This window comes from Camarhynchus parvulus, chromosome 2 (genome assembly GCF_901933205.1).
Source record: "Camarhynchus parvulus chromosome 2, STF_HiC, whole genome shotgun sequence".
In the NCBI taxonomy this organism is placed as follows: domain Eukaryota; kingdom Metazoa; phylum Chordata; class Aves; order Passeriformes; family Thraupidae; genus Camarhynchus; species Camarhynchus parvulus.
In genome coordinates, this window is record NC_044572.1 from 112,240,322 (window position 1) to 112,528,679 (window position 288,358).

The 288,358-nt window shown below is 39.2% G+C and overlaps 5 protein-coding genes across 7 annotated transcripts; 2 read left to right on the forward strand and 3 right to left on the reverse strand.

The window, feature by feature from the left end:
* Positions 1–27,794: 27,794 nt before the first annotated feature.
* ATP6V1H (ATPase H+ transporting V1 subunit H) lies at positions 27,795–75,500 on the reverse strand. Of its 2 annotated transcripts, none has more exons than XM_030971672.1 (14): positions 75,340–75,500; positions 73,887–74,013; positions 65,427–65,529; positions 63,918–64,007; positions 58,693–58,806; positions 55,937–56,041; positions 54,849–54,902; positions 52,594–52,691; positions 50,955–51,147; positions 47,756–47,934; positions 46,851–46,976; positions 44,619–44,720; positions 40,151–40,264; positions 27,795–28,786 (listed from the first exon to the last, which is right to left on the reverse strand). In XM_030971672.1, the coding sequence occupies exons 2-14, from the start codon at positions 73,988–73,990 to the stop codon at positions 28,726–28,728; spliced, it is 1,443 nt and encodes a 480-aa protein (XP_030827532.1). In that variant the 5' UTR covers positions 73,991–74,013; positions 75,340–75,500; the 3' UTR covers positions 27,795–28,725. The 2 variants fall into 2 exon arrangements, with proteins under 2 accessions (XP_030827532.1, XP_030827533.1); XM_030971673.1 differs by lacking the exon at positions 75,340–75,500 and adding an exon at positions 75,065–75,249 and having other exon boundaries at positions 28,608–28,786.
* Positions 75,501–83,562: 8,062 nt separating this feature from the next.
* Positions 83,563–118,059, forward strand: RGS20 (regulator of G protein signaling 20). Of its 2 annotated transcripts, XM_030968709.1 has the most exons (6): positions 83,563–83,685; positions 85,996–85,998; positions 110,590–110,738; positions 114,766–114,852; positions 115,687–115,921; positions 117,143–117,592. In XM_030968709.1, the coding sequence occupies exons 1-6, from the start codon at positions 83,563–83,565 to the stop codon at positions 117,329–117,331; spliced, it is 786 nt and encodes a 261-aa protein (XP_030824569.1). In that variant the 3' UTR covers positions 117,332–117,592. The 2 variants fall into 2 exon arrangements, with proteins under 2 accessions (XP_030824569.1, XP_030824560.1); XM_030968700.1 differs by lacking the exons at positions 83,563–83,685; positions 85,996–85,998 and adding an exon at positions 101,898–101,997 and having other exon boundaries at positions 117,143–118,059.
* Positions 118,060–123,511: 5,452 nt separating this feature from the next.
* On the reverse strand, positions 123,512–150,677 carry TCEA1 (transcription elongation factor A1). The gene is made up of 10 exons (XM_030968688.1): positions 150,542–150,677; positions 144,700–144,762; positions 139,535–139,640; positions 131,680–131,767; positions 130,514–130,662; positions 128,610–128,666; positions 127,608–127,762; positions 126,109–126,255; positions 125,111–125,182; positions 123,512–124,048 (listed from the first exon to the last, which is right to left on the reverse strand). Exons 1-10 carry the CDS (start codon positions 150,608–150,610, stop codon positions 124,040–124,042), a joined length of 915 nt encoding a protein of 304 aa, XP_030824548.1. The 5' UTR covers positions 150,611–150,677; the 3' UTR covers positions 123,512–124,039.
* A 5,312-nt stretch (positions 150,678–155,989) lies between these two features.
* Positions 155,990–169,288, reverse strand: LYPLA1 (lysophospholipase 1). Its single transcript, XM_030943043.1, has 9 exons — positions 169,129–169,288; positions 168,723–168,754; positions 165,614–165,679; positions 164,033–164,080; positions 163,112–163,182; positions 162,462–162,535; positions 161,593–161,694; positions 160,881–161,057; positions 155,990–159,479 (listed from the first exon to the last, which is right to left on the reverse strand). The coding sequence occupies exons 1-9, from the start codon at positions 169,195–169,197 to the stop codon at positions 159,426–159,428; spliced, it is 693 nt and encodes a 230-aa protein (XP_030798903.1). The 5' UTR covers positions 169,198–169,288; the 3' UTR covers positions 155,990–159,425.
* Positions 169,289–172,023: 2,735 nt separating this feature from the next.
* MRPL15 (mitochondrial ribosomal protein L15) lies at positions 172,024–181,405 on the forward strand. Its single transcript, XM_030943829.1, has 5 exons — positions 172,024–172,174; positions 173,185–173,342; positions 175,749–175,914; positions 176,394–176,517; positions 177,731–181,405. Exons 1-5 carry the CDS (start codon positions 172,076–172,078, stop codon positions 178,066–178,068), a joined length of 885 nt encoding a protein of 294 aa, XP_030799689.1. The 5' UTR covers positions 172,024–172,075; the 3' UTR covers positions 178,069–181,405.
* The last annotated feature ends 106,953 nt before the right edge of the window (positions 181,406–288,358 follow it).

Here is a 288,358-nt window from a genome sequence, read left to right on the forward strand (position 1 = left end):
GTCAAACCTACATTTTCTCTCAAATCTTTTGTCTCATATGAACGTAGCTTGCAATAGCCAGGGTGAAATTCAATAACCTCCTTACAGATCTCATTCCACCATATCATGAACCTGCTGGCATGAGTAAGAAACAGACTTGTGAGGAAAGTTTATGTGCTTTCTAGATGCCAAGGGAACACAGGCACATAGGATTTTCCCAAGCTTAGGAAGCAGAACTTTACAAAACTTGGGTATAAAACATTTGCAGTGAACATCAAGGAAGGTTTTCTTGAAACACAAAATTGGCTAATTCATACCCACCATAATTCAAAAATTCAAAACACTTCCACTTTATACTATAAGGTGAAGATAAAGCTGTCACTCCCATGAGAAAAAGGTACTATCAGTACAGAAGATCCAGCAGCCAGGCTTGATGAAAAGGAAAATAAAAATATGTATATATATATTTGCCTCATGGCCTCTGTTCTGCACCAGCAGACCTTAGTCTGTGCCTGCAACTGGCAGAATGGATGTCATCAATCTCTTTGGTAAAAAAACCTAATGTGAAGAAATCATCTCATAAAACTGATGGTGCTTCCTCCAATGGTGGCACAGTTTTTTTGCAGGCCATTCACAACAAAATGCTCATCTGGTTATATTTGTTCATCTCCAGGTTTATGCTCTTCAGTTTTTTCCCTTTTTCCCCCTTTGGTCTCCTCTTCAAGTTCCAACAAGATGCTGTTTGCAAGCCTTGATTTCAATGTATTGATGTCACCGCTTTTGGCAAGATATTTGCTGAGATCACATAATCTCTTCCTACCAGAGCAGGCTATTTACTCATTTCCCGTTACCTTGTTTTTGTTCAAGGACTGAAGTACAGTGATTCAGTAATCTCAAACTCAAACTTAACACCTCCCTCAATGATTCTTCTCTAACAACATAGTTCAGAATCCATACGTTTGGTTTCCTGTGTTCCCTCATATAAAGATAAGTTCATCTGCATTATCATCTCTGTTAGTTATACTGAAGTTTATAATTTGCAGTAAGGGATTCAAAAGCTTCTGTGCCTGTAACTATCAGAGTTTCTAGCTCCTGAATTCTACCACAATGAAAGCACACACACTTTATGGCAAGACTTTATCTCTTGAACTTACCTTCATTTACATCATAAATACCCTAAAAAATATTTATTAGTCCACAAGAAATATCTCAACTGTTGTACAGCAAAGCCAGACTCGATCACTCCAGTACAGCCAGTTGCCAATCACTTTTAAGGCTATACTTTCCCACTCTTCCCCACCCTTGAATTTCTATCCAGCAGTTTAAACCTATTTAAAACTCTGTGGAAGAAGGTTTTTTGAGAAATCTTCCTAAGAGTAGTTGACATGCTGTCAAAGTAAAATGTTTGCAAATCAGCTTTCCAGATAGACATCCAAAATGACAGCCAGACATCAGGCAGAACCACCTTGACAGAGAGGAGAAACAAGCCCTAATGGGAATAGCTGCATGGCTTCAGAGAGCTGGGCAGCTCTCACATCACTTAATTTTGATGAACTAACCCTTCAGCAGAACAGCAAAATTAATTGTATTGGTAATTCCTCTCAGAATGCTAACAAAAAAAATTATAAACACCGCTGAAATATTAACTACTGTCAAGTTTCCTCAGCAGCTGTTCATTTATATGCAAGAGATGCTCACAAGCATAACTCCCTGTGGTCACTGGATTTGCTGAACTCTGAATGCTTCAGTTGGCATGAAAAACACTTAGAAGCTTTTTCTGCTTATTAACAAAATAAAAAGGTCTGAAAAGCCACTGAGTTTGACTTCCTTTAACTTAGAACCCCACAATGTAATTTAGAATTACATTTTTAATTCCACTTTGTTGTCTATAAAAGTATTATCTTTGCAACATTTCATGGAAGCAGTTAATAGCTCAGAACATACAGAGCTATTATTGAAATTTTCAAATACTATATTGCCATAATATTAATTCTTCACATTTTAATCTTAAAGTTATTAAAGACAAACATATTTCATATAAATAGCACCTTGTCTTTTCTAAATTAGAGCACTTCTTCCCATATTGCCATGAAATATTTCAAGGATGAAAACCATCTGCTCAAAAGCCTGAAGAACTCACCTTGAAAGAGAGAGATTTCTGTTCACATACCTGTTGCAGTGTGTGGGGCTGTTACAGAAGAGACTGAGAGGCCCACTACGACATATTCAGGAGTTTTGGTGTTGGTACATTTCCATAGGAGGCAGATCTGCAATCAGGTCCTTGCTCAAAATCAAGCTGAAGAGAGAAAGGTTTCTGTTGTCATCTTATTGCAGGGGTTCCACGCTCTTGTCTCCTTATCACAAGAGTTTCACACCTTCTCAGTGTTTCTCATGAGCAGCTCCTCAGAGCACTACCTCTTTCTTCTTCACAAAACAGCCAACTGACTCCAATTCCCATCTCAACCAGCCACCCCACTCTTTTATAGCATACTACTTCTCATTGGTTACAGCTGTGGCCTGTTAAAGTCAGGCCTGTTCCTAATCTTTGCTAATTGGCCCAGGTGCAACTCCTTAGGGTGTGGTTACTTTCTACACTATCTTTATTTTCTTATATTCTATCCCCCTACAGGTTTTCCTTCAGTCTAAGAAGCAGCTTTTCTACTGGTTTGGGGATTTAAACGGTGCGTGCAGTCTTGCAGTCCCAGAAGTATATTCTGGGATGACTTTTTGTAAGTGGAAAAGTAATGGATTCTTTGCTTCTTTTCTGCCAAGGTCAGGATTAAATTGCAAGATGGTATTCCTTTTTCAGACTCAGATTTTTATTAGCTCTTATCTATGTTACAGTCTCACAAGCTGTGAGTTCTACAGTACTTTAACAGGGTAAAAATGGAGATGTCTCTCTCTCTGAAAGGTCTTTAAAGGATAAACTGTCCAATTGAGAAATGACACCTAAATTATTTTTACTTTTAACCCAATAACCAACCACCCATGCCTGCAATGTGGACTTTTTTATCCAATTACACAATACAACCCAAACCCATTAAGAGGAAGGTGAAAAAGAAGGTGAAGAACCAGCCTCCACCCTAAAACATCCATCTTGCTTTATATATATTATTATATTCTAAAACCTTAAACTCTAAGTTTTCCCAAGTAATTTCTGCACATGGTAAAACAACAAGTAGGGTCCAAGCCTGGGAAACCAGAAATCTGAGCTGGTTATCAGGGAGCTGGCCAAAAATGTGTTCCTGTCGCTTGAACAAGATCCTGAGAAAGTCCCTGTGATTAAAGCATTAGCCAGGGCTGTGAGAAATAGTTTTACATACCTGATTTAAAGGAAGGCCTTTAACAGATATCCACATCCCAAGCAAGGTCTGGGTTACCATTTCCACCATTTTTCTAGCAGGGAGAAGCAGTCATTCCTGTGAAGAATGAGAACAGATTCCATTTCTAGAAAGTAAAGAAGATTTTTTACACAACAGTAAAAATGGAATCAGTCAGTGAAATGGAATGGTGTGTATGTATACGTATACATAGGTGTTCATGGTGTGGAGTCATTCTTGCAATACAGAGATCATATCGAACTTTTTATTAAGAACACTGGAAAGAGCCTAAAACAGGCATTTAAAAATGCATATTCATGTAAATATATGAAGATAATTATAGGTGTAATGATAAATTTTTCTATTTTACTAGATTTAGGGACACTTTAGAATAATCTTAAAATTAGCCTGAAATCCTGTTTAACTTAGAAATAATAGTTTATCCATAAATCGCTTATTTTCAAATCCTTGAATATAGCTTTAAATGCACATAAGTAGCTTTAGAGCCTAAGTACCACAGATTTCCAGTAAAACCTCACATTTCTTTTTAGGATCTAGAAAGTAATTCATATGAGGAGCAGCTGAGGGAACTGGGGTTGTTTAGCCTGGAGAAGAGGAGGCTCAAGGGAGACCTTATCACTCTTTACAACCAGCTTAAAGAATGTTTTAGCAAGGTCAGGGTTGGCCTCTTCTCCCAGGCAACCAGCAACAGGGTGAGAGGCCACAGCTTCAAGCTCTACCAGGGGAGGTTCAGGTTGGAAATCAGGAGGAATTTATGCACTAAAGGGTTGTTAAGGATTGGAATGGACTGCCCAGGGAGGTGGTGGAGTCACCAGAAGTGTTGAAGAAGCAATTGCATGTGGCACTGAGTGCCATGGTTTAATTGACCAGGTGTTGTTTGGTCAAAGGTTAGACTTGATGATTTTGGAGGTACTTTCCAATCCTAATGATTCCATCATTCTAGTACCTAAGCCACTAGAGAAGTAAATTTACATCAAAAAATCACTGAGGCTTTTTTTGAAAACAAAACCGATTCATCTTAACTCACACACGTGATTAAATGATTACTCTCTTTTCTAATCCCAAAGCTGTTGCAATATGCCAGGAAAATATAGTGATGCTTCTATACAATACATAGGCATTATAGCTTGCTCTGTTGACAAAATAATGTTTATTTTGACAGAAGCTGCTGGGAGCCTTGTGAATACCCTAATCTTACTGCCTACCCATTCCTCTGCTAAGGATCTTAGCAAGTCTGACAAAACATGCAGCTCCAAGAACACTGAGATGTTTTCAAGGACCATTAAAATCCTTTTCCTGCAATTTATCTCTGTATTTATCTACTTATCCTCCTCCATGAGAGGAGGCTTGAGGGATGTGGTCTGTGGGCCCCGGGTGCATGTCAGGTGAGGACTTCTCTCTGTTACAATTTTGACATTGGAGAGTGGGTGTTGAAAAGGTGAACATCACACTCTCCCGTGAACGGTTAACCTCTGCTTCTCCCTGCCTCTGCCCTGGGGTCTCTGGGGAGGAAGGCACCATGCTGAATGCCCAGCCCACACCAGCACCCTGGCAGCTTGCTGAGGTCACAAACATGCAGGTGTACATGGGCACAGCACACCCAGCTGAGCTGTGCTGAGGGGCAGGATGTGCACCTTGCCCACACAGAAATGGCTCCTGAGGGACAAAGGCACATCCCAACTCCCCTCACAGTGCTCCTCTTCAGGCATGATGCCAAGGAGGCAAAATATCATCAGGGCTAATCAAGACTGTGGCGTGTGTGTGAGCATAATCTCCTGAGGAGGAAGGTATACCACAGCCTTAATAAAGGTCTCCAAATTGTCTGCTAACATTCTGCAATTGCATTATTCCCCTTTCCCCATCAGCACCACCCCATTTACTCTTCTCTCCAAGCTATACTCATGAACAAAATGCTACACAAAGCCCTCATTTTTTTAAAACCTCCTATGCTCCCTTCCCAAATGAACTGCTTTGGCTTCAGCCACAGCAGCTGTGGCTGAAGCTGTTGCACTATTCAACTTTTCAGGATGGTTTGGCTCAGCAAAACCTACTCTGAAAAAGAAAGCAAGAAATAACTTTCTCATTTAACTAATACATGTTCATGGCAAGATGTCCCCCTGTCACCAAGGAAATCCATGTGCTCTCAGCAGCACTCTAATAGTACGCACAAATTTTAGTCTGGACCTAACTGGAACTGAAATATTTTGCTTTGTGCAAAATATTACACCTCACCCCATATGTTTTCACAGTGAATGGGTTCTAAATGTCTATTCATTACCCTGAGATTCTGTTACAGTCGCTGGGCATGAGGAGAGTCCAGACCCCCACACTGCCCAGCTCTGCAGGGTTCAGCTCCTTTACAACACCCCAAGGAAAGCTGCAAATCCACAGTCACACACCACAAGGTCTGGTTTTCAGATGACCTCCCCATTTTTACTGCTTACAGCAGAGCAATTGCTCAGAAGCCAGGCAGGGGGAAAGGTATTTCACATGGCTCATTTTGCTGCCCCATCAAACACAAGGGGGGCAGCAGCAAGAGACTGTAGATCTCCACTCATATATTTTGGTGCAGAATTGTAGCAGTTTGGACAATCCTCTTGACTTTATGTAACTTTAAGTTATTGCATAATCATATCTGGGGGGAGGTTCAGTCACAGTGGCCATTCATAGGATCTGGAGGGTCTCAGTCACTAGGAGAAATGAATAAAAATGCAGAAAAATTGGCAAACCAGAGGCTCAGTTTTTCCTGCCTGATTTCATCACATCAAATGCTAATTACAATAATTTGTTGTTGTCCAGATTGTAGCACTCCATCAAGTTAATGAATTTTAGCATGGTGACAAATGGGTTTTTTCCGATGTCTGCTGTACAATATTCTCCTTTAAGTGAAATTATTTTAAATCATTAAAATGTCAACAAATTTCAGAAAGAATTTTGCATGTAAAGCATACGAGTATTTTGCAAAAGCTTTCCCAAAGTTTCAGCTCTCTATTTAAAACCACATGCAGTTAATTTCTGTTAACTGGTCCTGCCATTCACAGTTACATCAAAGACATGCAAATCACATCAGTCTTTCTGCATCCATGCATCATCCATAGCATCAGATTGTGCAGAACACTCTGTTTAAGAGTCAGAGAGGCACTTGGATTTGAAAGCAATCATTTCTGTGTTTTCAGAGAATGAAAATGTGCTGATGACTGAGCAACCTCACAGCTGCAGAAACAAATGGTATTTTTCCTTCTGACTGCCTCCACCAGCATGCTCACAGATGACTTTTGCATCCTTTTTCCTCAGTTACTGAAACACTCTGCATGTACAGCCATGTGCATGTTGATGTTCTGCTGTTAATAGAGGCTTGCACTGCAGAACTTGTAATTACAGACTTGGGCCCTGTCTAGATGATAGTCTGTCAAATTAATAAACTATAACCCTGTCATTTATGGTACCACCTGTGTGTAGCTTTCACGTGGGGCTTTTGTAATTATTTTGATTAAGAGCATAAGAGTGTTATTGACATAGACACAAAAAGTAATATTGGTTCAGAAAAATATTTATGGGATGGCATAGTCAGGGACTACTATAAAAACATGTGTCTTCTTTCAGGTATGGGTCAAGCATTTGTTCTTCTGTATTGCATAAACCTAGTGTCTGCTTCAAGTAAAGATAACCAATGTAAAAGGAGGTAAATGACTAAATGACTTGTGAGATGGAGATCCAAGCCCTTAATTACGAACAGTTTGATCAAGGTCCATCAGATGCTGAGCACTTCTTGCAATAGGAGTGATGAAGAAAGAGAAGACATTCAGCACTTTCCAGGACTCAGCTCTGATGTACAGTTTCTGCTTAACTGAGTAACCTTTGAGAGTGAATGATGATATATCACAGTAGGCCAAATTCATCCTTCTAAGGAGAAAAATAATGCTTTTCAAATATTAATCTACATTGAATTGCAATTTTTGTCCTTTTTTGTTGTTGTTATTGTAATGTAAACTTAGGCAAATTAGAGTAATCCTCTCCCTCCTGAGTACAGGAAAGATTAGATCTTCAATTTCATCCACTGCAGTTGAAAAATTTAATAAGTGCTTCTTACGAAATTAAGTTTTAAAATAATTACCTTGACAGAAATAATTACACCATCATCTTTCCGTTATTAGCAAATAAGGCAAAAGAAGAAGAAGAAAAAGTTCCATGTGATATAACGTGCACGGAATGGATGAATGGAGAAAGTCAGTCTTAAAATTAATGAGGGAGGAGATAACAGAGACTGAATAGAATAAATAACCATTCCTGTTTCTAATGTGACCATGGTGAACCTATGAACCAAAACTCTAAGGACACCTGGACTCCAGCAGGGAGAAGCAGCTTCAGTGCCTCCATGCTGAAAGGCTGAATGCCTGTCTAAGCAGCCAAGATAAAGACTTTAAATTCTCTGGTCCTCTCTCAGGCTTTGTATCTGCCACCTGGAGCAGCAATACTTTAGACATCTACACCTCTGATGTTATTACTGAGTCAGTTTTTACTTTTGAGTGTGCAATTCTCTATCCTGAATGCACGAGAACACAGTATATCCAAAAGCACCAGTGCCAAATCCCATGCAATTCTACTGGCTTGCTGTTACTTAGAGCTTTTGTAAATATTCCAAACATTTACGTCTACAACCAGAAGAGAATCATTAAGGTTGGATTCAAGATATTAACTATAGCCAGGCATCCAGGTAAAACTAAAACCAGAATCATCCTAATAAAATATCATAGAATATCACAGAATATCATAGAATATTCTGAGTTGGAAAGGATTCACAAGGTCAATCACAGTCCAACTGCAAGATAATAAAGCATGTCTGCGGAACATTTCTCCTTGTCTAACATGGTATGTTTAATAAGCTTTATTGCTGTAGCAGCCAGAGTATTTCATTTGAGCCTCACGAGCAGCAATCCCTCAGCTGCAGCTGCTGCGTCATTCAGCCCCGGTTGCAGAATTGCAGTTCCCAAACATCATCTTTCATTTAAGCCACTAAAGCACTTCACCCAGACATGCTCCTGGAACCTCAGAGTGATGAAGAAAATGCTGAAAATGTGAATTACTAATTGTCTTGGGCTTTTCCTAAGGAAATATTTTTACCATTTTCAAGTTCTCTTCTTTAACATCTATGAATTGCAAATGGAAGATGCAAACATCATCATGCTTGTTAATTCCTGTAGGACAAAATTATATTTTTCCTTACAAATTTTGCAGGCAGCATTATGTAGACACTGCAAGATTCTATTTGAATTAAAAAAAAAAAAGACAAAGAAAGAAACAGAAAAAAAGACAGTTAAAAGAGGTGTGTGCAGTGTGTATTTTGCTTCAGTAACTCTGACCTTTAGAAATATTCAAGCGGCCGTTTGATTTAACATTTCATCAGCAAATACATTTTAACGCACAGAGGATTATTCTCAAAGTTCACAAAACTGTTTGCATAGATGAGAAAAGGACTAAAAGATTGTAACAGAAAAAAAATAACTCTAGATTTCCTCAAAGTGTAGAATAATCGGAACCTAACAAGCTTGCTTATACACAGGCTGACATCACAGACTTCTAATCACTCCCAGCTTCAGAGGAGCATTTCATAAACAGCTTGGTTCAAAGTTGACCAGGAAAACTTCCACTATATCAATGGATTATTTCTGTGGATTAAATCTTTTTCTCTTCTATTAGACATTTTCCTGCAACAGTGCCACAGAGCAGAATCAGAAATTATGTAGATAGGACATAATTTCTACATAATTTCTGACTCTGCTGTGTGACAGAGTATGAGGAGAGTAGCTGAAGACACCAGAAAACAGTGAGGTTACACCATCACCACCCCATGGTTCCTGTCCTGGTTATGGGTCACACACCAGTCCACTTGTTTAGCATAGCAAGATCCCCAAGGCAGATCCCTCCCACTTCAACCAAACTGGTTTTTTGTTTCCTTTTCCTAGGTTTAGTGGCATAATACAACTTTAATCCCTCCAGCTGGGCAACTGCTCTTTTTATGGCCATTGCTTTTCTTTTTCTCTATTGCATTATTTAAATATTCTTTCACATATAGTGGCATTCAGGCTAAGTATTTTCAAATTCAATTTCAAAAAACCCTTCAAAGTATTACTTCTGTGGAGGCAAATTTTAGCATGACTGTAGTGGATTTCACTTTTATAGGGGTCAATGTTACTCTGTTTATGCTTGTAGATATTTGCAGCTAAAAATGAGCTTCAGAAAAAATATTAATGAAATATTGCCAAGTATACTGAAAATTATGTATTAAATTATTCATCACATTATTCAGCTCACAACCCGTCTGAATATATATTTTGTAAAATCCAGAAGTAACAACACAGTGTATAAAGAAAATGACACCAAGAATCCAACTCATCCTTGGACTGATGCTTCATTATCCTGCTCTCTGAGACAGATATTCCAAGACCATGTTTTGTTGAAGAGTCCGAGAAAGCTTTCCTTGACTTCAATAAATAAAACTCTGCCTTTATTGAGGATCAATTTGGGTTACTGCTTTACCTCAAGACCTTCCACAGCTGAAAAGAGACACAAAAAATATCCTTGAGTTTCTGCACTTATTCTCAAAAAAAGGGCAGCAAGAGTAAGTGTGCAATTGCTCTCTGACTAAATCCTAACAGGCTGAAGGTAAAGCAGGAAAACAGACCTCTAGCAAATGAGTTTGAATGCCTATAGAGCTTCTTGCTCCCAGGAATAATTTTGTCTCCTTGACATGCTTTACTTGGCTATGTGGAGGCTACCTGCCAGTGTCCCTCCCACACACTGACATGGAGATGGCTCCAGGAAGTCTGAATATACAGGGATTGGGAGGAAACAAAACAGAGTTTCTTCACCCAAGGGGTGGTTATACTGCAGGACTTCATAATAGAACTTTGTGATTATAAAGACTTGCGGTTCAAAATGGCTCTGGGCAAATTAATGCAAAGCCAATTAGACCTGAAGATTATTAAAGACAGATTTTGGTACAAAAAGAAATAAGCCCTCTCCAGAAGCTCCTGAACTTTACTGGATACTGGCAAAGTGCTCCAGATATTACCAAGTTTACCCTGCCCTTCCCCTCTTCCCTAGCATTCTGAGATTGCCTGGTTTTCCAAATGGACCTTAAGGCTCATCAAGAACAGCCTTCCTCACAGTACCATGCTCTTCCTCCCTGCACTACTGCTGCAGCCAGCCAGGAATGTGCTGGAAAGGATCCCAGCCTGATGGGAATGAAGCAAGTCACTAAAGGAACCGTAAAGTCACATTTTACTGATGACACCATAACTTCTCCAAGCAGGCTGATCCTACAAGAGATTAAAGTTCACTGACAAAAAGATTTGCTTCCCAGAAAAAAAAACAGATGACAACTCTCACAACATAAGTTTCCAAGTCCTTCCAGTTGCCCCTAGATAAATAACGTCCCAAGACAGTTGTAGCACAGTCATCTTCCCAGAGCAATTTATCTGAAGAACAGGCTTAAAAGATCCACAGAGCTGTTCAGTGCTTGGGCAGTGAGTTAAAAATATTTATTGATTTAGCTTTCCAACAGACTCAAGTGTTCAGCCTGTTCTCTAGGATGAAGGTATGTATTTCCCTCTTGAGTCCTGCCAGGAAAGCAGAGGATTTCTGCCCAGCTAGTTTATTGCTATTCTCTTTCTTCCTTAGTTGTTAATACCACCAAGATTGTAATGCCAACCTTCTGCACAAGGATTAATTTTACCCTCTGGCCTGTTACAAACAAGGTGAGGTTGGCTGGTGCCTTCCTAATGGACCTGCTTATTCCTCAGAGTAGCACTAAGAAAGGAGCACTCTCCCTGCCATAACCCAACTAAATATTTGTAACGAATATCCTTCCTGAAAACTGCATACATATATATTTTGTGTGACAGAAGAACCATTACAGGGAGAGGTACAATCCAGCAATGCCACCAGATGATTTCCCATACAATTCATTTTATTAACTCCAGCTTTGTTCTGTGCCAGACATGAGACTTTGACAGCTGGTTTCCTAAATGCCTGCTGTACTTGACAAAACCAGATTAAAAAAAAAATTCTCAATGGTATTTTTTCCTTATTTTAAAAACAATCTAAGATGAACAGATAATCAAAAAACTTCCTTTGAAACAATTGTGTTTTCACTGATTCGGTTTCACAAGCTCACTGTTCATTGTACCCTGGCAGGCACTCTTCACAGTGCATGCTTATAAAGCTATTATCTAAATCTGATGGTTTACAATCCCTGAGGATTTTTCCGTGTAAGTTTAACACAATGCTGATCAGCTGTAAGCGCCATAGGGACAAGGGTTTTAATTTATTCCCAGCCATCTGTAATTCAATTGGCCCAAAAAATTACTATGCTTTTATGTTCAATTCATCATACCCAAAATTTTAGTGCTGTTAGCCACAAAAAGGATCTGAAGATGCTTTGCTTGCATCCACTTATGAAGCAAAAGAACCGAGATCCTGTTGTTACTGCACCTATATCAGCTTACAAAGCCTGACCAACCAGCAATACATTACTGAACAGAAAAAGCCAAAATCTCTTTAAATCACAATTCCCCTGTTGTCTTTTTTTCAAGTTTCAGTTTTATTAATATGCCTACTTTTCATCTTTTAAATAATTCTCATTTGCCCAACTGCAAACACACCTTTCATCATTTAAAAAGCCCACAAATCTCATTATGCCCTCTCCTCCTGCATCCATGGAGAGCAGCCCAGTAGGCATTTGTTAAACCTCTCCTTTGAAGTACTATTGTTTGGATGTCATGGATGTTTCTTCCAACCCAAGCTTATGAAAGAGACAATATACTTTCCACTCTCTCATTTCTACACAATTTGGAGACCATGTAAGGCAAGGAGATGAGAAATTATGCCTCTCTAAATTTGAAAAAAAACCCCACAGATATGGATTGTGATCCCATCTGTGATACCACTTCTTTCTACTCCTGCTCCTCACAGTGCTCTGGGAACCCTGGAGCTCAGCCTCCAAGCAGCGAAGAGCCCAGGGAAGATGGATTTATCCCCTCAGGGACTCTGACCCCGAGCACAGGCAGGCACAGGCAGCCACAGGCAGCAGAGAGCTGTAACACGTGTGGTGCTGCCTGGCACCTGCATCCGCTCTGCTGCAGCTGGGAGAAAACACTCATCTCCCAGCTCTGCTTTGCCACAGCCTCCCTCCAAACACACAGGCAACAAGCACAGCTTCCAGCACCCACTGGCTTAGGGGCAGAGGCAAAAAAAGACCCAAACAGTTGATGTGACACAAAATGTTACACTGAAAATTGACAGGCCTAGTTGAGCTAGGATTACTGTTGTGGCCAAGATTTGTTTGCGGGTAATGGGTTCTTGTTCTAGGTGATTTTGGCTTGCTATGATCATAAGGGACAGGAGTCAGCGTAAGAGGACTAGCAGAGGGGAGGAGATTTGGCCAACGGATGTTCAGGGGGTTAGGCCTTTGTTTGGGTAGTATGTTGGTGTAAATCATTGGAGGCTGATGGTGGCGATTAGTAGGCTGTATAACGTGATGTTAGTTCATAGGTGCTTGCGTGAGGAGAGGAGGGTTAAGGGGAGGAGTATTGCAGTTGGGGCGATAATTTTTAGCATTGTAATTTTGTAATTCTTAGCATCCAGCACCAGCCCTGTGCACACACAGCTGTGTCAGGTGCATCTCCTGGAGAGGAACCACACCCCCTGCTCCACTTCAAAGAGCTGCTCCACAGGCAAGTGGGGATGTGCTCTGCAAAGGCTTTTGGCACCTTGTTCTGGTTCTGATCAAATTTTGGAGAGAACCCCAAAGAGGATCCTCTAGGAAAGCAGATCCAATTGGCCCCTCCCCCCAATCGTTCGAGGAGAAAATAGCTCCTTGGAGAAAAGTGGAAAAAAACCTGTTTATTAAACAATAAAACCTAAACAATATTAAACAATAAAACCCCTAGCTGCTCCAAAAGAGATGACAACCTCAGAAAGTCCCCTTCATGGGCTGTAGCTCAGCTCACTCAGTCTCTGATCAGTCCCTCCGGTGCTGGAGATGTCGCAGGCCCGGCCCGGCCTGGTGGGCCGCAGGTGGAGCAGCCAGTGCTCTGCTGGGTGTTCAGTCCAGAGCAGGTTTAAACAGGTCCAAAGAAAAAGGAAAAAAAACCCACAGTCCAGGGGTCTTCTTTGCCTCAGCTAGCTAAACTAGCTAAAACAAAGGGGAGTTCTGTCCCATTGCACAGACAGCACAATCCAGGAGCAGGAATGTGGAGGAGTGAGTGCAACATCTGAAAACAAACTCTGCGCTTCTTCTCTCCCCCCCTTCACTCTCTAGAACGAGTCTTAAAGGTGCAAAACTTATTATTCAGCATAACAAGATGACTGGGGATAAAAGCATCGTATAGTCAACCCAGGACACACCTTCATTTGTCAGTTCAGCCACAAAGGCCATACATTCCCAGCAGGCTCACCCTTGGCCATGGCTCAAGGTCTAAAGGCTGCCCTGGCACCAGCCAACATTTCCCATGCCTGCACAGGAAGAACTCAGGTTGTAAACAGAGCATCTCCCAGGCATTATCAGATGGTTGCAGCTTCCTACAGCACCTTGTCTCTACTCTTTTGGAGTTCTTCTGTATTCCTGGATTTTTGCCGCGCCTTCGTTGTTACAGCCTTTATGCCATGTCTCATTTATTTGGTTCTATACCAACAAAATTATTTTGTTTACTTCAGCCTGCTTTAGTCTCCGTGGTCTTTTGTGCAGTGCCAAATTGCATCTGAATATATATATTTATATGTACCAATATATATATGTATATATCAAAAACACATGAGCCTTTCATACAGAGCAGTCATAGCTAGAAAGTGAAGAATATTTTCTCTCAGGTATTTGGAGCAGATAAACTGTTTGGAGAACATTAGAGACCCATTTTGGGTAACTGCATTTTGAAGAGGAGTTTGAAGACAGGAATTAAGACCTAACAAAGAAGTGATAACCCTTGCTCCAGCATTATATCCCACTGGAAATATATGGCATAAACTAGAGAAAATAGTATTTTTATTTTCCAAATAATGATCAAACATAAGAAGATTCTTTAGCTTGAAGTCCGTGGTCAGAAAAAAAATGATCCCCCAGGAAAAAGCAGATTATCCAGCCCATTGTACAAATGCAAATTAAGCCACCACTAAAGAGCTGTGCAGAGGATTCAATTCTCCTTTTGACCTCAGCTCTTATATGAAATTACCTGCCTTGTTTTAAATATTTGTTCCCCAGCCAGTGAAAATACCTCCTGTTTCCATAGTTGTTAATCTCTGCAGCTGAACCAGAGCTCTGCCTCAACTGCCCTTTCAGAGAACACAAGGATTTAGGATGCTGCAGCCACCCATTTTCCTGGGCAGCCAGAGCTTACTCCCTTCCTAAAATATGTATCAAATATCATGTAGATGTACCCCCAGAAAGACGGGATAAGCCAGACATGGCAAAGACGCTGCAGAACCCTTGCAAAACCCTTATTCCCCTATTCTGTACAATTCAGGTCACTAAATAGCACAGAAGTTCTGAAATCAAAAATGCCAAAGGCTCCGGGGAGAATTTACTGACATTTTGTAAGTATGTGTGGACATTTTACAGACCTTTTAAAGGGGTTTTCCATATACTAAAGGAATAATATCTGTGTGCTGTAGCTACCACGGGAAGGGGTGGTGGTGGTTAATGAAGATGTAGCTAGTGGGAGCACCTGAGTGGGATGTTTGCCTGAGAAGTTGTGGATGCTCCATATCTGGAAGTTTTCACAAAGTTTTGAGTAACCTGGTCTAGTGGAAAGTGTCCCTGATCTTTAGAAGTCCCTTCCAAGCCAAACCATTCTGTGATTTACTCTGTTGTCTTTGCTCAGTTCATGAAGAATCACAATAAAACTTGGGAACTGAGCATCCAAGTCCATCTGCTAGGACTCAAACTACAATGAAATACCACAAAATAAAGGAGAAACTGCTGCTTTGCAGTCTAAAAGGTAAAGCACCTTGCAAATTTGCAAGAAAGCACAGTAAGGATTTCTGCTTATGAATTATTGTAACCTTGTGGCCACAAATGCAGAGCTGAGGCCTTTTCCACAAAGGGAAAGTGGGAAAGTCTCCCTTTTTCCACAAAGAGGGGAAAGTGTGCAGCAACCAAAAATTATCTGAATGGATCTTTTTACCTCCTAAAACTGAGATCTGTCCCCCACCAAAATAATTCAACAAATTGACATTTGTCACCATCCATGACTGCTGGTAATTCATCCTCTGCGGTATTCTATGCACCTAAAAAAAGAGACTGAGTAGTAAACCACTGTGTCAAATGTGATCACAATTGTTTGTACTGCTAAACAGCCCACTGCACATGCTCAAGTTCTAATTATAAATAATGGTGCTCAACTTCTAAACATCCAGCTCTGCAGCTAGAACAGCAGGTGAGGGATGAGGGCCCTGTCCCAGGCAAACACGGGAGATGCTGTCAGTGAGCTCAAGACCAAGCAAAAAGGGCAACAGCCCCATTGGGGCAGGGAGAAACTGCTGCAATTAAACTAATTTGCAAAAGGAGATTTCATTTCACACCTGAACTCACAACAGATATAAAAACAGGTTATTGTGTCTGGGATTGGCATTTTAGATACCACAAGAAAAGTTTCCTGATCCTGTTCATTTACTGTTGCTTCCCAAGCATCAAATCTTTCTTCTTATCCCATGGCCTCTACTTTTTCTCTTAATAACAAAGCTGTTTTCCTCCAGTCAAGGTATATATAAAGTGATAGATTTTGAGGTATGTGATTACAGCAGCTCATTTAGATCAAACCGATTGCATCAGTTAATCACATAACTGCTGGCAACAATAACAAAATCCAGTCCTAAACAGAAAATTGAGTCAAATAAACTAAAGAACAAATCACCCTGATGGAATCACAACCAGCTCATAAGGCATTTTATGAGAAAACTTCATCTAAATAAATCCAATAAATTCTGTAGTTATCCACTCAATACTGCTTTTATCCAAGTGGATGATATTTTACATTGAATTTTAGAGAGAACAATAAACTGCTACATTAAAAATCAAGATAATCTTATATCAGCTCCTCTGTGTCCGTGAAAGCCATTTCCAATCCAGGTGTTAAGTGGATTAACTTGTATTGCCATATAAGAAGAAATCAAGTTTATCTGGCCGGATTTAATTTCCATTCTATTTAGGAAGACTCCCATTAAGTCAGAAACGAATTTAAGCTATTTATGAGCTCAAGTCTAAATGAAAAAATCTTCAAGCCTCAAAACAATGGTTTGACTACTCATTCAGGCTGCAAATACCTCATCTACCTAATTTGAACTATCAGTTTCAAACCCGGCAACTCTCTCCAGCTGGGTGTTTGTGACCACCAACATGGAGTTCTTTGAGAAGTGTCTCCATTTGATTTGCTGGAGCAGATCCATTCTGTGTAGCTGATTCACTGACTCAGATTTGACCTGTTTTCTGTGTCTAAAGCAAGTGCTCAGACTATTTTGTCCCAATGTCTGCCCCTGTGGTAATCATACATCCTCTGAATAGAGAGAGACATAGCTCTCTCCTAGGATTTTCCTGGGAAGCTGTGAGAAAGCTCAGAGAAAAGAATGAGAAACAATTCTTATCTCCACTTGCTGTACCTGTTGTTGTGCACATGTGGAATGTGTTGTGGAGATTTGTTTACCAAAGGGTGATTTCTTAACTGGACTCTGGTGATAGTGTTTCGATTGATTGAGCAATTAGGTCAAAGCTGTGTAATGACTGTCCGGCAAGGGCAATGGGTTTTTCTTAATAGTATAGCATGGTATAGGACAATAAAGCAATTGATCAGCCTCCTGCAATCATGGAGTCAATGCTCATTATTCCCCAGCATGGACTGCTGCTCTGATATGCCCCAATATTTCCAATGTGAGACAGCGTCATGCATCAAGAGACAGCCTGCTTCCAGCATCAGCTCCACTTGGAGCTGCATACAAACTACAATCATCCAAAGATACTGATTTCAAAGTGGGGACCCTCCAGCCCCCAGTTCATTCTCTTGGAGAGCCTTATGTTTGCAACATTAATTCAACAGCTGATAATTATCTCTTTTTGAGGTAAATGTGCAGGATGGATGATAACATGGTCAGACTAGTTACCAATACCATTATCAAACAATTTCTTTAAGGTGAACAAATCACTAACAGCTCATCACCTAAACAAAAATTTTAAGACTACAAAAATAAGAAAAAGATCCTGCTGCCTTAACAATCACCCTGTTAAACTTCAGAAACACATCCAGGCAAATCAGCCCAGGAAGAAGACTGCAAATCTTCTTAATTAGAATTTGTTATGTAGCTACATGCATGCAAAAGCAGGCCTGCATTTCAGGAAAACATGTTAGAAGACTTCTAAGTCTTGCAAGCAAAACCAGGAGTTAACTTCTCCTTAGCTCCACAACTAGAGAAAGCAGGAAAGCTTCATCCTTTCTGCTAACAAAATTAGGAAAACACACATACACACATATTGAAATATATTTTTATATATATGTATATAAAAATTGCCCTTACATACAATGATTTTCCAAAGCTTTAAAAGCCTTTGTAGAATCATACTAGTTATATTCCTCAGGAATGCAGATGGGCTCATTCAGAGCAGCCAATATTTAGGTTATGCTGGTGATATTTTGGGTTATCAGCCAGTGAACCACAAAGAGAATGAATGACACAAATGGGGGAGGACAGGTGGACCCAAAATACTGGTGTGAAATAGGTTAGCACAGGAAAGGCAGTAACTCTTTCCTCAAGAACCATCAGATTAATAAGATAGCACAGTTACCTCTGACTGAACACATACTTAATGCTACATAGCTTCCCCTCAGATCTTCATCTTGCTATATATGAAATAAATTATGAGGTCACTGTGATGGCACTGATGAAACAAGAACACCTGTGTGATGTGAACAGAACATCCTTGCATTTAGATCAAAAAGAAACTGCTCAAAGAGAGAAAACAGCTTTGGGGGAATGGAGTTTGAGACAACGGAAGTGACTTCCCTATTATCTTCAAAAGAACATTGCCATGGGAATAGACTATACCAATAGTATATAATACCCAAATGATTCAGGATGGTTAAGAGGGAAGTGAAGATTGACAGATTTGACCACTGAGTTCCTTAGATGCAAGAGAAAAAGCAAATTCAGGTAATGGTACTCAAATGAATTGTCACATCACAGGATGGTTCTTTTTCGTGTGAAATAAAGACAAGCCAGCAGCCTCAGTCACAAGATAATGATGAAGTACCACATTAACAAAAGCTGCTTTGCTCTCCTACAGAAGCAAACAAAAAATAGTTGTGTGAGTAAACAACTTAATTAAGGCATTTTTAAATGTAGATCTAATACTTCAGCCTTTCCCAGACAGCCATGAGTCTGACCTGGCAAAGACAATTAAAACACAGCATACCCATGTGGTAATCGGAACTTCACACCACCTTATGTGTCCTGCCTGTGCCCTCATGCTTAAGATTTTTCTTGTTGGGAGAAGGCATCAGCTCCATTATAGACAACAGACACACAGTCATGTCTCATAAACCAGTTCTTTCTAATATGGATGTGAGGTTCATATCAGGACTTTCTGACACCTCAAGTCAGTGGTGCTCTTCATTTTTGCATCGTGGCTTGAGGAGGAAAGCAGAGTTTGCAATATTATCAGGACCCATTAGAAACAAAGGTAACAGTGTTTCCAAGTGATTTCTCTCTAATTTACTAGGGGAGGTGTCTGTGGGGGAGCTGCTGTCACCAAAGTTTCAGCAGCTGTAGGAAAATACCAGCACAAGAATGAGTAAATAGAAATATCCAGGATGAGGGCACAAACTGAAATGCAGGAAGTTTCATTTGAATATGAGGAGAAGCTTCCTTGTTTGGAGTGGGACAGAGCTGCCCAAGTTGTGGAGACTCCTCTGGTGATATTCAAAACCCACTGAGATGTGCTCCTGTGTAAACTGCTGGAGAAGAACCTGCTTTAGCAGGGGACTTGGACTTGATGGTTTTCAGAGGTCCCTTCCAACACCTGCCATCCTGTGATTCTGTGATCCTTACCACAGCTTCAGTAGATCTGGAAGCAGGAAGGCTTAAAGCCACCAGAGGAATGGGTTTCTGGTCCAGTGTCCCAACAGGAAGAGCAGGAGAAAGGATCAACACTTAAACCAAAGGCAGTTGATACTGTATTCTCTGAGAGTGGGGACCCAGAACCAACAAGCCAGGCCTTTGCTGATCTTTCATTAATCTCTCTTACAATCACAAGACAATGCTCTGCTTCCACGTATTGCAGGATCCACAGTCCTTCAGGGAGAGTGGTTAAGCCCTAGGAAATACTGACAGGAAAGCAGGGGAGTGCCTTTGCTTCAGAGCCCTCTCATGTCCCAGTGCAAACCTCCTCCATTCCCTGCTGCACCTTCACCTCCTGCACAGACACTTGCACGTGCCTGAATCCTCCAGTTCAAGAGAAAGAGGCCTGTGCAAGGATCTGTCCAGGGAAACCAGATCACTGAATTAGCCTTTAAAAGGGATGAAATCAGGAAACATTTTCACAATAGGGCAGCACACCAGAGCAGCTAAACAGCAGATCCCTGACTGGCGCCCTGCTCAAGCTGCCACAGCAGTCTGGGGAGAGCGGTGTGACCAAGCAATGCCCTGCACTGCTCATGGTGTCTGCCAAAAGACTTTTTCTCATGAAAACCTTCTTGTTTAGCAAAAACCACATGCCATGCCTCAGGAGGGAGGCTACCCAGCAAGTTAGCTGTGGAGCCTGCTCATTTCCCCTGGCATAAACCCAGATGTTTTCATAACAAATTGCATCAGAACCCAGATTGCTTTGGTTTAACCTCTTTGGCTTATTACACATCCTGGGCTAAAACAGTGATGATTAAACAGTATTCCTAAGCACTGCTTTAATTAAGCAGCATCACTAAGTTATTTATGCTACACAGGAGCTCCTGATAATGTTGCAACCTTTAGTTTTAATTCCTTTAATTCAAAGTTGTGCTGAGAAAAAGCACTTTCCTCTACTTTGGTCACCACTTCAGTGACTCACCAGATACTCATTTTCAAAAATGCTAGGAAAAGGGCATGCATTTCAGCTAAAGTAATGTTTATTAGAAGCAAATTCCCAAACATTTAAAGAAGCTTTATGCAGACCTCATTGTGAGGGCCTTTCATGGCAATTATTGTATTCAAAAGAAAATAGCCAAAAGGTACTTTAAATGGACAGATGAGTTACTACCTGATCTGGCAGCAGAGGTTCTTAAAGCTCAGAAAAGTCACAAAACCATTAAGGGTTTTTGCCTTCGGTCATCACTGAGGAGGCTCTTTGAAAGCAAAACAGAAATTATTACACACTTCAGGTATGTAAGGCATCACTTTAATTTGACCAAGACCAATACCAGGAACAAAACCAGGATGCTGGGGCTTGGGAAAAGTGAATTTACCAAAACAAGAATCCAGGTAGAACCTAGAGGAAGCTGCCCATTTCCCCCTAGTACCCCCTCACAGAGCCCAAACCTCCCCATCACCTGGACCTGGGTGATTACCAAGGATCCTCCAGGCCATCTCCCTGCCCCAACTCCCCAACCAGGCAACAGGGACACAGCAGAATCCTTCAGCTGCACAGACTCTTTGCTGCCAAGCATTTTTAGCTGCACAACCCACCCAGCTCCTCCCATTTGGTGGATGATGACCTCTCAGGCATGGCACACACATCAGCCTAAAGGTAGAAAGCCACGAGACCATTACTGGCCCTTTGAGTAAGTCTCAGGAGCATCATTTGATCAGGTCTGACTCTATTTCCCTCACTTCACAGGCACTTCAGTAGGTAATAGTTTACCTGCCACTTCACAAAATGACAAGTTTTATCTGCAATTTCTAACAGTGTCACATAATAGAAAAAGAATATAATCAAGACTGAAAAATAGTAGCTTTAAAGGAGGTACTAACAATTCTCATCCCTGGAAAAGCTGCATGAAGCTTTTTAGCCATAATTGCACCAGGAGAAAATACCACCTCTCCTGGCTTGCTTGGTGTTTGTGCCTCAGGGGGTCCACGTTTTCCTGCAGACATGGTGGAAGAGAGAAAAATGAAGCTGCAGGTCTGCTTAGGGAAGGGAACAGATTGGCAGCAATGAAATACATTCAGCACAAGCCATGAGACTCCTCCTGCTGCTTTGCCAGGCTCCCAGAGAGCCACAGGTCAAGTGGGAATACAGAACATCTCTCCCCCGCCCTTGGAGCTGGCACTTGTCTGCAGACACAGCACTGCACCAGCCACCTTCAGGAAACAGTGAAACAGCCATATGTGCACTGAGCTGAAGCCTCAGCACATTGTCCTCAAGGGGTTGGGTTTGTTGGATTGTTTCCCTAAGGCAAGCCAGGTGGTAGCTGTCTGTCTGCAGAGAGGGGGGAGAAAAGTCAACAGCACCCATTGTTCTGCACCTCTTGAAAGGCCATACCAGCTTTTGACAGCTGAAGGGCAGCTTGAGATCCTCCACTTGCTGAGCTCTTTTGACATCCCTTTACCTGACAAATATTGGGGACAAGGGAAAAGCAAACAGCTAGAGAGGCTGCATCACAGATATTTCAAATTAGATATGGCTTGAGACACTTACCAGTGGGAGAGCTGGATGGCACAGAGCAGTCTACCTTGACAAAGACTAAGATTTTACTTCCTTTTGTGTAAGTCATTAGCATAATCTACACAAACTGCAACAGAGTTCCTTTCAGTGTTTCTCAAAATGTGGTTTACACTTCCATGCTAATAATTTATGGTAATTAGGAAACTAATTAGGAAAAAAGTCACCTTTTTTGCACTATTCATTTATTTCAGAATTTTATTTTATATTGATAATTCATTACCTAATTCTGTCAGGCTACTGAGTTCAGGGCACATTTCAAGTATCATGCTGCTGATATTGCAGAGCCTGACTCTCGTGAGGTATGACCAGAGTGAAAGCAAAATACATCTATTACAAGCACTACATGAAAATGGCCTTTATGAACTGGCTTTTAAAACATTTTTAAAACTGTGATTTGCCATATCTTCCTACAACAAAAGTTTAAACAGCTGTCTCACTGCCAACAAGATATGTGTTTGCATCCCTACTGTTGCAGAATAAAAGATCTCTGTCTCCTCAAAATACAAACTTAGAATCCAAAATTTTTATAAAACATGCCAGAGATTATGTAGCAGAAAGGAAGACCAGAGTAGATCAGAGGTCATCCCAGTACAAGAGATGAAATTCCTCACTTGTGTGCAGTGGTTTTGCATGCAATGAACCAGCTAAGGGGAAATTCAGACTGTGCACTGAGAGCAGGGACACAGGATGGAGAACAGGAGATGAAAAAATATGCCAGTGGTTTGATGGAATGATGGACAACACCGTTTGTCCTCCATGCTGACTTACAACATCACAAGAGTTCATGGAAGTTAGGAGGTTAGGATTAGGAAACAAAAACCATAAAAGGAAGATTCCAGAAATCAACAAAATTCCTTTTATCTCCAGAAAGGGCACAGAGGCATGACAGGACAAACAGGCTAAAAGTTACAGTGCCTAGTCCCTGCAGGGCAGTCAGTCATGAAGTTTGGCCCAGGTTAAGGGCTATTTAGGTAAGAAAGTTGGAACTTCCATAGACATAAAATCTAGGAAGCTTAATGTATTCTCTTTAAGGAAAGATTTCATCCCATTCCAGATTTCTTAGAACAAAAAAATCAGCACTGTGCATGTGAAGTCAGAGGTGATAAAATTCAGAACATTCGATATCTCAAAGTCGGAAAAAAATAAAGAAAAAGAAAATAGGCTTTCCAGGTTAAGAGCAATATGATAAAAATCTTGACTATTTCTTTAGAAATAGTATTTGATAGAGTTTGAACTAGAATATATAGAGAAACAAGTAAACTGCAACAAGAGAGAAGAGGCATAAATAGTCTTTTCTTACCCGAGAAAAGTAACTACTTTTTTCTAAAACATTTCCCTTATTCTAGGTCTCATTCATCATCCGCTTGATGTAGCAAGAAAATATATTTAAATTGTGAAATTCTACCAATTCTAAGAGAAATTAGAATATAATACAGAAAGAACTAGATGACACCTGAGAACTGAAATTTTGAGGTGTGACATTCAGACACACAACAGAAGGCAGAATTTATGCACTTCCTGTAAAAGGACTTCACCAAAGACGTCCCTGATGGATTTTAGTACTTTGTCTAGTATTAGTATTTTAGTGCTCTCTTGCCCAGACATTTGGATAGGAGAGGACCAGCTCTTTTCAAGTGCACCAGCTGGGGAAGCCGGATAAACTGATTCTTTGTAAATGCATTGTAATCTTTGCAAATCTCCAAAGATGGAGATAGCCTGTGATCTTCTAGCAGGGAAAAAAAAAGAAAAAAAAAGCTGTTGCTATGATCCCCACACTGACAGACTCATAATCCAAAGCTGCATTTTAGCCACCTACACCTGACAGAACAGACTTGTTTTGCACCCTTCCTTACCACATGAAAATTGCCTAGAGAATGATGACCTTTAAGTCCACAATTTATCATGCTTTCTTCCTATAAAATAGTCTGATATTGTAGCAGTTCTGTGATTTCCAAATCAATAGGTTTTAACTGTCATTGCTGCAATCAGCTGTCCAGTTTCTTGGCAGAGCTGGATACATGCAGTCTTTTTTAAATACTTAATGAATGACACTGAAAAAGTTATTTTCACCTTGACAGTTTGCACAGAGTCCAGACACAGCAAACTGAAGAGCCCTGGAAAAATTATATTAAGGATATGCTCAGAAAATCTTAATTTTTCCCTTTTGCAGATTTAGTTTTCACACAGAGGGAAAAAATTGTGCACTGCTGGGAAAATCTGTGAGATGATGAAGTTTATGTGTATATATATATATATATATCCTTTCTGTCCACTTTTATATAAAGGGGGATTGTTTTTTTCTTTTTCCCAGTTTTGCCTCAAATTAAAATTACTTTTCCATAGTACAGAAATTATCTTGGACATAACCAAGAAAGATAAGCAAAACACTGCAAAACATCAGTCATTATTCCTTTTTAATTGACTAGGCTCCTTATTGTACGGTAATTTAGGTTAAAAGCATCAGTAAGGCCAAGGGCCAGGCCATGAAAAATATTCTTAAGCAAAGCATATTGGCAGTTTTTAGCACAGCTTGTGTTCAGCGACATCTCGTGCATCTCAGAACCAGCTGTGCCAATGAAATATGCACACCACAAGGTAAAAAGAGTTCTGAGGTAACTCTCTATATGCAGCACCTTACATTTGCAAGACAATTTGTTGCTTTCTGTGGTATTCAAATGATGATCCACTTGGCCATTTGTAAATCTTAACAGCAGTTCAGACTTTTTTAATAATAATTTTGGAGTCTAAGAGGAAGCAAATACAATCAATAACATACCTGGTCATCACGAGACCACGAGCTCTCTTCTCAGCTCTGACAACATGTGGCTCTAAGAAGGCAACTCCCAACTATTCTGCAGAAGCTGCCAAAGGGAAAAGCAAAAGCTTTTGTATAGAGATGAGTCAACCAATTTCCCCCTGAGTCCTTGTCACTTACTGCATGCACTTACTGCATAAAACCTGCATGTCCTCTTCCTGAAAAGGTATAGACTCAGCAGCTCTGTGTTAGAAATGAGTGACCATCTTCACTTGTTCACACAGGTGCACAAAGGTATTTTTGAAGCTCAGATGAGATACTGATAAGAGGTGTGAGGTAGCACGGTACACCCAGGGCCTGGACAACCCATCTGCTCAGCCCTGGTTTGTTTCCAGCAGAGTATTTCACTGGCCAAGAGCAAAATCTGGCCTTAAGATCTCAACCAGCTTGTGGGAATAATAAACATTCAGTAAGCACATGATTAAAGGCATTTTCCTGCCTTAGTTCTAGGTGTCAGTACTTCATCATGCATCCCTCCTACATAGAATTGTTATAGGTTTAAATTCTTTTCACAGTTGCTGTGTCTTGAAAACTTACTCAAATTTATTTCCTCTTCAGATTTCAGACCAAGACCAAAGTTCAAAGGAAGTTATTTAACCAGAAAAGTAAAAGAAATCTCAAATGCAAGACTTAAAAGTCAGTTTATCTAAAGATTTCAAAGACTGTTACTTTAATTAAACTCCAGGAAAATTAAAGGAAAAATTAAACACCATTAATTATTGGATGAAATATAAGAATTAAATCAAAAGTTAGGAAAACAGTGAATTTCTCTCAGAGAAGACTGATTACCCTAATTTGGAGGATGATGACTGTACCTCCTCGCTTTAGGAGCAAGTTAGTCATCTGGTCCGTGGCAGCTCATCTCCAGCTGTGTCTCTAAATCTTCACATCACCAGAGGGAACAAAGGAAGCTGCTGGCACACATTTCTCTTCCTGACACTGTGCTCTCCCCACACCGTCATTACATAGCCTTGAAGCACCCAACATGCCACCATGGCATCTGCCTGCCTGCACCAGGCCAGATTTTGGGAGAAAGAGGCTAAGCAAGGAAAGTGAGTAATGCAAACAGGTGAATAGTAAAAACAACACTCAATAGCAAAAGCTAGCACTAGGCTTGTGAGACAAAAAGGTAGATTCAGTAGAAAGTTTTGTTAATTAATTTAAATTCAACGAAAACTTTGGGTTGATTTTCCTGATTCCAAAGGTTAAAAGCTCAACAGCTCTGTCCTCCTGTCTCTCTTGGGACCACAGATGAAGGCCTTTCACTGCCAACAAGTGGGATGGGAGATGAAGACCCACATCTGGAAATTGCTCTGCAGCTCCCTGCTATGCCAAAATTCCCCAGGACCTGTAGGAAACCATGAGCAGTCTGACTCCTGCAGAAATCTCAGCTCTGGCAACTTGAGTCCAAATTATTGGCTGCACAACAAAGTCCTCCATAACACCCTCCCCTGCAGGTTTCCAGGCTTCTTAAGGTACAATTGTTGGCAGGAACTCACTGAGATCCAAGCTTTGAGCCACCTGAATGTTACCATTGGCAGCTGGAAATCGCAGAGCTTGCAGGCTTTCAGGTTTCACAGGCACCAGGACATCAATAACATACAGGGATATAAGTGAAACTTCAGAACCATTGCTTTAATTAGAGAGCTGTTGGACACAAGGTGGTAACTAAATGTCAGAGAATGCCAGGTATCACACAGCTTATAAACACACCACATGATGAAGAATTAAATTATGCACAGGATAATACTACAAAGCAGGAGAGGAGAATTTATTTGTATAATACATGAAAATAATACTCAGATGTTTTAGATCAACCCCTGTAAGCAATTTTGTTTCACATTATGAGTAACTTATTAGGAGTTATTTCTAGCTCCTCCAGAATTGAAGAGGTTTCCAGTGGTAGTATTCATCATATTTACTTCTACGATTCAATCCCAGATCTCCTTACCCAGCAGAGCTTTAGTGTTCCTTTTGGAAAAGGAAACACACTTGGTTTTGAAGGTGGGGAAACATTGCTTTCTCATTAATGCCACGTCACAGTTCTTGGACCCAACATTACAGCTGTAACCATAGGACCAATCTTTTAGAGCAGTCTTAGGCCCTGCTTTCATTGTCAAATGTGACATGAGAAGCTGATTTGTAGAGCAAGACACTTGGTGGTAAGTCAGCATTCACTCTGCATGCATTTCTAAAGGCCATACTTCAAACAAAATCTTACATGGTGCAGTAGACTGAACACTTACCACGTAGCCAGGACACACAGGATGTACAGCATGACATACATCATGCAAGATGTGCATCCTGAGACTCAGCTTGATTGGAGAAGAAGCCCATTCATGGGCTGACTCCACCATGCAATGTAAATTGAAGTGTGAAATGCAGGGAGGACTCAGAGATTCATTCCAAGAGTGTTCAACTGACCCAAGGTAAGAACGGCAGTGTAGGTGCACCTCTGCTCTCCCAGCTGCTTCCCACACCACCTGTATGCCCCAGGACTGTGAGAATATGCAGTGCTAAGTTAATATCTACTCAAATAAACCTACTTCAGTTGGAGTGAGGGTTAGTTCTTTCTAGTCTTGTGATAATGACTACATTAACAAGGCCTTTGCCTTCTATATGCAAAAGTAAGCAACAGTCATTAAGCTACACAATCCAATTTTAATTAAGCAGACCAAGAAATCATCGACCTGTAGTCCTCTAACTCTCTTCTCTCTCCATTGCAACAGTGGTCAAATTTTAATTACATATGATGAAAGTCCAGGCTGGATAAGGAAAAGTTTTTCCAATTAGTCTTTTCACTTGATGACAAAGTACTCCAAGCTTCCTCAGAGACTTGTACCTTAAATGACTACTGACAAGATTAAGAATCATGTTCACTTTTTTTTTTTAATTCTAATAATGAATCACAAGAATATTAACTGTTTGGTATTGCAAGTGCCTGGAGCCAGGCTTCTATCTATGCAACAAAACTGTTCTCATATGCCAAGCCAAGATCAGCTTAAATTTATTGATTACATATTTTATACTGAACACAAAACACAGAAAATATTGATAGCCAAATTATCTGGCTTAATATAAAAGAAATACAATGGATTTTGGAATGAAACCAGAACCCTAACATTTACAAGTATTTTCAATAACCAAAAACTCCATGAAATTACAATTTCAGCAGCTAGTAGTGCATATTAAAAAAAAAAAAAACTCAACTTGATCTCTGATCTACAGCCTTAACCAGGAGTGTTATACACCTGGACTAATAATCTTGAGGGTATGTTTTCACTGATGGAGGAGTGTTCATTTTCTTTTCCTCTTCTCATTTCCAGATTTTTTAATGTAGTTTCTAACAAGAGAACTACCCCACCCCCCAAAAAAGCCCCACCCATACCTTTGCTTTTATATACAATTTCAACACTATTTTGAGACTTGGTATATATTTTAGTATTAATAATCAATATTTCTTAGGCTATTGCACTTTCTATGAAACACTAAGTCAAAGCCTTACTAATTTGTCTGAGACATAAGGGGACAACTTACTTTTCTTGGAAAGTGACAACACTGATAAGCCACTAAAAGAAGAGAACAATTTTTCTAGGCTAATTATAATATCCATTATGGAACGGATATCCTTTAATAATAGTCTTTATTATGAGAATAAATACATAAAACAAATGCAATATATTAGCCACATTTCTTCATATACATTCAGAATAGAACAAGAAGCTAATAGGCATAATCAGCAGAACTAGTTGAACAAACAAATTTTTAGTAAGCCAACAACACTAGAGGAAAGTTGGAATGTTTATGCACCCATAGCAGACAAAGAGCATGTGATTTCCGCATTTCCTTTGTATTCATTTAAAGAGAAACACGCTGTAGTTGTAAGCATGAACTGTATGAACTGATGGAAGTGTTTAGCTCCGTGCGGTGGCCGTCTGAGGCTGTTCTGACTGCAACTGCTTCCCAAGGTATTCCCTGAAATACAACAAAAAATCAGATTGAGAAATGTTCTGGAGAGTGGGGAGTGCAACATCCGTGGGAATTACTAAGTGTATAAAGAAGAAAGAGCTTTAAGTTCAGAATTAATCCCTTAAATTATGTCAGCTGGAGCAACAATGAGCACACCCAAGCATCCATCATCTGCCCTATGAAAATAAAGTACAAATCAAACATAACAAAGCTGTCTAGAAAAGGAAAGAGCCCAAAGGGAACATTGAGAAGCCGTGACAACTGACACAGAACACCCATGAAGCAGATAAATTCTGCTTGTTAAATAAATATTTTAGAAGTTATGGCAAAACATTTGAAAGTATCCCTTTCCACAACCCAGCTGCAGGAGCATGTGTAACACAAAGGACACACTGGCAATACAACAGGCAAGCAAATAGACACTGACTCAATAACTACATATTCAAGTTGAGAAAAATAAAAGATAATCAATCTAGGCCCACTGTATAGCAACATCTTCTTTAAAGCGTTTTCCTCACCTGCACTTTGAAGTGCACTAAGCCACTTACTTTCTATCTCTCCTCTCAACATTGGAACTTCTCCCAGATTACTGGCACTTGCTCTGAGCAACAGTGTCTAAATCCCATGGAAAAATACTGCACAGTTCTTCTGAATGTTACAGTCCTTCACTCTCTCTTGTGAAAGCAGATCAACACTTCACAAAAAAGAACCATAAAAAAGCTGAAAGCAGTCTTTAACAATAGTACCTGGGTTGCTGCTTGTCACAGAAAATACAATAATTGTACCACTGTATCAAGTGAAAGAGAGGTTTCAGGACTCGTGAAATGTAGGCGTTCTTTTTCTACTGCTGATCATACACTTAGTATTGTGCTTTCTCACTACACAGATACTTCAACCTACACAGGTTAAGCACTAGAAGCATCTCAGAGGGATGATGTTCAGAAAGAAGTCTCAAAAAAACCCCACATAACTCAAGAGTATGTGCTTTTGCTTTATTAAAAAAATAAATTTAAAATATCAGTTTTTTTGCACATTTCAAAAACTAGTTTTCAGCTTAGTGTCCTGTTGAACAGTTATCCCTTATGCATTGCAATTCCTACTGCATAATGAAGTTCAGCATTCCAGCTGTACCACCCAACACCACTTTTCTCAGTTTTAACATTAGGCATCCAGAAAAGCAAAAGTTTCTATAAACATTAACTTCAAACACCTCTAGCAAAGAAAATAACACATAATTTGTATGCTGAACTATATGTTACAGTTTAGCACCTTCATTTACAGCTCCATCAGGTGTTGCTGTAAAATCACAGTATTTTAATGCTTGGGCTCCACTTAATAGATACAACTCTTGCTCATAATAGACAGGTTATCACCCAAAAAGTAGAGGCTCCTGCTGGCAAAGAAGGAAATGAGCTGCTCTCTTGTGGTTTTGCAGAACTCAAAACTGTACAGCAAAACAAATTTTGACCATCATCCAAAAACACACACAGCAACTATGGCAGAGCTTTCACACTCACCAAACCTCTTTCTGCTCCCTCTATGTTTTTGGTTGCCTTTTTTTTTTGTTTGTTTCATGCCTATATGCATGTACTGATTCTAGTATTTCTTCTCTGACATCCAGCCTTGAAAACAACTGACACTTGCTGCATACATGGCTCTGCTTGTCATATTACAAGCCCACAACATTATTTATTCTTAAAGCACAGATGAACCATATTGCATGTGAAATTCCCACACTATTACTTCGAAGTAGGAAAATCAATTAAGCTAATAATCCATAACATTACAACTACTGCAAAGCTTACACTGTTTCAGATGCATGGCCAAGGCTTTCTAAAAACCCCACTAGAGTGCAGTGCAGTCAGCAAAAATCTCCAAGGCAGCAGAGCAGTAGCACATTTTGTAGGTACTTAGTGCCTTCACACACATATTCAACTTCTACAGTAAGTAGAACAGTATCTTCCCTACAAAAACCTTTTGTAGGTGTAAGGTTTAAGTTCAGGGTCAAGGAAAAGGTCTCATCCCATTTCCCCATATAGAATGAGTACCTGCAGTTACATCTCTACATTGTCATGCTGAAAATCCCACAGTGTTACTACCCCATCACCTCTTTAGCCACCACCAAGGGCCACTGAAATGCAAAAACCTTGCATTACAAGCTGTTAGAAGGATCACTTAATTTTCTGTTTGGTTATCACTTCCATTTGAAGGTCACTGGTTAACCCAGGACGAGTTATTGCATGGTCTAGATTAGATGAATATGGAATCATAGAAAGGTTTGGTTTGGAAGGCACCTTAAAGATCATCTGATTCCAAACCCTCTGCCATGGGCAGGGACAACTTCCACTACACCAGGCTGCTGAGAGCCCCCTCCAACCTGGCCTTGAATACTCCACAGGATGGGGCATCCACAGATTCTCTAGGAAACGTCTTCCAGTGTCTCACCACCCTCACAGGAAATAATTCTTTCTGATATCTAATCTAACTCAGCCCTGATTGATTTCACAGCCGTCATTCCTTGGCCTTGTGAGAAGGCCCTCTCCAGCCTTCCTGTAGGCCTCCTTTAGGTACTGTACAGGTGCTCTAACATCTCCCAGAGACTCCTCTTGTCCAGGCTTAACAACCCCAGATCAGATCTTCTCCTCACAGCACAGGTTTTCCATGCCTCTAAATCACCTTCATAGGTCTCCTCTGGACCTGCTCCAAAGTGTTAAGCAGGACCCTGTTCTCCCTCTGCTAAAACACATACTAAAAGAATAAGAAGATTCAAATATATTTTATAAATACTGGTGTTTCATCCTGTTAGGAGGTTAAGAAGCACTGTAAGCTCCAAACTGCACTCATAAGTTGGACATAAATGTCCATCCCCATGCTATTATGAATTAAGGGTCTAAGACCTCATTCTGCACTGATACTTAGTTAAACTTTATTTTAAAATCACGGTTTTTCTCTTTACTATTTACCTCTCAGAATTAAAGTCACCTGTAAGAATGCAAGTATTCAACACATTGCACTATAAGAGCAGGTATGATGAAAGGATGGATCTTGTCATAAGATAACAAATCAGTTAATAAAGTAATCAAAATAGCATCTGAGATTTGTGATGTGCACTACAATAGAAAGTAATAAGGCAGGTATTAGGCTTACCTTTTTTTAATTGCAAGCTATAAGCCCAAGAATTGGATCACTACAAGATATTTTAAACCATTTTCCTCACATCGTAACAGAAAGGCCTTTGTAAAAAGGTCAGGTTTAGCCATCTTCTTATTTCCTTCAACATAAAACCATCCTTATTAAAAGCAGATGAAGCTAGTGCAAACAAGTTTGCATTTGCACATAACAGCATTCAAACACGAAACAACTGATTCAGTATAAATTTAAAAGAATGAAAAATATTGCCTCTGCACTGCAGAAAAGCTTCAAATGTGCAACTGTAGTACTCAAGACTACAGAACACTTTTGAAATCAGCTATAAAATCTTCCATTTCTCAATTAAAGCTCAGACCAACAAGACTTGAAACACCACACACTTTCACTTCCCTGGTCACCCAAAAATCTAACAGTGAAGCATAAGTAATTTCCATTTGCAAATTAATCTTTTCATTCTTACTAGAACAACCAAGTGAGATTCCTTCCACAGTAGAAATTCCCCCTTTTTGTTGCCTCTTTTTAGACACATATTTTCTGCAGTTCCCAAAGTGCTTTTTCGAGGAAGAAAAGGAAGCTTACAGGTGAATACAAGAATTCATTTTATCTCAAATTCTTATTCTAATTTGTTTCTTCCTTTTGCTTAATTTAATCAGTTTTTGTTTCTCATGAGAGCCACTGACACCTTGAAGCAGAGATATACTAAATGTCATAATTGAAACAAATGCTTCAAGTTTATTTAGGAAAAGGCACACAGAACTGATCCAACATGTAAACTCAGTGAATACGGAATAAGGAGATTGCAAACTAGCACAAGACACCACCTACAAATTTTATACTAAATATACCATATACTAAAAGATCATTGTCAATAACAAACAATCTGCGATAGAAGGGGTATGATAAGACACACACAACAGATCCCTAGGGGCCATGTGTTAAAAGAAACAAGCCTTGAAGTTTAAGTAGTACTACTTTCAGTGTTATTCTCCAAATTTCAGTGCAGTCAGATTTACCTGTCCTTTAAAGGACACTGAAAATGAAGAGGCAAAGGAAGAAAAGTGGATGAAACACAGAGTAAAGGAAGGATTAAATTTTCATATTTTCTCTTTTCTTACATTTAACTCTTGAATCCTGGTTATTAAAAAAGTTATCAAAAATATTTGATAGTCTTAAATATCTGCAATCTCTAGCTTGGTTTAGCAGACTGGGGTTCCCAAGAGACAGAATGCCTTGCTTTGACAAAAACCAAAATTAAAATACTGATTTTATTTTTCTCTATCTAAACATAAACGTAGAGTTCCATACTTTTGAAAATGAAATTGAAAAGCTAGTTCTAAAGAAATCCTTCAAAAAATCTGCCACTTGATTCAATACACTCAAAAGACATTGCCAACATACACTGTTTACAGACAAATTATAAAGATATGACAAATAGTTAAACAAACAAGTTCACAGGACAGGCAGCAGATAGAATAGTTTGAACGAATTGATCAGTTTTGCCAGCCCTATGTTGCATTTCTGCTAGAGGTCTAGTAAGCTGGAGAGAAGTTGTTAGACTAGAAAGAGATGGACCAGTTTTACTAATTTATTGTGGCTTTACAAGTAGGTATTTGAACCACATAATTGATATATTCCCAATTCTAAGAAGGCTAAACTAACCCATGAAAACATTGTCTTGTAAGTGTTACACTCCATAGATTAACCATCCGTGGAACCTTTGAGCAGTACACATGATGTGGCAACACCACCACAAGGTTGCAACCATCTGTCTAGTCTCCACCTAATCCAATGTGAGACAAAGCTGGAACACCCACCCTTTAACCCATTCCAGCTGTGTAGGCCTGTTTCTCACAAGGCACTCAGGGTATTCTGGTGAGCACTTTTTGTTCATTTAACTCCCAAGTGAATTGCAGTGAATTGCTTTCTACAAATAAGCTCCCTTGAACATGGTTACTGCAGTGTCACATTAGCACTGGTGGTGGCTGGGAGAAAGGCAAGTGGAGCTCCACAGGGGCCACCACCAGCTGCATTTGCCTCCCCACAGAGCCACAGTCACAGAAGCCAGGAAATAAATAAAGAAGCCAGGCGCAAATCAAACCTGAAGTGATGTTAATATTTGGTTCCTGATAGGTAATATTAACTTGTCTTACTGCTGGATCCTAAGTTATAATGCTGCACATTTTCATATATCTTTTCTATATATAGTACAGAAAAAAAATTATATATACACATTACATGTTCCTCAATATCATCTTCTTCACAGAAGTAAACAGGAAGAGAACAGTTATGAAAGTAGTAAAGTAACAAACAGAGATATCTTCCTAGAGAGCTGAGCTGGGAAGACTGCCAAAGCTGGAGTGCTACCACAGGAGAACTGCTGTTCTCTTTTGTCATTTGTTTACTGAACACAATTTTCTTCTTTGACTCAGTGAATTTATGCAATATGAAATATTCCAATTTAAAAATGGTATTAAAGAATATAAAAAGTGTCTATTATATCAGTGCCTACCATGAGTGGTTTTGAAGGTAAGTCATTACAAATCAACAGCAAAAACAAAGAAACAAACCTACACAGCAGAATCAAAGCCACTTTGATCAAACAGCTTGGGCCTCCAACACATCAAACTGAAGATTTTTATAACTTATCTTTTTCAGTGGAACCATGGTGATTTTCACCATGTATCTCCTTGACCTATAAATGTGGCTGTGGATCTCAAGAGAAAAAAAATACTGCAAACATCTCCGCAATTCTCAATACTTAGTTTAACAGATTCCACTTCATACAAACAAATAGAACAAAGGCCAACTGTTGAGATAAACAAAATCTAGGACATTGTTTCTGTTCAATTATTCACAGTAAAGAGATGCTCAACATTCTGATGTGCACATAAAAACTAAACAGCCTTAATGGTTGTACAGAAGGATTATGAACATTACATGAAAGGGGCTTTGTGTTTCCAAATGGAGCCCTTTCTTCAGCTGAATGCAGTAACATTAATAGACAATCTACAGATTATCATGATTACTGAAAACATTACTCATAGCATGGTTTAAAGCCCTCCTTACGACATGAAATGCAGCATTAATGTGAGTCTTCAAACTGAGACACTACAAGAACCTTCTTTCCTCTCAGTTGTTTCCCTGGTTTTGTCCAATCTTAGGAAGAGTTATTCTAGACTTCCAGTTCACAGCTTCACATACAAGCTATGAAGAGACAGCAGATCAATGAGCTCTTATAACAAAGCTATGACTTAAGCATTTGATTTTAAAAGAAAATAAACTGTGAAATCCAATTCAATGTGTGTCTTTCTATTAGGGAGAAAAAGCACCAGCCATTTTTCACTTATAAGATACGCTATGAACTAACACACAGACCCATTCTGTGAATTTAAAAAACCCACTTGACTAAAACTTGCAATGTGGTTTGAAAACAGTTTTATATTTAAACAGAAAGTTTAGTTACCACAAAGAATTTTTTTGCTTACAACACTTCAGAGGTTTTTATGTAAGAATGACCAACATCAATAGTGTTTCACTGAATTTTCCTATCAGGAAATCAAATTTTTAAAGAACACTAATCAGAAGTAAATTATCAAAAAGTTACCTCTTTGGTGACATGTTTTTCAGCATAGTGCATGAAAATGAGCAACTTCTTTGAAAAAAGAAAATGCAAACTGAGCAGAATGTCTGAAATCTTCCATGCTAACATGAGCTCTAGAAATATTAAAAAGTGTTTCTGCAAAGAGTAGAGATCTCATGACAGAAAACAAGAGCACAGTGTGAATCCCAGAGAGCATATGCCCAACAAAAAATCACAGCCTCTACACCTATATGGAACGAAGTTTTACAAGAATACATCTTTATGTGCAAATAAAAAGATGGAACACTCCACTAGACATCAAGTGTGCCTGTAATTAACTGGATTTTTGCTTGTCTCATTCTAGCGAGGAATGTTCTCTTAAAAAAGATTATTTTTTATCAGAGACACTATCTTCTCAAACTTTTCATTTAGTTAACTTCTGTTAACTACTGAAAAGGAATTGTAGCGATAATGAAGGTTAAGAACCAGGAGAAATAAATATAGTAGCAGTCATTATCCTGTAGGTATTGTTTCCCAGATTTAAGCCTACTACTCTATTAAGCATTCCACACTTCAGTGTTGGGATAGAGGAAAAAATAAGGGGTGAGGGTGGGTGTAAACTTCATGGCTGCCAGGTAAAAACCACTACACCCTGCAATTCTCACTCCCAAATGCAGTGTACAGAAGCTATCTGTAGAGTAACCATTTCTAAATATAGCATATTGGAAATCCTAGTCAGTTTCAGATTTTTTACTGTCTCCTTGCAGAATTCCTCATTTTAAAAGATGGAGAGCAAGTAATTTTCTCTGGGCTGTGCATTTAGAAAACCATGTATGAACCTGTTGTGTATCCAAAGCTTGCCCAATTTGTTGCTTCATTCAGTATGCCCTCTATGAATTCTACTTCCATACCATACTTGATCATGCTGAAGTGACCCATCCTAACTCCCACCGTTCAGCACCTGCCAACATACTCATAGTCCTCATGTCAGTAGCAAGGAGGAGGTCAGGAGCCCCACGCCCAGGATGGTGAATGTCTGAGAGGAACCTGTGCTGGAGCAGGGCCCTGACAAGGATCTGCAGATCCATGGAGAGAGAAGCCCACACTGGAGCAGGTTTCCTGGCAGGACTTGTGACCCTGTGGAGGGACACATGCTGGAGCAGCCTGTCCTTGAAGGACTGCACCCCGCAGAAGAGTGACCCATGCTGCAATAGTTTGGGGAGGGCTGTTGCCCATGGGATGGACTCGTGTTGGAGAAGTTCATGGAGAACTATCTCCCATGGCAGGGACCCCATTATGGAGCAGGGAAAGTATTCCTCTCCCTAACCAATGGGAGAAAACAATGTGTGACAAACTGGCCATTACCCCCATTCTATCTACCTGCAGCCCTAGGGGAGGGGGTAGAGCTCAGAAGGAGGAAAGGGTGGAGAGAAGGTGTTTTTAAGGTCATATTTACTTCTCACTATCTTGCTCTGGTATTGTTAGTAATAAATTCAATCAATTATCTCTAATTTGAGCCTGTTTTGCCTGTGGCAGTATTTGGTGAGTGATATCTCCTGGTCCTTATCTCAGCTCAGGAATCCTTTGTTGTATTTTCTCGCCCCTGTCCAGCCATGGAGGAGAGCAATAACAGCAGCTTTGGTGGGTGCCTGCACCCAGGGTCAACCCGCTACACAGGTTCCCAATATCAGCATGGGGTGCCATGACTAACACAATTCAAGTCAGATTGAAACTCAGGACTAATTCCCATGTACAGGCAGTAAGTGATGATAAAGATAATTTTGCTCCTCACTTCATCAGTGCATGATCATTTAACATGCAAATGTAACTGGAATATTTCACTTGAACTTATCTCATCTGAAAAGCTGACAGCAGTTACTGCTTTTGCCAATGTAGCTTCACCATTTAAGAGAATGCCTGACAGTCTGATTTCCCCCCATTAATCCCTGACTTAAAAACCCCTAAGGGAAAGCCAGTTGAGCAGCCTGTAATGAACTACTCAAATTACTTAGGAGTTAATTGCCTTTAAGTTAAGCTAACAGTCAAATGATACAGCTGTGTTGTAGGCAGAATGCTACTGCAGCTGCCCTATGGCATTCCCTCAATTCAAGTACCACAAGTTTTCCTTTGTTAGCTCCAGGCACAGCACTTGCATCAAGCCTTATTGTGGCAGAGAAAAGCTTTATTTTCTAATCTTTCTCTCACTTAACCTTCAGGAAAAGCCTGACTACCTCTGTCACATGTGTCACAGACAGTAATGCCAAATTGTTCTGTACCAGTTAAATTCAAGGAAAAAAACACAATTGCTTTGAGTGAAATAACTGTAATTCCAGAATAAGTGGAAGCAAGACAAAGAATGTTTATTGTTTCCCCAGGTCTGAAGAGCAAGGGAAACAAAACCTTGAAGTTGCTGGATAACATATCTTATGACAATGCAAAGCTTAGTAAGTCAGCACTTAAATCACAGTGTGCGGCAGTCAGGGGACTCAGCTTGTGCGGTGAAACGAGACAGCAATGAAACAGAAGAGCTCCCAACACTCATCAAAAGCCAGATCTACACAAAGACAGATCTAGCTTCCCACATACAAACAGTGTGTCATTTCCTTCACTTAAGCTGTAAGTCCATGCCAGGGGGAACACTACTTTGCCAAATAAGAGCCAAGGACAGTGTGTCCCAGAGGCTTGTTCCACTATGAATTAAACAAGAAAACATTCCCTACAGAGATAACAATGTGAATCTGGAAGTGGCACTAACTTACACAGATTCTTTTTACTGACACCTCTGAAGATCTGAAACTAGGTACTTTTGCCATCTCCCCCTCAGTCTCAAGTCTAAAGGTTCACAAACTGTGAAAAGCAGGCACAGAAATGTTCATACCATTAAAAAACCAAAACAAATCTAGAAGACCAGATGTGATGTTTTTACAAGTAGCAGTCTCTCACTGAAAGTGAGAAAAAGCCAGGTTTGGCATTCAGGAAAATTTTCCTAGCACTGAGGTTTGTGCTGGAGAAAGACCAAAGGTCTTCCTACCAGATTTTCAAGACACCAGAACACACATGAAATAAAGCCCATCCCTGCTGCAGAGGCAGTATCAGTAACTAAACTTTCCATGCTGTAATTTCTATTTAGAAGCAGCTGGTTTGTAATACTCAGAATGTTTCAAATGTATCAGAACAGCAGTGAGAATAGAAATGTATTAAACTGAGAAGCAGGGCAGAGCATAATATACAATAATAACCAAAAAGTAGATTGAACATGACCATATGTTTAGATTCCATCTCCACACTCAAAAATTCCATGTGATCTATCAAAGTACTCATTACAGGTGGAGAGTATTAGCTGGAATTTTCATAGTAGGGTATTTAAACACATGCTTCTCTTTTATGGAAGGTTCCCACAGCATCTAAGAGGGAGTAGGATAAAATGAATATAACATGCATGAGAGTTAAAATATTAAAACCTATATTCTTCAGAAGGAAGGGGAGAAAATTAGCTTTGTTTCACTTATGATACACTGCAGAGAGAGACAATGGGAGCTTTTTGTCAACTTAGCCAGCTTGTCACAGCAAGGAGGTGACTTAACCTGGCAGAAGGTGCTTACTAGTCCATGTTCCTCTACCACTTTCACACAGCTAGCATCATCCCTACTCAGCCTTTCAAAAGTTCAAATTCTGTAACAGGTGAGCAAATTGACAGATGTTATAGATATGTCCAAGCACTAAGCTTTTCAGAAATAAAAGGTTGTTTAAATCCAAAATTAAATTAGTTTTTTGTATCTCAACACTTATGTTCCAATATACTCAGATGTATTGCTGTATTTTATCTAGCTTTAAGGCAATGCCAGACTGAAAATACGAGCTCTGGTGCACTCATAATTAATAACCAGATTAAAAGCTCCTCATTAGTATTTTTAACTCTCCATGCTTTATGCTTAGCATATCCAATTAGTTTGGCAACTTATATAAAGTTGCTTCATGAACACTGTTTTTCAGAGCTTCAGCCCCTCAATGCTTCCCCTAAAAGGTCCAGTGTGCTGTTGGAAAGGCAGCCTCACACACCAGCAAGCTCTGTGGCAGAACTTGCCAAGACTTCAGGGTTATCAGAGAGCAAGCACTCAATCAGCCCAAGAACTTCTGCTACTCCACACACAGCTCAAATAATTCATAGAATCATTTCAGAATTTCCTGACTTGAGAAAGGAACCAAAAGAACCATCAAGTCCAGCTCCTGGCCCTGCACAGGGCCAGCCCAAGAGTCACACCATGTGTCTGAGAGCATTGTCCAAACACTCTGAACTCTGGTGCTCTGACTACTTCCCTTGGGAGCCTGCTCCAGTGCCCAATCACCCTCTGGATGAAGAACCTTTTCCCAATACCCAACCTAGGCTAAAACACATTGTTCAAGTGAATTACTTGTGTGACAGTCAACTATGTAAGGAAGCTACTCAAATCAGCTATCTCCAAAATACACAGAAAAACTAAGTTTTTACCATAAGCATCATAGTAATCTGCTGTTTAAAAACTGCTCTATTAACACATAAAAATGTTATTTCTCCCCTAAAAGAAATCTACTGTTTTGAATCCTGTCTCCACAACAAAGATTTCTCATGGTTATTAGTATATTAAATAATCTTCACATACCAGTTGTGAACCATCAGCTTCTGCACAGCCAGCAGTGCATTATAACGAACTTGCTGGTCTTCATGATGCATGTGGTTCATGACCAGCTGCTTACCACCAAGCTGTTCAATCACTCTGAAAAACAGGAGAGGAGCAAGTTTTTTGACATTTCTTTCAATTCTGGGTAGCTATCCTATCCAACCACTTCTCATCCAAGGCATTAAGAGGTTAAGTTTAAATTATATAATATTTGTTTCATTAAAATTATTTATTTGGCAAGATACATATCCCACCTGATGTGTTACAAATACATATCTTCTGTAATAACTACAATTTTTTTAGAAAAAGATATTTTAAGAATTCACCACAGGGAGTGTTTATACTGGATTCCTGTTCACGACTTTGAAATAAATAATCAAGAAAAGAACCCTTTTCAGAAAGGGTTACACAGCTCTGGAAAAGGGTTTGCCGGGTACAGCATTATCAATTATTAGGTAGGAGAGGCAGTGCCATCCACCCCATAAATGGATGACAACCAGGTCACTCATTTTTTGCAAGAACAAAACCTCAATCTCTTCTGCGTTGTCTAATACAGAAGAATGCTTGTAATCACACCAAGCCCTATTAAATCACCCATCTCATACATATAGTGCTTTTTGAGATTCAAACTGTACTAGAGCCACAGCTACTCCTGCACAAGATGCAGAACTGGCTGTTAAGGTGCCATTCCCAGAAAAAAGGATATGCTTCAGCTGCATCTTTCACTACAAACTTCACCACCACAGTCAGCCTTAGCTTTTTAACAGTTATACCAACTCCCCTATGAAATACTGATGAAACCTTGTATTGCATGCCATGAATATATTATTTCTTAATAAAACTGGTAAAAGGCAACACGCTTAAAACCTGAAAAAGTATCACCACCCAGATGACTTCACATGCAGCATTTCAGTCTGTCATAACAGTAAGTTTGGAGAGAATTTGCAAGGAATATATAAACTGATTTACTCACTGACTTTCATATGGTTTTTTACAGCAGTTCTCTCACTTAGTAGTTAAACATGCTATCCTGTGAAGACACTATAATTTGCTTTAGAGGCTTAACCTGATGTTGCCCTGCTATTTAAAGCTTGCATTAGCTATCTGCATGGAGTACTGCTCTTTTCATGGCCAGATTAATGCATTGCTGCTGCACAACAAAATACATTTTTGCAAACTACAGAACAGGTATGAAGACATAGCATGGAGATGAAAAAGAGAATTTTCAATTTCATTTTATAACTCAGTCAAAACTATCCTTAAGACCACAGAGAATATTATTTTCCAATAATATTCAAACATTTTTTCCATAAAGCAGGAATGAATTCAGACAAGCGCAATTGTTTCAAGCTGGAAAATCCTTGCCAAGAATTCAAGAAGTTATTAGTAATGTAACAGATTCAAAAAAACCTTTATGCCTGCCTTATGCAACCTCACCTTTTTAATAAGTTAAATATAAAACCACTGCACACAAAGGCAAGAGCATGAAACATAAATAATAATTTTTTCTTTATAAAAGGACTGACTTAAGCCACTGGATGTTCAGGAAGTCAAAGGATGTGAAAAAGTCATTAAACTCAAAAGCTTCCATATGATAGAAGAATGCAAGAACCAAAATGAAAGGTTAAAAGCCTATAATCACAAATGGTAATAGGCTCTTTCAGATGACAATACATCACTGAAATTATGGCTGAGAACATGAGGAGTTGAAGAACAGCATTATCATTCTTGCATAATGCTGCCTACAGGTACAGATCACTTCCCAGCCATGGGTTTAACCCAAAGGTCTAAACAGTGAAGAAGGTTCACAGTGAATCATGTTCCTTCAAGTTCCAAACGTGTCCAAAACACTACATTTAGTTTTCCTCTCCTCAACTGCTGCTTATTTTACAGAAGAAATAGAGCCCAGTGGAACAGTTATATGTGCACATCTTCTGCAGTGACAGCTCCCCATAACATCACTGCACTGAGCCAAAACAGTGTCATTTCAAAAAAGTCTCTCGATGCTGAAGATTCAGGTTTTAACAGGACCCATTTAGAGGGAGAAAGAAGACATAGCAGATAAAAACAAATGAATGCAATTTAGACTATTATAGCAGAAAACAAATATAAAATCCACACTACTTACCTTAAAGCCAGGGTGAAAAGGGAATGCAAGTTTTTTTCTGAATCCTGAGCTAAGGAAGAGAATGGCTCTAGGTCCCTCTCTTATACATGTAAAACACAAAGCCCACATTCATAGCATTCAAGAAATTCTAAGTGTTGATTGTACATAACAATAACCTGTGGGCCACATGGAAGCTGTGCTGGCAGTCTGCATTTATTTTTAGTGACAGGAACCAACAATGCTAAACTTTATTTCTGATGCTACACTCTCAGAAAATGCATCTTTGTGAGCCTCATGAGAAGCCTACAGTGATACTGTCTCAATTTCATCCACAAAGTGTAATTTTAAAAGCAACTTAAAATTATTAAAGAATTGGAGAACAGCCATGAAAAAACCACAGGATCTTGTTAACAAACACTTCTTTTGTCAGACAAAGGGAAAGATTAGTCAGAACTATAGCTCTAGGTCTCCACTGTGCCTAGCAGGTGAAGTTAAGTAGTTTTAGTATCCAATTCATCTCTGCAATCCTCAAAGGCTAAAGGATGATCCAGTTAGGAGTTCACAATAAACACTTGACAGAAACAAAAGCATTTAGGACACCTGAATTCTTCTACTCTTCTAAGCCAAGGAACTGTATCCATTCTTGGAGTGAGTCATGCAATGAGAGAACAAAATACCAATCACATGTGGGAGCAGTACACAACTATGTACCAAAAAAACATAAGAAATGGATTATTATGCTGGAATGGACACATAATCCATAGGTATTTTAAGCTTTTAGTTAGTTCCAAAATTGCTGAAGTCATATTTGGTAAGAGTACACTGGATTACAAATTAAATTCTTTAAAAGTTTGTTCAATGGAACAGAAAGTTAAATAAGCCAAGTCTGTAGACAGAAAGCAGCTAAAGTATTACAATTTGAGATAAGAATGTGGGTTAGAACAGTATCTAGGACACATTTTATTTGCTGGTGACCACTTCTTTTGAAGGCTGGCACATTGCTGAATAGGCTTAACAGCCTGGGAGCTAAGTGGAGCTGCAGTCCTAACAGCTATACATTTTCCCAACCACAGACAGAAGGATACAGGTCCTCTTTATCCACTCTGATTTCATAGTTTTGGTCCAGTAACCACATGGCCATACTAGCCCACACATTCAGGTAAATGCATGCTAACTATTTCAAGATTATGGCAAACATGTAATAAAATAATTTCATGCAAAGAGCAGGTCAAAGCAAGAACAGCTGACCAAAGTGATATTCTACACCATGTGGAAACATGCTCAGCACATAAAACTGGGAGAAGGAGGAGGGGGGTGAACCATTCAAAGTGATGGCGTTTGTCTTTCCAAGTACCCATTATTCATGATGAAGACCTGCTTTCCCTGGGATGGCTGAACACCTGCCTGCTCGTGGGAAGCAGTGTATTAATTCCCTATTTTCCTTTACCTATTAAATTGTCTTTATCTCAACCCACTATTTTTCTCACTTTTGCTTTTGTTTCTCTTCCCCTATCCTACTGTAGAGAGAACAAGTGGCTATATGGACCCTGAATTGACATCCATTAAATCCTGTGCAGAAACTAGGAACAGACTGCTTCTTTGCTACAAAAATTAAGTCACATGTGCCTCTGTGTAAGTGATGAGCCAGTTTCCTGCAAAAACCAAAGGCTTCTTTCTGCTTCAATGGTCTCTACCTTAGAGGTGCAATTACTCAGTAAACATCTTTGCTCACAGGTTTTTAAAGCAGGAAAATATAGCAATGTCCATGTGTATTTCAACAGGAATTTGAGTTTATAATGAACATGAAAGCTTTCACAAAAATGAGTATTTGTCTAGCTTAAACATGCTTAAATGGAATAGTGAAAACTGAATCTGTGCATCACTGAAATTACACCAGCAATTGTTTGTGGAAAAAAATTTCTCCATAGTCTTAAGTCACAAAACAGTCTTTAGCTGGAATAGTCCATGTCTACCCCAAGTCTAGTAATTACAGTCCAATTAGTCGTAGACAGGAAAAATTATATGTTGATTAAACACTTGATAGTTCCTCCAATTTCTTCTAGTGCCGGGCTTCTGCTTTAGTCTAAACATTGTATTCAATACTTACTTTAATCATTGGTTCCCTTCACAGTTAAGAGACTTTGAAAACTATTAAGTAAAGATCCAGTTTGCAGTTTCTCATCTGATCTAGTTTGTGTTTCGTTATCTTCCCCATAAATAAAATTTAAGCATTACCTGCAATCCCTTTGTAGCATATTTTAATATAAATAAGCAGAAAATGCCACAGGCACGGTACACACTCCAGCTACCTTCTAGGATAACAACATACTGGCATTTTCCTACCGTTTCCCACGGGGATAGTGGCGTACATATTCTCCCACGTCATGAGCAGCTACAGCCAGCACCTGTGGATCATCAGAAACCTCCAGAAGTTTTGTCAGGATCCTAGGAAAGAATTTGAAACAATGAAGTTCTAGGTTTTGGGTTGGTTTTTTTTTTTTTTGTTTTGGTTTTCTTATTTGTGGATGGTTTTTTAATCAGTGATAACTTAAAATAACAAAGCCCATAAGCATAAAAATGTTTTACAAGTCACCCAAACAGTAAACCTAGAACTTTTTCCAAACAATGCAGTTGTACTTAAAAAAACTGGGAACCTGACCTAATTAACAAAATTATTTAAAGTATTCACTAGAGTCAGTTTAGTGAGCTACATACACAAACACCTATAACCAAGGATTACAAAATCTCTCATTTTTTTTTACTTTGGCTCCAAGACCAACAGTTCTGAGTTCTAAATAAGCTTCATTAGAAAGCAGTTCTTTCCTAACTCAAAGACTGAGATGAGAGCTATGCTCCTTGCAAATTACTCCAGTGCCACATTATTTTCATAGCATGCATAGAAACACAGAGCTGTAAGAAGCATAAAACAGCTTCTGGACTCTTAACACTGTGTTTTTTAATTAAGTAGTTAAACCACCTTTAGTGAAGAACAGCTACAAGTAACACTGCTCTCTAGACAGTAATGAGAAGGGAGGAAAATAACAGATTATGAAGGTTAGGCACAGCTGAAAAGGTTAAACATAGAGATCAGTGGAAAATTAGAGTATTCTATGCTTAGTGAGATGACAAATGTGTTCTAATCAGACAAAGTCAGAAACAAGCTGAAATCAGTAGGTTAAAAATTCAACTGGAATTAAAAAAAGGAACATGCTGGTAAAATTAAATTACTACAGCCACTGCCTCCCTAGAGGCCAGAAAGTGACAGGAAAACCACTTCTCAAATGAAAAGAACTCCTACTTTTGACAAGAAGAGGAAGCAGAAACTTGAACAATAGGACTAAGCATAAGACACCAAAGAGCCATATAATTATGTTGAACAAAATATAAGCCCAACATCAAGGCGGGCAATAATGCAGAAGGTATGAAAACAATTATGTTTAACAGTAGTGTGAGAGTATTAGATTTAGAAAACTAATAAGCAGGCGGATAAGGAAAAATAAAATTATATGTCTCAAAGCAAATAAGGATTGTTTGTCAAATGCCTTACAGGGCAAAAAATGAAGTTCTGAGGTGCAAGAATCTCCCCATTACGTTGTGGCAGAGGGTGGGTGGGTTTTTTAAGGATTGGTTTGTTTGGTTTGGTGTTGAGGGTGTATCAGGAACTACTGAAGATCTCTGTCTTTGCAGCAGCAGAAGCACAAAAAATTAGGTCGCAGAATCAAGAGAAATAAATACAGCAAAACATTGTAATCACTACAGGAAATACTAAGCCTCAACATCAACTTCATGTGTCACTTGTCAGCATCTAAAATTTTAAAGTCTATAATCCTACATATTCAACAAGATGCACTCAGAGAAGAATTTATCAGAATTTTTCTAAGGTGTCAGACCAGCTGAAATGCACATAAAGCTGAGGATCACCTTGCTCTTGCCATATCTTTTAACATCTCACATGCTCCATTTGACCTCCTGACTTCTGTTAGATCTGGCACTTATTAGCAAGCCCTGAACTGGAAGAGCACATGTGTTATCAGTTAATGACAACAGCCAGGCATCATTTCAGGACATAGTTTCATATGCCAGACAACCAGTCCTCGACTGCAAATAAATATGGGTTCAGGTTCACTTCATCTAACAATGTACTCCAAACACAGTCCCAACACAAAATAGACACATTGCAACATAATGCACTGAGTCAAATTTTTCATGGAACAGTACCACAACTTTCGACTTCCAAATATCCAAGACAGAAGTTCATTACTCAGATCAACATCACCACACAACACAAATTTAAGATTAAGATACAATAAAAACATTTTTTTAATCAAATCAAACCAAACCTGCATGCAAGTTAAACTAAAGACATTCCCTCTATCATAAATACATTTTCACCAGTAAAAGCAAATAGAGTTCTGGTTTTGAACACAGCAAACTATACATTCTAAAATAAGCAGGATGTTTTGACTTGCTTTCATTCTTGACTTTGTATTACAATGTAAAACCTTTATTACATTCCGGTTCATTTAAACACAGAAAATATTAAAGGATCACATTATTCAAGACTTGAAAACTTACTTGAGTAGCTCATAATTCTTCTCATTTAGTCTTACAGCATTCTCCCGCCAAAACTTCTCAGATTTGTGCACAGGACTCCACTCCAGTCTTCCTGACTTGAGCTCAGAGCTGTATTCATCAAAGGAGCTGCAACACAAAACCTAAATGAGATATTGGCCAAGCTTCTACAAACACTTTGAACCATATGCCCAAGCCTGTCCCTAACGAAGCCGGAGCTCAAATTGCTATGTCACATTTGGAAGTCAGTGCTCTGCAGAGTGTGAGAATTGCTCCCTGTCTCACCATTTGGTAACTAAGAAAATGCATGAGAGGCAAGAAGAAAAAAATTGTTTTCAAACACAACCCTCTATCTGCCCCAAAACACTATTCCCAGGAAATAAATTAAAAAAAAAAAAAAAATTAAAAACCCAGCCATGCAAATGCAACATTTCGAATTTAATTCTGTTTTGCTGGGTTTTTATGTTTTTACTTCCCCAATCAAGGATTTCAGTCTACCTTCCATCCACTTAAACCTTGGACAGTACCTACAATAAGCACTTCAATTTAGGCACAAGACCAAGAACTAGGTAAACACTAGCAAAAACTCTAGTTAATCTTGACAGTAGAAATTATTCTAATCAGGTAGACTTCAGTTTTGACTAGAAATCCTTTGAGAACACTTTTGAGTCCTTTAACAATTTCTCAGTTACAATGATCACATATATAAGTGAAGACTTATTTTCTATTCAGCCTCTAAATACTGACACACAATAGGAAACTAACAACCAGCACATCTCTGTATCCTCTATCTCACTAAATGGCATTTACACATCATAATTCTGTAGATATTTTAGCCTTACAAAAGAAAAAGGTTCTACCAACATTCACATAACTGCATTTTTTGAAGTGCACACTGCAAAGCATACCTAAGGTCCTGCACGCTCTCACCAAGCTTGTCCAGTAGAAATTTGATATCTTCACTGATGTCTTCATCATCATATTTCTGCTGATCCAAATTCTCTAGCTGCTTTAAAACCTTACACTGAATCATGGCAAGAGCATATTCCTGGCGTGTTTCTCTCTCAGTAGATTTCTCTAACAAATTCTAGGGAAGTAAAGATGTGTTTATTTTGTTTAAGAACAGACTACTTTGAAACAAAGAAGTATTTAAAGAAATACTCTTACTGGAACTTTTTCATTACTAAGTGACAAAATTGACCACTTCCTGAAAGAATCTCTTTCTTCAATAATAGAAAGTACTAATTTCACCTGTTTTGAATAATTTCCACATGAAACTGAGGTGACCACAAATACTATTCAAAGAAAAAGGGCAGGTTTATATCTCAAATACTAGAACTTCCACCATAAACAGCCACTTTTCTCTTGGATTATCATTTTAGCTTTCTGTGCAGCAATAGCACAAGGCAGAGAGCCTTTAAAAAAAATAACCTGAAGTCTTATTTCCAAATCAAAGTTACCATCTGGATTAGATCAGCTCTTTTCAAGTTTGGGAATATTCCAACTAGACATTTTTATTTAAACAGAAGCTTGTTGGTAAGATTGGAAGTATAAGCACAAAATGCAGTAGTCAAGTTCCAATATCATTTAGTCATTACATTTCTACTCAATTTTATCAGCTTTCAATTATATTTTTCAATTGGAGCTGTCCACCTGCACTTTTTGATAAAGCTGAAAACATGAATGTCATACAAAAGACAAAGTCCTTAATAAACAGAACAGGTGTTCATATAAATAGGATTTAACATCTGCCAGAAATAAGCAGTCAAACTCTATAGAAGGAATTTGACTGCATCACTCTTGTGACACAACTATTACACTTGAGGTTCTTTTATATCGGACATCCTATTAGTTACTGAAGCAGAACACTGCAAATCAATTTTAAAACTTGAAAACTAAATATAAGTCATATTACTGCTTTTAATGGCCATATATAATTAGCTTTAATGTGCAAAAAAAAAAGGCACCCCAGTTTCTACTTCAGTAAGTGAAATAAAAGGTAATTCACAGAAAGTAATGTTAATTAGAGTTAAAACTGCTAAGGAGAGAAAATGAAAAAATAATGAACCTCAAGACAATTCAACAGGTTCAAGGAGCGGGTGGATAAAGGTTCCAAAGAACTCCTAGTTAAGCTAATTGCAAACAGATGTGGAAGCTATTCCAAATATTATTACCTATCTCATACCATAGCGAGATGCTCAAGTTTTTCATAGCGAATTTGAATGGATATGTTAACAAAGTAAAAATACAAACATATGACTATATAGAATGGATCAGTAAACCACTCAGTAATAAAAACCAAAATCTTAAGGTATAAGACTAGTTTTAGGCAGGAAACAGACACAGAAGGGCATAAAAGTATGAAAAATGAGGGGATAAAATAATAGGTAGAGAAAACAGTAGATTCAAAGAGAGAGGAGTGCTCAATACTTGTTGTTTTATAGAAAAAAATTATTACATTTGCAGTTATATACTTCAGGCAATTATCTTGGCAAAAAAGTGAAATATGTCAAATTAGGAGAAGTAGTAGAGAGGACATCCAAGTTGCCAAGACTCATGGAGCACTCTCCATAATGCATAGACAGATTGGGGAATCATCAAGCCTAGTCTTTTATTCAATTCCCTCCCTCCCCCTCCGCAGAAACTGTGGCATCTCATACAGGACAAGGACTACTTTTCCTCTGCTTCCTATATTAATTTTGTTTCAGAACTCACAGCTCTGATGTCTAATTTCTAATCTATTATGTTCCTGGCTGCCAGTTAACAACTTATCTTCAAGCCAACATGAGTCCTTAATGTTGGAGAAAGGAAACAGCTAAGTTACACTCCCCCAAGCCTGTAAGAGAAACAACTTATTCTTTCTTGGCCTCCCTTTTAAAAAAAATTAGCTTCATTTTTGTCTCCTCCTGCAAAATACAGTAGATCTAAGAACTAGCAATTATTTCTCCTATTTTTTATGACCTCAGAACAGGAAGAAACTGGATATTAGCTGCTGAGCTTCTCAGCTTCTTTTTCTCTCTTAATTTTTTTCCAATTTGCCCTGCTTAATCCTAATATTAAGATCTTTAAGAACACGAGAGTGTTCTAAGATCTAGAGAGTAAGAATAGTAAGAATACATAGTAAGAATAGTTCCTGCTGAAGATTTCATACCACTGTACTCCCTCAACAAGACAAACAGCAAATTCTTATGATCTGCCTTACCCAGACTAATTTCAGCAGCAGATGTTTCCAGACAGAGAGAGAGAGTAAGCACCTTCACACAGCTTATCATTGCTAATCAGCAAATTAGTAATCAACAATTTCCCTCTCCCCATTCTAATGTGCTTGCAACACTTACTATTGGAACATCCAAGAAAACAAACAGCATCCAAGACTCACATTTCCTACTCAGGAATACCAAGTGCTGCTTGAAAACAGCATTACAAGTTGTTACAGCTTTCATGTATTATTCCACAAGACACTTGGCAAGCATGCACATAAAACTAGTAGCATCCATGAACCTAAAATGGTACTCTCACAGTAAAAACATCAAGCCTAGGTACTCAATTCTTCCTAATTATGTCATATAGGACCAGGAAATTTCAGGTAATGCAGACACGGTAATTCAACTACTTACTCTTGCATGGGTATTCTCATTTGCCTTTACAGAGCCACAAAGATTTTTGGACTAGTAAATAAAAATAAGTTCTCAGTTGGACAAACATATGCATTCAAAATAATACTTTTTAAATTAAAGCTTCATAAGATAAAATTTATCAGCTATTAGTAACTCCAGGGTTTTACAGTAGTACCAGTAGGAAAAAAACTTGAATTAAATAAGAGCAATCACTAGTGCCTGTGTTAACATTGGTTGTTTTAGTCAATCTTATTTTGAGAAGGCATTGAATAGCAGATACCTATTACTGGTAATAGCCTGTATATTACCTGTAGCAAACACTCAAGTTAACAAAAAGAAAAAAAGAGAAAAAAAAACCAAAAAAACCCAGAGTTAAGCTTTCAATCAGCTTATTGATATGGTCCAGCAGAAATAACTCTTCATCAGCAACATTTGAGACCTAGGACTTTGTGAGAGCAGCACAGCATGACTGCAGTCAACAGGTACTCACCCGAAATGCTGCGAGGATGATCCTGGTTACTTTCTCTTTGACAGATTCCTGAAGAATATCTGACAGCACGGGGACGATATTGTACCGACGAAGATATTCACACATTTGAGGGCTAAATGCCAGCAGCCACACACAGAAAATCATCTGATACTGCAGCTGAAAACCGCATTTGTTGCTCAAGACACCCATGATGCTAAAAAATTGACATAGTACACATTTAATTTTTAAATAATGACTACATAGTTTGCATTGCTCCAATCTGAAATGTTAAAAGAAATGGTAACACAAACTTATTGGAAGGAGCTCCTGAGGATGAGCATAGAACACACACTTCACAGTTACCTGCATCACTATTTATCATTGTATAAGCAGCTTATTCAGAAAGCCATCTTTTAAAGAGATGGCTTTTTTCACATTAGCCTTAAAGTCATAAAGCAGCTTTTTACATTTGAACTAATGTGGTACTGTATCCATCTTCTGGTTAACCAAGACAGTTTTTCTACTGGTATGTTTAAAGCATTATTTGTCATCCTGGAAGAAATGGACAAATCTCAGCTACTCCTTCAGACTTAAGAAGAAATAAATGGAACAAAATCTACACAAATTGAACCTCGTTTCTTAACTGCACTTGTCCACAGGAGTGTCTGAAATGAGCTGAAGTATTCATTATTTAACAGCAAGTTCTCAGAAAGTGTCTCATAGATACAAATATACAAAGTACTGGTAGAAAAATAATAGCACCACAAGATCTTCAAGAAGACATCATGCAGAAGGTTTGCTCAGCTGAAGTTTTGAAAATTTAATAAGCAATTTACAGGTCAATTTTGAAATAGCTAACTCAATTTAAATTTAAAAAAGAATCTACATTCAAAATCATTCTTATCAAGTTTAAGACCAGTTAAACATGGTGAAACACAGGCTTATTGTAATGCTTTAATACTTGATTAAAAAGCTTCCTTGGTTTCAGCAGTGTCACCTTGACACACAGGAACATCACCTGAAATTTTACTTCACTAGGAATTTTGACTTTTCTCCATTTCAGTATAAAGGGATATTTTTCATTAAAGTGGAAATTATGTACCAACCATCCACAGTACCACAGTAGAAGCATAGATGGCAGAAAAATTATTTATAGGCAAGCATTTTTTAAATAAGATTAGTGCTGAAATCCTATCCTAATGCAAAGCTATTTATTAGGAGAATTGGATAAAAGAGTGACCTACTTGAAGCCATATGTAGAAAAAATTAGTCTTAGCTCTAGAAAATGTTTCTCCTTTCACTAATACTTTCAGACAGAACAATTCCAAACTCAAAGACTAGGATGATTAGCAGAAACTCATTTTGTTAGTCCTTATTCTACTAAAATATAAACAGAACATCTTCAGCTGAAGACAAATGGTTATATTCCTGTTCAGATACATACTTAAGCTGTTCTTCTTGAACAGGGAAGTTGCACCAATGCCTCAACAGTGCAAGTTTCATTTGTCTATTTGACTCTGTTAATGTTTGAAAACAAATCTCTTTTGTAGGCAAACAGAGCAGCTGTCTATTACAAGAGAGTTCTATTCCAATAAAAGATCACTGGGGATGTACTACTGTAAGTGCATGTATATCCATATAAATTGAAATAGGTGCTCACCAATTTACTCCATCTGCTTCTACCCACGCAAAGCGGTATTCATTGACCCTGAGCATCAGCTGCAGACATCCAGCAACACATTGTACATACTGGGAACTCTGGGTGAAAAGAACAACACTTCTTACCAGAAGAGTCAGGTAGTAAGAGCTGAAGTACAGTTTCCCTAATTATGCTTTACTGGCATAAAAGAAGAGAGTTCTGAATATTAAAGAAGTGTTATGCAAGCAATACCACTTTACATTATCAGAATATTTAAACATGCCTTACTTCAGTATCTATGAATGAAAGCTGTCTTCTGTTTGAATAAAGTTACCAGAGCATGTTTTTCTCTCTTCTTACTCAATTGTCAGCATTACCTTCACTAATTCTAATCATACATTAATCATATATGCTGCTGATAAAATCTTTTTTGCTTTTTTCCTCCCTATAAGCCTTTTCCTTGAAATTCTCACAGTAGCTCACTCACATAATACAAACTCAAACCTTTCAAACATTTAATGAAGTAAAGAAGTTAGGCAATCCCATATGAAAAGAAAGGAGGCAATAAACAGAATTGAAAATAAAGAGTAACTCATTCTGTGTCTCTCATGAGAGATTTAAGTCCTTTATGTAAAAGCTAAGTCTGTGCATCTGGGCTCAAATCATCTAGAAGATCAATTTCCCTGTGAAAGTGTTCATTTTCACACTCCATGCAAATAAAACAGCTACAAACACACAGACAGCTCTCCTACTCCAAATAATGCATTAATTTATCTGGATCACCAACCCATTGAACTTGGAGTTTTCTTTTTAAAGAGTCTGTCATAAAAGCATTGTCTTCCAACACCATTATAATTGAAATTTCATAATAAGATTCCAGTTCTCATTTCCTGTATAAAATGCTACAACTGCATCTCTAATTGACTCTGAAATTAGCCAGGACCCGCTTGAAAATCCTGCATAAGCTAGATCTGAAATCTGAACACTAACGAAGTTAAGACAATACTTACCCACTTTAATTATCTAAAACATATTTGCACTCTGCTGCTCTGGGTCCCTGCCATGGCACAGTACATCCATGCAGTGCCACAGTGCAATGAATAATGATTTCTGAGCACATCAGAAGAGCTCATGGCTTCACAGTAAGTGCTGCTGTGTGCTGCAGAACTATATATTCTTTTATGGCTGTATGACAGAGGGCTGTCAGTCTAAGGAAACCTAACACTATGGAACACAGATCTGCACATGAAATACTGAAATACTTCAACTTATATGTTCAGGCCATTGTTTTATGCCCTACCCATCGTCATGAACAACAGTTGCATATTTCCTACTTTAAACCCCAGAGGGGCTTAAAGTAGAAAAAACCTCCTCCTGTAGAGGAGGTTTCTCCTCTACAGGAAGCTAACACTTTAAAGCCATGACTACACTTTAAAGAACAACAAATCTCAAGTTAAATCTTCTGAGAAACTGTGACCACTTTCAGGCTGCAAAATGAACAAAAGACCAAAGTGAATTGTACTCCACGTTCAAGAACTATGATCAACTGCCCCATCATGCCACAACACCACAGAAAATCCAGTCAGGATGATCACTTGCATTTATTATACTGTCAGAGTTCATTTCCAAGCCCAGCAGGTTTTACAGCTACAGGCAATTCATTATTTAAAAAAATGTTGATGCTAAAAGGACAATCTGTTTTCCTCTGAATTCAAGCTATTCAGATATGAAAAGCTTACAGCTTTGAAAGCACTCCTGCAATTTCATGCTACAGCGGTTTATGGGCAGTATCAGCTTTAATATCTGATGTGCCCTTTTCTGAGTTCTGCACAGCCCAACAGCCAAAAGCTTCTCAGTTTCAGGTTTCTACAACAAGTCCAACAGCTCAGTGGTAAACAGACAGTACTGAATCACAGAATCATTTGGGCTGGAAAAGACCTCTAAGATTACCAAGTCAGGGACTTAAAACAGTTTAAATATTAAATTAATTTTATATAATTTTTTCAAGTTTTAACAAGGAGAATCCTAGATACATCAACAGCTTTAACAAGACAAACTAACTTGTAAAATATACACTTCCACTGCCAATATTCTATGTGAAATGAAGTGCTTAAAAATACTTTTGTTTCTTGGCGCCATCACCTGGCACTCTACTGTACAGTTTTGATTCCAAGTACTTCTTATCACTGGCACCAGAAGAGATCTGCACCTTAATCCGAGGAGTGAACATCACCTGCCCAAAATAGCAGATTGACAGATTTCAAAGATATACTCACATCACTTGTGGAGACTGCTCCTGAATCCACAGAACCCCCTGTACCACGTAGTTTCTAGGAAAAAAAAAAAAGTTGAAAATCAGAGTTGTTCTTCATCCTTAAGGAACAGCTGTTACCAAGTTTCTTTCAATTCTCCAATTTTCTAGTAATAAAAAAAAATTAGAATCTATTCTATATTTTTCTTGCTTAATATATTACCATCATATATTGTACTTATTTCCCACACACTTCATGTCTAGGAAAACAAGCTTGAAAATGATCTGGTACATCAACATTTTTAATTAATGTGTGGATTTATTCAAGACATTTATTTATCTTAGAATTTGCAAACTGTACTCTTGCATCTTTCTGAAGGAAATTTCAACTTTAAGATTCACCTTCCAGAGGAAAAAAAAAATCTTTTTTAATAAGCCCAGTTTAGAAAACTATGAAAAATATACCATTAATAAATCTACTGAATGTTTCTAGGCTCTCCAGAATCCACTTCTACTACAGCACTAAGAGGAATGAGTGACAAATCACTGTGTTTTGAAGGGACAATGTCCAGAAATTAATGCAAAGGAGAATGATTCATCTTTGAAGGACAAGCCAGAAATTAATGGTTCAAACGGAGCCAATACTATAAAAACACTGTCCAAGTAACTGGGAATTTATTCAGTTCCACAGGACTAAAAGCAAAGGCTTTGTACTACAGTAAACTGGAAAAAGGTTTTGATATTCAATTTCTGCTGCCATGTTACTTTTCTTCCCAGCAAAAAGCTCTGATAACCAAAATTTTATAGGCAAGACAACAAACTCTTGTCTCATATTTTCTCAGCATCCAGAAGAAAAAAGACAGTGGTAACCAATAGAAAAGGTGAAAATATTTATTATTAATTTACATTTCAAGGACGGAGTAAAATACTTAAAATACTAAGTTAAAAAGTAAGTGCTTGAATAAAGAACATTTAGCTTTAAAAATCACGAAGTAAAATATCATTTAAAAAAAACAAAACCAAAAATATACCTCATTTACACATTTATACATTCATATTCTTTAGAAAGTTTCCAAAGTTACTATGAAGTTTAAACAAAACCAGCTTTTTTACCTGTGAACTAAGCTGAGTTTTAATCCAGTTGAAATAGTAATTCAAGTCACTGCCTTCCATAAGCTCCCTCCCCCAAGCAGCCAGTTTGGCAATAATTCTTGCTGCCTGAAAAAGATTGCAATAAACCGATTTTTCAAACACAGCAATTTCAGAATTCGGAGAGAAGTTCTGTAAACTTTGGAAACCAGTTTTATATACAAGTTAGCCCCTTACAGAAATCTACCTGTTTTCTATGTAGGGGACTCTTTGTGCCTGTTATCAGATACCTGTAGCTGTTGAAGTTCACAAGGCACCAGTAAAGAACTCAGAAGGAGATGGAGGGAAGCTGTCGATGGGCTACTGCTGTAAGACACCACCAGAGTCAGAAATCAATCAAAAGCAAGACACTTGGTGGCCTAACACATGCAGGCTTGATTTAAGCAACTGTGGTATGTGCCAACACAAATGGTAACATGGTATTGAAGGTTTTTTGTACTTAAACTGAAGGAAGTCATTTTCAAGAAGGGAGAAGTTTCAAACCCAGAAAAAGAACAGCAGAAAAGTAAAATGGAAGGTACAATTGAAGAATGAAGTTGGGGAGTAAAAATGTGGTCAGGTTAAGAATTTTTATTATGCCTATGGCTTTAAGAATACTTAAATGAGAGTATATTTCTACATCAGACTTTCCACATTATATTTGAATACACTGCAGCCTGCAGTTAATTTGCAAAAACATTTGAGCCAGTTTAGATATAAAGAGACAGTGTAACCAAGAAATTACTGAAGCAGAGGTTCATTTGCATGCACATAGTTCCATGATACAGTGAGGACGCTATTCCAGCCACCTTTCCACATTACTGCGTTCACATGTGCAGCACCACCACCACCACCAATTGTAGAGGGATTACAAGCATGAGTCTGGAACAATAACTGCCACATTAAAATGTGTCAGATCCCCTTCTTAATGCAAGTAAGTCACCCTAAAAAAATCCCTCCAGCTTTAAAACACAAGATATTAGCTCTCTATTCAACAATTCTTCTGAGTTAAAACTGCTACCTGGCCCTGAATGAGAGACCATTTATGCTTAGAGGAATTTGAGCCTACACAGAGGATGAATATTTTTATCTGCCTCAGCATATGTAATGATGTGGCATCAAAAAGCTTCCAGTGTGCATAGTAAGGAGAAAAATAAACCAAACAAAAATCAACAATCCTAAAATTTGGGTTTGAAAACATTCATGTGCTTTAAAAAAACATGCACTGTACTAAAAGGTATAATAAGGCAGTAAACTTAGTGGATCCACTTTAAGTGGATTCACTTCACATAATATTCTGTGTCTTGTTAAATTATTTGTATATTTCTGCAGTACCTAAAGAAAACAATATCTAAATAACAGAAATCTGAGTAGCGAAATGCTGACCATCAAAATATCTATACCATATGTTTAAAAAACATCATTCCAGGGAGACTAAAATAGTTTGCACTGCAAAGGTCTAAAAATTATGCCTATGTGGGCAGACAGCATTGTCTGACTGCTCAAACTGCAGTTTTGTAGGATGGGTCTTCAGTAGCACCACCACCAAAAAAATCACAAAACAAACTGCACTGGCCAATAAAAAACCCCAGCCACCTCCTTCCTCAGCTATATCAAGAAAACTGATCCACATCCATGCAGTCAACCAGATTAAATAAATGAACAAATCAAGCCTGACATTTTTCTTGAGAACAAGCCAGCTCACTGTTCAAGTTGCAGTACAGCCCCAAACACAGCTACACTGGCCACACCTCAGGGCAAACAGCATGGCTTGCTCAGTGTCCTGGAATCCTTGCATCAGTTCTACCCCCACAGCCTAAATGCAGACCAGGTAGTGGGTTTCTAGTTTGAGTCTCTGATTTGACTCTACCATATCATTCCAGCACAAACATATGCCATGTAGAAAAATTCATAGCTGTGCAGTTTTCTCTTCCTCAAGTTATAAGTTTCACTGTTGGAAACTGTAGTCTCCACTAGGATATTACAGTAATACAAATGTATTTTTGGCCTATAAGAAAAAAAAAAATCTGCTGAGATGAAATATCCAGTTCTCACCACTGAAAACAGAAGAATACTAAGATTCCAGAAAAGCCACTCCATATACAGAAGCAGCAAACAGTAGTCAGAGCATAGCAGAAACAATACACTGCACATGGCTGTAATGGGTTTGGTTGGGATGGACTTAATTCTCTTTATAGCAGTCCATATGATGCTGTGGTTTAGACTGGTGTCCAAAACAGTGCTGGTGATGTGTCAATGTTTTAGCTGCTGCTGAGCAGCACTTGAACAACATCAAGCACTTCTGTTTCTCACTCTACACTTCCAGTGAGTCAGCTGATAAACTGAGCATATGACAAAATAAGGTTCATCGAGGTAAAGATATTTCCTTTGCACAAGATGAGAATTTAAACTCTAATATTTGTACAGCATTGAATGGCAGTTATGATAAAAGATTTTCAGGTATGTTTTACTGGACTTATTGTTCTAAAGTCCCTGCTTTTCTGAATTTTTAAAACCTGCCCTAATCTCCCAGAAATAAACCAATGCCAATTAACAATGCAACTTTATTTTTTAAAATGTGGTTAGGTGAAAGTTTTATTAAGAATGACTCATCTAGACTGCAAGAAGAAAACTTTCCAGTCCAGGCAGAAGTTTAGTTTCAAATTCCAAAATCTCCTGAAGAAAAAGAGAACCAGCATTTTTCTCTACCATCTTCAGAGACAGGTTCATTTAAAACTTACCATATGCACAGTGAAGAGATCTTGTCGATTCAACATTGGCAGAAAATAGGACCATGCAGTGTTTTTACCACGTTTTGCATAATCAAAGAAGATGCAAACACGCTGATGATTTTCCTGTAAAAATTGAGAGAGGAAAAGATGACAGATTTGTAAAAGCACTTGACATAAAGCAGCTATTTGCTCCTTGGTATGTTGGCACAGATCATCAGAGTGTATCCTGGCTTGTGATTTTTCAGTTAGACTGAAAAATTTCTTGTGGATACAGCTCATTTCAGCACTCTAACACTAAGATTGGAGATTTGGGATGGAGAAAACAAACCTTGAAGCCTTAGCTGTATCCCAGTACTGCAACACCTGCTTGAGCAAACCACATATTCTTCTGAACATGCAAGTGGAGTAAGGCAAATGCTGTCATTTTTTAAGAATTACACTACTCTTCATCTAACCAATTATGCTTGTTTAAAGTCCACACAAAGTTTTCAATGTACTGCTACTTCCACACAAGAGCCTGTTGTTCAGCTTCTACAAGTGGAACCTTAGGGGTGTAAAGGAGCATTTCCACTCCTCTCAATGGGAAATGAGCTCTTCTCTCCTAGATCAGGCTGCAGCTGATTCAGCACTTATCTCAGGCAACCTGCATATCTATAAGAGGACTGCCACCAGAAGTCTGTTCTCCAGGTCTCCAACCCTGAGCCATAGAGACCACAACTACCTGAGCCTGGGCACTGGGGACAGCTTATTTAAATATTTCCCCTAATAATCACTATGCAAAGCAGCCATTACAGTTCTCTTTATAGCAGGCCAGAGAACAGGCCATACAATCATGAAGGAAAAAGAAAAGCTCTGCTGTTTCCTAATAGCCTAGAATATAGATAGACAGTCCCAAAAAAATCTCACATTTGAATGCTTGCTTTTCCTCAAGCATTTCCATATGCATTCCAGCCAGGCTTCCTGGTGGATTGGAAGCTTTCCTTCCGAAGAGATGTCTCCCCACTGAGGTCAAACTACTACCACCAAGCACACAACTCCTACCAAGGAAGGCAAATGAGACACTCACAAAAGGACAGTGAGTCTCATCTCAGACTCCACTATCCAGATATTTTAATTTTCAAACTCCCCTAGCTAGAAAGGCTTTTCTCCATCAATTCTGCATCCTGTTATTAACTAGGGATGAAGAACCAGCTAGGCAAGCCTCCTTGCTGGAATATGATCCATTAAGCACAAGATGACCTGAATGTATCCATAATTCAAACAGTGGCATCTTACTAAGCCTTAGAGCTTCAACCAACCCTTCCTTGAAAGTAACAGTCCTTACCCCAAAAAACAAGTTTTCTCACTTTTACTCTTCTGATTCTCTTCCCCATCCCCCTGCTGCAGGAGTGAGTGAGTGGCTGTGTGGTGCTCAGCTGCCAGCTGGAGTTGAACCACAACAGTATTGTACCACACAGGCTGCAAATTGCTGCCCTGATCACTGGCTGGGGAAGCTCAGATGCCACCAGTTATCTGCCAGTTATAACCTTGACAGTGATCCACTCTCTAGATAGCATGCATAAAAAAGCACCCAGAAACGTTCTCAAAATTTGTTGTACAAACTAGGAAATAAACAAAAATAAGATCTCAGGGACACAGAGCCTTTGGTGGAGAGTTTTCACTCTGTGAGGACTTGCTTGATGAGAAATGGCAGTTCGATCACATAAATTACTGTTAGCATCTGAATGTGCTAAACAGTCTAGCTAAGAAAGATCAAAACTTAACCAGATCAATGAGTTCAGTTTACAACATAATTAAGGAGGAGACAGGCAAGTCTGGAAGCAGAAATGCTGAAATAATTTCAATATGCTGTCAGTCACAAGACTTGTCTAGTTTGCTATTAAGGTGCAGGATCAAGACAGAAGGAAAGGCGTGGAAAACTCCCCATGGCCCTGAGATACGTAATGTTGCACCTTCCTAGGAAGCTACTGACTACACTGATGAAAAGAAAATTCTGAAGCTCTCACATCAACAGTTGAATACTTTAGCAGCTGTCAATTCTGAAGAAGCATAATGAAGTTCAGGTGATACTGCTACCTGCACCAGCTAGAGTATAGGTTCTTAAAGATTTCATAAGTAACAGACTGTGCAGTATGACGAGGTCACTAATCCAAAGAAATTGTTTCAAGAATTTATCAGATGAAGAGAGTAAGAAATGTTTCCTCAAGGATGGCAATATGCTAACACTTTCCACCTTCAGAAGTAAGCACAATGGTGATAATCTTATCCAGTAAACACAACACTGATTTCATGTTTGCCAGTGTTCAAAATAAATCTTTCTTACAAAGGTCATCAAATCAGTAAGTAGAACTGCTGGAACAATCCTAGACATCCAAGTAAGCTTTTCATGAGCTCAAAACACAGTTGACATCATTTTTACCACTTCTCAAGCAAAGCACAGAAAGATAATAGAAGCACCACAGTCAGTCATTATCAGACAAAAGCTGAATTCTGCTATCTGCGATAGTTTTTAAAACTTCCAGCTGTCAAAAGCAGCTGCAAATATTATTTGTTCATCTCATGAAACTGCAGCAAACATACTTTCTCAAGGCAAATTTTACTTGGAGTCAATGGCACCATGACAGGCCATGTCCTTGAATGATTTCTTGCTTAAAATCTTTGAATATACTGAATTAAGACAAGTCAGGCAAAGACTGGAGATTTCATATCCATCACAAGAAAAATGGGGCAAGACTATTTACATGAGCATGTACTGACAGGACAAGGGGGAATGCTTCAAACTGGGAGTAGGTTTAGGTATTAGGGAAAGATTGTGAGGCACTGGAACAGGCTGCACAGAGAAGCTGGGGATGCTCCATCCCTGGAGGTCTTCAAGAACAGGTTGGATGGGGTTTTGAGCAACCTGGTCTAGCTGAAGGTATCTGTACCCACAGCAAGGGGGCTGGGAATCATATCTTCAAGGTACCCTTCTAACCCAAACCATTCTATGATTCTATGATACTGTGGGTTCCTGTGTCCAAGCAGTCTGCAGAGACCCTGCCCTAAACTCACACCATTATTGGCCAATATGCTGCTTTCTGACAAGAATCTTACACCTTGAAAATGTGCCATAAGGCACTACTGGCTGTATGTTCCAACCCCTGAACATGATCAAAACAAAACAGAAGTCCTGTTTCAGCCTTGCAGAGTGGAGTTTTCACAAGTTAGGAAACTCAGAGATAATGCCATGTGGATGCCTCCACACAAGCCTTCTATGCCAGCATCCCTGAATCCCTGAATAATGCAACCACACACAGCATTGCAAAAGTCAGTACAGCCTTTCAGATACTGAAGCAGAATTTCTAAAGTGAAAAAGGCATTCAATACCAAACAAAAGCACATATGTAGCGTGCACCAATATCTCTATTCTGTTATCACTATAAAGCCTGAATAATTTAAAGCCATTGCATTTAACATCAAGAATTCCATACATGCCACTTCTGGGACAGGGTAAGGCCCAAAATGCAGCCACATCATAAAGTCAAGAAAACACATACACCTATGACAGAAACAATAGAGCAAAAGAGAGATTACTCGAAACTACTTTCTGTGACTACCTAGAACTATTTCATCTGTTCAAAAGTGGGCCAGTGAAAGCATTACCTGTGGGGTATTAATTCCACAGCAGAGGAGATATCATCAGCTGTCATCTACTGTAGCTGCAGGCTATGTGCTAATGCCAAAGCACATTAGCAAAACAAGACCTATGAACACTCACAAGTTCTGAAAAAGGGCGAGTGAAATGATGACTTATCGGGCCACTGATGCACAGAAAGCAAGACCCATTCCTCACAAAAGCAGCCATAATAAACAGAGTTCTCACACACTGAGCCGAAGTTTATCATCCAATGGGTAAACCAAAACAAGGGTTTTGTTAGGAGGCCCAACCCAGCGTCCTAATCAAAAAATGACATTGAGGATCATTTTTGTCTTCTCTGCTTCTCAACATTTGCATCACACTTGAAAAAAAGTAAAACTTAATGAGAAAAAGTGACCAAGCTACAGATAAGTAAATTGCTGCCACCACCACTAGCTATTATCCTATTAGCCCAGATGTTAGGGTACTCACTTAGGGCTCTATTGTGCAAACAAGCACATGAAAGAACATCATGGTTCCCATGTTATACAAACTGTGGAGAGGTTCACGCTTTTCCACTTGCCTGTTGAAATACTGAATACTCACAGCAGGAACTAGAACTCACATGGTTCACCTCCTAGGGCAATACCCTAAACCAATAGCATTAAACACATTTCACTGAAACCTGGGATCAAATATATAAAACAGGAGAATAAAACAGGAGAAGAGAAACTATCAAACACAAATAGTTTATATGAATACTAGGAAAAAACCTCACATAACTTAACCCATCTTGTTACATCACTCCAAATGCCTTTTCTTAGCCAACTTCAGAGCAAGGAAATATAAAAGCAGGATTATCTCATTGGGTAAAGCCTCTTCTTGAGTCATCCCAATCAGCTCAGCAGTCTGAGACCAAGTTTAATAGCCTGCTCATAAAAGGCACTGTTGTCCACAGCTACAAAGACGTGTATGTTACACTGAATTAAAAGTTCCTCATTTATAATTAAACCATGCAGAATTTCAGAACACATTGTCCCAAACAACCTAACTTATGTAGGAAACATTATGCTGCAGAAACTACATCTTCTTGCTTGAGGGTAGCCAAATTAACACCTTCAAAGGAAAAGCTTCAACAACTTCCTATCCAGCCTATACCACAGGAAAGGGCTGAGGTCACAAGTCACAGAACTTCAGCATTGTTTAGGCTGGGAAAGACCCTTAAGATCACCAAATCTAACCATTAATATAACACTGACAAGTCTACCATAACATAAGCCGATATATCAAAAATAAAAAGTATTTAGAATAAAATTTTATCACATAAAATGAAACCACTATGCAACACTAGCCTTAACAACCAAGTTTTGAGTTAAACATAGTTGAGAATCAACAGACAAGCATAAAAGTTTGTTTTATTTCCTGAATTTGAACATATTACAAGCTAAGTTACCATTATAACTTTAGGTCTAACATTTAATCTCTGAAGACAGGATCTGAAAATTTAACAGAATATTTTTAACACAGTATGACAAACACCTGAAAATACATGAATTACACTAAGGAAACATTCAAGCATGCATTTAAAGACTAAAAATAATACAGATTTTTGACCTACTTGCAGCATATCATCAACCATAGTCAGAATGTACTGAACAGTCTGTTCCTTAGAGATATGAGTCATCAAGTTTATAAATGTTTTAGCACACTAGAAAAATAAGAGACATTAAAATTAATATTAGCAATTGTTTTTGTTCCTTTTGATAATATAAAACAGGATCTTATTAATTCACAGTTAAATCTTACATAAGCATTGAGCATCCCAATACCTTATTCAATTGCAGTAGGAGATGAATACATTTGACATTATCTCACAAAGAAAATTCTCTGTCACATTGGTTACTACCCTTTACAAATTGTTTTATGGCTTTCAAATTAAATAAGTACTTGCTAGTGAAAGTCACCAACATACTTGGTTGCAAGTCAGATTAGAAAAGCCTCCCCCGACAACCTTCTTTTAATGGTAGTGAGATCAAGTAAACTGACAGAACAGCAACTAAGAGCACAAAAACAGTTTCAGCAAATTGAATGGAGGGAGGAAGACAGGTAACTCCCCTATTCACTACTATATAGTAAGAAAAGTAAGTATGTAGAAAAATCTTTGTTCATCTTTGAAGAATGTTACAACTTCAGCAACAGGCTGAAATAGTTACACATTACTTTTTACACTTCCTCCTCCCCCTTCACCAAATTCAGCTGAACCACAAAGAAAACTGAATGTTGAACTGCTACATTGTAATTATGTAGTGACATATAAAGTACACCACATATGTTTTTGTTACTATGCAAACTATGATCCATTAGATGACAGTAACACACCACAATTTGGAGAGAAGAGAAATACAAAACCAAAACAAACAGCCTGAAATTAAAGTAGAAAAAATGGCCATAAATGTTTGTGTTTTGAAAGCATCTACTCTTCACCTTCCTCCCTGCCTCTCCCAATCCTCTTGATGTCTGACATTCTGTGCTAGAACCTCAGGCTGAGATTCTACTGATTCAAATATTATTGAAGTGTCTTTGGGCATCCTGCCTGGTCTCCATACAGGCAAAGGGGCAATTCAGTCCTGAATCCGCTCTGTCCAATGCAAAGGTCTCATATCTTACCATGCCTAAAATGACACAAGACACCCATGTCCAAGCGGATCCACCTTAGCAGTCAATGGACTTCATGCTCTAACTAATTATAATTGCTTAGCTAACTAAACAGCAATCTTGCTGGTAGCAGCTGTCATCAATAAACTATAAAGAAAAAAATCTCAAAAAAAAGAAGTGACTCAAGTACAAGTGTGCATGATTAAGTAAACTGGGATGAGGGAAGACTTGAGCTAGTTAGTCCCACAACAGAGTCAAAAGCAGATGATATTTAACAATTATTTAGTAGGTTTTAAAAATAATGAAATAACATCCAACCCATATCTAAGGAAAAATAAAAGAATCACGATAGCAAGCTTTATACTTATTCTGGAACATCTTAACTGTATGCATACAGTTAACAACAATAAAATAAGAGTAGATTTGAATATTTCCTTCCTCCCCAAAAGAGACTTCATTAAAAGAAAGTTACTTGATTGCCTTCTGTCTGCAACAACTCCTGTTTTTCTTCTGGGTTTCTTTTCTGTTCAAATCGCTGAATAAATTCACAGTCTTCGCCTGAAATCATCTGACCTCTGAAAAACAAAACATTAAACTGTAAGTAACATGAACAGTAAGTTGGAAATAACTGTACTGGGTTCACATGGCAAGGCTCTGTTAGTAGGAGACTGCTTGGGTGACTCCTATGAGGAGACACCAGAAGTGGACCCCGTGTCAGACAGAGCCAGTTCCAGCCAGCTCCAGGACAGACCCACCACTGACCCAACCCAAGCCACTCAGTAATGACAGCAGCACCTCTGTGATAACATATTTAAGGAGTAAAAACTGCTGTGCAACAGCAGCCATGAGACAGGACCTAAAACATGTGGAAGAAACAACTCTGCTGACTGCCAGACCAGTGCACAAGGAGGAAGAGGAGGTGATCCATGTGCCAGAGCACAGATTCTCCTGCAGCCTGTGGTGGAGACCATGATGAGGCAGCTGTGCCCCTGCAGCCCATGGAGGTCCGAGGTGGAGCAGAGATCCACCTGCAGCCCATGGGGGTCCGAGGTGGAGCAGAGATCCACCTGCAGTCCATGGGGGTCCGAGGTGGAGCAGAGATCCACCTGCAGTCCATGGGGGACACCCATGCTGGAGCAGGCAGATGTGCCTTACAGGAAACTGCAGTCCATGCAGGTTTTCTTGCAGGATTGTGACCTCAAGGGCCTGGAGCAATACATCCCTGGAAGACTCGAATGTGCAAAAAGGATCCATGCTGGATAAGTGAATGACCATAACCCATGAGTAGGACTCCTCAGGATGGAGCAGGGGAAGAGTGTAAGAAGGAAGGAGCAGCAGAGATTGAGTATTATAAAATGGCCACAGCTTCCATACCCCACTTGCCTACATCACTCAAAGCAAGGAGGCAGACAAGCTGAAGCCTGAGAAGAAGGGAGGGGGTAGGAGGTGGTTCTTAGATTTTTTTTCCTATTTTTCATTAACCTACTCCATTTAATTAGCAATAAACTAATTTAATTTCACCAAGTAGAGCCTGTTTTGCCCATGACAGTAAGTGGTCAGTGATCTCTGTCCTCACACTTCAGCCCCAGAGCTTTTTGTCATGTTTTTTCCCCTGTTCTTTTGATGGAGCAAGTGTGTCCTGTCTTGATGGACACCTAGTGACCTGCCAATGTCAACTTTGTTTCCTTCATCTTGAGCTATCACAGAATCATAAAATGGTTTGGTTTGGAAGCAACTTTGAAGAGCCCAATCCAGCCTCTGGGCAACCTGTTCCACTGCCTCACCAACCTTACAGTTAAGAATTTCTTCTTACATCTAATCTAAACCTTCCCTGTTTCAGTTTAAAACCATTGCCCATTGTTCTGTCACTATATGCCTCTACAAAAAGTCTCTCTCCCTCCTTTTCATAAGCCCTGTTGAGGTACTGGAAGGTCTCTCCAAAATCTTCTCTTCTCCAGGCTAAACAACTCTAACTCTCTCAGCCTGTTCTTGCAGGAGATGTGTTCCAGCCTTCTGACCATCTTGGTGGTCCTGCTCCAACAGGTACATATCTTTGTTGTGCGGAGGACCCCAGAGCTGGATGCAGCATTTCAGGCAGGGTCTTGTGAGGGCAGAGTAGAGGAGATACAGTATCAACCATATCACTTTAGCAATGCTGTAGCCCACAACAATGTAATGGGCTCCTTCCTGCAAAGGGTCTCATGTAAAAAAATTAAAAACTTATAATGGAATAATCTCTCAAAAGTCTTCCCTATGCATCGCCTCTGAACAGCATTCTCCAAATAATTTTTAAACTTCCAGGGCCTGAATGCAAAGTCAGTGATAAGAACTGAATTACACACAGCTAGCATGTTATATCAAAATCATAATACATAACATGAGTAACAGTCTAATCCAACCAAGAAAGAAGTGCTGAAAAACAAAATTATTTCTCACTTTAAGTTTGCTGTAAGCACTGAAGAAAACTGTAAGAAGAACAGAGATCATGGTTCCAAATTTATTTTTAGCTTTCACTAATCCCATCTTGAGTTTAAAAACTGATATGCACGCAAGTTCCTCTAAACACATAGCAAGGGGGCCTGATATAGTGAACTGTTGTGGACACCTATAAGATAACAGATGTCTACTTAATCTTCTCTGCAACTTAATATTCAAGCGGTTACTGCCATCATCAGTGCTATTTCAGAAAGCTGTAGACTCAGCTGAAGAGTCAGACAGACTTGCAGAACACTACTGGGGTTTTTTATAATACAAAACTTCACACCACAAGAAATAAAAAAACTTGTCAAAATAGCAGAGTCAGGTACTCTTCAGGTAAGAAAAGTAATTTTAAATCAAGTAGTCCTGAAAATATCCAAGATTTTAATAGGTGACTACCTTTACTAGGCAATACCAAGAGGGCTTCAGGAAAGAAGAATCATGCACAGTCACAGGGGATGAAAGCATTAGACACTCCTGCTTCAGTTATTTCCAAGACTCATCTCCTCTTAATATTTCCACTGAATGAAACGCCTCTTCCACTTTGCAAAGCTATGTAGCATGGACTCTTCACCCATCTTTTCCATAGTCAAGGTCAGTTTTCAGATGTTCCATGACTAGAGATTACACTAAAATCATTGCAAACTTTGCAGGAAGTGTTCACGTTTTTTTTACCCAACTGGCTTACCTGGATTCTTGAAACAGAAAAGTAAGACCTACAATGTGTTCTTTTTTTTCCTCTCACTTAAATGATTGTCTTGAGTATGGCCTCATCACAGAGCCATCTTTTATCTATTCACTATTCAAGCAAAGAACATAAGTAGTCCAGCGCCGTGTGTGCTACTCCTATATTCCAGCTGCTTTGTTACAGATATCCTCATATGCACTGAAGAAAGACAATCAAGATTTACTAGAGGGAAGATCCTAAAGCCAGTGGTAGGGTAACCCTTGACCAACTTCTGCAAAAACTTGAATTATAGATGAATCATATGCGAATGGCCGGTGATGACCATGCTGCTACCACGCCTTTTAGACTGACCTACGTTCTTTCTTGCCTATTAAGGGTGGATTTAAATAGTTATAGAAAGAGGTGGATAATTCATCTGCCACAAATACTGAATTTAAAGATCCATAACTAGAAGCCTCTTTTGTTCCAAATAATGCTCACCAAGCCTTGAGTCCCCTTACAATGGACTCATGGATCATACTGATACAAAAGTAACCAGATAAGCTGCTTGTTTATAAGAATATTGCCGTTTACAAAACACTTCAGAGATGAGCTAAGACGAATCCTTAATTTTCAGCTTTAATGCTGGAGAAAGCCTCAGCCCACGAAGACAGATATTTCTTTACAGTCAAGCTATTAGAAGAGGTCTGCCAGCTGCAAAGGAAAAAAGCTTTCAAGCTTTTGCTTTTATCCTACATTAGGCCGCAGGAAACAAAGAAAAAAAGATGTGGGGATTGATATTGCTGTTAAAGGAAAAAAAAAGACATTAAAGTTTATTCTTTATCGCTTTGTTAGTGCCATTCAAAAATACATTTTCCAACCCATACAAAACATTACAAGGGATCTGACAGCTTTTTAAACAAGCTGTTAATATTTTATCAATGAACTCATACATCTGATTAATAGTTTTAGTAATTTCAAATGCATCTATTTCCATTCATCTCATTTTAAAACTGAAATGACTGATTATACAGTAAACCTTAAACTGGGGGGTGTTTAAGAAAAACCAACCATAAATCATGAGAAAGTGCAGAACAGCCTCAGACTGAGACAGCTGATACTGAGTCCCATGATGCTATTACACATTTTCCTCACCCCCTCTTCAAAGCAACAGAAATTTCACAGCACCTTTTAGCAAACAAGCAACCAAAGCCTCCCTCCATCCCTCTTCCTAGCAGCCATTTAACTTGTTATTTTCCAGGATGTGTCTACAGTCTATTGCCAAGATAGAAGTCACTTTGAGCTTCAGCTGTGTCCTGGTTTCAGCTGGAATAGATAATATTCTTCCCAGCAGCTGGTACAGTTCTGTGTTGCAGATCTAGTATGAACCCTTTATTATTTTTTCTTATTTTTTTCCTCTTCTTTTTCTGTTCCATTAAAGTCTCTTTATCTCCACATGTGAATTTCCCCCTTTTTCTTTTCCTCCTGTCTGAGTCTATCAGGTTTAGGACAGGAGCCCTGTAAGCACCTTTCAAGGCTCTGCTCCTCTGTTCCTGGGATACCAAGAGCTGCCTTTGAGAGCACTTGCTAGAGGAGACAAAACTGAAACTCAAGGATTCAGAAAGCATGAATTTGCAAGACCACCACTTTTAAAGCCACCTGATCACTCAATATGACTCAGAATCTTGTGATTCCTTCTTTCAATTGTGCATTTCCTCCATCAACTCTGGTTCCTTTTTTTTTTACTTTTTTGTTTGGATGATTTAGCAAAAGACACTCTGAAGGTTAGGGTATTTTTGTTTGGTTTTTACTTTGTTTTGGGTTTTTTATATTAAAAAATTGACTATATATGCAGCAAATATGAAACTTATATGAATCCATCATATCAAGGCATAATTTCTTTTATCCAAGTATCTACAGTACTTTGCATGTACCTAGAGACACTAAATTTATCCAATTGCTCAACAGTTTTAGCACCACAAAATTAAAACAGTAAAACAGACTGAATGTACTCTACAAGACTCAACCAGATTTGAGGAAAAAAAAAAAACAAACCGCTAAACAAAACAGAAGAAACCTCCCCACATTCTACAAATTAGGAAACTCCTATGTTCCCTCTAAGACAAGACTGACTTTTAAAGTCTGAGATATTTAACCTGCTTTAGAAGGTTCTTCCACCCCCAGGAAAATAGAACAGATATTTTAGCATCAGAATTCACAAACATGCATGTGAAGTATTCGAAAACACACAGGAAGCTACATACAAATTAGCCATCAAGTAACTCATCTGATTAAATATAATGTACTATCAAATGCAGTGTGTCTAGAAAACCTACAGTGCAGTAAGGTGCAAGCTAAACTCTGAAACAAGTTCAATTTTCCACAGAACTCATTTACTATCCTATGAAAGCAAACCCAAACCTGCTTCAAGCAAGCCAACACACCCTCCCCTGGCATTCTGACACTCTGAGGCAAATGCTGAAAGCAACCACACAGAGCAAAACAGCAAATGCCTTTTTAACTCAAGGAGGGCACCCACACCTCTGAACTGCAACCAGCCTCAAGATCCAAAGGCAGCAAAGTCCATACAGAACTAAAGCTTCCACAGGCAGACCTACACATCACCTTCCACTGCCACAAGCTTTGTTACTTTCTTCTCCCGCCTACACGGACCTCAGCTGGAATCCAACGTAAAGAAAGGATACATTTTAGCACCAGAAAATAAATTCTCTTTTTCCACAGCCTGGTTTTGTAAGGAGCAGTGAACACACAAGCAGGCTGGCAATACAGACAATTATCGTATCTAAAGTATACAGAAAAAACATCAAAAGTCAGCAGTTGTGTGTTAGTGTAGTTTGATATTTAGTTTATAGTTACAACCTTCAGAGATGGAATAAACACTATGTCAGTTAATCTTTAGCTTGAACTGACTCTGTAAAGTCAGGCTACTGAAGTCTGACCAGCTTCAAGTAAGCCATTTTACTTTTGCACTGAAGAACAGAGAGAGGAAAAAAGAACTTCAGAATGCCCTTCTGTGTGACCCTAAGCCCAGTGCTGTTGCAAGTGATGCAATCTTCAAAGCACCTTTATACACACACAACTGCCACAGGCAGAGGAGGAAAAACACCTCATCAGAATTTCTTGTGAAATTCTTTGACTTCAACTATCTAAGTACTATCTACAGTTTCTACAATTACACAACTACTGCCTCTAGCTTAAGAAGCAAAAGTCATGTCACACCTGAGCTGATGTGTTAACTTGGGGAAAACAAAAATATTTCCTTTAATTTAAAAACATCTGATGAGCTGAAGTAATTCCTTCATATATACTTATATGCAAATTTACCACAGTAAGTGCACAATCAGAACAAGGAGCTCAAAAGAAAGAGAACTGTCAGTTCTCAAGCACCCCATTTTCCTTCTCCACAAACCAGACCAAAACAAACCACTCTGACCTGCCTCTAACAGCTGCACCAAAGAAAGTACTTTCTAATCATTTAATAATGTACTTCATTCCAGAAATGAATCAATATAACTGCACTAACTGACTTTCCAAGAAATCCCTTAAAGCTCAGCCTCAAAGACACCATCACATCCAAACCTGTCTATTGTAAAAAAGGACATGTCCAAATCAAGATATGAGTTTATTTCCTTTGGAAGCACCAAAGGTTCTGCTGATGTTTTTCAATAAGTCATTATAAGGAAACTCCTCAGCCAAAAAAGAAGTTATCTTCAAGAAGCTCCACAATCCCTCTGGCACCATTTAAGTCAATCCTTGAAGCCAACTTAGCCAGACAGCCAGGCTTTGTTTCTCAGTAGATACAAGACACAAATATTACATTTATTTCAGAGCAATAATAAAGAGGACACACTGTTATTGACACACAAAGGACACCAAGCATCAAAAAGTCTCACTCATCCTCTCATAGGATCATAAACAATAGCCAGATGCACTACAATAGCCTCCAAAACCTAGCTAATTCCAAGAGAGGAAATAACTAGTTTATTCTTCCTTCATAGATTCCAGAACAAAACCAAGTCAAATTCTACAGGTAAAATCCAAAAAGGAACCCTGCCCACTGGTCAAAAGAAGTTATATAAAAATTTGCTGCCAGATTCACAAACTAAACTCCCCACTTCACAAACTGCACCAGAGAAAGAGAATTCCAAGAATAAATTAAAATTACTAACAGCAGAGCACATAGCCAAACAAATAATACTACACAAATTCAACTCCTTGTCAAATAGAACCATCTCCTATACCAACAAAAGTAACCAATTTTTCTCACCAGCCCTATAGAAACACCAGAGAAGCAGTGAAAGGATCTTGTTCATTTCCATGAACAGTGAACAACTGTACTCCCACTTTCACCCCAAGTAACTGCAAATGAGCTGTTCACTGCCACTAGGACAGCACAGGAACAGCTGTCCAGGTGTCCTTGGGACACACTTCCTATCAGACAGATAAAAGGGTACACAGTAACAGCAAAAGCCACTTAGATTGTTTAAGAAGTGCTTGGGAGCTGCCACTGCCAGGTTACCACCCCAACCTTTCTCTTTTGCCTGCAAAGCCACTGAGTACCACACTCAACCAGGAACTGATCCATCTTAAGAATAGCCTAGCAAAAAAAAAGTTCTCAGAAGATCAGTTCCTTTATGCACATCTATCATGTAGATATACAATCACATAGAAAAGAATAATACAATTCCATGAATGGCATAAGCAAGTCTGAAATACACAGGACAGAGCAAAGCAGGTAGTCATTAGTAAGATTCCACTGGGTTAGCATTTCTCAGCTTACATGAGTACAGTTTTGCAAGGTTATTGCAAATATGACATATTTACATATACCACAGCAATCTGAAAAAAAAACCCTATTTTTTAAAGTGGTATAATGTTGATAATCAGAAAGCATCATCAGTATGGTATGTATCTCTACAATCATGAAGATTTCTTCCACTTTAGTTACGAAGTAATTAACTATAAAGCAATTTGCTATTATAAACAGTAATTTACACTTTGTATAAATATTTCTCATACCTACCTGTCACAAGGAACAGGCTGCAAGAATGTTTCATTTCCCTTCAGAGTACAGAGGACTAGTGAAAGTCTGTTTCTTCTCCCCATTTCCTACCTCATCCATAAAACTTTTCCTCAGCTTGTCTCTACATCCTCTCAGGACAATACTCCTCTTGCTTCTCCTGGTGCCATCACATCCATGCAAAAGGAAACTCTGAGCTTGCCTGGAACAGCAGCACAGCTCTCCCCAGACTGAAGTATTTGTTTCAGTCTACTCCCCAATTTACTTGCTTAAGTTGTCCTCCAGAATTAATGTTCCTTTACTTAAGGTACAGCTTCTTTTCCTGGACGACCACTCTAGCTTTGCTAGTACAATTTGCATTCCCACAAAAAGCACTTCAGCAATAGACATACCATACTTACACTTAACACAGTTATTACTGTAAACACTTCTTAATTCAGCAGTCACCCAATAAGGCTGAAATTGAGACTGTTGTTTGAATTATCAGGGAAAAAAAACAGTTTTACCAAACATCTGTGCAAACCTATACCATTTGCTATTACAACATTCAGTTGAAAGTAGAGTTCCCCTTCTGGTAGTAAGTCATAAGAAAATTTTCCACAGCCACTTCCATTTAACGTAGACTTTTTCCAACTACGTCCATGCAGACAGAACATTCTTCACTGCAACATAATGCTCCACTGGAGCCTAAAATATCAAAAAGTCTAACAGTTAAAGGGGGAAAAGAATGGAAATGTTTTACTCACTGGAGATATGACTGCCAGTTTACTTTGTTTGCCCGAACTTCAGCAGCTTTGGCAGCAATGATGTTTGTTGGGACAGCAGCATCTACAGCACCTCGGATATCCATCTTGACTGATAATTAAAGTGTGCCTAGAAATGCAAACCAGATTTGAGACCTCTCATAAACAGCAGAGCATTTGTCCAATATTTTAAAGAAATGAAAAATCTGTTTCCAGGTGCCCCATTCCTTAACACTGTACTAGTTAGTTTCTGAAAAAAATCTAAGCTTCATAAAGTACTTAAAACATGGCTTATCAGAAACAAACAAAAATAAGCCATACCTACACTCAACTGTAGCCAATCAAAAGTTTACTAAAATAAAAGACACAGACCACTACTAAAAAACCCCCAGACTTGTGATCCTTGAACAATGAAATCAAGTTACTTGAATTAAGGTGGCTCTTCTGCAAGTATGAAAGCAAACCCAAACCAGATAAGAGAACCTGTCTTCTTTCCAAATCTTCTTTCCATGGTTAAAATTCAGTGCATGTCCTCCCCACCCCCACACATTAGGACCGATTTACTTCAGGTCTAAGAGTATTCAGACATTAGAAACTCGCAAACTACGTCTTCAGAGAGGAAAAAAACCCATAAATATATAAATTAAAGCCATACTACACAGACTTAGCAAGAAAATCAAGATCATTAGTGTACAGAAAGCAAACTGAAAAATAAATACGAACAGAAGCTCTTTATCAAGACATAGCACATTACCAGATAGTGACCTTCACCACTTCTTTCCCCTTCCTTTATGGTTTAAATCTCCACCTAACTTTGATGCCAAAACAAGAACTGTGTTGGCAGACACACCAGATCCAGCTAGAGCTGGAATTCCTTACAGACTGAACTGTACCCAGCCTCTCCACACAGCCTGTTTCTGGACTGTTCTGGCCCCCTTTACAGACCAAGCCAGAGCAAACTGGCACATTTTGGCCTGTCCCTCACAAGCACACCCTGCCTTTACGTCTGAATGAAAATACAGTTTTATCAAAAGAAACCAAAAAAATTAGGAACTATCCTGGGCAAACAGAGGAGGACAAATGCCCTTCCTTTGAAACCACTTCTGTGAGCAGACACGCACACAGGCGGCACCGCTCTGTCCTTCAGTGACCACGGAAGGTTTCCAGGCCCTCTGACCCACCCAGAGCCACTCGAACACTGCCCGCGGGCCGGGTCGGTACCAGCAGTTTCGGAGCTGCAGTTAAGCCGCAGAAGCAGCGCCTGGGACAGAGCCGGCACGGTCCTGCACAGCTCACCAGCACGGCTCACCGTGGGGCCCGGCAGAGCCCGGACCCCGGCGGCAGCCGCGGAGCCCCGCGGAGCCCTCCGCACCCGCCGGGCCCGCCAGAGCCCGTGAGGCGGAACGGCCCGACCCCGGCACCCACCGCGCCAGGGCCCGGGGCAGCTCCCACTCACCGCAGGGGCGTGCCGGCGGCGGAGGCCGTGCGGGGCCGGAGGGAAGGAAGCGGGGAGGGAATGAGGGAGGGAGGAAGAAGAGGAGCGAGAGGAGGGCGCGGGCGGCCCTGCGCAGCCCGGGCAGAGCGCGCACCCGCCGGCCCCGCCGCTGCCGCCGTCATGTGACGCCGCTCACGTGAGCGCGACGGCGGCCTGCGAGGGACATGCGGCCCCGCCCCGCCGGCGGCTGCGCGCAGTCCGTGCTGTGACTGTATACGCGTATTTAGAGCCGATAAATATACACATGTAGGTTTGTATGTACCTACACATGCCATAGAGCCATAGGATGGGCTGGGTTGGAAAGGACCTTCCAGATCATCTGATTCCAACGCCCCTGCCATGCATGCAGCCCAGGACAGGGTTCGCTTTCTGGGCTGTGAGGGCACATTGCCGGGTCGTGTTAAACTTCATGCAAATCAGCACTCCCAAGTCCTTCTCCTCAGAGCTGCTCTCAATCCTTTCTCTGCCCAGCCTGTGTTTGGGTCTGGCGCTGCCCTGACCCACATGCAAGCCCTGTGTATACGTGTACGGTTTTATACGGGGGATCTAATCCCTGACTGGGATGAAGCGTGTGCCCACAGGTGCTCACCTGCGCTGTTCGCAGAAATGGCTCAGCTTTTCCAGTGTGAAAAACGCCAGTCATTGGGTTTTAGAATTTTAAAAGTTTATGTGAAAAACGCCAATCACTTGTTTTCAAAATTTTAAAAGTTTAATAGTAATAAAAATGGTTATAAAAATAGTATACAATCAGAGTAACAATAATTTGGACAATCAGGATTTAAGACAATATGAGACAATAAAGACAAAGAGTTACGGACGTCCGGGTACCTTTTTCCAGGCAGCACGGGCCCGGGAAAAAGGACACCTCTCCAAGAAAAGGAGTAATCTTTAAGAGCAATAGCTTGTTGCATATTCATACACTTCATACATGATGCATAAATTCTTATTCAAACATAGGATTTTTGTCTGGTCAGTGTCAACTTCTCCTTTCTAACACCCGTGGCGCCTTCGAGGCGGGAAGCAGTTTGTTTCTTCTGATAGGAAAGCAATAAATTCTTCTCTTCTGAAAGATGTAGGTGTCCTGTGGCTGTTATCTTGCTGCAAATCCTTTCTTTGAAACAAAGCATCTTATATAGCATAGTTTCTATTTTGACCATTTTTTATAACCTAAAACTATACAGTACTTAAGAGAATTAATACAGCATTACTTGCTAGCACAACACATATAATATTCATTTTAATATTTGCGAAAAGCCAGTCATAAAATACATGCATTTCTTACAGTTTAATAAGAAATAAAATGGTTATAAAAATAGTGATATAATCAGAGTAATGAAAATTTGAACAATTGGGATTAGGACAATACAAGACAATAAAAACAAAGAGTTACGGACAGTCCAGGTACCTCTTTCTGGACAAAATAAGCCCGAAAGAGGACACACGTTAACAGAGGATTAACCCTTAAAAACAATAGCCTGTTGCATATTCATACATCTCATATATGATGCATAAATTCCATTCAAATACAGGATTCAGTCTGGTCAGTGTCAGCTTCTTCCTCTTAATCCTGACGGCGTCTTCAGGGCTGGGCAGGGTGGGAAGGAGTTCGTTTCTTCTGATAATGGAGCAATAAATTCTTTTCCTCTGAAAGATTTAGGTGTCCTGTGGCTGCTATCTCGGTGCGAGTACCTCATTCCTTTCTTTAAAAAAAATATCCCACATACATAGTTTCTATTTTAACATTATGTTATAACCTCAAAGTATATTTAACACACTACTTAAGAAAATGAATACAGCATAACTTTCTAACATAACACATGTAATATTCATTTTAATATTTGCAAAAAGCCAATCATAAAATAGACGTTTTTCACACAGAGACAGCGTGAGTCTGGATGGGAATAAAACTTGAGACTAAAGGCCCAAGTGTTTCAGAAGCTATAGGCTTAAACTTTTATGTTTCTGAGGAAAAAAAAAAAATCTCAGTGCATTCATTTGCTGAGTGAGGTTTTCCAGCCATACCATGCTGAAGTTCATAGACATACCTCTCCCGGTCAGAAATGATCCTGAACAGTCATTCTGTTAACAGATAAGGAGAAAAAAAAAAAAAAGTTTTTTTTTTTTGTGTGAGCAGATCAAGACAGCCAATGTAGAGGTGGTTTAGAGCTGGTCTATTGCTAACTTAATTTTTCTAGGGTCTCTGTATTTTCCATTTAGAGGATACACTGTTCCTTAAATTATGCTTGGCATAATAGGTGCCAGTAGTTGAGGGGGTGTTTAACTCCAGGACAGTAGTTGTTACTGTGCTACTGATTTATACTTCTTCCATAGAATTTTTATTTTAAAATGGGTCTTCCTCCATACCACAAAAAAAATTCCCTGTTTGTTTCTTCATAACACCAGCGTAAATCCCAGGTACAGTCCAAGTAACAGCATTTGCATGTCTTTCCGCTTCATCAGAAAAAAGCTCCCTAAGCCCTGTGCACACTCTGTGTCATCAAGTCTGTAATAAATACATCCATTAATGTGATTCTGTGGATTACCAAACATGTGGGACCTGGAGATTTAATCTAACAAATTTGTGCTCTTGCACATTGCTTACTCACAGTGATAAGAAATACTGGCACAGCTCCTGATCTCTAGCATAGATATGTCCACACAATTTTGAAAAATCTGTTACCTTGAAAGTTTCTTTGAATCTGATTTTTGCTTCATGGCTGAGAGTTAGAATTTGGCCTTATTTAAACCAGTTCCTCTTTTAAAAGAGTGTTAGTAACTTCAATCCTGTGGCATTCAGTATTTCCTGCTTCTGCTCTGCCTGTTTATGGCATATCTCACTTGCCACTCCTTTTGTGCCTAGCCTCAGGCCTCTGGAATGAATATATTCACCTTTTCCACAGTCTTTTCAAATCATGTTACCGATGGTGGTACATGTGGCTCTACCCATTTTATAAAGAAACAGAAGCCAAAGGTCTTGCAAGATAAACGGACCAAGGCTTGAAGCTTTTTAAATGCAACTTTCTTAATGAGGGCATGTGCTGGTTTTGGCTGGCATTGAATTCGTTTTTTTTACAGTGACTAGCATGAGGCCATGATTTGATTTGTGCTGGAAACAGGAATGCTTTCATTGCTGCTGAGCAGGGCTGGCACAGCACCAAGGCTTCTTCTGTTCCTTCCTCCGCCCCACCAGTGAGAAGGTTGGGGGTGCGTGAGGAGTCTGGACAAGACACAGCCAGGACAGGTGACCCACACCATATGGGATCATGCTCAGCATACAGAGCTGGCGGAAGAACATGAAATAAGGGGAAATATTCACAGTGATGCTGTTTGTCTTCCCAAGTACCTGTTATGCATGATGGAGCCCGACTTTCCTGGCGATGGCTGAACACCTATGTGCCAAAGGGAAACAGTGAATTAATTCCTTGTTCTGCTTTGCTTGCATGAGCAACTTTTGCTGTTCCTATTAAACTGTCTTTACCTCAAACCATGAGTTTTGTCCCTTTTGCTCTTCCATTTCTCTCCATTCCATGGGGGAAGGTGGGCGAGCAGCAGCATGGTGTTTGTGGCTGGGGTTAAACCACGACAAGGCTTCAAAGGCCTGTGCAGTGATCCTACAAGCTACCAGTAGCACATCAGGCTTTGCTTCCATGAAACTCCCTCAGTTGTCCACAATGATGCTTCTACCCAGACCCCAAACTTTCCCAGCACTGAAAACACTGATGACTGTGCATTCTCTTACCTAGGCCAAGTATGGTATTCTCCCATCTTCACCTTTCCAAGCTCAGTCCAATAGTCTAAGTAAACCTTTGGAAACTGGATCAGCAGCTCTTAATGTGCTTTTCCAGCAGTCAGTTTTAAGACACAAACCAAGTTACTCCTCACCATGTGCCCCTATGTCTAGTGGGGTAATGTCCTGAATTCTTGCTTATACATGCAAAGCCATTTCTTCTGCCAAGGATCACCTATTTCAAGGAAATCATCCAAAATGCTGTGGTTTTCTTTATCCAACATATTTCTCCCAGCCCTTTAGCACTCTTCTGGCTTAACCCAGGAGTACCACAGTACTCTGTCTGAACCTGAGTACAGGTATGCGCAGGGTCGTGTAGTTCTCTCCCTTCTAGTTACTGCTTTCAGTATTGTTTCAGTACCTTACTGTAAGCAGAAAATAATAGTTCATGGTTTCAGTTTGGTGCCCAATGTGATCTCTTGTTCAGAACGTGCATCAGTGGCCTTTTTTTTTTTTTATAGCAGACCATTTTTTGCCTAATTCCACCACCTGCAAAAATTTATCACCATCCATTCAGCCTGGAGTCTAGCTAAAATAAGATGGATTGCTATTTGCAGTCAAAATTTTGATACTACAGCAACATAATCATTTGTCTGTAGGAAAGTTTTAAAAAATTTGGTATGTTGACTTCATAATAGATTTCAGTCTGGTTTTACTATTCATTTCTGAGGCTGTTGAGAGGCTACCGTAAAAAATATTTCCCTGTAACTTTTTGTAGCCTTGGAGTGAGGTAAACTGAAACTTGAAAATATTCATCTACTGAATTAGCAGAAATGTAAAGAGGAGAGAAATAATTGCAATAGTGATTACTTTTTTTTTTTTTAACAAGATTCCAGGGGGTATTTAAGGAACTATGAGAGTAAGCATGATATCTGTGCCAGGCTACAGATGTCTAAAGGTAATAGAATTTCTAGCAGTGGAATCATAGTAGTGAACCCAATGTGCCATGTTAGAGATTGCAAACAATATATTGTTCCTGAATATATTTAATATATGTTTATATATATATATATATAATTTTCATATTCTTTTATGCCATGCAATGGAATAAAGGCGTTAACACAAATTTACTGTAGCTGTAAGGGCCAGTCATTTCTCACACCTCTGCAGGGTTCTTCATGTGCACAGACAAGGTGTATAAGGGGTGGTACCCCATCCAATGACTCACCTGGCTTAAGAGTGAAAGTCGGGGCATTGATTCGTAACTCTCCAATGAGACACATACAGCAGAGGGTATAAAGAAATTAGCAGCTTTCATAGTACAGGAAGATCTTCAACAGAGTGCAAAAAGTATCTGGTTGGAATCTGTTCTGTTCAGCATCCTCAGAAGTGTTTGAGGAAGGACAGATACAATAGTGTCATATACAATTATACATATACTACACAATAGTGTAGTGGACACTTTGCTGGTTACAGTGTTACTCCTTTGACAAGTGCTCAGTGGAATAGCGGACCACCTTGTCAGAGTGTGGTGGGTAAGGTACCAAGATTCCCATGTGCTCTTATCCTCCATTTCCAAACACTTGGGCACATCTGAAAATTTTCACCAGTGTGAGTTCCATGAGGCACTCTGTGTGAAGGAACTTCATTGCATTGCAAGAGAAAGCTTTGAGAAAGGGAAAAATTGTACAGTTTTTACAGGAGCCTGTCTTGTGTGCCTGTCACCACTGTGACAGCAAAAGGCAATTCTCAGCAACCAGTTCAAACCCATCCTGTGTCATCAGCTTGGAGCGTCCCATGGTGCCTTATTTATGCTGGTTGATTCTCTGGATGTTGCTGAAGGTAATGTCTGTAAAAATGCTGTGTGCCTATTTTTTAGCAAGCAGCTGTGCTGTAGGAGTCAGGTGTGCAAAACAATTCTTATTTAGCTATTTTTGGTCACATCAGTGCTTGTCCATTAACTTCTGGCAATGCAGCTTCCCTTGAAGTTGCTATGTTTAGATGATTTTATTGATGTGTGAAACAGAGTGAAAAGTGAAAAGCACATCAGCATGCAGGAATAAAAGTCATCAATTTCCTGGATCACAAAGAATAAGAATGCTCAATAGTTTAATACTAGAAAATGAATGCAGATGAGTCATCCTCACACTAAAACTACAGACAGCTGGATCGTGAGAGTGTTTTTCTGTTCTCCTTTCTTTCTTGTAATAAGAACTATGTATCATTGTCTATCAATTATTCTCCAAATTACAGAAGTATTTTGCACACCTGCCATTTAACCTTTCAGCATGCTGTACGTCACCTGGCTCCTGCATGTCTGCACAACGTGTATATTTAACATGTATAGAAGAAAATTCTTTGAAAGCTTATCCAAGCAAAACACGCTTAGAAGGTTAGGAAAGTGAGCACACTTGCCTAATTCACAAAACTATCAAGTAATTTTTTTTCTCTCCTGTCTAATTTTGGAGGGTTGAAGAGGCCTCATTGAAGAGACCTCCTTGCATGGAAACAGAAGTGATTTTTCAGTATGAGAAGATGTGGGGTACTTCATTAGATGTTTGTCCTGAGGAATTACAGCAAAATTGGCCCATTGTGAACTGGATTTTTACTGCTTCATCTGTCCTTGTTTTCTCCTATTATTTTACCTTCATTTTATTGTGTGTGTCACGGTGGGAAAACGTTATTTTGTGAGTATCCTTTTTAACAAGTAACACCTGCTTCCTGCAGCCTATATAGACTTATCTGATTTCTAGGTCATAGATCATTTGCTAGATCATGGATCACTTGGATCATTTTTCTTTTAAATTAATCAGATTCTGGCCTAAAGGATCTGGCAAAGCTAATATGCCACAGTTGTGCATATGTTACAACAGGCAACCTTCTAATTGCTCCACGACCTCTTTGAAATTAGGTTTTACAAGCTCAGTGAAGGAACCACACATAACTTATCTGCAATAGGAGGGGCCTTTTTGAAAGAAATATAAACTAACATGTTATTGTAATAAATACATCTTCTGTTTTTTCCCTTTAATATAATGGAACAATGCTGCAGTGCCAGAAAATTGGAAGTGAAGTGCTATGCAAAAACAGGAACAGAAAGGGCTGTGCAGTACTGTTTGTAGCCTTGAGAAATAATGCATCTGGGGTTAAAATAGTATTAATTTAGGGAGTAGGGACACATGTCTCTGTCTCATGTACATTCCCTTCTCTGTTGAAAGTTGAAGAGTCTCTAGCCACTCTTTGAGCCTACAACATCTCCTTCTTTCACCATCAGTCTCTGTTGCTTTGTGCCAACAGCTTTTGTCGGTACGCCTGGAAGTGTAGGGGTGCTCTTCTCCTTCATCCTCTCAGAAAAAGGTAAAGTCAGAACAGTAGCGTTTTGGAGAAAAAATGAAATGCTGAGCTACGCAGTGCTGCTGATGGTAAGTCTGGCTAAAGGACAGAAAAAAAAAATTGCTTCCTGGAGCTTATGCTAAAGCTTTCTGTAACAGAGTCTACTGTACAATGACTTCTAGTACCATTGTCAAGCCTCATTATTCTTAGTTTTTCTCCTCAGCATCTACTGGATTTCTCTGAAAAGAGGACAGAAGTGTGACCAAGGCAGCTCTTCTCACAAGAGATGCTGTGTGGGCAAATGTGTTATATCTACCTTGTATCTACAATGCTGAATTGTCAAAACTTTGGACTCTTGGTAGAAAAAAATGTTGGGCTAGACATATTTTTTAGTTTGAAAAAAAGATGTAAACAACAGGAAGTGGGTGTTGGCAAAAACCTAGCAGCCCTCTATACAGCTGGGAGAAATAATCTATTAATAATCTACCTGGAGCCATAGTCCTCATATTTAGTGTGTCTCTATCCTGAGACACGGCTGCAGCTCATGTGCTGTTTTCACTGGTGCTGCAAGGATTAGCAGCAGGCCATCTGTTCAGCCACTGAGGAAAAACATGTGATTGGCAGGTACCACTGACCTAAGACAGACATCTCCTTTTGATGCTGCCTGCAGAGTGTAACTGTGTGCCGAGTTCCTTCTTCTTTCAAGTTGTAAATGAAATACATTCACTCTGAGGTGATAAAAAGTGCCTCATGGTTGTTACAGCTTGTTTCTGTGGCATGTTGAACCACTCTGTGCTTGTCTTTCTCCTTTGCAATTTACTAAAACCTACAAAGTTGTAAATCTAATCTCTAAGCTGGCACATGCTGAAGGGATGAGACACTGCAGATATCTGAGGGCAGATAATCCTGTTTGTCTCCAGAACTCCTCCAGGCTGCAGGAAGAACTGGCAAGCTGCAAGAGGCCTGGACATTAGTCCATCAGTGTGAGGACAAGCAATCTTTATGTTGTTGTCATTCAGCCCAATGTCTGGGATTTGGTTTAATTTCATCATTAAATATAGGTGGTGCTTTCCCAAGAAAGGTCATTGTAAAATTTGATTCAGGAACAGCCTTTTTATTTCTTGATGTGGAGGCAAGTTGTGCTCTACTTCAGGACTCACAGCTACCATGCAGACAACTGTCAGGCAAAGGACAACTTCCAAAAAGAAGATGATGCAGATATTAAAGCTGCACAATGGATTTTCAAGGTAAGAAAAAAATGCAGGATTAGTTATACAAATGTCCTGTGGGAGGGGGTGAAATGGTGTATCTGGAAAAGAGGAGAAAGAAATATTGATGTCATGAACAACACCCATAGGTTGTTTATCACCAAGACATCACTATTCATGCAGTTTTCCTTTTTCCTGAGCCTCATCCCCTGCCTTCTGTTCCTCAGCATGTTGCAACCACAGTGACAATGGAGGTGATCTGCCTTCCCACTAAGTGTCTGCTTTCAAAGAATATAATAAACACATCCATCTAACAAAAAATATTTGTACTTTGTGAAGCTAATCTGTTGCTAAAAGGGTGAGGGAAAAATATGTTGCTTCATGGTGTTTAGACACTGAAGAGTTTTGCCGCTTTTACTGGTACTATGTCAGATTTTTTGTATTGCTAGTTGACAAAAGAAGATATGCCAAAGAAATCAAACTGGATAATACTGAAGTCTACTAGGGAGTTACAGTAAATCCTCTTCAGTGAACCTATAGGATATTCCCAACAGTCATGTATCTTCTAGATTTTGTCAAAAGCCTGAAAGCTGCCTGAGGGTGAACTGCTATTTTTTTTTTAATGCATGTTCCTATGCAGCGCACCAAGAGAGACAAATGTAAGAAACTGTATCTTATCAAAGCTTTGGGGCAAAAGTGGTGCACCATTGTGCATGATAGGGGAAAGAATGTGACAGCAAAGTCCTGCACTCCTGTAACCACAAAGGTTGTCTTTTTCAGACTTAAAGCCAGCATAGAGGTGGGCTAAGGCATCCAGTTGAGTTTGTTGGCAGGGTTGGTGAAAGTTAAGACAGGGGAGGAAGCCGTTCCCAATTCCACATCTGCCTTACAAATATTCAAGTTAAAGCTAGAATTGACCTCTCCATCCCATTTCCTTAACCAAAGTATAACCATTTCTAAGAGGCCATTTCATTTGAATTATAGGATGCACTCATCAGAAATCCTAAATTACTTTCACTGCTTTTGCTGAGAAAAAAATGTTCAGCCTGGTTTGCTGATATCCGAAAACTGTTTCTGATAATGAACAAAGTACCCTCTGTTCAGAATTTCATGTCATTCTGTTTTCTGTCCATTTGGCACATGAGTCTGGGGACTTCTTGACCCTCTTCAAGGCAAAAGGGGTTTTGTCATAGGCCCAATGGCTCTTGAAGTTAACAATTGACCGTCATAGTTTCTGAAATCCAGATACTGAGTTCTTCATAACTCACGTCCCCAGACATTTCTCATTTAGCCATCCTTTAATTCACTGCAGGTGAATTGTTCCCTTCAGCTTGCTGATTGCTTTTGTGGATATTGCCTGAATTTGTAGTTTGTTGCTTAGGCTCTGAGAACTTGGTGCACAGTACTGAGTCAGTGACCTCGCAGAGGATAACTTATTATTTCTCTATTCTGCAAAGGATTTATCTGTAGAGGGACATAAATGCCACTGGAATGTTCAGAGCCAGCTACTGCCCACAGTTCCTTTAACAGCACTGCTGCCAGCTTCCCTTCTCCTGCTTGCTGTCTGTTCCACTTTGTTTAGTGCTTTTGTTTCTAATGCTGCAGCTCTACTGGTGTGGCTCTCATCCCTGGTAGCAGACAGCCTGCAGGGACTGCCCAGGAGATGCTCTGTAGGCACTTTCTGAGCTCAGCTGAGTTGAAATTGCTGGGATGTGGAAGCTCAGGTATGAGGCTACCTTCCTTGGGGGAACATGTCTCCAAAACTTCATAAACCATATCAGCAAATGATCCTTTCACATATGTAATGTAAGCAATGTTACTGGTAGCTAATGAGTCTACAAGGATTGTGTTAGTGATAGGAACTTAGAAAACTTACCCATCCAGAAGTGTATACAGCCCTAAGGCTGGGGAACTAAAATAAACTGCAGGCTTTACTTCACATGGGTGGGAAATGCCTTTCTCTTTTACTGATAGGGAACCTCTGCACAGAGGGTTTACATTATTTCCTAGTAGTATTTAAGAAAATAAATTCAGGTTTGTAAGGTTCAAGACCAGTTTATCACTTACACTTCCAGAATCAAGGAGATCACATTCAAACTTTTTTTTTTTTTAATAACTCCTGGTGACATTGAAATGTACAGAAAGTTCAGGTTCTTTTGGTAAAACATTTCTATATGTGGCACTGGTTTCTATAGAGAGATTATGTTCTTAGACCAGTAATTTGTGTGACTGACAGAGTCCTTGATCACACTGATTCCACAGTCCTCATTAATTCTCATGCTCCCTTCCACTTTAGATGAGATTTTGGATTTGATACTTCTCAATGTGACTGGTGGCTGCTTCTGAGAGCAAGTTGGCATCTAACACAACAAAGAGTAAAAAAGCCAAAATATCAAACAAATTTTTCAATTTATAAAAAAAAAAAACACCTAAATATTTTAATGGAACACTTGAATTAGGTTTATTTATTCTTGAATGTTCTTTCAAAGAGAAACTGAATTACAAGAGAAATGTTTGTGAAAAGTGGTAGGCAGAGCTTAAAGACCTTTTAAATTCTCTTCATGACATTTAAATTAACTCAATGCATTGTTTGTTCTTATCTCCATCTACATTGCTTAAAAAATCTTTCTCTCTGGCATGTTTGCATCTTGATTTATAAAAGTGTTAAAAAGCAAAAGTGAATAAACTGCTTTTTACCCCTATCAACACAAAGATAGGAGGACTTTCTTGACCCAAAGCTAACATAGACATATTTATGTGTGCTCCTAAGGAGCTTTTTGCAAGTAAACAAAATAAAACACCCCTGAAACATTATGATGCCTTGCATCATATGATGCACTGCATAGGGACATAGTGCAAGGTTTCAAATATATCGCAGTTTCTTTCCCCTATGGACAAAATTTAGCCAAAGTCCTGTTTCACAGAGCTCATTGCTATCCTTTCCTCAGAAGAGGGTGAGAATGTTCCCCAGAGAGCTGCCGCATTTTAGTATCCAGATTACATCTGGATAGAACCTGTTTCACTTCTATAACATAATTGTGGTTTCTAAACCTCCAGATTTGGTTGGGTTTACATGAATAATACACCTACAGACAGCAAGGGACTGGGCAAGTGCAGCTGGGAAAGCAGTGTAAGGGCTCTGAGGGCATTAATAAATGTTCATGGCCCTGACCAGCCTCAGCTGGGGCCTCTCTCCTCACCCATGGAGCAGCAGCTCTGTTTAAGTTTAGCCACAGGGCCTGTTCCCTTGAGCTGAGCCTGAAAGAGTGACGGTCTCCAGCCAAGTGACAGCCATGTAGGGGAGCCTCGCATCCTGGGCTGACTTCCTGGCTTGGCCTTGGCTCTCACCTGTCAGGGTGGGCTTGCCTGGTGGCTGTGGGACCTGATCATAAATCTGATCTGAGTTGACTTCCACCTTGCTGTGGTACTGTTTTATGACCTGGATCTTTCTTGAATTTGCCTCTATGTTCTGTTTGCCTTGCTCAAGTAGTGGGAGTGGGATGTGGGATCCCTTTCCAGCTCTCCTCCTGTGAGGGGGAAGCCCTGTTCTTGCTAGGAATTGAAGCAGAATCCTTTCCAGCTTCTGCTGACATTTGCCTCACCTGTAAGGGCTTCCTTTCCTCCACAGGGCATGGAGCAGAGGTGAAGAACAACATAGTGTTAGGTGAGGAGGTATGTGCCAAGGAGATGCAGAGAGCCAGTTTGAATCCTCCTTAAACAATAACCTGTAGGCTGAGACACCATGACACCTGCATGGTTATTCCAGCATGGCTTTTCTGCTTGCCAAGTCCTCTCCATTTAAATTCTGGGGGGGACCAGGCAGAAATGGAAATGGCCTTGAGCATGCTGTCTGAAGGAGCAGCCCCTGGCAAGTATGGCATCCTTTATCCTTGCTCTAACTGATCTAGCTCTGCAGGAATCCTTTGGGCCTGGAGACGTCCAACATTATTCTATGAACTGCTTGTAATGTGAAAGTCACGCATGACCATGCATAGCTCACTTAAATTATTTGGCCACTGCTGTGAATCATAATTTCTTTGATAAAATAGGAATTCATTCACAAACAATTCCAGAAAGGTCAAAAATCATAAAAGTTGTTATTTGCAAAACTTTGATGCCAGTTGAATAATTACACTGCTGTTACCCAAGTACTCCAATGTCTTCAGCTGAGGAGTGCTGGCAGTCATTAATTGCTGTTACTCTTGACAGTCCCTCTGAAGTCAGATGTTGTCTTTATCTTTTGTAAGAGTAGGAAAAGTCCTGATATTAGTAAATACACTCACCCTTTTCAGTCAATATAATCTCCACCAAGTATGTTTACGGTAGGTTTTTAATTCCTAGTCATTTTTGTGTGTCTGAAAGTTTGTGATTGTCAGAGGGTGTTGAGAACAAACCAAGAACACACTTCTTCTGTTCTTCTGAACACGTCTTGTACATAGTTAAACAGACTGAAACATAATTGAACAGTCACATATTATCTCCTATATTTGAGATGGGCAGGGGATGCAAACTGTATGGCTAGGGATTCAACCCCTTTCAGATGCAGCCAGCATTCTCTGTCCATGCCAAAATAGTTATTCTCACACAGCAGATGTAAAATTTGAGACATGTTTGACACTCTGTTTTATTCAGGAGCAAGATTTCAAAGGGAGACAGAATTCTGGAAGAGATATAGGAGTATTATGGGGCATTTAGGACCACCAAGTTATGAGCAGGTAGTCATACTGACAACTTCTTTGATGATACAGTATACTGTTTGACAGGGAGAAGAGTGGGTATTTTGCCAAATAGTTATAGACTAAGATAATAAAATAAAATCATAAGCACTTAGTTTTAAAGGTAAGCAAAGTTATTTCTAGGTCGAGCTGGAGAGCATTATCTCTGTGATGTTCTCTGGTGGTTAATTTAGTTTGCTGGACTGTATCCTTTATAACAATAGTATATCTTGTCCCTGCAGTGCTTTCACTAGTTAAGAAAGGGCTACTCCTGCACATTTTTACAGACAATCAACCTTTATGAGATCTGCAGTGTTGTCTTGGTTTCAGCTAGGATAAACTTAATTTTCTTCCAAGTAGCTGGTGCAGAGCTGTGTTTTGGATTCAGTGTGAGACTAACTTTACTAACAAAGTAAAGTTTTAGATGTTGCTAAGCACTGTTTGCCTTAAGTCAAGGACTTTTCCATTTCCATGTTCTGTTGATGAGTGGGTGCACAAAAACTGGGAGGGAGCAGGGCCAGGAGAACTGACCCAAACTGGCCAAAGGGCCATTCCATACCACAGGGTGTCATGCCCAGTACATGAACTGGGAACAGTTGGCCAGGAGAGGCCAATCCAGCTCTGTGGGGCCTGCTGGGGGCAGTGGAGGAGCACAGTGTGCTGTGAATGGGACACCGGGCAGCAGACCTAGCCTTGGAAGACATGCATTGAGCCACTGCCTTCGCTTCTGTCTCAGTGCATGGCGCTCATTTCACTACTTGCTGGCTACCCCTGCACAGCCTTGCAGAGATCTTTAGTGTTGGGTTGGGGCTTTTCTTCCCACATTTCTTCCAGGTGTCCATAGTATACTAGTCTGCTCCAGGCAGCTCAAAGTATTAAATATAACTCCTTTTAAAACATTATCTTTTTATCTTTAGCATGGAAGTAAGAACGGATGAGTGTGGCTTAAGCAAGAATTGTTCTATCAGACAAAAAAGTTGTGGTCTTTTACTGTGGGGGTGTTGGGACAGGTTGCCTAGAGAGGTTTTGAAATCTCTATCCTCACAGGACTCCAAACCCTGCTCAGCACAGATCTGGGAAGCCAGAGGAACAGGAAGCAAAACAAGAAAATATGCAGAGATCCCCTTCCAATCTCAACTGTGAAACAAAAAGCTCTTCAAAGAGTCTTTCTTTTTAAACTTTTCTGTAATTACATAGCATAATAATACTTTTAATTTATAAATTCTTTTTTTTTCATTTTGCATCCAGAAACATTTTTCAGAGAATAGCTGGCTGTACTGCTCATCGTTGTCTATGAGCCAATAATAGCTGCATAGACAGCAATCAGAGGGCATTCTTTTGTAAAAGTTGTCAAAATAATAAGGTACTACACATTAATGGGTGGATTACTTGCATATTAATGGTGTGCAAATTTTCTAGTCCTCATAGATAATTTGTACTAATTTGCAATAATGTGTTTTTCTAATTTAGTGATTTACATATTTTACTATTGAAATAGTCCTAAAGCTTCCTGTTCACATATGCACCTTTGAAATGGGCAAAATGCAGATTCCTGGGCTGATTTAGATATTGCTGTCAGAAAGAATTTAATGAATATGAAAATCAAAAGGCAAAGTGCTTTTACACTAGTTCTGGAAAATTTTCAGCAAAACAATCCTAGACTGACCTGAATTACTGAGATTGTTTTTATTAATTTACAATGACCTTCTTTAAGTGGAATAAAATGTCATGCTGATTAATAAATAACCGACTCAGCCTAAATCTAGATCAACTCATTTGAGATATGGGTAGCTTCAGGTTTACAAATACATTAATTTACTATATCCTTCTCCAGCAAGAATTAACAGTTTAGATAAAGGACGCTGGGAAAAGCAACATTTTTCTGGAAGACCACGGAGACCTTAAAAAGGCATCTAGTCTGGGTGTCTGGGAGTCAGAAGGAATTTACCTTTACTCCATTATATACTTCTCAGACTCAAACTTGATGAAAATAAATGACTTTTGGTAAAATACAAAATTAAAATGACATACCTTTCTGCATCACCAGCCCAGCATAATGCAGTTGGTGTTGCTGTGACTTGCAGAAGTTCAGCCTCTGTGCCATGATGTGTTCAAGAAGATCACTCAAGCACAGCATTCCCATTGTACTCTGATTTATTTCCAATACACCTTATTTCTAATTGAAAGAGGAATTGGTGCATGGGTTTTTTTCAGCTCATATTTCTCAAGGATTTCTGAGTGCCAGAGGAATCCTGAAGTACCAGATCAGCAAATCCTTCCAGTGACCAGGAGAACGAGGTGGGGTACAGTATCATGGTAATCAGAAGGCTGGAAGAGCTCTCCTGTAAAAACAAGCTGAGAGAGTTTGGGTTATCCTGCCTGGAGAAAAAAAGGGTTCCAGGGAGATCTTAGTGCTAACTTCCAGTGCCTAAAAGGAGCCCACAAGAAAGATGGAGAGGGACTTTTTACAAGGGTATGGGGTGACAGGACAAGGGGAAATGGGGTGAAGCTGAAAGAGAGTGGGTTTAGATTAGATACCAAGAAGAAATTTTTGACTGTGAGGGTGGTGAGGCACTGAAACAGGTTGCCTAGAGACGTGTGGATGCCCCATCCCTGGAAGTGTTCAGGCTGGATGGAGTTCTAAGAAACTTGGTCTAGTGGCAGGTGTCCCTGTTCATAGGGTGTGGGAGGTTGGAAATAGGTTATTTTTAAGGTCTCTTCCAACCCAACTCATTCTATGATCTAAGATTATCAGAGGCAGTTCTGGGTGGGAGTTTGAAAGTGTCATCTGACATTTGCTGCTAGAATCAGCCTAAATTTCCCTGTTTAAATTCATTACTCCTTGCTGTGTATACTGTGAGCATGAAGAGCAATTTACTCCTTCTCCTTGCCTGTTTGTGTACAATGCATGCTGCCTGAGATGCATTTCTCATGAGTGATGCAAGACACAAAAATCATGATTTCCACACATGCTTTTTCACAATTTCTTTCCACAAAAATTTCAAAGACTCCACAGGAAAATAAACGTTTATTTCAAGCCTTTTAATACTTACTCAGTCCTACATTTGCTAGCCCCTTCTAAGACAGTTTTTTACTACCATTTATTTGCATCTTTTCCTAAGGCAGATTCATTAAAAAAAAAAAGATGCAAAAAGAGATCAGAATCCCCTCACAAATACCTTACTTTCAAAGCCAAGCTTCATGTTGCTAGCTGACAGATAGGTGCATCCTTCTGAGAAGGTCAAAGCCAAAGCCATGCCAAGCCAGGAAATGCAAGGCAGAGACCATCACTCTTCTCCCAGAGACCACATAGGGGATGAAAACATCTTGTTTATGTACAATGTAAATAATTGTATATTTCTTCACAAGCATTAAAATTGAAAAGTGAGACAGGGAGAACATTATTTTTCCATCAGACTCATCCAAAACATGGGCTGAGGAAATTACTTGGGAAGTGGCAAGGATCTGTGAGCAGGTGAAGCCTGGCTTGCAGCAGCCTGTGCCTGCTTACTGACAGTTCTGGATGTCTCAGAAGGCTTGGCCTTTCCCAAAGCCCCTCCTTGTCCTAATGGTGATTCCAAAACTTCCAGGAAATTAGACGTTGTGATCTTTAAGCTAACATATACTTATCCTACCACCTTATGTGGCTGAAAACAGCTCAGGAAGCTAATTGCCTTCAATATTTTACATGTAGTGTCAGTCTCAAAGTAAATCCTAGCTAAAATAACGAGTCAACTGTTAAAGATAAGAGCAGGCTAAAATAAATCAGGATCTGCCCAGTGATGCCTGCCAAGCAGCAGCTGATTGTCTCACAAAATGTCACATAATTTTTTCTGGATCACTGTAGCAAGCACTTAATTACTCTGACAAGAAGGATGAAATTATTTTCAGGAGCCTAGAGATGTCAGGTCTATGCTGAGGAACTCATACAGGAAAAGGGGAAAGGCTCAAATTTGTTTTGTTATTTATTTGGTTCCAGTTGCGAACACAGCTTAATTTCAAGAAGTAGCTGTGATTTTTCCTATGACATTTTGTGTGGTTTACTTTAGGACTAAGTAAAGAAGAAAACAGTTCTCACTGCTCTGTAGACTTCACTGCTTCCTTTGAGAATAATCAAGTTAAGAGCAAAAACAGTGGGTCAGACTTAGACCAAAATAGGATAAATGATTTGTTCTTCAACTGTAAAACAATTTATTATGAGAGACAGGCAGATTATAGTATTTTAAAGTATTCATTTTCTTGCATTGCAGTGCTTCATTTTTTATTAAATCTATGCTCTTTTCTTTTTATTACCAAACCAATTTGTTCAAATACACAGATTCTTATGAGACAGTTGTCTTTAGGGAAGAAAATCTCCTTTAAGGGATTCCTTGCTAATGTTGTAGTTTAGTATCCCAGATGAGCTTTGGCACTCACACCCTTTGTGCCTTTTTGGTACTTGGAACTCATGCTCAGATTTGCAGAGATGCTCAAACTGTGCTGGAGAAGCTGCTGAGTTGCTCCTCTCTGACCCCTTCTCCTGCTTTTTCATTTGCAAATTCTTGCTCCATTTACTGATTTACATTACCCAGAATTCTGCACGGTAATGCACAGGACATGTGTAGCATTTATATTTAATATGGGCTCTAAATAAGATGGTTAAACAGTGTTTCTCAGTTTTCATCCAGACCTTCTGAATATTTCAGCATGGAATAGTTTTCCACTCATAAGACTGAAAAAGTGAGTCACAGCCCTTAAAAGCCAAGGACATTTCTTCCAACTAGCATAACCCAATGTTCACTGAAATGTTTGATTCTGATTTTGATGACAGACTAGTCTTTCTTGCTGCACTGCATTTGTTCTGTTCACACAGACTCTGTGCAGGTAAATGCCTGTGCTTCATTTCAGTACAAGAATAGTGTCTTACTGAATGATTTACTTGGAAAACTGTGGCATGCTCTGGTTGTAAAATTGTTTTGGACTCACAAAAAAACTATGTTCTCTCATTTACCCCTCTGGTTTCTAAACAGGAACACTTTAAACAGGTTCTTACCAAGCTTTCCAAATAATCAGGAGAAATAAGTTAGAGATGTTACAAAACAGAGGAAGAGGTTAGGCTATTGCAGACAGGACAATTTCAGTCCCACTTTGTATTTTCTGTGTTTGGTCAGGAGGCATGTTTAAAATGAACTCCAGGAAGGAAGTTGGAAGAGACATTTTGTCTGCCCAGGAGGGGAACGTGGTCTTTCAAAACAGTAGTGTAGCAGAGGAGAACAAACCTCATCTGTGGCCTTGTCAGTGAGTTGATTTGAGCAGTGATGCACAAAGATGGGACACAAAAATAGGAATGTCCAAAATTCTATCCATCTAGAGTGCTGTTCCCCCCTCTCAAGAAAATTCTAGAATCCAGAGCAAAGGGAAGTGCAGGGAAACATGGTAGACAGCCCTGGAGAGGCCAGAGGAAAAGCCCAGCCTGCATAATGGAGGGTCAGTCTCTCTGTACATCAAACAGGAGAAATGTGGTTTTGCAGGAACACATCAAGTGACTCCCTCAAAAGCTCAGTAACTCTGAGTTGGTTTTTCGTTGGGGCTTTTTGTTGTTGTTTTTATTGCCTTGTTTGTTGGGGTTGTGTTTGTTTGGAGTTTTTTGTTTGTTTCTTTATTCCTTTTCTACTTGAGGTCCTCTGTCTTTAACTTGTAACTCAGTGTCTGTGGTGTCAAAGGACACCTGGGTACAGATACCATTTGTTATGCTTCTTCAAGCCTAAAGCAAGCACAACACTCAGCCAGTGACTTGGGCTGTCTGTAATTACAGTCTCTGTAATCTAGGCAGATACTCCTGTAGGGGCAAAATCACATAAGACATCTCTGAAATAAATCTTAATGAGAGATTGTTCAAGGAAATTCCAGGGCTTTCTATTCACTTCCATGGGCATACTCACTTCTACACAACAGGGATAACCTGACCTCTTTAAGAGAGTATTTGTTTGGTACCACTGATAAATCAGTACACTGGGATAGATAACACCTGAAGTCTTCCCTTTCTCAAAATATGTTCACAGCTTCTTCTCACTGTTATTCTTACCAAATCAACTCCTTTTCCTCTCATCATCATTCATATGTCTTTTTAAGGTGCTGGATAAATACTCCTGATCAGCAGATCAATCTAGTTTGCAATGAGTCAAATATAGAGTTTTGTATTCATGCAGCACCAGCCTGAAACATTCTCATTGATACTGCCCTTTCACCTCATACTCTTCAGCAGTCTCTCATTGCCTGCTCTTTATTCTTTTGTTCTTCTTTTTCAAAGGAATTATAGTGTATTTCTCCTTTCATCTTATCCACCACCAGTCCTACAAGTGCATTATATTTTCTTTCAACCTGGCTGCATAATTTTCCAATTGATCCATATTTTATAAGGTCCAAAACCTGATGAAAATTAATGGCAGAAATCACAGTTTCTCCCTCAGAAATCTTGTCAAGCTGGAATGTTACTGTGCAGCCACCTTGTGCAACCAGGCTTTCAGACTCACTTTGAACTACTCAAAGACTCTGAAACCTCAATCTGTTCAGGGACACTGGTTGCAAATTGCCCTGTTAATCTTCCTGTCTGAATCAGCTCTGGAATGTTACTATAAACTGCTCTATAAGACCTAAAAATTGTATTCATGGCAACTTTGATTTCTTCTTTAATTTAACTATATTTATTACCTTGCAGGTAAGAATCCTATGTAATAATTAGATTTTGTGTGACCCAGAATATCAGAGATTCTTCTGCAGGTCATGGTTGGATAGGTACCTCTTGAGTGACAGTGGTACTATGGAGATCTCTTTACTTTTTCTATCGTGAAAAAAGAGAAATATTGTTCTCCAATGGATCGTCTAATTTCCATATGGGCAGAGAAGAGGACCCCTATTAGCCCAAGGAGGAATGATTCTTTGGCACTAATCCTTAAATGTTGAGGTTCCGCATTCAAATTGTAGGTGCACAGTGACACCTTCTGGAAGCTTGTAATGAGCGTCCCTGAGCCACTTCCTCCACCGTCTGCAAACTCACAATTTTTGTATGCAGAAGCAAATCTTTTTCTGATCAACATTTTGACCAGAGACTTACCACAGGGTGTATCATGTCGCTGGCACATGCACTAACAGAGCATGGTCGTGATGGAAGGGATTTTTCTTTATAAATCAAGCCTGTAAGGGTTTTCAATTATTCCAAATAATTCAAAGGTTTATGGGGGAAAAAATAGAGGATAGAATTAGAGATGTATGCTAACCTCATGGTTTAAAACAAAATGTATGCATTTTGGTTGGCATTCAATTTTTAATTATTTAATGTCATACATCAAGCGAGAGGATCAGAGAATATTGTGACGATTCAATTTGCCAAGCATGACAAATTAAATGAATGACAAAGTTTCTTAGTGCTCTTGCACTTCAGCAAAGATTTCGTTTTTGTGTGTATCACATTGCAGTTTCTAATTAGACCTTCTCTGCCCAAGCCACTACATTCCTGTGTAGTCTGTAAATGTGCCAGGAACTCTGCATCACCAAGGATTTTAAGCATGAGTTGGGCCACAGAGCAGGCCAGGGGCCATCCAAGGCCTCACAAACCCCACACAGTGCACACCCATCAGCTGGACTGGGCCAGAATGAGGAGTAGACCCATCACCGAGCTGACTCTGACACTCTGAAACCCAGCATTCAGTGCCAGTTCAGTCTTACTGGAGAACACATCCTTAGCTCTAACATTAGATTCCATCTCAAATGTTATTTCTCTTTAAGTTTCCTCTGCCTTAGAAGTAATAAAGCTGAGATATGTAGGAGTAGAAAGAAACAGAGTTGTGAGCAGAGATGGCAGAGGCTTCCTGCAGCTTTGGAACAGACACTGACTGATATAAATACTGAAGCTAAGGGTCTTGTCAGAACACACATATGGGACTGGACAACCCTGAGAAAATACACCACCCTAGAAAATGACCTTACAGTGATGAAATAATTATCAAAGCACTAAGCAGAGCTACCAACTGCAAAAAATTCTGACTGCACTGAGATCTAAATCACATCTAACCATTCTGATAACATTTCAAGCCCTAATGTAATGCAATCACAGGTTTTAGCATCAGATCTTGAGGAAACCTAGTCCTCCAGAAAAAGGCTGAGACACCCTGTGACTGCCTGAATGACATGGCAGTGGGACTTTCAAACCTTGGCTTACGCAAAATAAATTCTGATTAATTAACACACCACTATCAATGTTGATGAAAAATTAAATACTAACAGCCATCCCTGCATGTAGGACAATTTAATTAATGCTCTGTGACCGACCATACTACTCTATGGTTGGTCTTGCATGTTTGAAGGTGCCAGTTTATTCTTCCTCCCATCAACTTTGAACCCATATTTCCTACTTGAAACCAACTACTGATAGATCCACGAAGAAAAGTGGCTTTGCCTGTAAGAAACTGATGTTGAAAAACACAAATATTTGAAAGTTCAGCAAAGCTGCTTCCCATAATATCACTGGTATTATGTTCACTTCAAAATATGGTTATTTAAATGCATCTTTTATTTTTTTTTTTTTTTACATTTTTAGTTTTTATTAAGGGGTAAGGGAAAGCAAATGCTAGAATACTGCTGATACGTAAAGAAAATCAAAGTTCAGCTGAAGTCCCTGGAAACTCATTCTCCTTCTGAAAATATCTCCTTTCCCAGAAAAGCCTATCAGTCTTCAAAATTATTTGTAACAAGTGCACTTTAATGTCAATGACAAAGGTAAAAAATGGCTTCTTACTGTCTGTTTGAATTGCTCCCTAATTCGCTATGAATCACCTCCATTCAATGGTCTAGAAACTCTCTTTTTAACAATTTAAGGGAGCAGGAAACACCGAAATAGACTAGAACACAAAAGCTGCCATAGAAATGTGTATGACCTCTCCTTGGGCAGGGAGCAGAGGTTCAGGTATGAGACAGCAATCAGCCCTCACACCTTAAGAGGAAAACAGGCCCCAAAAAAGCTGAAATGTTCATTATGTCACCCATTGACGTGTGACTGCAAGAATGTTGGAATGCAATGTTATTAGATTCCAGATACATGTTCTGTATTATCTTTCTTATCACCTCTCCTGAACAGTGAGAACAAATTAAAAAGGTGACATACAAGTCTTCATTTAAAAAAATAAAATAAATTAAATAAGAACAATAACAGATTTCTTCATTTCCACAAAGACAAAATTAGGAAAACACGTTAACTGGACAAGTTTGCAGAAAGAGGGAGGGTGGAGTCTAAGAAACATCCAATGGGGCAATATTAAATAGCAAAGGTACCCTCATATAAAGCCATCTCTTTCTGATTTAGAATTTAAAAAACTACTGCATGCTGGATAGAATTTCCTCCTAAAAGTTTATCAAGACCTTATGAGTCTAATGTGAAATATTCAGGAAAGCCAAGGGTGGAGGGTGGGTTTTGTAATGCCTGATACACTGGTGGATAATACCAATATTGAAACCAGATCTCCTGATCTATTATTTACCATGTATGTTACAGAAAAAAGCTGCCACTATATGGGATAATTGTATTAAATGCACAGTTCACATGCACAGCTCACATGTAAGATCTCGATTTTCCCTAAATTATTTTTTGAAACAGAAATAAGTGCAAGGTCAAATACTCCTGAGCCTTGCTGGATTGACATTTTGCTTTCCCTCTGTCCCAGTGAAGTTGAATTAACCTGAACAAAGTAGAGCAGTAGAGGGGACCAAGAGTAAGGTCACAGAGGCACATGCAGAGCAAACTGCTCTGATGACTGAGGGAATTTTCTTTCATGCATGAGAAATGCATGCTCACATTCTTTTAGGGAGAGAAAGGGTTCCAGTCTGGATCTCTCAGCTCTCTCAACTCTAAACCCCATTTCAGCAAAGTGCAAGCTGCAGTTCTATCTCATGCAGCTGGGCATCGGCCTGCATCCATCATTCACGGGGAAAGGAGGAGAAGATGACTATGTTAAAAATTTTGTGAGGACTTTATGCCTCCACACCAGTCAGCTGTTTCAGGATGTGGTTGTGTACACATGCAGTGATGCAGAGGCACCTGCCCACAGAGTGAGACAGAGTTGCCTACAAACCCCAACCACAGAATTAGCTTAGGTGGCTTTCTTTATCTAACACCATTTATGTTAGGGAGCATAAATATCATATTTTTATAGAGTACTACCCACCATCACTATGCATCATGAATTTTGAAAAAAAAGTATAGCCTTCTTTAATAAGATATCAGCTAGAAGCATAGAATGGTTTGGGTTGGAAGGGACCTTAAAGATCTTCTTATTTCAAACCCCCATTTCAAACAACAGATCATGACTCTCCTGAGACAAAAGGAAAGGATGGTGGAGCAAGAACATACCTTCCAAAGGGGCTACATTCTGCCAGCACTTTAAACCTGAACTTGATCAAGCATTTCTGCTAAAATTTAGGATGCCACTTGGGTCCGTAGTCTAGAGAGGTCTTAGGAAAGTCACATTTACTCACCAGTCTGAGAAATGACTGCCTGTCCTGGTAGAGTGACCAAGATCTGAATTCAAAGCCCAGTGGTGTTAACTGGTGTTTTGAGCTTGGTCTTAATCCACATAAACAACCACCTCAGTACACTTACTGAGACTTTGTTCCCTTTTCTCTGCCAAGGAGCGAGGCAGTGTCATTTAATCCTTCCTGTCAAACCTATAATATCTCCATAGGTCCTGTCTGGGCCTTAGCATTTGTAGTTTGGCACAGAAATCTGTTCAACATTAGTTCTATGCTTTCTGCCACAACCAAAAAGGCAGGGATTCGCAGAAGGCCTCCTGGACACTGGGCAGGAGGAATACTCAGTGGGGTTGTGGGGTGGGAATCAACCTTTCTATTTTTGCTGCTCTCCTGGGAACATTGTCCAGTTTCTGCCGTAGTTCACCTCTCCAAACAGACCTAGGGGAACTCTCTGCTGCTAAGCAACAGCAAGCTCTCTTTCTGTGTAGGAATGGCAGCTTTCCCTGCTGGTTTCAGTTCTAAGGAGCACCTTCCCTGGCATCAATGGCACCACAGTCACGTTGTCCCATTGCTATGGCAGTGCCTTTGACCTTCAAGGGCAGCACCATCACTGTGGGAAGGGCTTTCTTCACACTGTGTAGATTTCAGTTCCTCTCTGTCTCTTTGATGTCTGGCTGCAGGCCAGAAATAGGGATAATGTTTTGGGATGGTCTAAACATTGATGAAATCATGAAACCCCGAACATAAACAGGTAGAAATCATTGCTAGAGAAAAGGGAAGCAGAGCAGTGATTTTTGTCCGTTCCTGCTCAGGGCCCATGCTCCATCCAGACGGCTCCTTCTCTGCAGGACGATGGCACTCAGCGAGGAAGGGCAGGGTCACGCCGCCCTGACGCCCGCAGATCGGGGCGGGCCCGGGGAGCTCCCCGGGAGGCGCGGGCAGGCTCAGGACCCTGGACAGGTCCGGGCGGCGATGGCTCTGTTCCGCTCCCCGCCGCCGCCGCAGCTCCGTGCGTCGTCTGCGGTTGGCTTTTCGGGTGGGGATTTTTTGGGAGTTGCTCTTTGGGTGTAGGTTGTAAGTGACCAAATTCGCTCCCGTGCTCCTCTGGCACTGTGGCCAGCCCCGAACCCCAATGGGCGCTGGCTGGGTACGAGAGCTGCGCTCCGGCCCTCGCCTGAAGGACCGGCTTAGGAAAGTTAAAAAGACTGAGCGTACATGGGGGCAAGGGCGGTGCCAGGGCAGCAGGGTGTGGGCTTACGGCTGCCAGCACTCCAACCCTCATCTTAGCACTGCGGGGCTCTGCTGGCTGTGCTGGGCCCCCGCCTGCCCCCTCGGTGATGCTCACTTTGTGTTTCTCTCTCTTTCTCTCTCTCTCTCTCTTCCCGCCCCGTCCCTCCGCTCCCACACCTCCCCCGCTCGCCGCAGACTCCGAGGCCTGCCAGGCCCCTCGCCTCGCTGTCAGCTCTGCTCTCCAGCCCCTTCCTGCGGCCGCAGCTCCCTGCCCGCCGGCCTTGCCCGCGCTTCGTCTCGGCGCCCCGTCGGGACGCCCCGGAGCCCCGCTTGTGTTCCGCGGGCTTGGCGGCGCTGCTGGCCGGGAGCGGGGCTCCCGCCCGCTGCCCGCTCGCCGCCCTGCTGCGGGGCCGCTGGGCTGAGCCGCCGCCGGCCCCCGCCCCGGCCCCGCCGCCGCCGCCGCCCAGCCGCCTCCCCCGGAGCGCCGGAGATGCCCGGCGTGCCACGGAGCCGCGCCGCCGCAGCCCCGCGCTGCCCCCGAGCCTCCCGGCGCCGTGAGTACCGCTCCTGGGGCCGCGTCCACCCCTTCCTCCTCCTCCTCCTCCTCCTCCTCCTCCTCCTCCTCCTGCTCCCCGCACCAGGGAAGCCGCTGTCTGCCCACGTGCCCTCAGCCGGCAGCGGCGTGGGAGGCTCGGGGGCGCCGGGCGAGCTCCGCGGCAAAGCCCCGGGCGCCGCCGCTGGTCCCACCTGCCATCCCCAGCCTGCTGGTCCCGCCTGCCATCCCCAGCGCCCCCGGGTCCGCTGGCCCCGGCGAGGCGGCTCCTGCGGCCGCCCTGCTCCGCACCCGGTGCGCGGGCGGGAAGGGAACAGCCCCGACGGCAGCCGCGTGCCCAGCTCCGGGAACCGGGAACGCGCAGAGCGTTCACGCACCGGATCAGTCTTGGTTTCACGGGAAGACAGTGTCGGTCTGCCCGGGAGCGGCGGAGGTACTAGCAAGGCGCAGTCGTCCCGCTAACCCTTGTCCCGGCAGACGGGTGCCCGGGGGGTGGAGGCGGCGGATCATTATCGGTGAGAGAATCCCCTAAACGTGGCGATGCTCCTAAGGGCGCCTCCGAGGACAGGGTGAGCTCCCAGCCCAGCGGCGCCTGGCACACGCCTTGCCCGGAGCCGCGCTGCCGCAGCCGTGTCACACCTGCCCCGCGGAGCGGGAGGGCGAGCCCGAAGAGAGCCCGGCGGCGGCGAGCCCTGCGCCGCTGGAAAGCGGGAGGCAGCTAGGGGAGGGAAGACGTGTATCTTAACACGCAGTTACTTAAAATGCGAGCATGTTCCAGCGCCGGGTTGACAAGCCCGGCTCTCCTCTAAGGCATCTGTGAGCACAGAAGCACCAACACCGAGCCCCACGGCGGCACCGCCGCCTCTCCAAGCCCTTCCCACTCCCTCCCATCCGCGCACACACACAAGCGCGCACACACACACTCCTCACTCACACGCTCTCACGCCGTTCTCTCTCCGGCATTTCTCCCTGCGGCGCCCGTCCCATGGCTTCCCCCGCGCCCTCCTCAGCCCGCCGCCGCCGTGCGGGCGCTGCTGTGTTTAATCCCGTTGCAAACCAGCCCTGAGCCGGAGCAGCCCCCGGTGTTCGCCTCGCCAGGGGCGACCCGGCGGCAGCCCACCCCGTCGGGCCCGTGCCGAGCCGTGCCGTGCCGGGGCGGGGAGCGCGGGCTGCCGGCCTCGCTCCCTGCGGCTCCAGGCACGGCGAGCGAACCCACCCGCGGCCGCACCGAGACGAGCCCGCGGGGCCGGGCGCATGCGTGGGTCCGGCGAGCCGCCGCTCCCGGTCGCCCAGCCCGCCGGGACCGGAGGGGAAGCGTGGGAGGACGCCCGGCCGGGCCCCGCTGCCGACACCGTGAGTAGCGCTCGGTCGCGCCCGGCGGCAGCCGGGCACGGCATCCATCCCGAGCTGCGGGCAGGTGCGACCCCCGTGCCGCAGCTGGAGCCGCCCCGGGTGCAGCGGGGCGGACGGGACGGGACGGGACAGGATGGGACGGGACAGGACGGGACGGGACAGGACGGGACGGGACAGGACGGTGGCCCCTGCGGCCGGGGCGGGACAGCGGCTGTGGCCGCCCTCCCCGGGAGCAACGGCAGGGACCCGGCGCAAAAGGCGTTTCCCCCGGTCTCTCGGAGGGTCGGGAGCTGCAAGCCGGGAGCCCCCGGCGCTCGGGCTCTCACCGCCACGTCCCTCCCCAGGAGCTCCCAGCGCAGAGCCCGGGTAACACCCGGCTGACCTCGGCCCCGGGAGCGGGGTCAGGATGCCTCCGTGGGGCGGGATCGCGCCCCGGGCTGCGCCACCTCCCCGGCCCCAGCGCAGGTACCACCTCGGCTCGGCCCCCGCTCAGGGCCCTTCTGCCTCGTCTCACGAAGATGCGGCAGCAGCCGTGCAGCCCCCGCCCCACCGTGAAGGGGGTCCCGCGGTGCTGCGTCTGCTCTCGGAGCCCGGGGCCAAGTTAGAGAGAGAAGCAGCAACAGGCTGATGTTTCCGTAGAGAGACTTCCAGTGCCAGCCTGCCTCATCAAGAGAAGGAGCTCTTCCCGAGCTCTGTCATTAGGTAACGTCAGTGAGTAAGAAAAAGCAGGTAACGAAAACTGGACACAAATACAGAAAGTGAAATTAGATTATCCTTGTAGACTCCAGTAAGAACCTACAGTAATTTAATAGTGGCGTAATTTACTTATGCAACCATTCCATTATTTCATTTTTGCTGTTGAAAAATGTAAAATGAAAACTTTTCATATGATGCTTGTTGCTATGATGTAATGGCAAGGAGTCTCCCTGTACCTCTGTTGCACAAACAGAATGTCAGCATCGAATCCAGTGCTCTGCAGAGCTGTGGGCTGTGGAGGTAGCTGCACCACTGCTCTATTGCAGGACCAGAAGCAATAAACACCAGTTTGACTAAACAGAACACCAGAATAATTATCCACTAGGAGATTCCTAGTCATGTTAAAATTAGGAGTGTCTCTCTAAACTCAGAGCCAACTGAAAGTAAAAGTAGCACTGTGTTTTATAAAATGCTGAAAGGTTGAGAGAACAGTTACTTTATTTCCTCTTTATTTTTTTATCTACTCCTCTCATCAATACTTAACTTTGTTATCTTTACTCTGGGTCCCAAATACTTAATCATGGAAGCATCACCTAAGCTGTTATACACCCCTCTACCCCTTGCTTAGAACAGATTGAGTAGTGGTGTCTGAGGACTGAGCTTAAAGTACCAGGGAGGAGTTTTCAGGCTGTAGGGTGTCTGTGTCTCTTGGAGCTTAGGTCAAATGTTGATGAGCTTGAAGCATTTAAGCAACTATCAGTACTCAGTCACTTACAGAAATTCATCCCATCTTCTTGTCACTAAGTGACAAAGGAAACAGCAAGTCTCAGAAGTACTCTGGGGATCTCCTGGCATTCAGAAGTAAGAGGACTCTTAGCTAGAGGTTCATTACTCCTCACTTGCTGTTTTCAAAACTTGTCAAAGCCGGGTGAAGGAAAGAAGCCCAGGAAGTGTCATGCATGGTCAAAGTGAATGCGTGCTAAGCCAAATTCTGACCTTCTTTCAGCACTAAATTGACTTTGGTACTACTCCTCCTGGCTGACACTGCAGGCTGGCACTACAGCCGGGCTCACCAGGCAGAGGGTTGCTATCACAGCGCCTGCCCTGCAGAGCAGCCAGATGCCAGCGTAGTACAATCCGAAGTGAATCGCGACAATCGGAATCAATAGGAAACAGTGTGTGAATCACCGCTTAATGCACTCCAGGGTGAGTCATCCCGATTCAAACCAGCTTTCAGACCAGCACAATGTCAGTCAGCTTCTCACACAGTTCGATGTGAGTCAGATCTCAGCACCGAGTACAATGTGAAATGAGTCACTGACTAACACAGCGCCATGTGCCTCCAGTACCCGGTGCGAGTTGTCAGAGCTTCTGTGTGATATGAGTCACTTCATAGTACAGTAAAACGGGCTTTTTGGGGGCCATTCATAATTAAGCACAATGCAACCAAGGGCTCAGGAGGAGATAATGTGAGTGAGCAGAGTAAACTGCTGCAGGCATCAGCTTCACTTCATAGTAGAGAGATTTGTAAAATATTAGGAGGAGTGATTTTTTAAATGCTATTGTTTCTTAAAACAAGCTGCATAAAAATAACTAGAAGCAGGTGCTTTCTCTGACATCAGAGCCAGCAAAAGCAGGGTTGAAGCAGTGGTAAAAATCCCAGCACTGGAGAAGTCTGTGGGGTTTTATGTTGGTTTTTCTTCTAAGAGAGCTGATCAGTCAGTGTGACTGACATAGATCCACTGAGGCTGACCCCAGCTGCCACAGAAGACAAGGCAAGGGATGCTGACAGCTTGTGCTGTGCAGACTAGAAGATCCTGACACTGATTTAACTTAATTGCAGTTTGCAGTGACCTAATTTATGAAGGACTCAGCATGGGATGAAGTTATATCCATACTTACATTCATACTACCCCACTGTCATAGCATCCACTTAATCAGCTGGACAGAAACTACAGATTGCTATTGTTGCTTTTTCTATGCAACTGGTAAAGAATTCTTTAATGTATTTCCCTTATTACAGGAGAAATAGTGACAGTGACCCTGTGAATTACATGTTAGAGTTACATTTTCAATGAAGTCTCTTGTGATAAAATCCAAACTAAAGAAATTCTTTATCCAGAGGAGATATAGACATCCATCTGAAAAACAAACAAAGCCTCCACAAAAATCCCATTGAAGCCCCAGGTAACTAGGTTTCTAACAGGAAAGTCAGATTTTGCTCAGAGAAAGACTTTAGTGCAGGAAGTTTTTGCAGAGAGTGGCCTTGTGGTGGCCAACTGGGCAGAACTGAATACCAAAGAAAGAGGAGCAGAAGACATCCAAGGCATTGGTAGAAAAATATCTGTGACAGGTGACATGATCAAGGCACCATTTATCTCTTGCTGTGTGGATGTGATACCCTTTCAGCCATTCCTTTTGAAATGGAAAGCAATGCTTAGATGGATAAATGGATAGATGAACTCGGCTCCTCTGAGCTGCTGCTCCTCTGGAAAAATAAATTAAGTAAAACAAGCAAAGGTACTCAGTTTCTGGACATTTGACATGAAAGTTTCCCAGAGCTGATAGTTACAGGATAACACTTTTGCTTGCAACTTTATCCACTGAAGCCTTTAACAGGCTTGGGCACAGCAGTGACATAAAAAGAAGTTTATTCCATGCGTTGCCACTCTCCTTTCTGCTAACCTCTGTCTTGCAGTCACAAACTCTCATCCACTTCAGCCACCCCACTACAATATGCCAAATCTCCAATAATACAAGGTAACTTTTAGGAGCTCTTGCTCTTAACCTACTAAGTGGGCAAGCTGACAACTATGCCTAAAGCATGTGCATATGTGTGGGCGAGTTCATTAACATATATTAGAATTCTTTTCTGACTAAAATAGCACACTCCTTAATGCAGAAAGCCTGCTTGTCACATTTGTCAATGAAAAGGAAGAAGCATGAGCATCAAGTTTCCTGTTCATATTTCAGCTGACAGGGAACTGCCACAGGCTTCAGTGGGAGTTTGTTGCAGCCTCAAATATACCTGAATTGTTAAAAAATAGATTTAGAGATTTATTTGGAACTTGACCCCAGTTGCAAGCCTCTTATGACTTGATAAGGTAGATAAGAACAGAATCTCTTCCAACTCACTGGTTATCATCACTGGGAGGATCCAAAGTCAAAGCAGTGACTGTGAGAGATAGGTAACCTCACCCAAAGCTTGCTGGCACCAAGAGGTGGCTTTCGTTGCTTTAGTGGAGTTTGGACCAGGCCTGAATATTTACTGAAAAGTAACTGGACTATATGATCCACATCTGTGCCCTCACTCCAAGTGCCTGTCTGCTAGTGTTTCAGCACAGGGCTTCCCAGGCTGTGGAGTTACTGGGGAAGCTTCATGCTGTGGCCATGCAAATCAGCCCCAAGAACAAGCTAAAGGCTTGCACACCTGCCTGATGGTAATGCATACAAGGAGGGAACATTAAGTCTCAGTAATTAAGTTTAAGAAATAGAATCTTTGCGCTCTGAGCTGAAAAAATGTCATTGTGTTTTAGCATAAAGTGGGGATAAAAATATAAAGTTTTGTCTACAATCTTCTGCATATGCCTGGGTTTGAGGCTTTTTTTTTATTTGGTTGAGGTTTTGTTTTGGTTTTTAAATTGACATTTGTGGCTTAGATTTTAAATATCCCTCCTTTGGGAATGCTATTTTCTTTGTAGCCCACCCTTCTGCTGAGGAATTAGCAAATACTATAAATGTTACAACTAAGCCAAATATCACCTGAGGTGTTTTTAACCAGGGAAATAATTTTCACTCCTGACCTTTACACTCCTTCATGTTTATAAGGTTACATGGAGAAATGCCTCATAATCTGAATGTCAGATAGGTATGCTTTGGAATTATGCAAAAGTTATGACAGACATTCTTATCTCACCACTTCAGCATTACTCTTAAGGCATAGAGTGGTTTTGCCACTATTGTCAAAAGTAGCATCTCTGATGCTTGCCTAAATCCTTGGACTTTTTTGTTTTTTTAATTACTGATTAGCATTCAATAATATGAGCACATACATTTTTATATGATTCATAGATGCTATCTAGCCAGTTAAGAAGCAAGAACATGTGCCATTAATTTTGCTCTATTTTTGTTTCATTGCTCTTTAGGGACAATTTTATAATGGACTCAATTTGTTGTTATCATTATATAGAGAAGGCCATCTCTTTCGTTGGGAGATTCAGGAAGTCTGCACCTTGGCATCTGCAGAGATGCTACTTTAGATTGGCTTGAAACAATGAACCAACTGGAGACAAGCTGATCACCTCAACTCCTGCTCCTTGTTCTCATTTAAGTTTTTGAGCAGTTGGCACACTCCATGTGGAATTTAGATGGTTCTGTGGATTATTCCAGCTGGAATTATTCTAGGACCCACTGCCTGGAAAAGTTTCTTTATGTTCCAGGGTGCTGATAAATATCCAGGGTGGAGGATATCCAGAAACTCCAAAGCTACAAAATCAACCCAATTCTGCACAGACTGTGTGTAGTCAGAGGAGGCTTGTAAGTGACCAGTTACTTGTCCATAGTCAGAAGAAACCTCCTGCAGACGCAAAAATGATCATGCAGGATAGACTCATGCACACAATTTAGGAAGGTAGAAGATGTTTTGTAGCTCCAGACAATCACCAGGGATGGATTATGCATGTGCTGGAGTGGTCCCAAGGCACATGAGACAGCTAAGTGTAGGATCTGAGCAGTAATGCAGGTCCCAGAGCCTCATGTGACCCAGCCAACACCACCACCGTGAGGACCTCTGCAACAGAACCCGCTCTTGCCATCTGGGCACTGACACTGACTGTCCCATTCAAGGATTTGATTCCTCAGAGTGAGTCAATATTGGCAAAATTAGACCCTACTGACTATTCGTGTTATACTCAGCAAGTGGCTGAAACCATACCCACTCTGAGTATAAACAGAGCATGAGATAGTAGGGGTTGAAGTCCTTTGGTTAAAGGTGTCTTACATCATTCCATCAGTAGCCTAAAAGCATTTTTGGATTCCTCAGGAAACATGTATAGGATAGCAGTCCATCTCCAGTTTTCTAATCCTCTGTGTTTTCTTCTCTAACCCATTTTCAAACAAGGCACATTGCTGCTCCAGATGGTGGGGACAGAGAAGGCAGACTCCAGTCTCAAAGTGCAGAGAACATCCAGTACAGAGGGTTCTCATACAGTTTTTTCATTCCCATAGCACCTTCAGAGTGGTCTGGAAATCTGATGTCCCAAAGTAACAACTCTAAAATTATATTAGAAGACCTTTTCACTATGAGGTCTAAAAATATCCTCTCTTTTTTGCCCCAAAGGAGCCCGAAGTCTACTGAAGGCAAAATAATAACCACCTCAACTCCCACAGATCCACAAATCAATAAAGCAATTGCTTAAATTGTTGCTAATGTGGGCTGTACTCTAAAGGAGCAAGGAATTTTGTTAATTCCTACAAATAACATTCACTGGATTAACTGATAAATCTACTACCCTTTCCTGCACACAGCAGAACTCAAACCAGCAACTGCCTGGCCAGGCTCATTACACAGCTCTGGTGGTTGCAGCAAGAAGCAGCAAAGTGTGGTGGAAAGCCTCCATGTCCTACGGTGAAATTCTGGATATATTAGAAGCAGCAGAAAGATCGTACACACATAAAATAAAGCTCTTTTGAAGTTAGGTAAACAGTGCTGAGATAGATCACTTATTGCTTGTTCTGTGTACCTGACCAGCCTGACACGGTTTTGTCCTATGGGACTTAATACTAAGTGCACCAAAGGAGTTTGTACAACTCTGTAATAACCTGCACCACTGCTCAGCTCTCTACCTTGCCATCCTGTAACATGGGCCCTGGATTGTATTTAGCCCAGGCTAACTCATTATTAATATGAATTAGAGATATGAATGTGTGAACATAAATTATCTCAGAAGTAAGAGTGAATGTATTAGGCTATATAAACAGCACATGTCTGAATCCAAGTTACATTTTTCTAATCAATAATTATAATTTACTGTCCAAAGCAGCCTGAAATATTGTTAGATATATGATCTTTCAAAAAATGTTTTATATGCTATCACTCTCTAATTGAAACGTGAAAATGCTCCATTTTAAAAAGTACAGGTATCTGGAAGGAAATTAATACTTATTCATTCCATTCATGTGAATCTGAAGCTGACAGGAAGAAATCTGAATCTACAAATACATTCTACATTTCAGTGATCCTTTCACATTTCAAAACAAGAAAGGTTGGGGAGGGGCAGTTAGAAGCTATGTTATTTTTTCTGATTTTCTATTTCTGATCATTTAGGCATTGCTTGTCAGATTGGGCCTCCAGAGTTTTAAAATGGGTTGTAGTTTCTATCTATATTGTTGTTCTTGTATTTTATTCCTCCTGCTACACAGGTGCATCTTCTGCTACCGTGTCCTGCATTTGTCTCTTGGGAGAGTGGGTGGTTCTCACAAATACAAAAACTATTAAGCTCTACAAGATAGAAATAAATTCAACATTGAAAAAACCACAGTAGCCAAAGTGCAGCAAAATGTAATGCTGCACTCTGCTAAAATAACATTCTTTCTTCTCCTGACACTTCTGTCGGGTCCGTGACACCATCTGTACATTCCCCCTCAAGTTAAAACAGCAGCATTTCCTAAACCTGGATGAACATTTTAGAAAGGAAAGCAATTTTTAACCCCCAAGTATTTATCTCATTAAATTCAAGTCTGATATTATAGATTAAAAAAAGAATTCAAAATTGGTAGCAGTTAATTTTAATTCCCCTACAATTGTCATGGCCTCAAAAGAAGGTTTAGCAACCTGAAACAAACTTACACACAAAGGGATCTCATGACACAGGAGGATGACTAGCTATGTATCCAAAAATCAAATACAAATAAGATTAAGAAAGCCATACTCATCTTTGTACAAGCTAGCATTTCATCTCTCAAAGACATCTGTCACTTACATATGGCACAACTTTCAGCATAACAGGGAGAGCACTATTAAGTGCTGTAGAACAAATGTGAAGCTCAGAGATAAGTCAGAAATGAACAGGGACTTCAAGGGGACTTGTCATTTCATCACCACCACTTATCTGCACACTCTGCAAAATGCAGTCTCCAAAAAGGCTTCCTACAACCGTGCAAAAATCCAACCAGTGCATCCACCAAAAACTGTTTCATGCTGTCTTCAGTTGGGGGCCTCAGTGAAAACCATGTAATTAATAACATCTAGTTTTGTGTTTCCTCCTCACCTTCACAGAAGCACAGAGTAAAAGTTTTTAAAAACTGTGGCAGTCAGACCTTCAATAGAGAAAATAGCATTGGCCCTTCCCCCTTTGCTATAAAGGGAACCAGAGGTTTGAGACATCCTCAATATTCACCAAAGGCCAGATTTTCAGGAGAGCTCACTCAAGCATCGTGAAGACTGAGAGTTGGCTAATCAGGTGAAAGAAAGAAAAAAAGAAGAAGAGGCCCTAATTACTTCTATTGTGTACCATTTTTCTTAGGATGGCCTTGAAGTCAAAACCTCAGGAAACCCTTTTCAACTCCTGGGCTCATACACCTCTGTGCCAAGAGCTCTAGCTCTCCAAGGCCCCTCACTCATACCTTTTGCTCTCTGCATCACCACTCCACTCTCATTGTATTTCCAGACACATGAAGAATTCATTACCTCTTTGCCTGCCATCACAGCACTTAAATGATTGAATCTTCCAAAGGATCCAACACCTTAGAACTTCCATGGGGGAAAATCAGTGACTTAGCTTTTCAGTTCCCTTGAGGCTGTGGCCTTTAGCACTTCTGGGTAGGATTTTTAAAGCAAACAAAAAAGGAAAACGGAGAGAGATGTTTCTTACTTCCCCCTTCCTTTGTTGCTTGCAGCCCATGGGATCGGAGAGGACGGAGATTCGCAAACGGCAGATGGCGGCGACCCCGGAGAGCCCAGGTGCTGCACAGGCTCAGCTCAGCACAGGAAATCGAGGCTCCAATGCCTGCTGCTTTTGCTGGTGCTGCTGCTGCAGCTGCTCATGGTAACCCCTCTCATTCAAGCCTCTAGGGAACAGAATAGCAGGGAAGGGACACATAGCTCCTGCACAGGACAGCATAAGCCAAAGAAAACAAATTGTATAATTCTGCAGATCTCGGACACAAAGAGATTGCTGTGCTCTACCACTAGACACAACCCTCTACTCCAGTGTACTCCTTCTTTCTCCTGCCATTGAAATAACAGATTTTAAAAGAAATATCTGTAGTATCTCTATTGCTCTTTTTTTGTCAACATTATGTAATGTCTGTTTTGTGCTAACCTCAGCACTGAGCTTCACCAAGGCTCCCACTAAAAACTGAAAGCAATGCCAGAATATGTCAGAGCTTTATTTTTAGATTTGGGCCTTGACAAGCAGCACTGAAGGTGTTAAATGGAGTTAGGAGAAGGTGGAAGAATTTTTAGGTCAGAAAATGAATAAGCAGGTGCCCAGCACACTTCTTATCCCCTGAAGGTAACTGGATCTGTTGTCATTAATTAGTATTGCCAACTCATGACACCTGCAACTCATATGAAGATAATCATTGGGACCAGAAACTTTAAACATTGTGGGTATTTGCTGAAGTTGAGAAGCTAAGCAGAAAAAATTCAGAAAAACTCCCATTACAAAAGTCCCAGTTCTGTTAAGGAAGAAAATTTATCAATCAAAGCAAAAGAGGAGGAACCACTTGATTTCTTAAATTAACAGTGTGTTCACCTTCACTTTCTTACCAGCCCCTCCAGATACAAGTGATTTCATTCTAAACTGAAGTAAATTTTCCCATACTCAAAAGCCTTGTATCTGGTTAGGGCAAAGTGTTACTTCATGGGTAAGAGTAGAACTTGCATTCAAATAAACAAAAAGTCTTAAACAGCCACAGAGTTTAGCTAAAATTCTGACAGCAAGTGAATCCTTTGTGAAGATTCACTATCCACCACATAAACACTTCAGAGCAAGCAAACCTGGCACTGAAGTGATGGGAAGCATTCATAAATAAACTTACAGCCTGGGCTAGGAATCTATTCCACTAATGTTGTTTTCCAATAGCGCCCTGTGGCAAATGCTTTGGAGAACACCATTAGAAAGCAAGGGAAGAGCAGACTGATCATTTCCTTGCTATTGGTACTCAGCTCATCAGAAGCCAAGACACACAAGATTCTGCCCTCCCTAATGCAAATAGTAAATATTTTGCAAGGACAAAAGGCTGCTTGGAGGTTTGGGTTTCTTTGTGAGATGCCAAGAACTCTGGCTCTGATCCTACCAAGCTTTTCAGCAGGTGCTTAGAGGTAAACTAAGGTAGAATTTAGAGAGACATAGAGATCCTGCCTGTACAGGATCAATTTGTGACCTATTGCATGTGTGTTAAAGCATTCCATACAAATTCCAATGCCATTTCAACAGCTGTCCAGTGCAATTGCAAGTGGCTCAGTCCAGAGCTGCATTACACAAAAATGGTTTTCCATTTTTGAAAAAAATTAAAGGAAAAAACAAGACACATTTATCTACTGTCATAGTATATAAAATTTGTATTTTACCTTTTAAATTGTTGATAAAGTACATTTTTTTGGTGATTTTACCTGATATTTTCCAGGATGCTCATTTTCTGTGTATCTCACTATTCAAACAATTCAATGAAAGCAATTTACTCAATAGGGTTTGTGAAAGTACCCAGATTTCATGATGCTTAAAATTCCTATTAGCATTTCAGAATCATCTGGGAAACCAGTACAGGCTCAGAAGCAGAGTAGCTTGTTTCAGCTTTAAAATAATTTCTGATTTTTTTTGAAACAATTGTTTTCTAGTAGCAAGTAATGCAAAACAAACCATAATTAAGCTATTTATGTTCCCCATTCATAGACCATTTCCTCAAAATAGACTAAGCTCTTGGAACAGAAAGATTATGAATAGGAATAAAAATAACAGTCTCCATGAGTCATGCTGCTGAGCTGCTGAACATCCAATATTCAGCATATTCTTAATAGTAGATTTAGAATGAACTGAAATGAGTCTCTCAGCTGGATGCTCAGAGCCTGTGTTCATTCCTACAGTCAAGCCCAAGCCTCCAGCCTGTTACTCTTCCAGATCCCGAGAGGATACAGTATTGCACTACTCTCTTTATTGTTTACTCGTACATTTCTAGGGAAAGAGCCTGCCTGGAAGTAATTTTCTGAAGCATGGCATGTTCTCTTAGGGAGGCTTTTGTTATTTCTTTGGTATTTTTCCTTTTCTGTGCATTATCCTATTAGACTATATTCCTTTCTGTTGGATCTGTTGATTTCCCTCAATCCAAAAATAGCTCTGACAAGAGTATCACTGCCTGTCTGTGTGTGAGAAGACATATTACTTTACATATTCAAAAAAGGCCAGAACCACTGCTAAAAAGGGTATTAAAGGCTTGAGAACCATATTATCTAACAGAAAAAAGAACTAGCATTACTACTTACATTTTTTTTTTTTTTTTTTTTCTGAAAAGGTAAGTTGACATAGCTCATTGGTTTGAACAAATGGTTCAGATATTGCTGAAAAAAAGTGTTTGCACTATCTGTTCTCCATCTCAGCAACACAAAAGCTTTCCTATATCTTCAACACATGGACTGCTGTGGCAAAGAGAAAAGTAGGTCTCTGCAGATTATGGACAAACAGTAGACAAAGAGAGAGAAGGAGATGCCCAGTAAACAAAAAGGCTGCAAATAAGACTTGGCCAAGAGTTTAGAATGCAAAACAGGCAGAAAAATCCACTGGTTGAACACAAAACCTTCCTAGAGATAAATGAGATTCTTAGGGATTAAGGCAGCAAAATTTAGAACACTAGCATGAAAGAAAGGTGAGATACAAATGAAGAAATAAAGTTCGGTATTTCCCTAGAAGTTATAGCAACTTTGTTGCCTTGTTTCAGCTGGAGGACCCGTTTCATATAAATAACAGGCAATATAAAATATAAAAAACACTGGGAACTTTTCTTCTTGATATATTTTAAGCAGCTTTACAGATTATATGATAGCATGTGTGTATGCATATGCATTTCTCACTAAGCTACCATAGTCTGGATGAACTGGAATGTAGTCCCCACTCCCAAAAAAAATTGTATTTTCAAATCCAGTTTCAAATGAAAATTAATCATCTACAACTACAAAAGAAATTTTTAAAAACTAAAGCTATCTTAACTGACATTTCATGAAAGAAGCAGGAGTTCACAGCTACCCTTCCATGGGATATCAAAAACTGTCAGTGATCACTAGTGATTGCAGCAAACTTTGTTTTTGCAATGCTACAAACAAGTGTTTCCATTCAGACATATTCAAAATGATATTCAGCAATGATAGATCTGCTCTTTGTGCTCCAGATCTCACATTTTGACACATGTATTAGCAATTTGCTAAGATGCAATCAATCACCACACAATCTGGCTGTATCTACATCTGAACTCTGAAAGTGCTTACCCTTCCAACATCACATAGAGAGGTCTTTAGCTGTCTTAAATTTTGTGTCCTGCTTCTGAACTCTGGCTTTCCTGTGACATGACATCACCATTCCAAACCCTCATCACAACTGAGGGAAAAAAATGCAAACAAATCCAAACCCACCTACCTTGAAACCTAACTCACATAAAGCCAGTTCATCAGATCCAGCTTAAGTAAAAGCATTGCACTGAGCATACACAGTACAAAAACAAACAGAGAATAGATTTGGTATGTGACAAACGGTATGCATCCCATGCACACTTGTGTGTGTGTATGTATATATAAAGAATTGGACCTGACAATCCTTATGGGTCCCTTCAACTTGAGATATTTTATGGAACTATGCTCCTTCTGTAGAAAATCTGTATCATAGAGTATTAAACAGCATTCAGCTACACTCAAGGCTTATACGATTGTAAAAATAAGGTCAGAATGTAACTGTGAGTAATGTGCCTATCATTAGCTTCTGTCCTTTTAGAATTTTTATTTTTAGTATAGAAGGAAAAGTGTCTAGTGTATGTTCAGACCTTTTCTCTATAAAGTTGACTAAAACTTTGTTTGCTACTTTTCAGTCTTACTGTTAGAAATCAAGAAGAAGAGAGAGCAAGGAGAACATCTCATGAACTCCAAGCAGAGGGTATTCCAAATTGTGAGGAAAGGTATGGTCTTTATTAAGTGTTCTGTCAAGCTAAAATGAAATAAACCCAACAAGCCATACTAAGTAGTTGCAATGGTTTACCTGAAATATGAAAATAACTATTATCTACTTGTCATTTACACCCAATTTGCAAGTCACCTGTTTTTTTTACCTCCTAATGAATCAAAGGTATGATTTAAAATATTTTACTTCAATTATATGCAGCATGTAAGCACATCCCCACTCCCATGACAAATTAAAACTAGCATTGTAAAATGAAATTTAACCCTTTTTCCTGAAATAATTTAAAAATACACCCTGTTCCCACCCAGCAAGTATGTAATGAGCTTAACCGGCAGTGCTCAGCCTTACAAAAATAATAAACTGGAGCTTAAATCCTCCCAAAAGTCAGGCAACAGTTTCTTCAGAAATGCTCAAACAGGCAAAAGCACCTGCAAAATGGTAACATACCTTTCAAAGTGTTTGAATCACTGCTTCTTTATATGTATTTTCATTCAATTTTTAACCATAATTTAACAAGGAATATTAGGGATAGAAAAAACGTCTAGCTGCTGCATGGGTACTTCTTTGTTGCAATTACTCTGAGCAGTAAACTGCAATTTCTGCATCAAAGCAGAGGCAATCACCTGCATCAGAGCTTTTGATAAGCACACTTTCAAAAACATCTTATAAATGTGTTTACACAAGTTTGCACTTGGGTGGTTGCAATGAGGAATCAGAACCCCATGAACCTCACAATTTAGTTCCATTGTGATGGCAGATGCCTCCTGCCAGCTGCAAACAGCTTGAGTAACAATCATTTGTTTCTCTCCTTTTGCTCTTCTTCCTCCTTAAGCCCTGCTCCCACTCTTGAAGAAGTAAATGCCTGGGCTCAATCATTTGACAAGTTGATGCTTACTCCAGCTGGCAGAAATGCTTTTCGTGAATTTCTGCGAACAGAATTCAGCGAGGAAAACATGCTTTTCTGGATGGCCTGTGAGGAACTAAAACAAGAATCCAACAAAAGCGTCATTGAAGAAAAAGCAAGACTAATTTATGAAGATTATATTTCTATCCTTTCTCCAAAGGAGGTATATTGCTTTCCCTAATACATTCTTTGATGTTTCTTTCTTTGCACAGTTAGTTCTAACATGTGTTTAAAGCTACAGCAATACTTAGGGAGAATTTCCCCCCGGCCCCCACATTCCACTGCCATCAAGTAGATATTTAGGGGAAGAAGGCACCCACCATTGAGATGACATGGTCAAAACTACTTTCACTGGTTGGAAGGAAGTTCTTCCTATGTTACCCTGGCATGCTGATGTGGAATTTTTAGTTTGAGGCACAAATATATGGCTGATCACATTATCCTTGCCCAACTCAAATTTTATTTGTTGGACAAATCAGTTCCTTTTCTTGTTACACTCGGAAGAGGGTGTATACGTTTCTCCAAAAGCACAGTAACCACAAATAAAGTGTCATTTTCAAAGACAAATTTCTCATAGAGCAGCTGACAAAATATGGCATAGAACAAACACAATGACTTCCCCAAAATTTTCAAAACTATTTTGCTGTTAGCAAATATGTCAAGTTTCAAAGACACCTCAGTACAGTTTGAATATAATCCTGCCAAGCAGGCTAGAATTTTAAACCTTTCAACATCCTTGCAAAATTGCAATTTAATTTTCTTTTTGTGCCAGCTGTTCTTATATACTTATAAAAATGCTGTTTAAATCTACCCAGTCTGTTCCTGCAATACTAGTAACTCTCTACAGACACATAGGACCTGCAGGAAAAAAAAATTACATTACTGTATGTTGTATGGAATCATTATATAGCCCTACCTGTGGTTCACATCAACTCACTCTGCTTTTTAACAGCAATTTGATTAAGAAACAGCTTCCCAGGTTACATTGTCCACCTGCGTCATACTCTTACTCCAAACTCAGTCTCTTTACAACAGCACCAACTCTCCAGGAAATGAACTGTCACAAAAAATTACAAATGCTCTCTACTACAGAGCAGGAAGTTGGTCTGGAAATAACCCATCGGTCTCAGTAATAATGGGATTGCAGACAGCCCTGTTCCAATAAGGTACCTCAGTGAGGACATTACCCATACTCAAGATATTACTCCACTCAAATTTTAACAGAATAATTTTTTGCATGTTTATTTAGCAATTTTTACAGTCTTGTAGGACACCAGCTGAAATGCTTAAAAAAGATGTTTTTTTCAACCAGTGAAAGAAAAATAAGACCCCACCTGTACTATTCACCACTATTATTTACATGACTTTCTATTTTAACACACAGGTCAGTCTGGACTCCAGAGTAAGAGAAGTTATTAACCGAAATATGCTGGAACCCTCACAACACACCTTTGATGATGCACAGCTTCAAATTTATACCTTAATGCACAGAGACTCTTACCCACGGTTTATGAACTCTGCTATTTATAAGGACTTGCTTCAGTCCTTGTCTGAAAAATCCATTGAAGCATAGAATTTTTTCTTAAATGTATTTATTTTAAAACAGACGGGACTCTGGGCTACAGAAATCCACAGGGAATTTAGAATTAATCAGATATTTACCTGAAAATAACTCAGGCAAGTTTTACTACAGACTGAATAATTTAAATCCGCACAAAGCTCTGACACAATCAACTAAGTACAGTTTCCTATTAAATTCAGTATTACTTTGCAAAAAGAAACGAAGAGAATTAAGAAGAAACTTTGTTCAAAAAATGCAGTATTTTTTCAAACACAGCAGACAATTCAGACACAAAGCTATTACACTTATGTCTGAGGTACAAATACCAACTGAGCATGAAACTAAAACTGATTTTTAACTGGAATGTTAGAATTTTCTTGAAAATCAAACCAGTTGCCCTATCCACACTGTGACCAAAGTAAAAATATTACTTCCAATAGTGCGTTACTCTAGACACTGCCATCACACCTGGCATAGGTACACTCCACTTCTTTGGGTATATTTAATGCATACATGGTGCACTAATGGAAATTGGCATGGCAATCTCAAGTTTATCAAAGTTACTGGTTGAAATGCTGCTTATAAAAAAAAAAACTTTTGCTGAAAAATTGTTATTTTAGTATTATAATATGCTGAAAGCATTAAGTTCCCTTTGTTGATGTTCATAAAGTTAAATTATTTATCTCAGAGGAAGACAAGTCTGGGCATTCAAATTCCAAAATAAAGCACAAGAATTCTCACATATTTTTCTCTTCCCTCAGTAGGTGTTTGTAAAACCCTTCACTATTTGTTCCCAAGATGAGAACAGTTTCAACCAGCTTAGGTTTGTAAATATGAAATTCTTCCATTCCCTGACAGATCTTGTAAGGTTTCTATTACAGATATACACACAATTTACACACTAAAAGCAGGAAGATGGAACTTGTGTTCTGATACAGCACCATTTCAGACTGTCCAACAGCACCAGCTCTATCCAGTTACAAACCATGTTCATTTACAATATGCCCAAAGCATTACACTTAATTCCTGGTCATATCTCAAAATCAGTAATCACAGGAAATACTAGGAAGAAAGGAAGTTAAATCCACATAAACTATCTGTACATCTGTTACTCTAATGTCTTCTTTCTTTTAAATCACATGATTCACTACAATTCCACTACATTAAACTCTGGAGTTTATAGTGGATTTCCACTGAATTGTATTTTTCCCTGTGTATTTATTTAAATGAGCCAAATGACATGTATAGGTTGGAAAAAGACATATGAGAAACAGAAAGACACAAAAAAATACCCCCAGAAAGGGGTACCAGACAGACAGAGTTCAGTGATGTGTACTGTAGCCTTTCCCAAAACCTACTGTTTGCCTAAATCCAGCACTATGGAAAACACAAAATGGGAACTTTCTCTAAAAAAACTGAAATGGGAAGAACAAAACAGAATTTAAGAGATCAATTTAATTGTTTCCTTAATGCACTTGGCAGGTAACATGTTGTGCCCTTACTGTATTTTGAAGCACATAATGATTTGATTTTTTCAGTACATAGCACCACAGGAGAAGAGCTGGTACATGGCAATTTATCAATGCCATGGGCTGGCTCAAGCCAGGCTGGATGGGCAACCTGGTCTAGTGGAAAGTGTTCCTGCCAGTGGGGATGGTACTAGATTAAGGTACCTTCCAACCCACATAATTTATGATTCTATGACCAGTTTTCATTATCTCCTTCCAACAACAAAACAGTATTCAACATGTCAGCACAAAAAAGTAAACCAAAAAATCTAGAGAGAGCAAAGGAAAATGCTTTTGCCTGCTGTAGCACAGTGCTGAGCGACTAAGTTAAGAGGAAACCCTTCCATGTGCCACTAAAGACACAGTTCAGTTAGTGTTTGCCACTGCTTACCCAATCAATGCTGCTTACCTCAGCTGAATTTCTATTTAATACACCCAAAGCACTACCAATGCAATTTCAGTTTATGAGAAATATTGTAATGTACGTAGTAACTTCAACAAAACAAACCAGGTATCTTCAAAAGGCAGCACTCATGGGGAGCTGGCAGTCAAACAGATGATACTGTATTTGTTTTAATCAGAGTGGGCAGGAGTGCTCTAAACCTTTAAGTTGACAAATAAAGTTTACCTAGGTCAAATTCAGCTTGTTGGAAAGATCATATGAACACATCAAAAAAAAAAAAACCAAAACTTCAAAGCATGTCACCTCACAAAATGGAGGATTTAATTTCTTTTAAGTTATCTCTCTTCCCTGCAAAGATACTTCATTAAAAGCTGGCAGACAGACTGAACATTCATAGTTCATATGAAACTATATATTCTACTGTTCTGCAAGGAAAAGGAAAAAAAAGATGCAATGAAGTTAGAGGGCAGAGAAAACTACATTGGTTTGGGCAGTTTTATGTTTAACACTAAATTTTTTTAAAAAGAAAGTAATACATTCTAAGCTTATTTTCCATGTGCTACAACTTCTAAGCAATGAACATTCTCTAGGCAATTTTTATTTTACTTCTGCATAACAATATGTTGACATTTGCAATGTGCATTCTTTCCTGAAATATCTTACCAAATCTTAATGCTGCGCTTTAGGCCTAAGCTTATACCCACCACCAGTAGCAGAATGCTGATCCCTAGACATCCTGAGAATATCTCCTAAAAACCCAAACAACCCACTCCCTTAAATATCTTGTTATTTTGAGGCTGGTTAATGCTGGATTGAATTGATGGCATGGAGGCAAGGAGGGGGGGAGGGGGAAGATGAAAACAAAAACCCACCCACACGGACAACAATTTTTTAATTACATTTCATTGCTATATACCTGCTCATGGTGCATAAAATTCTCAGAGCAAAAGAAAAGTGCACTGAAAAGGAAAAGTTTCCATAGACAAGCTGTTACATGAGTAGCAAGAGAAAATAATCATATTGACATAAGACATTATTTAATCATGTAAGAAATTATCACAAAATCAATTTATCCTAGGTTGAAAATGAACACGGTTGGTTTGCCTTGGCATTTATTGAACTGCAGGATATCATTAAGCTGTAACAACTTTCCAGTCCACTGGCATTCTTCCTTCAATGTCTGCACATCAAAAAGCAGTAACTCCCACAGAACATGCACACTGTTAAAGACTGCTCTTTTCACCAGCCTGCTAAGCACTATTAAAATTGCATGGGCTCCTTCAGCCAACATATTGTGCTTTACAGTGACCTTTAAATTCCAAAGTCATTAGCACAGTACAAATGGAGGAAAAAAAATATTCTGAAGGGCTCTACTACATAAAGTTTGATTAAAATTCATCACACAAGCATCATGTACTAAAGCAGTTTTGGATTACAAAGGATATCAGAAAAAAGATAAAGTGATGAGAAAGGCCATCATATCACAATGTTAAGTAATTTTTACACAACTTTGCTGTTAGCAGTTTTTAAGAACATGTGTCTTCTGCTATAAAAGGTGTGAGTATTGTTTCAATGACATTATGAAAAATTTTTTATACTAAGGTTGTAACTAAATCATCCCCAACTCTTTGAAAAGGTAAAAGAATTCAAGAGTAGTGATGATCTAGTGAAAGAGAAGCTAATATACAGCTGTAAAAAATCATGCTTAAAAGAAGTAAAACTCCTCAGGTTTGTTTATATGAATGACTAATATCTCAAGATCCATTTCCAGAGGCATGTGTTTGAAAGGTAATACAACCACATTTTACAGAATGAAGACTTCATGTTGATGAATTAAGTCCTGTCCAGGCTGGTAAGGGTTGTGAATTTCAACTTAAAATTAATTTATCTGACACAAGTGGAATCCTGAACTCCAGATAAAAACCAGGCCCTTCCTTGGATTCACAAAAGCCAAGATCACTGGGCAGATTATTTCCCTTCTGCTTAGTGACTGTCAAAAACCATCTTTAAACAAGACGGTTTAAAACTCATACTTTCTCCTGAACAAGGTAACAGAACATATGAGCAAATGTATTATATATGAGAAAATGTCTTCTAATGAATGATCTAGAAGCTGTGTTTTCTGAGCAGCTGGATCCTCTAGCCTTGCTTACAGAAGACAGGATCCTTAAAGAACACACACACACGTGCACACTTTAGAGGGATTGTGGCCTCCTCTTTCTCTCTATTAGAATTGTGTACAAGCTGCCTTACACTGTAGGACAACTCTGCTCCATCTGAGAGGATTCAAGTGTCCCTAAAGGTAATAACCAAACCTGCTATTCTTAGATGGAGAGACTGATCACCAGTTCTGCTGGCACGTTTCAGTGTATGAAATACCCCAGTGTACTGGGTCAGTCATGGCACAACTGCAGTGCAGTAGAGAAAGCCAGCCATGGAGAAATGAGACAGCCCCAGCCCCACCTTTGCATCCTCTTTGATACAGGAGGGCAATTTCAGACAGCTGTGAAAACTGCAGCAACTGTTGAACAGAGGTCCATCCAAAGATCAGTACTGGAAAGTCTTATTTTTGGATTTGGGTAACCAAAATAAAGCACGAATAGAACAGATGCATTTTTGAATCTAGCGGTTGCACTCCACCCTTCACGGGGCAAAAAAACCAGTTCTTTTTACCATGGGGCAGAAGAGAGAAGGATGAAGCCTGCTGCTCAGGTATCATCAGGTGAAATCACATTTTATTTCAACTCCTACCTGGATACACCTGCATCACAGAAAGTGCTACCACAGTTCTGTTTTTTTTAATATAGTCCAGGTATTATCTGGTGACTACAGAAACACAATTACTACATTTTCTCAAAAGATATTTCTTCTAAGTGCCACAATCAGACACAAAGATTAAAGGACACACAGTGTGAGGAAGGTTATGCAAACCAACCACTGCCTGCCCTGTATAGGTATGCTGTGAACAGCTGTGGAAATTTAGGTCTACTTGGCATCCAATTTGCTGCCATTTTTAACATAATTTTTTGGACTTGTTCTTTTAGAAAGGTCCCCAGACAAAGCACTCTAATTGAGTGTAAACATCTTTAATTGGTTTGCTGTCCTTAACAACTTGAAAAAAAAATTTTACATCTTTTAGCAACTCTTAGGAAGAAATCCTCCAATGGACCTACACACAGGCTAAAAATTAACCCATGCTGCTAGTAGAAAAAAAATGTTTTCTAATAGGCCTTAGCATAAGTTGAGTTAAAATGCTTATATATGAAAATCTATTCAAGAAACTTTAAATGCTAAGCAGTTTTCTGCCTAAAAAAATAGTCTGTAACAAAACTTCTTCTATTTTAATAATTTTTACCCTTCAGCAAAAAAGCCACACTTCCTTGCATAAGCTGACTGGAAAAGCTTGCTGTATCAAGTATTAACCAAACAGTTCTCAAAGTTCAGGTGTCATCATACTATTTCCAACTCATTTGTTACAGTTGCCACTATCACACAAAAAACATTAAACATAGAAAAACTTGGTTTTCCTTTACATTCAAGGAATTTATTTTCCAGGAGCTGTGCATACTCTTCCCATCCCCTCAGGAATAATTTATACAGTGCCAAAATAGACCTCCTCAGCCCCAAACTCTAATAAATTAAGTAATATAAAATTAGATTTAATGAATTTAATCTCTTCTAAAGATATTGTCATGTTTTTCCTTGAAAACACATTTGTAAATATTTCTAAACATGCACTGCTAAAAAGCAAACTCTAAAAATGCAGCATTTATATAATTTCTCATATGGGAAAGATCATAATTTTAATAATTTATTCCCACTTGCAGGTCTGTGACGGACACCAGATAGCCTACATCTCAAAAAAATCATTTCATTAACAAAATCAATGCCATTTAAATGAAGGGAGTATAGTATTACCTCCCCAGCCAGTTTAATGTAATGAATTGCTTAGCTGGTGTTATTAGGATAGCCTACAACACAATGCCTTTGCTTATTTACAAGGTCTAAGCCCAAGTTGGTTGTGAAGCACATTAAGCAAGACTTAACACTCAAATCAGATTTAACCACTATTTTAGGACATTCTTAGAAATAATGCCTGCTGATAGAAGGTAAAATACATGCTTTGGGCAATAAAATATATTGCATTGATCAAAGCTGGTTACATAAACAAGCTTAACCAACCACTGCAAAAGAGGTCATCATATCCACTAACAAATATTCAAACCCCATGACTGCAAATTTAGTCCTAGTCCAGAAAGAGCACACAAACTAGAGAGTTAATTAAATTGTGTATTAGTTAACAACTGACTTTAATGTTATGAGGAACTTATATACCTTTTCTGCTTGCACAGAAAAGTGAACAGAGCAGAGAGAAACAAATTTCATTCTTACAACCGAGCAAATGTGGAGAGGCAAAATATACACAGGAGGAGCGTGTATATTTCAGACCACAAAAAATACAGTACATTATTCACATAGTTAGAAAAAAACAAGACAATTACCAAAATGTTTAACTGGTAAAAGTTTAATGTCAACTTACTTATAAAAATGAAAAAATATTTTAAAATTCACCATACAATTGAGCAACCTGGCCCTACTGACTACCAGCTATAGGAAGGCATTTAAGGAAATGATGGTTGTGTCAAAACAAAGGCTAAATTGAGGCATGTATGCTGCTTTGAAATAAAAAGAAAAGAAAAACCAAAAAAACCCTCTCATTTGCAGGAAGCTAGATACTTAGTCTAGTTTTTAAAGCTAATTACAAAATCCTTGTTCATACTGGTCCAGAAGTCTTGACAATTTCTTCTTCTAACAGAACTGTCAAAAGAAAATAATGCTTTATGAGATCTTTATACATCTTAGCTCTAAACCTCTGCAAGAAGAAACAGAAATACAACACCATACTTAGGACATGGAAATTACTAATTAAAGCACTTGCTTATATTTTAACCATTCCTTCAGGCATCTGTATACAGACACTTCTGTAACTGCTACCTTACATAAGGTTTTAAGGACAAATACACTTTTCCAGTTACTGCAAACAATTCCATGAAATGATTTCTAAGCTTTATATATATTATTTAGATATCTCAGAGGTTATATACGAACAATATTCAGCAATAAGCTATGTAAACCAAGATACATAAAATATTTTTTATGTGGAAATCTTAACATACACCATGGCACGGCCCTGCAGAGCTGCAGCATTCTTAACATAGAAAAATAACAGAATCAGGTTATCATGCTTCCTATGGCATGTGATCACATCTTAAACTGTAAATTTTACAAGCCCTTCATTTCAGTCTTTCTCTGTTTTATTGAACTACCAGTGTTTCTCAGAAGCTTTATAAATTCCTGTTTCCCAAACTTAAAAAAAAGATTCAATCAAGTTATCACTGCCCTACACTTATCTTGGCACAGGAATACAGCAGCAGTCATCTCTCTTTTCTATATTCTTCTTTTCAGAATAGCAAAAAAACAGAAGAAACAGTAACAACAAAAGGTCTAAAATAGGCCTGTTACACTCACCAAAGCAGAGATTAAAACCAGTTAAAAGAACTTTGGGTGAAGAAAGAGAAAACAGAGTGACTAGCTCGTCACCACGTCGTATGGCAAAGCAGTATTGTAACTAAATGTCGCAAGGACTAAGTCCTGACTTCCCTCCCCCTCTGCCACCTTCTTGAGAGATCTCACACCTTCAGTCAAAAATATATTTCTAATTTAAAGCTACTTTGCAATCTCAACATGTAATATCATTAATGGGTTAAGAAGTAACCAAAAGTCAACAGAAAGTGGTTTGTCACATTTACTGTAAACCCAAATTAAGCACAGAGGCTGGCTGCCTGCTATCAGATATGCAGAGCAGTCTAACAGTCTTACCTTCCATCTGTTTCCACATTCATTACAGACAACAAACGTTGTCATGGGTTCATCAGCACTGCGGGTTTGAACCTTTGGCAAAGGCAAGAGCCAGAACGGAAAAGGAAAATTAGTATCGTCAATTTTCGTTAGTGTGTGTTCAATGTAACTGTTTAAAATAAAGTTTAACATTAAGGAAACAAATTTGCATAAAAATACAAGTTAACTTTATGTATCAACTGAAACTGGGCTTTTTGCCTTGCTATAAAGCCACGATAAACTTGGGATTTTGAGAGATTTAGTAGCACTAAAATACCAATTTCTGCACTGAAACTGTGCATGTATTTCTAGAAGATTTTGCACTAAAAGTACAGTGGCCAGTACAGCTTCACATACATTTACCAATGCAAAGGCTTAAAAGTCTTATGACCGAAAAACAACTTGCTATTTAAAGCACCTGATAAACAGTACAAAATATAAATGCAACTGATCCTATGATGAAAATTACATTCCCTGAAGCACAGTTAAGTCAATTAAACACCTTTTCTGTGCTTGTAGGAATGACTGCAAATCAGGGTCTGGTGTTAGTCAAATGGTACATTAAATATATATATAAATATACATGTGGATATACATATATATATATCATTTTCTGCTATTTAGTCCATCTGTAAAAATAAGCTTACACAGAACACATTAAAAACAGTATCTCTCCTCCACATAAAACCCTTATGAATATGATGCATTAAGAATTATCAAGAATTCAGCATTGCAAAGAAACTCAAGTTTCAGTCTATACAGACACTCAGCTTGGATCTACACAAAATTTTTGGCAAATAAATACAACAAACTTGCTTTACATAAGCACAACTAAGTAGATCCAGCTACCTTCACGTTTTGTAATTTGTCAACATTTTGCTGGAAGTTCATTTTGCAATTCCATTTCTTTTTCTCGGACAATCTTTATATAGGATTTAAGGTTTGAAAAAGGAAAACCAAGAATTGGAATAACCACGCACCTGGGTGTATGTACAGTTCTTCTTTTTGCACTTGCCACATGTAAACAGATCAGTTTGGGTACCTCCTGTTTTAGCCATCTGGTGCTCTCTGATAGCTTCTTTGGTTAGATTTTTGCGCATTTCTTTCAGCTCATCACTTGCCATTTCCTATAAAGGACAAAGATCAGACAGAGTTTACTAGAGAGTTTTAGCTTCAAAACAAGTTACCACTGTGTGAGGCAATACAATTTTTTTATTTAGAATCCATGAACAACAACTCTGTTGAAGCGCAATGTAATTCTACACATTTTTGATTTTACAAGACTTAAGCTGGGCTATTTCACAGCACAGAAGCTACAAGAAGTTAAAAATGTTCTCTTTTTAACACAGATAGAAAAAAAAAAGTACAAGTTACAACATCAAGCATCTAGAAACATTTCTATGCCAATACACTTCTAAAATTCAGAAATGTAAGCGAGGCAGGGTAGAGGACTTAGAAGTCCTCCAAAGAGGCAAAAAAGATGATCTACCTAGGTTAGATCCTTGGATAATTATTTCATTGACCTATGTAACATTTATTACAGGAAAAAATTTCCATTTTTTTGACTCCTCTACTTGTACTGATAAATACAGTACAGCCATAATTTACCATATGTCACCAGAAATCATATTAACTTCGTTTCTAAACACTAACCAAAGCGTTCAGAATCATCTATTTTCTTTTTCCTTTAAAATAGTTTTAGTGCACAAGATCTCCACAAGGTCTAGTAATCAAGTGTGCACAGCAAAACCAATTTGTTACATTTTTGTTCAATACAATTTTATTCACCAACCCATGTGGAATGAAAATCTTGTATCAATGCTCTTTCACTACTGTTAAGAAGTGATCTTAACACTAAGGGGGTTTTAGCCATTTGACACTTCAATCCAAAACATTAATCAAACAAAGAATGTATGGTGGACAGGACAAAACATATGTTTGTGCATACGTACATAAATATGTAGGACAAAGAAAATCAAAATACATATTGAAGGTACAATTTGCTTTTTTTACACATTCTTTCACCAGCCTCTGTTTGCCCTAACCTTTATGTAAAGCTATAGTAAAAAAAAAAAAACAAAAAGCCCAGCACAACTTTCTTTTGGAATAAAGTTAGTCACAATTTTCATTAGTTGACCATAACTAATTTCTCTCAGTCTCGAAGACACTCTTTTATATTTCATGTGATGGGGCAGAATCTAACACATAGAAGCAGAACTACAGAACTGAAAACAGATGTCAAGAAGATGTGCTTTCACTTTTCTCTCACATAAAATCTCATTTTTCATTTGAATTTCTAGATCTATTTTGACTTGTAAAGACACTTTCATGCCCTCTACCCCAACACAGCCCTGTAATTCAGATTCTGCAAGCCACAAAAAAGCCACAGTCATTCAGAAGTATGCCAGCTTACACAAATTACTTTTAAGGCTAATAAATACAGGCCAGGACATAAGTCCAAGACCTGTGCTTTACTTACCTCTGCCGTCATTTTAGCAAATTTGTCAGGAGGAATGTTTCCACATAATACATTTTTCCTTAGGTTAGGGTTCTTCGCATCCTTGAGATTTGCTATCCTACTTCGTACCCTATTTTTGTATTTCATATCAGTGTTTTTTAATTCTTGAAAAATAGGTGCTTTGGATTTAAGGAACAAAACATGGATAAATAAAATAGAGTAAAACAGAGCATTAGAAAGGATTCATTTTGGGGGGCAAGCTCTAAACCAATGCATTTCTCCACTGTCCATCAAGTCCTCCCCCCACCCCAACCAACAGCTACTTTCCTGTTCAACACAGCAGAATTCACAACCTTCTGAAGCCTAATCATAGTTTAGCACAGAGTCAATGAAATACGAATTTTTGGGTAGTAGGACCTCAACTGTAATTGTGAAAAGTCACCCATAACTTTATGTCCAGTTTCTTGATCTCATCCTGAGAATTAATTAATTTCTGAATGAAATATTCAAACAATGACAGCTCATTCACACAAATTTTTTTGTTAAAAAAAGAAGCACAGACCTCTGTTCTGGAACAATTCAAACACTGGTACCAGAACCACCCTTTTGAGAACTGTGAATTCATTTAGAAATAAACTTGTAGAAAATTAAATAAAGACACTAGAAAATTATTAAGACTACTCACAAGAAAAGATTTTAAAATAGCATAGAAGAGCCCAGCATTTTATGTAAGAATGCTTCAGTAAGATATAATATTGCGCTACAAGGAAAACGTATTGAGCTGAAAAGAACCCACACACACTCACCTACATGCATTCCTACGTATTTTAAGGCAAATCATTTAGGTTGGGCTGATTTTTTAAACACTAAATTTATGTACTGATGTGTTGAACACAGTTACCATTTTTGTTTTATATGAAATATAAAAACACTCAATATATAGATCAAGTTAATTAGTTTGAAAATTACTGTGTTTTTCAAAAACACTCCTGCTCTAGAGCACACATATACAACAAAGGATATCTTCTTCAATTTGAGAACCCAGCTCCTCTTCATCAGCACCAATAGCAATGTAATCATCTGAGGAAAACAAATTATAAAATATTAGCAACCTGACACTCTGTGTTCTATATTCCTGAGATCCCTACAGTTCCAGAATGCTGAAACTCAGCAAATTATAAAACACTTGCAGTGAGTCTTCTTGCTGTATATGTAATTTTAATTTACTACATACTTAACCTTTCAAAATTTATTACTTGGAAGAACACAAGTAAGCAAAAGAAGGAGAACAGAAGTTTAAAAGAGTCAAAAACATTTAAAAATCAAAAAACTTCTGATACCTAGCTGCAAGCACAAATAGAAACAAAAACCATTGTTATACAGAAAAATCTAAAATATTTCAATGGGCTTGGCATCTCTCCCATCTCCACAGCCTGTGCATAGAACAAACTATTATAAAAGGGAAACATTTTATATTGTGTTTAATCAATTGTTTTAGTCCATACAATACAAGAATAAGCAAATAAACATTTTGCATGCATGGAAGAGAAAGATTTCATTAGAAACATGGTAATTAAATAACAAACAATCTTATTAGATTTTTTTTTTTAATGCAAAGCAGAGATGTGTCACAAAAGACATAAATTAGAAGAAATAGATCACAGCAGTCTTGAAGGAAGTAAAACACTTGAACTAAAATGTCTCAAGATAACTGTTTACTGTTTCTGACCAAAATGCTTCCCCACAAAGACATCTATCTTTCCAAGACAGCTTAAAAACAAATTGCATATAATGTTTGCCTCATTTCAACATGGGTATATTTCAGTGAGTAACCCAAACATCATTTGTCCTTTGATCTCATACCAAAGGTCATAAAATAATAAAATAACCTTATTTTTTAAACTCATGGATCATCAGTTTAGATGTGCTGTAGAAAGCAACACAGCAAAAAAGATTTTTAAAAAACTATTTAAAATGCAGACTACATAGAATTATGAATACTAAGATGCTGTATGTGACTGCCTAGTCCCAAAAGAAGTCTATGAACTATATATCCAGATGATCACTAATTCATGGTCTTTAGTCAACGTTGCTTATTGTCTATACCTGAATTATATGAATCAAAAGAAAGAATAAAAGAGTGAAGAGAGTAAGCACAGATGATTCAGAAGTCTACTTACACTGGGCCAAGTTACACTAATCTAAGAACAGAGAAATAGGAGCTGGGTCATAATTTTGACAAAGATAAGGATGCACCAGAAAAAAATCAGGTAATTCTGAAAAGTCCAGCTTTCTGTTTGCTCCTTATCTAGCAAATCATTCAATTTGTCAGTTTAAAGACACCCGAGTGTATATGAGAGATAAAAAGAAAAAATCACAGAACAGTCAAGGAATTTACAGATACCCAAAAGGCATGAGGTTAAGAGCAATGCAAGACTCTATTATTGCAAGCTATCTTAATGAAATGTCAAGAACAAATCAAAATAGAAAGACAGCTTTCAAAAACTAAAATCTGAAGGTTCCCAGGACCTCTGGTGTAAGGCAGTCTTGCATGTAGTCACACCCTCTCCATCAAAAAGACTGAGACAAAAAAAAAATAACAGCCTCTACAAAAAGATTCAAATGAAGCATTAAGGAGGCAATAACATTCCTGAAAACAAGATCCCCTGTTGGCAATGTATCAGATGAACTGAGTCACAAAATGTCCTGAATTAGCAGCAACAAAAATGCATTTTGAAACATCCCCATGCCATCAAAGTTACTCATTACTTGCACCTCGGGTGAACTGGTTTATGGGTCTACAAACACAAATGGATGCAAACAGGGTTTATTCTTCCCTACAGGGTAGGAGAAAAAGTAAAGTGGGAAAGACAGAAACAGAGAGGAAGGAAATAGTTAAACTTGAAAATATAGTCTACAAAGCTCACCTCCTGTTCTGAGAGCTGCAGAGAGCATTTCTCTACATTTCACTCGTACAGAGTCTGAAGTGCTTGGAGCCCGGGGAAAAGAAGGGATGAAAGAATTTGAGGGAGCACTACCCTCCTCCTTCCTGCTGCTGGAATTGCTACTTGAACTGCTAAAAAAAGGCAAAATGAAAACCAATATTAATGTTTTTTACCCCTTCAAATAACTTTGTTCCTGGGCAAAATACGGGTCTTTTGCTACATCCATTTGATGGTATTCCAAAATAAGAACACAAGCCACCTTTTAAAAAATTATTTATAGCTCTACAGTCAGTACAATTTTTAAAGTGCCTTTAGACTATTCAATAGGGTATTTCACACAGTAGAGACACAGCAGGTATTTCACTCCATTATATGGCACATAAGCTTTAATTCTCAGTTCTTTACATTAACATGAAATCTTTTATCCTCCCACAGACCTTTACTTTAAGAAACAGTGACGACACATCACACCAACATTCACTCTGCATGCCTTGCATTAAATCTGCTTACTGTACTGAAGGGGTGCCATGGTCACAAAAAACCCCCCACAATTTATGTAGTTTTGCAAACTGTAAACCAAGTTTTCATCTTCCATCTGGACATACAGTTAGAGGTTAAACTTCAATTTTAAAATGGCTGCTGAAAAAAGATCACCGAAGTCAGAAATGTATAGAAGAAATGGGCTTGCAAATACTCTTTTGTAAATGTTCTTTAGCTCCTGCAGTGACATTAATGCAGGCTTCTTTTTCTGGTAACATACTCTGTGTTTACCAAAAAAAGTGCAGACTGTTTATTAAACTTAAAAGCTAACACACAGAAGAAGCATATGCAATTACCACAAAGCAGAGAAAGTTGTTTTACAATTCTCAAAGCTGGGTGCTAGTACCGAGAGAGGACAGAGTATTTGACAGAACCAACAGATGAATAAACAAAACTTGTCTGGCCATATCTTGACCTATGTTTGCTGGGTTTTTTTCATGTCAAGAGTAGCACAGTTTACTTCCCCAACAACACACTGTTTCTTGTACAACTCTATCTTTCAGAAAAGAACACGGCAGCTGTCTCTAATATTACCAATTCAGACCAAATAGTTTAATATTAATTTATACTGAGTGAGATTATTTGCACAGCTATTAAGAATTAAGCACCTTTCTTCTCTGGCATCAGGGCTGTTTTGTGAGGAAGATGCAGGCTCCTTCTTCTTTTCTTCAGAATCTTTATCAGTTGAAGGTCCATCTGGAAATACAAAACATGAGAAACTCTCTTCTACCCAGAAATAGTAACTGATTTAAAGCAGTGATAAAATATCATGATTTTTCCTGAATCAGTTAGAAATGCTATCATCTCCCACTCTCTGCTTTGACCTTCTCTTGCAGTACAGCCTTCCACTTCCCAACACCCTCCCAATGCAAGAAATGGAAAACATGACAACAGACGCTCCGAGTCAAGTCCAGCATCTGCTTAAACTGGCAGTGAAGACATGATGGAAACATAGACTTTTATGATTTATTTTTTCCAACACTCCTGCATTAGGTAGACAGTAACTTCCCAGGTATTGTATCAAATCTCTGGAATTTGTCTTCCATGCTTTATATACTTAAGTTCCTACTACATACATGCCTTTCTTTTTAATTATATTGTAGAAGAGACCATAGTTGGCAAAATATAAAGTCACTTTCATATTTTCAAAGGAGTTTTCCAGACACACAGATAGTATATTCTGTGATAGCTCTCAAATTACTTGCCTCAGTATTTAAATATATTTGAATCTGCCATTCCCATACAGGTTATGTTTCACTACGATTTTATAAAGAATAAGGACAAAAGTCTTTATAGAAAAGAACAATCACAACATTTAACTCTAGCACAGCAAAAATGCATACACCCTTCCATTGTAAAGACGATTTCAGAGTGGCTAAATTGAGTACCTGCTTTGATTTGTTCTCTAGAAAGAGTGGCTCACTACTGCCTACAGAGAAAGCCTAGTGAGATTGGCATCACTGATTGACAGATTTCGTGAATTCCTCTTTCCAAGCCCTTATAAAGCTGCTATTACACTTCTAAATTCGTAGACTGTATTACTGGAATAAGCATATATTACAAACTTTAAAATTAATTAAAAACATGACCAGAAAAGGAGGGAAATCTGTTAAGGCTCAGTCTTGCCAACAAAGATATCCTGAACTAAGCATGTAAATCCTTGTTTAAGCATCTAAAAGTGTCCTTATTTCCAGAGGAACCCCCATCCCTGTTCTTCTCAGAGGAACTTGGTTGTACATAACACAAATCTGGGTCTCTTCAAACATCAAGCTTTTTAATTTTATTTTTATAAAGCAGAAAATAACTGTACTGGCTTTATTTTTATAGGAACAATAAATTGAAGATGATTTTGATCCTTTCCTTAACCTATGAGTTAAGGAATTTACCCAAAGAAATACCACTTCGTTAAAAAAAAGATCATAAAAGGAGACCAGAGACAGCAGTACTGGATCGGATCAGGCACCAATCTACTATCCTGTCTCCAGCTGCACCTATAAGGAGATGCACACAAAATAGTACAGAAACCAGAAAAGCACAAGAAGATACTTCTCCAGCCTTCAAGAGCTCACCCATCACGAGAAATTTCATTTAGGAAAAAAAAGATAATTAAACACAGATGATGCACTCGGTGATCATCTTTAATAAGCTGAAAATGCTATTAAAAACATCTAATAAAGAGACCAATTTAACAACTTCTGTTTATAAAAATAATTTCACTAAGAAAGCAAACAAGAGTGAACTGAATGGATCACATGAGTTCTCTGCTATGACAACTGAAGTGCACTAAGAGAAAGAAAACAACTCCCATTTTTAACATGCATACTCACTCTCTCTATGGCAACAACTGATTACATGATATAATCTTTAAAGATGTTCCAAATATGCATACAATCTTATTTAACTTCATAATGTTTTAAGTACATGTCATTTTTGTCAGAGTTTTTAAGACAAACCAGTAGATCAAACAGGTATCTTGGGGTACAGCTCAAGTCCTGCAAAGCAGGAGCTGTGCTTCAGCCATTTACCTACACATTTTTTTCTGGCACTTAAGTTGTTCAAATTCAGGTCCAGCTTGTGTATCTCCTGCTTATTATGCACACACACCACAGTGGTATAGCTGGCACCCAGATCTCTTTCATCAAATGCTTCCATTTAGCCCAGCACCATTTCACCAAGGGCAGGCACTTGCCAACACCTACCAATACCCCAATGGCTTCTTTCCCTATGGAGGGCAGAGTGTACACAAGGCACATAGATAAAAGCACAGCTCCTCCTACAGCTGCAGTCTATGCAAGGATGTCTCAAACCAAGGTCAGACTTGAGCAGCTGAAACTGGACATCTTTAGCAAGTATGTCTTCAAAACCACAGCTTCTTTAATCACTTAAAGAGTTTGTGCTTAATCTAGTTTCAAAAAGCTGAAAATAAAGTTAATATTATCCTAAGTGTTTAAGTTGCTTTATGGCCCATAAATTGGAAAGCACTAGAAGAGATGCTTTCCATTTTAAACTCACACAGTAATGAGGATATCTTGTTTTACTGAAATACTGTATTGACAAAAGGACAGAGTGCAATTAACAGCCTGCTAGGCAGCATTTCATCCATCCTCTGGGAATAGAAAAATTATCCTTGAAAAATTAAAAGTCCCTACTAATTAGCTTATTTTACATTCAATGACCAGACTCTAATATAGAGGCAGAATGACATCTAATGGGAACTATGAACAACCACAGAAATTCTAACAAAGTAAGGTGGAAAAAAAATGGCCCTTGTGTGAAATGTCTTTAAAAATTCCAATGCGATTCACCTCAGGAAGTCTACAGAACATTATAAATATTTATACACTACAAACTACAAGTTCTGCAGCTCCTTTTTGCAACTCTATACAGCTATTCAAACTTACCAAATTTGTCTTCAGAAACAAGTGGAAATCGTCAACAATTTTAGGACTGAAAACTGTAACTTCGCAGTTTTAGATATTGCATCTTCAGGCAGCCATAAAAAAATCTCAAAGTTTTGTTTTTTTATAAGAGAAGTTAATTTATATTAATACTTCTTCTTTAAAATATAAAGAACATGGTAGTAACAAGAATAGACTATTAGTCATTGAAATAAGACATTCAAAGTTTAACAATGGTACTGCAGTTTCTACCTGGGACTTGCAATTAATTTGAAAGATACTTGAAGCTTCTCCAGAGAAAAATCTCCCCAGGGTCAAATAAGACATAACAGTGGTTTGTGTTAACAAACCAGAAATTTTAATGCATAAGATACAGCCAGATAATATAATTAATCTGAATGTTAGAAGCCATTAATAGTTTTCTCCTAGATTTTTCTGTTACAACCCAACACTAGACATTTGCTGGAAACAAGAAAAAACTAGAAAATATAAAGATGAAGTGTTATTAATCTATAAATCTAACTTCAAATTAAGAAAAATATTAAAGTAAAAAAAATTCCAGAAACATTAATGAAAGGGGCCTAGTTATTACCTGGAAGCACATGAAAATTTAATTTAACGGGATATCGTGTGTTGCATACTCAAGAATCACAACCAGAACTTGGAAAGTTTTCTGAGTATTCAGTTTAAATAAGTTAAAGGAAAGAGATAAGAGAACAGGTATCAAATTACATAATTATTAGTTCAACAATGACCTTGATATGCAATAATTATTTAGGCTCCATTTTACAGACTCTGACCAAATAATCTTGAGATGCACAAGCAGCTACACTTGTCAGCAATTCCTCTACAAGACGTAATAAGGCATGAAGATAAGATCAGTTAAAGCTTCTTTTCAGTAGTAGCTATGGAAGGAGGAATATCTAAAAGTCCATAAATAAACACCAAAATTATGAACTGTTTGCTAAAGATTTTTTTATCATCAGTGTCAAAAGACCATGACACATGGACTTATTCACTATATGTGTTTTTCTTTTATATAGTATAATGCACTGTGTGCTGTTATCTCACCATTTATTAGCTTAACAAATTACAGACCTACTAACAGTACATGAACAGTTCCAAATGTACATTTCAACAGAGGTGATTTCTACAGCTCATACTCGATATGAAAATGAAACTATTGAAATTGTTTTTGCACTTGATTCTGCTTGATGGCTTATAAAGACATGTACTCTTCTTATCAAAAGTAAATAATATTTGTAAATGCTATTAGACTCTAATTTAAGAACTTGCTTTGCCAGGAACATTTTTTTTTTTTTGAGCAAAGCCGGTAGGCTTTGACATGTCCTTGAACAACACTTATGACAGCATTAACATACCTGTAAGATAGTCCTAGACTGCACCTGCTGGCTCCAGGAGAATCAAATCCAGGTTTGAAATAACAAAGGATTTTGTGAGCAAAGTAATCTTAGTAAAATACTTCTGTGATGCCTGATTGGTGTTATTAACACTTAAACACTCTTTTAAAATAAAATTATTCAGGCATGCCCTTCTTTGAAATAGGCATTTCAAAATGTTTGTGGCCTCACTTTAAGTTTTCAACACTGGCAACAGATTATCACTTAACGTTCAGAATATTGTGCCATGCTTCTGCATTTTCAGTTCAGTATATAAAGCTACTGGAGGAAAGTTCACCTCCAGGGCTGGACATTCTTTTTCACTGTATACTCTTCAAATCAGCAAGCAATTATTTATTATGAGGGTTATATTCCTTAAGGAATTTTTGTTGCTTTTCTAACATAAGAAACACTCCTGACAACCTAAATGAGTGTCTGCATAGATTCATTATCTGCACAGCATACTCTGTATATTCAGTGCGCATAGATTCATTATGCGCACAGTATACTCTGTATATTCAGCTACTTGGCAAAACAATCATTACTGGTAAATCCCATGTTATAACTGAGCAGCATTTTATTCTGAGAGCTGAATTTGGCTCCTTATGCAAATTGTGACCACCTCTGCTGTGTAGTTTAACTTTCAGAAAGTATCTGAAAGGGACCTTGCACTGTGGCTCACCCAGAGAGTCACTGCAGATGGTCACAAGCCCTCTGCTGCACAGCTTCTGACCCTTCCAAAAACATTTGGTAACCTGGGAAGGCTCAAGTCAAGCCACAAAGATGTGGTGATTCACAACTCACTTTGATTTGTACTCATGTATCCCATGCATTCCTAAAAACTAAATTCTGATAGCATTGAACTGAAACATTACATGCAGCCTGAACAGTGAACAATTCTTGCCTAAATTCAAAATGTCATTTATAAAAATAACTCACAAAGACTTCAGAGCTCTGAGTACAATGCTTGGTACGATTAACAGCTGTCCGCTTCTGCTGCCATCTTTGCTCCATACCATTTTACATGCACTATAAACAGCATAATCGAAACTGATTTCTCAAGCAGCTCAACATACGGTATTGCGCATTCTTCCAAGAAAGTCAAAACTAATGATAAAACAGAATAAGAGTACTTTGTAAGATTCCCACCCATACTTATACCCTATCTTTCACAGTTATGAAACTTTATGTTCTAATGAGTTACTGAGCAGTGATAAAAAAGGCAAAACATTTGCCTTACTATGCTTTATTATGAGATCTACATTACAACCAAGGAAAATTTAACTACCCAAATTTTGAATGGAAGCAGTGCTGTATTTTCAGGATTCATTTGATTTTATGTAGTAAGTGCATTACCACAATTATACTAGAGCTGGCACAATAATGTACACACAATATCTGTTCTGTAACAAAAAATACCACATGAATGAAGGTCACATACCCACTGCCTCAAGAAATACTCAGTTCTGATAAATGCCAAATATTTCTTATTTGCTTTCCAGCTCCTCACATTTGACTTCATCTCATGCAAAATGCCTTAGTTAGAGTCTCCCAACTGTGTTAAAACAATCTGACTCTAGCAAACTACAAAAGGGGAAGGTCCACCTTGCCCCAGCTGTTTGTTACTGCTACAATCCCTGTGCAGGAAACAGCAACTGCAAACAGGCTGGACCAAAAAATCATAGCTGAAATTTCAAGCCAGAAGAAATGAACAAAACAATTTGTTTCCAGCTGGTCAGTTCCCAGCTCTGGTCTTCTGGATAGCCACTCCAGCACTAGTTGTAACACAGGAGGGAGCAAAGAGGCAGAAGGGAAGTCAGGACTGCTCCCTTGCACAGCAGCCTACACCCAGACTGACCTGCTGTGACCTTCAGGCACCACATTCTTACCCAGACTACTACAGCATGGAAACCCTCCAGGCAGGAGTGACACTCCCCAAGTTTCACAATGTTTGAACACTTAAACACCAGTAAACTTTAAGTAACAACGTATTAAGACAATTTTGACTGACTTAAGGAACTCTAGCACTAAAAAAATTAGACAATTATTTTTAGTGTCTCAACAAAAAAATGGCAAATCCTTAGGTCAAAGGACTGCAACAATCAGGCAGATCTCCCACTCCCCAAGGAGAGCAGCATCTGAGCACACTCCCAGTGAGAATTCTGTTGGAAATGAGAGTATCTCCCCTACTATGCTGTCTAAGCTAAGTGGCAGGATTAAAAATTTGAACTTCAAAGAAAAAAATTAACTCTTACCAAATACTGATAGGGTTTTGTTTTTAAAACTTAGACTAATAACTTTTAATAACTTGAGAGCTAAATCACTCAATCCAGCAGCTACTTCTAGAAGTCTTTAGAGTAACTGATGCTAATATTAATATGCAAGTAAATTTCTCCACTTACATACCTTACCACTTTATATACTGATTTAATAAAGTTGGACTTCCACATTTAAGTTTAAAAATAAAAAGTATATTACTTTCACTATTTCCTATTTAGATCCTACACTAAGATCCTGTATATGCATTTACTTTTATTATTAAGGTCATTATGATTTTTAAGGTGTTTTATCAGCATGTCTAGTATTATCCAATTTTAACTACTAAAACTAACATTATTAGTAGGTAGGTTAAAAGTCTTTAAGGTAGCTTTAAAAAGTTTGCTGTAGAGACTGTTGTTTCTTACTAGAGCATCAAAGTTTAAGGTTCTGAAAAATTGTCCATTTCTACAGACAGTCAGGGTATTTCTGTATCATTTACAAGACAGTAATAAAGTATCTGATAAAACACTTCACAACTGATAAAAATGAAGCTGAGTTCAAATGGTAGGGGACTTACACTCTCCTGGTATTTGGCATAGTTTTCCAGACAGAACAGTAAATATTTAAATCATTAAGTAAACTCTTTTCTATTTTAAAATTTTAAGCTTCAAAAATCTTAATTTACCTAAGCTTACATACAAAGAAACAAAACAGAGTGCACCACAGTGTATGAACAAAAATATCTGGACATATTCCAAGATTTAAGTGTTTTCAGACATATTAAGTACTACCAAATGCCCTTGAATAAAACCTTAACAGAAAGGTTTTAAGCATATTAATTGCTTTAAGGGAAATTAAACAAAAAGTATTAAGTTGCTAATTAGTAAGCTGTTTAAAATTATGAAGGTTTTAGTTTTAGAAAGTGCAGCTCTGTTTCTCACTTACTGTAAGTTCAAACAGATTTTAACATTTTTAATGTTTATTTCTCTTCATAACCAAACATCAAAGCCTCCACACTCTCACATGAGATTTTGCACCAGTTCTTCAGAGCACTTATTATATTTGATGAAGAAAATAATCAAGAAGTTTGTTAGTGCTCAGGGCTGCAGTACAGGCACTCCAGCTCAACTGCAGGCAATGAGACTTCAGAAATTAATCACATCAGAGAAGCTGATTTCCTGCTGCCTGCCAGCCCCAATAAAATACATTAACTGTTTCTCTGCACGCACTCTCATAGTAATGGCCTAGGGACAGGCAAAAAGTAAAAAACCAATTACACCAGCACAGGAAGTTTCAACATTCACACAAAAGCACAAATATGTCTAAAGCAAGGCAGCGGCAGTGATGAGCACCAAGGCTGCACAGAGTTAAAACATGCAAGAGCAGGGATGTTTCTGTTGCCATACCTAACAGCTTCTTCCAAGACTTGATAAGAGATTTTGCTAAAGATGTAACCTCTTCATCTGTGCTTTGCTTGCGTATTGCATTCACTGACATTCCAATTCTGGTAGACTGCAAAAGAAATAGAAATATACTTTATCACAAGTGACATGAAGACAAATAAACATATATGAATTTGTACTTTGACATTAATTTTTACAGTATCTTTTTTCTTTTTCTTTTGTGGTGGGTTTGTTTCCTTTTTTCTTATGATTTGCAGGACAAAATACTGCAAGCCTTTAGAAAAATTATTTTAACAACACGGACATTTTAAAAAGAAATACAACAGTATTACCATCTGTCTTTGTGACAAAAAATTGGGGAAGGGTGGGCAGTGATGGTGGGCACAAGGGTTAAGGACTGTATTTATATTTCAACAGTATAAGAAGCTTGCTGACTTCTTCATTGACATCATACTCTCAGAATTCAGATTTAGTGGCTGCGGAAAAAGCTGTAATACCCAGCTGGGAGCAAGCATGTTTCAGTAACCTAAAAATTTTGGTGATACTGAGATTGTTTAGAATCATTAGCACAGAGAGTTCTGACTTTAGACAGAAGCAGGACTCTCTGTGTTTAAGATTTTAAAGAATGAGGTATCCTGTATTTCTGAAAAGGCCAAGACAGTGACAAGCTTTAAGCCTTTGCCACTACTGCCACCTACAGAGCGAATATGGGAATAAGTTACAACTCACACCTTTCAAGACTCAGAAGATGAGGACATAGAGCTCAACAGAAACATTTTAGAAGATTTATGGTGAATGTGTACATGTAACAAGGAGAAAATTTCCAGCCTTTTAGCTTCACAAGAGAAGAAAAGAATTTAACAATACAAATAAGGATTTTATTATCTTTTTGTATTCTGACTGATCACTAAATCTTTTTATTTGCTGTTAAGATGCTCAGTTTTGTTGCATTACCATTTACAGGACTCACTAAATATATATTACTCTACTTGCTTTTGCAGTAGATCATCATTAACTTCCTTCTTCTTAAAAGGAAAATTTAAATCTTTGTGGCTTGCTAAAAATGGAAATGATTTGTTCCTGTAAATTACTTCTTACAACCCAACAACACTTTCTGAGGCATCATGGATGTGCTAAATGACTGGAAACATACTGAAATAATCCATAGCTATTTCAGCCAAGTACACATTAAATAACCTCAGGCCTGAGCATCAGCTCTAAACATGCATTTTGAATTAAAGAAAACAGAACAGATGGTTACTCACCTATAACTAAAAGGTTCCGAGATGGACTCTGCTCACCCACATTAATGGTACTGCCCATTTTCTTGATATTTTGAACACTTAAATCTCAACAATATGTTCAGACAGTAAAAAAATACCACGTCCTTGAAAATCCATAAAATACCACATCTGGACGAGGAAAATGTATCTACTAAAAAACCCAACCCTCCATTAATAGCTGGGCACAACAACAGCCTATGTTCATCAGTGATGGGAAAACACGCAAACATAAATACTTAGCTAAGTAAAATCCAAAAACTCAAGTAAAACTCAAAACTAATCAGAATAACTTCTTCTTCTGATCACACAAGAGGGACAGTTTATGGGAACTTTCTGAACTGCCAGCTTTCTTTAAGCAGTACATAACAATAACTCATTTGTTTGCTTTTATAGAGAACGGATCAGGTCTACCTGAAGATAGGAAGTAATGATCTACTAATTTTGCCTTCTAACTGGCACAGATAGTCACAAAAGATCAGTGTTATATTCTCAAAATTACAATGTTTTAGTGACAAACCAGTTGACAGTATTTGAAATTTCCTTAGTCGTCCTGTCTCTTGCCATTGTCAAGTGAAAAACTCCAGTATTTTCATTCTTCCCCACTTTAAATTCTAGAGCACTTTTCATCTGCTTTCAGAGTAAAGACAGTCAAAGACAGCATAAGACAGCTGTTTCCTCCCTGAAGCACTCAAGCTTTGGCCAGCAGCCCTCAGTAGGTGCGAGCAGTAGTGAGCACAAGTAACCTATGACTGAACACAAAGCAGAGCACATGGGGGCAGCAGGTGTCCTCTAAACCAGAACAAATGAAAATGTAAGGAACACAGCTGGGGTGGGAGAGCAACCACCAAAGCAAGCAGACCTGCTTCCAACTTTAAACTGTAAGTGTATGAGGATAGAGAACTGCTGAGCACTCAGACCAAAGCAGAGCCAAACCAACCACTGAAGAATAACCACCCCTGGGTTTCCAGGTCTTGCCAGTGAACTGCCCTAAAGCCATTAACAAGGGCTGCACATCACAGCCTACTTCTGCACAGGTGTGTATAACTTCCTGTAAAACCTGTTTGTGAAAATAAAGCCTGACTGTGTCACTCACTGTTTAGCTGTGCACTAACCACAATTAGCACCAGGGACACGATGCCTTTAATGCTCTGAAGCTGCTAAACAGATTTGCAAGTCAGACCACGGGATAAATTGTGTGAGAAAGCATACTGGCTCCCTGCCTAGCTGAGCAAGGATCAGCTTGCTTACATAAAACTCATCAGACGTGACACAGTGGTATTATTGCCTGTAATCACTTCAGCTTTCTGTGAAAATAAATGTGGTAAGAAAGACAAAAGACACCAGCACAAGTCCAGACTACTAATATGCACCTTCCTATTGCACATACCTGTGAAACTCGTCAGAGGACCTCATAATTTCAGGGTGAGGTAGGAGAGGTATTACACAAAAAATCATCACTTCTTTTATTATACAGGAATAACAGAGCTAGCAGAGCTTTTCTCAATGTAGCCAGCCTTCAAAGCTTCTTAAAAATGCGTATGGAAGTATGCTTTTCACTTTTGTTTTGTATTTCATCAATTCAAACACAATTGTCAGAAGTCTTGATCTGCACAGAGGAAGACAGTGCCTCCACTATCTCATGATCATCACCCTTCCTGACACTGGCACACTAATGATCCACCACCAGAGCAATGAGAACGATTTCTTCACATTTCAGCTCTCGCTCTGAGCCCACTGTTGCTTAAGCAAATTTGGGAGGCCAACAAAGAAAATTTATGTCAGACTTAATATTTTATCAAACTCTCAAGGAAAAACAAAAGTAAATTTGAGTCTGTCCTGGGCTGACTATATGATGCTTTTATCCCCAAATCGTCTCATTTATTTATGCTGAATAATAGTAAGTTTTGCACCTTTAAGACTTGTTGCAGAGAGTGGAGGGGGGAGGGAAGAAGCACGCAGTTTTTTCAGACAGTGCTCTCACCCCCATACATTCCTCCTGGACTGTGTTGTCTGTGGACCACAGACAGCGGGACAGAGACCCCTCCCTTGCTTTTAGTTAGTTTTAGCTGGCTGAGGCAAAGAAGTTCCCTGGACTGGTTTTTTTTCCTTTTCTTTGGACCTCTTGGAACCTGCTCTGGACTGAACACCCAGGGGAGCACTGGCAGCTGCACCTGTGGCCACCAGGCCGGGCCGGGCCTGGCCTGTGACAATTTCCAGCACCAGAGGGACTGATAAGAGACTGAGTGAGCCGGGCTGCAACCCGGGGACGGGAGGTTTCTCATTTTGTCATCTCTTTTAGAGCAGCAAGGGGTTTTACTGTTTAATATTGTTTACGTTCTATTGTTTAATAAACAGTTTTTTTCCACTTTTCTCCAAGGAGGTATTTTCTCCCGGACCAGTGAGGGGGAGGGGCCGATTGAATTTACTTTCCTACCAGAGCTCCTTTGGGGACTCTCCCAAATTTGCTCTAAACCAGGACAGAGTCCAAATATGTTGCTAAATGCAATCTCATGCAGGGGAACTGTTTTGAATACAGCAACAGATATTCATGAAAAGCTTCCTAACTAAGGTACAGACAATGCACTATGCAAGAGTATCCCAAAGTACTTGAAATTCCAGAGCTATTGCAGAGAAATTTTTAACTCCAAAGGCAAAATAATGTTATTATACTTAATGCAAGATATAATTTGCATTAAGACCTGCACAAAGAAACTCCAAAAAATCAGGTTAACCAGAAGGGTTTTCAGGGTTTTGTTCTTGTTTTGTGAGGGGTATTTTTTCTGGGGGGAGTTTGAGTTTGTTTTCTTTTTAAAGAAGAAGGTTGAACATACGGGACAAAGCATCAGAGTTGTACCAGCCTTCATGCATAGAAGTGACACCTTAAAAATCCTATTTACTGTCAGAAATAGTATTAATAATAACTTACTAAGTACATTCTGCAAGTATATAGGACCCATGAATCAAAAATGTTATCACTTCTGACAACTTTAAAATTTGAACTTTATAGCTAATTCTTTATCTGTGATCATTAATTGCCCCCTAGAAAAAAGTTACTTTTCAGTCTCCTCCAATTTAAGTGGCTACTACAGCAAATCAGGTCTCAGATTTAACTGAAATTTTAAAATTTTCACAGACAGGGAATATCTGGCTAGTTTGGAACAAAAGCTGTTCATTGATGAATTACATTACATGCTCTGAAACTTGTCATGTAAGGAAAGTTGACTAAGGTTATTTTTTTAAAGAATTTACAAATAATATATGAAATATTGTTAAAGATATAAATCTAAGCAGCATTAGTGAGAGCATCCATGCAAGTGGGAGGGACTGTACCACTCCATCACTCCAGCCCAGGACAGTAAAAGAGGAGTATAATTACCTTAAGAAATACATTACTCAGAACGAGGGAGGAGGGGACATGGAGTGTGTGTAAATACAACTTGCCTAAAAAGTATCAAACATGTTTCTCCTCACTTACAAGGCAAAACCATAACTAACTACATAAGAAAAGATGGTATCAGATATAATCAGTTGCATTCTCCTTCAAGAGGAAGGAAACAACACCTCATTTGCATTAGAGTGAAAATGTAAGATTCTATGTCTGGTAAATTTGTAAGCAGCTCTTCTCCCTCGTCCATGACAAAATTCATAACTCTCAACTTAATCAGAAACATAAACTTTAAGAGTTTGCTGGAAGAAAATACTTAAGATAAGTGTGCTACATCAGGTGAAGTGAGACTAGATTACCAAGTAACAAAACTGATGCTTCCAAGGACTTTGGACTTAGGAATCTATTTAAATAGTGTAACCCCCTTTCAAATCTGCTGGCTCCACCTTCTTCATTAGGGAGTTAACATTTGCAACACAACAACAATAAGAAAATCATACCTGTAGTAACTCAAGGGTCATGGGAATATTCTTAAGCTCCTTCAACAAATCAAGAGCTCCAGCCTAAAAAAAGAAAGAAAATAAGAAGTCAACTTAGTAGCAATCAGGAACTCCAAATAAAATATCAACAATATAATCTTATCTGCCTTCAGGGCACTGTGTTCAAGCTGCCAGTTCTCAATTTATCCACAGAACTAGAATAAGGAATATTACACTTCACAAACTCTAAGCATTAACAGGCCTTAACTTGGAAATCAAAGTATTCACTCAAAGATTAGGGGAGTTTTATGCCATGTAACTCAAATAACAATCAAAGCATTCTGTCAATTACTACTTAACCAACACACATCTTCGAGGGTGTTTTGCTTCAGCATCAGAAACAATCCAGACAACAGCAGAAATTTTCAGTTCAGAACAACCACATCAGTTTTAGCACAAGAACTTGGAGTTGAGAAGCTCTGCCCAGTCCATCAATAATGCACATATATATATGTAAAACATACACAGACATCATTCCTAACTGTATTTGTGGTGATGTGGTAAAGCCACACATCGTGGGTTTTTCTTTTTCCCCTGCTAAGACTGTTAGAAAGGTACTAACTACTTCTGTGTAAGCAGCTTTCTAGATAGATGAATCAAGTTCAGAGATTGCACTATTAGATGTTAACAAAGTCTATACCCAGCCACTTTAACAATTCATTCTTTAGCAATACAGGCCCAACTTTAAAAAAGTTTGCATAAATGTGGGCTCTGTAATTCTCTAACCTCTCCAACCTTGATGATTTACCAACTCTACTTCAGCAAAGCTCTGCACCATCCACTTCTGGCTGTGCACATGGGCTGTCAGCCCACACAAACCTCCCAAAGGCTGAGATGATCTGGCTGTTATTCAAGTGCACGTGGTGCTGAACCTGGAAGCTATGAACAGAAGGGAGGCAACAACTGCCTGCGCATCCAAGAGGCCCTTCAGTTCACTCAGGCTCAGTTCATTACCTTTTTTTTTTTTTAAAATTCATAAGGTTTGGAAATAAATCCCACAAAATTTGCATTTGTAAATCTGTGGAATTTGATTCCCTTTTCTTTCTTTACCTCTTCACTCATCCTATTTTATTTTGCATTTTGCTTGCTTTTCAAATTCTCCCTAATCAACTTCTATTGTAACACCTGTTGCAAGGAAACTTAAAATATTCTGCTACAACTGCAGTCTTACACTTTAACCACTAAAGATAAAATAGCCACCAGGAGGTTGAGAAAGATGGAAGTGGAACTTTGGTGTCACATTTGAAAACCCTCAGCTTTGGATACCTTCAAATGTTGGCTACAACCTTTGTTTTTCAAACACTTCTGACCCAAAGAAACCTCCAAACCCACACATTTCACGAAATCCCACCTCACATAAATTCAATTAACATATAAAGCTAAAGTTTTAGTATTTTGCTATGATAGTAAAAGTTCCATTTAAGTTTTATTCATGTTATACAAAACTTCTCCAGTCTCAACCACAGAATTTTAGCGGCATGATGCAAGACTGAGAAATGTCACAATGTTTTCAGGTGCTAAATTGAGTTGGCATGCTAAACCATATCTTTCTCTCAACAGCCATAAGCGTGGTTTCTTCTGTGCAAACCCAGATCCAAATAAAGCAAATTAATTATCTTCACTGCTACAAAACAAAATCAAATTCAAGAAAATTTTCCTAGCCAAAACAAAACTCATGACAGAAGTCAATGTGCCATTTTAAAAAATATAATCCAATAAAACTTACCTCCAAACTAATTAAGTTATTAGCACACTGTACACAGCATGTAATTTTAAAATTAACACAGCTGATTATAGTCTGCAAATTCAATATGAAAGTAACACTGTAATGCAAAGTAGCATTCTCTTTATCTCATCTTAGAAATACAGCCTAGTCAAAATTCCTTTGTCTGCTATATCCCTTCCCAACTGCACATGTGAAAACAAATTTATTATTCCCAGAGTAAATGTTTTCCAATACTAGCAACTTGATATATAGCAGGTTGACATGCAGATTGACATGCAACAAATTTTAAAATAAAACAAAACAGAAAACAAACAAAAAACCAAGCAAACAAACAAAAACACCCTGCAAAAAATCCCACAAATGAACAAGAACAAAAAAAAAAAAAACACACAAACAAAAAACAAAAAAGCCAAACCCAACCAAAAAACAACAGGTTAACAGATGTTATCTACCTTTTATGCTGGTTTCTCTACCAAATTACCAAAATTGATAATGCACTAATCCTTTCTAAGCCTTCACTTCTCTAATCAATTATACTGTGCACCAAGAATTAGATGCTTTAAAATTAAATTTAAATTGGTTTTAAACTTGTACCAAATAAACAGCTTTTCATAATCACTTTTCTTAGCATAAAGTCAAATGCTCTCTGTATCTTAAAACTAGTGTGGAAAGTTGCACAGCATAACTTGTAATTACTTTTCTCCTAATGTAAGACTTCTGTGGTCAAAAACCCCCCAGTCATTAAGACTGTTGTTATAAAACCTCTTTTAAAGGCATTTCTGTAATTTTATAGAAAATGAAAGGCTATGTCCCATTCTCCTAAGCTGGCTGGCTTTCAATTTACCTTGTCACTTAACAGAAGTCAGCTTCATACAGACTCAGTAGATTACATACAGACTCAGTAGATTACTCCTCTCAGCTTCTTTCAGTTGGTCAGACCACAACAGCACAAAATGGTATTCTATAGTCATATTTTAAAAGCTGAGCTTCAGGCAATAGAAAATGAAGCACATTTTTGAAGACAGCAGAGCTATCCAGTCATAATTTTGTTCTACTTAAAGGAGTATACATTTAATAACACAGACGATTTTATTTTCTTCTCTAAATTTACTCAAGCATTCTTGATTTTTTTTAATCCATGGGTGCAGCCTTAGTTTTAATAGCTATTCATTAAGCAGCTTAATGAAAGAAAGGTGTACTTACATACAACAGAAGCTCAAAGGAAGGCACTACAGGTTTTAATCCAATCACAGTTCTGAAGGAGGAGTAGTATCTATTTCAATTTGAAGCAGCAGCAGAAATGTGTATGGCACAGCGCATTAAATACTAAATCATATTATCTCCTCCTTCAAAACAAAAGAACTGCACATATCATTTCACTAAAATAGTTATGAAATCTGCACAGCTGCAATTAAATCCTTAGTCAAGGCAAATCACCAAGAGTCTGACTCAGAAAGAGTGTCTGCATGGCCTGCCCTTTTAACTCATCAAAAGACATGTCACAGAGTGCTTTGCCACAAGCCAGAGTCACCTTTTGTATGAGAGATCAAACATTTCTTGTCATCTGACTCTTGACAGCTTCAGAAAGAGCAAGTGTCAAAGATTTTTTTTCTTTCTTTTATTATTAATGTGTCTCATCAAATCATTCTCATTCAAAGACACAGATCAAATACCTGTTCTTGATGAGTAAAAATGGAGAAAGGAACACAAGAGGCTATTAAGAGTATCACTATTCAGTGGGTACTTGTGTAAGAATGCATTTGTCAATTCTTCATCTTTGTGAGACAATAAAGTACCTCTTCATAGAGACTACCTTAATAATTTTGCTAAAGTTAGCATTTTAACTGCAGAGCAGAATTAGGTAGGAAATCACTTTGTGCAATAAAGAAATACCTTGTAAATGACAAAGACTTAGAAAAACACAGAGACATCTCCTGGTTTGAATACTAAAGTACATCCTCTCCTTTGATGCGGCTAAGGGTTTTTATCATGCCACACACACGTGCCTTGGACAAACTGTCAGATCTCCACTCCTGGCCACAGTGGCAGCTCATTGAGAAAACATGAGCCGAACAAAGGAGCCACTTGTGTGTAGTAAGGAGCCTGACTGAAGGAGCTCGGTTTCAACACAGCACAAAAGCCCAAGGTCTCTGGTACTCTCTCGCTCTCACTCCTGGCTCTCACAGCTGGAGAGAGGCGAACACTAAGCTCCAGCTTTGGCTCCGGCCAGGTACAGCCCGGCCCAGCTGTGCCAGCTGTGTTCAGCCACGTCACACCGACAATGACCCCAAGGAAGTCACCGCAGCGCTCCCCAGAGCTCTGAGAGTTAATAGTGTTACACATGCCAGAGAGTGAATACATGTTCCCAGCTGCTGTTAGGAATTTTATCCCAACTCCTAAGCCTCTCAGATCACAGAGAAATACCCTGTGGTCACCTGCAGCATCCCTGGTATGGCTGCTCCCAGGAACAACAGTCATTCCCATGCTACCTGAGAGCTCTCTTTTTCTTTCTGTTATCAGAAGTTTTACAAATAAAATGGAGCTGGCTGCCCTTTATCAGTCCCGTGACCATGATATTTAAGCATTTCAGGCAGTAAGTCTTCACCCTTTCAACACCTTGTAGGAAAGAGCTACTATTTCAGTTTTAGAGAAAGTGAGAAGGCAAATGCTTTTGTGCTTAAACGCATGGAGAATAGAATTAAAAACAAAGAGGGAAAAATAACGGAATTAATAAATGCCAGTCATAAAACATTCTTTCCCCTAGACAAGGGTCTTGCTGCCACAATGTATCATTTGAGAGTTCAAATATATCTGAGCTAAACCATGCCATATTATGGAACTTCACAGATTGAAGCATGGCTTGTGTGTACTCATAATGAATTTGTTTGTACTCTGAACTAAACAAATCTCCTTGGTTTAATACAGTCAGTATTTCTATATATACGCAAATATTATTAATAATGCTCTTTATACTCTCCAGTATTAAGCAATAACAAAACTACTTCTATAAAGTGGAATTGCACAGTGTTGAGTTCTGAACTATTACTGTTACTAAGCTTTTAATGCACTATTATAACATACAGAAAAAAAACCTCTTAACTTTACATATATAATAGTGTCTTGCAGGAAGAACAACAATCACATATACAAGCACAAATTTCCAGAGAATAACAATGTGCCCACCTGATAAAGAAATAGTAAACAGAGTTAACAACTTACTTGCATGCTATTTTGTGTATAACCAGGGTCATTTATCTGGTTGTTGCTCTACACTCTGATTTTACTTACTTTGATGTATTTGCAGGCTCCGTATAAACACCATATGTTACCTCAGTTCTTCATGAAGGGCATACATGACAATAACACTTGAGCTACGCCAATGAGTAACAATACAGCTATGCCTAGCTATATTCTTCATCCGTACTGAGGCACAAGTTATTCTCCACATTAATAAACAGAATTAGAAGTGTTGCAGGTTAAACAGAAAGAGAAAAAAAAAAAGGAAGAAAAAAGGCTCACATTCTTCATCTGTTTGTGAAGTTTACCCACTTAACTCTGGCCCTGCCGCAGCTGCGTTTGGGCTCTTCACGCACATCTTAGTTTTTACATCCCACCTAAAACTCCAGCTCTCACGCCTAAAAGCGACAACACCCTATGCACAGGGGGCCATCTCCGCAGGGTTCCAGGGGGTGACAGGTTTCCTTTCCCCGCCAAGGCCAGCACCGCAGTTCCAGCGAGCAGGAAGCGAGGGCGCAGCCGCTCCCAGCCAGGGCCGGTGCCCGGGCGGGAACCTCCTCTCGGCCCAAGGCGCTGCAGTGAGGGCGGCGGGGCCGCCCCGCGGGGGAGCAGGACCGGCTGCCGTGCCCCCTCCTCTGGCGGGGCCGGGGGAGGCGCCGCGGCCCCGCGGGACGGCGAGGGAAGCGCCGAGGCCGCCGGGCAGCACGGGGAACGCGGCGGCGGGAAGGGACAGGCCCCGCGCCCGCGGGGAAGAGGGAGCGCGGCGCCGGCCGGGGCCGCGCAGGGGTCCGCGGCGCCGCCGCCGATCCGCCTCCCGCCCCGTCCCGTCCCGGCGCTCACCGCGTTCTTCTTCTGCACCATCTTGTCCATCTTCTTGGCGATGCGGATGATCTCGTCCTCCGTGGCCATGGCGGCGGCGGCCCGGGCGGCGCCAGGCAGCGCGCGTCGAGCGCCGGCCGCGGGAGGCAGGCAGCGCTGCCGCTCGCCGAGAGCGGGGCGGGGCTGCGGCCGCCCGCGCACCGCGCTGCCCCGAAAAAGCCCCAAACCCAGCAAAAATGCAGTGATAAGTGTCTGACCTCCGACAACCTTCACTGGGCACTGCACCGACTTCTAGAAGCGTTTGGACAACGCTCTTCAGGCCCATGGTGTCATTCTTCGGTGTCCTGTGCGGGGCCAGGAGTCGGACTCCATGATCCTAGCGGATCCTTTCCAATTCGCGATAGTCTGTGGTTCTCTGACCCTGTGATTCTGCTACCCTCTTACCCTCCCCATCTCTCAGCAATGCTGCCAGCGCTGCCCCTGCTCGCACCCACGGGCACAGTGCGAACCCCGCCGCCCGGAATCCCCTCCCAACGACCGAGCTTTTCTTCGGCTGGCAGGAGGCTCGGAATTACAGCAGACACCTCATTTTTACTGGCGTCCGAGGGACGGGGAAAAGCCCCTGTCCCCTCTGACAGAAAAGGTTTTTATACATACATCTTTTTAATAGTTACTTTTATATAAAATGGAGTGCGGGTTTCAAATTGCAGCTTCAGAGTGGAGTTTGGAAGATACAGGCTCTGAGGCAGTACAACAGGGCTGGAAATAAACTTTGGCATTGGCCAAGCATCACACTGTGAGGTGCTACCGTGCTTCTAAGTCTTAGATCTAGTTTAAATCTTGTGTGTGTTCCAGTGGGACATACCACATTTATAAAGTTTGACATACAAATATTACACATCATTACTAATGGAATTCTGTTCATCAGCTAGGTGCCTTGTTACTGTGATTTTTGATTGAGAACAGCATCATGAAACCATTTTTGCTGTAAAACAGGAATGTTTACTTCACAACAACAGCAGGCACATCTGAAGGTTACAGGAAGATTATCCCTTCCTAAGATGCAGGAGGGTGCTTACACAGCCACTCAAATCCATTATTAATAAGCAGTCAAATGCTGTGGATGCCCCAGTTGTGAACCAATGTAAAATATGGACATTTTGGAGAACAGGCAAGGCAGACCTTTTCCTCCAACAGCACTCAAGGAAGCCATTATAGGAAAAACCATCAAACACACTTTCTGTCATGCACTGGCCAGCAAGACTGTCCTGAGTTTTGAAGCCAGAGACAGGTGGGTTTTAGGCACTTCTGCATCCTGCTCAATGGACACAATGGTCAACTCTAAAGCCTGCACATATTAGAAACAATGAATTATTATTTGGGACCTACACAGGATCTTCCCCCGGGTTAGATCTGGGCCATGAACTGGACAAGCATACAGAAACTTTGTCTGCTGCTTTTTTGTTTATTCTGCCCAACAGGAGGTAAAAAACCCCACAAGAACAAAGAAAATATTTTTTAAGGAAAATAATAACTTTTCATTCAGGAGCAGATTTTGGGAAGACAAAAATAACAGAAAGCATCTTCTCACAACATGTAAGGGATTGTGCCATTTCAGGTTTAATTCCATTTTGTCTAGATTTAGTTACCTAGTACCTGTTATAATCAAACACCAGCATTTAACCTGATGCTAACCTCAAATGAAGTTTAGCATCATTCATTTAGATGATTGACCACAATCACATAAATGATAAAAACAACACATAGGGTGTTGGCAGCTCAGAGCTATTGCTGCCCTACAGGATCAACAAGCTTGCACATGTTCTACAGTAGGTATAAGTTAGGTCAGGGAAAATACAATCACAAAACTAGAAATCTCAAATTAGTCACTTTGGCTAGTTTAAATGCATTTAAACTCTGGAAAAAAGTCATCCAGATTTTTCTAAAATTTCTTTTAAAAATACAATTCAACACTTACTTCCCTGGAAATGCATGGATAGAGTTCAAAATGCAGATGAAATCTATTGACATCCAAAATGTATCAGGTGAGAAACTGACAATTATAAATTAAATCCCATGAGAGCACTTATAAAAGGCAAAGTACATTGTACTTATTTAACATCTAATCTTTAAAAAGTAGTATCAGAGAAATATTTCAGTAGGGAAATCAAAGAATAATCAGATGGCAATGCATACCCTTTTTATTTTTTGCAAGTAGATGCATTAAAAGACAACATAATACAGCTCACATTATTTATATTGTATGCTACCAGAACAGCATAAATTAACTGAACCAGTACTAACCAAATTCTTTATATCAGCTGCTCCACCACCCTGGGGATGGCAAGTCTTTATAGAAAAGGAACACACAGCACTCCTCATGCTTGTTCTCTTTTAGCTGATTCTAAACCAAGCAGCTTTGTACAGCACCAATCTCTTCTATAACATGTCACTCCAAGTCCAAAGAAGAATAGGAGAGGGAAAAACAACCTAACTGACCTTTTCCTTTCTGTTTAGCATCTTTCTCCTAAATTAACACATTAGACAGAAGAAATAACACACTGTTTGTTGCACTGCACTTACCTGTTATGGCACATCCTCACTTTTCTCTTGCAACATTTTCTAAAGGGTTTTGCACACCTGCTCATGCAGAAAGCCTGTGTCCAACTCTCTCATTTGCTGGACCATGGGGCCTTCTGCAATACTAAGACTTAGCAGGCAGAGATGACTCTTCCTAAAAGAGTGAACTTATGAAATGATGTCAATTTTTACTGACTAGTCTCATTTGATATGAGACAGCATCTTCGGAAATTTGGGGCAGGAGGGGCAACACAGTGGCACATTCACTACTGCAGAATTTGAAGTAAAGAATCCCTGGACTGCTATCAAGGCACTTAAAATCCTACATTTTCAGGAGTGATATTCTGTATGGAAAAAGCTCCTCTAATCAGGTAGCAACACAACTATGCAATATATAACATTCACAGCATTGCAAAAGCTTTTGTGTAACCATGTTATGGCTATTAACCCTCTCCTCTTTATTTGAGCCCTGGGTGCGATGTCTTAGATCTTCCAAAACAGAATCTCAGCTGGTCTGAATCAGCCAAGTGGTCACCAGCCTTTGCAGAGGACGAGGAGATGAGTCCAATCACAGACATATAAGGGGAGCTATAGCAAATGGAAGTTCCGATTTCTCATAAAAAGATTTTGTTCAAAAACTTCTGAAATAGCAATAAACATCTTCATTAGTTGTTCTATAGCTATACAACAGATGGGTTGGGTTTTTTTATTTACTTTTTTCAAAATGCTATTTACTTTTTCAAAATGTCTTCACTTTTTTCAACTGAGAAGCAGTAACAGTCGGCATTCAAATATATAAAAAAATTAAGCTAATGTTTTGGGATTTTTTACTTCTATTTTAGTTTCTAGAGTTTCTAAGTTCATTAGTCTTCTCTATTCTGTAGTAACTTTATCTATTTTTTCAATATAGACTTAAAATATTTAAGCCTTTTAAAGATCCTCTCTGATAATTTCAAATACTACAACACAGCTAGCAAATTATTTCAAGCACAAGCTACTTTAAGAGTTTTCTTGTATTCACAGCTGAGGAACATTCAGACTCCATCTGTTAATGCAGAGAAGTAGCTCTTTAAAACAAACCTTAGATGAGGGAAGTCTATTTTCTCCTCACAAGCACAAGCTAAACCTCCCACTTAGATGCCTGAAGCAAATTCAGTACACCTCTGCAAACTGGCTGGAAGTTTTAAAGCTTTACTAGTTTTGCAGATGAAAAAGGAGGCAATGGGTTGCTCTTTTCTAGTAATTGGTTCTAAAAGAAAACCATTATCTACTGGTTCACTTTGTGGACATCCATTAAATTACACAAGTACTTTGTTTAAATCAACTTTAATCAGCTACATCAAAGGCACCTGTTCAACTCAAAGAGAATTAATAAAATCTGTTACCCCAAAGGCAAATGTGGTAAGATGAGAGTGGCAAGCAATGAAAAGGAAAGAAAAAAAAAGGGGGGCAGGGCAGGGCAAGAAGGGGAAATCTGTTCTACAGCTATTAATCTTCAAAGAACCACATTCTTAATTTAACCAACAGACATTCTGAAAACTTCTTGAGTCACGTTCTTCACTTACATCACTGCTGTCATACTATATTTGGATAAAGTTAATACACTACATTGTCTTGTTTTGGGAGTTTTTACTACGCTAGTTTTAGGCAATTTTTCTCCTCACAATTACTCTATCAGGGATTCCAGGGCTGAAAGCAAATAGAAACTGAACATTACTCAAAATATTTTTCAAAAAATATAAACTGGCAGATTGCTCTGTGTAATACTGCATCTTTATTGTTACTAGCTATTCTTAGACTCTTGATTTGTCACAACCTATTCACATAGAGCACTGCATCTACCACACATTCCCATGCATTTATGAAATTCCTCATTGTACTCCACACTGACTTTTGGACATTGCAGTCTGTGGAGACAAGTGGCCTTTAAGTTGCTTTAAACTTCTTGAAGGGGGAAGTCTGCCTTTACCACACATGCACTTCATTCCCTCCCTTCCCAGATAATCCCACTTTTTCTCTAGAGTGCCCTGCACTATGCATAGCACTGATTGCCCTCAAATATTAAACTAAATAGCCCATGTAACCCCTGACCTGAAAATTGTCTCTCTAACAAATCTGTGAAGTGGTGTGTATGCCAAACCTAAATCAACTTCAAAGCCTTTCCAACAGCACAGAACACCCAGAGAATGGTGCAGCAATCCAGAGTGAGAAGACTTGGGCTCTTCAGTGTCCTAGAATAACTTTACTAGAAAATAACTTAATTTCTTTGATCTTTCAAAATTTTTGCAAATTCCAAGAAAACAAGTTAAAATAAAATTAACTCAGAATTTGAAAACCACCCTCCAATCATACTTAGGATTCTTTCAACAAAGTAGCAAAACCTACTTGGAAAGTGATTTTTCTTTTCAGTAACTACAAATCATTGTTCTTCTGTATTATAGTATGCATACATTACCATACATTTCCAAGGAGCCTCTAGAGTGCCTGTTTCACAGCATGTAAAAGCTCAACTTCCTCCAGGTAAGTATGGAAAAAATCTTTAGTACTTGACCAAATACCAATTGAAATTTATTTCACAATGATTAAAAATTGAAAGCTTTTACATTTTCCCTAGTACAGAAATAATTTCCAAAGTTAAGATTTCTTATCATAAATAAAATTAGTAAAATAAATTACATTTTAGATGTTTATAGTAAATATAAATGGCTTATATTTCTTAACACAAGGAATAAGTGTTCAGTATTTGTTTGTAAAATTTAAGAGACAGGCCTTCTACATATGGCTTCATTAACATCTTACAGTGTGCCCTCAGTCATATCCATCAACTCAAATAAGACCTCTACATAAAAGATGGATCCAATTATTTCAATGAAGTGCAGTATACTCCACTAGAGAGAACATTTTTTAATTAACAGTTCTAATACCAGTTACAGTGTACAGTACTTTTACCAATCTACTGTGTTGTAATTATACAAGATAGGACAAAGAGACCAAATCATACAGCCCTCACCACAGCACAGACCCCAGTAAAGTTTTACCTCAAGAATAGCTGGAAATTTTGGCTTATTATATGCAATTCAACATGTTTATTCAAAAGTGGGCAATATATTCCAACAAGAAGTCAGACTTCTGACAGCACAAAACTGCAGTCCAATTTAAGTACCATTGTGAAATTAAGAACACATTAAGGAGTTAGATACCCATTGAAACAAACTGATCTGCAAGCAAGGTATTTTCTTATCAATGCTTTCACAGGTTTGATAGACATCTCCTTTGGTGGAAAGTCTCACATTACAAAGAATAGACAGTATTGGAAAGTTTCAGATTGTAGTTTAAGAGGATAGGACATTCATATGTAGAACACTGACAGTCCGACTTCTCCATTTTAATGGAATACTATGAAAACTCCCCCATCAGACTGAGCTGTTATTCAGCCTCAAGTACATACATTATAACAACAATCCCAGCATCGAATCACTTCAGGTAGTGAAGATGTTCAGCTGCAAGATCATACACAAAGCTTTAAAACCAGCTGGGAAGTTACAAAAGACAGGAGCTCAACATACACAGTGAAATATGGGAGGACATACAGACATGAAGTTTCGTCTAGCTTCTGAGCTCTTCAAGAACTCCCAACCACAACATAAACATGCACCCCCGAATTAAAAAAAAAAGGAGGAGTATTCTTCCTAGAATACAGAAATTCAAAGCAAGTCAAAATATTTACTTATACAGACTTTGGTAACACAGCTCTTTGTAGATACAGCAAGCAGCAAAACAACAATATGAAAAAGAGTCTTGTTATGATAGCTGAATGTTTGAACAAAGTTAACACATAAAAAGCATTTCTAGAAAAACATCTGAAAGCATCATGACAGTGCTGAAGCTGACTTGGATTAGAGTGTCTAAGTACTAGAATGTGACCACAAACTGTAAACACAGTTCACCAAGTTGAAGAAAGTGTTATGGAGCTGACACAGAAGGAAGCTAGGGCAGATCTCATTTTAACATCTTGGAAATACTTTTTAAAACTAATTCTTGAAGAAGGAAAAATATGTGAAATGAGCACACAGTCAATTAGAAGTTAAGACAGATGAACAGAGTTATCAACAAATCTACAAACAGAACATGAAAACAATGAAGAAAAAATTAGAAGCTTGTGCAAGAACTTTGGAAATACACCAATGCTCAGGAAATTATTTAGACTACAGGGGAATGAAAAGAAATCTAAAAACTGTGAGAAATAACATATAGTTTGCTTACCAGACTGCAATTTAGTAGAATTGCAAAATCAGCTAATGCAATTTGGGAATGACTCCAAGCTAGGACATAATGTTTTCTCAAGAGAACTTTGGCACAACTACAGTAAGAACATTATGGTTTCTTCTGTGAACTAAATTAACTGAAAGACAAATTGGCAGATCTATAGAAGAGAGCGACTGAGAGAAATTACTAATTAAACTTCAAAGTTAATAAAAATGCCCTCTTAACTACACAGATGGAATATCTAAAACTTTTTCATTACCATTTAGGAAAAAAACTCTTTTTCAGTTTTATATATTAAGAGATGTTTAATAATCCAGAGAAACTGGATTAGAAAAGAAGCAGCTTCCTAAAAATGAAGTGCAACATTAAAAAAAAAAAAAAGCACTGAAAACTGGTTACTCAGACTAGGTAAAGAGGTCAGATCTCTAGCAGCAGCAATGTTAGAGGAGAGATATAAAGGTGCAATTCCCCATGTATGTATTTGTACTTGCAGATACCTGATGTAAATCCACACACACTGTAAGAGGACCCCTGGTGTGCAGCACAGCGCTGACATGACAGATACATCCAAAATGGAAATGTCAATTCTATCCTTTCAGTCAATATTCTTTCACTGAAAGGACAGAACATTGTTATGCAGCAAATTATGCAGTAAAAAGTGTAGTGCATTGTTTTAAACATTCCTAGTGTGGTGACAGCCTCTGAATGCTACAGAACAGCTGCTCCCAGCAGTAAATTATGGCTCTGAACTGAAAAAAAGCTATTGAGTGTGCATCGACTCCTGTAAACCAGCGCATTCTACAATTTTAAGGTTTTGAAAGAAGAAACCTTCTGTATCTTGTAAATTTACTCATTTTTCCCAGGATAGGTCTTCATATTCCTAGGCTATACTGATCTGGGGAAATGTAGAAAAATAGATTTTAAAAGAAAATGCTTTGTTCCAATTCAGAAAAAAAAAATAAAGTCTCAACATGTAATAAGAGGAGGTATTATATGGTATTACCTAAAAGTATCACTTTTAAGTTTAGCTAAGTTATATCCCAATTGCACTTATATTTCTAGCAAAAAATAATTCAAATAAGTGTGTTACAGATAAGAGTTCAACAATACACAGAACTACATACATGCACTATTTTCAGTTATTTTCTCCAAAGTACAGAGAAAAAAAATCAAAACAATATTCTGTAGTTGTTCATGTGAAATACATAAACAAATGAAAACTACAAATAAAGCATCAGATGAATATTCAGTATGAAAACAAGGATTTTTTTAACAAAACTCAAATTAATCCTATGTACTTTTTCAGAATTCTGTTCCAAGTCAACATTTGCAATGAGTTTAAAAGAAAAAAGACAATAAGACAAACAACAGTCTAATAAGGAATGCATCCCTTTAGAATTTCCACAGTATTTATCTATATGAACATTTTAAAATTGGGGTGGTTTAAATATAAGAAATACCTTTGCTGACTTCTAGCCATTGTAGAACAACCCTCCTTATCTGTTAAACAATTAACATATAATCCTTAAGCTTTATCCCTGGTAGCATTTATTCTACCATCATATGCCCACTACATTACATGTTCTGTACTTTATGCCCACTGTGTTTTATGTTGTATTCTTTATGCATTCATTACATAAAAGAAATGCTATATGTTTTCAATGAAGAAAGAAAGAACAAATCACATTTCAAGTAAAACTTAACTGGTCACATCTATGTTGCTCATTTAAATTTAGCTTTTTATTTGTACTTGTACAAATAGTCTGAAATTCTGCAATCAAGAAAAAAAATAATCAGACATCTTAAAACAGTTACATTCTGTCATTGTTACCTAGTTCCCTCATTCACATCCTTCCCAGCACTGGGTGAAAAATACTAAAAAGATTATCCTTTCTTTTACATGTGCATTATTTAATCTTCATTGTAAGTATAAATTTGCAACACAGTAGTAACACTGCAGGTATAGAAATAATGTTTCCTATCAGGCATATGAAAAGATTTAACACTCTACCACAGTTGATGCTGGTGTATTTATATAGAAGGCTTCTCACAGATCAGTTCAGTCTATGGGAGGTAGATGTTTGTCTATGAACTGTTTTACATCCATCATTTCCTGTTTAAAGATAAAAGTCTGTATTAGTTGAAGTCCTCTACTATTACGTAATCAGCTACACTAAATCATGCTTTAACATTTGAGTTATAATGAGCAGCTGGGCTAGAAATATTGAGCAATCAGTTACTTAATTACCACTCTGCACACAAGTCAAGGCTGATAACTTCACAGTGCTGATATGCACTTAGCAGAGACTAAAATACAAGAAAAAAAGCAAAGACTACTTTTTCTCTTCCTCCGGAGCTGAACAGGCAAGCTACATATTAAGTGATCTTGATAGCAGCAGGTTGACCGTGTAGCTAAGGCCATAGCTTTCCGTATACTTTAAACTTTTACAAGTTAGCAGCAGCATGGAAAGCCAGCAACTCCTCCTCCTAACCATCCAGTTTCATTTTCAGGATACTTCCTTCCTTAAGGAAAAGAAACACAGCAAACAAGACTGAGAAACTAATCCGTGGTAATCTTTTTTTTAGTTAAGTCACTGTTGTAAGAAAGAACACAAATATATTAGCAATGTGTAATATTGCTCAGCAATATTACAGGCTAAGTGCAATACTACTCTCTGTAAATGTTACAAAGAGGTTGTTTAAAGTTACAGTTCCCACAAGATGCAACAATCTAAATTAACAATGTTACTGCTGCTGGCAAATCTGTTCTTTGCTTCCTCTTTGATTTCTTGCTCCCATCACTTACTTTCTGTGAGTTCTGATGCTCCAGCTCCCTATGGCTGCAAACACTGAAGGCTGCAGCTTTTGCCATTTTAGCAAATTCAAATGATTCAAGGAAGTTTCTGATCTGCCCCAGAGCCGGTACAAGGAGGAAGTGAGGGCCACGAGGTCAGGAACAGAAGGAGTCCACCCCTTTCTGGGAGCAGGAAGTTCTTACATCAGCTCAGCTGTCTGCTGAGCCAGAACCATAAATACAGGTTCTGAGGCTGCCTCTTCCATAGTGCCAGACCTCCCTCCCTACTCCTTCAATGTCTCCCTTCACAGAATTACCAGGATTCTTCTCCCCAAAACACCATCTTGGATTTATGCTATGAGAATTTGTCTTTAATTCTAATTAGCTTTTTTTTAACTAAGCAAATAAGAAAAATCTGGGGAAAAGAGCATTTTATAGACCAAGTCACCTAGTCCCCAAAATACAATCTTACAAGGAAGTTCTCACCTGTCATACAAACTTCTGCTTTGGATGCTTTTTAGCCCAGAATTCAGTAACTCACCCAAATAAGTAGCACAAAGCATTTATTAAAAAAAAAAAAAAAAAAAAAAAAAAGAAAAAAACCCAAAACAAACAGAATAAACAAAAACTAACCCCCCCACAAAAAGCCTATAAATATTAGTTTTGAAGGAAAAAGAATTAACTATAACCAGCTAAAACAAGGTGTATTTAGAAAATTACCTCAAGAGATGAACTATGCATCATGCCAGAGTAGGTCTTGAAGGTTACATTGGCTGGATTTATCATAGTCTTCAGCTTCTCAACAGTGAGGGAACCAAACATTACAGGAACCAGGGGGTCACAGTCTCCATGGCACTGAAGAACAGCAATATCCTTGTTGACACCACTGATAGGGCCCTAGGAGGGGTGGAATTAGACAGGAGAAGAGAAGAAAGAGACACTAAGTGAGATAAGGCTAACACCTTTGAAATAAAACAACCCCATGGTACTATACCATGAAGTAAGCTCTGTACCTGATAACACATTAAGCTCAAACACCAGCAAATAGAATTTTGACAAAAAGTTCTGTAACACAAAGTCATAATTTCTGGCCAAGTTAAAAGCCTGAAACTTTGCTCAAACAACCAGTCTCTAATAAGATAGTGCCTTGCAGATGGAACAAATGGCAGACAAAAAATTAAACTTCAAGGAAAATTTGTTATATCCTTTAAATTTTCTAGTAGTGTCATTTTAAGCAAAAATAGCTACTGAGTGCTTCTTCATTTTCCTTACTTAACAAAATCTAAAATTTTAAGGCCCTATTTTAAAAACTTCCAAATTATCAAACACCAGTCATCTAGTAATAATGATGACCAATAATTCTTACATAAGATTCAATCTTCAGAGATACTCATTCCCCAAGTGCAAATCATCTCAGGAAAGAAACAAATACCTGAGGAAAAGAAGCCCGTAGAGGAAGCCAACAGCTGAGGGCTACGACACCTGCTAATTTCTGATGGGTTGTAAGAGCTGTATACAGTGATAAAGCACCTCCCTAAAATAAAGAGATATAAGTATTATTAGAAAAATGACAGTAAAATTCTTTTTAATGTTTGCTTCAAAATCCCTGATTTCTCCTTTAAATTTTTCCTATTACAATCTCTTCTTCTTTAGAGCCAACAACTAAAAGCAGTATTTATGTACAGTATTTGTTTTGCTTTTTATCCTCCCTTCCAAGTCCATGTGGTCAATTCAGAAGTAAGTCAGCAAATTTACTGTAATTAACAGCTGTCAAAAAAAACCCCTAAACCAAAGACTATTACTCACAACATTTTATCACTGTAATAATTTTATCACAACATTATTTTCAGTACTTTAATATTTAATTCATTTGCATGCAGACTGGGGAAGTTGATGTATAGACCAATTAATCAACTAACCTACCTACCACAGATGCCTTACAAGTGTAAAGGAAAAGATTTCCCAAATAAATCCAGACCACCAAATCGCTAGCAATTTCAATTAAAAATACGACCAAAATTTTCAAGCAAATATATGTAGGTTATGTGCACAAAGATTTTAAACAGACAATTTATTTTAGTACCTTTTTTACACAGGTATGTTCATTTTCCAGTGAACAATAATTATTTGCATAAAACCAAAAACCTTCACTTGTTAAAGCAGAGGAAAATTGGCACCTTAAAATTTTAGAGGCATCTAACATCAGCTGATTTCAATTTAAGTGTCTGGATTTATGAAGTTAATAAAGCTAGGTTACTTTCCTAGAAAAAAAGACAATGGTTCTTTCTAATCATACCTTACCTGAGAAAAGCCTCCCAGAATAATTCTATTAGAAGGAATTCCGTTTTTTACTTCTTGATCTATCAGTGCTTTAACTGCAACATAAATAAAGGCCAGCTGTTAAAATCCACTCCATTCTCTAGAAAGTCCACAGGAGGAAAAACACCTTCTTCCTGGCATCAAGTGAAGGCTAGTGAAAGGAAAATCTAGGCTTCTATACATTAAAACTACCAGAAGATCTAGAGTACAGTCAGAAATGTCAGTGCCACTGCATCATTTCCAAAGAGAAATACATGCAAATAGCTTTTGCAAAAGCACCAGGGTTGGGAAGATGGCATCCTCTTCCAAGTAAAAGCAACACAACTGGATGCTAATACGGCTCTGACCTGCTGCACTACCCAAAAGCTCTTTAAAAAAACCTACAATTGTTCCCATATTTCAGAGTATGAAGTGTTTATACTGGTGAATTACTCTACTTACTAATAAAGTTAAAAAACAAACAAAAAATAAACAATTAATCTAGCTAAACTTTGGTCACTGATAATACCATATACACATATTCTTTTCCCTAAAAAAAATATTGGCTTTAGAAAATCTGTTTCAGACTGATAGTTAATTTTCAAGAATACCTGGAAGTACTTTTAAGACATAAAAAATACTCCTAAGTATACCATTCTCCGCTGCCTGCTTGATTCCAGCTTCATCTTCCTGTGAATCTGGAGAAAGTCCAATGATATCAAACCTTACAAAAACATCAACAAGAGCATTACTCATTAGAGCATCCATTCCACTTCCTTAATACACAAATAATGAAATCTGGATGTTTTCCAGACAAAAATGTTAGCTGTCATATTGTTTATTACTAACTACCCAGAGATCACAAGAAACAGTGCACAATCTGTGAATGTGGCTTAAAAGACTAGATCTAGTCAACAAGGCTTTTCTGAGTTTTGACATCTTCTGTAACTTACTGCAGATTAAGCAGCACAGTTTTGATATTTACTCAAAAAATATTAGCAGGAATTTTGCTGCACATAGAAATTAAAATATGGTTTGAAGAAATACAAGAAAAACAAACACAAGTTACTCTGGAGGGAGGGGAGAAAGCCCAAAATCCAATAAAACTGAAGACTGGTTTCAGATCATTGAAATCTACCATGTTCTTCTTGTTCTCTATTCAGAATGGATGTTCTAGAGAACAGTTTCTACATATCCTACTGACCCACCAAATACTACTCACTAGTAGCAATAATATTTCCACTCCAAGTCTCTGCTTCTACTGTCTAGGAATTCAGACACAATGCATACTACAGACCATACATGTAGAATAAAATGGGGTTTTGTTCTAAGATATACAGATTAGTCCTGAGGAATAATCACTACCACAGATACAAAATGATAATTAGAATGTACTCATGACAGCCCTTTTAGTTCTGTTCTTTCATAAGAAAATATCTAAAGTAAAATGGTTTATGCTTGTATGTGATTAAAACCAGATACTCAGGTTGTTCATGATTTTAAATGAAGAACAATGAGTTCATAGCCCCAGATATAATTTGATTAAAACTGCCTGCATTTGAAAAAATACTTACCAGGATGGCATAGACATGTTCATGTTCAAAGAAACAGGCATAACTGGCCTAGAAATGAGAATGAACACTCCTGACATAAGCTATATACTGAAATTCAATAATGCAGATGCAGGAACATCATGAAATTGCGTATCCTCTAACTCTGTCTTACTTTTAAGCAGTAATTAACATTAGTTGTTTTGCAGCATCTGTTGAAGAAACTCTCTTGAAACCTGCCAGCCCAAACACATTTAATATTCAGGGTTGAATTACCACTCTCTATGGAGAGCAAGCAAAACAGTAATGGGCTGCTTTAAATGTGCATGTGTGTGAGTGCATATATCTCAAAAACATTTTTTAATATACATATATAATTTACTTATTTGTAATTAGGAATTATTTATCACAGTTCCATTCACAAGTTCAGTGGATTAGGGCACCTTATACAGCAGCATCACCGGGATGCAGCCAAAAGCAGCACATGGTGGAGCCTGGCCATGCATGCTTCTGTCAGCAGCTGAATCTGCTTGGGCAGTGCCTGCCCTCACTGCTGGGCTCCCTCCCAGCCCTGTGACATCTCTTCAGCCACAGCAAGGCAGCTTCAGGGGATCATGCCATGGATCAAACCTGGATTGAGTTTTAATCTATAGCAACTGAGCAGGATAAGTTCTGTGGGGAAGGACTGAAAGAAGACAAAGGGCAAGCAAAGAAAACAGCAGATATTGCTAAGCTCCTTTTGAATGGTTCAGCAAAGCTGGGGCATGTGGTAAAATAAATAAATAAACCACAGCTCAGTAATACACCAAAACATTGCTTCCTTCTCTCCCTACCATCTCTGCTCCATATCTGCCAAGACCACTGGAGCAAGAGACAATCTAAATTTTGTGTTAAAATAAATTAAGATTATACTTTATTAGTTTTTCTACCACCAAGCCAATAGTAGATAGATCTTACTGCCTTATTTACTGCTGCCTGATCATGCTTAGAAGTATTTAACTTCTCAAATTGCACACAAAGACAGCCCAATTGAATTATTTGCTGAAAATATCACTATCCGGTCAATCTTTAAATTTCGTTGTAACCTACAGCAAGTTTCAATCTACTATACACACACCTAATCTACTACAAGTTTCAACCCACTATACACACTAAGTTTAAGTACTGCTGGCTAATGCAAATTATGTGCAATGGTAAATAAAATACAAAAAAAAAATATTCCTTGATAAAACTGTTTTTGACAAAAAATTGTTGAAGGGAAAAAAGAAACCAACAAACAACTCAATCCACTGGGAAAAAAGTCAAAATAATATAACTTTGTACCTAAAACTTTACAAGTATGTTTTCAGTCTGAATAAGTACCAGAACCAAAGTACAAATAAAAATGTACTTTTACCCCAAAGTAAATCACACAGAAATTCCTGAAAACAAAAAACATTTAACAGCATCGGCACTATTTTTGAATGGGCTTTTATATATAAAACAAAAATGCAGGGATAGCCAGATACCATCTCACTTTTGAGGTGTCTCTCTGACATCTGCACAAGTGTCTTAACAGATGATGTCTCTACAGAAAAAGGTAAAACAAGAAAGTTACAAACTTACGCATGTGGGCAAATGTATTTCACATGGGGGCTTTTGATACCAGCGAGTGCTTCTGACCATCCGTGCCTGTTAACAAAAACATTTTCAACTGATTTTAGGTTTTGGCTTAGCTCTTATTTCTGAGCTGGTGCATCAGCACAGACCAAGAATGAAACATGCTAAATTAGATCAATATCAACACACTTTTAGAAAATATTTACATCAACCACAGTATACTATGAATGTAGTGCTAAAGTTAGAAGGTTTTTTCAGCCCTTGAATGCTTGTGGCATATATATAGTCAGAAAGACTTGATCTAATTTGGCTGCCATAGTTGTGGTGCAGCTACAGAAATATCACCCTGGCTCCAAGCAAAGCCCACTCTGTATCTGTCTGGCTTTATTAATTTGTGTGCCAGAACAGATGCACACAGGTATCCTGCTTCCAGGCAGCACAGAGGCTGCTTTGCTGCTCCTGCAGAGCTCAGACAGCTTCTCTGACAGCCAGCTTGGCATTCTGTGAAGCACATTTCTTGACGTGGGATAGTAGCAAACTGACACCTAAGCTAACTCCACATGGATCCAACCCAATAAATCAGCCCTATTAACTCCAGCTCAGCTTGAATGCTCTTGGATTCAGGCAGTCCTGAACAACACCCCAGACTGCAGTGGCTTTTTAATCTCAAGTAGATACTGTATATGAGAGTCCATAACAAAACAAGATCTGCACAGCAGGTGAGTTAATGAGCTTCCTCCAAACCAGAACACCGGAGAGTGTAAGGTCAAGACTCACTCCAGGCCTCATTTAGACAGGAACTGACTTTGACCCAAATCTGAACCCATGCACAACCACTGCACATGCCTGCACTTGGCTTTCCAGAATACTCATTTCACCTATATTTCCTGATTTTTCTCATCATTTAGTATTCCTAACTCTATTCCACTAAATTAGATACTGGGAATTTGGTTCTAAGCAGGGAACACCTTTAACAAATTCATCAGTGATACAGTTGAACTAATCAGACCAACAGCAGACCAGCCATAAAAGCATAATTGGTTTAGTTTTAATGCCACCCTGAAAACTTAATTAATGTATGCTACCTGAAGTTGAAGGCATTTCCAACACACTGACATTTGAAGCAATGACTGTATCTCAGCCTAGTTCCTATCAGAAATTTTAGATATATTATTAACAAATTGCAGGAAATATGATTTGCACAATATTTGCAGTATCACAGAGGGTTGAATAATAGTCTAAAGGAAAAATACCATTGAGAAAAAATAGCTACATAAGAATTTAGGGACATTTTTTAGCCAATTATGAAGCCTAAGTTGGCAAATTTGAAAAACAACATTGTGTACATACTAATGCAGGCTCCTTAGAACAATTCTCTATATGGCACCTTTTGTTCAGATTCTGACAAGCATGTACCAATCTTTAAGTGCCATTTATACAGGAGCTAAGACAGAAAAAGCATGTAACCTCTGTAAAACACTTTCCAGAGTAAGAAAAATGCAGCTGGTAAATGGAAGTGATCAATTTAGAAATTAATGTGAAGTGGAAAAGGTCAGTTTGAACTGGGGGAAGTTATAAAATTGTTAATAGGTTTGCTTCAGACAATTTTTTGGGTCACTCCTGCAGCTTTTACTTAAAAAACCCACAATCAACAGTATGTCAAAGGCAGTCTATCTAATCTAATCTGCAGCAGACTAGAAGAAGAAATACACCTGAATCACTGTATTTCCACAGAGGTGTCATGTCTTGTCAAATGCAGACGTTCCAGTTTGCTCACTGCATTTGCAAGATTGAGGCTGTGCATTAGCTCTGACACTGAAATGGAAATGCCACCTTGTCTAGGGAATACAACTTAGGTTAAAGAGAAAGTCTATTTTTTACCCCCTGCCAAAACAAACACCAAGCCAATTTGCAAGGACTCAAATTCCAAAAGCTCAAAAGATTCTGCAATCACTTGCTGAATATTTGGTGCCAAGATGCAGGCAGTACTGCTGCCTCAGCTGCCTCCTACCAGCAGAATGGAAGAGGGGTAATGCAAACAAGGTGTTGTGTCAGCACAACAAATCAGAGCAAAAACCTCCACTTGTAGAATACTGCCAAGTGCATGGACTTGATTTTTTTAACTTACTAAACACCCAGATTATGCAAGCTTTGATTCTGATAGCTAATTTTAGTAAGTACTTTGGAAAAAAATAACATAGCAAGTTTCAACCTAGAGGCAACATTCAAGTTCCAGGTAATGACAAAAAAAAAAAGTTCTTAAAATAATAATATGTAATTTTGGCCACAAGGGAGCACAACAGACAAAGCATTCATGCTTCTTATTTTCAGTATCTAAGTGCCAATTCCTTTAAAGTCTTCCACTAAAAAGGCTTCAACACTCTCTTAACTTGTTAATTCAATGGCTTTAATGAATGCATGCTTATTTCTGGGCACACACAAGCTTCAAAAGGAAACATTACACCAGAGCTAGAATGCCTCCCAGAAATTCCCTACTCTTTTCATTTCTATTCAAACATGGAAATAACAGGAACAAGGCAAGAAGGCATTACACATTTTATTTGGGGGGCGTTTTTTTTGGAGTCTGAAGACTGTATTTCAGAGACAAAAATCTGTAGATATTAGGTGACTACTTTGGAGTTTGCTTATATAGATCAAAGAGATCTGGATTTTAGTGTAAGTATGACATATTGATGAAGATACCACGGACTAACAGCAGCTATTGGCAAACCAACAATCCACAAGTCTAGAATAAAAAAGAACTCTAAATTTAGACAAACACAGGAATAACCAGAAACCCACTCTCAGGACAGCAAATGATCAAAAAAACCACAGACTTCTTTTTCTAAAAAGTTTGTCTCAGGAACAAAAGAGAGATCATATTCAGACCAAATTAGGTGAGTAAAGTTTTCAAGGACTTGGTGGAAAATTTTAATTAAATAGTTGTCACCATCATTGCAGGACATGTGAAGTTTTATCTGCTGTTGGCCGCTGCAGTCAGTAAAGGGCAAAATAAGAAGCTTAAGTAAATTTTAATTGCTCACGTGCTTAAAATATGCAGGTTATATTTGAAAGTATAATAGCTACTGAGTATGCAATAGATCAGAATACACACCCGGTATCTCCTAATCCGTGAAGAAAAATGACCTGAGGGAAATAAAACAGCAACAACACAAAAAAAAAGACAACAAAGGCAGAGGTTTAGGATCACTGAACAAGCACACGAGCCCCACGCGCCCACCCAAGGTCAGGCGCGGTTCGGAGCACGGCACCACTTTCTCCCAAGAAAACTCCGCTTCGCTCACTTCCCCTCCCCGGCCCCGCCGCCATCAGCGGCCGCTCCCCGCGGGCACCGCTGACCTTCCAGGTGCCAAGCCCGGCCCGCCTCTGCAAGGGAAGGCAAGGAACGGGAGACACCCGCCCGGCCCGGGCCGCCCGCCCGCCATCCCCCTCAGCGGCGGCGCGGCCGCGCCAACAAAGCGGGGCGGCGGCGCTCCCTGCCCGCGCCCCGCCACACTCACGGCGGCCGTGGCCTTCCTGGCGGCCGGGACGATGGCAGGCAGAGGAGCCGACATGTTGTTGCCGCACATGCACCGGGCTGCGGGGCGGCCGGCGGGACACGGGCCAGCGGCGGGAGGCGACGCGGGAGGGCGGCGGAGCCGGTGGGAGGGGCGCGGGCGGGCGGGCGCCTTGTGCTGAGCTGTAAGGCCCGGGGGAAGAAGGAAATTACGGTATTCTTAAATAGGTGAAATAGAAAAGGCTAAGTCACGGGATGGCAGGAAAAGCAGCACAAATATAGCAAACAGCACGGCGAGACGGGGCTCGTCTGTACTCATCGGGTTAGATGCCTTCACCGCTGAATTAAATCTCTCGGCTTACAGCTCCCAAGTCACTGATTCTTACTCGTCTTGAAATGTGTTAGGCTATTCAGGCACTCTGGTTGGAGTTACTGGATCATTCCAGTCCATTCCAAATACTTAGACCAACTCTGAATATGTATGGCAAACACATTTTTATCAAAAGGGAATACTTTGTTCTTTGTCTTCTATTCCATACATCTCTGTCAGATATTTACTCCCAGAAAATCAATATGCTCATTGTATTTGCCGGGTGGTAAGTGGCTGCCATGGATGCTTGTTTGGCAGCTCCAAGAGCAGCTGAACGCACACTATGCTTCTTTCACATCCTTCCCACTGCTGTGTTCCATACCAAACAGGGACAATTTTTCACAAAGCTTTTGCTCATCAACATCACCAGCGCTGGCTGCATAAAACTTATTGGAGGAGCCCTTATGCCAGCTGTGTAACATTGAATGCACATCCTCTTTTGCCATGATTGTTAGGATGTTTCGATACATAGTATTGATGCCAGGGCATCATTGTTATTGCTAAAATTTGATTATTTTCACAGGTAACTTTTTGTGGTTTGATTTGTCTCTAATTTAGCATGTGCTCCTGCTTCATGTACTGTACCCAATTCAAGTGTGTTAAGAAAATACAGTTTATGCTTTAAAAATTCTTCAAAGATTAGGAGCTGCACATTATGTCAGGTGCTTATTAAGTATGCTGAACCTGACTCTTGTTCTAGATCATCTTTTTGGGACATGAACAAAATTTTGTTTTCCCTCTCTACTCTGCTATTTACCATGTAAATGTCACTTCCATAAGGTGAGCTGCTGCTGAACTTCCAGCCTAAGAAGTAATAGTCTGCTAATAAACAGAACAAGATTTTAGTATTTTAGCCAGCAGAGCTGGAGTGATCTTACTTGAATTCCTGGTTGCTGCTAGCATGGCCCTAGGGGAGGCACTGGGGAAATGTGAGCTCTGCATGGATTGGGCATGGGGCAGTCTGCTGGGCACAGACAAGTGCTCAAGAAACTGACCTTCAGGAATGCCAAAGGAATTGCTGGAAACATTTGAGCTGTGAACCTTTCAAAACTGGTACATTGGCTGTCCCTTCAGAGTGAGATATCTATCTTAGGTATGAAACTTTTCTACCTCATTTGAAGTTTCTTTTTAGAGCACTGAGAGTTTTACAAGGTAAAGCGTTCTTTAAATTATTTAGTTTTCCCTGCCCTAGAGGCTAAAATGGGCTTAGATAAGATGGTTGTCCATACCAGCATCTTGTGTTTTGTTACAATGTAATTTTTCTTAATTTTTTTGAAGGGGGTAAAAAGCTACATAGATTTCATACTGAAACTCACAGATTTCTGCAGCATGATTGTCATTTTACCTTCATTTATTCTCAGTGCTGGCAGAGCTGCTGCCTGATCCCTACTCCAATGAAGCAGACATTGAACATGGAAGAAGGTACTGTCAAACAGAAGTTTCAGGATGGAAAGCAGGACGTTACACTGAGGAGTATCAGCTTTCAGAACGGGAGCTGTCCTTTCTGCTCTGTAACTCCACAGTGGCAGCTTGTACAATTCAGTTCTTCACTGCACTGAGCCTGCACCCCACACACCCTTCCCACCAGACCAGTATACTGATGGAAGCTGCTGTGCACATTTAAAGTTAAAAGACTGAAATAATAGATGTGATCAAGTACTGCAGCAGTACTAGGAACGTCTTTGTCTCAGTGTTGACTGCAGTAATTTTCTTCCAAATGTTCAGTGAGGGGCCTAGCTTTGGATTTGTGTTGAACACAGGAATGGTAATATAGAGATGTTTTTGTTATTGCTCAGCAGGGCTTGCACAGAGCCAAGGCCTTCTCTGCTTTTCACGTTGCCATGCTCATGAGAAGACTGGGAATGCATGGGAGGATGGGAGGAGACACAGCCAGGACAGGTGACCTCAATCACCAAAGGGATATTCCAGACCTTATGGCATCATGCTTAGTATATAAAGTGGGGGCAAGAAGGAGGGGGGATGTTTTGGGTGATGGTCTTCGTCTTCCCAAGTACCCATGACACATGGTGAGGCCCTGCTTTCCTGGAGATGGCTGACCACCTGTCTACCCATGGTAAAAAGTGAAGTAATTCCTTCTTTTGCTTCGCTTGGATGTGCACCTTTTGCTTTCCCTAGTAATGTCTTTATCTCGACCCACGAGTTTTCTACCTTTTATCCTTCCAATTCTCTCCCTGATCCCACTGGTGGGGGATGGCTGCTCCTGGGGTGAAGCCCCGGGAGTCTCCCACCGCAATGGATACTCCAGTACCTGCACGGGGGCAGCTGAGCCAGGCTCGGTGCACCGCCGGCCAGCCGCGTTTAGATGCAGCCCGACGGTTTTAGAGACTCGGCTTGGGAACACTCGGCTGAGGTCTCAGTAATAAAACAGCAGTGATAAAACGCCAGGAGCGCCCTGATCCCAGCCATCGGAATTCTGAGCTCCGGCACCGCCGGACACCGGGCCCACCGCCCCCGCCTGCGCGACACCGCTGCGAAGGCGCGGCAGCTGCGGTTTACGGCGCTGCCGTAAAGCGGCGCGGCCGGGCGCGCTGTCCGCGGGCGCCCTTGGCAGGGAGCGGCCATGAGCGGGAGCGGCGTGAGCCGGGGCCTGGAGCTGCTGCGCTCGCTGCCCAGGGTCAGCCTGGCCAACCTAAGGCCCAACCCCGGCTCCAAAAAGCGGGTGAGTGCCTGCGGCCCGCCGTCTGTGCCCTGGCGGCAGGACTGTGCCGCGTCCCGGTGTGCTTTGCCCCCGGGCTGTCAGAAGGAGATCGTCCTGGCACGGCCGGGAGAGCCGCCTGGCCAGAGGAGGTGTGGAGAGGCAGAGGAGCGGATGGCACTGCTGTGTGTGTGTGTGTGTGTGTGTGTGTGTGTGTGTGTGTGTGTGTGTGTGTGTGTGTGTGTGTGTGTGTGTGTGTATGTGTGTGTGTATGTGTGTGTGTATGTGTGTGTGTGTGTGTGTGTGTGTGTGTGTGTGTGTGTGTGTGTGCGCTGGGCCGCCGCTTGCCCTTTGCGTGCCTTGTGGCCGATGCGTGGCCATCCCCACACAGCTGGCTGATGGGTGGTGCTGGCTGAACCCCAGGGCATTGCTGGGGCTGGAGGGGAACAGTAAAAGGCTTCGAACTCCAGGTGTTTATGGGATGGAGTAGTGTGTTTGGAAATGGAAGGGTAGAAGGTGTATGAAGAAAAGGAATATGATGCCAGCTAACATTCTTGTTCTTATTTCTCAAAAACAAACCTGTGAGCTGTTTCCTTATAAAGTAGTAGAGAAATTACAAAAAGAAACCAGGGAGAAACCCTTGTGTTTTGGGGGGAATATTAGTGAACAGGGAGATGAGGTTCAAAGGCTGAAACCATAGGAATAGAGAAGGGAACAACAAGCAGCACTTTCCTAAAAGTGCTGAAGACTACTGAATAGTATGGAATTCAAGTGCAGTTTTGTGCCAGACTCGACCATCCCTGCCACCAAAGGAAGCTGACTTGTCCCCAGACTATTTGTGATGCCAGCCTAAAGCTGTGCTCTGCAAAAATCGCATAAACTGCTTTTCTATTTTTCCACTTAGAAAAGATCTGTAACTTAATTTTTCCTTAAGAATCATCATTTTCTCAATTGTTTATGTCTCTGAAATCTAATGTTTTGTAGGTACTGGTCTCTGCAGTAGTTGTCTAAATGTATCACTGATTATTTTGAAGGAGAGACGACGTGGCCGTGGAAGGTACGGGGGTCGGAAGTGTGGCCGAGGGCACAAAGGAGAAAGACAAAGAGGGAATCGGCCCCGACTGGGCTTTGAGGGTGGCCAGACTCCATTTTACTTGGCCATACCAAAATATGGATTTAATGAGGGACATAGGTAAGTGTCTAAACATTTACTTGGAAATTAATCATTGTCTCCATTTCTTGATCTTTCTCCTGAAGCAAGAATCCGGGATGCCAAAACAGGCCTAACTGAAAAAGTTTAGCTTCCCAAATTCCTCTCAGGTTGCTAGCTACTTTACCAGAAGAATCTCCCATTTCTTGTGAGATTATTCTTTTAATTAATTATTTCTTGTTTTGCATGTTTGCTTATTTACTCTCTTCTCATAATCCTTCATGTGTAGCAGACTACCTTTCCTCTTCCAGCTGAGTGAATTTCTCCTCTGAAACTATTCCTTCATTCCTGCTTGTTTTTCCTTTTGCTTCATAACCCAGGGAACTGAATGGGAACAGTCCCAGTGACTGGAGTGAGGATGTTGGACATGGAAGTGTAATCCAAAGCCTTGCTTTGTTGTGTCTCCTCACTTTATTCACCAGAAGCTCTGATCTGCTGTCAGCCCAACAATTCTGCTTTTCTTTGTGGTTCTACCTTTTCAGCCCTCTGACACTGTGGTGTTTGTCTGTCTGTACCCTGCCTGTTATATCTAGGATCCTAACAAGCTCTTTAATACCAAATCTGCTGGATGAGGCATTAAATCACCTTTCATCATTGCTCTCCTTGGGCATTTTGCCTTGTTTAATACTTGTGTCCTTTTTTCACATTGTACTTGTTTGTGTCCTGTCCTTATTCCACCTTTTTCATGTTTAAGGTTATTCTTCTAACATGTTTTTTCTCCAGTCACTGTTCTTACCTGGAGAGGTGTGTGCCAGCATTTCCCAATCTTCCTTCATTTATATTGATAACTTAAAAAATTTTGATTAGAATGAATACAATTTTTTTGAAAGCTGGGTTTACTTTGTCAGATAGCATTTGTGTTACCTGGCCCAGCAACCATTTTGTTGCTTTTTGATCTGGTCTTGCAAACTTCTGTGTCCATCCAGTGCTGTTATAGGCAGTAGTAACAAAAGTCTGCTCCAACAAGCAGACAGTTCAAGGATGAAAAGACCAATGTGTATTTGTGAATTGTTAGACTTGATTTAATGTTCCATTTCCTGATACCACTTCATCAAATAGCTGAGCACTTTTGTATTTCCATTCTTAATGCATGCAGTAGAACTTACAGACTTGTCCCAGTTTAAGGGTTTCCTCTGAATCTCAGTAGTTTTGAGATGTGACTCAAATTCTATTTCCAGGTACTGTTATTTCCTCCTGTTTGCTAAATTATTACAAGAGTAAACAAGAAACACTTTCAATAGCTGAAGGCAGAGTGTAAATCCACAGTCCTGTAAAGGAAATGCTGCAGAATGCAGACACTCAGCTTCTTATGGTAATAGTGGTCAAAAGTTCATGAATAACCAACAGCAAAAATCCAGCCTCCTGCAGTGGCAAGAAATTATTAGGATTTTGCTGTTTCTCACAACATCTGACAGCATGTGAAAACAGAAAAAAAGTACTCTGTAGTTTCAATGTTGTTTGCAAAAATTCAGTGTCAGGCTGCTGTAAATGTTCCTGTGGTGAGCACTGTAAGTACACGAGTGATATTGTTGGGGTGGAGGGAGCACACTGAACAATCTCTCTGCCTGTTTGTCTTCACCTCACTCCTCCTCCTGTTTATCTTCACCTCACTCCTCCTTCTGCCTCCACTTCTTGAGCCCTTTCTCTGTAAGGGGCTGTCTGACAGCACAAATTCGTGTTCCTTGTCCTTTGTACCTGGCTTACCAGTAGCAGAGATCAGCTGCTTCTCAGTTTGGGAGCTGCCACTCAGAGCCTTCCAATAGCAGCCATCAAATGGATTGTAGGAGGAAGTTTTGGGTAACAGCATAAGTGGTGTGCATAGACAGGAACAGATTCTGGCTTTGGAAAACTGTGCTAGGGATTGGTTTGTACAGTGAAGTTAGAACTTGAGAAAAAACAAAAGTAGGTTCTGCTGAAGGCAATGGCTGTTGGCAAGAGATTCCAGCTCCCTTTGGGGAATGTGGGTTAATGCATATTTCCTCAATATTTCTCTTCCTTGATGGTGTTTTGAGGGAGATTCCTTTCAATACTTTCTGAGGTGTTGGGTACAGTGGTAATGGATCAGAAAATCTTGTATGTAAGCTATGCATGTACAGAATTTTGCTGGTAGTCTTTGATATGTGTTTGTATGTTTGGTTTTTTGACAGTCTATCAGCAAAGCACCCAAGGTGGATTCACTTTGAAAGTGGTCATTATTTACAGTCTTGTTGGTTTGCCAAGGGGTGTTAACACTGTAATGTCTTAGTAGTTTTTTGGTTTAGGAGTAGATAAAAACCAGAATATCTCAGTTGACCAGTTGCTATTAAAACTTCAGTTTGGTAAATTTCTCATTGTTTATATGGGTTATTTGTTTTTTTTTGTTTTTTTTTTTTGTCTTTCTGTCCCCAGCCTGAGACGTCAGTACCAACCCCTGAGTCTTCAGAGGCTGCAGTACCTGATTGACTTGGGCAGAGTTGACCCCACGCAGCCAATTGACTTAACTCAGCTCACCAACGCCAGAGGTGTGACAGTGCAGCCTCTCAAGAGGGATTACGGTGTCCAGCTGGTGGAGGAGGTATGCAAACAACACACTTGGTACTTCAGCTTTCAGGTTGTCATTCCCATGGTCTGGAAGCATTTTTTTTGATTCTCCAAATTAGTTTGCTGTGGGCCTTTTCTGGATCATAAATCCACTAGAGGGCGCTGTGTGTCAGCAAAAAAAGAAATAACTCTTTTAGAAAGGATGTCTTCATACCCAAGGGACTGCAGAAATCAGAGTTAAGGAGTACATAACAAAAGGCTGAAGAAGTATTTTACAACAGAAAACTGAAATGTACTGAAAAAAAGTGTATGACTATTTTGGAAATGGAAAGGTTTTTTTTTATTCAGCCCAAGTGACTGAGAGCACCTTGGTTACTTAACTTTGTGCAAAGAACAGACAATTCATAATATTTTTGCAGGATTTAATGTTCCTTACAAGTTTTTGGAGAAGAATAAATGTGTGTCTTAAAATACTCATTTTAATGTTACTGTAATATGTGTTGAAATTTACAGGGTGCTGATATTTTTGCAGCAAAAGTAAATATTGAAGTGCAGAGAGCATCTGAATTGGCAATTGCAGCCATTGAAAAAAATGGAGGTGTAGTAACAACATCGTTCTATGACCCAAGGAGCTTGGGTAAGAACTTCTTTTAATTTCTGCCTTGGTTTTTTTTTGGATGTGCAAAGATTAAATGATCCAAATCAAACTTTCAATCACAGTTCTTAGTAGAAAGTCATCAACTTCTAAAAGCTTCAAAAACAGTTACATGTATATTTATAGAATCATAGAATACTTTGGGTTGGGAGGGATCTTAAAGGTCATCTAGTTCTGGCTCCCGATGAGGAATGATAATGCATCCTCAATTTTGCCTTTTTTAACCATTCACCTGTTTAGCCCTTCCAGTGTTAGTAATTGTATACCAATCAACCAGTTAAGGAAATCTGAATAGCTTTGTAAATAGAGGAACTAAAAATATTGTTTTGCTGGATTTTTGTCTTCTGTTTCCCATGTTTAATAGCACTAAGAAAACTCAGGAAAAAATACATTTAAAAAACACTGTGGATGTTTATATTTTTAATTTAAAATACTTTTCCACTTAAAGTGAGGAAGTAAGTTACAGAAGCTCAGAATCATTCCAGTTAAAATGGCTATTGTTTTCAGAACACTTTCACTGAAGAATGAGGCTTTGCTTTGCTTGAGGCTGCATCCTGCCTAACATTCATTCATGCAATTTTTATTGACAATAATGCAGCTTTCATGTGTGAATGAGGCTGAGAAGAAGAGGAATAGACATTTTAAGTGTGCAAAATATGTTACCTGGGGTGATATAAGTGCTGGGATTGTTTTTGTTCCACAAAATAATAAAAATAATAAGGTTAAAAGGTTCTGGAATATAATTTGCCAAAATTAGTAAAATTTGAGGTAGAGAAGATAATCGCATAAAAGACTAAGTAGGTGCATGTGACATTGATACTTTATTTAAAATACTCATAGAAGCACTAAATTTGACATTAGTTGGTACACTGTGTAAATATCCGTGCAAATGCATTGCTTCAAACCTGGAATGGTTATCTTTCCCAGATAGTCATTCTAAATGTATTAGAAGTAGCAACTCCTCCAGACTGGCATTATAAATAAAAGTTAAAACACTCTTTTGTGTGGTTAAATGAAATTTGCAAGCCGCTATGTCATTCTGAACAAGAATATTCTTGAGATTCAATTTTTTGCTTGGTCCTTTTTGATGTGAGTGTAGTGACTAGTTTAGTACAGAATAAGAAGATGTCATTTAATGTCTTTAAATCTGTGTTATGAAGTGCAATCACTAATCTTCTCTCATGTTTGCCCACAGAAATTTTAATCAAGCCAGTGGTATTTTTCCTGCGTGGCAAGCCTATCCCAAAGCGAATGCTCCCACCTGAAGACCTCGTCCGTTACTACACAGATCCCAGGCATCGGGGCTACCTGGCAGATCCATCCAAGGTTGCAGAAGCCAGGCTGGAACTTGCCAAGAAATATGGCTATGTCTTACCAGACATAACTAGGGATGAACTCTTTAAGATGTTAAGTGCACGCAAGGATCCTAGACAGATATTTTTTGGTCTTGCTCCAGGATGGATTGTAAACCTGGCAGACAAGAAAATTCTGAAACCAACTGATGAGAATCTGTTGAAATACTACAGCTCATGAATTCAGGACTGGACACAATTGCAGGTGTACAGGAAACATCTGGGTATGAATAATGGGTAGAAGTAGCGTGTGTCTGTTTTTACGGCTCCTATTATACTAAAAAAACCATTTTTTTCTTCATGTAATCTTCTGGTGTAGCTCTCAACTTTTTTATCATCATAATAGAGTGTATCAGAAGTCTTAACATTTCAAAACAATGTGGAGTCTGACAAAAAGTGTGGGTCTGGGCACTTTCTCTTCCAATGTTTTGCCAGTTATTTTTTTTCAGGCAAAAGGTTTCAGTGTTGCATTTGTTTCAGAGTATAATTCCAAAGAGTCATTTGACCTAGTAATTAGTTTATATTTCCCCGTCTCAGTTTAAAATTGGAAACATGACTGTACAAAACCAAAATCAGTTTTACAGTTGTATTGCATAAAATTATAAGTTCTAGAAAATGTATCTTGAATAGCTCTAAGAGGTATTTTTGCTTGGGGAAAAGTAGAAAGAACCAGAACTAAAAAAGTACTAAAGATTGCATTAACCTCTTCAATTCCATAGCTATGTTTTGGATTTTGCCATTGCCATCAATAGCACTAGAACTTGAGAGATCTTGATTTTTCTTTTATGTCTTCATATGCAATTGAGGAGGACAGAGTGTGCAGTTTAACATAACTTTCTGTCTAAATTTTTGGCTGGGGGGGGGAGATAACTGTATTAATTCAGAATTCTTATTCAGAATTTAAAACTTGTCCTGACACAAATGTAATTTTATTAATAAAAATGCATAGCAGAATCCAGAGTCAATGAATGACAGTGACAGCGGATTATGAAGGATGGGGATGTGATGGACAAAGTACACAGTCAGAATTCAGTTTTCAGCTTGATCACAGATTGCATGTCTGACAGTGGACAAATTAATTTAAATGCTGTGAAAAGTTATGAGCAAATTGTGTTTATGGAAGACAGCATTTTAATCACACCAACTTGATTAAGTCTTGAAAAATATTTTTCAACAAAGGTTTGTTTTATCAGTCTCTCCAGAATACTGCATTATTACTATGCAAGAGTATTGTAGGTTTTGTGTGGAAGCATTGGGCATTGTGTGGGCTGGGCATTTGAGACAGTGAGCCAGACAGTAAAGAAAGGTGAGAGGGGAGACCAAGATAATATATCAGAATGTGCTCTGACTCCTTGGAAGTTAATGAGCTGCTTCATAATTATGTGGTTTAATGGAAGCTGAATTTGGCTTTAAAATAGTCATAATTTGATTATAAGAATGCAGGAAACAGTTCAGGAGAACTGAACATGAGATGTCATTTTGCTTTCCAATTTTGATGTGCCTTTGGAAATGCTACTTAGAGTTTCCTGTAGCTGCCAAACTATCCCATCTCATAGGGAAAGTCCTCTGTATGCTATAATCTCCTCTTTCTCCTGTGTAACATCTGTATTTTGCTGGTATACCTCAATGGGGGAGAATTTAAGAAAAATCTTCTTTTTCTTTCAGAAAATAAAATGAAGCGGATGAATTTTTGTTGGTGTTTGTCAACCAGCCCAGATTTTTCCTTTACTCAACAACCTGTCTTATCATTTAGTATGACTGTCTGTAATCACAGAACAAAATAAAACAGGTCTTCTCATTCTGATTAAATAATCTGAAATCAAGAGATTTAGAATAAAAAGTCACTAAATTTTGACAACTTACTCTTCAACTTCTATTGTTCCTTGTTAATGTGTGTTAAATGCTATCAGTAATGGTCATTCCCCTGACTTGGGGTTTTAAGTATAGGTGAAACATAGCAAAACAACAGCAATATAAAATTGGACTATGAATAGCAGGAATTTTGTTTTAGTGGCATTAACATTCATATCTTATAAGGTGTCCAACACTTTTTTGGCACGTTAAGAGTAATACTGTGTGCCAAAAAAAGTACAGTTGGTGTTAACTTGAATGTGAAGTAAATAACTTTCTCACTTTAGATGTATCCTGTTCTGCATCCTGATGATTGTTGGTTTGGAACCTTAAGTGACAAGCAATACTTTTTTATTTTCTTTTTTTTTCAAGTTTTTGTTATTACAATAACTTTACAATAACAATATTACTACTGCTTCCATTTGGGAAGGAGTTGGAGAGGGGGAAGAGTATTTATTGCCTTCCCTTATTTGTGCCATAATGTTTCTGTTTTTATGAATCAATTCACAATTGTATTTTGTGGAGGTGGTGGTACTCAACAGGAAAGCTACTTAACTGGAAGTGAAGAAGGAAGTTACTCATATTAGTGAAGACCAGAAGACAAAAGTGTTTATGTATCATTGTGTATTTTGGGGAGGAGAAGACGGGGGAAGGCAAGTTTGTTTCCATTTCTGCTCTTTGTATCAAAATGAACAAATTGCTCTCAGCAAGTTTTTTTCAGAATCAACTTCTTTGATACACACACGCGTGCACACGCTGGTTTCTGTAGGTTTCTAAATGGTTTTCAGGTGAAAGGGTAACTTGGATAAAATGATAACAGTGAAAGAAAGAATGAAAACAGGAAACAGATGTCTGGTGACGTTGAGGGATTGGATAGCACTTATTCAGTGGACGATGTCTTAGTCACAAGGCAGCTGTATCCTGGCTCTGATACTATAACACTACAAATACCTTGGAGCCAAAACAGCCACGTTCCACAAAATCCGGTCATTCTACTTTATAAAGGTGATCTTTTATCATCTTATACTTGGAGAGGGCAAAAAAGGGCTATATGTTCCTTTATTTAAAATATGCAATGCTTGTCTTTTTTTCTCACTTCTGTTAGCAATAGCCAGTATTTTTTATCAGTTGTTTGCATTTTTATTTACTAGTGTAAAAAGTCACAAAGCTATAGAGGATTTCCTGTTCATTTTATCTCATCAGGAACACAAGTCTCCTAGCAACCAAATACAGAATTATCAAAAACACAAGTAAGTTATTGACAAGGTTTCTAATAAATCCATAATAAATAGTGTCCCAAAGGACTGTTGTTTATATGTCAGGCTTACTGGGGCAAGACTAAGTCAATGCTGGCATCTAAAGCCATTCTCACTACTTAGGTATATGGACCATGTTTTCATGTTCATAATATAAAGGATTGTCTTGGATATCCTGTTTTGACAGGGCTTTTTCATGTGCAACAAGGTGTGACACAGCAAGAAGTACCCAATCTACTGTAGGTGGAAAAGTATTATAGCATAGCTGAGGAAAAGGAGTTTTTATTTGTGTCATAAAATACTGAAAGCCATGTCAATTTTTATCAGCAACATCATGCTTCTGAATGACTACTTGATGAAACTGATTACAGATGTGAGACTGCAATCTAAATAAAAGTCTGTAAACATGTACATACCTTGTTGTTTCATCCTGTGATAATTAGAAATCACATGTTTCTTGGGAGCAGATTCTACTGGCTGCATCCAGTCAATGCTATACTTACAGGTGGCTGGCTGCAGACTCAGAATGAAGTGGATTAAAATATGTGTTTTCTGTTTTCTCATATGTATAACAGTGATAACCTGGCTTCATTATACTTCATATAAAATTTGTGTTTAACTGTCAAAAGTTGACTGTACAACCCACTGATTTCTGAAAAAGAATAAATTAAATCAGTGGCCCTGATCTGAATCTTCGCTGGCAGTGTGCCAGCATTGTTTTGACATAGAAGCATAATTGATGTTAGTCCTCCAGGAAGTCATATAAAAGTGATCAATTTTCATTACTCTTCTAATTACTATTTTATTCTTTTCTACTATTATTTCTATTTTCTATTATTTTCTATATTAAAATCTTAAAGGCTAATGCAAAACTAATTCTGCACTGCTTAACACGAGTTTTTCAAGCAATTTGAAATTGTTGCACAAGTCCCATATTTTAAATATTTCACTGTTATGTATATCTAAAACATGAAAGATGCTGTATATATCCAAAATGTCCAGTTTAATATTCTATATGCAGATTTACATTTTAAAATTTACTAAAAATGTAATCAGACAGGAATAATTTTACATAGCTCACAATCCGCACTTCAGTTTAAGGTTATGGTTTGCTCTGTGAAAAGAGAGGTCCACATGTGACAAGGTTCTTGCCCATTAGAGGAAAATTAGAAACATTTTAAGCTCCTTTATCTCCCACCCAGGTGGCTCCTCTTGGTCTTTTGTAGCAGAAATACACAGCATTGTCTAAAGAAGGATGGCTTCTCAGTGGAAGCAAACTATCCTCAGATGTATTCTGTCTCCTGTGCTTAATATTCCCTCTGAAGCATCTGCATCTTCCCAAGGTCTCTTCTCACCTTTCCCGTTGTAGTGGTGGGAACTACAGGGCTCAATCATTCTCAGAGTGTCATCCTGTCTGGCCCACTCTGGGTTTGAAAATCTGGTTGTTTTATGTGCCTCTGGAGCAGGAAAAGTGTTGATCATTCCTGCATCTGTTTATATGGGGGGGTTGGGGGGGATTGGCTTGAGTTTCCGGGACTGGTGTTGCTTTTGTTGTTAAAAATGTCAACAGCAATGTTGTTTACTTGTTAACCTTGTAGATTCCAAGCCACATGCCAAGCAACTTGGAGGGCCCTTTGAGCAATGGATTTGGTGTTTATCAGTCAATGAACACGCCTAGAAGAGTGCCTGTGCACTTAAATCAGAATTGCACACACTAGATACCAGTATGAAAGGATAGACAATTTTGCATTCAATGGACCAATGCCCAAATCTGTCTTTCCTTGCACTTTTGTACTTTTCTTCAGCCTCTGTAAGATTCATTCTGTCTCATGGTAGCATTGTGCTGTCTGGGCTTTAGTCTATAAATATGGGCAGATTAGTCCATATTTAGCCTGAAAATCTGCCATTTTTTTCATTCCTTGGGCTGGTAATGAGAGCTAGGAGTTTGTGGATATAGAGTGGCCTATGGAAAATAAGTTGATGTGTAAATTTATAGTGAACTAGTTCTCTAGGGGTTTTTGTGATGCTGGTGTAGTTTGCTCCCTGTGCAGAGTACCTTAAATTAAGAAAATAGATTCACTTGGTATCTGGCAAGGAAGATGCATTTTTTAGTTAAACATAACTGTGGTTCAGTGCTGCAAAAATTGGAATCCAAGTTCCTTATGCAGTTATTATAGTGAGGTATTGTGTTAGTTTCAAAATTAATGCAAGTCTAAATTTACATTACTCACATATAAACAGTACATCAAACTCCTCTCATAGGAGTCTTGCTGCTTTTGGAGTAATGTGATTGATACAATCATTATCTAGAGCTTAGAGAAAAGCCATATTCAGCTTGGAGCAGACATCTAAGCAGTTCAGTGACACTCTAGACTCCACTGACTGTGACAGGAGTTGTAATGTAGCACTCTTGTATGCACCCAAAGTTTCAACATCTGGAGCTGAATCACACTCTTTGTTTTCAGCGACCCAAGATGTTTGAAGTTAATGGTCGGAATTCCTCCACAGGATCAACATAGTGCCAGTATGTTTTGCTGAGCTCTGCCATTGGGAACTTGTGACACCTGATCTACTAGGCTGTATTTATCTTTGAAAATAAGCATGGTCTTAAAATTACTTAATGAAAAAAGCAGTCTAGAGGATCTATTTGTGCCACAAGAGGTGAGATGCTGGCAATCAGACAGTGTTATTTTATAACTACTGGAGACAGCAGGTTCTCCAGGATATGGAAATTGGTGACAGCCTCACCTGGCAGCCTCTGACTTTCAAGGTGGATGACTCCCAGTTCCCTGCCCTGCACTGATGTTTCTGCTCAAAATTTGCCTGCCTGCCTTCTTTGACCCTTGTGTGATACATGCTGATGTTTGTGCTAGTTCTAATGTATGTTTACTCCATAAGGAAAGAACAGATATTAAACTCACCTTCATTTGCAAAAGAAAAAAATGGGAGAGCAGAATGGTGCCTCTCTTGAGGTGTCTGCTTCACAAGTGCTGCTAGAGAAGGTGACTGAGATGCTTAAACATGGATGTTGTCTCACTGCTATCTGAGAAGATGCATACAGTATATCTCATAGGGTACCCCCTACAGCTACTGGGACAGCTTGTGATGTTTGTATAAAAGACATATTTGGTAGTGATGTGCTTGGTATTTGTGCACAGGCAATCATTTATCCCTTCCTTTTTTTTTTTTTTTTTTTTTTTTGTTTTTGTGTTTTTTTTTTTGTTTTTGTTGCTTGACAAGGCCATTGTGCTTATTGCAGCAGGCAGTCTGAGTATGGGCCATGTACTTGGCTTGAAAATATTCCAGACAAAATATTATTCTACTGGTTTTATGTTGGACTTGGGTGATGTGAGGATGTGATGTTGCTGCTGCCCTGACTTCTAGGTAAAATTTCTGAGCTAAATGTGACTTTGCTGTTGGGCTTTGTTTTTATTGTTGTTTTTGGAAGGCTCCAGCCCTTCCAAGTTCATCATTAAAGTCAGGTATTTACTGTAGGATGATCATGAAATAAATTACCATAGTGAGGACATGATTGTGTAGTAAAGCTCTACCTGGGTCAGTTTTTGTGCATTTATTTGTATGTCTCTGAGGGAGTTGTAGCACTGGGGTGCTCTGATTTTGTGTTTGATGTGGGAAAACTTATCTGTCCATTAAGAGAACCTAAGAAGAAAATGGGAGGTAAAAACCTGTCAAGTAATTTCTGCTGCATCTTGTGAAAACTTCATGTTGTTCCAATTCCAGCTGTTGTTCTTGACTGAGCTGGATGGCTTTGCTTATGGCATATTAGGAAAATGCAGTGGCAGCAGACCACCATGGGTACTGACATGCACCTATGGTATATAGCAGGCTGGGGCCAAAGAAGAAATTATTTTGGAGACTTGGGAACATGAGAATCAAGGTATGAAAATCCACCTGAAGAGATTCCAAAGTCAGAAATGTGTATTCTGCAACACCACTGAAACTCTGCTGCATGTTTTATTATGCTTTGTTTTTGCTGACTATCCTGTTATGAGCTGTAAGTAGTCAAGAAATTATTTAAAGAATATACATTTTAGGTTTTCTTTGTTGTCCTTAGAGTTTTCAGCTCTGCAGGAATCTTGTTTCCAAGCATTGTTCCTGTATCCAGCAAGTCTAGAAGCAAATTTAAGAAGTAGGAGCCAGCATTTTCATGTGATGGCAATATTCCAGAAACTGGTCCTCTAGGATAAACAGTAAATACTGTGAGGCTTGCAAAATACTTACTCATTCATTGCTAATACCCTGCTGATATTTTCATTGTTAGAGAGCATAATTTCTCTGCTGTCTCTGCAGGTGACATCCAGTCACATCTCCTCAGCATGAAACCTGTCTTTGTTTCCAGCATCCAAACCTGAAGGTAACAAATATGATATTACCAGGTACACAGGCACCCCACACAAACTTCCTTCTCCATCTGCTCCTCTGCCCTAATTACGAAACTGCTTACGGTCATTTGTGGGGCTGGGAGTTGCATCTGCTTAGTGGGGACAGGGAGGAGAAGGTCCGGTGTCCTGGTAGAGGCAAGGCTGACACCTAGTGACCAGACATATTTATTCCTATGGGAATTCACGGTCTTCTGGTTCAGTCACTGTTCACTCTTACCTAGGTCTGGAAGGTGTAAACTTCAAAGTGAATAGTTAGTTTATTTCATAGTAATTTTTGGCCTTTGTTTTCCCTGTTTCTAGTATACTCTTCTGAAGATGGAGTTCAGCTAGCTTGCAGGCTTGTTCACACCTGATGTTGTAGAGGATTTTGTGTGTAGTCTCCTGGGAGCTGTTCATGCCAGCTGTGCTGAGCAAACTGAGGTGGCTGATTGCAATCAACAGTAACTTCAGAACATCATGCTTTTTGACTTTTCCTTAATAAAATCATGGCTGACTGCAGTATTTGTATTATTCTTGCTCATCCTGTGATAAAGAATTCAAAATCAAACGTGTTGGGATATTCTCTGAGTTGCAGAATTTTCTTCCTGCGGGTGTCTGCTGACCAGAGGTAGCATCTTAAAATGAGGCTGCCACCTGGAAAGCACTACCTGTTCCATCACCATTGCAGATCCTGCTGGAAATGCTCTGAGTTCTGCAATATTAATGAGGAAGAGTAAAATCTAGCTAAAAGACTCTTACAGAATGCTTTCTTTGGTTATGTAGATTAGCATTTCAGGAGCATAACATATTGATGTGATTTGCTTTTAACCTTTACCAAAAGGAGTCGACATACCAATTTAGGAAAACAGCCCCCCAGCCTGAACCAAAGCAGTCATGTCCCAAAAGTAGACTGCAGAAGGCCTCAGTGGTTGCCCATGCTAATGGATTTCACACTAATCCCTGTACTGAAGCCCTGAAAGAGCCTTCTTGGAGCAGTCCTTGGGATTGGAGGAATATTTTTTCTTTTAAATGTCTCTTGTCATTTAAATGAAGTATTGGAAATAAGGTTGTGTTTGCTACTAGCACTGTGTTTGACTACACAGAGAGTCAGAGCTCAATATTTTTCTGTGCCTGAAAGGAAACTTTGATTCTTCCTGAATGAAATAACTAGGAACTTGCACAAGCCTTGTGTTGTTGAACGAAAAAGGCAAGCTTTTTTTCCCTTCAGATTATCTTTTATATCTCACTCAGAACTTTATGTATGGCCCTGATTCTGTATCTGTGGCATGTTTCTAATTAGCCCATGAAAAAATAAAGGTTCTGTATTTTAAAATCTACTGATTTTCCCTCTGCTAACTATTGTTGATAGGATGAGCCTCTGGAGAGAAGGCTAGCATATTGCCAAGGCAAATTCTCCTTCACAGCGCTGTGGCACTAGGAATGAGAATAGCAAGCCTTATAGAACACATGCATATACTGAATGTTTTTTCCCTCTCTGAAAACTGGTGGTCCAATTCCACATCTCAAAACCATCACCCAGTACTGTTTGTCTGAGGTGAAATTTGTATTTTCTTACTTGTGGTTGCAGCCACCTTTGGTGTCTCTCACAAACAAAATTATAGGGTTGTTTATTTGCGTTGTTACTTTGAATAATTATTTTTAAAATTCACAAAACCTGACTTCTAAACTTAATTTTAGTTAATTAATTAATCTGAACAAGAGCCACAGAACAGGTAAACATGGCTTTGACCAGGAGTATGTAATAGACTTTGTATGATTCATGTTGAAAGAGAAATATTTGGGACTCTGAAGACCTTAAATGTGATCCCTGAGGAATACAGAAGAATTTCATAAAGAATTCTTTATATAATAATAACCCTTTTTTTCTCTTTTTTTTTTTTTGTGGGTAATGGAAAGTTTGTTAATTGGTCAGACTAAGCCAATTGTTTTCGTGCTTTCAGACCCCAAGTGCAGGATTCCTGCCTTTGTTCAGAGCAAAGTATCAAATTAGTAGGCACAAAAAAAGCAGGGCATCTGTTAGAGCTCCATCTCTATGTACTGGTAGATGTCACCTCTAGAAAACCTACTCAGAGCCTCAGTCTTTGTCAGTCGTGTGCTCTCGCACTCATAGCAGTAGCACCAAAGCAGCAGGTGCCCTAGGGCACATCCAGTTCCATGTCTGCTCCAAAATAACATTTGGTGTGGAGCTTCAGTGGTGCAGACATGGGAACATGTGCAGGCAGAGCCAAGGTGTGCTGGTTTTGGCTGGGATAGAGTTAATTGTCTTCACAGTGCCTGGTATGAGGATCTGTTTTGGATTTGTGCTGAACAGAGCTGATAATGCAGAGATGTTATTGTTACTCCCTTTTCTGCTTTTTGTGCTGCCACACTGGTGAGGAGCCTGGGGGTGCATGGGAGGGTGGGAGGAGACACAGCCAGGACAGGTGACCCCAACTGACCAGAGGGATATTCCAGACCATGTGGCATCATGTAAAGTGGGGGAAGAAGTAGGATGTGGGGAGGCATTTGAAATTATGTCAATTGTCTTCCCAAGTCATCGTTACATGTGATGGGGCCCTGCTCTGCTGGGGATGGCTGAACACCTGCCTGCCCATGGGAAGCACTGAATCAATTCCTTGTTTTGCTTTGCTTCTGTGTATGGCTTCTGCTTTCTCTGTCTTTAAACTCTTTATCTCAAGCTATGAGTTCTTTTTCACCCTTCCAGATCTTTCCCCAGTCCCACTGGTTGGGGCAGTGAGTGAGTGGCTGCGTGGGGCTTGGCTGCTGGCTGAGGTTAAACCATGACACAAGGGAAATCAGTCAGAGCAATTCCCTGTGCACAAAACTCCCCCTGACACCTATTTCATGTGGTGACCTCCAGCATTGTACCAGCCTGGAGATGGTGGCACACAGAGAGCCCTGTGAGCCAGGCAGGTGCTCCCATGTCCTCTCCACTGCTGTCACCTGGATGGAGAGTAGCCTGTGTCCTTCCTGCCCTGGATCTCTGGGTTGGAATGCTTTGTTGGCTGGATTGGGAGCTGAAGGGTTGACCTGCCTCCTGGCCTAACACAGGGTTTTGGAAGAGTTCTCCTCTGACAGAACTCACCTGCAAGGCCCCACCATCAGCTACCACATGGCAGTGGGGGAAGAATTGACTTTTCTTTCTTTGTGCAGGATCAAACACAGGCAGGACAGTTCTGTGTGCTTGTAAGACCAACTGCCATCATGCGAAAGCAGAGAATGATCTTTCAGACTCACATGCCTTTGTCAGAAGTCTGCGTGCAGCCATGTAGGAACCAATAAGTAAGGCAGGTAGCTCTGTGGCTCTTCTGATTGTATTGTGTCCAAAACTGCCAGAGCTTTAGTGCTACTTCTGACTACCCAAGGAGTCAGGCTACTTATATTTCCCTTTCATAAAATAAGCTTGACCACCACTTCACTTGGATTTTTTCTGTATGCTATTGATAATGCTATTGAACTCATCATACACTTGCAAATATGAAGTACAATGGCATTTCCTAATTTCATTCATGGCCAAAGTTACAGTTAAATGAAAGTTAAAGCTCAGTGTACCTATTTGATCTTAGTTTTTCTTCTAGTGACTCAGGATGTGTCCCCACTGCACATTCCCTTGTATTTTACATGGTTGTGCTCTAATATCAACTGATGAAACCTTAGGTAGAAGAATTTATGGTGTTGAGATTGTTTGTTGGATTTTTTTGTTTTGTTTTGTCTTGTTTTCCACCAGGAAATACATAATTTTACAATGAAAAACTGTTTTGTTTCTCTGTTCACTAATACTTTTTATCAGAAGTAGTCAGCAGTTTGTGATAATTTCTGCCTAGAGTGTTGTTGACTCCTTTTTGAAACAGGAATTTTTGAAAACTCCTAATTCCACTTTCCTATAAAAGCTTATCAATTAGTCCAAAGAAAGACATCATGTGAGCTTTTCTGGTCATTGGAGAATGAATGAATTTTTTTTGTATGTATGATCAATTTTTTTTTTTGTATGATTAGCTTATTCAGATTATTAACATGAACAGAAAGTTCTCACTAAAATAAATAGGTCACGGGTCTAGTATGAAAGAAAAAGTTGTTATGGCATGGAGAGAAATGAGAGAAATTACTGAGTCCTACAGGACATAGGTCATCCTGACTCATGGCACGTTTCTATTCTGATTAACCTATCTGTACTAATTTGTTCGGATCAATTAGATTACATATCTTTGTGTTTTTTTCACATCCAATCTGAAAACAAATGTGTCCCTTATTTACTATGAAAGTACTATAGTTTGTTTCCCCTTGACTGATAATCAAAATCCAATCAGCAAGCTACTCCCTGACTACTACTTTGTTCTGGTTGAAATCATAGTGTACATAAACCACTGATTTAATCAAACTGCAGCCTGGTGGCCAAAAATACACCATCCTTGTATATAATCTTAAAGAGTTTTCAAGTAAAACTTTGACCTGGATCCCTGGCAGTCTATAGCATTTCTAGGAAGTTGATAACTAGTTTTCCATTGCTCACAAACTTTGGAAGGCACAGACAGGGCAAGAGCTGGCCATGTTGGCTTTGCCATGACTTCACCAGATAGCAAAGTTCTCAGCTGCAGGCCTGCCTGGGAAGGAGGGGAAATATGCTTTGGGAGGTAACAATAATGCCAGCTGGCATTCCTAGAATATGACAGCTTCTTATGATATCCTCTTACAGTCAGAAGCCAATTCCCTTAGTTGGGTTCAGGGAATGATAGAGCCAAGTTTTCCTGTGTTTTAATCAGATTTCCTAAGGAAAAATGTTGTGCAGCAGCACACACTTGCCTGTTTGTGCATGTATTTGGCTCCCTCGACCTTTCTTTTGAGACCTCTTGAACTGTTTCAGCTCTGCTTTATGGGGGAGTAGAAGTGTTAAAGAGGGAAAGGTCCCACAAGCCCCATGAAGACTGGGATTGGAATCTCACATGTCCCCATAGACTGGGGCTTAAAAGTGAGTTCTTTTCCTCTCACCAGACACTACTTCACCTGACAGCAAACACAGGCTCCCAGACTTCAGCTGGAGAACCCAGGCTTCAGCAGGGTGCTGCTCCTAAGCCACAGGTGAGGGCATGCGTCTGCTGCCCTTCGTGCTGTTGGAAGGATACACAAAGGTACTGACTGGAGAGGGGAAGGATGAAATCAGATCCACAAAAAACCCATCAAAAGTAAAGTAGAAAGTTTCTCCCCCTGAGTATTTTACAGTCACAGAAGTCATAATCCTGCTTGTAGCAGTAATAAGAACTACTCTTTCAGCTGTGCTGATTTACACAGACTTAACAAACAGCCTTTAAAGTGAGAAAATTTAGAACTGTAACCTTCTCCTTTCATATCAACAGTCCTAAAATTTTTGAAAATTTTACAAGTGTATTTAACACAAGTTCAGCTCTGTAAGTTGAATTTTCACATGCTGCCTTATTTCAGTTTTGCCTCTACTTACATGCTGCTGTGTTGGTTTTTTCCACTTGCTGCCTCTTAACAAGAGAGACGTTTTGTTGGTCAGTGTCAGAACAGATACCTAAAGCACAAATCAATGCAGAGAATAAAAGTTCTAATTGGTAGGTGCTGTCAGCCTAGAAGATTCTCCTTAACAAGATAATTTCTTAAATTTCTGTGAAAGGAACATTTATCCTTAACTTATGCCATGCAAGACTTGGTGGTTACTTTTATTGATCACTCAGACAATCATAAAGAATAATGTTTTGCTTAAACTGATGTTGCAGATTAGACTGATTTCAAATTGCTTAAAATCTTCCTTTTGATGCTAATAGTCTACTTTATGAGAGGAACCAGCTTCTTTTCTTCTCTGGCTGGGAGAATGCACCTGCCTGGATGACTTGATGGGAAGCAAGGAGGGAGCTAACTGAGCCGTGCATGGGGCTAGCAGGGTCAGCATGTTCCGCTGCTCGAGAAAGAGACCGGCTGGTAATTCCTGGTGTCTGCCAGGGGGATCTAGCCACCAAAATAAGGTCATTGTAAAACTCCAGCACCAATGATGTAGAGCAGCCAGCTGCCCTGCGAGGGCTGGGTCTGAGCTGGATGTCTCCCAGAGCCACAAAGGGCCAGGAGTGGGGAGGGCTGCAGCAGTCTCCAGTTTGCAGACATGCTGTTCTTCACTGTGGGGTTTGTGCCATCGGTGGATAAGGTGGTCATGTGTGTTTCTTTCTGACACTGATTAAACAAAACCTGTTGCTCTTGTTTGGAAATGGCAAGTGAAAAAATGTGCAGAGTGGAGACAGGTACAAAGCAGCACGAAAACATTCAATTCCCAGGACTGAATATGAGTTGAATTCCCTTGGAATAGCTCCGCCCGTCGCAGTGGTGCTCTGCAGGGCTTTGCGGGTACAGTAGTACCGGTGGCTGTCGGCAGCGAGATGCGCGCAGAGTTGCACAGTGAGAGGTACACCCATCACCTCCGCCTCCTTACGAGAAATTACAATTAAGGCTGAAGCGTGTTTGTTTGGGTTTCTTTGCCCCCCAAAATGAACATCCGAGCCCTGGGGAGAAGGAGAGCGGCTCCGCGGCCGCTGGGGGGAGATGTTCCCCCGGGCACCCCGGCTCCGAGCGCCGGCAGAGCCGGAGCGCTCCGCGTCCTGCCCAGCCCCGGCATCAAAACCTTCTGGTTTGAGGCGGGACGTCTCGGGGGGGCTCCGAAGCAGGAATACTTCAAAATGTGTTTTGCGCCACAGCAGAGCGAGCTCTTTAAAATGGTGGGAAATGTCCCCCAGAAGTCTTTTTTGGTAACGAATTACCCGTGAAAGCTTTTAACGCTTTCAGTCACGCGTGGAGATTAATGAAGCAGCAGCTTTGGGGGAAGGAGAGTTTTGAAAGATAGTGGTTAGTAAATGGGAAAGCTGCCATTATATTACCTTTACATTTCCTGGTGTTTACAGCTGCAATCCTTGAGGATATCTGTAAGTCAGCGAGGGTAAGATGAATACTCTTACTACACTGAAATAGTGGATTTGTAGGTCTCTCGTAAAGACACCTTTTCTTTCTCTTAATAGATTCAAACGGTGATGGAAAGTATTCATTAAGCTTGATGTGTTTGGACCACATTTCAAAAGGCTTAGAATTACATTAAGCTACATCATTCTCCAAACAGCCCCACTGACCTGCTTGTGAAGTTGCTGCTTGGTGGGAGTAAATTTATTTCTCTGGCTTTCAAATTAAAAAATTGAAGGTATGCTGAAACTTAATTTTCTGGATGGGAAAACAGCACCAAGCAGTCAAATATGGGAACAAGTGGCCTTGGAAAATCAGGTACAATACAAATACACATCATTTTCATGTCCATTTCCATAACCAAAGTGTGGAAAACCTGTTTTGTGGTGTACAGTCCCTGTTTATAGCATAATACTCTAAATATCCTATAGAAAAGGATACTTTCCACCCGAAAATCTGGCAATGTGCTATTCTGTGGACCCAAGCACAAAATGACCAACTTGAGGATGACAAAAAGTAGAAGCAGTGTATTTCTGCTGCTGATATATGTCTGATATTTAAAACCCCTCTCCAGTCTAGTAGACTGGGTAGCCATAGGAAATATGATTACTCTGCATATATATGATGAATAATGCCTGAGAGTTTTGCTGAAGAGTTCAGTAAATGCAGATTATTGTTTCAGAAGTCAGAAGTGATTACTGAAATTCCTGTCATGTCTCTTTGAAAAGATCAATGAGAATAAAATGCTGAGCAGGCTAATAAAGGACTTCTCAAGCTCTCCAACTATCTGATTAATTTCTTATGATTTTGAGGTAAAACTATGGATCAGCACATGAAATATGGCCCAGGTTAGAAAATGAGTTCCCACATATCATGAACCTGGTTTATGAACTAAGCTGAGATCTTACTGTTCAATTGCTTTGTTCAGGTGTAGACCAGAAAATAAAATCCTGCTTATTTCAGAACTGCCCTTGATGTTTCCACAGGTTTTGTGATACTTTCACAATGGATGAGACTTAGAACAAAAGCACAAGGGCAGATTCAACTGCTTCTGAATATAAATCATCCTCTATGCAGAGTCTCTTGTAATATAAAGGAATTCCCTACTGAGACAATCTTCTCTTTATTTATTTCAGGATCACATGAACTGGTAGAGAATGTCCTAAACTTTCTTCCTAATTCTCAGTTAGACAAACTGTCTAGAGTCAGAACAACCCTGGCCTCATACTTCTTCCTACAGTCTCCTGCTGAGTGTAAAATATGGCTGTCTTGTGGTTTGAATAAGGCTTTTAATGTGCCATGGGATGTCACGGTCCACAGAAATGGAATACAGTGTTCTACTTGCTGAGAAACAGAAAAAAAGCTAACCAAACTGGTTTCTTCCTCCTGAGTACATTGTGACTGGCTGGAAATCCAATCACTGAGACTAAAAATATCAGCCTTGATCACAAAAAAAAAAAAAAAAGAGCACCTGACAGATGGATTTAGTCTTCCTTCAGCACAAACATGTATTTGCCACTAAAAGTTCGGTGAGTTCACGGGTCTTGTCTCCCAGCACATTATTGACAGACTCTGGGATGAGGTGGATGTTATTTCTTCAAAGTAATCCCTCCAAGAGGGAATTGTCAGCGCTGCCATGGGAATATAGTTCCTGGTTTATAGTTTGTACATGGCTGGGGGAAAAATAGTTTATCTGATCACATAGAAGAAACAACTCTTAAAATCAGGGCTTGGTCTCTCCCCACTGCAATGCTTAAAAGAGCTGAAGTGCTGACCCCATAGTCCTCACACTGCTGCCTACTCTGACCAGTGGGCAGTGATTTCTGTCAAATGCCAATGAATACAATAGCACTTCAGGAGCAGCACACAAAGAGTGCAGCATCAAACATCCCCAGTGCTGCTGAGCATTCCTACAGCTTTCTTACTGCCTTTTTTTCCTTCCTTCTTCCTGATGTAAAAGTTGCAGGGCCAAGAGAGATGTGGGATGGGTAAGTACTATCCAGCCCTTATGAAGACTCACTGGTAAAAATGGCCACCAGCTGATGATGATATTTCAGAAGCAAAATGAACCAGCATTGCTTTGCGTCAAATTTTGTTCCAGTGGACTGGAAACCTCAGAAAGTGTATAATGAAGACCATGGCCATAGGCTTTGTTCCTAAGTACTCATGCACTTAGAGAAGTTGGTGAGACAGCTTAAAGACACCTTCTGGAAATCTTTGCTCCATCTCACTCCTCTACCAAGGTGGACCCTTGCACAGTCCTGATTCTGAGGATAATATTACTTTTCAGCACTTTCTTATTTCCAAGCCATCACTGATATGTATTTTCTTCTAGGCTTTACAGCACACTTTTTTACCGGCTTGGACTCAACCAAGGCTAGTCTCCATTTTAATAGATGTATTTTCCACAGGAAATTAATGTATTGTTTCCCCAAAGCTATTTCAGTCTCCAAACTTCACTGCAGTCTGCCCAGTTGCACGATATTTCAGCCAGCCAAACAAATCTAGTGCCCCTGACAGTCCTTTTAGTAGTGCTAGCCAAGGGAATTGTGTCAGGCTCAGATTTACTACTTGGATCCTCCAAATGACAGTGCCCTGCAAGGGATCTGGTGGATGAATATCCCTGTGATTTTTTTTCCCCAGCAACCCTCTATGGAGGGAGTACAGTGTTTTCCTAATTGTTGTATTAGTTTTCTGACCACATGTGTGCCATGGTACCTGCAGGTACCAGGATATATGGTAAATATGGACAGTATGTGTATCATGGTACCTGCAGACACCAAGATATATGGTATTTATGGATTGTACATTTATATAGGTACCAGTATATTCTGTCTTTGACTGTGGATTTGTATATTTGTAAAAGTCCTTTCATTCAAAATTCTGGAGATTTTTAAAATTAGCATGAGTAGTTTGATTTCTCCCTTTTCTCAAGAGGCGTTAATAAAATGGCATTGGGGGGTGCAGCCTCACTTTTGCAGTGTCAAATGCTTGCAAGCAGCCAGGATCCCTTCCCTGAGCCACTCTGTCGGGATGACAAGTCGCTGGCGGCTGTCAGGTCTGCGTAGGAAATCTCCACAGCGGTGCTGAGAATGTTTATTGTAGGGAGAGAACTTTTGCCCTGTGAAGTCACCTCCTACTAGTCACCAGTAGGTTTCTGATATTCTATCACAGGAAATTCCTGGTGGACCACAAAAGCAATCCCCTGAGTCCAGCTGCTGGCGGGGAGCAGTGGTGCACCGCACCGCCCGGCTGAGCCTCAGCCTCCAGTGTGGGGCAGAGCACCTGTGCCCTGCAAAATGCAAACTCTGTGCTCCTCAAACAATGTTAAAATGAACTATACAAAGGGGCAAAGGTCAAGTGAACCATTATTGTGCTGCATTTTATGCAAACAAAAAAAAATGTATTAGAGGATGTGCTTTGTATTGTAACAAGGTACTGTAAGATTATATTTAGGCTTCGTGTCTTTGAAGCCCTTGGTAACACAACTGTATAATCACAGCTCTTGATGTTAATGAGGAAGTTATATTATAAGGTACCCCATCTAACTGGGAACAGTGTAGGAAGAATTAATAACCTCTAGGAAAGCATATAAAACCAGTTCTCAAGACCTCCAATGCTATCAGGTGAATATATACACGTTTCTACAAAGGAGAGAAAAAAAAGAAAAAAAAAAAGCAATTGACAATTACTTTTGTCACCTTTGAATACAAAGGCATTGCTTGGCAGGTGCCAGTCCTTTTTCTTGTACAGCTTGGAAGCCACAACCCTCATCAACACTCCATTTTCCTCTGCTCTTTTGCCAGGGTTTCAAGCATTCAGTCACAGCAGCAAGCAAGACTGGATGAACCTTTATCTGCGTGAGATAGTGCACAGCAGGGAAGCAGCCTTGGAAAAGATGAACACCATGTATGTGGTTGGATGCTGTGGGGCTGCTCAGCCTGTAACTAAAAGACTCCTTTCAAACTCCTCCTTTCAAACTCCTGCTTTTTTCATGAAGATAAGGATATTGTGAAAACAAAATAGTGACCCCTGCTAAAAATGGACGACACGCCTCCAGAGAGCTGCTATTAACCTCTAATCAGTGCCTAATTTCATCTGTCTGCAACCTCAGGATGTGTAAGCCCTCTGAAAAGGGCCATCTCTGGAGCTTTTAGGATTTTGATGCCATGCTCCTTGTTTGGTTCTTCTTAAGTTCTTCCCTGTTCATTGACTTTTGCATCACCACACCATGGCTGAGCAGCCTCATCAGGGCAACCTGTGCCAGTGTGTGCAGGTGCAAGCAGCAAGGTGCCAGCACTTCAGGCATTTAACCAGAGCAGTGCAGCAGCACAAAATTATGCTTTAAGATGTTGTGTGGTTTGGGATTTAGATAGTGATGCATTTTTTTGAATAAATGAGTATGGCTGCCTGATCTGTATTTTGCAAAGAACACTTCTGGGAGGGTAAAACTATGTGTGGCTGATAATGAGCACTGTGGTAACCTGCAGCAGCTGCACCAGGTCCTGATAATCCCAGAGCACCATATTTCCAGACCTAGGAGAAAAGCATTATAAGAGATGTTATCCAGAGTCCCATGTGATTTAGAGGCACATGCACCATTTTTAAAAACTGACTTACTGAGAAGTGATGGACTGGGTAGGGCCTGTAGAGAAATCAGATGGGCATCTTTGAAAACTGTACCCCTTCTTTTAAAAGAAAGGAAAACGTGAGGCAATCACAGCTGATTCAGCATCCGGCAGCCTCAGCCAAGCCATATTTTACCTCTTCCCTTCCCTCCCCGTACAAAACTTCCAGGAAAACCTGCAAAGAAAAGGCATATGTGGGTAGGAGGAGACCCGCTTTTAATTTCTGTACCTCCTATTCAACACAATGCCACACAATGCACAGGATGCGAATATCCCAAGGCACCCTTACACAATACAAGCAACAAAAGCACACACACATGCACCAGAAAAGGGGGAGCAGCAAGCATGACATGGTTCTAAAACAAAATGCAGGTAAAGCTGTCTGTAAAATGCTTATCTAAAGGGGATATGTGAAACAAATCATCTTGCAAAGGGAGAAGGTGGATGCTGAAGAAACGTTCAGGTGATCACAAGACTTTGATTTCCATTTCAGAACAGGGTTTATCTGTTTTTCCCTACCACGTTGAAAGTAGTGATCAGATCTTCATTATCAACAGGGCAATCAGTGCCTCCCTAGTGAAACACCCCTGATGCTACTGTGATCCCATCTATGGAGCAACCTGGAATCAGCACTGAGTCATATCATGGCTGTTCCTTTTTTTCCAGTCTTTTGACTGTGGAGAGAAAGTGTGTGTAGGAGCTGCTCATTCCCAGACACCCACCACCATCTGTTTAAGAGAGATCATCCATGGGACCCTATTCTGGTCAAGTGATGGAAGGTATTTGGAGAAACACCCAGCATTAAAGCTACTGTCAACACTGAGTGGTTCAAAGCCTCAACAAAGAAATCTAAGTTTTCCTCAGCTCTCTTGCTGATGCATTGCTCCACATTTCCATTAGAAAGACAGTGTTGTGGATGAAGCAGCTGGAACTTTGCCTGACCTGCTCCTGCTTGCAGGCTCATACAAATTTACTGATGAAGGAGCTCACAAAATCTGCAAACCTACAATCTACAAAAAAATGTACAATCTACAAAAAACCCCATGTAGTTTTGAGATATTTGCAGCAATAATGTCTTCTATGTTTTTGAAAAGGAATAAAAGCAAAACATTTTAAATAAAAAGTAAGAGACAAGATCTTACAGTCTTTATTAAATGCATCATGTTTTAATGTAAAGGGGTTTTCACCTAGATGGAAAACACTAGATGATTTTTGGTCAAAACAGTGTTAGCTAGGGCCTCAAAATCAAATATGAACATACAGAGGCATAAAGGATAAACTGCAAGAAATTTAAGTGATGTGTAGTCATGAATCCTTTCTCCCTATTGCACATGGTCACAAGAGGAACTAGAGTAATATGCCTTACTTCTGTGTTTAAGAAAAAATGGAGTTGGCATTTTTTTTACATTTGCATATTGATGGGCAGTTGCTATCAGTATAATGTAATTTTATACATTACAGTGGCCAGATAGAATTGTTTGCAACAGCCTAGCTGCCTAATTCTGAATCCAAATAAAATGAACAATACAAAATTTTTCTTTTATAGAGGTTTGGTTCCCACATCAAATCCATACATGGTGTAACATTACTAGGAAATTTACTAGGAAGGAGGGTGAAGAACAGCAAAAATACCAGAGAAGTCTTTTTTTCTTCACAGAGTGAGACAAGGCAGAGATTTTATATGTTGACTCTTGAAATCATGACTGGAAAAACCAAACGGCCCAAACTCATCTGCAGTCCATGGTATAGCAACCACGCCTTCTGTGGGGTGTAAAGCTGTAACTGCTGTTCTTTTAAAAGCCATATCCAAGTTTTCTGTAAAGTATGTGTGCTTACTATATAGTATTGTATATCACTACTCCTTACATTGCACCGTTGCACTCCAGCCTTTGATTTTGTTTTCCTAAAAGAAAAAAGGAAAAAACCCACAAAAAATGAACATATATTTTTTTAATACCAGGCAAGTAAATGTTACTTAAAAAATGAGTTTAACTTTGGTGTGTGCTTGTACATTGTATCCAAAGTTTTGTATTTTGATAAGTGTTTAGATAAGTAAAGAGCCTCTCATTCAGAGCCTCTCAGTCCAGCCCCACTTCCCAGTGAGCTCCTCACCTGAGGATTGCAGGTTGAAGTCTTCACCTTCCTACACAGCTCTTCAGAATCTGGCTTTGTCTGGCATCTCAAAGTCCTGACCAGCTCAGGAAAAGGAGTCATTTTTGCCTGGACATTGGACTGAGTGGTGAAAGTGACCAAAAATGAATCAGTAGGTTCGTTCCAGTAAGTGATTTCATTTATTCTTGTGTTGAAAAAAATTTGCTTGGCTGAAAGCCAGTGATTTGCCTAGAAAGACTCTGAACACAAATGATTTCTGCTCTGTGAAAATTAGCTTGCACTGTGCATCAATACCCTTTTACATGTTCTAGTGTCTGTAAATGTGCACCTATAAATCTATGTTTTTATAGTTAAATAGTTCCCAAAGCTTATCCCATGGATACTCTGCTTATAGTTTCTTGCAGAAACTAGAACTCTTATCTCTGCATAACATCTGTTGATGTATTTCCAGTCATCCCCAATCCAAATTACTTTGTGGACAAGTGGTTGTAAGCAGAGTCAGTTTTTGGAGAGTCTTGTCTCTTATACAGGAGTTGGATAAACTGCATGAAAAATTACTGGTCTGATTATCAGTAAACTTTTCTGCAGTTTCAAATTACTCCTATTTTGCACTGTGGAAACCAAGACCTTGTGGAGGGACTGTAGGTGTTGGATTTTGAGTATGTAAAATCAGAAAGGCTGAATCAATGTAAAGTAGCCCTGAGATATGACTCCATGAATTTAAGGAATATTTCAAGAGTGTATTGTGATCAACAGAGCTCTGTCTGCTCCATAAAGGAGTAGCTCTGTAGAGGAGCCAGAACTTCTCCCTCACATGGGCTACAGTATCACTAAATTGCCTTAAGAAAAATTTACTTTTTAAAATAAATTAATTATGTTATTTTCCATAGGTCTACTTTTGAATGGCAAAATAGCCTTTCTCTGTACAGAGTACAAGCTACATTGGATCTGCTATGTTGTCATTCCAAATGTCCTCCATCAGATTCCAGGGCAAAGAAAAACGATCAAGCTTTAAAAAAACAGAATAAAATATATAAACCCCACACAGTGAAAAACTAATACTTTTAGTTAATCTTGAGAGAAGAAAGGGTTTTCTGTTGGGGCAGTCTGCACAGAAAAGGAGCAAGCTTCTTGTGAGCAAAGGGACAAGGAGAATCTTTCTGAGATCTTTGGAGTGTAATAAAGCATAACCTAATCAGGGGTGACAACTTCACACAAAGAAACAGGTCTGACAGCCCAGTGCTTCTTTGGTGCATGCAGAGCTCTGATGCTGCCCCTGATTAAAAACAGCCTCAGAACCCAGATGGACATTAATCACTGATATCGACAACCTCAGCCTGGCAAGGCAGTGGGAAATTTGTCCAACCTCCAAACCCTGACTTTGCAGTTAAGGCTTCTCTTTCATTTTGGTCTACTCTGGAACCACAAACATAAACATCTCCATTTTTGTGGGTTGTTAACACACAGAACCTGAACTGAAGATCAGAGCCATCTCCTTCCTCTACTTGTCTGCACTGGGTTCCACCAGAACCTCACCTAAGGGTGATGACAGTGATAACAGTGAAATTTGCTTTTAACCAGCTGTAGTAATGTCTTCAGATCAGAAAAAGCACTTTGGCAGTTTGTGACCCATATTCAGTTTTGACTCATCTTGTATTTCCAGCTAATAACCTAAAAAAGCCCCCAAACAACCACAAACCCTTCTGTTTCCACCCCACCTCTGCAGCACAAACATGTCAGGCAGAATGACACTTTATTCTAAAGCTGCTGATAAAGTGTTATGGCTTTATGATGAAGCACCTGGCTTATGCTCAGGTACAATACACACCACCACAGACTTTAGTGCTTGTGCCAGTTGCTATTAGGGGAAATGAGCAGTTGATCATATTACTGACTCCTGCATCTCCCAGGAGAAAAATTTATTTGAATAGCTATGTGTGAATTTGAATCCCCTTCCCAGTCTTGAATAATTAATCTTGGGAAGGCAGGATAAGAACACCCTAAGTATGTCACTTAACTGCAGGTGGTGAGCATGGGATATTCTGTTTTTAATACAGGTTTTGGCCAGGAAGCTTCATATCCAATGGACATTCTCACATTTATATAATTAGAAAAAAATCACAGTGTCTATCTAGGATTGTTTGGACAAGAATTGTACGTTATTGTCTCAGTGCAGCAGGAATGTCAGCTATGAAGAGAGGAATTCTTCACATCCCACCCATGGGAGCAAGAGGGAATCTCTGGCACATCCCTGTGTCCAGTCCAGCAGTGAGACAGCTCTCAGTTGTTGGACACAACACAAATTAAAAGTGAACTGCAAAGTAGGGGGGAGCATGGGTGTGTTTTGCTTTGACTGTGCTGCAGTGCACAAAGGACACATTTTCCTCCTGACTTTTTTCCCCTCTCTGCTTGTGTTTCTTTTGTTTATTTGTTTTTAACATCAGGAATTTGGGTTTGTTTGTCCCTGGAAGACTCTGTGACTAAGCTGAACTAATAATAATACTGTAGTGAATGCTGAGAAATCAAAAGGAAGGGATTTAGTAGTAGATGTGATAGCGTTAAGTAAATGGTTTCACTCGATCTTTAGGGCCTTCCAACCTAAGTGATTGTATGATTTCTGCAACTGGAGCAGTGTCAGCACATTATGAGCCACCTCTGCCTTTGCCAGCACTGCAGTGAAAATTGGAATACTAAATTTCATGGCCATGTACCTGCGGGGTTCTGGGGTGGCCAGTTCTGAATACTAGCAGTGTTAGGTACCCTATGATGATGGATCTATAAGCCATTTTTTTATTCAAGCATTCTGAGGTTGGCCAAGAGAGTTGAGCTCTTTGTTTAGCTGTGAAAGGATCTACTTTCACCTTTAAAATTCTCATAGTCAGATGTACTTGATTTTTCCCTCTCTGCTGCTTGCCCTGTGTTAGAAATGCTGCATCACATTCCAAGGCACCACGGAGACCACTATATGGAGAGTATTTCTTCTGCATGGAGACTGCCACCACAATGCCCAAACCTTCTGTGAGACACCATTTCCAATTTTCTCTGTATTTATCCAGCTCCAGAAAAAGCATGGTTCCAAGCACAACATCCAGCTACAGGTCCTTATTAGAGAAATAGAAGTCAGGAGTGTTGGCACCTGTAGTGCCCCTCTAACACCTGCAGGGCTGGGTGAACGGGCCCAGCACAAGGGAAAGGCTGAAAGGAGCTGTGCACTCAAATCCCAAAACAACTGTCCCCCTGCCCAGACAGGTCACAGCTACAGAGCACAGCGTGCATCCAGCCAACTCTCCTTGTTGGCTCTCTGTGGAGATGCTGGTGGGTATGTCTATTCCTAGAAGCCAGGCTGTTTCCATGAGAAGCAGGTGTGGAAGAGATGTGTGATCTGATGAGCAGCAGCCACCACCTCCAGGTTTCCAGGGGGAAGAAAGCCAAGAGGGGTGACTTTGGAGAGGAAACTTTTCGAGCATTTTCCTTCTTGCAGCTGTGGGCTGAGAGCCATCAGCTGAGTGATGGTGAGCTTCACCTGCAGCTCAGTGCATTGCTCCTGCTGAGAGAGTTTTAAAATGCTGGCTGGGTAAAGTGTGTGTGCCAGAGGAACAGAAGCAAGGAGTCCTGTTGTGGGTGGTGGGCACCTTTACACAAAGGACAGATTCCTTGGGCAGACCCTGGGGCAGCCCATACAGGTCTGTCACAGTCTGGAGTGAGTGCCAGAGTCTGTGGCACTGAGCAGGGCAACAGAGCATCACCACTGAGGTAGGGACATGGGTTTGGCTCATATGTGGGTTTTGGAGCCAGGCTCAGGGCCTGTGCCATGGGGATGTCTTCTGACATCTTTCTGTTCCTCTTTCAGGGCCTTCACAACTGATTCACCCCTTGAATTGTACACTAAGTGCTTGGGGCAGGGGTCTTTGCAATATTGCCTGGCAAGGGCGTGCAAGGTTAAAACAGCAGCATGCAAACATAGATTCAGAAGTTCTTAGGCCTTTATTTCAGGCCCCTGGTTTCCCTGGTATTGGGGTTGTAAAACTCCTTTCCAGCTGAAGTCTGTTTCTCCAGGGGAATTTTGAAGCCATAACAAAAATAGAGGCATTTTTTCCATTTGATCCATTTTGTACACCAAAGGAGAATAGACAAATAGGTAATGCAAGCTCACTTCAAGTAAAAAAAAAATTATGTAACTTTAGAAGTGATTATTAGACATAATAATTTATTTTCTCTTTCTGTACCTGTGTCTGTGATTGTAGGTCACAGCAGTACCCGTAAGGATAAATCTGTCCAGGGAATCCTGAAAAGCAGCTCATAGGCAGGATGGCAGGCATAGGAATCCATGGGTGAGCATGGCTAAGCTGGCTCAGCAATTTAATGAGCTAAGATTGATTAATACTTCTTTCTAGTGCTACCTGTATGAAACATATAGGCCTTTGCCATTTAATTTGATATCCATTCATTTACCATTAGTTTGGTAGCAAATTTAAGCTTTTCCATGTCCAACTTTTCCATGCCTTTATATTCTGTTATTTTTCTGCCTATTGTTTTTATCTACTTTTAGGTATAATGCATCCTATATGAATTATTTTATTAAACAGTGTTTTGAGGAAACTCACAGATTACTGGAAGGTTGAGGTCTGTCGTGGAACCCTCCAGCCTGCAAACTTCCAGTACCTAAAGGAAACCTACAAGAAAGATATAAATAGAAAGGCTTTTTGCAAGAGCCTTTACTGACAGGACAAGGGGCGATGTTTTCAAACTGAAAGAGTGTAGGTTTAAATTACATTGGAAAGAAATAATTTTCTGTGAGCGTGGTGAGGCACTGGACAGGTTGCCCAGAGAAGTTGTTGATGCTCTATTCCTTGAGGTGTTCATGGCCAGGCTGGATGGAGCTCTGAGTGGTCTGGTCTAGTGGAAGGTGTCCCTGTCCATGCCAGAGGGGCTGGAAAGAGGTGGTCTTTAGGGTACCTTCCAACCCAAATAATTCTGTGGTTCTGTGATTTTATAATCCTTGTATTTAACTTCTGTTTGAGCTTTCTAAGGGATTATTTCCATTTTAACCATGATACTGTTCAGGATTTAGAATGCAGAAATTCAGTAGCTCTTTCTGAATCTACTTGTTAGTCTCACCTAGATGGAATGAGGTGATTTGGGATCTTGGTTGCTCTATACATCTTCCTAATCCTGATTTGCCTTTGCTAATTTAATTCCTCATTTAATTTAAGGCTCTGAATACCAATGGTATCTCATTAATAGATTTTTTTCCCTTGTACATTGTTTTGACCTTAGATCTGGTAACTGTGGGTCACTAGCTGTAATGAATAAATTGGAAGTCCAGAGTGCTGGCTGGCAGATTCAACTAAAAAGATAGGGCTAGAGTGATGAAGTAAAGGACATACTTCCTAGTCTCATCTTGTTTTTCAGTGCTTTAAGTTTTCAATGGGTGTACCCAATTATTTCTTACAGGTACAGCATTATGCAGTTGAATACATATGTTAAGGGACTATTAATTTAATAAAAAAAATATTAGCAGCATCCAAAAAGAAGTTATTCAGTGGATGAGTGTCTGTTCTGCATGGTCACTGGATGAAAATTATCTTTATGTATTGAAAACTAAAGTGTGTCACTCTGCCATATCTCTTTAAATTCAACTTAACGGTTTCTGTCTCTATTTAGTTTGCAGCCATATTACCTCATCTCAGGCTGGCAAGGCTGGACCACCTGGGATCTCGTGGGCGCTTTGGGAAGTGTGGGTGATTCAGCACAGCAGTTGGCATGCTGCCCTCTGAGTCTCTGTGGAAAAATCCCTCACCACTGCACCTGGGCACCATCTGTTGAAGGAGGTGGCATCTGTCAGATGAGGTAGAAAACCAACCCTTGGAATCTCCAGAGTGTTTTCTCCAGGTTGTTACACAAATAGTGCTCTACATAAGTAATATTGTTATGATATTTTATGAATGTTTCTCTTGAACTGCCAAAATATATACAAGCACACACATCAGTAACTTCAGTACCTTCTCTTTTCAGGAGATCCATAAATTAATAACAGTCCCATGGAGGCACTAACTTGTAACTCCTTTGAGGGTTTAGCACTATTCCAGCAAGTATTGTTTAAATTGGGAGGCTATAGAAGGCAAAAATCTTTCTTTCCCTGTATAACAAAAAGTGATTGAGCTAGGCTTAACTAATATGCTAGTAAACAAAAGCCAAAATTCCTCTTGTTTAATCAAGACAATATCTAAGGACTCAGATTTTAAAATGTGACTCCTGGCTGCTGTAAGCAAATGGCATTAACAGGCAAAGGGTCTTCTTTTTGGCTATATTTAGTAGTGACTGTGTATTAAAAATGTGAATGCCACAACACATCCTCCAGTGACTGTCACATATTACTCTCTAGTTAGCTTTTGCAAATGCTGGGGGCTTTAGGAAGCACTTTTTGCTTGTTTTGCTAGCAAAGATTTTGATTTCTTGGTCAAAAGGAGAGAAGGACATCTCTGGTCTAGCCCCAGCCCCATAGACCTCCTGCTGCACTCCTCTGTCTTCCTTTCCCAGTGGGCTGGCTGGTGTTGGGCACAGTAGCTGCAAGGAAGAAGTAGGCAGGGGATCACAGGCAGTGCAAAGGAGAGGCAGTCCCTACAGCCCGCCAGATCTTTCTCTTCTCTGGGAAGTGCTGCTGTTAGGAGCTGGGGAGACCAGAAGGGCAGAAGTGAGCTGGGGGAATGGCTGAAGTTTGTTTGGCCTCCCTGGCTCAGCTTCCTCTCCACTGGTGACTCTATACGTGGGCTTGGAAAAGCTTTGCACAGTGACAGGCACAGAACCCAGAGTGGGCAGCTACAGGGGCAGCCTCTCTGCAGGGAAGCAGTATTCTCTGCATGAGCCAACAGGGAAAAGGAGAAAGGTCCTCATTCCTCCATACCATGTATATTTTTCAGTATGTTTCTGAAGTCCACACATCCAAGAAGTGGCATATTTTAGCTCAAAATCTACAACAGAGACACAAAGTTAGGCAAGTAAAATAAAATCAAATTTAGCATATGGCAAAGGTGTTTCTGGTTTTAATTAAATTTTTTTAAGGATGGTCAGTTCTGCTGTGCAAATACAATGAGCTGAGAGATTTAAAATACCCAAATGAGCAAAAACTGTGTGATCATGTATTTGAGGCAGATTCATCTCACTTTTATATGCTTATCTGAGCCTGATGACTCTCGTGGAAATAATGTTCTGGACATCAATCCAAAGTTTCTCCTGATGCCTCTGTGACATTGACAGATCCTAGCACAGCTTCCAAACAGATGGTCATATTGTGGATAATACACCTTTAACCCTACCTCTGCAGAGGGGGATTGCATTATTCGTTATTACTTGTCTCTATCCAGTCCGAGTTCACGGTGATAAATCTAGCTTATAAGGCACTTACAAAGATGGGTGTGGTGTGCTGATAGCATTCATGATTAAGTGCTTTCCTGTGTCAAATATAGCCTGTAATATACTACAAACAGGCAGTCGATTTTTTATACAAACTGATCTGGCTGCTATCAGACTCTGACATTTTATACTAATACTTAAAATAAATCTAGAAACAGGAAAGAAAGTGCTGAATTATTGTTTTAAGCTAACTGTGAGGGCTTATCTTCAAAGTGACAGAGTTTCTATTGTATTTAAAGAAACTGGTCAGTATACTGGCATAAAGGTTAGAAGTACGCATGAAGATGGAGTTAAGTTCCAGCCTCAGTTTTCACTTTTGATATAAACCCCCTAAGATGCTTTTTTTTTGATTGTTGTTCTAACATGAAGATTTAAAAATACTTTTGCTTTATTTTTTCCCAAGCTTGCCAACTTTGCATTAAAGCCTACTCCTATTGAAATCGCTGGGAGTTTTGCCATGCATTGTAAAAGGTCTGGGATGTGGCAGCGTGTACTAAAATCTTTGTGATTTGTTGGACTACTTGGACAAGAGCTAGGGATATGTGAGCTACCATCATCAGCCTTTTCTTTCCACATCTAATCTCAGGTAACTTTTGCATGCCTTTTGAGATCCCTGGTTTAATGGCTTAAAAAATGTTAAAAGTTTGGTCCCCTTGAAAATGAATAAGACAATTTTCTATCTGAAATGTTCACCTTAGTGTATTTTAAAGAGTTAGCATTTCACTATATGTAAGGACTAGTTAGACACATGACCCAAATTCAAGCTGAAAACAAACATGATTGAGTATAAAATATTTTAATGAAGGTCATTAAATGGTCATCTGCTAAACAGAGGGCACATTTCACAATCATGTGTGAGATTTGGACCATCTTGAGGCTGCTTTCACTGCCAGGCTCTTTCCATGAGCCTGGCTGAGACTGAGCTTGTCAGTCATCTGTGCAGCACACACCCGTGGTCACACCAGGCTTGGCTCCAGATGTGGTGTCCTGAGGGAAGGATGGATCACACACTGTGATGTGATCTGAGCTTCCCTTCTCACAGGCTGGACAGATCAGATGTGATATTACAGATCGTGGGAGATTTCTTAAGTTATAAGTACAATGTGGGGGTTTGGAGTTGGAGCTCCACCTGGACAAAAAGGCAGTGGTAGGGAATTCTGAATGAGGACCAGGAGAATGGAGTTTCCCATCCTGAGCCTGTGCTCAGGCCTGATGGCAGCTTCATAGCATAGATGTTTCTTTTGTCATTTTGCCTAGAAGTGAAAATTACTAACTGTGACATGTCAATGTCAAATTCTGAATATAAGGAAATGTGACGCTAACACAAAATGATTGAGAAATAAAAATTAGGAGCATCTTTGAAATGCAAAAATTTGTAGTCTTGAAAGAATGGACTGACACGCTGCTCATGAAACATGTAGGAAAAAATAATCTATTGAATTTATGCATAATGACTTTTTCTTATTACTGTTACCATATGTTGTAACTCTTCTCATAGGCCCTAAACCTATGAAACTTCAACAGAGAACAACTCAAACACAAGAGAAATCACATTATTAGAATTGCTTGCATGTGCAATGTTGCTGATTGGTTTATATGTCCTTTTTATAGCAAGAAAATCCAAACTCCAACACTTTTTTGGCAGCTTGATTAGTGTTTTGGGTGGGTATTATCAAAAGAAAATTATTTCTTTCTCCAACTGACTAGTCTGAAAATCAAACTCAATTTTTTTTTTAATTTGTATATATAACTTTTTGAGTCAATAGACATATGTGGCATTGTACATGTGGGGTGAGTGGCTGATGAAGGAATAAAGCTTTTCTAAGGCATGTGTGAGAACATTTTTTTAATTAGAAATTAGAGCATACATTCCACTGGTTTAATTACCCAACATATAAAATGCTGTTACTACAGCCTTTCACTTTCTGAAGTCATCTGAATAATTAAAATCATTCTTAGCTAATAGAAAGAGAGGAAAATACTTTCAATGCAAGTCTATTTGTTTCTTCTTGCTGACCAGTCTTCTAATAGAGGTTAGAAGTGGGATTTGTGTGTCATTAGTCATTTTACTAGAGCCACATTTCTTTCCTCAAAGTTAGAAATTATTTCCTGAGAAATTACATTAAACAGTATTAAAATTATTGCAAAAATCACATTCCTGTTCCTGGAGCGTGGAAGTTTGGTGAGTTGTTTTAACAGACTCTGTTTAACACACTGTGATGGCAAGGGGTGAGGCAAAATTGAAGGAAAAAATGCCTGACTGACAGCACCCCACCCAGATAAGGCCACTGCTTAGAGAAACTCGGGAATGTCTCAATGCAAGTGCTGTGCCAGGAACACACGCTCCACTGCATCCAGGAGTGATTGAAAATCACCCAGCTCTTAAAGAGGTCAGCAGCAGCAACAGCCTGCAGGCTTGTTCTCTCCTCTCAACACGGGAAAGACTCATGCCCCTCCTTAATCTGATTTAGCTCCTTTTTCTTGCAACCTCTACCTTATTTATAGAATCACAGAATAATTTAGATTGGAAAGGACCCCTGAAGGTCATCCAGTCCCACCCTTTGCTCCTGACAAGGCTGATTTAAAAGCCAGATGAGGTTATCCATGGCCTTGCCTCATCAGGTTTTGAAAGCATCTGAGGGTGGAGATTCCCCCACCTCTCTAGCTGGGTTTAACCACTCTTACCACAATTTTTTTTCTTCTTATCCATGCTGAAAATTTCCCTGGATGCAAGCTGTGGGCATTGCCTATTGCCCTTTGGCAGCACATCTCTGAGACAAGTCTGACTCCCTCTTGTCCTTTAAGCAGCTGAAGATCAGAGTCATATTCAGAGTCTTCTCCACCCCCAGCCTGTCCTTCTCCAGGCTGACAACCTCAGTTTCCTCAGCCCTCCTTGCACATCGTGTCCCTCAGCCTTGGGGCTCCTCCACTGGACTTGGTCTGACATGCTAATGCCTTTTACTGGGAATCCCAAGAGTGGTCATGACAGAGCACCCCAAAGGTGGCCTCAGTGGAAGGGAGCAGCTGTTGGCTGCTCTCTGCCGGGGCAGCCTGGCGTGTTTTAGCTTTCCTTGCCTCAAGGGCGCACTGCTGGCTCATCTTCTGCAAGTTCTCCACCTCAGGTCCTGCTCTGCAGAGCTGCTTGCCCTCCCAGGCAATCTCCAGTTTGCATTGCTGCAGGGGCTTCTTCTGTCCCATGTGAAGGACCTTGCATCTGTTCTGATGAATTTTATGAAGTTTCTGTCAGCCAGAAAGGATATATGGTGTATATCAGCAAATCCATCATACTTTCCTTCACAAGAGGATCTTTCCTATCTGTCTGTCTTTGAGCTTTAACTTTCTGACTTTTGTCAGAAGACAATGGCCAGGTAACTGGCTTGCACTCCTTAAATTTGGCTCTGCACCACAAAATCTTCGTGCTTTAAAACACTCTTCACTCTCTATATATAATCTGAGACAGGATTTATCAGGTCCTTCACAGATGAGGGTAGGTCTAACTCCCTCAGAGGAGCACACTACCCTGTGTTAGCCAAAAAGCAGCAGAGGAGACTGCAAGTGACTGTCTCACTGGCCAAAATGAAGAAAAAAACAATGAACAGAAAGGACACAAACCTAATTAAGCTGTTTTCAAGCATCTAGAGAAAATATTGACTAGTTAGAAAAAGTTTTCAAAATAAATACAAAAAAAAAAAAAAAAAAAAAGAAAACCCAAACCTGAGGAATATCATATAAAAATTGGCACACAAGAAATTAGCATATGAGACATTGCCACCAGAAGGTATCAGTTAGTTTACTCTGACCTTTCTTCTGTGGAAATGCCAGTGGCCCATCCCTGGAAGTGTTCAAGGCCAGGCTGGATGGGACTTTGAGCAACCTGTCTAGCGGAAGGTGGGGAGTTTGGACTAGAAGATATTGAAGGTGCCTTCTGTGATTCTGTGATGGTATGTCATGTCATAAACAGGACCCTATTTCTGCTCTTGAAAGTGAGAAGGAGTGCAATAGCAGGTTTTTCTCCTCCTGGAAAGCAAGAGAAATTTCTGAACATGTGTGAGTAAAAAATTTAGAAACATGCATTATCTGGGAGTTTGGGTTTTTTATCACAGGTGGCAGAAAAAGAACTTCAGAGGACTGAATTTTATACTGAATTCCATGTCTCCTATTCTGGTGATAATATTCAGGCGAATGCTAAAGGAGTCTATTGAGAAGGCAGGCTTTGAGGAAAACCAGGACATTTGCACACCTGATGGCAATTCTGCCAGGCTTGTCCCTGGTCAATAGATAGTAGTTACTCACAAACTGTGTATCAAACAGCTGAAAATATAGTCCACAATCTCTTAAAAACTTCATTTAGGAACTAAACTTTTAAGCAAATCTTCTATAATTTGTGTTAAACTCTCAGTTTTTCACTTGAAATCCCAAATTGTTTCCTTGCTGCCTCTTCATATGTCATTAGACATATTTTCTATGCTCAAAAGTATTCTCAAAAAATATTTGAGATTTTTTGAAGATTTTTAAAAAAGCTAGATTGTCATCTCTTGTATCAGCAATACATGATCACTATCCTAGTTAGAAAAGGACTGATAATCATATTAATATCTGTGAGAGCTCTGCTGTAGAATTCACCTGGGACAGATTCAGTGTCTAAATTATAACTAAATTTTTGCATGGTCAAATAAGAGAGGCAAGCAAAGATGCACTAGTTCCCTCCATCACAATCATTTGAATGACCATGTGTTCATCCTGCAGAATGGAAATACCTTGGAGCAGGAGATAAATGTGAGAAGGCCACAAAATGCAGATATCCTTTGTTCATGACGCTGTGAGGAGGAGACTCTAGAAAGCCTCAGTGCCTGACTCATGGCATCAACTTTGGAGTGAAGTTGAGAATGTAGCTTCTGACAGCAGCAAAGATGGCCAAAGGCATTGACAAGGCTCAGGGGTCAGACTCAGAGGTGACAGACTGATCTAATTTCTGGGATTTGACAAAAACAACACATCTGGTTTAAAAAGCAAAACAAAACAAAAACTTATGTGAGGAAAAAAGATGGCTTGGAGCATCTGAAAGGCCTTTGCCAGACGCTCTCACTCAGCAGTGCAGTTCTCACTGTTCTGGATCACTTCTTTGCTGTTTATCTTGAGTAAAGCCCTTTGTAATTAAGTTAATACTGATTTAATCATGACAATCATAGCTGGTAGATATCCAAGGAAATGATAACAAAACTTAGGCAGTGTACAGATCGCATCTATGGCAAGAGATTGAAGAATAAAAGAATACTGCAGGGGCAGGCCACGCTGTAGTGGTTTTTTTTGAAACTGCTGTTGAAAACAAAACAACAAGTGGGAAAGTTAGGGCTGCTTTTTCTGCAAGATTACACATAATTTGTGTAATATACTTGGACTAGCTTCTTAACACAATCCCATGAAGTGGTGAGGGTTTGACAGCCACGTTATTACATCGCAACTTGGCGGAGAGGCTGTGGGAGACAAACTCATTGTGCTTTAGGTCATTTGTGCTCATTAGCAAGTGCAAAGTCATCAAAGCCATGTTTGCCTTTTGCTAAGTGGAGCTGCAGCTCTCTCACCTGGACTCAGCATCATTCAGATATGCAGCAAGGTTGTCCCATCTAACACCTCATCTTTTAAAGAAAATGAGTTGGGATTATGAGACATTAGGCACAGCTCCACTGGTTCCTCAGGTTTTCTAATGACCTGGCGAGCTGTCTGCCCAACAGTAGCAGTGGATTGGAGGAGTCCTGGGGGCAGGTGGTGGAGCCACTACCTGCAGTGCCACTACAATACTTCATCAGGCTTAGGCCTCCATCCTTAGACTGGAGCTTGCTTAGATAAGGTAACCAGTGCTAGCAGAGGAAAACCCTTTAGCATGATTCATGTGTTACCTGAAACAATGTCACAGCGCAGTTTCAGATTAGAAAATGTAATTACCCTGATCAGTTGTTTACAAAGAAATTGTTTGAAGCTTTCCAAAGACATTGTTTGCCATCGGGGCAGTATCACTTCCATTGTGTGTTTTGTGTACTGGCCTGATAGATAATGATGGGAGCTCCCAGAAAATGACTCTCCCTCAGAGCATCAAAGTTCTTGTAGTATTTGTAACCCAGCTACAGAATCTCATGCAAGATGCATGCGACAGTTTAAACACTTTAAATCTGTGACTATTAAGCTCATTATGTTTTAATTTGAAAATTGGACACTCAGTTTTCAAAGATTTATGGCCTTATCCTGAACACGCTGAAGTCAATGGAAGTTTTTTCCTTGGCTTCATTTGGAACAAGATAGAGTTCTTGCGGTGTAATGTTTGATCTCCAAGCAATGGATTCAAGAAATAACTAGATCTGAGTAGTTATTGAGATCACTTAGAGCTAATCAGATAAAAACTCTACAATTTTGAGGGAAAGAATGAGAGTACCAGAAATTCAGGGCCACTGAATGCCACAGGAAGACATAGTGGAAAGTGTTTCTGTGCTGACAAAATTTAAATCACAGTCAGAACCATTCTAATCTGACTCAAGCTGGAAAACCCACAGCTGACTTGCAGAGCTGAGCAGCTCTGAAGGACTGACATTTAGTTTTAAATTGCAGTTCAAAACTGGTGCTGAGCTTAAATGCTCCTTCACCGCGGGGTCAACATACGAGACAAATCTCTCACCAGTTATAATCTGGAAGTAAAATCTGTTTGCAAACCTTTGAATGCTAGGCATTGCTATGTTTGAACACAGACAAGTTCAGATTTTTTCTTTTTTTCCTTCTTCACATTAATATAAGGCTGCTTGGTGTGGGGATAAGGGGAATTGACAGTAACTCTGCTACATTGTTTTTCTGGAATGGGAAATTTTTCTAAATGGGAGGAGCTTTGTAAATTAATTAACTAGAGACAGTGAGAAGAGCAGTAGAACACAAAGGCGAAGAAAACGTCCTTGACCTTAATTGCGCTTTAACATGGCTGATTTCACAGCTATGTGGACGCATTCTGCACTGACTTATAGTGCTTTGCAGATGTGCCTCTTGAACTTCATCTTATCCTTGTGTAGACCAGACCCTGGCTGCCCTTAGTCTCTGAAGATGCTTGAAAACAGCAAATCTAACATATGCAAGATTTTGTGATATTTAAGTCACTAGTTTTCAGCTGCTCTAGAGGAGCATCAGGTGTGTGTAAAATGTGTAGGTTTTGATTGAAGGGATAACTTTATATGTGAAAGGTATACTGAATGCAGCCTGAGCTGCTCAGAAACCCAGTGAGCTGAGTAAACTCAAACTGCCAGCAAGCTGGTTCGCTATCCAGTGACAAAACTGGATTGCATTGCTTCCTCTTGCTATGGTGCTGGTGGCTAGTTGCATGCCCTGCATCAGTATGATGTGACACAAAGATGGAGCACGGATTCATATTTGTAAAATCTGGGATTCAAACTTGAAAACAGCTAGTCTGGGAGACAAACCTAGAGAAATCTTTCTGTATGGCATTTACTAACTATTACTTTTCAAAGGTGAGGGACATTTATAGTAATCTTTCACCTTTGCCAGCAAAAGAAGGAGTAGTTTCACTTATCTTTGAAACCCAGAAGACTCCCTGTTCCTGTGCAGAGGTCTAGAGAGCTGCCAGAGCCACAAAGGCATGCCCCTGACATCAGTAAGCCGTGGTTTCAAAGATCTCCTCCCCTTACATGCACCCTTTACTCCCCCTTCACTTTGCCTTCCTCCTCCAGCCTGACTCCAATGGGTTCCTTGCTGGAGGCTGTGCCAGAAAGAAAATGCATGTCCTTATTTTAATCACCCCTTAATGGCTGGGAGAGCTACCCATACCCCACTATTACCACTTGTGTCAGAGATCTGCCCCATGAACTGTTGGAATTATCGACAATTATATGCTGGCTGTGATTCATGACCCTGGTTTTACAAATCCAGAGCTAGGTCTCACCTTCTCTGCCGATGTCTCAGCCAGCACTCCTGCACCATGATGCCACTCCAGTGTTGATTCTGCCACCAGCCTTCCACTCATTTTTGGGTAATCAGATCACAGCATGTTCACATGTTTAGGTTGTCAGTAGGGAAACATTTCTTGTCCCCCGGTGCTCCTGACTGCATTGCATAAAGCCACTTCCTGCACACAGCATAATGAACCGGAATTTCTCCTCCTACAGAAGGCCATATCCTCCCTCCAGCTGCACACACAGAGTCAGAACTTGTAAATGCATGCTAACCCATGGCCTTGCACAGTGCTGTTACTCCTGGGCTCTGTTGGAAATAGCAATCCAGATGGAACCATTCGTGAAATCCAGAGTTCATTTTTCTTGTGTGCAGTAGCTTTCCAGTATTCCAAAAAGAGGATTCCTTTGGAAGGGGGCAGGATAAAATTCTTGAAGAATTGAACCCATTGATCTGAGCCATTTCTCCCATTCCCAGAACAGCATAGAGACAGCCAATAGACCACATAAAGGTATGGGTATAGCAGGAAGATCCAAGTGGTTGGAGCACTGGAAGACACTGAAAATGTGAAGGGGTCTGAAAAACTGGTATTTAATGCACTGATCTTTGGAGCCTTCACAATGAGCATTGTTAGATATAGGATCTGCTAAACAATGAGTCCTTGATAGGACATAATACCTATTCAGGAGCTCAGCTTTGCACACTTGCTCTTAAAACATCCTTAGCTCAACTTAAATTTACTTTTGTTACACACAATGCACATGTGACAGACGGTTGCATTCATTCATCTACTTTATTTAGATCTTTGACAAGCTTACCTACTCTCTGCTGTAAAGCTGAGATTCTTATGGGTTCCTGAATCAATGTTATTGCTAATTAGTACAATTTGAAATTGTCAGTGTCAGATGCTTCAGGTGACACTGAAATAACATTGAGGAAAAGTTAGAAACCTGGAGGTCTGTGAGCGAAACCTGATTCTGCCTAATTGCCTTCTGTGCTTACCTTCTATTCCCTGCTTGGACAGTTTCTCCTTTTGAATAAGAAATGTAATTTCCAGCACATACTGTCCTTCACCTACCAGCTAGTAAAGACCCAAAAGTACTGCTTGTTGTTAGCAATTGGTTGAGCACCTCCTGTTACCTCAGGCTGGCAGCCAAGCTGGCAGGTCTGGGAAAGGTATGACAATCCAGGATGCAGTATCCTGACTGTACATAGTGTACTCTGCCAGCCAAGCAGAGGCTTTCCATAGTGAGAGGCATTCCTCTAGTATGACAGGAAATGGCAGGGACAAAAAAATGGCAAAGTTTTTCCCCAGAAACACCCTGTTCTGCTTTAATTTCTTAAATTGGAACTGACTTGTAAACAGTTGCTTTTACAAGCTTGCCTGCTCTTTCAAATTTTGCCAGTGGCTCCTACAATCACCTGAACAAAAGTGACCATTTGAAAATATGTAAACGTTTAAAATATCATCAATTGAAAAAAGGAAATTTCAGGGCTTCAAAACGTACAAAAATATGTTTGTGCATTTGTTCAGCTGAATTTAGAAGAGCTTTAACTATTTCCAAGATCTAAAGAAAAATTTGAAAATAGATGTTTGTATAAAATATGTGCCTAAATTATAGCTGTTTATGGCAGTTCCTGGAGACTCTCAACTGGAAAAATATTTTCTGGAGGAGTGCTGGCATGCTGCAGTTCCAAAGAGCAAATCCACAATGTGGCAAGACAGTCACTTGTAGTAATAAAGGTTTTAATCAGAGGTAAACACTACTTAGCTCATCTGATACGAAGTCTTCCCAGGAGCTAAGCAGGTCATGATTCAGATTTCTGTCTGCCACTGTAAAGTGCAGCGTTATGGGGGAAAGAAAGAGGAGAAAAAAGAAAGGACTGCTAAACATAGGTCATTCTTGTCCGTTGGACAAGCCTGTTCTTGCTTCCCTAAGAAGAGAGTCTGCATATTAGTTGAGGCAGGAATGCCAAGCTAACCTTTCAAGGAGGGCAACTTATGAAGTAGAAATAATTGCTGGTGTGATTGGCCAAGTCAGAATGATCTGGAAAGCTCTTCAGGGTGCTTGTGATTTTGATCAACTACAAGAGTGAGGAGGAAGAAATGCATTTGCCTATATTCCTTATTTAACAGTCAAAAGAATAGATGAAAATTAAAAGTAGAAGCTGTGGAATCTCCTGAAAGCAAATGTATTACCTGTAAGACATACAGAAATGATAATCTTAGCTCAAAATCTGAGCAGGAGAGATTTCACTCTTGGCACTTGGCAGCCCACTCATTGCTCATGTTCCCTGCTAATTTAGGTGCTGTGGTAGAGAGGCAGACTAGCCCAAATCTCACAGCTATTGCTAGTCCTTTCATAACTCCCACTTTCCCTCCCCTTCTGCAGTGCTTTAAAATGACATTGGATATTTATGGGGTTGATAGTGAAAAATATAGGCTTGCTTTTAAATAGCCATCACTTTTTGTCACCAGACAGCCTTATTATCTGTGATTGGAGAGGGTGAAAATCATTGGCATGTAAATAAGGTGCTTGGCGAGGTGGCAGACGCAGGGGCTGTGGATTGACATGCACGGGGGAGCCAGCGTCAGACACCCTGGCTTGTCGCCTTGGCTTGGAAGGCTCAAAATCAACGAAACAGAATTATAGAATCATGTAGGTCCTCTTGTAAACCTCACAAGCAAATCCACCACTAAACCATGTCCCTAAGTGCCACGTTTACACATCTCTTAAGCACCTCTAGGGATGGTGCCTCAACCACTCCCCTGGGCAGCCTGTTCCAATGTTTGACAACCCCTTCTGGGAAGAAAAGTTTCCTAACATCGAATCTAAACCTCCCCTGGCGCAGCCCGAGGCCATTTCCTCCTATCCTGTCTCTTGCTACTTGGGAAAAGAAATGTAAACCCTCTTCTCTACAACCTCCTTTCAGGTCGTTATAAAGATCAATAAGGTCGTGGTCTATTCCCTTCCCCAACAGGCTCCCAGCCTCCTTTTCTCCAGGCTGAACAATCCCAGCTCCCTTTGGCTCTCCCCATGGGACATTTTCCTCCAGACCTATGATGAGATTCGTGACAAAGGGCTGGTTTCTCTTTGGACTCTGACCACTTCTTTGTGCAATTCTAGGAGATTATTCTAGAAAATTAGAACATCTTTTCTGCCAAATACTCGTGTATCTTAAATGTCTCTCTTGCCTAGTTGTAGGAAGAATACTGTTTCATCTAATGAAGGATGATGCTAAGTGCTAATGTCTGTTTATTCTTAGAGACTAAGTTATCTGCATTAGAATTTGTCTTTTGTTTGGTTTGTTTGCACAGTGTTTTCAGACCTGGTTTTCTAAAGGTTAGGGAGGAGAGTTACTGAGGCTTTGAGCATAAATCTCAGCTGCTCTCTGCTGGGCTTTACCAGCTCTGTGCACCTACTCACAAGGATGCCTTTATTATCACTTCACCCATCTTTGCCTTTCAGTTTCCTGGTGCAAACTGGAAAAGAGGGGGCCAGAACTCACTGTGCCTGGATTTTACAATGCTTTCATCCTGCACTGGATATTAAAGGCAACTAGAAAAAAGCCTATTTGGATTATCAAGTCCACGTAAACAACAACTTATCAGATATCTGTATTGTAAAAGCATCACTTGTAGTGCTGAGGAATATCACTGGAGACACATATTTCATGTGCTTAATGATTCATTGTTTTTCAGCTGTCAGTTTGAAACAAAACCTTAAGTATTTTGAATAATTTCTTCACCAAAGATGCAAAAGCTTTGGGGAATTCTTTGGTTGGAAATTTTGATGCAGGTGTGCATTTTTTTAGGGATAGTTAAGTAATATTCTCATACACTGAGGTAAATAGGACCGACTGATTGATGGCTACAGCATCCCCTGCAATTCTATCTGAGTACTTCGCAGTGTTCTGTTAATTATCTCACTACTCATTAGAAAATCAAGGTTGTTCTTCTGTATCACTTAAGATTGCTGCTATGTGGTGTAGGGAAACCTGTCCATGGTTGCTCAAGATGTCTGGATCAGAAACCCCAGTGTCAGTCACTTATGTTCTCAATTATCCCCCTAATCAATTTTCCTAACAGGGAAATACAAAATTTCCAGACTAAGTCCTCCCTTCTCTTCTATGGTTTGACATCCCCCCTCCCACATTATCCAGCTGTCATCCCTGCATGTCTGTGTGTGACTGCTTGTGGATCCTGCTCTTGCATTTCCAGCCTCTCTTGTACCCAGCACTGCCTTCCACTGCCAAGAAATGCTTGTCTCTTCAGCAGCTTTGCACCCTCTTCCCAAAGATCCTCAGCGCAGCATGGTGTGGATGTGCAGAGTTAAATAACCAGTTCTGTGTTTTCCTGGGGGCCAGATTAGCTTAGAATACCCAGTCCCTGCAGCACCAGGGCTGCCAGAGCTGGCTCCAAGCTTCCCTGGTCACTGAGCCTCTTGCTTATGCCAAAAATATCACAAGGAGTCATCATTCCCACAGAAATGTAGCTCTGAGGGTGTATTTTGATGTTCTGACTGCCCTGACCAGCCTGAGCATCCCCATGGCAAATTGCTGGTCCCATGTGGCAGGGTCAGCTGCTGCTCTGTGGTTTCCCAACACTCAGAAAGCAGAAGCGGGGAAAGGGAGGAAAGAAGCGAAGGGAGGAACAAATCAGCTGCTGCCAAACCCTTCTGGTGAAGCATCCTGTGGCCTAACTCACCTGGCTACTCCACCATGCACCCTGCATCAGCATTGTGTGATGAGAATGCTGCAGAGAAGAGGAGGGCACTGGTGGTCAGAGGGGAGGGGAAGAGAAACAGGAAACTAAGAATAGAAATTAGGAGAGAGGAAAAATCAAGGTGGAAATGTTTCGTTGCTGCAATCCATGGTCTTATTCAGTCGTCCTCATAAAAATCCCCATCCCAGTTTGAGAACTCTTTCTGCATTGGGGGATGAAAAGCAAGACTGGCACCATGAGGATAAGGACCAGGGCAGGCAGAGGCAACTGGGTTCTTGTTAGTGAGTCACTGTGGTATGGGGAAGGCCAGCATTTTGTCTGGGGAAAGAATTTTCCTTCAGAGTAGGGGGCAAAGAAGAGCTGGCTTTGTTGCTGGATCTTGCAAAACATGCAGAGCTAGGCAAAGAGTTAGAGAGACCAGCCTTAGTTACTCCACACTTGGTTATGTTACTGCTAGAAATCTCTATGGCACAATTAAAACTAAAGTATTAGAGTGAGGGGTTGGGACCAGGATGCTGGGGCTAATAATAACCTTTTACTAATTGTTTGGTTCTGGCTTTGGTTCTGGTTTTGGGCTTTTTTTGCTGCATCCTAATGCTGCACAGTTTCTAGTTACAAATTTAGGCAGTAAATTGTGGAAATGTATGTGGATCAATAGGCAATCTGCTGTTTCAGTCCTAACAGTAAATATGTTCTGGGTAGTTTATATTTGTATCTAAGGTGATTGTAGGTTGTCTCTGTAAGATCCTGCAATCTCTTTATTTTTTTAATTCCCGCTATCCTGGATTTAGAGTTCCCTCTTCAATGCTGTGCTTAACTTAGGCTTTTGACATTATTGACACCACTCACATTAAGAAATCCAGGGCCATTTGCTACTGCTTTCAGCCTTAGCTGGGCTTTGCATACCACCTTCTGCTTCAGCCAGTTCTAGCCCCACTTTTATAGCTCATCAAGCCCAACCCTGTCAGTGCTGGTTGTTTCAACACCAGTCTGCATCTTATCCATTTCAGGCATCTCTCTGGGTGCCTGCCCTCATCATAGACCTCCAGGTATTGTGAAATTCAGTGACAAAACAATCTTTTCATCTCTTGTTGTGCCCAACTGTAACTGTACAGTAAGGTACAGCAAAGCAAACTTGTTTCTGCCAGAACTCAGCACTCATTCACCTTTTTTTTGCTTAGTCTTCGTCCTACTGTAACTCTGCATGTCTGGTAGTAAAATCAGGTCTGTTCTGGACACAAACTCTAACCTCAAGGTGCAACTGTACCCTGATTTTATTTAGAAGGAGGGTGGCAGAGTTAGCAGACCCATATGCCTTGAAGCATGCATTTTGTATCATTGTTTATGCTGCAAGCTACACAGAGACACTCTGCTGTGATTATACCTTAACCCTGTGCCACAAAGGTGAAGGCAGTTCACTGCTGGATCCCACAAGCCCTGCAGTGCTAGGATGAAAGTTCAGTCTGATGAGTGAGAATCACTTAAGGCATGTCTTAAAATATAACATTTAAAAATCTTAGGTTCAAGATAGGGCTTGGTAAAGTTTCTCATGAAGATGTGTATTTGTACTAGGTCTTCTTAGAGTCACAGCCCCTCTAGGTACTGACAGAGGAAGTTTTCTTGTTGCGGATAGATGCCATGATTAAATTATAGTTACTTTATATTGTCTAAAAGAAAGCTGAGGAATTGAGATTGTTACCGGATGCTGTGTCACTGTTCTTGTAGGAGGAATTGAAGTGGACAACAATTTGAAGAGTTTTGGGACAGCCATGAGTTACGTGGGCTTTGTGTTGGGTCTGGGCTTAGGTTTAGGATGACTCCAACAGGGGCAGCTTTATAGTTAGATAAAGCTCTTGGAGATAAATTGAAGACCAGAACCATTAACATTTAAAGAGCAAATATGTGCTGTTTTTACTTCTGCTTTTCTGAGATGCAGGGAGTCTTTATCAGGGATTAGGATAAGGATTTTGGACAGCCAGAGCTAGATGCATTTCTGAATCATTCAAATTACTGCAAGGATGTGGTCTTTTGCTAGTCATGAGAAAAATCTCCTGATTAGTGCTGGGGCAGGTATAAGTCACCGGGATAAGGTTCAAGGTTAGTGTGTGCCTAAACACAGCTTTATTCTCCCTTCATTTGCCTGTGGACAACAGCACATGCACTTCCTGTTTGTGACTTTTCTAAAAATGAGTCTGAGCAGGAGCAGTTCAGGTTTGAGGGGTCTTCAGGTTCTGAGGAAACTGGGGTCTCTCTTTGAACTATGTGATTCCGCTCCTATTCATCTGGAATTTGGAAATGTTAATTATGGAATGGGAAAATATCTAGAATGCAGTGCCCTGCTTAAATGCTTGGTTTTGACTTCTAAAGAGTGTTACAGCAGAGCTGTATCTGTCTTTCCTGGTGCCTGTTTAAGCTGTGCTTATTTAGTTAGAAAACAGCTTAATTGCTCAGGGTGAAGAGTTAAAGTTTATTTTTGTGCTGCTCTGTTTTTAGCTGCAGATTGACATAGCTGGCTAGTAGTGGAAGCCCCTTTGTATGAAACATCCCTTATCGTATTTGTCCCTCGAGCATATTCTGTGCCAAATTATCACTCCTAATAGGCTGGTTGACTTTCTGGACAGAGGAAACATCTTGATAAGTTTGCTAAATATGTTATGTCAGAGAAAGTGCATCGCAGATATTTTATCATCTGCATAAAGACACACTTGGTTCAGCTCTGAAATGCCTAATTCCCTAAGCTCACCTGTTGAGCTGACTGTTATTCTCAGCATCTGATTATCCAACTGTGTGCACTTGGCTGCCATTTTTTTCAGAGACACTTACGCAGTGGCGTTTTGCAATGACGTCAATTCTTTTCCTGTCTGACCTAGAAGACTTCGGTGACTCAATGTTGGCTAAGCAGCCCTAAAGATTAAATCGAGGACACTAGCTTAATTACTTTAACAGTTCTTTTAAAGGATTTCCCAAGAATGAGAATCATGACAAATTGTAGCTTAGGGGATTTTAGTAATTCCTGAAACTGAAGCTAATGATGCAACCCAAGATATGCCCTGTGTTCCTGTTGATATGTTGAGGATATTTAAAAGAAGGTAGCAAGATCCTCATTCACAAGCTGGGGGTGGAGGAGATATCTTTGAAAGATTTTTAGATTTCTGTGGTTGATTTTAAAGTAAAACTTCTAAGGTGTTTGGCCTTTTATTATTTATAAGTATTATCTGTCCTATTTAAAGTATAGATTCCTAAGACGTGGAGGGACAAACTGAAAGTAGGACACGATGGGAATGCCTTGCCATTAGCTGCATGGCATGTCCATAAAAAGGCAAAGGAAAACCAGTAGTTTTGGACTCTTTTGCTAAATTTAGTAATTTGAAAGTATCCATTATTGAATTTATGATAACAAATCAGATACCCAAATTATTTACAATGGCTATAAAACCTAGATAGGTATGTTTCAGCTTGGTATCAACCTACCTCTCAAAACTGTCCAAAGAAAAGGTATCTTTCACAATGTGTTAGCTTGAAAAGTAGCCCCCCAAAACTATAAAGAGAATGGCCTCTCCTCCCTTAGATGGGGTCCTCTGGTTTGCCCAGGTATTTTAAGAATATCCTCAGAAAACCCTAGAGTACTACAAAACCCAGCCTATTTACCCTTGATAAGAGTAACAAGAAATGCAAAGAGAATTGTTTGCTCTAGGGGAGAGGCAGAGCTGGATGATCTGAAGAGTTTTATAGCCAGCTGTGTGTACGGAGCATCCTGAATTCCACAGTAGCCCAATTTGACAAGGACAGAGATTTCTTCTTTCCCAGCACTGATTCCCTTACTCCCGCTGCCTGTTGCTTCTTTCATCCACAGCAACCACATTCGGCCCCCTCAGTAACATTTTGAGGAAGTATATTATTAAAAGAGTGTGGTGATCCCATTAATTCCATTATATCCAGGCATCTTGGGATTTTTTATTGTTGGTTGTTTTTTTTTTGTTTGTTTGTTTTTTGGTTGTTTTTGTTTTTGTTTTTTTGTAGTTAAATAACTCACTTTGAAAGAAATGAGTGTATCAGGGTATAAAATAAGTGCTATGCTTGGATTTAACCCGCTTATGTTCAAAGTGATGGTGGGGGTGGAATTTCAAAGATGCTGTCCTGAGACTCAAAGGAGTTGCCTTGGACTTCTGTGGGAACAGACGCAGAGGAAAAGAGCACTTTTGAATGGTTTGGTATCCCGGGAGCACACTAAAGTATAAAAACAAGCTCTGAGGAAATTGCTGTGTCCTGAAACGCAGGCATTATTTCAAAGCAAGTAACATGAAAGAGTCACAAGGAGATGGCTGAGTGCTAAGTCATGGAGGTAACATGCACATGTCTGTCAAAACAGATTCTGTCAGAAAAGATCTTTGCCTTTCTTTCTGACTTGTCATACAGATGTGAGATATAAACAAAGAGTAATCAAAAGGGACTTAAATCAGGAATAAACTGATATATGACTCTTCATGAAATATTCCTATCTTCACAGCTATTGTGCTCTTTATCTAATTTCCCTGGCTATCTGATCAGAGCTGTTTATTTCACTGTTGAATTATTGCTGAAGTCTGAGAGGGCGCTGCTTTAAACAATGGAGCTGGTCAACAGTGTTAGCAATTCATTTCCATAGTATCTAGTTCTGTTTGGGGCTGCAAAGGCTGGGTTTGCCCTTGGAGCTTTCTCTCATCCCAGAAAACTTTTGTGGATGTGACCACAAGAGCACCAAAGTTTAATGAAAGCAAGACATATACATTAGGGGATTTTTGTGTAATAAGTGCAGTTGGTATTGCTTTAGAATATGTATTTGCTGCTGGTGGCTGTTAAATTTGAATTATAAGGCTACTTGGTTCCTGATATACTTGAAGATGTCCATGCCCATGGCAAGGGGATTTGACAGGTTTTCTCCAAAGGTCCCTTCTAACCCAAACTGTGAATTCACTGTTCTGTGATTCTGTGAATAAAAAGGAGAAACTTCCAACCTCAGAGTGCCTTATGTGATATTCTAGGCATTTTATTTTTATTGATTGTCTCCTGGTTTTAGCAGCAAGGAGTTGGCAATAGGGAGTTCTTGTCTGAAGCATCCTCTGTTACTGAGTTGGCTTCCCAAACTCCATCTCCAAAGCCTGTATTTACTTTAAGTCCTAAAGCAGTATTGCCATAGTGACTGGGGAAGGGAGGTGCAGATGGAGCTCCCTCTTCTTGACTTTGCAAAGATGTGACTAAGCAATGTCACTGTAACATCATTTAAATCCTGGACTGTCTGAGGGTTAGGAAATTATTTAAAGCATAGCTGTGTTTTCACTTGCCACATGTCACCAGTGCATGTCTGATGGTAAGGCAGCTGCACACAAAAGGGCTGAGGCTGCATCTGCTTTTTTTGCCTGGTTGCAAAAAAAGGGCTGAGGCTATTTTTTAAAAAGCTGGAAGTTCTGGACAATATTTCTAGTAATAACTGCTTGGTTCCCCATCATTACTGCTCTGAAACAATACAAACACTACTACTATGTGATCTGAGAATTTAATCTGCTGCAGATGAGGCACACAGCAGACAGCGCCAGGGATTGTAGAATAATAGAATGGTTTGGGGAAGGGACTACCAAGTTCCAACCCACCTGCCATGGGCAGGGACACTTTGCACTAGGCTAGGGCATAGTACAGGCTGTTCTCAGTGCTGATCTGCCAAGCCAGGTGATACTGTAAGCAGTTTTTCAGTTTTCTCTAAGTCTGAAACCAGCTATAACAGAGTAGAAGGCTCTTGAAAGTGCCTCTGTATATGTAGGGCTATATAGTTCTGCTATTTTTATACTTTATTTTATCAAAGGCAAGCCCACTGTGTTTTTTATGAGAACTTTTAAGTGCAGATGGGCCAAGAGAGTCACTAAATACACAGTCACTGCATACAGTGGAGCAAGTGACAGCTGCTCAGGCCCTGGAAGCACATTATGGGAATGCTGCTGGCTTTAGCTTACATTCCTGGACAGCAGAGCAGGCTCTCAATCTGCTGTCCCTGCTGAGGGGATGCATGCCACCAGCAGGGAGGTTTCCTCCAAAGGGAGCAGCAAACAAACTCCCAGAGAGAGGCCGAGCCGGCAAGCTCAGCTCCCTGCCTGCCGAGCCTGGGGAGACCCACTGGGACCTCGTTTGTTGTTTTATCTCTGTTGATCTGACACCAGAGGCGGGCTGGGAGCTCCTGTTTCTCAGTTATTCTTAGGGATTTTGACACCTGCTATAATTACCCCAGCGGTCATTTGCAGGGGGTCTAAATTCAGCATCCTTGTGCATTGTTCTAGAAAGCAGTTTCATCTGCTTCCCTGGACACATCCAGATCTAGAGGGAAATTTCCATTAATGCTATGAGGCTGCATCCTGGTTAAGCTTGGGCTGGTTTTCACACCAATTCTTTCTGAAGGAAACTATCAGTGATAATCAGTGCTGATCTGTAATCAACCTCACACACTACCTACTCTCTGCTGTGCTCCACATTTTCTAATTTTAGCCAAAAATAAGGGTTTAAATACTAGCAGTAAAGGGGGTTTAACTGGGTTTGCTTTGAAGATGGAGAGCTCTAAATTGGCTTATAATAGTTTAATTTCTTATTCTTCAAAGAAGTTAAAATTCCTGAAGTTTGCATCCAGGATATTTCAGTGTGCTCATATTAAAACAAAATAGTGAGCTCCTTGTTCTTGTTTGCGTGGAAGCAGAGTTATTTCTACACACTGTGAGCTAAGAGAGATGGCACAGTACCTATAAAATGACATCTTTGGGAATTACCAAGTAATATCACTTGTTTTTCATCCTGAACATTATACAGTACAAATAGGAAATAAAGTATTATTATTGGCAGTGAGAGACGACAAGCCTCGGTTTTTTGCTTGTACACAAATTGTTTCCATGTTTCATTAGCCTCTGGAGATATTCTGCTTCTTTCCTCTCCTTTGGGACAAAAAGAGGAACTTGAGCACAAAGTGTAACCCTTTCCACACCATCCTCTGTCTGACTGCAGAAACCTTTGCAGAAATTTAAAGAACTATAGTGATTTATCTGACTGTTGCTTTACTTTATATTCATGGAGGATTTAGAAAAACATCAGACAGGATGGAGATAATTGCAAGTGAATAATTACAAAGAACAGAAAGGGATAGATGGGTAATTACAAAGCTTCTCTTAGGGACAATATTGCTTGTCATTAAATTTGATGGACTGATTTTCTTTAGCATAAACAGGCAAACCTGCCTTCCTAAACACTTAAAGTTACTTCCTAAGAAACATACATTTTGTTTAGGCATAATTAACCCATCCTGAAAAGAAAAAACATCTGGTTGGAATAAAATCCTTGGTCTAATTGCTAAGAGTTACAAGTGGATTACAGAAAGTCAACCACATAAAATTTTCATTCTCTCTAATTGGGAAACAGGAAAAAATTAACTTATTTGTTATTTTGATTTCAGAGGAGTGTGTTTCTCTTTTTTTCAGTAATACTATTTGTTTTGTGATGATTCCTAAGATGGGCTGACTCCAGGTTCTTACACCTGAGCAGTCAAAAACATTTGAGGAATCTGAACCCAGGTGTGGATCAGCATTTTAAGTCTGGCTCCTTTGGACTGAAACTAAATCCAATTTACTTTCAAGACATTTCAGCTGCAATGAGTACAACATAGCAGCAAAGAAATATATCACTTCCAAGGCGCTTGAGTTTATGCTTGTGCTTATACTTGTGGTTCAATCAATTCTCAATTCTCTGAAACTGATAAAAATTCTGCCCTAGGAAATTCGAGAAGTACCTGCTCCAGGGCAAGATTTGCTTGGATTGCTTGGCCTCAGTATTTAATCCGTTCTCCTCACTGCATCCCTGCTTGTTTTCCCATACAGTCTCACTGGGACACTAGGCATTGGGTGCATTGCAGCCCAGCTCAGCGGGGTTGCTGAGCCATGCTGCTGCCCCCCAAGGGACTGGGGGCTGCCTTGGAGTGGTGTGGGACACCCCACATTTGAGGCCCTCACAAGGCCCACATAAAACAGAATCACTGTGGATCAGGACCAGGAGCAGGTCACTTCAACAGTAGTGTCCTAACTCAAGAAGTCTTTTGTATTGTCTTGATGGCAGAATCCTTGTGGTGGATGTCCTCATTCACATAAATGTCCAGTCCTTGTAAATCCTGCTAATGGGAAAAGAAAGCATCCTAATAATGTCATTTACAATAATAACCAAAACAGGAGTTAAAAAAACCCCACAACAAGATAAAAACATGCCATAGGGCAAATCTGTCGCCACACTGCTGTTGCTGATGGAGTTTCCATGACATTCCCTTGGCAGTGCTGACTTGTGAATAACGCACACATCCCCAGAGCCTGGCAACACCACTGCAGGGGCATGCGTATGTGTGTGCACCGCCCCACACCACTGCAGTCTGTGCACAGAGATAATTTTTTCCCCCTTCAGGGTCGCAAAGAGCAACTGTACAAAAGACTTTCTTTAATAGAATATGTTCTTATCTTTCGTAAAACATGGACCCACCCGACACTTGGACTGGTCTGTGGGCCCCACCCTTGCCCTTTTGTTTGGAGCCTGGGATCATACGATGAACTGGGTTAGTACATTGCTGTTTATGTTCTTCAAACCTCATCTGTTTTGTTTTACAAGAATACATCACATTGCTCCCCACTTACTTGTGCTGTAGTAGGAGGATTGGTGGGTAGCAGGGAATGGGGTCCAGAAAGGGGAAAGAGGATGTGACACATCTGTCATGAACTGCCAGTGTTTCCAGGCTTGGAGATGGTGACAGCGCAATGTTGGCATTTTTAAAATTAAAAGGCTAGAGCCTGACCTTACAGTTCTAAAAATCAGGATCAATTGCACTGAAATCAGTGTCTCCTCAGAAGTGCTAAAATCATGTACATGAAATCAGACTCTGGCCTTTGAACTCGCATGTTTTCAAAGAGTCTTTCAAAGAGTGTTACAATCAGATGGCTTATGATGTTTCAGCAGGCACCTGGAGCAGGCAAAGTGTGTGTTCTTGGCCTGTTTCTGATGCTTCTTACTTTGATCCATTCACCCAGTTCACAGTGGTGTTACTTGTGTTCTGGAGCCCAAGGCCTGGCACTGAAGCTTTAACACAGACTCTGGATGTTGTGCTATTGATCATGTTCTGGTATTTACCACTAAGCACTTTTCCCACAGGACAATGGACTGCTAAATCAATACAGCCAGACTCAGTTCCAGACACATGGGGGCTGATGCAGGGCCTCTGCGGAGCCAGCTGTCACAGAGCCTGTGGAGGAACCTTGTCTCCAGAGATATAACCCCGTCTGTCGCAGAGGACAAATCAGCCAACCCTACCACCCTGATGGAGAAGGGCTTTGTGCTTTGGCTCAGAAAACAGAGGAAGGCAGTGAGGTAAGGGAAGGCCTTTCTCACCCTCTGGCCTCTCTTGGGTCGAGTGAAGAGGAGTGAGGGAGGTAAAGCTTTTGCCCAGCTCTGAGAGCAGGGTCCAGCACTACCCCTGACATTGCTGTGTCACAGCACAGAAGGTACAACAGGTTGGGCAAAGGGGTCCAGGTGAGGGACAGATGGCGCTGGAAAGGAAGCTGTTGAATTAGCACTGACATTCACCTTGGACTGATTTTGTCTGCTGGGTTGTGAGTCTTTGCTCTGGTTGCCATCCAAATCAGGTTTCAAACAACATCACAGTGCAGTGTGTTGACTGGGATGATAGCTTGGCATGAAAACTCTCCTTAATTCCTCTCTTGCCACTCAGCTGTGACACTGACCATCACACAGCTTTCCCAAGGGTACATGGGATCCTGGGGCAAGAGGGTGGCTTTAAGGAAGGTGGGACACCCAGAAACTATTGGCCTGACTGCAGATCCATAAGAACAATGGTGGTGGATGGGCAAACTGTAATCTCAGCCTCTTCATGATACAGGAGCAGAAAGCCTTGAACAGTGGTTTTGGAGCCAGGAATTTTATAGGTTCCTCTGGCATAAATGAGGAGTTGTACTGTTGAAGGTGCTGTACTCAAACCTCGGAACTCAGAAGTAGAGTCTTCTGCTGCAGCATATTGGAGCTAGAGTCAAGGACCTAAGAGAGCACTAGCATCCCTGGTTCTAAATTAGTGTGTAGAAGGGGCTGGAGAGTTCCACTGGGTGCCTGCCTTGGGCTTGGTGAAAGCTTTTTGAAGTACATAAAATGTACACAAAACATTTTACGCTCTGCAAAATCCCCAGCCACTTCTGGCTCTGACACACAAAGAAAATGCTTTCTATTTTTTACCCAGATACTGGGCAGCACAGCTAATACTAGATAGTCCTGCAAAATCCTATGTCCTAAACTTGATCAATTCCTATGTTTTGTCAAAATATCATATTGGTTTAGAAAACAGCAAGATGAAGTACATTAAAAACAGACAACATCAACACTTGCTTGCAATGTGTCTGTTCCTACCACAAAAGGATTTGTAGAGTAAAATGAAATTATTTACCAGAGAGGTATAAAACTGTAAACAAAGTATTTCTTTGTCATATTTTCATAGCCATATTCTGTGGTTACCTGTTTCAGAGGGCATCCTTTCAACATTTGTTCCACACTTGATTTTGGTCTGGCAGGATAGCCATGTTAACAGTGTGCTTCCAGGTATTCATCTGGGTGGGGTGTAGAGCTGGACACTTTCCAAAATTCTGCTCAGTGCTCTATTAACACCCTCAAATCCAACTTGTGAGTGCTATAAAATGGGGGAAAATAAGGACTGGAAGGATGGGGGGAGGGAGAGAGAAACCCTCCCCCTACAGTGTCTGACTCTTTTAACCATAAAAAAATTCCAAGTGAGGTTTCTGTATCTTGTGTAAACCCAGACTCCATATAATCTTGTGACTTAGAGTTTGCTGCAGCTCAGGTGACTAGGACTGATGCAAGACAATGTGATGCTTGCAGGGTAAAACTTTGGGAGTCTTCAGGCATAAGTAAGATAAAAGATGATGAAACAAACATAACTTTGAGAATACAGGGCCTGCCATACACATGCCTTAGTATATTTATTTCTTTATTTATTCCCTATTGATTCTTTCATGTTACCATACAGAAATCATCTATATCTGCCTATTATATTGGAGATACAGCTCTTTCATACTAGTACCTCTATCCTTAATATGTAAAAAGCACACTGTGGCTGGAGCAGAAAGACAGGGATTTATTTTATTAAGGGCAGATTCCTCTGTATGTCTCCTTATTCATATTTTCTTTCTTGAAAGAAATGGCAATGAGAAACGAGAAGTGTGCCAAAAAATAAACCATCCATCCATTTAGAAAAGAACCAGCTACTTGCAGAGTTGAAGAATCAAAAGCCAAGCTCTGCCTATTTAGTACCATGTGGACCAGTGGAACAGTTTCTGGACATTGTTAGGGGAGCAGTGTGAAAAGAAACCCCCCAGTCTAGATACCATCCACTTGCCAGAACAGATGTACTTTAGAGGGGCAATAGTTACTGCTAGCCTGGTTGACACGCTGGGGATTGCACTGGATATCTGAAGCAGGAGCTCTAAAACCTGAACTGAAGGTAGAAGACATTTACACTATAACAAGTGTGTGCCCTTGGCTCTGTGCACATCAGCATGTCTACAGGACCAGTTTTTTTGCAAAGTGCAGAAGTAGCTTCTTTTCCAGTGGAAGGAACTGGACTTGTTGGACTACCTGGCAAAAAACATGCACATTGAGTCACAGAGCAGACAACAGGATAATGTAAGCAGGTAAAATTCAGGGATTTTCTGTGAGACAGATTGTGACTACTCTGTCTGTTAGTATGTTATAAATGCACTCTCTATTTAGAATCTGGAGCGTAAATTCATTTTTAATAACTTTAAATTCATTTTTAATAACTTTACCACAAGCATTTCTTTCTGGCAGGTTTATGTATGTCAAAGCACTCAGAAATGAGTGCCAGAGGAAGAAGCTCCAAACCTGCTCATGAGCAACACAGCTCTGTCTTACACAGAGGCTTGCTTCTGCAATTTCTCCTCTTATTCAGTTCTGCTCATGTTTTCATAATGCTGTGGGAAGTTGACGTGGAATATATTTCAAAAAGAAAAAAAAATAAGGAAGGCTCAGTATTTTCATGAGTACAGCATTTGGTTATCTTCTCATTTTGACTCTGCAGTTCTTGTCTCACAGAGCTGTCCTTTTTTGCTGTATTAACCCTGTCCTGCTACAATATCATGTACTGATTAAGTCTATCACTAATCACAGACTGAGTACTGGTTTATATTTTGTCACTAAAAAAATTTGTGGACAAATTGTAGTGGTTCAGAAACTGCCTTGGAGGGACCTTAGCAGTTTGGTCTGAGACAACTGCCCCATGAGATGGAGATTAGTCTCATCCACCAGGAGCATGAGCCAAAGACTTGAACCAGGAGAAAGACTGGGGTAAGATTTCAGGGCAGCAGAGCTGGGTAAATACCAGTTGCTTCTCAGGAACAACCTTCTGGCGAGTTGCTCACAGCCATGGGTATGTGATTGAAAATGAATGAGTTAACACATCCAGAGGAGTCACCAGCCCTCAGCAGGAAGTTATTATCCTCCAGCTGAGGAACAGTAGCTCTGTGTGTTCTGCTCTATTGTGGCATTAAGGACAATGGGTTGGTTTAAATCATCTTAAAGCATGCTATTTTGATAACTTGCTTCTGCAGGAGCAAGCCCAGCTTTTGCACCTTTTTTTTCAAGGAAATCTAGATTTTTATCAAGTCTTACTAGGCCTCCTTTGACATATCTCACCGATTATCATAGGAACTTTGGCTGGGTGGTCTCATGTGGAGGACTACACCCCAAAATTGAAGCTTTCATATGCAGAGTATTTTGAATTAAGCTTGCAGGCCTAGACAGCTAGACAGAATTTTTTCTTTGAATAGAATTTTTTATTCTTACATGACTCTAACATAATTGGTTTCATAATAAGCAAAAACATCAATGAAGAAATTCACTTGTCAATAGAATGCAAAAAATATCCTGAAAATGCCTTCTAGTGAGAAGCATAGAGAACCAGGGATTTTGAATAGAATTTTGCAGAATTACCACTACCTGTAGCAGTAACTGCTAACATTTGTACCATGAATTCTTTTTTCCCATTCTGAGTTTTTGTAGTTTTAAATATTTTTTCCTTCTTTATCTCAAATCAACTAGTTAATTTGCCTGTGGCAAATCGTATCCCAATTCATTTGCTCATTTATTGACATATACAATGACTTAAGATTTTCTCTCTTCTAAACATGAATTGTTGGCTTTCTAAAATGGCTTTGTAAAATGAATATATTCCAGGAGGCCTAACTATATTACCAAAACACTCTTTTCCGGGGGTACTGAATTTGCATCTGTAGGTATGAAGGGAAGAGAAACAATGTCCTTAAAGTGTAAAAACAGACATAAGACCACCAAATGAACCACATCTATCCATCCATCCATCCATCCATCCATCCATCCATCCATCCATCCATCCATCCATCCATCCATACATCCATCCATCCATCCATCCAACTTCTGTTTGTGTTGTCCACAAAAAAGAGAGATTACAAACATCTCACAAGTTGCAGAAGATGAAGGTTAGAAATCTATTCTCTGTGACTCCTACTGAGAATCACAGAATGAAGGTTCCATGTGAAAATTAAAAATGAAAGAGGCACTCTTCTGGGTAGAAATGAGATCTTGTTTGCATGCATAAATTTCTCTTCAGATAATGGGATCTCTGGTCCTGATTTTAAGAGACAAAATAAGACAACATATTACATAGGTCAGCAGGTAACATTTTCAGGCTAGATCTGTACAAATAATTGAGGCCAGTTAATACAGAGTGGAATTTTGTATTTGATTTTCCCATCTTAAAATGAAGAGAATAATTGTTGAGAAAGATTTTTGTAGAAATCATCATTTGGGAGGATCCACTTGCATGACAGGTCAGACATGATTTTACTGGTCTTTAAAAGATGAGAATGAGTCATATAACTCAGATTGAAAGGAGATGAGTGAGCAATACTGCTCTTTTATTAATTTAAATACAAGCAGTTCTATGTCTGTCTCAGTTACTGCCATCCCCAGAGATTTCTATGTTGCTGCCTTCTCCCTATTCTTGTGTGGCACTGAGTTTGACTAAAAGAGATGTGCTGACCTTTGGAAAGAACCCTTCTCCCATCCTGCCTTCAATCCTTCCCTTCCTTGCTGGGACGATGCAGGGTGAAAGTGGCAGCAGTTCTCTCCTGTCTGCAGCTGGGGAAGCAGCACTGCTCCAGTATCAGTCCCGTACAAGTATTGTTATTTTTCCGTCTTGTTTGTTGGGGTACAGCTTTTGGTTTATTTTTCTTGCAGAAAGGCAGGAAAACCAATCTGGAAAAATACTGCTCACATGTCATCAGTAATTACTTGGCCGTTGTGCCAGGCACTGGCTTGCTGACAGCTTCAAGATGGAGAGTGGGTGAGACCCAGCTGCAGCCAACAAGAAGAAAGAGGGAGAAAGATCCTAATCTGCCATGGGCTTCACTTGCCCTCCCTTGTTTTCCCCTCCATCTTTGGCTCTCCTTAGGGAATCACAGCTATTACTTCACACAATGAGCTCTCCCCATTCTTCACAGGACCGCCAGTCCCTGGCGGGTGCAGATTTCTGTCCAGCTTCTTCCACCCATTAAATGGAACATCTGAAGAAATCACTTAGCCTTCGGAGGGAAATTCCTTTTGGGAATAGATGTCTTGCTCCACCTCCAGGAAATAGATGAGTAATTTAATCTGTAGAGTTTGTGAGAGTAACAACAAGGCTCATGATTCTGCAGATAGTTTTCAAGACCTATTTTTAAACTTGAGCAGTTTCTGAAATGACATCTGCATTGAGATATCTTAAAAACCAGTTAGATCACCGCCTGGAAGGCATGAACTGTGTTCAATACCACAGCTCAATATGCCAACCTCGAATAAGATACTGGATACAGAAACTAAGAATGCCTAATATTGCTTAGGTGGGAGATATGAGGCCGCAGAATGTGATGCATGGAGAGCCACCAGACAGGACTCTTCTGTCCCAGACAGCACTGGAGAAATTCTGAACAAAGGTTTGCAAAGCAATCACAAGATGTGTAAAAAGAATCTGCTGTACAGGACAGGCCTGCAAACTGGCCTTGTGCTATTGCCTCAGGTAATTGATGTCCCCCTTAACACAGCCAGCCTGTGAGATCTTCAGATGTTCAATTTTTTTTTTATGGTCACACTCACTCATAGTCAAGCCAGAACCCAAGTGTCCATAACTGCAGTATTGGTCAACTGCTGTATTTGCTGTTGTTCTTAAGTTGTTCTGCCATGGTGCTGAATTCTGCCTGAAAAATGTGAACATGTAGGTGCTGGGGTAAGCTTGCATGTGGCAGAAACTGATGTCATACCCATGGTCTCAAAAATGTGACAGGGGCAGTAAAGCCAATACAGTCAGCACATCTAAGTAGTGAGTGCAGTCTGTAAGGCTGCAAATTCTTACTCTACCCTTTCTCAAATGATTCTACAGGAAACCTATTCCAGAAAGCTGTACCATACACCAAGAGAAGACGCTTCACCCCAAATGCCCCTAATGAATGCAGGCTAAGACCTGGGAAAAAATTTTATGCATCCTCCCCAACAACCCAGCTATGCCTTGGTTGGCACAGCTGTGAAAGCTGTACACTAATGTACTGCTGAATGGCTATTCCCACCCTTTTCCTTCTCTTCACTCAAATCCTTCACTCCCACAGACTTCTGCATAGCAGAAATCTTCTCCCATACCTGAAGCCAATGACAACATCCTTACTGGCTATTACAGAGCATGTACTTAGACAACAACTTGAAAATTTTGCCAAGAACCTGATTTTAATGCAGAGATTACAGCTTCACTTCTTCAGTCAGCTGGGTGACATCTTGCTGATTGGACTCCTTCTGCAAACACAGAATCTATGTTCAAAGGGTTCTCTGAAATCTGTTACAGCAATGGCAATTTTCTCTCTATCATACACTGAGATTTTCCTGAAATTCGTGGCTTATTGATGGAGGCTTTGTTGATGTTGTTATTGTTTTCAATTTAAAAAAGAGTCACTTCTGCTTTTAGGAAAAAATCAAAATAATTCAGGTGATTTTTACAAGGAGAACATCAGACAGCATCAGTTCATTGGTCCTCTTAAGTTTCTTTGTGGTTTGTGCTAAAAACTGAGCTCATGCTGAGAAACCTTTTTCTCTCTGGCTAAAGCAGCACCACATTTTCTAGCACTTGCCAACACAGATTTAGAATGTATTGATTGGCTTAAAGATCAAGAATGTGATAGGGAGATACTCTTCACTCTGTGCAAGCTGTGTCAAAGTTCAGCAAAGAAGAGATCTGGGGAGCCAGGACAGTTAACCTGTGAATTAAGCCTGTGCAGACAAAATCAATAAAGCTAAGAGTTAGGTACTTCACTATTGATCAGCAGTGCTTTGGTTTAGGAATCCTGCATTAACCAGTGATAAATGTGCTGCACTGCTGGGTTTTTAAAATATACTTCATAAAAAGGTACTTTTTGTGGGTTGACAGATCTTTATATGTTCTGTTTCAGCCACGTAGGAAAAATTACAAGGCTGAGTGAATATTAACATGGTAAAGACTTTCAAGGCTTAAAGAAGTTGCAAATTTGCAGCTGGTATTTAGTAGCAAGGGGGACTCAGCAAATCTCTGTTAGCCTTTAGGCAAGTGCTACAGCTGATAATGTAGATCTGCTGCTATCAAACTGCTATCACTATCATGTCAGTAGGTATCTGTCTCAGTATTTATAACCTGCTAACAACAGGGAAGTGATGTGGTCTAGTGACCTGAGGACAGGACTAGAAGCCAAGAGGAAGTGGGGAAAGGAAGCTGCACAGAAGAACAACTTCTCTGAACAGGATGTCTGGTCCTGCTGCAGCCCAAATTTTCTTGTATTTTTCTTTGGATTTCAGTACATCTTGGAGGGTCATTCTCCTGGTTCATTAGGCATGTTTGCAAACTACAGAATTGCATGGCTGACCATGGTATTAGCTGGTCAGAACTGGTCCCTTCATCATGTCACCTGGAGTAATGCTAAGTGCCTCAACTTGGCAGAGCACTGAGGTCACAAAGTCACTGCCATTGCAACTCTTCAAATCCTTAGTGCTTGAGATGTTTGGTGAGTTAAAACTTTTGAGAAATTTAATGAAGCAACATTCAGGGTGTGTGTCAGGTAAAGGTGAAACTGGAGAAATAGATTATGAAAGGTCATTTCTATCTGCAAGAAAGAGCAGCGTGGAAGAAGGTGCGGATATGTTTGTGAGATAAGAATGAGAAAAAAGCATTATGTGAAGGAAAGATTGATGTCACAATGAAAACATTTGCAGTGATGTTGTTAACAGATGTAGGAAGATGTGAATAATTTTTTTTATTGTGCTTTAATTTAAATTCCTGTTGTTTTCCTTACAGTGCCAGTAATGTCTTAGCCTTCCTTGTCCTTGTCCTGCATGGGATTCTCACAGAAGAGATGCTACATCTCACTTTTATGCCATACCTGTGCTTGTCACACTCTGAAAGTGTTTCTGGCACCTTGCCAGACATGGGTGGAAAAAGGCATAGAAACCCTTTTTGGAGAGTGAGGGTTAGAACAAGTTCTGGGCCTGGTAAGCATGGGCATGGAACATTCTTTGCTACCATTTTTTTGTGAGTTTGTAAACAAAATGTGGTTCCTAATTAAAGCAACCACTAAACCGTTTAACTTGCATAACTAGAACTGACTCAATAGATTGGCCCAGGTCTCACTGACCCTGGCAGAGTGACAAGGCTGGCATTTTGTGTGGATGAAATGTTCAATAATTTCTCCAGAGCATTATGTGCAAATAGGCTTTTCTTTAACAGCAGGCATGCATGTCTTTTCCTTTCACCTTTCTGCTTATCAGTCAGCAGATCTTAGCCAGGCAAAGTGAAAAATCATTATTTTCTCTCATCTTTTTGTTTTGTTTTGTATTCATCAGACATTAATACAAAAAATATTATTGTATTTTTCTACAAGGGATGCAAACCTTGCTATATGCTACCTCTAATTCAGAGGCCTAGGTGGAAACTGTTGCCTGTATATGCACTGTGAGCAGTGGAGACTTCCTTCATTATTATTTAAAGCATTTGGTGCTCACTCCCTTTCAGAGGCAGGATTCTGTGTGGATCCATGACCCATGTGACATGTTTAAGAGGCAGGTAAAATGTGAAAACAAATACACACCATGTTGCTGCTGAGCTTGGCAATCCATCTTTATCCTCTCTGTATTCTTGACTTTGGTAACAGAATGTGGAATTCATATGGCATTTTCTTGCAAGCTCCTCAAAAGCACACTGCAAACACTGAAATGAGTGCCTTTAGAAGAAATTCTGTGTGCTTTCTTCATTAATGGAGATCCAGAGATCACGTGGAAGTTCTCCAAAACACTATATTTTAGTTAAGTTTATTTAGTTACATTCCTTAGTCCTGTAACTGAGCTAGAATGAGTAGGGAAGGGATGAATAAAAAGTCAGAAAGAAAAGGAGATGACAGAAACATGAGGGCAAGCTTTTACTGCACAAGTAAGAGAAGGTCAAAGATGGAAGATGAGAAGAGAGACTTCAATTAAGGAAAGTGATGGACTACTTGTAAGAGGAAGCAATTAATGCTGTTTTGGTTTGTTCATTCATTGTGGTTTTATCTGTTATCTTTCAGATGTGAACTCTTGGGTTCTCTTTGTTTCACAGAAGAATTGAATGCCAGCCACTTCAGGTACACATGTGCTAAACTTCAGGACTAAAATCAGCACAATTCCTTAGGGTGTTTAAGATTAAGCCTAAGTGCTTGCTCTTTTGAGGATAGCATATGAAGGAAAGCTGGCTGATAGACATTGACCTTTTCCTACAAGTCTCAGACTTGTGGTTTAAATTAAGAGGAAGGAAGATTCACTGGCTGAAGAAGCTCCTATTCAGTTCTCATGACATAACATGAGAAAGACCCTGCAGGGTCTGAGTATGGCCTGTGCCCACAGTCTAACTCCAGCAAGACAAGAGGAGATGATGTCTGGGGAAAAGCCTGCAAGCCACAACACATCCTGTGGTGTTTTCCCATTACACCTCCCAGCAGCCACAGTTATTGCATGAGGGGTGTCTAGAGTGATGTCCCTGCCTATTCCCTTCAGAACTTGTTTATGGAGCTATTCCCAGTGAATTTGACTAACCCCTTTTGAACCTGATGCCATTGCCTCAACTGCCTCACATGGCAGCAAACTCACAAGGTTACTGCCTGCTGTGCAAAGAAATGTTTTACCTCTTTTAAACCCATTTCTAGCAGTTTCAATAAATTTCCTCTCATTCTGCTATTGCAGAACTGGTGGTTGACTATTTCAGCTATGTCACATGCACCTTATTCCCTGTCTTTGTGATGACCTTTGGCCATGTTCCCCTCAGCCTTTTCCTCTCCTGAGGAGAAAAAATCTTTTTCTTCAGTCTCTGCTTGTAGGACAATTCAGTTGCACTACAATCTGGACAATCTACTTGCACTACAGCAGAAGCTATTAAGTCTAGTCTAAAGGTGCATTTCATAAGAATATAGCAAGTGGGTATTAATAATTATTATGGCAATGAAAATATTGCTTAAGTGTCTGTCTGCATCCCAGGCCTTCAGTCTCTTTTGTTTCAAAGCTACTCTTGGGAGGTTGCTGGACTGCCAGAGTAATTGATTTCTGTTATGGCTCACAGTAGCTACCAGTTCCTAAAGGAGAATTTTTCTTTTCATTCTTTTCTACTGATTTTTGTAGGTAGAGCAGAATCAATGCAAAGACATCTATTTTTTGTGCTTCAAGGATGGCTTTACATTTTGTTTTATTTTTTTTTTTAAATAATCACCTTGAAATTCTAGTTAAGGAAGTAGATAATTCAAAAGGAGAATATGATAAAGGTTTCATGCCAGACCCATGGTTTATATCACTGAGAACAGCTTTTGTCATAGTTTCCCCAGCTGACAGTAATTGAAGGCTTTCAATATATTTGTCAGGTAATGCTGTGCTTGTATGGAGTTAAAAGGCAATCATTAAACAGCTTATGCTGTCAGCTGGCCTAAACAGCAGATCAAACAGACCATGCTTGAAAATTCTCTTAGCATTATCAAGTCACAGCTTACTAAGCAGAGGCTCCTCTCTCTCTTCAGCTACAGGCCCTTCAAATGGTCCTGTTTTCTGCAAAGAAGACAAAACAAGGAAATGAGCTATCATCCCTGCCTTCCAGTGCAGCACGTCCGCTGTCCTCTTGACAGGTAAATCTTGTGAATGTGTTCACCAGGGCTGTCATGTTATTGTTTCACATTCCCCCTGTAACAGCATGTGACCACGAGTGAACACGAGACGCTTGGGAGCAGCACAATGAAGACCCTGTTTGTTTGACGCTGTATCCTCCGAGAGAATATTTTAGCACCTGATAGCAGTGCATAGATTAGGCTTGAGAGGATGTCCATTCCCAAGTGAAACAATAGTAATCTGCATCTTCTCCATTGATGTCTTCTCCTTGCACTCTGCACCTGATTCACTTCTAATCAAGGAGCATTGTATTGGTGCTGCCTGTATGACCAGCATGGTGAGTGGATTGCGGATTAGCTCCACTTTCATCTCCTAAACTTTTTAGAGAAACAGCAAGCTAAATTAGGGTGAGGATGCATTCCAAAGGCTTTGAAGTACTTTGTTGGTAAACAGAATGTATCAGTGCCTCCCTAAAAAATATCATGCTTTTCTAAATCTATTGCTTTTTATTAACCAGATATTTCTTGAGCAAAAAAGTAACTTATTTCAAATAATGAAGAATTATCAATGTTATATGCATGCAAAGACAAACAGGTTCTCTGAAATGTCACCTGGAAGATGTTTTTGAACTGTGAAATGTCTGCCTTTTTTTAATTGTAAAAAAAAAATAAAAAGAAACTGTAAGTCGTGTCTATGGTTTATTTCTTTAAAAACATAAATATGTCCATAACAACATCTGTTCTAGGTCAGACCAAGGTCTGCTTGACACAGTATCCAGTTTCTGGCAGTGACCAAAAGCAAATACCTAAGGGAAACTATAAGAACAGGGCAAACGTATATCTTGTTTTCCTGAATGCTCTCTCAGCCTTCAAACATTTGAAGCTCTGGGATTTCCTGAGCTAGATATGGTTTCTATGTAGGTAGTAACCCTTTATGAATTTCCTTTCCTCTGGCTTTCTCAGGGTCCCCTTGAACTGGTGTAAATGGCTTCCATGCCATTTCAATTTAAACACATTTTAAAGAGTTTAACTCATAAATTAGCATACTTTCTCTCCAGTTATGACTTAATAATATAAAGTTATTAAATTTCTGTCTAAGGCTTGCCTGTCTCATAGCCTTACTGCCATAATGCTACTACAAAGAAGACTATACACTGAAATGTCTTTCCTAATTATATTTAAAGCTGCTCATACTATCTATTTAATAGCAGGAAGAACAGTCACACTCTCCAGTTTTAGGTATCCAATTAAGGTTTCTTACTTACTACCTAATCTGCTTAGACTCTCATTTTATCAGAAGGAGAGGGTCTGATACAGAAAGATGTAAATTAGAAATGAAATGCAGTGCTCTAAATTGTCCTTTGGAGCAGCCACTGCTTCTGCAAAGGGAATTTATGGAGAGCAGCTGAAGGACTTCAAGGTGCTTGGTGTGAACATTTCCACTCATGACAACAAGACACAATGGCTTGACTAAAACGGACTATGTATTTTCCAACCATAAAAGGGGAGGCAATTTTAGATAAGCAGAAAAATCCAGAAAGGTCTAAGTAAGAGTACACCATGATTAATATTACTGTGCTTCTAAAATATAAAATGAAATTTCTGGAGACCTCAAGAGATAAAAATCTGTCCTTGAAAACTGTTATGTTTAAAGCTATTACATAAAATAGCAGAGAGAAAAGTAGAAATAAACCCAAAATCTTACTGAAGCATATATTTTCACTGTCTTCTCTACAGCATTCTCAGATTAAGGATGTCAGAGGAAAACATTAGAGAGGAATATTTTATACTAGGACAACTAAAGAAGTTGAAAAAACAGTCAATCTTTTAGGCACATGAAACTTTCAAGAGAAATCCCATGTAAGCCTGGTATCTTTTTTGCTTTCTGGCTGTATTGATTGATCTATTTATTAGCCTAGTTTTAACAGGGACGCTATTTTTCCCTACAGATTTGTATGACACTATTTCATTTTCTCTAGCTCTTTTCTATCTCCCCTTTCTGTTTCCTAATTCCTGTGCTCTGGTTAGTTAAGCTCATTCTTTCCAATACAGCGAACCAAAACATGTCCCTAATGCCCAGCCTGTGTTGTGGGCTGGACATTAAGGCCCCTAGAATGTGCTGCAAGGAAAAAAGGAAATCTACTTATTTAGCAACTTCTGAAGCTTAATAGTTCTTCTATAGCCAGAGATTTGTGTCTCAGGTTGAGACTAAAGTAGGTGTCTAAATCAGGGGAATCTCCATCTGCATCCAGGACCCTTGGAGGAGATAACTACCCTTAGATGACTGAATTTTGTTGAGATGGCTCCTGCCCTTTATGTGCAGGCACTTACCCTTAGTGATGCTGGGGGTCTGTAGTGGTCATTTGTTTCTTTGTTCAGAGTAAAAAATGTCACAGAACCATAGAATAGCTTGAATTGGAAGGGAGTTTAAAGATCATCCATTTCCAACCCCTCTGCCATGGGCAGGGACACCTTCCTCTAGATCAATTGCTCAGAGCTCTATCCAACTTGGCCTTGAACCCTTTAAGGGTTGGGGCGCCACAACTTCTCTGTGCAACCTGCTCCCACCTCCAACCCTGGTGCCTATCCAGCCTCACATTAAAAACAATCTCAGTAATATCCAACCTAAACCTACTCTCTTTCAGTGTGAAGCCATTCTCTCTTGTCCCATCACTGCATGCTCTTGTAAATAGTCTCTCTCCATATTTCCTGTAAGATCCCCTCAGACACCAAAAGGCCACAATTAGGTCACCCTGAAGCCTTTCCCTCTTCAAGCTGAACAATCCCAATTCTCTCAACCTTTCCTCATAGGACAGGTACTCCATTCCTCTGATCAACATGACATGCCTCCTCTGGATTGTTCCAACAGGTCCATGTCCTTGCTGTGCTGGGACCCCAGAGCAGGATGCAGCACTGCAGGTGGGGTCTCACCAGAGTGGGGCAGAGGGGCAGAACCCCCTCCCTGTCCCTGCTGCCCACGCTGCTTTGGATGTGAGCACAGAACTGGCTCTTTTGGCTGTGAGCACACATTGCCAGGTCACCTCCAGTCTCTCCTCCTCCCGCACCCCCAAATCCTTCTCAGCAGGACAGTTCTGCATTCTTCATCCCCAGCCTGTGCTGGTCCTGGTGTTGCTCTGACCCAGGTGCAGCCACTCGCACTCAGTCTTGTTAAACCTCATGGGATGTCCATGGGCCACTTCTTGAGCTTGTGAAACTAAATTCCTAGCTAAATCAAGCAGAACAAGGCAACCCAGCCTGAAGTTTGAAGTTTTATGGTAAGTGTTGAAAAATCCTCAGTAAGAAAAGAAATTATTTTTCTTTAGATAAAATTGCTTATTTTGCAGAAGTTGGACTACTTGACAAAACTAGTCAAGTGACTACTTGACACTAGTCAAGTCTATTGTTTAGAGCATATTTGAATATAGCTTTATGATCATTGTTCATAGCAAAAGGACAAACTCACTGCTGTTAAAAAGCTGTCCTTTAGGGGCAGTCATATACCAACATTCTTTTTTAACAGCAATAATACAAGTAGCTGCATGTACTAGCATTGCTTTTTGAGAAAACAGCTGCATTGAATAGATGACAATGGATCTTGCTCAAAACAGCATGGTGATTTCTAATTCTTATCTAAATTCTCCTCTTAATTAATCTCTGATTAAGTAATGAAATTATACATCCACACAGCAGGGCCCAGCCTTTATGCTTAATTTATAAAGGCCATGATATTTAAATTAAAACCATGAAAGTTTGGCAATTAGATCTTCTTTTAGAAGTTAATACCCTCTCTTCAGAGGTAATATTTGTGCATATTTTTAAACAGTAGCATTGTTTGTATAGGTATTTTAAGCAGAAGTTCAAATCCCAGGTTTTGAAAAAGCAACCAACTTCATGGATATACTACTAAAAATTATATTCCATTTAAAATTCATGGGGGAAAGTTTTTTATGACACTTCTTCCTTAGTTGTTCATCCTCTTTCCCTAAATGCACTAATGATTTGGGTTCAGAGATGCTGAAGGATAACACTTTTGTAGGACAGACCTGCTGATCTGGAACATGTATTATTAATGCCAAACTTCAAAAAACAGAAACAGCTGATGGTGATCTTGTCATTCACAGCAGGTGAATCTAATACAAAATCTCCAGTCACTCTTGCATTCAAACTAATGTGTTGCTCTCAGATTCGAAAATGGAACATTTTTCCTCAAAAGACTTAAATTTCATTAATAACTTCTGATATATTCTAATAGTTACATTTATTTTTACTGAAAGGAACTACCACACTGCCCACTATTGCTATAATTGTTAACACAGAAAGAAGGCCTCAGGAGGTTAAAGATATAATTTTGAACTTGATTTGGCACCTTCTGAACCTTTTGGTTTTAAAACTGAACTGCAGAACTTCACACTTCAGGTCAGGTCTCTTGCTGAAGCCTGATTGTCTGAAGTTTTATACCCTTTTGGAAACATAAGTTCATTTTCCTGTTATTCTGTGGCTGAATTGCCACCTGAGTCAGGAAAGAAATTATTTCTAGGATGGAAATACAGCTGAAGTTGTTGATAATCAAGATGTTCAGCTGTTTTACCATGGCTGGCAGCCAAGGACTAAAAGACCTCCACAGAAAAAAAAAAGGTTAACAAACTTACATAGCTAGAGAGAAGAAACCTTCCAAAGACGTTATAATATGCTAAGATTTTACTATTTCTACATAATATACTGCTCAGAATTTCGTTCCATTATATTGTAGGGCTTCTTTGGGGTGGAAGCCAGAACCAGTTTCATTTGGAGATACTAACAAAACCTTCTTTCAATCACCTGCTCTGAGTGACTCTCAGAAGGAATCTATTATATATGGAAACTAGAGAAGCTGTCTTCAAAAACCAAATTCAAGGCCTGAAGTAGCTTACAGACATACATATATATATATGTATGTGTGTGTATATATAGATATATATACACACACACGCATATATGTAAATTTGGGCTGGCCTATAAGTGTAACTATAAAATATATAATAGGAAAAAACATACCTAGCCTGGAGCAAATATTCTGATTTTGTGCAAGAGAGGAAATTTGGAGATTTCTTATTACATTTGGAAAAACAAAACAAGTGTTACTCAAGTCCTTGTTTTTATTTGTATTGTATCTTATTGTTAAAATAAAATATGAAACTGCTTGATGAATCTGAACAGAAAGTCCTAAAAGTCCTTGTGAGATCAAAATGCTTCATTTGAAAAATACAGTACTGATATTAATGTAAAGTGCTTTAATATCCACAAAACTATATATTCTGTCAGAAATGACAGAAAATTTCTAAACAGCTGTTGATATAAGTTGATGGCACATTTCATTTTTACTGAGCCACAAAAGATAACTCTTTAAATAGTGTCAGTCCCTCTTTATAGATAATTTAAATAAAGCAGATGGTGTGATAATTAAATACACAACAAATCCCAGAGGCCTGAAAGATTTCTGAACTCTGCTGCCTCCAAACAGAGGGCAACTTTATGCTGAAAGCAGTTAAGAAGTTTCAATTGTGTATATTATACTATAAATGAATCTTTCAGGGTTTCTTAAGCCCTCTTTTCAGACCATATAATACCTGCCTTTTATGAGTGTAAAAACTCATAAAAACTAGTGTAGGCACACTGTTGATTTGCTTCAGTTTGTCCCTATTGCAAATTTAAAAGTGCATTATATAATGAATTATCCAACTTGGTGCTTTTATACTTTGCATGATCGGAAGATATGGAGGAGTTAATTATTTCACTTTCATTAACAAAATCCCCTCATACCAGGCTTTAGAGCCACTGAGGTACAACCTACTCATCTTAGCAACTGTTCATGTAGTGTTTGAGAATGGTATCATCCATCTTGTGTTTTTAGTGAGGGCACCTCATTTACATAGCAAAACCCCACATATGTGAGTTTTAAGAAACTGTAAAATAAAGTTCTTCAGACTACAGAAATAAAATCCTGATAGAGAATAGTGTGGCCAAACTCTCATTCTGAAGGTTCACAATTCCTATCTTGAAATTACTTCATGCAGAAAAACTAAGTCAGAACCAAAGCTTGTCCAGCTAAGCCATTGCCATAGTCATACCAGTGAACTCTCTGCAGAATTCATCGTCCTACACTGCCCAATCTGACTGAGTCCGGTTACCAGTCCCAGTGCTAAATAATATGTATATATATGTGTACCATGAGATCAGAACAAAATCAGCCACTTTGTTTAAAGCCATATAAGCCAACAGTTTAGTCTGGATCCTCTATTGAAATATCTGAAATATCCACAAATATCTGAAATATCCACAAATACCTGAAATATCCACAAATATTCTGCTTCCCTGGCCCTAATGCACCACTCTGGCACAAAGACACAGGCAAACCTCAATAATATCTCGCATCAACTAACAGCAACTTTCATTAAGTGCCAATGCATTAGTATTGTGGGAGCAGCAGAACTGGTTGCTGGTGCTCAAAATTCAGCACTCAGGTATCAAATTCTAACATCCACTTGATTACAGCTGCTCCTTGTAACAAAGTTAGTCAAATGAAAATCATACAATTTTGTGACCTTGATTGCATCTTCTGTTTTGAGTATTTTGCATTGTTTTAACACTGATAATACCTAGAAAAAAAAACTGGCTGAAGAAATTCTATCTGGGATCACTGTTAAGAGAGGGAAATAGGGCAGTCCTGTAATATTTTTTTTTTACTAGAGTATATAGTGCTCTATTAAGATGTGCTTTTTTAATGTGCTTCTTAAGAAGGAAATGTTTTTCTCCATATATTTTAGCTCAAACTTCTATAAAATGTTTCTATTCAATTTCTTCAAATGAATAAAAATGTATTAGTGGAGTAAACCTTTATGTTTAATGGCAGGGGGTGGGAAAAGGAGAGGGTGGAAATCAATCTTTCCTGAAAACAAAATACAGCAATAAAGGATACCCATGCTCAAGCACTGTTGGCTGCTTTATGGTTTTTTTCTCGGTTCAAACAAAGCTGTATTCAAAACAAGGATAAACATATCAATGCTAATTTTATATAAGACTCTTCCTTGTATAGTAATTTTACCTATTCTATTCATATAGCAAAGAGCAGGATTTCTTTGATCTCTTCCTGCCATCAATGTTTTGCCATTTAGGCTCCAACTTAATGCCTTTTGTTCTGGTATATTTGCTAAAAGTGATAGATCATTCTGTTTATAATCTACATAACTGTCTATATTTCTGCCAGATGTCAGCTACTGTTCTTTCCTGTTAAAGTTCTCAGGAATATATCCCAGTAAATAACTCAGTACCAAATGACAACAAAAAAAGTGATGGTATCTTGGGTTCCCATGTGAAAATCTCAGTATGAATGGAGAATATTTAAGCTTCACTCATAATTATGTACTAAGAAAATAACGAAAACAAGGTGACTTCTGTGGAGTAGGATTTCTCTCAAGATGGTCATACATTGGGAAGATTAGTTCTGCTGTATTCAGGATCATGGGATATGGTCCACACATCTATTATTGCTTGTTGGAATGAGAGATGATACTCTCATTCCTTTCTGGGTTACTTGCTTACCTCCCTACTTGCTTAAACACCCCAGGAAAATGTGACTTACTGTTGCTTTTCTGCCAAGAGATGGCAGCTGCCACATTTTTCAGTCTTCTACACTCGGTACTACCTTATGGTACCCAAATCTCTATTTTTGCCTTTAAAAACATAGAAAGGCAGATTACTTTTGTAGGGGTGAAACTAGGTTATGAATGGCAAAAAGATATCTGTAACTTCACCAAAAGGAACTGAGGAATTTTTCCAAATTAAACTGTTCTCTGCTTATTTGATATTTGTTAGTTCTTATCACAGTATCAATCAGGTCTTTACAGGCTTTGTAAAAAAAACCCCAAACAAAACAAAAAATCAAACAAACAAAACCCCCAAAAATAAAACAAAAAAAATTTAAATACTTTTCTATTACCTGTCTGCCCAACAGGTGGCCTGTTTGTGATGGAGAGTGAATCATGATATCTGCTCATAAACATGGGACCATCAAACACAGGTGTGTGCATGTGGGGACTGTTTTCAACATTTACCTAAAATTAAGTCTGCTTGGATCATTAATCTCATGCAGAATATTGTGACCTATTTTTCCAAATGTTTTTGGTTATCTGTGATCTGCACCAGATGTCTAGGCAGATAAAATTCAAATTTTATGTTATTAAGTGAGCACAGAGGGTGTGTAATGTGTCTGATACTGAAATGATACCTAAAAACTTCATTTTCACTTCCTCATGGAAAGTTTGTGAATGCTATTACTTATGTTGCTAGAGTTAGTATCCAATATATCAACATCCTTGCATTTTTCCGAATCACTGAACTTCACTTTGCTTAAAAACACAAAGCAATCTGGTGATGAAAGCTTTTAGGAACAGACTAGGGAGCCCCGGATTAGAAGTAGCCATCAGCCACAGAAGTTGGTGTTACACAGAATGGGATGGAGAAATGCCTGGAGAAATTTTGTGGCTTCAGAAAACTATCTGGTAAGTCTCCTGAAAACTCCTTAGAATTCCAAAACAAATTCTAATGGCAAACAACATGCCCACTAAATATTTCACCTTACAGTTTCATACCCCTTATTAAGCCCACTCCAGCCTTCAAGCAGGAGGTAAAGGGATTTCATCTAATCCAGCTGTTCTGATATTTAAAATGGCATTTTTAGTTGAGATTTCTTCTGCTTCTGTAAATTAAATAAGGCATATTTTTCAAACCATGTCTATAACAGCACACAGGAGGGAGTAGGTAAATAGCTGTATCTGGTCTGAAAACACTTTTTGCAGAAGAAATTCAATAGCTATGATTCAAACCAAGAAAATCAACTTATATTTGACTGTTAGGAAGACAACAAACAGGAATAAGAAGATCAGGGAGAGTACATAGAACTTAATTATTGGACTAAAGATGTAACAAAATGAAGCCTCTTTCCATTTACATAAGTATTTTTAAAGGTATTTCTAAAGCATCCTCCAACAGCATGGTGCTGTTACTTTTTTCAAGGTCAGATCATTTGTCATCCCACTTGGTCATCTGAATTTCAGTTCACTGAAAAGTTCATTTTTAGTCAGATATTACAGCCAATGTACAGAGCTAGTGCTGATGGGTGTAATCTTATGAAAAAAAATCTTTTGGCTCTCTACTTGGAAAGGAAAAGAAATGTGTTTGTTAGCCACAATACTGAGAAGAACTGCTTACTTGGCTAATTAGACATATATTGGGTTTGGACAGCATATGTCTCTGTCTCTTCCCTAGGACTGTGCTACCAGTACATGGAGAAAAGCACCTGTAGAGGGCAAGAAAAGCAGTCAAATTTAATTTATGGGAAGAAAAATTAGGCTGAACTTGATCATGCCTTTGAACATACCACTTACTGTAAACAAAATATTGTTCTTTTCATGATGTATTAGCATTAACTTTTTATAGCTGCTGCATACATAGGGAGTTGTATGCATAGCAAATGATAGCTGGCAAAGCTTTTTAAAGGCCTTGTTAGCTCTGACTTGCAGCATTTGTGGATATACCTTCAGTTCATTTATTTTGGCTCGCTCTTAAACTGTACTTTGATGTTCAAGTAAGTGTAAAAATTCATTTTGGGTGGAGCAACCCAATTTTGCCTCTGTTCCAAATTAATAAAAATCTCTAGATCATGCCAGAAACTGTCCTAGTTTTGCTCAAAACCTGATCTAAAATTGGGCCAGGTTTTGTCAGGCTCCACTAACTTTCCCATTATAGAAGTACCACACAATAATGTTGCACAAGTTTGCTGTTAATGGCTGCTAAAAAGAATTACTTTTAGACAAGTGTCATGCCATGAACAAAATTCTTCTCTCTTACTTCCATACAAAAATTATTAAGGTTATGGAATTACACTATTAAAAACCTTGTGGAATTTAGCTCTTTATTTTCACTTCTATAGGGAATTTAGCAAATAAATAGTACTTCATAAGTTAAAGTTACCTCCCAGACTGCTTTTTCTGCCTCAGCAGTACTTACTCAAAGCAGAACAGGTCTCACTGACCTTGGCAGCACAGGTAGGTAATATATTTTCACAAAGGTGAACTTTTTTTAACCTTTCTTCAGCAGGAATAAGCTTTGACTCTTCAAAGGTATTAAATGCTCCAGTGTTTAAGATATATTTTCAGTTTTCTTAAGTACTGATTTTTTTCTTTATTTTCCTGTTGAACTAGTCTCTTTTGCTGACAAGATTCTTGGTTATTCTTCCATAATTCAAGAGAGTGCAGTTGAACAATCCCAGTGACTAATTTGGAACGAGCTCCTGTGCACAGAGCTGGGCACGGATCCCAAAGCATGGGCACAAGTTTACCACTGTGAGTAATTGTAATTTTAGACAGGTTTTTGGAGCTGGTGCTGGTTTTGGTATCTTGCTCCCATTAAATGCAGTGGGCACTGGCTTGCACCCTTTATGTTTTGGATGGCCTCGTAAATTGTTTGGCTTCCATTTAAATATATAAGCATAAAATAGTAGCAACAAAATTGAAGTCTCTCTGTGCCTGAAGGTCATAAAACCACTGGGATGTGGCCATATATTTTTACATTAACTGACTTTAGGAGCTAGGGAATATTTGGACAGAATACTCTTTTGTTTCCTTGCTTTTTATTCTGAAAATGATGATTTTTAAAGTCAGAGGAACAGGAAAATCGTATAAAATGAATAGTGGAATCAATAAAGACAGTAACACTCTCCAGGCTACTTGATATTCCCTGAACAAGAAAATATGAAGAATAAGTGAGATCTAAGACAAATATTAAGTAGTCTCATTCATCATTGTGATTCCTGCCTCTGGTATGGATCTGTTCTCTCCTTCATGGCTGTCCTACCAGACATCAGCTATTCTAAAATCATCTCTTTCAGCTTCATGATTTTTTTAGAGATAATGTTTCTAAACCAGCAGAAGTCAGATTGCCAGGTTTCCTGCAACACCCTCCCCTCCCCAGTATAGGTGAACACCAGAGCGAGATCTTCAACATCATGAAGGGATGAAATGAATGATGAAATAGGAAATTAATGAGCACAATTAGGCAAGTGGCTCTCCTGCTACCCTCATTTTCAAAGGAAAAATATAAAATGTCTTTATTTCATCACAGCATGGAACAGGAAGAAAGTATAAATTCCCTCATGTCATGGGATGGGAAAATTCCTTTGTCAGCCCAGCTTAGATGGACTCAGTAACTTTGAAAACTTTGGTGGTGCAACACAGAGCAACAGCCCTGGATCTCCCAGTGTGGGTGGCTCTTCACAAGCCAAATTTTGTCAGAGTTTTCCCTTTCTCCTTAAGTTGCTCCCTGACCTGTTTCCCATTGGGCAGTATATCAGGAAGCAGGTGATGTTGGTGATGTTTGGAAACATACCAGCGCAAACTAAACGCCTTGGATCCAGGTCTGGTATGGAGGACCGAAACCAGAATTAAAGCCATTTCCTTTGGTGTGCCCAGGGTCAAACTAAATTACTATAAACAAACCAGTCTGCATCCCAGAAGAAATGTTTATGTGAAATTGTACTTTTCCTGCTGCCTTCCCCTGCTTCCCTCTCCCCCTTACAAAGCTGCTAGAAGCAAAACACAAACACAAGGAACAAACGAGGATTTTTTTTCTCAGTAAATTTAAAGAGACAGCAGATGGGATTTTACACTTGTAGTTGTTCATCTTTGGAAAAGAGTGCAGCTGCTGCACAGCCTAAATACAAGAGGCTCTGCTGCTCCCTTTGCTGCTTGGTCCCCTGTCAGGCCTGATAGTGCTTCCTTCCTGACCTCTCGTGGCTTCCTGCCCTGAGCCTTATCGCAGCGAAAAACTTGACACTGTACTGGCTGTGCCACTTGGAATGCATTTAAATTCAGCAAATGGAAATACCCTTACCTTCACATTTACAAACAACCATCATCTGCAGATCACTCGGTAATTTCCTACTGGTACCTTTTTTTTTTTTTTTGCTTTTAGAGATGTGTTGAAATGGAGAAAAGAAGAAGAAAAATAAACACAAAAATAAAAAGGGTAAAGGAAAATTCTCCTCTTTCTTTTAGGCTCACTTCTCTGCAATCTGAGAATCCATCTCTCAGAATGATGAAATCAACATTGCAATTACTTTAACAGCCGTGTGTCAGTTTAGATCACTTGAGGAATATATCTCCTGGATCTAAACACTTCAAAGGGAGAATATTGCAGAAGTTCAGTATGCAAAAGAAATGAAGATGGCACATCAATAATCTAATGTAATTGCACTCCCAGTGCAAAAATGGAATCCTCTGCTAACAATGCTGTTTTACCCTGATAGGAACTGAAAGATGCAGTACCACGATCAATACTTCATAGGACTGTAGGGATGTCAGAAAAATGATTCTACTGACTTTAGTTGGCCAGACCCAGCTGTGCAGACTCCAATAACTATTTTAAATTATAATACAGAATTTTCTAAAGAGAAATGTTGTCCTTCTCTGGCCAATTAACCTTCAAGCCATGAGGAACAAGTTAGCAACATCTAAATGTAGGAACAATGTATGGGTCACATACTTTTAATGACAAAAATGTATTTCACAGAACTTCTCATGTATTTAGAGACCATTTTATTATCATATTTTAGGGTCAGAGGAGACTATTAACTATCACTAATCCATACTCTGGTATTCACAAATCTTATCATCAACTTTCAATTTGATCTCCATCATAAAAACCTCAGAATAGCACCATGTCAGATACTCCTATGGCTAAATTTGGGAAGCATTCCAGTTATGTCAAATTCCATGAGTTTCCAGTCATCTCAACATTTTATGGTCTTCCTGATACATTAAAGCACTGTCTACTATCAAAAGTATATTCCTTTTGTATCAATTTGTAGTCCAAATACTTCACAGTCCCTTTGAAATGTTCAGTAGTTTCTTTTTTTAAGCGCCTTTCTTCAAGGTCTATTTTCCAACTCCAAATTATTCCCTTGTTTTTAAAAATTATGTCCAAACCTTTCACATATTTTTCTGAAGTGTTAACATCAGAACCAAACATAACATTTTAATAGTTATTTCCTTAATACCATATACAAGAGGTGATGTTACCATTTTATTCTTAGTTAATACTCCCTGTTATTGTAGATTTCCATATTGCCTTGCAAGCCTATATTTCAAATAAGTAGGCTCAATTATAAAATCCCAAATGGGGAATTGATATTGAATACATTTTAGATCTTTAACATTACTTTGTTAATTTAATCTAGGATTTTCAATGTCAGAGGACTAATATCTATGTTTATCACTATTAGGAAATAAGAGGATTGACTCCACTGAAGTCAAATGTGGCAGACTATAAACATGTTAAGCAATAATGAAAGAAAAATTTGTTCAATAAAATTCCATATCAAATTATCTAAGATAATCTGTTTAAATTTTAGGGGCATATTAGAATATATCAGCATATTTTGAATTCAAAATTTAATTAGATTTAATTTTTTTTATTGTCTTGATGCCACTTAAGAAAACAAATCAGAAAACAACTAAAGGATAGGCATATGGGTGATTAAATAATTATTTTTAAAATAGATTAATTCTTTAAATTAACTTTCCATTAAATAATTTGATTATTTGTAAAATAAGTCTTATCAAATATTTGATAATACTTTTCTTGAGGTATAATTTTACTGGATAAAAATATCTATTTTTATATTATATGTTTATAATTGTTGACAACATATAATAATAAAATAGGCTGAATAATATGGGTTAATTAAGAGATTTCAATAAATTATTCTACATGGAAATCCTCCTATCACATATTTTTTTGATCTTGGTAACACACACAAACATATATATACATGTATGTAAATGTCATTATATCCCTTTCTGCTTTCCTTTTCCATATCACATTTTGGTAATATTAGTTAATAAACATTTTTAGGGAAAACTGTATTTTCCCACATTTGTAAATGTGCCGTGAGACTTGTGAATGCTTCTGAAATCAACTATTTTCTGGTTATAAGTGAGAATTAGTGGATTTATTTCACAGCCTAAGCAACGGGGTGCAATCTCCCAATGTATGTGGTTTTAAGCAAATTGAACTGGCACCTCAACCTCCCTTCAGTTCACAAAAGAAAGGATTCCTGAGTGGGAGTTCCCTGACCAATCTTTCCTTAGCAGAAAGAGATAACAATACTTTAGAGTCATAACCTCATCCAGTTTAGGCACAACCTTCTTCCTGATTAGTCAGTTGGAATATTGTAATTAATGACATCATGGTAATGATGAGAGAAGAGTACCTGCATGAAAATACCCAGAAAAATCTTAAATCCAGAGATTGGATTCTCTAAAATTAAGCTTTTGACTGAACAATGTTGTTTCTTTTTGACTGATTTTGCAAATAAGCTACTGAAATCTTTAAAAAAAGGAATGTGCCTCACATATCTAAGAAAAATGGTATTGAGTGGCTTAAAATCTTCCATGCTCTCTTAAATAAGCCTATCTGTAAAATGTCAAAGCTTGAAGTTTTCCAGGAACTCTTGCATCAGCTTGAAGGATAAGGTTAGACAGAACAAGCACCATTTAAATGGAATCCCATTTATTTCTACACTTGGTAGGCTCAATTCCTAAGTTTACTATTCCTTAATTCCTATTTACAATTCCTTACTAATGCCATGCACACTTGCTGACCAAACTCTCTGGGTTTTGGTTTTGGTAATATAACATGAATGAGTTGCAAGGTTTGATCCAAAAAGAGATATGATGAACAACCTAGAGATGAATAAAAAGAGAAAGTACTTGAACTGTCTGCTTAGGCTTGATATTGAGCACATCTGCCCCTGTGTCCTGCTCTATATTTCAGTTGTGAATTTTAGGCCGAGGTTGTATTCTGACCTCTGGATCCCAGGGTTGGGTACTGTACAAGAAGAGAGACTGTGTGGTTGGTCTTCCTCCTGGTTTGTGCCAAATGAATTGATGGAAAGGGATATAAAATGAGCAATTTAAGACTTTACATGCACTGGCCAAGGAAGATGAATTTGTATCTGGGCAAGTACATTGTTCTGTGCCAAAACAACATTAAAACCAAATAAAAACCCATTTCTACCTAAGCTTAAATTTGAACCTTATTGCCTTTTCTTTTGCATGTCATGGCCCTCAGAAAGTCATGAGCAGCTTTCAGTAAATAGCATAAATATGTATTTTTGATGCAGGCATTTTTTTTAATTTAAAAAAAGCCACCATAGTCTGCAAAAAGTTATTCTGACAAAAGAAATATGCAATTAGGTTCTCTATTCCTATCTATTCAGCTAATTATGTAGTATCCATCACTAAAGTATCTGACAGCTGCATAGTCATTCCTGGATTTTATTTTCATTAAATTCTCGTGACACAGGGAAATAATCCCCACTTTAGGTAAACAGACAGTGATTTGCTGATTTTCTGTTCAAAGTTAGTATAATGAAGTGTCATATTTGAGGAGGAAATATTATAAGGAGTTGTCAACCTAAACCCCATTATGAACCATGGTAGCTGCTGGCAGTTGCTAAAATTAGACTACCTTACATATGGGAGTGCTTTTAAAAAGTCTGACTACTCTTGTAAGTACTAAAAGATTCTGAAATTGTTTTTATTCTGTAATATATGCTAGTATGGTATCTGCTAAAGGAAGAGACTTTCTTTACGACCTTTCTCCCAAAGCTAGAATAATGGTTATACTTAAAAGACTGGTTTTGTACAAATGTCTGTGTATTAATTCATTGGACACAATAGAAACTTATAAAACAAGGCAATCCTCACATTTGCAAAAGCTAGATAAGGCTGAAGGATTTTGAACTGTTCTAAAGAGAGCACTTCATGTGACAGTAGCTATTTAGGACAGTTTATGTCATAGGGAATAGGACTGAAATTAATGTGGATTTTTATCATGTCTTACTGTACTTCCCTCCAGCTACTTAGTAGTAGTTTAATAATGCTGTGCCAGAATTCTGTGGGTTTATTAATATTCCCTACACATTGTGTTTGTTTCTGTTTTTTAAAGTTATTGCCAGATTATAGCCTGTCTGTGCCTGATAGTGGTTGTGTTTGTATATGAGCACAGGGTCATCTGATAACAAATTGTAGCACTGTGTGATAAGCAATGTTTAAAATGGGTGCAAGCCAGAAACCTATGGCTCCCAGTATACTTTTAGAAAGTCCCATCAACAAAAGAAAGAGTTCAAGGTATTTCGGAAAAGGTCATTGATTACAACCAACTTCACGATCGTTCTGGATGTGTTCCTTCCTGCAGAGACATAATTACATTTGTTTTACAGTCATACTTATTTTCAGCTTTGGGCAAGGACAATTGCTTTCAAATCTGATTTTTGACTCACATGTACTGGTTTAAGAAAGCTGTTAGCTCTGAGTCAGTGAAGAAGCAGTAATGGCCAGGAGATCTCCTTTGGACCTCTCAAGTTTAAATTTATGGATTAGTGTTGTGAGTAGCTGAAAAGCATTTAGCTTGCTGATCTTGATTTCTTTCAGGAACTATTTATTATATTGGAATATCTTCCAGTACAGGGACTTTTCCCTATCTTTTACTGCAGGAGTTCATGCATCATTTCCCTTTTTTACTTTCAGCTGAAGTGCAGCATTTTCTGAGAAAATCACTACAGCTGTAATCCAAGTGAACCTGTGGTTTCTTTTGGGTCCTATGATGATTGGAAAACCTTCCTCCCCTGCCTTCTTTTGAACTCTTATACATGTAGTGGTGACAAGTATTTTGAACCTCACATGAAAACCATATGTTGTCATATTTCCAAGGTAGTACAAGGTAGTACAAAAGAGAAATGTTTTTCTTAAGTGTGCCTTTTACCTAAAGAGTGCATTTATCTGTAAGGCTGTGGTCTTAACAGCAGGTAGTGGGTGCCTCAGGCTTGTAATATTTGGGGTTACACCCCTGCTTGTGGTCAAGCAATTGTTAGTGCTGTATCATGACTATCGTCCTAGATAGCAGTGGGGATAGTATCCAGTGTGAACTGTGCCAATACAAACAATATTTCAGATGCTTTCAGAGACTTTTTGTTCACTGTAAATCTTCCTTATATTAGTATGTCTTCATCTACTCTGTGCACAGCCTATGAGGATTGAAACAATTTGCCCCAATTAGTCTTCATTAATTGAAGACATCAGTGTTTTGTTGTGTTCCTTTTTTTTTTTTGATGATATACGTTAGAAGTCAACCTGTTTATTAACAACTTTACTATGACACGGTTTGGAAAAAAGTGTTGACCAAAGATTTTGATAGTCAGTGGGGAAATCCTGTCAGGTTATGGAAATTTAGTTGATCCAGAAGGAAGATATAAGACAGAGTTTTTTGATTTTCTTTCGAAATGACAGCAGTTTCCATGATTCAATTTCATCCTTTTTTTAGTTAAATTTTACTATGACTGTAGGAAAAAGGAATTTTGATTTTATTTGTCTTCTCAGTTCCTTAATGTACAAAACATGGGTAGAAGTTTTAGCAAGATTCTGTTCATTTTAAAGATTCACAACCACCAAGTTTTTGTTTGCTTGTTTTTTGTTTTGCTGTTTATTTTTTTAATTATGCTTCTTTCAAAGCATTGGGATGACAAAAGTACCAACAGATTCTTGTCTGAAGAAAAATATACTGTTTTGCATTTCACTGTTTGGAAACAGACCCTGCCTTGTGGCAGACCTGAGTGCCATGCAGTGTCACAAAAATTCCAAGGCTCTTTTTACTGCTCCAGTTGAGTGATGACCAAAGTAATTGCCCAAATCAGAAGAAATACAGGGAGCCACAAGACAGCTGGGAAGAGGAAGGAAATGCCAGTAGAGGTAATACCCACATCTGTGTCTGCAGTGGTGAGCAGACTGGCCTCTGGTCTGAAAGGAATAATCTGTCCTCCTTACAAAGCAAAGCAAATTTCATTCTCCCAAAACAACCAGGAAGATCTAATTCAGGGTCGGTTAGAGCCAAGGGGAAGACTCACACTAACTCCAGGACAATAATAATACACAATCTACTTTGAAAGCACGAAACTGTTAGTATTGTACATTCTTCTTTCTATTTAACATTCGACTTGTGTGTTTCCCTTGTATGTTTCAGTGTTAAACTCCTCCATATCAGGACTAGCTGCTACAGTTTCCTCTGCAAGCGTCTTTTTTTCTTCATTTCTTTCAAAATAACGTGCCATCTTTCCAACATAAACACCAAGGGGAAATAGATGAGCGAGTACGTAATCACAAAACTATCTCAGGCAGCAGGCTTCTGAAATGTGTTAAAACCTCAATCACAACATGCTTGTGCTCCTGCCAGTGCCTGATGAATATCCTTGCCATTTATCCTCTCTTCTGGCCACTTCCCCTCGAATACTTGAAATATAATTAGTTTTTTCAAACATAGTTTCCTATAAAACAGCTGCAGCCATTGTGAAGTTGTCCAAAAATAAGGTAATACATTGCACATAATATCCAAAAGTATTTATGCTAAATTGTGCCTTTGTTAACTGAAAGACAAGTGTGAAATTAAATAAACTTCATATCTTTTTTTTTATTGCAGGGAAAGTCTCAGGAATTTCTATTGCTGGTGGGTTTTTTTTTCCCTTACATTTAAATATTTGTGACTCAAAAAAGGGGCACTAGGTGCCAAATTTTTGTGTACCTAACTTGCATGTTGGTGCCCAGCATTACTTCTCTCAGCACCCTCCAGCAGCTGGGTCACTAAGAGGCTCCTGCAAGTCCCAGCTCTCTGTGGGTAATAAGTGGTATGAGCTCAGACTCTCATAGCGCAGGTGAATGCTCCGAAAGGCTCCAGAATTTTGGTACCTTTGGTACTAAATTTTCTCATGGATCATAAAGCTGGAAAGTAGGGTAATCAGGTTGGAACACCTGTAAACCACATGGTACACTTTTCTGATTTAAATATGATGTACTTCTGGAAAAAAATACCGATGAAAAGTTAAATCTGTGTCATTTATGTGCTAACAAGGGATGAAGTGGAATTATCAGGATGGCAAAATTGCACTAAAATTTTTAGAACATGGAAAATATGCCGGACCATCTAAGTTTTTCCTTTCACTCTGTCACATTTTCCTTTCTGTTGCAAACTCCTTCTCCCTTCAGATTTCAATGTTGTCTTTGCAGTAGACCCATAAACTGCAGAGCTGAGAAAAGCCTTTGTATTGCTTTCAAAAGCTGAAATTGTAGCTACTGTAGCAGTTTTCACTTTCTCAAGATAGATTTAGCTACTCTTTAGTTTTTGCTATTATACCATTTGTTATTTTATAAGGTTCCAAATCACCTTGTGCCCCAGTTTCACAGCTGGTTTGTGGCACACATATATCTCCACTCCTAATGAATTTCAAAGGGAGCACTGTAAGGCTGCAAGTTAAGAGGTTCCTTGAATTTCTTCTCGGAAAGACTTTTATCTCTGTCATTTGTGGCACGTACATTTTGTAAATAAACTGGAGTTTTCACTTCCCTGCTTTGTTATTGGAAGCTGTGATTTGGGACTGGAGCCATTCTGTCCTCTGTGAAAAGACACTTGTTTATGTGTTGTCTAGAATATTGGGCTCTGCTTGCCAGTGGATGTGCAGTAGATGTGACATCTCAGCACAGCCTATTTTGTCCGCCCTTGCCCTGATTTAAACAGTTGGGTTGAGAAATGTTATTTTTTCCCACAGCGGGTTTCTGCCAGTAAAAAAAGATAACATGAGTTTATGCTTTTACACCAATCCAATGCTATAAACCTTCTGGTTTCAGTTATGGATTTTCTACATGAAACACGTTTGGCATGATGTCTTCCAAGAGTAAAATTTTTATTCAAATGAAATTTCTGTTTATAAAGTCCATCTGATGCAAATTCTGTAATATCTGGAGTATTGAATTTGCATAACATCTTGCTAGCTGTAAGACGATAATACTAGCTTGGAAGTTTTTTGTTTTGGTTGGAGCATCCATTGCTTATCAGGTGACTTATAGAAAGGGGACATTTTAGTCCTGCAGGAATATGATTCTTGTCTCTTCCCTACTTGAGGCTGCTTATCATTTTGAGTCTGTTAATGAGATACTGTGGTTACATAGACCTGTCCTCTAAAATGGCACTGCTAAAGTAACCAAATAAAGGAGGGATACCTATTTCAGGTGTAACAACGGAGAGTAATTTGTCCTTTTCTATAGGTCTCACATTTATAGCGTAATTAAGGTAAAAATGAACATTATGAATCATCCTTTTCTCAGCTCAGAGCTCATTCCCTCCTCTGATCCTTGACTGGACCAACTTCAGCAACTCAGAGCACAATTCTACAGAACAAGGGTTCTCAGAAAATTGCATACCACCCATATCTGTGTTAGATAACAAATGTTCTTTATGGAACAGAAAAACCTGAACGTTGGGAACGACTGTATTTTCCGTAAATGGTGAAAAGAGAGAGATTTAATGTTCAAGATACACTCCATTTGTGCCCAATATTCTTCAATGCTCTTTGCAGAACAACTGCAAAACTGTATTTTGCAGTAAAATTCAAAATATTTGTGAATCTTTAAATCTTTAGAAGTGATGAGCAAAACATTATGGTGTTAAAAAAGCTGCATTTATGGTGTTCATTAAAGCTGCAGTATGGGGTTCACACAAGAGTCCTGGATAAAAACAAAAGATAAATAAAAATGGTTTTCTATAAAGCCATTATGACCTACTGCAATGTATATTTTTGGAATAAAATTTCTTTGGTTTGTATCTGCATTAGTTCTCTCATTTGATCTCTCATCAGATCTACAAAGTGCTGCTTTCTTATGACTAGAAATAATTATATAATGAAATCTCACATGATTTCATTGTTTTTCAGATTTTTTTCCTACTGCACTTGAAAGTGATTTTCACATTGAATATTCTTCCTTCATCACAGAAGAAAACACCTTACAAGAGCTTTGCTTTCTCTAACAATAGATATCTAAGCCCAAAAAATTTTGATGAAAAGTACAGATAACCACATTTCACTAAAATCACTCAGGTTCAGTTGACCTGTCATTTAAAAAGCTCTGTTTTCATTTTGATGTTACATTGAAACTGGGTCTCGTGCCATGAATCGGAGTTAAATCAGCAGGAGGTGTATTTTAAAGTGACAGGTATAATTTCCAAACACAGCCTTATTGTTCTGAATTAAATAATTATCTGAGGACATAACCTAGCACTCTTTATTGTGACCTTGCTTGATAAACTCTCCCAAGATTTTTTTTTAGTGCCTTAAGTTGTGTTTCACCTGGAATAAGTACTGAGGAACCTATTAAAAAAAAAAAAAAAAACAAACAAACCTGAAAGACCAATTCTAACATTTTCTCAGCAAGACTCTGCTGAGGGTATTCCAAAACCAGAAGTGAAGGAGGGTCTTGCTTTCTCTGTTTGAGAGGCAAATAATCATGAGACAAGTGATGGTTTACTTTTCTTTTTCATGGATCCTCCTGTCCTCATATGAGGAGCATCTGCAACTACTTGGTCAGATAAGTGTTCTTCAATGTACAAAATCATGTCTTTAATACAGTAATCTTTCTAATTTTACTGCCTGAAAAAGTGTTGTCCCCATATGTCTAAATCAGCTCTGAAATATTTCTGTTATGAAACACTGATTACTGTGACAGCTGTGGCCATGACTGCTGTTGTGGTTAGGCAGGACACTGGTGGTCTTGAATCAGTTCAGTAGAGCTTGGAGAGAGATTTTTTTTTGCAGATCAGATTTGCTTTCTCTTATACTCTTCTCATAGCTTGAAGTTAATTATACTCTTATACTCTGCTTGAAGTTAATTCCTATGGTGCCTGTTCAAGTTGCTCTTTACTGAGATTTGACCTGAGAATGCTAAGCAAGGGGAAAAAAAACCAAAAAACAAAAAACCCCAAACAAACAAACAAAAAACCTGATAAAACCAACAAACCACTGAAAATAATGAAATTGGTCAATATGGGAGTATTTCCTGAATGGAAACAGATCTAATGGCACTCAAAAAACTTTGATGTATTGTAAACTTTCCTCTTTTGCACTGGATAGGATAACTGTCCTAAAGCAGGTAATTTTGCATATAGCTAAGTTAGGAGATTCTTTAATGTTTTCAGTTGCCTGACTTCTGTAAGTTAACCTGGGAAACATGAGAACACTATAGAAATAAGCACTCTATTCCAGTTGATTACCAAAAGAGATGCTTGCAATTTCAACCTCACAAAATTCAGCATGAATTTAATTATCTTATCTACTTTACCAATTTATTCTTCATTGTGTTTGTGACTGGTCTGAAAAAGGACTATTAATAACTGAATTGGTACTTGAAGACAGAGACCAGTGTAGCTAAGTGAGGAAAAATACTTGTTTTCTAACCCTGGAAAAGATCAGGCTCATCACCTTAGCTAAAGATGTGAAAGAGAAAGCAGACATAGTTAATTTTTTGGTGTGGGTTAATGCTACAAAAATGAGTGAATGGTAGGGCTCACATTTTCTAGCCATAAAGGACAGATTTTTACTGCCAGTCTGTGGAGACCGGTATATGTAGTGGAATTTTTGTATCTGCACATATAAAATATCATCCAAAAGAATGACAGAGTTCTAGCCCAATCTCTTCTCTTCAAACCCATCCAAGAGGAATATGTCTCACTTTTTCAGTGCCTAAATGACTTAATAACTTGTGTATTTAGATTTTAGCATAGAATTTTGATGTCACATAATATTAGACTTCAGCTTGGTACAGTGTTATGAAAAATGTTTTTAAAGACTATGACTCCCCTGATGGCTAGAAGCTGCAGCATTTAAAAACCCCTTCAAATAGGATTACACCTTTATTGTCCTGGTGAACAGCAATTGATTGCCCCATTGAGAATCCAGAATGCTTACAGAAACTTGTGGTCATTAGACATAACCTGCCAAAATTGGTTTTTGACTAAAATAAGGTGTGAAGACCCTAAAAAATAAAGGAATAATTTTTGTTAAGTCTGACTAAAAGGTAAAGCCTGTGTAGCTATTTGTTTGCTTAATTTTGTTTATTCAGTTTTGTTTTGTTTTGTTTTTAGAGTAATGGTTGTAGTTTCACATAGCCTGAGCTTTAATTCACAATGACTTTCAGTGAAGTTTGGATTCTTGACTGCACAGGACATGGCTGAACATGGAAGTCAGATTGTGTAATAACTTAGATAGCTTTGAAAGTAAGATGGCATAACACTTCAAAAGATAAAATCCAGTATGTTTCCTATTGTCTTTGTTGTCTGGGACTCAAGAATTAAACTCTAATACCAGAGCACCATCCAGTCAAAGCTCCTGTAAAACAATTCAGTTACTAGTCGAACGTGAAATCTCTGAGAACATTTTTATTCATGTAACGCAAGATAAAAGACATTTGTGTTGCTCTGTGTTTTGAATGTACTGTTTATGTTTGGTGGGTTTTTTTTTAATACTGGAAATGTCTTTGTGTGACTCCAGTTTAATTACAAAAAAGAAAATATTATATCACAAATGAAAAAAAGTGTGGTGTTCTCCTTACTGTTTTATAGCAAACAGGAAACCAGAGAGGTATGGACTTTTTCATGCCTGCTGCCCCAAAGCAGAGAACTTTACAACCCCTCTTAGTGGGGGTTGTATTTAACATACTTTTCCAAACTGGCAGTTACTGAAAATTTGCTGCATTTCATTTTTTAAACTGGAATACATTTGGCATTTGGCTCAGGACTGGAGTTTTTCTAAGTCTTTAGAAAGTGTTTTAGAAGTTCTGTTTATTTTTAAAGCTTCTTTCTTGATCAAGCAAGCAGAATCAATATATGAGATGTTTCTAAGATCCTGGAATGTGACTTTAAGAAATTACAACAGCTACAAATCAAGAGCCAAATCCCTGCCTTACACAAAATGTACCAGTGATAAATGAAGGTCTTTCTGACCTAATAAAATGCTTCAGATTGAAATTCCTTTTGTTGGGCAGCCTGTAATTTCATTAATTTTATTGACAGTAATTATAACAAGTTGAATTTATGGTGGCCATAAAGAAAAGTTAGTCAACCACATGAAAATGTCAGCATGCTCACTTTGGTATGAGAAGACTGAAGAGATTTTTTTTGGGGGTGGTGGTTGCTGATCTGCTGTCTTCATTCTGCAGTTGTGTTTGACAGAAATCTGTGAAGTCTAGGGAATGTTCCTTTCAGTGTCCCTAGTACAGTTCTGTTTGTAAAACTGAAAATATATTTTTGTAGCCTTGTGACTTTGGAGCTGTGGTGGCATTTCTTAAAACTGTTGAGAGGGTTCCTGTTAGAACTGTATGACACATCGAGCTGTCCATTCAGCTGGATTGTAAGAAGCAAACCTTGAGTGAAGATTTTCTATTCTTCTTTCTGTGTGTGTTAAAGTAAGAATATAATGAAACTGTGCTTTTTTTTTTTGAGCTGAGCAAATTGCCAGTTCACTGATTTGTTGGAGACTTGCCTGTGCTGAGAATGCAAGACCAGGTCTGCTTATACTAAACATGTGCCAAAATTTCTGTATATACCTGTGCAAAAAATTAGCCCAGGTTGCTACTGGTGGACTGTGCAAACAAGCTGGGGTAATGCCACCATAAATTGCCTTGCCTAGACAGAACAGCGCCTCCTCTAAAGAGTGAATATGAAAATAGTGAGTGAATATAGGCCCATATGCCTATTTCTTCAAAATTGGCACATTTTCTAAATAAACTTGTGTCCTTATTTAGAAGAAATGGGGAGGGAAGATTGTGTAGTTTCAACTAAGAAATTACAGGTTTGTGTCTTTTAACTAGAAATTAACTGGAGATAACATATATAGGGAAAAAAAATTATAAATGTTCGATTAGAAGATTGACCCTGCACTTGAGATGCTACTGGGTAGTAAAATACTTTCAAAATTCACCAGATCTCAGAGCATGTCCTGAAAAAAATATGGGCAGATACATGAAAGTTGAAAATAAACTCCAAGAGGTCAGTGAAATCAATAAAATATTTTTCATGAGAAGATTTAAAAACAAAATTTCAAGAAGAGAAGTACTTTTAAGAATAAAACATTTACAATTCCAGGTCTTAAATATAGAAGGGTTCACTACAGCTGTGCCAGGGAGATGGTTGCACTGATGCTCAGTTATAAAAGACATGAAAATAGTAAGAGAGTATGCATAAGATCCCAAATTTTGGGGAATCTAAAAATCATAAAATCTTTGTTTACTTCCAGTACAAAACAAGTTTTTCTTTCTGACTACATTGCACAATTTGGTTGAGTTTATCTTTCCTCTGTCCTACTCTCCTGACTTGGAGGACAAGTGCTCAAGCGGAGAACTCATAAAAATATGGAGGTTTTATTTGGGTCTTTCTGAAAAGGCTTTTCATTTCTATTTTAACTTGATGAACAGAAAAAAAAACCAAGTTTGGTTTAATGTCTCATTGCAGTAGCCATTTTCTTCTAGCTTCATATCTTTGGTTCAGCTGAAATACATCAGTCCTGAACCTTCCTTGGTGCAGCAGTACAGAGGGAGGTAACAGTAACAGTATAGACGAGTTATGATTTAGTAACTCTTGTTTTCCAAGCTTGGTGGAATCAAATTTTAGCAAGACTTTTCTAAAGCAGATTTTTTTGTTGGTGGCCCATCTTCACTGCTTCTGTGGTTTAAGAAATTTAAATTAAATGCATAGTAGTGTTACTACATGACAGGTTATCTGTAATCAGGAACCTCAATGCTGTGATGTAGCACATTTGGAAACTATGAAGATATAAGCAGGACAGAATATTGGATTTGTAGATGTATTTTAAAATTTTCTAAACTCCTAAGATGGCTCTATTTATTCGAATATGCAGCTGCTACTCCTAATCAAATACTTGCTATGTACAGAATTTCAAACATTTTAGAAAATGGCTGTGTCACCAATGTACTCCATCCTACACAAGCCAAGCCTCTGAAGAGTGAAAAATATCTAAATATGAAAAACTGATTGCTACAACTTGTTTCATAAAATCAAACAAAATATTATCCATAACAAAAACATTAAATATTTTGTGAGTGGTCTCCATGGGGCAATTTTATCTGAAAATACCATTTCAAGGCATGTACTGCATTAAGCTGTGACCTGTTCACAGACTGCAAAATGAGTGTTAATTCAGATGTATCTGCAATCTATTCTTCTTGTTGTTGCTGTCTGAGCCACCCCCAGTGTAATTGAAAACAAATTTAAATGATGGTATTCAGTTTATATCAGGCAAGTTAATTAATGGATATAATTCTAAATGTGAAAAAAAAGAAATGTGTTTAAAAAGAAAATAGTTGCCCCTGGAATCCTGTGTATTTACTGGTCAAGAAGAGTAAATTGTCACTGCCATGTTATAGATGCTGTTTGGAGTAATAGAAGACTTGGAGAAGTGCCTCTGAAACAATTCCAGTTAAACCTGTGTTACTTTATTTCCTTACATTGCAATGCTGCAATGTCTATCAGCAAACCTGTGAGTCAGCCTCCCCCTTGCCTGATTCCTTTGTGCAGATAAAGTGGTAGCTATGCAGTAAATTGTGCCTGTGGTAGGGCTCCTGTAGAGATAGACACACACCAGGTGTAAAAATATAGAGTGCACATGGAATGAAATCATCATCTGTAACAACTTTGATACTGCTTATTTCAGTTTACATGAAGCAAATATATGGTCTGCGTACCACAGAATCATAGGAGGCAAGAAATATGCATCTTCTAGGTGGTTCATTTTGCCTTCAGACATCCAAATATTTTTTTTTACATCATCTAGATTTACTTTCTTGCCACCCTGCTTCATTTGAAAAGAAATTTTATTTTCTTTGTTTCACTCATCTTGTCAAGCTTTTGTGCTATTGTTTTGATTTTTATCAAATAGAACAACTTTTCACTAATAAACATCATCCTTCCCAAAAGTGAGAGGGATGAATTTCAGTTTATATACTTATATATAATTTCTGTTCTATATATTTAGCATGTCCTCTGCTTTAATGAATCAGCATGACTGCCTTTTTCATTGTACTATGGGTTGATTTTTCCAGGTACAGACTTTCTGGGAAGCACAGACAACCTGCAAGCCCCACTCCATGCACTGGCATTCAGAATTTCCCTGTCCAGGTATCTGTCACAGGGACACAAAGATGCCAAGTGCAGTGCAGAACTGCTTTTTCCCTCTACCACTGTACTGCAAACCAACATTTTTCCAGGTTCTTCCCTTCATGTCCTCTCTGATGTGAGGCTGAAAGGCACAGGAAAGACAGTGTCATGGTCCAGGACTCCAGGATGGATTTTGTTGCTATTCTGTCTTTGATCTTGTGCAACATTTAAGGTTGCTATAACTTTGTGCTTATTTCTGACAAATAAGATACAGAATTTTGAACTAAAATATTCAAAAATATCTCCATATTCAATGTGGACTCCAGCCTTAAAAGAAAAAATTGGCCCGCAGATCACATCTTTGAATGGGAAGAGAACCCTGAAATTTTATTTTTCTGCTGGAATTTCCTTCTTCTATCACACAATAGTGACCACACCAAAAGTGATCACACTTTGCACTTTCTCAGGCCTCAACCCAGATGCCCAAAGTGCTCACTTTAAGAAATGAAAAAATTTCCTCTGAGTTTCTCGGTCATGGTGGGTGTTTTCTGAAACTGATTTTTTTCCAAATCTCACCAACAACTACAACACTCTTCTGAGTCATGTTGTAGAGTTTTAGTATTTATTTCATACTAAATTGTGAGAACATAGCAGCTATATTATTTGACTGAGGGACTTGAAATTTCAGTTGTTTGGAAGGAGGTTCCATGTGTCTTCTGCTTTTCAGAAGTAGAAGGTAAGGAATTTCAGATGCACATGATTCCCACCAGATTTTAAGCTATAATGTAATCAAGAGTCTCTGCCACTACCAAGTGTGCTATAAAATGCAGTTGCAGAAGTTAAGGAAGTCCTTTTCTGCCACTAGTCCTGAGCTACATGAATTGGCAGAGACATCTCTTATGTTTTTCTTCTCTTTCTGGCATCCTGAACATAGGAATACAACTTAAAGAGTTGGGGGGGGGGAAAGAGATGGCACATGATGAGGGAGATCATAATGTTCTTGGGGGGACAAAGGAGAGTTATAAAAGCAGGAAGAGAATAAAAATTGCATTAAATTATTCAGAATTAGAAAGCAAATAGGTAGGTAGGAATTGTATGCTAAGTGAAATGTCTATAGAGCAATCTGAAAAGTCTAGAAGTTGCTTTCCAGAACCTGGAAATAAAGCCAGTGCTGTCAAATTTCCTCATTTTACCCACATATGGAAAGTCAATCATTTTCCCATTTACCTTGCTCTCCTTGCTCCCATCATATCAGTCCACAAGAGGGCTTAGCAGCTTGGGCTTTCTGCTGGTGTTGCTGAACCTTCTACTGGGCAGATGTGGAAGAGGCAGTGACACTACAGGAAAAGATGTGGCACAGGTCACTACTGAAATGTGGCTGGGTGGGTGAGAGTTCAGCAGAGAGACTGGGCTGATGGAGGAGCAGAAGAGTGCTGACAAGAGGAGGAAACCCAGGAAAACCCTGAGAACATGCAAAGGGAGATACAGTTGGGGTGTTGGTGTCCAGCTAAAAACAGTTTGAGAAATATTTTCAGAATTCATTTGATAAACTGCCTCTTGTTTGTAGTTACAAAACATATCGAAGGTTCAGCTCCTAGCTTTGTTCTGACCGCATTCTGCCACATGCTCTGCGGGGTTTTTTTGTTCCTGATGAAGTGCCATGTGATCTTTGCTACCTGCAGGTGTGAATATTGATTTCTGCTCTGTAGTGTGTCACTTCACGACAGTCCTGAATCCACCAACCACTGCAAGACATTGATCACAAAATTCCTTGCCAATCACTTTGGTCTAAAATTATCACTTCAGCTATCACACCTGAACCCTGGATGCTCTAACTTAGGCTTCTCTGGGTGAAAGGGCAGAGATGAAAGAATTCCAACTAACTTACTGTTCTAATCCTTCTTGAGCTCATGGCAAACATTTATTTTTACACCTCTTCTGTTACTTGACTGTGACTCCTTTTTATTAAAGAACCTTCCTTTTTTTGCAATTCCAGTTTTCATCTGCTGGAGAACTACCAATTTTGCAAAGAATTTTTAATTTTCTTTCTGCAAGTTTTGGAAAGATGCTCTTAGTAAATTCTGTAGGAGGCAATAGAACAGAATCTGTCTGTATTTTCATTTACATACAAATATAGTCTGCATCACCATTGATATTATACAATGTATTTTAAAAAAATGGCTTTTTGAAGTTGTTTCAGAAGAGATAAAAAATTTTCCAAAATGTGTTTGCATTTAGCCTGGGCTAAATTCTGATTTCCATCAAAATATGAAAATCTTCATTTCACATCAGTGAAATAGACAAGGAAAAGCATAATATTTTATTATCCCCCTCTTCATTTTCTTTTAACTTTTATTTCAAAAAATACTAACTGTTTTCAAACATTGACATTAAGATATTTAACAAAGCAGATCCTTGGTGAAAAGTAGTATAAGAATTGATCAATATAAAACCACAGCCCACCAAGGCTGCAGAAAAGCTAACAAGGGTAATATACTCATTAATTTGTTGCTAAGACAATTACAAGACCTGGCTTTAATTCTTTCTGGTTTTAGATTAATTAGAAAAGATCTTGACTCTACAAAGACCATATCTTAAGTTCTTGTGCAGAGCTACCTCCCTTTGGCAAAGTAGTTCTTACTATTTGAGTCACATACAATTTGCTGAAACACAAGTTATTCTGCATTTGTTTAGAATGGATGGTGGAGCTGTAAGGCAGAGCAGGAGTTGGTAGAGAAAGCAGTGCCACTATTGTTGCTGGGCAGAAAAATACGTTCATGTGGCACAATGCTGGATTCAGGTGACTCATTAAATTTGACTGCATTTTAATCTGTTCAGTGCTTAAGCTTACAGTGCCCCTTGCTGCCTAATTCCTTGGACTCCTACCTCTAACAGTAGCGTGAGTGTGACTGCCAAGGTTTCCCTTGTATTGAATTCTAGAGTTAGCTGTTTTTGAGCAGTTGCACAGGTACATATACACAGATATACTGTGGTCCATCATGTCGTTTTTATCATGCCTGCTCAAAGGAAGGAGCCCTGAGAGGAGGAGATTCCTTTAGGAGCAGAGTGCCTGCAAGGCTACCCCAGGGGCAGCCAGCACTGCAGTGTCTGCTTTCACAATGCTGATCAGAGCCTGATAAAGTCTGTAGGTCACGGTCATGAGTACCTGAGAGCTGGCTGTGGCATGAGAGTTGATGTTCCCCACTGGCAGCCACTGTTTGCTTTTGGCTGTTGACTCAGAGCTTTTCGCTGCTGTCTCTTTTCCCAGCTCGGCGCGGGAAGTGCCACCACCTTACGCTGTGCGGGCAAATATTGACTGGATCTTTGGACAAGCAGCTGGAGCAGCGCAAAGGAGACAAGAGGAGTGATGCAGACGGGTTACTGTGGGGTCATGTCTAGGCTGCTACCAGCTTTTAACCATTGTCGCTGCATAAAAACAATGGGTGCCACCAGGAAGAGGTTAACCCTTTGGGATTTCATCTCTGCTACAACTTTTATAGGAATCAGCAGGATCCTGGGTGCCAGTTTCTGTTTCTCAATTGTTCAAAACAAGCAATGGCTTTTTTGTATTAATTGAGCTCCAAACATATTATGTTAAAGAATCATGAAACTTCACCCAAAATTAATATCTTTTTTTTTAATGTTGATATATCACTCTGAGTATTTTAATACACTGATACATGCAATATAATACTTATGATTTTACCTCTTTTAAAATTGATCACTTCTTGGTGTCTGTGTTGGCCTGGCTGAGAAACTCGAGATAATTTAATTGATATTATATTCTTTTAGAATAGATCTAAACTGCTTTAATCAAACCAAGCTTAAAATAAGTTGCTATTTTGATTGTCTTTGAAGCCTTTCCCTTCTAAATGCCACGTGACTTAAGAAATACGGTGTGACACTAAAGTATTCTTCACACTTTCTTGATTAAAGAGAAGCTTGAAAATACGAATCAAAATTAAAGACAAGTAAACCCCCTATTTTTTAGACATTAAATGCAAAGCTAGTGACATTGGGATTTTTTTTTGAGATCTGCCACAGAATATGAATTGTCATTAAACTCAGGCATAATTTTGGGGCTTTTGATATTTCACAATATATGGGTTATGCCTCTTGTGGACAAGGTCATACTCAACACAGTTTCCTGTTGATTCAGATTAGGTGTAAAGCCTTAAATATAAAACCACCTCTGCATATGCCCTTTAGGAACTGAGGCCTTAGTGCTTAGAAGCTGCTATAGTGATTTTACATACTAAAAACATAAAAATAAAGTTACAAAAATAAAATAAACTCAAGTTATGTTGCTACTCAGAATTATTGCTCTATCAAATATTATAGCTATACCAATTTAATATTTATTATTTAATAATAGGCTTTTGTAAAATATTTGTTTAAAATAAGTACAGGAAGGTAATTTATCAGTTAAATACTAACTATTTTATCATAAAATGAAGCTATGAAGAAGTATTGCAAAGTGTTTGAGAAATTATTTAGCGCTAATGTAAAAACAATAAAAATTATATATATTTAATATCAATATAGAAATATGCTCCTAGTCTTACACAATTTTCCATTGATTTTAATAAACATCTCATACTCTTGAAAATACAAATATTGGCATTTTTACTATTTAGCTCAACCTACTGTTCTATTTTCTACCCTTTCAAAAGAACAATTAAGGGCATACTTGAATCCAGTATGATGATAATTTCTGTGTATGTCTTCAGGTATCTTAGAAGGTATAAGAGGTGTGTTCTTAGGGAAGCTGCCTGGGCTGTAAAATGAGGCTTCTCTGGAGCAAAGGTGGCAGATGCTGGCTGTGCTGTATTATATTTTCTGATTGGTGAGGGTTTTTTTACATGGTTTTATACAGGGAAATATTTTATTAAATTTTTAGTATCTTTGCTTTACCACTACTGAAATGCATAACTTAAAAACGTACCCAACACAATACTCACTGTGGGACTTGAATGTTTTTTTTCAGAAAATCTGAAAAAATCAGAGCAAATGGTGGGTGGGAACACGCTGATGCCACATCCTTGAACTCCTTTGTGTGTTAAGAACAATGTCTGTTTTAAACAGAACATATATCTTACACAAACCTGGTAGAATTAAAGGGGATAAAAATTAAGAAGATTGTAGAGTTTGCTGTTGAAGTGGATCTTTTCTTCGGCTTGATGGGTGGCCGTGACAGCAATTTGCCACTGTTTAAAAAGCGAGAGGAACGTGATGTGCGTTTTGGGGTACCGAAGTATGACTTTTCCCAATAACCCGGTCATCAGCTCATTTATTGCTTGTGACTTTAAATAGTTCCCTGAGAGCGCAGCGCCAGCACCGCAGCAAAGAGGAAAAAAAAAAAAAAAAAAAAAAAAAAAAAAAAAAAAGAGAGAAGGGACTCGTAAAGAAGAAGTCATAAAGTCTGGAGCCGTGGCCAGATTTCCTTTGGAAGGCGAGGTGTGGCCGGGCAGTGCCGGAGGAGCGGCCGCCCTCCCCGCAGAGCCAGCCCCGGGCTGGCCGGGGGCCAGGCCGCCAGACGCCAGCGCCGGGCTCCCAGCGCTGGGAGAGGCCCCGGGCTCCCTCACAATGGCATTATCTGGGGCCAGGCAGCGCCCAGAATCCCGCCATGCTTCCTGTCCGGCCGCCGAGAGCCGCACGGAGGGTCCGCCCGGCCCCCCGGCCGTGCCGGCACGCTCGGCAGCGCTCACCGCCCGTCCCGCCCGCCGGGGAAAGGGCCAAAGCCGCCTCGGCCCCGGGATTTACCGGCCCTGCGTGCAGTCATGCGCTGTATTTTTAGTCTCTTCTGTCATGATCGACAAGATCGTGAGTCACGCAGGGGAAAGAGAATAAACTTCTACTCCAGGTTCTGAAACGTCTTATAGTAAAAAGAATAAAAGTTCTTTCATAATCTAACATTTCTTCGCAAAAAAATGTTGATTTTAATTACGTCTAAAGAGAGCAGAATCTTTAAAATCAATTCTTCTGTTCGGCTTAATTTTTAATATGATATGGTTTTGAGAAATTGTAAGAATCATTTACAATTCTTAAAATTGCAAACAATTATATAAAACAGGGAACTCTTTTAAAAGTTCGAAAGGCAGAAAACCCACTAAAGCAGGCCTCTTATTTTGCGTGGCATCTTGTAAAAAAAACCCTTGAGAACAAGTCCAATATTGTCGTTCATGCATGTTTCTGACTTGGTTTTGTCTCATACTCATGAGATATATTATGTGCCCACTGTTGATGAGAAAGAATGTGTTCCCAAATTCTATGAGATGTCTATAAACTATTAGTAACTGAGTGATGAATAGTTAATAAACATTCTCATTCATTTTAATGTAGAAAACTAGTAGCTGTTTAGAATTAATGTATTTTAAAAATGAAGTTATTGTAGAAAAATATAATCATATTTTATATATATATATATATATATATATGTGTGTGTGTGTATATATATGCATGTGTGTGTTTTTTACTGTGGTATGATGGGCCAGGGTCACCCATTTTCACTGAAATTAAGTATGTGTCTGGCTAAATATCTCCCTGGTGGAATGAGGGAATAGGCACTATCAATAGTAGTTAAAAAGCTTAACTTCTTACTTTGGTGTCAGTACAATGACTGAATCTCATGGCAGAAAGACAGAAATATCTTTCATGCTTACTACTGCTTATTCTTAAATATTTCCTTACAAGCAAGGGAATGTCCATTATGTCCATTATGTTAAGTGGAGAGAGGATGATTCGTGTCTTATGAAGTGCAACACTTTTATTAGGATAGCAGTTGTAGTTTAGATAAAGTCTATAATGTCATCACTCGTGTTGTGCAGCTGTTAGATGATAAAGATATATAAGCCAGAAGTTTTCTAATGTTCCCTTTTTTCTCCAAAAAAGAAGCCATTATACCCTCATTCTTACCAGTCAGGGTGGTGCATTCATCACAGATGTAGACATGGTTTTGTCTACATAGTTTGATTCAGATGTCATAATTTGGAGGAGGGCAGTTTTGTGTTAACACAGGAAAGTTTACCAGATGACACCAAGGGTCTCAGTTTGACATACGAAAGAAACAGAAAGAAATTTGTCGTATTTATACACTGCTTAACACCCATTAGATTTTGTATTTAATTCTTCTGTACTTTGCATTTTTTTCTTAAAATGAATAAATGACTGATTTTCTTCTATCTCAGGGAAATTTTAATAGAATTTCAAGTGTAGAAAGTATCCTGATACCAGGAAAATATTTAGTATTTGCCATGTAGCTATCATTTGATCACTGGCTAAATCCATAACTCTCTTTACAAAAAGGAAGGGTACAGTGGTTTTTCTGTGGTCTGAGAATATAACAGTCCCTTATTGTACTGATTCTCACAGCTAAAAAACCAGGATTCAGATTATTTAAATCAATTTAATAGATACACAATCTATTATATAGATTGTATTGATACACAAAATGTGCAAGAACACATTGAGGTACTGCTTGTTCTAAATTGGTAGTGTAAGTCCTGTGGTATTTTATCAGTGTTGTTTTATTTCAATGTGACCTTAATCATCACTTTTATGAATGGGGTTTTTACTAATTTTTCTACTGGACCTGTAGAAAATATGATTTTTTTTAAGATTTAAAAAAATAATTTGACTATAATTTTCCACAGTCCTGTTGGCTGAATTGCTTAGAATGAATAAAGTACAGCGAAGTAATTTCTTCAGTGGATACATTTTAGTTATGCATTCGCCTTGACATAGAAATGAAGATCTTAAATTAGTCGGGAGTCTTCACATGTGTTGCTGGTTTGCTGAGAAGTCATTCTTGCGTTTGGATCTATACATGTAACCCTCCCATCTATACAAAGGCAACTGTGCTTTTAGAATCGTATGCATGCCAAGAAGATCAGTCCCTCCAGCGTGGTTTAAGTTAATTTTACTAATAAAAGGAAAAAATTCACCATTTTCACACAAAAATTTTGTCAGGAACTTCTTTCACACACTGTTACTGGTGGAAGTGCAATATCTGCTCTGTTGCAGCTCCATCAGACCACCTAGTCCCCTGTTCTGAATTGCCAATTTGAATGTTTATTTTTTCTGCAGGTTTCAGTACAAAAATTGGAAGTGTTTATAACTACCAGAATATTGGATACAAATGAACATTTTCCATAAAGAATTTATACATGCCAAAATTCCACATATTTTTGTTTTCTGAAAAGTGTCTAAAATATTATCTGAAAATAATAGAATAATCTGAAAATATTAACTGGAAAACAGTTCATAAAGTCACATCTATGGCTTCTTCTTGCTCACTGGGTAACACACAGCAGGTGTTTGATTCTTTCCCTTGCTTATGTTTGGCATAATTTTCTTTTTATTTTTTTTTCAGTATGAAGACTTATAATGCTTCTTTTCTGAAGTGAAGACTTGAAGAGAACTGATTCACTGGTCTGTGAAATTTTTCCCCCTTGAATTTATGTCAGTGTACCTGTTTTATCTATGCATAAACACCAATTGTAGTTGTATAGATAATTGTCTTAGTGCCTTATCATATGAATGACATTCTATGATAATAAATACATACATGACTGACATCAAAGCCGTATTTCCAAGATCTATAGAAAAATACATGAAGAGGAAGCCGTATTTATCTAAATAATTACCATACATTGATCTTTTGTTAACATACATTTTCTTTTGTTCCATCTGCAGAGTCCATTGCAATTTATGAATTGTATTTATGACTGCATCTCTTTCTTCTGTCTATGCATGACTAAAGCTCTTTCTGAAGATGGCATGTTTGTTCATTTAAATGTACTGAAGCTTATTTTCATGTTGCCAATTTGGGAATTGATAGAACAGGATTCAGTCACTGCTTACCTGGAAGCTTAGTCTTAGCAGCTGATTTTAAAATTTGCGTTACTGGGCTGTATTGATACCTCTCTTATGCTGTTTTAAACTGATTCTTGTCGGTCAACACAACCAAGAGCAACATTTTGATTATCATGCAGATAGATACATGTTGTGACTGCCTTTATCCCTGTATAATATTTACATATGCTATTTTCTAATGCATTTGGTTTAAATATTTAGCTAGGAATAAAGAGCAATCAGTTCCATTAGAACTGGCAGCTCCATGTGATATGCTAGAGCTGATGTGAGGTTTATGCAAGCTTAGTTTTTGCAGTACTGGATAAACAGATGTGGAGAAAAGGAAGGGGGAGAAATGGATATGGAGGCATCAATGAAGACTGAAACTCTGGACAGGGAAAATAATAATTTCAGATGGGAAGGGTAAGGGATCAGCTGATGTTTCAGAGAATGAGAATAAAGACATGCCTGAGAAAGTGGGTTTCAGGGGGCTGTCAAAGATTTGGGCAGAATACAGACAGGTACACTTCTGTCCTGGCCTCATTCTGCTGAAACACAGGATCTTTACATTTTTAACCACTGCATGACTTTTTCTTACAGTCTTCTGTTGGCCCTGACTTCCTGGGCTGCTGGAAAGAAGTAAAAGAAGAAAGTGGAAAGAAGAAAAGACTCCTAATGTGAGGAAAAGGTAATAATGTTTTTGAATTCTTACTTATTTCTGCATAGCATGCCCTTCAACAGCTGTTCTAAAAGTGGTCAGACTTTGTATATCCCACCTGCATGCTGTCCTTGGTACTTCTGCAGACAGCATTGGGCTGTAAATTTTCACAAAGATTTCCACAAATGTGTTGAAATCATTGATCATTAGAATCATAACTTTTGGTTTAAAAGGAAGACCTTATACCCTCCCTTGAGCTACTGAATGTGTGTGATTGTCAAAACCTTTACCGACATGAGAATTACTCACTTTTAAAGTCAAGTCAGGAAGGGAAGTGATCAGACATTACTATTTTCTGTCACTTTGGAGTGGAAACATTTTAGTGAGAAATTGCAGGAATTCAGGAATTTTACTTTTGGGGGTTAGGGTTAGATTTAATTTTTCTCAGGAAAATAATAAAAAAATAGTTATGCAGATCTTGTGAGAAGAACTGTTGCAAACAATTTAGTTTGTCTATTTTGTGATGTTTTGATGTTGGTGAGGCCTCCTGTTTTCATGCTACTTCCCATATCCAGGTCAAGGACAAGCATGAAAGGCAATCTTCATATGATTGTTGAAGTCACTTTGAGATGATTCCAGCACTTAACCAGTGTCTGACTAAGTTATTATTATAAACACATCACTATAAATTAAGATGAGAAAGAATGAGGGAATAAAGGGAAGAGGAAATGACTGAACTCATATTTCTGAAAATGCTCCAATAAAACAATTCTCACTGTGATGGAATTCTTGAAACTGCTTTGAAATCCTTACTCCAGATTTATCTCTAGTGAAAATCTGAACTTGGTTGTGTCCCCTTATATGTGAATTTGGCCACTAGCTTTAAACAAATCCATTTCATACCTCCACCCTTTCCTCTGAAATGTCCCTCCTTAAAATACATCACTTGCAAAAAGCTTATAGTGTTCAGTTGCCATGAAGAGGTTTGTTTGTCAGTTTAGTAACTGATCATCTAAACACAGCACATGGTAAGATTAAAAATAAACCAACATAGCACTTGGGCTGTAATAGTCAGTCATTTCCGATCAACTTTTCCATAAATATATGTTTATTTTATGTTTTGCTTCTTGGACTGTGCCTGTAAATACAATACAGCGTGTGTTGCAAAATTATTCTTAGATGGATACTTAGGTTATAAGTTTTGGGGGACAGCAGATTTGTTTTCAACCATTCATTGCTTTATGAAGCACTAAATTGAAATTATTGTTTACTGAAATTGCTTGAAAGAATAGTAAAAAACTGTTTTAAAGCTACACAAGAACTTTCAAAAATGTCTGCTTTGAAAGGGCTTGGAGTTTTTGGTGGAAAAGAGGGGTAATTTAGATTAGATGTATGGAAGAAATATTTGCTGTGAGGGTGATGAGGCACAGGTTGCCCAGGAAGGTGGTGGATGCCCCATGCCTGGAAATGGGCAAGGCCAAGTTGGATAAAGACCTGAGCAGCCTGGACTAGTGGGAGGTGTCCCTGCCCATGGCAGGGGGGCTGGGACTGGATGATCTTTAGGGTCCCTTCTAACCCCTTAACATTCCATGATTATGTCTTCAGTCTCCCAGATATTTTCAGAACCTGAAATGGAGAGCAGATGAGGAAAGGGAGTTCAGACCTGAGACTTTTAGGCCTCTGTTGTACATGTGAAACAGGGCATTTAAAATATTTTATTTCTGTGGGAAAGTATCTAAAAAGAGGGATATGTGTCATAGCAGAGGCACATTTTATTCCTTAAGAATTTCCACCTTTGTAAACTGTGTCAGATCTTGTTCAACTTTAGTGGAGTTTTTATAAGGCAGAATTTTTTAAGATCAGTGTTGATAAGTTCCTGCCTTCCGTAGTATTACTGTAAGTAAACTACCAATGTTTACACTAAAATTGAGTCTGCTTGTTACCTTAAGACTTTTAAGTTAACAAATATTTACAAACATATTCAACTGCAACTTTAGATTAGTAATGCCACAGATACATTTTCAGGTTCATTGGGTATGTTGTACCTGAAATCCAAAAGCTTATGTTTGGATAACGCTGGTTATACAATTGTTATCCTAGACTTTATTTTTCAAAATCAATAAATTAGTCACATGTGCAAAAGAATGAGTGCAAACCAGAAAAATCTGGTAGAATTAGACCCATTAATTTTTTTTAAAGATCTAGATGGAAAAACAACATTTACATAGTAATGGGAAATGTCTCTTATTTCATGCACAATGTTATGGATACTTAAAACCTGGAGGGAGAATAGTATTTTAATAAAACTTTTGCTATTAATAGTAAGTTTCTCTCTTCTTACATTTCAGCTTTAAATAAGAATGTAGTAATAGGAAGTAATGAAAAATCCAACCAGCTACTTTGAAGAGCTTATAGAATTGAGGTGATGATGAGTGTTAGACAGATAAGAAAATTCAGCACGAGATTGAGACAGAGATGGACAAATGCCAAGATAAACCAGTAACATTATACAGAGATAATATATCACTTTTTTCATAGATCTACACTTATTCACCTTGGGATACTCCCAATTATTTTTAGGACCTTACTCATTTCCTAGATGACAGATTAGAGATGTTACATTGTCAAGTCCTTGTGACTAGTGAAGGAAAGTTATGGAAAACCCCTGTGTCCTTCTGCTTTCTTTAATCTCCTAGAAAATAACTGTTATGTCTCCAGACTTCTAGTCTGAGGCCAAGAAATGTCCAGCATTTGAAGTCAAATTAAATAGATTTGTCCATCCAAGAGTCACAGTAAGTGGGCTAAGGACCTTGCGTGAAAATAGGATTTGGAAAAGGCCATGCAGATACTGTTTGCTATTCTTAGTAAGCAAGGTGATTGCATGTTTCAACTTTCACCTTTAAACCAGAAATTGTAATAGCTGACCTTGAGCAAAATAATCTCATCACCAAAATTATGCTATTGTAACAATAATGTCGTTTTTTACAGCTAGATTTAAAAAGGCAAATTCACTTACAAACAGATTACATCATCTGCACCTCAATTTCATCTCTGGAGCTAAAGGAAATTTGATAAAGGAGTTGAAATCTCTTTGTTTATGTTTGGAAAGTAAATTTATGCAAAAATATGAGTAAGAATCTGAAAGTGAAATATTTTATTGAATATATATTCAGCTTGAAACAATTCTTTGGAAGAAGAGTAGTGTTGATTAAGGAACATCTACTGAAAACTTAAGTACATTCTCAAAAGAAAAATATCAATCTGAATTGATATTTTAAGCTTTTTATATGGAGACCTAGATGTCTGTAGCACTGAAATGCCACTTATTTTTAATATCATTCATGCAAACAACTCAACTGCTTTTCAGAAGGATTTTGCTCAGTATCTCAAAGCAGCCTTCAGCACATCTATCCTGCACAGGACAGATGCTGTTAGTTTCTGTGGTTTGTAAAGTGCTAAGCATTTTACAGAAATTTACAGAGTTGGCAGTCTCACTCACTTCAGACGTGACAGAAAAGAAAGCAGTAAACAAGAGGGGAAGGAAAGTTGGAGGATGTGATTATAAAATGTAGTAATGCAGGAATGCTTGACCATAGCACTGAAGTAATAAAAAACTGCAAATAAAAACTCATATGTGCATGAAGATAAATATATTTTTAATGTGTTTGAAAGACACACATGCTGTATCTTTTGGGATTTTTAAAAATAAAAATCCTCACCTTAACCTTTTAACTGATTACTCTCCTCTATGAAAAATGGCAGTTAAAAAAAATCAAAAAGCTGTTTGACAGAGGGAAGTCACTATGTTCTTTGTGAAACAACAGACTGCAAAGGGGAGTGAGAAACAGAAATATGTAATACAAAAAAGGAAAAGGAGATATTTCTACTTTGCCTTCCCAGTAGCCTGCTGTAATTTGCCCCATAAGAAGCAGATCTTGCAGGATCCTTCTGCCAATGAGTCATATTGACATTATGAGGGTTATTTTTAATAATTTTGAAAGCTCTCTCACAGGGAAGGCTTTGGTTTTCCCCTATGAATGGATAGTTGAAACAGAATTTTCCCACCCACTATACAATGCCCCCCCCCAAAAATTACCTGCATCAGCAATGATGTGGATAAAAATGTTAACATTTTATTATTTTAATGCTTATAGAGAGCCTTTCTTTTACATGAGACACTGAAAGTTTTCTTATATGACATTCCAGTCAAAACACCACACACTGTAAGAATATTGCAGGCACTTCAGGAGTATGAGGGCTTTTTACTTTTTAAGAAATAGCTTTGCTTGATTTTGTGAAAAATTCTCTTTTACAGCCCATGCATTTTAGACTGACTTGTGGTCGGTTAAAGGTTAAGAAAAATGCTGTTCTTAAAAGTATTATTTTTCCCTTTTATGGATGAGCACCAGGCTTTAAGACATCAGTGTAAATAGAGTTTCCTGTTCCAGGGAAGTTTGGCTACTGCAGGAGCCCAAAGGTCCTTTGGGAAAAGCTTGATAGGAACTATGAGTTGAATGTGACCTGAGGCTCCAGGAACCGAAGAGCCAGAACTGAGGGAAACACATTTCACAGCCCTTTTGTGCAATCTTAAGTCCCAAAAGCACTTCTGGGAAAGTAAACCCTTCATCATACACACAGCATTTCTTGCTAGATGAGTTATTATGCTAATGGCTTTTAGAAATCATTCTGTTATCAGTAGATTTGTGACTTCTTTCCTTGAAGCTTGCTGTATCTTCAAAAAAATCAGCAGATTTGTAGAAATGCTGAGAAGAAATAGGGATGCTGAGCATTTCTCCATGGCTGGTAGGCATTGTCCAGACTGTAGTTTTGCATTCAACACTTCTAGAAATTTTCTGAAGAAAGTAAACTTGAATTCCTACATGAATTCTGTTCCATTAGAAATGTTAATTTATCAGACCTATTTGGTTTTTTATTCAGAACTCAGTGTGGCATTTTTTTTCTCCTCCTTTTCTCTCCCTCTCCCATTTACAGCTGGGCAGAATTCACTGGGCAGAAGGAAGGGGCAAAGCAAGAGGATTTACTGTGATGCAGAACAACACCCCACTTCTATGTTAATAAGGTTACTTGTGTGAATATCACTTGGCTGCTGCATTTCTTTCTTCTCTAGACCAAGTTTTAATTGGAACTTTGCCACAGATTTTCCAATATGACATGAAATGAATCATACAACCTCAAACTCTACTCTTTATCATTTTAAAAGCAGTAATGACATGCAGTGGGTTGTTTTGTTTTGTTTTGCTGGATGTGTTTTAGAAAACAAAGGCATTAACCCCTGTCTCTGAAAGTACTGCTGTAATGCAAATAATTGAAACATTAAAATAATTTGGAATATTTGAGGAGCAACACTCAATTGTTTATTTAATCTTTCCATTTGCTTTCTTAGTGCTGGTTTCTTTCTTTCAGCATTATCAAAAATAATGGTTCAAAAATTAATTAACATTTTTAAAGAACTCAAAATATATTTTGAAAAAATAAAAGCAGATAAATTACATTAATTGAAAGGATTGGAATGAAGTAATGTATTCCAGCTTTTCTTCATAACCACTCTTTGTGTTGCAAGAAGCTGTCCTTTGGAAGTCTGGAGAAAAACTTGCATAATTAGAAATTAATTATGTTAGATTACATCAGTTTTATAATGCTGAAATTAAACAATCATCCTTTTTTTGTGACCTCAACTTTAAAAAATAATGTTCTTTCTCATTATCCAAACTTTGGGGATGTTAGGCAGTTTTCTATAAGGGTTATTCATGTGAAGAAAAACATTGGGCGTGTGCTTTCTAAAGACCTCAGTAAATCAACAAAGCTATACATAGCACAGTCTGATGTAGTTACCAGCTGATATTTCTGCAAAGACACTCGAAATGAGAGAGGAAATTCCAACTTCCTTATTATTCCAACATGCTGAGCTTGCTAGTCAATAAAAGATTTCCAAGTTTTATTTAGTATATTGGTGGCATTTGGCTGGTTCCAGCGGCAGGTATCCTTTGTTTCCTACTCTTTGTTAGCTACTAACTTTTCATTAGACTTGCATTTCTGAAACACTCAATTTTTATTATACGAGGCAGAGCAATCAAGCTATTTCCATTTAAGCATCCCAGCTACATCCTCTTTTGCCTGTTAGCAGGCAAAACTAAAACTATTATATGTAATACTGCTTTCTTTTCCTGTTGGCAGGAGGCAGTATTACACATGATAGTTTCATGGAGAGTATGTCTCTTTTGTATATGGCATTTGGAGACCTCTGCTTTTTGTTTTATTAAAGGATACTGAATGTAGAAGGGATCATTAATCCTAAATGCTGAATATCTTTGGATTTCTCTGTTCAAGATTTCATTCACGTCATCATAAGTCAGTCAGCTTCTGCAAACCCAGGTAATCTGAGGGGAAGAATAATGAAAAACAGAAGCAAACCAGGCTGATGGGAAAGAAATTTGGTTAGCAATTTAACAAAAAAATCTGTTGGTATAATGGGGAATTAAACAAAAGCAAAATGATTATACTCATGCTAGTGGTTAGAACAGTCATGTGATTAAATATATTCCCTTTGACTAGAATGGGCATATATTTAAACAAAGTAAGAAATATCATCTTATTTCTAACACACAAGAAAGACACAATTGAGGAAAATTGCTAAATAATCCCCGTGGGTGTGGCTAAGATGTCATAGAAAAGCAACAGGCAAAGAATGATTAACAGATAGTGGAGCAGACTCTCAAAGAGAGATTTAGTGGAAGACTGTCTCTTACCTGGAAGGAAAATAATTATATAAATAAATTTGATATTTAGCTCCCATCTCTGCTCACTGGGGTGCAATTTTCAGCTCTGTGCTGGGGCAGGGTATCAGCACATTCCCAGCTTTGTACATGTCAGCCAAGCGCATGTACCATTTTGCATCCTTTTATCCCCTTGCTTAGTAGATGTGACTCCATTTTAAAAACAAACTTATTTTATTTAGTGCATCAATTTAGTGCATCATTTATTTAATACATCATTTTCATGTTTTATTTAGTGCTGTGTTAACAGCACCTTGAACTCAAATTAAGATTTTTGAGATAAGAGTGTTACAATCTATTAGAAGACATGGAAAGGTATTGACAGAATTTTCCCTTCAAAAATGCAGAGGCAGTTTAATTTTCCAGACATGAAAACATCCTAGAATTTTTGTCATGGCAAAAAATTAAAGGCTCTGTAAGTTAACAGTTGGATTCTTCTTTTTAATTTATCCTGTGGATAGCTCATTTTCATTTCCTTTTATTTTATTCCTCCTCAGATTTAAAAGCAAAATATTCCTTTTCAATTTTGTCAGAAAAGAAGAGCAGTTGGTACTTTTGTGGTGAGTTTTGATGTTATTGATATAGGTGCTCCAAAATAAACAGCAAATTGCTGAAGCTGGAAGTTTTTCAGGATTCTGTGTATGCATTGCAATCCTGGATAAAAGCATGTTTGGCTAAATCTGCTTATCTTTTATGCAGATAGTCTGGTTGGAATTGCTGTACAACATTGTTGACAGGTATTTCTGAAGCAGGAATGTACATATATTGTTCATAAACTCTTTGGATTAAAATTCAGTAATCTCTCACTTAAACAACCTTAGAAAAAGTTCTTTATCAGAAAATCATACCAACTATAAAGCTTGTCAGAGTTCAAGAAGGCAGCATTTGATCATGGGAGTCCAATTTAAAAGCTGTTTTTCATAGCAGTGTGTGTGTTAGAGTATAACATTTATTGAAGCAGAGCTGAAAGACTTCTGCAGAGAGTCTTGACCTGTCAGGTTCCTTGATACTTGAAGAAAATATTTTGTTTGCATAACTCTGTGATTTCTACTCCTTAAACAGAATCTTCTGTAAACTTCTCCTGTATAAATACCTACTAGAAAATAAATCCTGTGTATTTTTCACTGTTCCATTTTCACACTCTTTTTTGTAAATCTCTTACCAAATACTTCATGTTGTGCTTGGTCATAGGCAAGCACAGGGAAGCTCCAGGGAAAGGGTGTTTGGGCATAACAGCCTATAAAATGAAATTATCTATTCCCTGCTCTGGGCCACCATGGTACTCCTACAGCTTGAGAGAAATTAGCCTTTAGCTTGAGAGAGATTAGTCCTTTAAGAACTCTTACTGGGAATTAATCTTCCACATTTCATTATCTGGGATACTGAGCTCCCTTCACTCCTTCAAAGACTCAGTGTGTGTTTTCTTATTCCCGTACTGGTGTAAAATAAACAGAATTCCATAAATGTGTTGTTTCAATGTCAGTTTCATCTGTTTCAATAATACCTGTTGTGTATTTGAGATAGTCTTTGCAGTCAAACTCATCACTGACTTGATTCCAAATATCTGAGGGTAGTAGGCTGAAATAAAATTCAAACATAAAGTCAAAGGATTTGGCCAAAGCCATGTTTTTATGTAGACTGTGGCATTGGTCTCTTTAGCAAGTGGAAAAAGCAATGACTGATGCTGTGAGTGTACCTGCCTAAGTATAGCAGTGAGCTGTTAAGACTACAACTATTGCCAGAATTTTTTTTAATTGCTGCACTCACAAATATTTGAAAGCATTCTTGGTGTGCTCTGGGTAAAAAATACCCAAAAAACCCCAAAACAAAGGCAAAATTAAAATAAAACACCCAAAACAAAACAAAAAACCCACAAAACACCAAAAAAACCCCAAAAAAACAAATCACAACACAAAAAACCCAGACAAAACAACAACAACAACAAAAAAAACCAAGCCCAAACAAATCTCTTTCTTTTTAAGAGAACTAAAAATTCTCTCTAGAAATTTCTATACAGTAAATCAAGTTGGTATGCGTTTGAAATAGTCAACAACATCCTGAATGCCACTACAATCTTCCATCATACTTATTCCTATGCATCCATCTTCTGAAAAATGAGACTTTTTAAATTTACAGTTAAATCATCACAGGCACTTTTTTTTCTTGGATTCCTCTAATTATGGGAAGCCTGAGAAAGCTGACCTTCCCTTTCCTCACCCTCTTCATTGTACATAAGAAGTTGGTATTTTTGTCTGTTGCAGTTCAGACAATGTCAAAGTGGAGGGGATCAAAAAAAAAGAGAAAAAGAAAAACAATAACTGGGGCTGTCTGCCCATCCTTCCACTGTGTGAACAGGGAGTGTCTGAGGCAGCGCTTTTCATGGGACAGGATTTCATCAAGACTTAAAAATTTTTAAAAATATTGTTTTGATACCTCAGTAAATGGGGTGATTTTGTAGGGGAGACTTTTAGAAGTGCTTCTCAGTTATGCATTACTGTACATAGAACTGGTACCAGTGAAAGGAATATTTTTATTTTAAGTAGAGGTACTAATGCAAATGAGGCTTTGGCAACTAATATTCAGATTCATAGACACAGTTTTAGAGTCCTATTTTAAAAAGTTGGCTGATAGATCTGGACATATTTTTTAGTGCTGTGAATTTTTCATTAAATTAATTTCTTTAGTGTTATTTACTTTGTTAGATATTGTTCTGTACTTAATGTCTGTGGCTGTTCATCTTGGAAAGAGGGATGCACTTGAGCAGAATAATGGTACCCATTTCCCAAAATTTTTAACAACATGAAAACTAGTTTTACTGTTATTTTACCATTTGATGATAATCAGGCTTTTTGAGAGGTGTTGTGTCTGTGGCTCAATATGATTGCATCTTTTCATTACTTTGCTCAGAATTTTTTCAAATGTTCAAAAATGCATGTTTAAAATTGTAGTTATACATTAAGATATAAGGTAACTTCAAAGACAGCTTTAAGAAACACAGGTTTAAATTTTCTTTATCTCTGTCACAGAGTTTATTTGTTGATTCTGAAGGAATTAAATTGATAAATGCAGTGCTCAGGTAGCACCCTGTGACATTTTAACCTGGGTTCAAAGCTTCTCTTGTGGTTCAGCTCCCTCAAAGAACCTTTGATGTCCTTACATTCATTCACCCCTCATTTGCTATTGTCTTAGGTATTTACTTTCTGGAGTTTGTTTAGGAAAGGTATTCTAGGATGTAGCAGTGTATCTGAAAACAAAACTATGGTAGCATAGAGATGCTTTCAGAGATGTTACTTAACCTGTCACCTGTCAGGTACTTACATATAAATTGCAAGGGCAGTACAAAAGCTGTATCATTCTGAATTATTAAATGGGAGGAAAAACTGTATATTTCCTTGAAAGATATTTTTGTCATTTTCTCTTTGGGATGGTTTTCAAATTTGAGTATTGATTTTAACTGTTTTAACTTCAACAAAGTTAGAAAAAAATCCTTGAAACTCATTTGAAAAATAAAGTTTTCAGAATATACTTACTTTGTGTAGCCCTTCTAATTTTAAATATTAGTTTTTCACAGCTTTGTGTGAGCAATTAGTAATATGTGTGTGCAAAAGGTTTATTCTGCTCTGTTCACTGGAAATACTAAGTACCTCATGAGGCACTGGATATCATAGCTGACTGGAACATCTGCCTTATCTTCATCACAAGGTTGACCAATGGGACTAATGTACATTATGCATGAGGTTGAAAATTAAACTAGGAAGAAGTAGCATGATCAGAACTGGACAGTTACAGAATGTTTTCTCAAGGGGAATACTGCCAAGAGATTGTTTACCTAATTCCTCGGTATAAAATCTATTTATTCTGTTTTATTTTAGAAATGTTCCTTTTCCAATCCCTAAGTGAACAAGGCTGTATCATGATACTGAAGTGTTAAAATAAGTATTTAAATGTAAATGAAGAAAAGTTAGCAAGTTCTAAAATGAAAGATAAACCTTAGCATAATTTTTCATTTTTTATTTCACTAAGAAAACTTAAGTCTAGAAGGAGCTTTAAGGGCTGACTAGTCTTTCCCCTCACAGGTTGCTCAGACAGGCTGTGCAGTCTCTATCCTGAACTGGCTCTGGGTGGCTCTGCTCCAGCAGGAGGTTTGGACCAGATGACCTCCAGAGGCCCCATCCAGCCTCAACCAGTCTGTGATTCTGTGACTTGAAGCAAAATCAGTTGTGGGTGATTTTTAACCATTTTAACCATTTAGCCATTTTTAACAGATATTTGCCAGCTTGATTTTAAAATGTATTTGATCTCTGTTTATAAAAACTGGAATGCTTTATCTATAGGCAATATATTCCAACACTTCCCCGTCTTCAGCTTCTTCGAAACATTTTTCTTATCATTATAGCTAAATTTTTCTTAATGCAGGTTAACTCTGTAATGATTTTCTGTTCTACCCTCAGTAGATATTACTCTAAGCTGAATCAACTGTCTAGGGAGGTGAAAACTCTTGTCTATTTGAAGGTTGCTTCAGAGGCTGGAGAGAACATGCATAGCTACCTAGCCCAGTGTGGTGGCTTTTTTCTCCTCTTTTCCTTTCAGAAGCATGATGTTCTTGGCTGATGTTTACCTGTCATCTACAATTACCCCCTCAAGACTTTTTTCTTTGTTATTTTTTCTTACTTATGTTATTCCGGCCTTACTAGAATACCTTGAATTTGTTCTTGTTGAGTTTTATCTTGCTATGTTTAGGCCATCTCTGTAAATTTCAAGATAATTTTAATTAGTCATGTTCTTGAAATTTCTTTATGCCCCTCCTCACTTTCTGGAAGTTTGTAAGTTTAATAAATATACACCCTCTTCAATTAGCTTGGGAAAAGCTTATTTTTACAGCTGGTTGATCCATATAAAACTTTAGTCTAGAAATCCTTCCATTTTGATAGTGAACCACTGATAAACAATCTCTGATTTTTGTTTTGCAAAAAAAAATATGTATAAAAAAATTACTGTTGAAATCCTTCTCTACATAAGTTTTGCTACAGAGGAAAAAGATATCTGTGAATCTTAGTGCAAATAACATGTGTATCTCTGTTGACTATACTTATTTATAGAAGAAAGATTCAACATTTCTATGCAAATTATATGTAAAGAAAACTTTATATGTAGTTGTATGTAGCTGTTGCTTGGAAGGGGGATATAACTGCAGTCTAGTAATTCCCAACTGGAATTACCCAGAGCTTAAAAATGCAAACTAAAAAAAAAGGACACTTTTTTTTTCCTTGGGGGTTCTTCCTACTTATCTTTAACAAACTATTTCAAATCCCTTAATTAAGAGCCTGAAATAAGGCAGTATGAAGTCACTGTGTAAACAAAACTATAAGGAGCCAAGAGAAATTATCTAAATTGGAATTTTACCCATACTTATTCAGCAGTACTTAGACAGCAGTAGTAGTGTGACTACAAAAACTTAGCTGACTAATCACTATTTGCTAGTTTGCTTTTCTGGTAATTAGAGATGTTTGTACACTTTT

Excerpts from the sequence above, each read along its gene's own strand:
- ATP6V1H (XM_030971672.1), bottom strand. The coding sequence starts at position 73,990 with ATGGATATCCGAGGTGCTGTAGATGCTGCTGTCCCAACAAACATCATT. Across the intron at positions 52,692-54,848 it reads GAGCAGTCTCCACAAGTGAT|AGTTCCCAGTATGTACAATG; the intron begins GTGAGTATATCT and ends CTTTTCACCCAG. Across the intron at positions 47,935-50,954 it reads TCATCCTCGCAGCATTTCGG|AATTTGTTAGAGAAATCTAC; the intron begins GTGAGTACCTGT and ends TTACTTCCCTAG.
- RGS20 (XM_030968709.1), top strand. The coding sequence starts at position 83,563 with ATGTGGAGGCAAGTTGTGCTCTACTTCAGGACTCACAGCTACCATGCA. Across the intron at positions 110,739-114,765 it reads TGCTGCTGCAGCTGCTCATG|TCTTACTGTTAGAAATCAAG; the intron begins GTAACCCCTCTC and ends GCTACTTTTCAG. Across the intron at positions 114,853-115,686 it reads ATTCCAAATTGTGAGGAAAG|CCCTGCTCCCACTCTTGAAG; the intron begins GTATGGTCTTTA and ends TTCCTCCTTAAG.
- TCEA1 (XM_030968688.1), bottom strand. The coding sequence starts at position 150,610 with ATGGCCACGGAGGACGAGATCATCCGCATCGCCAAGAAGATGGACAAG. Across the intron at positions 127,763-128,609 it reads GGGTTCTCAAATTGAAGAAG|CTATTTTTCAAGAATTAAAA; the intron begins ATATCCTTTGTT and ends AATCCAAAGCAC. Across the intron at positions 125,183-126,108 it reads AGAACTGTACATACACCCAG|GTTCAAACCCGCAGTGCTGA; the intron begins GTGCGTGGTTAT and ends CCTTTGCCAAAG.
- LYPLA1 (XM_030943043.1), bottom strand. The coding sequence starts at position 169,197 with ATGTGCGGCAACAACATGTCGGCTCCTCTGCCTGCCATCGTCCCGGCC. Across the intron at positions 168,755-169,128 it reads CCAGGAAGGCCACGGCCGCC|GTCATTTTTCTTCACGGATT; the intron begins GTGAGTGTGGCG and ends TATTTCCCTCAG. Across the intron at positions 162,536-163,111 it reads CAAGCAGGCAGCGGAGAATG|TTAAAGCACTGATAGATCAA; the intron begins GTATACTTAGGA and ends TTTATGTTGCAG.
- MRPL15 (XM_030943829.1), top strand. The coding sequence starts at position 172,076 with ATGAGCGGGAGCGGCGTGAGCCGGGGCCTGGAGCTGCTGCGCTCGCTG. Across the intron at positions 173,343-175,748 it reads GGATTTAATGAGGGACATAG|CCTGAGACGTCAGTACCAAC; the intron begins GTAAGTGTCTAA and ends TTCTGTCCCCAG. Across the intron at positions 175,915-176,393 it reads GTGTCCAGCTGGTGGAGGAG|GGTGCTGATATTTTTGCAGC; the intron begins GTATGCAAACAA and ends TGAAATTTACAG.